This window comes from Schistocerca cancellata, chromosome 6 (assembly GCF_023864275.1).
Source record: "Schistocerca cancellata isolate TAMUIC-IGC-003103 chromosome 6, iqSchCanc2.1, whole genome shotgun sequence".
Taxonomy (NCBI): Eukaryota; Metazoa; Arthropoda; class Insecta; order Orthoptera; family Acrididae; genus Schistocerca; species Schistocerca cancellata.
In genome coordinates, this window is record NC_064631.1 from 301,925,900 (window position 1) to 302,173,721 (window position 247,822).

The 247,822-nt window shown below is 41.9% G+C and overlaps 1 protein-coding gene across 1 annotated transcript; it reads right to left on the reverse strand.

Moving 5' to 3' along the window:
* Nucleotides 1-111,151: 111,151 nt before the first annotated feature.
* Nucleotides 111,152-242,867, reverse strand: LOC126190862 (ataxin-10). The gene is made up of 8 exons (XM_049931457.1): nt 242,642-242,867; nt 195,936-196,274; nt 168,667-168,819; nt 156,196-156,554; nt 138,968-139,158; nt 137,405-137,468; nt 119,959-120,179; nt 111,152-111,527 (listed from the first exon to the last, which is right to left on the reverse strand). Exons 1-7 carry the CDS (start codon nt 242,773-242,775, stop codon nt 119,998-120,000), a joined length of 1,422 nt encoding a protein of 473 aa, XP_049787414.1. The 5' UTR covers nt 242,776-242,867; the 3' UTR covers nt 111,152-111,527; nt 119,959-119,997.
* Nucleotides 242,868-247,822: the final 4,955 nt, after the last annotated feature.

Here is a 247,822-nt window from a genome sequence, read left to right on the forward strand (position 1 = left end):
AAGCTTCAGCCACACATAAGAGAACGATGAAATTAGGATTATCACCCAGCACCAAGATGCGCTGACACTTCCATGCAAGAACTTCATAAATTGAAGGGCTCATTCAAGCAAACTGACGGCAGCACTACAGTGGGATCCAAGCTTACGCATAACGCTTTAGCATTCCTGTTTCACGGGATACGCTATGAACTCAATGGGTCTGAGATCGACCGTACATGCAATGTCAGCATAACATTAACCTCTGAAACATACATCTCTGCAGCACCCACGGGTTTCAATGGTTTAGAAAATGCGGGATTGTTCATAGGCGATCCAACGGATAGAACAGTTGCAGAGTACAAACGATTTACTGCATGTATACCTTGAAAAAAAGTGCTTATGGGCTACTTTGAGGACATAAGACAGATTATTATGAACTCATTCTGGTGCGGATAAATTCAAGCAACTCAAGAGGAGAATATGATTACAATCAGCAAGATAATATGGAAAAGTCTCGCATCAGTGTATCAGACGAGGAGCGTTTGAAGCTTTTAAACGTTCTGAATTCCGGTGTGAATGTACCACTAACATTTCGCTAGTGGGAGGTTTTCGAGTGCCACCGACTCCAAGCAGACAAACATGGGCTATTAAAACTTCTTCATATCTAGAGACACCTATGTTCATCATACTTGCGTTTCAGACTGCTAGAAGAAGGAATATAGCAAATGATTCCATTGTATTCCACAACTGCAAGTTAACTAATGCCAGGGTCTACCCGAATTCAAAGTTCTACCCATATGACAATTAACACCTACATATATTTACAGTCTAGCATATGACATGTATCCGAGGTTTCGTGCTTCTTACTATGAAAGTACTGAAGGAGGGGGAGGGTGTCTACTTAGTCCACGGAAATTCATGCAGCTATCACCGATCATCGTAATAGACTGCTCGAAACAGAATGAGATAATTGAGTCTGGACCTATAGATGTACGAATCTTCAGCAAATTTCTTGGAACACATTGCAGTGTGTCCTCCAGTTCTAAATGACTGTGTGATCAAATACTGCTCGCTCACCGATGTCATGTAACGAACTGTATAAATGAACTGGTGCTGCGCCAGACCTATAGCATTCCACAATGGCAGCTCAAGATGTGAACGTTATCGCAGACGCTCACGGTTTCAATGATGCTGGTCACAGACAGTTCATGTTTAAAGATGTTCCATCGTAGCGTACACAGAAGATGGCAGAATAAATAATAGAAACATTCTCAGCAAACATTGCATCACCGAGATCTTTCAAGGATGTGAAGTGCGCTAAAACACAAAAGAGTACAAAATGGTTAAAACATTTCTACAGTGGAATTCATTGGGATTATCCTGGCATACCCTACAAAGATACGGTGACGTCGTTTCGATTATTCGACCACACGGATCATCATATACGTAAAGGGGAAGGAGAAGATCTCATGAATGAGGTGAATCTTCAAGTTTACTGTTATTCAAGACCAGGAATTCTACGGGTGTCCTGCTCTCCATCGACTCAGGAAGATTAAGATGTGTGAAAACAGTGTTGCAGTGTATGCTTATGAAAATGTACAATAACTTTTTAAGTTGGTTGAGAAATAAACAAATTTTTACCTCACAAAACTCTGTGTCCTTTTTTCAACCCTGTTCCAGCTTTGATGGTGTACAGTTTTACCCAGACACTACGTCTGTGGCTTTCTTCAAGCACAAGAGATATAATTTTAGACATGTCTGCTATATGCCTTTGGAAGCGGACTCAGTCAATTACCTCCAGCTCCAATAACCCAATTCGTGCTGCACAATAGGCGTAATTCCATGCAAGCATTCTATATATATTTTGTTACCTTCTATCTTAAACTTCACCTCCTTAATAGCACTACTCTTCAGAAAAACTAAACTAATGTCATCTGTGATCTATACGGCCTTTGATACACAAGAAAGGAAGTATTCACAATATTAAAAACTACCGTCCTATCAGCTTGCTCTCAATTTTGTACAAAATTTTCACAAAGATCTTGTTAAACCGAATTAGTTCCACCCTAGACTCAGCCCAACCTATAGAACAAGCTGGATTCCGAAGCAATTTTAGCACTATTGACCACATTCTGACCGTTAGTGAAGTGATAAGCAGAGCGAATGAATACCAACTGCCTCTCTGCATTGCCTTTGTTGACTTTGAAAAGGCATTTGACTCCGTTAGCCATGTAGCTGTCCTCCAAGCTTTGAGTGAGCAAGGAGTGGGAGCAGCATACATTGAAGTGCTCAGGAAAATCTACGAGAATTCTTCAGCTTATGTTAACATTAGCGAATCAACTCAAGAATTCCGCATCATGAGGGGTGTCAAGCAAGGCGATACCATCTACCCAAAACTGTTCTCTGCTGTATTAGAAATGGCTATGTCAAAGCTGAGCTGGGAAGGTAAGGGAATTAGAATTAATTGAAGAAGGCTTACCAACTTGAGATTTGCTGATGATATTGCCTTACTGGCCAAAGACTTCGCAGAGCTCCAAAACTTAGTTACATATCTTGCATCGGAATGTCAGCTGGTTGGCTTGAACATGAACCTTTCCAAAACAAAAGTAATATCCAACAAATGGGTCCCAGCTGGAGATGTGAAAGTCAAGGACAGTCTACTAGAAGAGGTCAGTGAACATGTCTACCTTGGCCAGATTATAAATATGAAGGGAGACATAAGGCCAGAAATCTATCGACGCATCAAGCTTGGCTGGCAAGCATTTGGGAAGAATTCAGAAGTATTCAGAACAAAAATGCCAGTAAATCTGAAGAAAGCAGTATTTGATCAATGCATTCTTCCTGTGATGACGTATGGCTGCGAGACATGGACACTGAACTCTTTCACAAAAGGGAAACTTAGGACAGCACAGAGAGCCATGGAGAGATCAATGCTGGGCTATACAAGAAAGGACAGGAAAAGGGCAGATGACATCCGGTCTGTGACGAAGGTTAATGACATCTTAGAGAGAGTAGGTTCCTTGAAATGGCAGTGGGCTGGCCACGTTGCAAGAAGAAAAGACAACAGATGGACGAAGCTAGTACTGGAGTGGAGTCCGAGAGAGCACCGGAGGCCTAGAGGAAGACCACCAGACAGATGGGACAAAGACATCAAGAAGATCGCTGGCAACACCTGGCAGAGAACTGCCCAAGACCGTCCCACTTGGAGAAGACTTCTGAAAGCCTACCTGAATCCACGACTCGAAGAGGCCACATCATCTAATGATTGAATTGGCTGATGATGATGATGATGATTCAACCAAGCAATGGCGGGAACTAAAGGACATTGCTGAGATGTTTTATACTCGTAGTCTCTCTGGATTGACAATTGACTAACTGAAAGTGGCTCTATCTCGAGAGTTTAATTATGTATGAATGAAATTAATTTTCCAACCAATACAGCGAATATTCTAAGTTAATAAATTTATTTTTGTATACGTGATTTTCACCAATTAATGATTCACTCTACTTTTTTACGTCTTATACTACAGATGATGTAAGGAGAATAATTTTGGACGTCGCCAGGCAACATTCGTTCAACGACACTACGTAGCAATGGCGCACTGAGCCCACGTCATGCGACCATATGTCTGCTCTTTGAAAAACGAGGGAAATTCAAGGTAACATGAACGAACCATCTACCTCTACATCTGTTCTCTGTAAGCCACGTTACTGTGTGTGCGGAGGGTACTTGTGGTACATCTATCATTTCCATCTTTCCTTGTTCCATTCTCGAATAGTGCATGGAATGAACGCCTTTCGGAAAACCGGATTTCCCTAAACTTTTACTCCTTTCGTGAAGCTTCTACGTGAAAATATTATGATGCACGAGTAGTCTTCGAACGCACGCTCTCGAAATTTAAACAGTAAATCTCTCTGTGACACCCAACTATTCTCTTGCAGTGTCTGTCACTTGAGTTTTTTTAAGTATTTCCGTTAGAATCTCGCTCTTACCAACGATCCACGATAAAGCGCATGGCTCTTCATTACGTCTTCTTTCTCTTTGCTAGTAACTCTACCTAGTAATAGTCCAATACTGATGTGCAATACTCAGGAAATGATCAGAAGAACGTTTTGTAAGCAACTTCTTTCGTGGATGAGTTAAAATTCTCTTCAGGTTTGTTCAGTATAAATCTCACGCTGTCATCTGCTGGTTATTCTCAGGCAATTCCCTGTTCTCACTGTATCCAGTGATTTATCGCCAGTGGTTTAATAGAAAAGTAATGGATATCTGGGATTATGCGTTACATTTGTGCGAGATCAGAGTCAGTTACAGCAATCGTCAATCCTTTACAGGACTGCCTGAATTTCGATACAGTTTCCTGGTGTAGCAGCCTTTCCATAGACAACCAGCACCGTCTGCAGACAGCCTCGTACAACTTTCAACATTATCGACTATACCATTTATATACAAGGTGTGACGGATATAAGTGCAAATATGTTTTATGTAGTGCCTTAATATGTACACACATCAATGTGTCAGTTGTTTTTCCTCTGCATCACACAGTCTTAACGCAAACATGTAACAAATTTTACAACCTGATGGTTTCTGCTTGGTCATAGCTGCGCGACTAAATGCACTGCTATTGTTGTAGAGACGACCCATTTTGCGTCCATACATTCATATTCAACAGCCGACCTGCTGTCAAGAGGAAAAGAGCACTAATGGCTTGCTCTTACCACTTATATTTGGAAATACTAACCAGCCTAAAAGCTTATGACTTGTAATAGTAATCCAAACTTTTTTCTCGGCCAGTTACGGTTGAAAAATGCAGAATTTGTTGTGGAACTTTGTGGAAGGTTACCACTTCATCTCCTGTAGTTTCATGAAGTTCCTATAGGTAGCATAGCTATATGTAGCCTTCAGAGCAGTGGCTTTAACAGAGGAGAATTTCAAGAAGAGAACTGTCAGTGCGTTTCTTTTGGAGGAATATCAGAGCAGTGCAGATACTCATAGGCGTGTACAGAATGTCTATGGAGACCCGGCAGTGAACAAAAGCGTGGTGAGTCGTTGGACGAGACAGCTGTCATCATTGCAACAAGGGCGCACAAACCTGTTCAGTCTCCCAAGTGTCGGCCAGTTGCACACAGCTATGACTCTTGCAATGTTGGAACTAGCGGACACTATAATTCGAGGGGACTGATGTATCACTATCAAACACCTTACTAGACAACTGGACGTCTCTGTTGGTACTGCTGACACACTCGTCCACCAGTTGGGTCAGTGGCCACTGTGTTCCTTACAGCTTAACAGAAGACCATAAAGATCAACGAGCATTGTGAGACTAACCGTGTCAAGTTTTTGTCGAACATTGTCCCAGGTGAACCTGCTTCCATTTGAACCAGAAACAAAACCTCACTCTATGAAGTGGCGCCTCACCACTCTTCCTCCGAAGAAAAAGTGCAAAGCAACGCCCTCAACCCATAAAGTCATGGCGACTGTCTTCTGGGACTCTGAAGTGATTATTCTGTTTGAAGTCCTCCCTCATGATGCAACGATTAACTCTGAAGTGCACTGTGTTACCCCCAGAAAACCGAAGAAACAACTTCATTATGTTCATTGCCACAAGAATACAAACGAACTTCTCTATAACAACGCACCCAAGAGGAGTTCACAAAACTTCATTGGACTGTTGCTTGCCATCCACCCCACAGTCTGGATGTCGTTCCTCCCGACTTCCACGTGTTTGGCCCAACGAATGACGCACTGTGCATGAAGCACTACATCAGTGATGGGGGAGGGGGGGAGGGGGGTTCTTGAAGCAGCAAAATGTTGGCTGTGGCGTTGACCAGTAGATGGATACCATGCGGGCATGTAGGCCCTACCAGTGAGCTGGTCTAAGGCCACCACATTGAGCAGAAATCATATTCAAAAATATAACTTTGTATTCGAAAACATATAATAATATGGTTTATTGGAATCCAGAATAAACCAAACTGTTTTCAGAAAGGAAGTGTTGCATCACTTATTGAACGACCCTTCTATAGTGACTACATGATTCACACATGTTACTGGGGCGATCAAATCTTGTAATTTATAATGTTAGAAGCTAAGATCGCTTGATGTGAAACAGTTTATTTCATGACCAGTTTCGACCGTAACTAGCTCTCATCCTCAGACCTCTCAGAAATATAATTACACATCAGCGACGTCGACATACTGCAAACATGTTCCACATATAATAATACAGCTCTATGCTGGTTTGCTTTATATATATATATATATATATATATATATATATATATATATATATATATATATATCAACCCAATGAGGAGCTCTATAGTTATAATCGAGCATGTTCTCAGTATGTCGACGAGACTGATGTGTAATTATATTTCTGATGGATCTGAAAATCTCAGGATGACAGCAAGTTACTGTCGAAATTGGTCATGAAATCAACTAGTTGACATCAAGCAATCTTGGATTTTAATATTATAAACTGTAATGATTAGTCTGTAAATGACGTATATGAGGTGCTATCCAAAATTTTCAGAACTGGTGCTGCCATCTGTTGAAAACCTTGCCTTTGGACTAATGGTCACCATCGCCTTCGAAGTAGTTCCCATCCGCATGTACACATTGGTCCCAACGTTTCTGCCACTGGTCAAACGTTTTCTGGTTCTCCTGTTCTTTAAGGGTGTTTATCACCACCAGTGATGCTTCTTGAATCCTCTCTAGAGTGTCGAACCGACGGCCTTTCAACTTGAGTTTCAGTTTTGGGAATAGCGCGAAGTCACAACGTGCCAAATCTGGCGTGTACGGTGGGTGGGGTACAACCACCATGTTGTTTTTTGCCAAAAAGGTCCTGGTAAACAAATACATGTGACAGGGTGCATTGTCGTGATGCAGCAGCCAGTTCCCTTTACGCCAAAATTCGGGCCGTTGTCACAGCACGTTTTTATGGAGCTGTCGCAAAACGTCATAGTAGTACGCGGAATTCACTGTTTGGTTGGGTGGGACGAATTCTTTGTGCACAATTCCCTTGGTATCAAAGAAAACGATACTCATACTCTTCACTTTGGTCTTCACCTGTCTCTCTTTTTTGGGTCTTGGAGAGCCTGAGCTCTTCCACTGGGACGATTGTTGCTTTGTCTCTGGGTCATAACTGTAAATCTAGCTCTCGTCGCTGGTGATATCCCGTGACAAGAAGGTTGTATCATCAGATGCGGTTTGACGAAGGTCCGTGCACACTTCAACATGCTGTGCCTTCTGATCAGCAGTCAAGATCCTTGGTACAAATTTTGTGGTGACATAATGCATGCCGAATTCTTCAGTCAACATTCGTTGACAAGTCCCATAACCAATACCCACTGCATCCGCAAGGTCTTGAATGGTTCGACGTCGATGCGTAAGAAATAATTGTTGAAGTTTGGCAACAATGTCTGGCGTTGTGCGGCTAACGGGCCTTCCAGTGTGAGCATCATCTTCGACGTCTGTACAGCCGGCCCTGAACCGAGCATGCCACTCAAACACACATGTACGGCTCATGCTCCGTCCCCCAAACACTTGTTGAATCGTTGCAAGGGTCTCCATAACTCTTTTCCCGAGATTCGCGCAGAATTTGATACACACACGCTGCTCTGTCTGTTCGCGGATCCATTGTAAAATCGCCACACACCAAACACAGAGTATTACGGAAATCACGGTGGACACGCAACACGTCCTCCCAGCTGAATGCCACTCCGCACACTGACTCATCAGATATGCAGCTCTCGCCACCTAGCAGTGCAAAGATCGACTACTTCTACTTTCCAGATGGCAGCACCAGTCCCGAAAATTTTGGATTCCACCTCGTAAACTGATGTAATGCCGTTCAGCGCACCGACCTAAGTTACCAACAGAAACATCTCGACTTACTCCCATTACACCCTGTATATTACACTCCTGGAAATTGAAATAAGAACACCGTGAATTCATTGTCCCAGGAAGGGGAAACTTTATTGACACATTCCTGGGGTCAGATACATCACATGATCACACTGACAGAACCACAGGCACATAGACACAGGCAACAGAGCATGAACAATGTCGGCACTAGTACAGTGTATATCCACCTTTCGCAGCAATGCAGGCTGCTATTCTCCCATGGAGACGATCGTAGAGATGCTGGATGTAGTCCTGTGGAACGGCTTGCCATGCCATTTCCACCTGGCGCCTCAGTTGGACCAGCGTTCGTGCTGGACGTGCAGACCGCGTGAGACGACGCTTCATCCAGTCCCAAACATGCTCAATGGGGGACAGATCCGGAGATCTTGCTGGCCAGGGTAGTTGACTTACACCTTCTAGAGCACGTTGTGTGGCACGGGATACATGCGGACGTGCATTGTGCTGTTGGAACAGCAAGTTCCCTTGCCGGTCTAGGGATGGTAGAACGATGGGTTCGATGACGGTTTGGATGTACCGTGCACTATTCAGTGTCCCCTCGACGATCACCAATGGTGTACGGCCAGTGTAGGAGATCGCTCCCCAAACCATGATGCCGGGTGTTGGCCCTGTGTGCCTCGGTCGTATGCAGTCCTGATTGTGGCGCTCACCTGCACGGCGCCAAACACGCATGCGACCATCATTGGCACCAAGGCCGAAGCGACTCTCATCGCTGAAGACGAAACGTCTTCATTCGTCCCTCCATTCGCGCCTGTCGCGACACCACTGGAGGCGGGCTGCACGATGTTGGAGCGTGAGCGGAAGACGGCCTAACGGTGTGCGGGACCGTAGCCCAGCTCCATGGAGACGGTTGCGAATGGTCCTCGCCGATACCCCAGGAGCAACAGTGTCCCTAATTTGCTGGGAAGTGGCGGTGCGGTCCCCTACGGCACTGCGTAGGATCCTACGGTCTTGGCGTGCATCCGTGCGTCGCTGCGGTCCGGTCCCAGGTCGACGGGCACGTGCACCTTCCGCCGACCACTGGCGACAACATCGATGTACTGTGGAGACCTCACGCCCCACGTGTTGAGCAATTCGGCGGTACGTCCACCCGGCCTCCCGCATGCCCACTATACGCCCTCGCTCAAAGTCCGTCAACTGCACATACGGTTCACGTCCACGCTGTCGCGGCATGCTACCAGTGTTAAAGACTGCGATGGAGCTCCGTATGCCACGGCAAACTGGCTGACACTGACGGCGGCGGTGCACAAATGCTGCGCAGCTAGCGCCATTCGACGGCCAACACCGCGGTTCCTGGTGTGTCCGCTGTACCGTGCGTGTAATCATTGCTTGTACAGCCCTCTCGCAGTGTCCGGAGCAAGTATGTTGGGTCTGACACACCGGTGTCAATGTGTTCTTCTTTCCATTTCCAGGAGTGTATAAACAGTAACGGCTCTGTAGGGCTTCTTTGAACCTTAAGCTACACGTTTTGAGCTCTATCTGCTAGCATGTGCTGAAACCAGCCTTCTGGTCCGCTATTCGGCAAGCTCTATTTTCTTCACTAAACTACAGTGCTGGACTGCACCGAATACAAGGAACACGGCGTGAACCTGGACGCCGTGTTCTTAGGCGCGCTGGACCTCACGAACAAAAAAGCTGGTTGAATGTCGCAATATCTCTATTTGCGGAATCAATGTTTATTTCTATACGTGATCTCCAAGTGGGCCATAACGCGTGATCATAAAAAAAAATGGTTCAAATGGCTCTGAGCACTATGGGACTCAACTTCTGAGGTCTTCAGTCCCCTAGAACTTAGAACTACTTAAACCTCACTAACCTACGGACACACATTCATGCCCGAGGCAGGATTCGAACCTGCGACCGTAGCGGTCTCTCGGTTCCAGACTGTAGCGCCTACAACCGCTCGGCCACCCCGTCCAGCGCGTGATCATAAAACATGCCTTAAATTCTACAACGAAATAACGCCAGTGATTACGCCCTGCAGTTATGTGTGTTTCCTTGAAAACCAGATTGACCTGCCTATTTTCGGTCGAATAGTATCTTTCGTTGCTCCAGCGACGTGCAATAAGCTGATGATAGAAGAGGACCTATCGTCTATACTTTATTCGTCGACTGAAGAGTTCCCGTGTGCTATTTCTGTTCTAGAAGTGTTAGAAACATGTCATGCAGTAAAAATATCCATTGGTTCCTTCCTATATCTAAGTTGTCACGGCTCTGCAAGACTGTAAGAAATTGATCCAGTGGAGAAGCTTATGCTGAAACTGAGCGTTTATATAAGACTGTAAAAGTTGATTTGGGTTACTGTTTCTGGAATTCTTTACTTGTTAGTAAGTTGGTAATACAAGAAACGCTTGTAGAAACAGCATCATGCTGCACAAAGGCTACAACAATGCGGAGTTAAGCTTTGTACAGAGAATACAGAAACAAAATTATTCGTGTAGAGCCTTTCGGCAACATGTAGACCGAAGCGACAACTATGGGAATGGTAAAACTGCTCGGCCTGCCCTATGAATTTCGGCGGGACAAATCGTTCTCCTCAGACGCCTCCCGTATTCCTCACACAATCAAAAACATGGAGACATCTGTCTACGGAAGGCTGAAAGAGAAAAGTGCATGAAATGCAAACAATAGGGGTTGCTTCAGCAAACAACCTTCCATCGGCACACGGCAGTCGTCAAAGTCATTATGATAAGAGCTACAGCATTTTAGGTTTAGCTTGGCTAGCAAAAAGTAGTGGCGTGGAAAAGATACGATGCCGGCAATACCACAGCATAGTCATAGGTCCAGCTTGAGACTTCAATATCGCCTGCAAGGTTTTAGCTGTTAATGTAGTGGTGTGGCGGATGACATACGTGTGCGGAGCGATGATTTGTTTTGCTTAGGGACGCTACTAGCGTCAGCTTACACCATCCTTGTTGTTTGTATTGGGTCTATAGAGAGAATTGCAAATTCCGATGGTATGGGCACTTTACTGAATTCACAAGAGTAGTTAAAAGGAAATAACGAGCTTACGCTTGACTTTGCTTACACTCCTAGTAACCCAGCACACAGACGTTATCTTTGGTTGTCTTAGTAACGAGGGTAACCAGTGATTACAGCCTATGTGTACTTTGAATGACTTGTAAATGCATCTTCCTGTCGACTTTTGTTTGTCTCAATTTATTTAGTGAACATCTCACGGAAATAAGAAAAGGAGATTCTTCGACGATTATGTAATGTGTAAGTCTGCAAGAGTTTAATTCTAAATGGAAACTGACTATTATTACGTAAGTGTAAAAATATGATATTAATAATTGAAAGTGGTCTATATTGATGTAGCAGGCTTACCTGAGTTCAGGCGATAGCACGGTACAGAGCGATAGAATAAAGTAATTCACCATATCCAGGACCAGATGAGTCCATACCAGCTCCTTTCTAAGTGATTTTGCTATTTTAAGTTCTGCTGTATTAGTGAAGCCATGTTTTCGAGATTGCGTTTTGTCCTTTGCTTTGACAAGTGACTTCTTGTGTGACGTCTTGAGTTTACGATGTGAGGGATGTGAGCGGCCTGGCGTAGGTGACTGTGTAAACTAAGTATGCTATTTATACTAAAGATGTAGTCGTGGGTCAAAGTTGACTTGGTGGATCAGACCATGTGCAAATCCTCAAATATCTGGCTGTTTCTTTCTATATGTGGCACAGTTTCCAAGGGTTGGGTTAGGCAGAAATCCAAGAGCGCAGCTTAAATTGTGATTAAATTTGTGATAACACTTAAAATCTATCTTCTCACAAATATTTAGTTGTTTTACGAATGTGGCAGGTTTGTCGAGGGTGAGGTTAGGTACGAACCTAAGAGCACAGCTCAAATTGTTACTAGCGAAACGAGTAGTGACCATATTTATAATCTTGGTTCTTACAGATATTTCGCTGTTTCGTCTTGGAAACGTGTTGTATTCCAAATGGACTGTTTTCATAGAGGCACGTCGTTAACTGTGCCTGAGTCTTTGTGATGGGCTTTAAGTTTATGGTTTGGCTAACAGTAAAGGTGCAGTTGAATGAGATCGAATCTTTGGTAGTTATTGGTTATCTAACTGTTTTTGATTTTGAACTGTTGCTTTTTGTTTACAGTTTGGTGTTTTAGATTGAATGTTGTGTGTTTGTCATTTGTTTGTATGGAGTTTTGTCTTGGAGTGGGTTTGAATGTTTTGTTGTTCACAATTTGTATGAGTGCGTTTAGGTACTTGCTTTGATTAATTTGGAGTGGGTCGTGATTGGTAAGAACCTACTTATGACCGTTTTTAATCAGCGTGAAATTTTAGTTTATTTACGCAAGGGAAATTTCTTCGAAATGAAGTTCTCAGATTTGTGTTTGATGAGTTTTATTTGCGGGAGGGCGTTGTGGTATCGATGTCTTCGTTCGAGCTCTATAGATATAGTGAAATTCGCGATGCTTACTATTACAGTTTTGTGGGTGGGGTATTTGTCTTCATCGCTGTCTTCGTTTCAGCTATGTATGTCAGATGAAATTTCGAATACTGATCATTATAGCTTTTCTTCTTTTGGGAGTGGGTAGGGGTGGGGGGTCGTATCGCTGTCTTCGTTGAGCTATATAGGTCTAGCAAAATATTAGATTCCAGTTGGCCGCGCGGTGTGGCCGCGTGGTCTGAGGCGCCATGTCACGGATTGCGCGGCCCCGCCGGAGGTTCGAGTCCTGCCTCGGGCATGGGTGTGTGTGTTGTTCTTAGCATAAGTTAATTTAAGTAGAGTATCTTTGGTTGTCTTAGTAACTAGAGTAGTCAGTGATTACAGCCTATGTGTACTTCGAATTACTTGTAAATGCATCTTCCTGTAGACATTTGTTTTTCTCAAATTATTTAGTGAACATATCACGGAAATTCACACATATTTGAACATCTGATACCAGTTGTGTGTTTCTTATACTCCTGGTTGAGTTCAATCTAGAGAAATTCGTGTCAGTTATTTTTTGATTATGTGGATGTCTTGGAGTGATGTTAGTGTTATTGTAGTATTTTTAGTTTGTCCCCGCGCAAAACAGCTAATTCCCGTATTTGCCGCATTGGTTACATTTCATTAACTGACTGAAATATTTCGCGTGTTTTTTACGTTTGTTTGCGGCCGTAATGTTCTGTCTTGCGGTCGTCATCTTCAAGCATGCCAGCGGCCTATATTTAAATCTGTGGTTGACTTAGTAAATGGAGTAAAGTAAGCTTCATATTCCAAATGTGACGCAATAGGTCAAAGTAGACGTGTCGAATCCGACGTGCGCTAATCCCAAATGTTGTTCTTGTTACCGCGTTCCGTTAAATTGAAACGACTTTTGGCCTATATATTGGTATCGCTTTTTGGCTTTCTATATTGGTATCGCTTTCTGCTCTCTGTATTGGCGACTGGTTTTTCAGCTGAGTTATATACGTCGAGTGATGTTTTAGGAAAATTATAGAATAGGGCCAGTGGCGTTCCTAGGTGTTTCGTGCAGGAGTGTTGTCAGGACTTGCCCTGATGTGCGGTGGAGAAAAAGAAGCAGCTAGTGAGAAAGCAGCAGGCAGACGACGTGTTTCGAAGTAAAACATTGGGAAGAAAGGACGAAACACTGCCGTAAAAGGGGACTATGGGTTTATTTGCTCCTTGTTTGAGTCGTAGCTGTTTCAGTTGTGCTCATATCTGCAAGCCAAGCACTACGTCACAACACACGATGTACAAGAAAAAAGCAGTGAAATATTTCTCTGCTTCGTATTGCTACAGAATCGATCTGCGTGGGCACACTCAGTAGGTGGGTCAATGTATTTTATTTACGTCATGGGAGGCAGTAGGTGGATCAATGTTTTTTCCTTTTTATATTGAAACATGGATGTGATCGGAGGATCAATGTTTTTTAATTAAATAATGGGACGAGGTAGGCTGATCAACAATTTTTAATTAATTTATGGGAGAAGGTAGATGGATCAGTGCTAATACATCGAACATGTGACTCCATTGTGAATAAACATTGATCCACTTATTCATTGTGTTGTACAGATCGATTGCTCAGTCATTGCACCACCACATTTGATACCTTTCGTGTTTCTGCAAGTAATCCATGAGACGTCCACCAACGGACGACTTAAATTAGTTCACTTTATACCACTCGCTGAGATATCACACAATATTTCTCTCGAAACTCATGTAACACCGAAAAACAGTAAACGAGACATTGGTTTCCATTACATCGCTAGAAATACATTTCCTCTGTTATCGCCTCCCACTGGTTATGTCGAACAGTCATCCCACTGGCTACGCGAAACTGACGCGTTGCCAACCTATGAGCAGCAGATAAGCAGCGCCGTGACTGCCGCTGGCCCTGTCTGCCGATGTTTTTGATACCAGACGCATGGTGCTAATTTGATGCATTTCCATTTTACATCTTCGACGCCAGCCGTCACATCGCGTCCTTCTGATTGTATTGGTTTGTACGTTTACAGTGTTTGAGATTTTGTTGTTTCTATTTTATAATTTAATTTCTCTACGCCCTAGAACCCTAATTTGCCTCTTTTACCCCTTTTTGTATTATTATTCGAAATTCGTACGATTCATAATTGATTTTTATATTTTCGCGCATAGGAACGGGTATTTATGACGTCCTGATTAAGATTTTTGCTTTTTGGGGCTTTTGACGACGTCTTTAAGGGGCTCTCACAGCGATGTCAGTTTGCTCGAGGACTTTGTCCAGATTACGTTACGACCAGTAACAGTTGCAAATTAGCTTAGTAAAGATGTAATGCGTTATTATGTCGCATGTGACAAGTTATTTGACGAGTAAGGTGGTACCGTAATGACCAAGTAGCTCTAAGTTTTCCCCAGATTAAAGCCTCGCTGCCGGCCGGTGTGGCCGTGCGGTTCTAGGCGCTACAGTCTGGAGCCGAGCGACCGCTACGGTCGCAGGTTCGAATCCTCCCTCGGGCATGGATGTGTGTGAGGTCCTTAGGTTAGTTAGGGTTAATTAGTTCTAAGTTCTAGGCGACTGATGACCTCAGAAGTTAAGTCGCATAGTGCTCAGAGCCATTTTGAAAGCCTCGCTGTTAAATTGTGGAGGCAGTTCGCTACATCCGAAAGACTTTGACATTCAAAAGAAGACGTCTCAACAATGCATGTACCTACAAGGATAAGATAGTTAACAAATATATCGTAGCCCCCATAAACCTTCCAAATGCTCTTTCCGTTAGGGGAAAAAGGAAGAAAAATTAAAAATAAGTCTCCTGTAATGGAATTTACCTGCCTAACAAAGTGAAAGTATTAAAAATATTAAGGGAAAGGGTATGTCATAAAAAGCGACGTCCCCAAAGTAAGCAGTACTGGTCAAGTATGCTCAGTGAACTGTGCATAGGTTTTACAGCTGAGTATACGATCATAGGATCAGTTCCTTCGTTTACTTGTTTGGGGCTGCATCGACATGCTAATCAACTGTTATTCGCAGAAGGAGTACAATGAAATGGAGCATCTGTCTGATTATACAAAAAATGTATTCACTTATATTTCCTACTTGAAAAGAAACTCTTCATGCTTCTATTATGAGCACTTGCTAAGTGTGTTAACATGCCTTCTGTTTCGTACCCATATAGTTTTGTAGGTACTAGTAAAGGTTGTCATAATGAAAAAGAGCTAACGGTGTGCTTGTTAATACTGTATAGTGACGATGTCAAATATTGATTGCGGTTTAGTTTCTATATTGTTTAGGAGTATAGTACATGTGGCTCACTGACTTAAGGAGTAAGCATCGGGACTACAGGGACTAACTCATTATCCTTAGATGCGGAGACCATTTAGCCATACAAGTCTTGTAATTGGTACCATTAGTATCGATGATTTTGCAGTTAAACTCTCTTAGCAAATTTTGAAAGGTCTCTTCTTTGGGCTCTAAATGCCTGCATTCGTGTACCAATATCACAATAGTTTTTTTAAATATTGTTCACATGCATTTGTAACTCAAATAAAGAAAACAAGTAGGAATTATTCGGGCATAACGTCCACGGAAGAAGAGGTAATCACAGACGGAGCTCACATTCGGGAGAAAATCGACCGAGCCCTATTACGAAAGAAATATCCATGCTGTTGCCTTAATCTGCTTACAAGGGAACCTCCCCATCGCACCCCCCTCAGATTTAGTTATAAGTTGGCACAGTGAATAGGCCTAGAAAAACTGAACACAGATCAATCGAGATAACAGAAAGAAGTTGTGTGGAACTATGAAAAAAATAAGCAAAATATACAAACTGAGCAGTCCACGCGTAAGATAGGCATCATCAAGGATAGTACGAGCTGAGGGGCACCGTGGTCCCGTGGTTAGCGTGAGCAGAAGCGGAATGAGAGGTTTTCGGTTCAAGTATCCCCTCGAGTAAAAACTTTACTTTTTTATTCTCAGGCAATTATCAAAGTTCAAGCACTCACACATAATCAACTTCGCTCTCCAAAATTCCAGGACATGTTCAGATTTGCTTGGACATATGCAGGATTTGACCGTCTACACACGGAAAAATTTGAAAACGTTAAAAAACATGTTTTGACAGAGCACAGAGAAAACTGTGCGACTGTGAAACTGTTGCATTCATTTGTTGCACTTTATGAGACAATCTCTTATGTTTTCATCACTTTTTTGGGAGTGATGATCATATACACGAGAAAACCTAAATCGGGCAAGGTAGAAGAATCTTTTTACCCATTCGCCAAGTGTACAAGTTAGGTGGGTCGACAACATATTCCTGTCATGTGACGCATATGCCGTCACCAGTGTCGCATAGAATAAATCAGACGTCTTTTTCCTGTGGAGGAATCGATTGACCTATGACCTTGCGATCAAATGTTTTCGGTTCCCATTGGAGAGGCACGTCCTTTCGTCTACTAATCGCACGGTTTTGCGGTGCGGTCGCAAAACACAGACACTAAACTTATTAAAGTGAACAGAGACATCAATGAACGAACGACAGATCATAACTTTGCGAAAATAAACAAAGTAAACGTTTCACTCGAGGGAAGACTTGAACCAAGGACCTCTCGTTCCGCAGCTGCTCACGCTAACCACGGGACCACGGCGCTCCTCAGTTCATACTATCCTTGATGTTACCTACGTTGCACTACTCAGTTTGTATATTTTGCTTATTTTTTTCATAGTTCCACTCAACTTCTTCCTGTTTTCTCGATTGATGTGTGTTCAGTTTTTCAAGGCCTATCCACTGTGCCAACTTATAACTAAATCTGAGGAGGGTGCGATGGGGAGGTTCCCTTGTTAGAGAACCCCATCGAAACCTAAGGTGCTGATGGACGAATAGCGACCTGCACCACTGTCAATCCAAATGCGAGCCCCATGTGTTACCATAATACCACCTCATTAGAACTAAAATAAATAACTAGACCACGTTATCCCATTAAGCCGAAGTTTTATTGAATTGGCATCTTTGGTTTCAGGTGATACTGGCCACGGTATCGCGGTAGAACAGTTTAGCAGCCAGACGGTCTTCTCTACGCGCCGAGTTGACGAAGGCGCCCCCAGCAGGCAGCATAAGGTGTGGTGGCTATGAAGAGCTGCATGGTGTGGAGTATGGAGCCTCCGTAGTTGGCGGGGAGGCCACTGGAATGACTCTTCTCCAGGCGCCGAGTTGACGGCGGCGCCCCCAGCAGGCAGCATAAGGTATGGTGGCTATGAAGAGCTTCATGGTGTGGAGTATGGAGCCTCCGTGGTTGGCGGGGAGGCCACTGGAATGACTCTTCTCCAGGGGCCGAGTTGACGGCGGCGCCCCCAGCAAGCAGCATAAGGTGTGGTGGCTATGAAGAGCTGCATGGTTTGGAGTATGGAGCCTCCGTGGTTGGCGGGGAGGCCACTGGAATGACTCTTCTCCAGGGGCCGAGTTGACGGCGGCGCCCCCAGCAAGCAGCATAAGGTGTGGTGGCTATGAAGAGCTGCATGGTGTGGAGTATGGAGCCTCCGTGGTTGGCGGGGAGGCCACTGGAATGACTCTTCTCCAGGGGCCGAGTTGACGGCGGCGCCCCCAGCAAGCAGCATAAGGTGTGGTGGCTATGAAGAGCTGCATGGTTTGGAGTATGGAGCCTCCGTGGTTGGCGGGGAGGCCACTGGAATGACTCTTCTCCAGGCGCCGAGTTGACGGCGGCGCCCCCAGCAGGCAGCATAAGGTGTGGTGGCTATGAAGAGCTTCATGGTGTGGAGTATGGAGCCTCCGTGGTTGGCGGGGAGGCCACTGGAATGACCTGAGGACAAATTTAAATTTCAGAATTAAAAACGTGATCACATTATGGTGGGTTGGTATATGTAAAGAAAACTGCTAAAGTATCATAGGTCCCAAGGCTAATATAGGGTCGATTACTGTATCAATATTCTTGAGACTGCAATACAGACGCGAAACTCAGCTACCAGTTTACAGCCATTGCAACAAGTGTAGTAAAAGAGTGAAATGACAACATAATTCATAAACTGTTCTGCGCCCCAAATATGGGTTTAGCGAAGGTATGTTTCTGTCTCCTGTACTAATCAACCCAAGGATGCTGAGTATCATAAATAAGACTTTAAATATGCAAACTAACAGCAATGATTGTTTGCCTCTATCCTACACCCTGGGTACAGTTCATTCTGATGAAATGGACAGCAAAATCATTGTATCATGATGGCAAATAGCTGTATCAGAATATTTCTACCATTATTCTGACGCTGAAAGTTCTACGCATAAAGCAGCCGAGACAACTGAGGCTGTTGGTATATGCACTTATGCCAGAATTGAAGAGTTTCTTAAAACACGATCCCCAAATGTGGAACTGAAACTCGGAGGGCGTCATGGATATTTATATCAAAGAAAAACAAACGTTGATCCAGTATATAAGAACGGAAATAAAAGACAAAGTAAAAGCAGCGCGCTATGCTCAAGGTGAAACTATACTGAAAACGATAACTGTTTAATGGGTGGTACGAAATAGAGAAGAATGTTTTCTGAAACAGTCTCCATACTGTGAAAGGATAGGTAACTATATTGTACCGTTAATTCTTAAGCTTATGTCGAACCTAACAATACCAGGGCGAAAAAGACTACTTATCTGCTCACAATTCAAAACTGTTATAGAAGAACGGTATTGCAAGCATCGTGATAACCACCCTGAGTTCAGCATAACAAAATTTATGAGTCGGCCTTAGAATTTTGCATTTTGTGTGCTTGTAAACACACCTACGCTGACAGCAGTTCAGTGATATTCAACGTAAAATTCTAGATTCGGAAAAATTCGCATATTACCGTTCTGAAGGAAGATGTGACATGAAACGAGAAATACGCGTAGGAATTAAAATCTACTGTTGTCTTATAGAGATCTTATAGAGATCGAAGTTCCACTCACCGTAATAGTGTGGTTTTCTTCTTCTCACTGCAGACGCGTCTGCAGTAGCTCCTCAAAAAACGCGTCAAGCGTAAACTGACGCTCCTGTTGGAAAAGAACTTATTAGTTTTCTGATATCCAACATGTGGAGGAGTAATACAGAACATGTGCTAGTTTCTAACATGCCAGTATTGTACAATGTGTTACATTTATCACGAATTTTGCAAGCTACATTTATTGATATTATGTGTACAGAGATTGATTTTAATAATCAACTAACATCACTACTAAGTCCATATCTAAAGTTTTCAAGGCGTGATTGATTAGTGATATGCTTCCGGAAATTTTGCTCGTTTTTATCCATATTTTGTGCACAATATTTCAACGACTGGCCGATCCGTCTTCTTCATCCCATGTGACGTTTCCGGACTGGTCGGACTGCAGGCAGTGAGTGCACGTAACAGAAAAACTCTCTGCGCCCGAGGAAGACGGTTGAGACGATCATCGAAGTATTGTGCACATAATACGAAGAACAACTAGGTAAAATACCCGGAAGCAGAGCATTAACTTCTATGACGTTCGTGAGTGAGTGATCATGTGAATAGGAAACGAAAAATACACTTCGAAACTAAATGCTATCATTCCATATACAGATCTAATTTACACTCACCGGAGCAGCACGGATTTCTTCTTCTTCCTGCAGCCGTTTCTGCAGCAGCTCGACAAAGAACACGTCGAGTGTGAACTGACGCTCCTGTTGGAAAAGAACTTATTAGTTTTATCATCAAGACCACGTTTATAATACAGATATAGCGCTACTTCTTGACACCTACTGGTCTTACGAAGTGTTATATTTATTAAGAATTTATGGGCCTCTACATAGCGATAGCGAGTATACATTGGTTGCCTGTAATAGCCAAGTTACACATCTATTCTTCTTACTTTCCCTACCTTTATCCTACGAGCGAAATGTTAAGCTAGAGAGACAGGGGGCTACAGAGGAATTCCTCGAGGTACAGCGTCGCCATGATCTTTCAATCCTGTGTTCCGACGTATGTGGAAAGGAATGCAAGAAGGACTGTGACAATTTCTATTGACACTTACAGTTTCTCTATTCTCTGTCTCCTCCGAACACAACATTAGGCTTCGAAGGCTGAAATTCGGGAATACATTTCCTTTGGTCATCAGACATTAACCCCAGTTAGCAAGCAACTCGTAGAGCAGCCAGATGGTTTTCAATGTTCTCTTCAGATAGTCACTTCTTTTGGACGCATATTATGTGAAGCTCTGCTCTTACAAGACATTTCAGCATAATTCTAAACAACTTAATAGGGTCTTTTCCATTCTCAAGTTCCTCCGTATCAGCATCATTCTCCAGGCACTCTTGACTAATGCCGGACACAATTTCCCGGTTTGTTAATTATTTTGTTACTCTAGACTCCTTATGTATTAGGTCAGTGTTAATTTTAATGGCCGTCAGTAGAGTTGTTGCAACCATTTAATCGGCTTTCGGCTAGACTATCAACTTTCTTATCTAATGCCAGAAGTGATGACTTAATATGCTAGTAACATGGAGGAGAGAAGCAGGAGCCTGTGGGATGTGGGGAAAAGAGCAAGCATATCATGCAGCCATGGAGGTCTGTGGACAACTAACCCATCGAGACAACGTGCCATTTTATCCTGCAGGTGAGAAATACATACGACTGTTGGAAAAGGTGTGACTGGCCAATCATCAGTCCAAGTTCGACCTTATACGAGTATATGTCACTTTCACAAACTGAAGCTAACCTGACTCCTATCCGAATAGGATGCATTTCGAACTAAGGTCTTCATTGTCTGGTGAGAAGACAGTTAAATCTGTAAGGGCTGTGGCATAAATATTTTTATATGCCATATTTTCTTTGCACGTTATCTTTTGATCAGAAGGCAGACTTGAATTTAAGTGGAGACCAGCCATTTATTTTACTTGAAGTCGAGATATGATACATTCTAAAAATTTTATGTAGCGCTGGAGACGATTTTGAAGGCTTTAGTGTGTTGCTGAGTGACTAGAAAATTCCATTTCGCTCCAGTGGTGAACAAATCCATCTATTCGCAGTGACATTCATCTGTGGCTGTATTTTAGATCTTGTGACGAAAACTGACAACGATCCCTCCACATCTGCCGCCAGTGATGGCTATCTGTGAGTATGACGTGGCGGTCGGTCAGTACCGTTGGGAGTTAAGTAGCTTTTTCTGACGTAATAAGTTAGTTAGTTGGCATTTTAGATCATTCTATAGTGAAACGCAGTCACTTTTATCACCAGATATCGAAATGGTTTTAAAAATAATTATTGTAATTATGTATGTGTGTGTGTGTGTGTGTGTGTGTGTGTGTGTGGGCGCGTGTGAGTGCGTGTGAAAGTAAGGTTTTTAGAGATTTCTTATATTTTAATTTTTTGTTTAATTTTTACTGTTTTAGCACATTGAACCTCACTTTTCTCATAAACGTACTGCTTCCTTGCAGGGAAAGCAACACACAATCGTAATAGTCAATACTCTAGTAGAGGTTCCTTTCTTAGATGTATTGTTCATAATGACTTGTCACATAGGATGCTTATAGCGAACCACAGATTCTTTCATAGTAAATCGTGACAGTCTGTAATACCTGTTGACCAACCTATGTACAGCGAAGTAGCTCTAAAACTTTAGTGCTTAGCTTATTATGATATCAGTAATGCAACGTGACGTGGCTCACCTCATAGGTACGTCGAGCAGCGACCAAGGTCTCGTCCAGTCGCAGACCTTCGTCTTTCTCCCCTCCCACACACCGGGAGAAAAACGTCTTGATGCGTCGGAACATTGCTGCAACGGTAACGGGCAGCATGTTAGATACGACCAGACCGTTTCCACGGGGAAAATCTTATTGTGAAGTCTCACAAGTGTATCGCAAGGAAAATCTTGGGGAAGTGATGACATGTCTCTAAACTTAGCTTTTGTAATAATAAAAGCTTTCAGTGTTACATACGATGTATGATATTCAGACCGATTAAAATATCATTGATTTACTTGAAAAAGTTTATCCGTTTATGACTGGTCAGGAATTATCTTAGTTCCTTTTTACTAATTTCTAATAGATGAACTAAAATAACACTAGCTCTTTGATGTCAGCCAAAAGTGTGATCATTATGTGGTACATTTATTCTGCAGACAGTCAGCACTATTAGCAAGACAGTGTAACGCTACACTAGTTTCAGATATACACCAAGAATAGTTATTTAGCCTCGCGGGGTAGACGCGCGGTCTAGGTGCGTTGTCACGGTCCGTGCGGCTCCCCACATCGGAGGTTCGACCCCTCCCTCGGGCATGAGTGTACGTATTGTCCATAGCGTAAGTTAGTTTAAGTTAGATTAAGTAGTGTGTAGGCTTAAGGACCGATGACCTCAGCAGTTTGCTCCCATAGGACCTCACCAAAAATTTCCAAATTTTATAGTTATTTAAACTTCGCATTTGGCCAGACATTATGCCGTTATTTGGTTACTACCCTAAGTTCTTTTTATATGGCACCGTGAGGCAGGATCGGTAATTTAATTTGTGCTTACTTAAGGGAATGTCTTGTTAGTGATATGAAGTTACTGGTTAATAATCTACGCAACAGTGTCGTGGTTTAAATCCCAAATCTCTCAAAAGTGTCTGACGAGATTGCGATCTTTATGGCAGAGTCATACACTAAATCTAGAAGCACTCTTCAGCGTCATGTGAACTAAACAACAACACGTAAGACGTAACAACCATATTTGTGATTGAAAATTACCCAACGATATCTGAAAGAAGAAAACACGAGTACAGTTTGTAAATTCCCAACGGAATTAATATTTAACGATGCTCCCACGGTATTAATTTAATTTCCTTGGGTAACAGAAAGAGAAAATACTTTTGCTATGGTGCCATTTCAACTCATTATGACCCTACGCAGCCGGAACTTGTTTACGTCTTGTCTACTGCTTGACGATTGGATGCAACACATTTCGAGATAGAGATAGGCGACGCATTTCTCCTTTTGAAAATAAATGATAAATTACAAAACAGACGATTGCCAAAACGTCAGCAAAGAGATCTGTCCCTAAATGTCAAGCACTCTCTTAACCTTTGTAGCTGCGTGGCGTATTGAAACCATGTACTGGAATGTTAATGAAACTGAGTTTCTTTTTACTTTTCACATGTTACAAAATCGCATCACACTGCGTCGTAACGTTTCAGTTTTCCTGTACTTCTCCGCTATATACCCAGTCACTTAAAAGCTTATACGATATTAAAACTGCATCTGATTCTATACGATAAATAAACAGGAGACAGTTAAGTGAGTAGCTCATACCTCTCGCCCATACATTGCACCTCGCTTCTGAACCTGAGCGTTCCCTTCTTTCAAAGCTTCTGGGTCTAGTGAAGCAGGGGATACAACCCGTCGGCTTTGAACAATGACGTCGTCATTCCTTAGTCATAGATAGTAATGTCTTCACTTCGAGGCATAGATAATAAAGCAGTTCTGTGTTCTAATAAGCGCTATCATTAAAATAATTGAATGTGAATCTAACAGCGATCGCTTGATATTCGCTAAATCATTAAACGCGTTATTTAATTAAGTTAATTGTTTGTTTCTTATTCAGAGGTTGCAAATGTAACGTACGTGTATTTCCACCTATTCGTAAGTAGGATCAGTTTATTCTATCTTGTGAGATTTTTTTTAAAAAAGCCAAAAAACACTTATCAGCTACTGAAGCATCTGTATCTTAGGATCAGTTTATTCTATCTTGTGAGATTTTTTTTTAAAGCCAAAAAACACTTATCAGCTACTGAAGCATCTGTATCTTCTAATGGGTGTGGGAGTTCCGACTCACACCCACCCACCTCCCCAGGAGTCGGAACTCCCGCACCCGTTAGAAGATACAGATGCTTCAGTAGCTGATAAATGTTTTTTGGCTTTTTAAAAAAAAAATCTCACGAGATGGAATAAACTGATCCTAAGATACAGATGCTTCAGTAGCTGATAAATGTGTTTTGGCTTTTTAAAAAACAAAAATCTCACGAGATAGAATAAACTGATCCTACTTTATGTTAGTAATAGCGGAGACGAAATAAACAGCACATCTACAATTTATATCCCGTGTTCCACTTAGGGTTTACTGAAGCGGAGGATACATCGTTCAGGTGAAGAACAGGACAGTAATGCTAGTGAAAACGAAGAAATCGCCTTACGACAAACTCGTATTCCGGACTGTACTTAAGCAACACACTTCGAATGTGCTTTTAATTTGAATCGGGTTTCATTTGCGGTTTAGTGAAGCAGGGAATACATAGTTCAAGTGAACAATAGGACAGCAATGCTAGTTGAAACTAAGAAATCGACTACGCTGAACTTATATCCCGTACTGCACTTAAGCAATACAGTTCGAAAGACTTTCGAGATACAACTGACATACATGTAACGTGATGTATTCTTTGCTAGTAATTTCATTCATTTCTTTCCATTGTATTTTGCGGAGAAATACTAAGATACGAACACGCGATATCGTTAACGTGAAAATACTACTGGCCCTTACATATGTGAAATAAAGTTTATCTCTCTCGCATTCCTTTGTTTCTCAACATTCTCCTCAGCTCTTTCATCTTTGTAATACATGCTCTCTGGCGACTTGTGACGCCATTGTTCAAAGCCGACGGGTTGTATCCCCTGCTAAACTAGACCCTAGTCTTCAAGAACTTGAAAATGTTCGTTATTTGAACTCGTAGCACAAAATGTAGCAGTACAAAATATAAATCAAAACTGGAGCTTCTTTAACTGAATAAGTCACACAACGACTTCGTATCGTTGTTTCAAGTACTCGAGTAAATACGGAAGTAATTGCTAGACAACAGGCCTCGTTTCCATAGAAACAACAAAGCACATCATTGTATGGGAACGTCGAAATCAATTTGTAAACACGCACTGCAATAAAATTTTAAGTAATTTAAATCTATGTAAGACGAAATAAACACACCTTTCTATCGAAAGATATACAGCAGTGACTAAAAGATGAACACGCCCGAGTAGCTACTAAGCTCCCAATGAATTTACCAGTCAAAAGTATTCCAACCTCGTAATTCAATTTCCTTGAGCAATAACAGAGTGATACTCCTTTGTTACGGTGAAAGGTCAACTCAGTATGACACCACACAGTTGGCACCAATTTCCAAAACGTGTCCGTCTTCACAGACAAAAGAAAATTCCAGCAGCATGACCCTGTTACAATCATAAACCGTTTGTAAATGTCATCGAAAAGCGAGAAAAATCACTGAGACCGTTATCATTGTGGAACTAAGCAATTAAAGTGAATAGAGCACGCTCCAGTTCTACCCGTCTGCTTTGACTCAGGGCGTCATATTTAAAGTGTATAGTTTACACGAATTACTACGACAATCACAGACAACATTTAATAAGAGTCTGTTGACATTCTTGAAGACGACGACCGGAATATAGACCATTACGATCGAAAACAAACATAAAACGTTTTGTGAAGACGGTGGTGTACAGCTTAAATGAATGTTAAGAACTTCCAGCTGTAACGGCATATTTCATTAGAGACGATCGATTTCGGTCTAGAGCCAGGTGATCATCCGATCCGAAAACCGTTTGCGTAACTGGAATAGCAGTTAGGGAATGAACATTCCTCCATCATTGATATTATCTGTGTATATCTTGTATTAGGAAAAAAACGTCTACAACGTTAAATGTACTAATGTTACGTATGTACAGCTAATATCAACGATAGAACAATGTACACTCGATAACTGCGATTCCAATGGGTCGGACGGATTTTGGACCCGATGATTAAATGATCCTAGACCGAAATCGATTGTTTCTAATAACATATACCTTTACAGCTGTGTATTGCATAATGCAGTTCTTACCAAATATAAAAAGCATGCAAAGTATATGAATCAGCAAGTGAAATGAAAGTAACGGGACAATCGCGAGAATGGGAGAGTTTTGGCTGGGGCAAACTAAAAACCGTTAATAAATCTAATACCGTTCCAGAATTTCTCTAGAATAAACCGAACTAGAATATTCAGTAAACACAAAATCTGATTTGAATAATTCGCTTGACCTATACAGATGAGACGAAGACATGGGTACTATACGGTATGCAACTCCACAAAACAGTAACATAATCGGAAAATATCACACACACGCATTCTTCCGGAATTAAGCTAATGAAAATATTAAAAAAACCACACAAATGTAATCTCAGCTTGCGCTCTACCTATATAGCTATAACAAAGACAGCTTTACCAGACCCCCTAAAATGCCTCTAACATAAACAGAAAAAAATGCAATATGGCACAATTGGAATCGAATTCTTCGCTTGACCTATATACCTCGAAGGAAGGCAGAGATATCAGACACAGTCCCTGAAAACGACGTAACAGATAAATAACATACAGGAACTGTTCCGTAATAAACCTAAAAAGAACAAAAAATAACACAAAAGTGGTATTGCAGTGTACACTGGGCCTATACAGCTCAACCGAAAACAGTAATACCAAACTCATCCCACTCCACCCTGCCACCCAATCACACACACACACACACACACACACACACACACACACACACACAAATGATATAATGTAAAAATGACGCAAACGATTTTCTCCAGAATAAACCGAACAAAAGAAACAAAAACACACACCCACACACAACTGAAAACGTAAATTTCGAGTGAGCTCCATTGCTAAAACGAGGAAAGAGATAAAAGAAATACAAAACAAAACCCGACGTAACACCGACTTAATCGTAAAATAACACACCAAATTCCTTTAGAATAAACCGAAAGAAAATATACATTAAAAATTGGAATCACCCTACAGAAGAAAATGAACAGCTCATAAACTGGAAACAAAAAGTGATCATTAAATACCAAAAATTCTGTCCCATTCACCTAAACCAGTACTACGAACCATAGCACAAAAATAATTATGCCCCGCGCGAGTGAGCCACGGCGAAAACAAATTGAGCTTCTTAGAAACAACGGATTTCATATGCGCAGCGACTCCGAGAGACAATTCGAAAAACAGCCAAATATTTGTAAATTAAAAAATTATAAATAACATTACTACTCGTTTCCGTCACGACCATTTCAGCAATGCACTTTGGTTACTGGACAACCTCCCACTCGACAAACTTCCCACTATACAAAGACAGCTAAATAACTGTAAGAATCAACATAATAATCATAATCACAAAATGTTTCACTCATAAAAATTTAACTGAGTATAGAGGTCTGCCTACACAAGCATGCACACAACTTTTGAATTTCCGTGAAAAAGTAAAACAAAGTGCTGTTACACGATATATCCTGTTCGTAACTTCATGTTCTGTAATCACATCACATTCAACAACACGTTTCAATTTGCTAGTATTTCTCCACTAAATACGGAGACATTTAAAAGCTAGTACGTAGTTCTAACTACATATGATGCCATTAGATAAATAAATAGGTGACAGTTAAGTGAATGGCTCATACCTCTTGCGGGTACAATGCTCCTCACTTCTGAAGCTGGGCGTTCGCTTCGCTCAAAGCTTCTAAAGCTCCTCAAGAACTTTAAAATGTTTCGATAGTTATTCTCGAAACACAAAATTCAACGCTACAGCACTTTAATCAAAGCTGAAGCTTCTTTCACTCAATAACTCAAGCAACGAATTCGGATAGGCACTTCTAGTACTCGAGAGAATACGGAAGTAATTGCTAGGCAACGTCCTCGACGGTTTAGGTGACACAGCATTGTTGTTAGCATACCCTATGACCAATAGCAACCATAGAAACAACGGACCACATCATTGTATAGGAACGTCGATAGCAATGGTTAAACGACCAATGAAATAAAGTTTTAAATATGTTAACTATATGTAGCAGCTTTTCAGAGTATGGCATCGAATCGAAGCGACGTCGCACGCATTCACGTGACATGTTTTTACACACGCAAAAACGGAATCCCTCAGAGCAGCGAACTTTCACATTCGTTACATGTCCGTTTGTGTAATACGACTGACACATTTTCTGGTGTATTAATTTCCTATATCTATCGAAGAATCTATCAGGAAAATGGAAGACTTGTCAATGTGACGGATCACTTTCGCCATACGCACATCAATTGATGGAAAAAAACTGAAGCAACCGCAAAGAGAATGCAAATCAAATTTGCTTTAGATAAACACTGTAACTGTTGTGAGCGTTAGCTACCTTTGAGATTGGACGTGGCGAGTTGATTTGATTCAAGAGACATTATCAACTCCTCACTGAGTTTGAATGAGGTCGTTTAATGGGGGTACGAGAAGCTGTATGTTCCTTCTGCGATATTTCTGTCTGGGGTGCCATTTCGTATGACAGCACGAGCACTCGCGTGGTTATCCCGCAGACCTTGACTGCAAAACAGTACGTCAGTCTGGTGATTCGAACATTCCTGCTGCCAGTCATGAACAGCAATCCAGGTTGTTTCATCCAACAGGATAACACTCCACATACCGCTATTGTAACCCAAAATGCTCTAGAGAATGTCGACATGTTGCATTAATCTGCTCGATCATCAGATTCGTCTCCAGTCGAGCACGTATGGAACATCATTGGACGACAATTGCGGAGTCATTCCACAACCAGGATTAACCGTCCGCGTATTGGACGACCAATAGCAACAGGCGTGGAACTCCGTCCCACAAATTGACATCCGGCATCTGTATTACGCAATGCATGCACGTTTGCACGCTTGGATTCAACATTTTGGCGGTTACACCTTTCATTAATGTACCGGTATATTACATTTGCCATGGCTTAACAAGCGCTTCCATTAGCCTGCGCTCTTGCATTTGTTACTTTCTTAAATATATTACCAAGACAAATGTATTCCCGGAATTTCTTTAATCTGCACTAATTATTGTTTGGTGTTGAGATATTTTTTCTGGAAGTTTATTTAAATCTTTCTTATACATCTAACTTATAAAATGAAGGTATCAATCCTTTTATATATTTCAAATGGTATTATCCTGGAAAGAAACACTTTAGAGGACAAACTTTCTTTGGCTAACCAAGTAAGGCTGGCTTACAGAACAAAAGCCCAACATTTCGCTTTGAGAGCGAGTCTTGCATCCTGGAACTTTTTCTTGAGTTCCCATGCGGAGGAGTACTGTCAAAAAACAAAGATACTGCGTAGGTTCTTTGCCTGGTCATACTCTGCTTTGTCGAGGCTTCTCTGTGTCTCGATGTTTTTATTGTCACATGAGAGATCCTATGAAGATGATACTATCGGGAAATACGGTGTATAGAGAAATGTAAACTGCAAAGCACACACATCCATGCCCGAGACAGGATTCGAACCTGCGAACGTAGCGGTCGCGCGTTCTAGACTGAAGCGCCTAGAACTGCTCGGCCACACCGGCCGACTAAGTTGTCATACATGTTGTTCGGGATATTGTCTAATGTACCACCGAGTTATATTATTTTATCCGTATCTTCAGAAAAATGTGGATATTTATTTAGTGCAATTTTACTCCCTTGTCCTGAGGAGCAAAGGTTGGTTGGTGGGAGTATATATTTCTTTTATCACTCAAAGGTATTTTGTTACCCAAGGATACAAAGGAAATCTATGTCATGTATACATATAACGAGAAAGTTGTTATCAACCTGAAACATGGTTCAAACATCACAGTAATTTTCTAGCCATGGTCCCGTTGCTTTCTCCGACCTCTCAGCTCATTTAGCCAGTCTGTTGTAAGCGGCCCTGGAGTTCAAGATGGAAACGAGCCCTAGTTCGACGACTCATTACTCACATTAACAAATCATTGTCGAACGTGAAAGAAGCGTTACGTGTAAAAAAAAAAGTCTTTGGACCAATGTCTGTCGGATTAGGACTTGGACCGTCATAATTTGAAATCTGACGCTTACCCACTGTACCGCCAAGCAAACTGGAAATGATAACATTTACACTTTTATTAGTTGTTGAAACAGACCGTCGCACATTAATAAAGTTAAAAGCTCTTGTGAATTTTTCAAAATGAAATATTGAAGGTATTTTATGAAAGGACTGAAGCTCTTCTCTGCAGGCAATTGATAGCAGAAAGTCTGCTTTGAAAGGATAAGCTGAAGTTAGGGCGATAAGTGTAGGGTCGAAATGGTGAGGGAGCAGGAGAATCAGGGCTTGACAAACCGTAACATTTTGCTATATACCACTCTGGTTGACATGCAGGCCTTTTTATTCTTATGCAACTACAGTTACGATTTGCATCAGCTGTGTAGGCAACTACAGTTTTTAATAATTTCTTAGTCTGAAAGGTTCAAAATTCGTCGTTACATGATGAAGCAATAATTCTACTGAGGTTGGATGACTGCGACTAATAATCGGTTATCCACATTTTAGATGTTGTCTAGAAAGTGGCTTTTATTAAGTTATTTCCACCTTTCCTTAGTTAACTGTATTTGCTTTGGAGGTACTAATCTATGCACAGAGTGTTTCAGATGAAAACACATTCGCATTTTTTTAGCTCTTTCCATTTTTTTCGTTATATTTGGCAGGCGTCTCGTTGCAGTCGTCCACGTACATGCTGTCTACAATTAGCAGTTGCGTGGCATTTGCTGCAGCAGTCGATGTAGTTATTTGAGTGATGCCCTCACTAGTTCACATGTCCCTGTTAAGCGTTTTGGACTCTTTCGGCGTTGGTGCTGTGTTACATAAGCTGGAAGAGATGGCAACATTATCTTAACTGCGTGTCGACACCTCTCTCATCTTGTTCTTCTCCGCTTAACAGGCGCCGAGGGAAGATCGGATTGGCGGTTCGGTGTCCTTGTTCGTAGTTGTTAGCCAAATGATAAATTACAAAGAGCTGAAAACTGCAACAGACCGACCCACCATTTAAAGTGACTAATCTTTCCTAAAAGTATATTTGTTAGATCTTTCAGTTTCTGGCGGTTTAAGTGCACATTCAGTTCAAAACAGTCAGTGTCGACATTCAATTACAGGTACAAAGATTAGTGAAAAGGGTGTTCACGGCACCATGATTTTAGAGGTGACAAGTTTTCTCACTGTCATCATCGTATACTCTCACTTAATGGCTGCAACGTTGTTTGAGGTGAAAAGTTACCTCAAGAAAAATGTCCCAGATTCGGCCATAACGCAGCAACTTCAACGCGTTTTTGGGGACACTTGACCCTCGTCAGTCAGCTATCGAGCTACTATGAAAAATTATTATACGTGAGGAATACGAGCTCAAATAAGCAGTTTTCCCGTCTTTAGTATGATGTCAGCTGTTGTGATTGGCTCTAGTTGTGATCAGACCTCGCCTCGGCTGAAACTTGTGCCGTGGGACGGCGAGAGAAGAGGCAAGACACCATGACATCGGGACTTCATACCCCGACCGACTGCTTCGTTCTCTGCTTCTGGTGTGTGGATGGTAGCTCGTGTTCTGTCCTTAGGTTAGTTAGGTTTAAGTAATTCTAAGTTCTAGGGGACTGATGACCTCAAGATGTTATGTCCCATAGTGCTCAGAGCCATTTGAAGTTTGAAAATTTAACTGCGTGTCTTGAGCTTTATGCAACACTCACCCACTTTTACACTTGGTAACTTGTTAATAATATAACAGACAGATTAATACTAAGAAATAATAAAAATAAAGTCATTGCAGGTGCAAAATAGACAATTATTGGCACCAATACATTTACAATGACGCATACACCTTAACACACCAAGGCTTTAAGGAGGAATGCAACAGGGGATAAATTTTTATGTAAATAACAACAACAAAGACGTTGGTAACAACTTTTTTCGTTTATTCATTTCACATACATACAATTGATTTTTGAGGTGCAGTTCATTTCTTGAGGTACAGTTCAGTTCTTGAGATACAATTTGATTCTGATATTTCAATGCAGAGATACCTTTAACGTACATGCTACAACAGCAACACTGGTTGAGAACATTTTAAATAATTTTTCCAGTACCACTGGATGAGAATGTTTACAATTTTTTCAGATACACTGTGTGATCAAAAGCATCCTATCACCCCCAAAACATACGTTCTTCATATTAGGTGCATTGTGCTGGCGCCTACTGCCAGGTACTCCATATCAGCGACCTCAGTAGTCATTAGACATCGTGACAGAGCAGAATGGGGCGATCCGCGGTGATTGGGCGTTACTTGTGTCATACGTCTGTACGCGAGATTTCCACACTCCTAAACATCCCTAACTCCACTGTTTCCAATATGATAGTGAAGTGGAAACGTGAAGGGACACGTGCAGCACAAAAGCGTACAGGCCGACCTCGTCTCTTGACTGACAGAGACCGCCGACAGTTGAAGAGGGTCGTAATGAGTAATAGGCAGACATCTATCCAGACCATCACACAGGAATTCCAAACTACATCAGGATCCACTGCAAGTACTATGACAGGTAGGAAGTGAGAAAACTTGGATTTCATGGTGGAGCGGCTGCTCATTAAGCCACACGTCACGCCGCTAAATGCCAAACGACGCCTCGCTTGGTGTAAGGAGCATAAACATTGGTCGATTGAACAGTGGAAAAACGTTGTGTGGAGTGACGAACCACGGTGCACAAGTGGCGATCCGATGGCAGGATGTGGGTATGCCGAATGCCCGGTGAACGTCATCTGCCAGCGTGTGTATTGCCAATAGTAAAATTCAGAGCGGGTGGTGTTATGGTGTGGTCGTGTTTTTCATGCAGGGGGCTTGCATCCATTGTTGTTTTGCGTAGCTCTATCACAGCACAGACCTACATTGATGTTTTAAGCACGTTCTTGCTTCCCACTGTTGAAGAGCAATTCGGGGATGGCGATTGCATCTTTCAACATGATCGAGCACCTGTTCTTAGTGAAGTGGTTACACGACAATAACATCCCTGTAATGGGCTGGCCTGCAGAGTCCTGGCCTGAATCCTATAGAACACCTCTGGGATGTTTGGGAACGCCGACTTCGCGCCAGGCCTCACCGACCGACATCGATAACTCTCCTCAGTGCAGCACACCGTGAAGCATGGACTCCTACTTCCCAAAAAAACTTTCCAGCGCCTGATTGAACGTTTGTCTGCGACAGTGAAAGCTATCATCAAGGCTAAGGGAGGGCCTACACCAAACTTAATTCCAGCATTACCAATGGAGGGCGCCACGAACTTATAAGTCATTTTCAGCCAGGTGTCCGGATACTTTTGATCAAATAGTGTATATAAATCAACGCTAAAAACTAATGCTGAGATACTTTTTTTGTTACTACAACTAAATTCCACAGTTCCAGTAACATAGGTTGAACAATAATTCTGATAGACTGTGTACACTTAGAAACTAATCAGTGTTGGACAGCTAGCAGCAGGTGAAACATAAAAATTATTCTATTTACATAACCCCATATTTTACATTTTTATCACACGTGGTGTGCACACACACGTACACACACACTTACGCTTTTTTCCGCTCATGGTGTGTGTATATACAAAAAATGGTTCAAATGGCTCTGAGCACTATGGGACTCAACTGCTGTGGTCATAAGTCCCCTAGAACTTAGAACTACTTAAACCTAACTAACCTAAGGACAGCCACAACACCCAGCCATCACGAGGCAGAGAAAATCCCTGACCCCGCCGGGAATCGAACCCGGGAACCCGGGCGTGGGAAGCGAGAACGCTACCGCACGACCACGAGATGCGGGCTGTGTATATACACATGTACATAGTACAAATAAATAAATATTTACACCACACACACAAAATTACTTACAGTGCGGTAAAAGGACCATACTACTGCAGATACACACACACACACACACACACTCTCTCTCTCTCTCTCTCTCTCTCTCTCTCTCCACTGATTCTCGCCCTCTCACTCAGAGTTCCCCAGCCCTTCTGTCGCTACAAGCGAGTAATGTGAGTAGAGGAGGGGTTCAATCCCGTTATCACAAATGAACCTTTTATCGTAATGAGGAAACAGGTAGATTTTAGACCGCATCACAGTGTATACCTTGTGTCCTCTTTATCAAAAACTAGTCTGCCGTACCATATGTGGTGGCTGTGGTGCAGCACCGCGAACGTCGCTGTACAGGTGCCACAAATAGTCTTCAGTAGAGACGGTTCTAAGACACACACCCTTAGCCTGCCTCTGCGTGGAACCTTCCAATGTGCAGTACGGAATATTTTTTGATCACAGACCTACAAACTCCATACTCAGCAATCCATTTGCCTCATCTTTCATAACACAGGCAACCCTCTTCTTCTGTGGAACAATACCACAATGATTACTGGCCGGGTATAAGGACGTGTCGAATTCATTACCATGGTATCTTATTACTTCATATGGATTGCTGCTCTTCACCTAGTACATAAAGATATCTGTATCAATATTAAGTAATTTAGGACCCGAAAAATGAGCTTCAGTAAACTCATAATGAAACTGGTACATGTGGAGTTTGGATAGGTCTAGTATGCACATACCCATACAACTAGGTTTTGTAAACTCTACTGCAGTCTTCACCATTTCCACAGCAATGAAGTTCTTATTCAATATGGTGGCCCGCTTAAAATTTGATCTGGCAATGCATTGTCATACGCCATAATGCCCATCCAAGTCGGTTCTATTCAAAATTTCATGTCGTTCCCTCAAATTCTCCATTGTTTTGCCGAAAATTGAATTATTCATTAATTTATCAAAATCTTTCTCAAAGTCAGACACTGCAGAAGCTCTCTGTCTCATATTCATAGGCAACTGCTTGAAATAAATAGCCCAGGTGAGTCTAACCAGCTCCATTCCCAACTTGAGACACTGTTGGAGATTTCGATAATGAATAATGTATCTTCGCTTGTACCCCAGAATTGTCATCAGTTTTGGGGTGGCGCCTCCTTGCAGAACTAGTTGCACTGGACACAGTGGTAAACTGGCGTGTGCATCAAGAAAACTATTAGGGTATGTGAGTTCTGCTTCCACCACATACGCTACATCAGAATCGGCTGCCATACCCCCCCCCCTCCCCCCAACTGATATTTTCACGTCGGCCGCTGTGGCCGAGCGGTTCTAGGCGATTTAGTCCGGAACTGCGCTGCTGCTACAGTCGCAGGTTCGAGTCCTGCCTCGGGCATGGATGTGTGTGATGTCCTTAGGTTAGTTAGGTTTAAGTAGTTCTAAGTCTAGGGTACTGATGACCTCAGATGTTAAGTCCCATAGTGCTTAGAGCCATCTGAGCCATCTGATATTTCTACCCTATTCCTTGCATTCATCTTCAGGCACCCATCGAAACTCACCAAACGGCAGTAATTGTTGCATGGCGCGCCCATATAAATTATTTACATCCAAGTACATGATGTTACTCAAATCAAGGGATGCGCTGAACCATTCACCCATCTGCACCCATCTGTGGGTTATTTGCTTTTTCATGCCTATGGACACATTGGCGAAGTCCCCCATGCATCCTTCCCACAAAGAAAAGAAGCATGTCAGCATCTGTCAATAATTCGATACTTCACTTCATTTTCTTGAGCATTGCGCCCCAAGACCAACCCAGGGCCGTGTAATAAAAGGCAGTATCCAGAGAACATGTGGTCATGCGTAGACTATGGAATTTCTCGAAAACGCCCACAAGCAAGCACAAGTCTGTGTCCATGTACAACCATGCATATTCTCCTAAAGTTGAGATGCTGAATGCCCACCTGACATTCACAGCACGCTCATCCTCTGCTTCCTTTATGGTATCGCCTGTAAGGTTACTGAAGAATGCAGTTACGTCGGGTAATCTGGTTTCATTGAGTTTTTGCCATGCTATCCACATGCTTGTATGGGAAAGCCCCCTTCCCAGTCAGAAATTGAAACTTTTCCTCATCGGGATACGCATATCCTCTTGAGGTAGAGTTTCAACGAGTTTCTGGATTGGCGCCTGCACAAAATGTAGCGTTTCAAGGAAGCAGAGCGTAATTGTCAGCGTCATTCGTTTCGAGAATGAACTGTATTTCTCTACGCTCTCAGGTAGGACACTGACCTGATTTTACTCCCAGTCAAAATCAGCCAAGCGCTCAACAAGAAATTACGCGTCATACCCACTTAAATTATGGAAGAAAACGGGTATGTGCCTTGGTAGACGGTACTTCAAACTGCACGGCTTGTGACCTGCGCTACGGAACTTCCCCGTACAAATCTTCGCTCTCCTTCGACTTTGTCATGGGAACATTGTCGCTCTAAGGCTTATTAACCTCCCATGAAAGTTTCTCGAGCTCAGTGAGCAGCCAAAACGCAAGATTACTCCCGACATAAGATTTTTAGTGGTTAAGACTCGAATCATAGGACGATACAATTTGGTACTCTGTCGCATATGGTATGTGATTTTCTGTAAAGGTGGTATCTGAGGTCGTAGGGCCACCTTCACAATGGTTGACAGGAACAAGGAGGCCATTCAGAGTCACCAACCACTACAAATGGGCATTGCTCCTGATGGTGAGCATTTTTAAACTTTGCGAAATTGTTTTCCTCGGTAGGCATAGTAATACGAAGCGGGTGCTTTGAAACGCGGTCTACTACATGCTTTGCTAATAATTCTTCTGAGGAAAAGACATTCAGGTACCTTAAGCAATATGCTCTTTACCCTTATGTTCACTCATTGGGAGTCCACCCCTGGTAGCTGAATGGTCAGCGTGACCAATTGTCAATCCTCTGGGCCCGGGTTCGATTCCCGGCTGGGTCGGGGAATTTTCTCCGCCTAGGGACTGGGTGTTGTGCCGTCCTCATCATCATCCTATCATCGTCATCGACTACAGGTCGCCGAAGTAGCGTCAAATTGAAAGACCGGCACCCGGCGAACGGCCTGTCCGATGGGAGGCCCTAGCTATACGATTAAATAAATGGGAGGAGAGAAGCCGCGACATTTCTTTGATGCCTACCTAATGCTGGTTATCACCTCCAGAAAAGAACAACATGCATCTTACGCTCAAAGGCAAATTTTGAGTAATGGAGGGGGCCGACGACTGTATGTTTGTCCTGCTTATCCCACTTGCATTTCTCCAGGCCATAAACATGAACCGATATTCCGGTATTCTGTGTCTCAAATTTATGTTCTGGATCGTGACGGGGAATTTGATACCGTCAAAGTTATAACACCCACGAATATTATCACCAACAAGGTATGTACTAGGGCACTCAAGATGATCTCTGTAATTTTAATTTCTCTTGCAAGCCAAGATTAATATAACCTTAGGGAGCCTGATATAGCTGGACCGTCCATTTACCAGAACGTACAGATGTGTATCGATGTAGGTGGAGAGGGGAGGGGGGGGGGGGTGCGACAGCTCTATGCACAGCACCACACAGCATCTAATGGCGGGATACCGTGTATCATTGACAACTTTGAGGAGCTCTTTTTTCCATGACAGGAAGGCATGCCCTTAGAAACCCGACGGGATAGCTGTACCCTCCTGCCGGATTCTCGATCCTTCTGAACGAGATTCGCTCCTCGAAGGCATCCGCAATCACTGAGAATTCTAACTGTGATATGGTGTTACTGACCTGATGTCCTTCACTAACAGGACGGAAGATGGAACTGCCACTAGCCACAGGATCATCTCTATTACTCATAATTCTACTAGAGGGTGATGAGATCCATCCTGCTGATGATGGAGTCAGCGAGGTGCACAGGGGTTTGCGTCGAGGCACACATGCCTTTCGTTGCCAGCTATAATTCTGATGAGACTGAGGGGGAGGATGAGGTGGCGCTACCAAGTCAGTTCGGTGGGAACGGCCTGGCTGCGGCAATGGCTCCTGATGATGCTGCTGTTGCTGCAGGCATGACCCGCTAGCCCGAGGGGTGGCAGCTAGTTGTTCGATCCACTGATGCCAGAGCAGTGCTGGGGCGGCAAGGTGGGTGGCGACGGGTGCGGCAGCGGCGTTGGTGGCGGCAGCTTCCCGCGCGGCGAGTAGTGCTGCCCTTGCCAGTGAGGCTATCTCATTGGACCTCTCTTGGGCGAAGCAGGCTTCGCCGCACCCGGTACCTGAGACACAGCATGTTGCGTGAATTGTTCTCTTGGCGTACCCACTGTAGAAGAGAGAGAGAATAACGAATAAAAATTAAGTACTACATTCTAGACATTTCTTGCTGCTGCTGCAAGGAAAGAAAGCATACAGAGGATCGTAATGTTGTATAAAAAGAGTGAGCAATTGCCTAACACGCTCTGGGCTCACTGTGTGAGCATTTCATTAATATTGTCAAGTATCTCTACCACCCTTTCAAGAAAGTAATCCTCCTCTAAAAGCCACCGGTCACACTGCCTTTTCAGCTCTTCATCTGGAGCCGTTTCCCTGACCCATTCAGGTATCTCATCCTTGTCAGAATGCCTCCAATCCATATCACACACAGCAACAAAAAGATATATACACATCAAAAAAAGTTTTGCATCACTCCAGTTCCTAGAACTCCTGAAGTTAGACCTTGACTGCGCATATTGTCTCATAGACACAGTCCCCTTGACTGTTCAGGGATGTCACTAAACACGCCCAAAGATGTAAACAACCATGCATGAGCAGCGCCTATTAGACGAAGGGGCTTCGACAGCCGATCAGTTCTAGTCATTCCACCAGGAAGGAGGTACACGTCTCGTGTTGTCCGTAGTTCAACCATGCCTAGACGGTCAATACCGCGGTACGATCGCGTCCGCATTGTTACTTTGCGCCAGGAAGGGCTCTCAACAAGGGAAGTGTCCAGGCGTCTCGTAGTGAAGCAAAGCGATGTTGTTCGGACATGGAGGAGAAACAGAGATCCAGGAACTGTCGACGACATGCCTCGATCAGGCCGCCCAAGGGCTATTACGTCAGTGGATGACCGCTATCTACGGATTATGGCTCGGAGGAACCCTGACAGCAACGCCACCATGTCGAATAATGCTTTTCGTGCAGCCACAGGACGTCGTGTTACGACTCAAACTGTGCGCAATACGCTGCATCATGCCCAACTTCACTCCCGACGTCCATGGCGAGGTCCATCTTTGCAACCACGACATCATGCAGCGCGGTACAGATGAGCCCAACAACATGCCAAATGGACCGCTCATGATTGGCATATGCCTTCAACCAGACAATCGTCGGAGACGTGTTTGGAGGCAAGCAGATCATGCTGAAAGCCTTAGCCACACTGTCCAGCGAGTGCAGCAAGGTGGATGTTCCCTTATGTTTTGGGGTGGCATTATGTGGGGCCGATGTATGCCGCTGGTCATAAAAAGCGCCGTAACGGCTGTACGATACGTGAATGCCATCCTCCGACCAACAGTGCAACCATATCGGCAGCGTATTGACGAGACATTCGTCTTCATGGACGACAGTTTGCGCCCCCCATCGTGCACATCTTGTGAATGACTTCCTTCAAGATAACGACATTGCTCGACTAGAGTGGCCAGCATGTTCTCCAGACATGAACCCTTTCGAACATGCCTTTGATAGATTTTAAAGGGCTGTTTATGGACGACGTGACCCATCAACCACTCTGAGGGATCTACGCCGTTAAGGTGTGGGACAATCTGGACCGCCGGCCGCGGTGGCCGTGCGGTTCTGGCGCTGCAGTCCGGAACCGCGGGACTGCTACGGTCGCAGGTTCGAATCCTGCCTCGGGCATGGGTGTGTGTGATGTCCTTAGGTTAGTTAGGTTTAAGTAGTTCTAAGTTCTAGGGGACTGATGACCTAAGATGTTGAGTCCCATAGTACTCAGAGCCATTTGAACCATTAGACAATCTGGACCAACAGTGCCTCAATGAACTTGTGGATAGTATACCACGACGAATACAGGCATGCATCAATGCAAGAGGACGTACTACTAGGTATTATAGGTACCGGTGTGTACAGCAATCTGGACCACCACCTCTGAAGGTCTCGCTGTATGGTGGTACAACATGCCGTGTGTGGGTTTCATGAGCAATAAAAAGGGCGGAAATGATGTTTATGTTGATCTCTATCCTAATTTTCTGTATGGGTTCCGGAAATCTCGGAACCGGGGTGATGCAAAACTTTTTTTGATGAGTGTATACACAGATTTAGCAGAGAAGAAGAAAAACCTTCTATGTTCCAGACACAAACAAACAAACAAAAAACTAGAATTATTTTTTCCACTTACAAGGCTGCTCTGGTGTCTCACTGGGTGCTGGAGACTGCTGCAGTTGGTGAAAAGTCTCCAGCTGCCTGTCTACCAGGTCTAACCCCTCTAGAGTTGGTGTTGTAATAAGTCGAAACATAAATTTCTTAATTACGTAGCTACTGCTACATAGATATTTCTTTTTTTCTATACTTTCGCGACTATTGGCGCTATGTATTTGCTGCTGAAGGCGGTTCCACAGCGTGGGGCTGGTGTATTTTTTCAGCCTCCAGCATTGCCTCCATCTCGAGCTGCATTTTCACCATGTGAGTTATAACAAGCATGAAATAAGAAATAGACCAACGATACAAAACAAATTACACTACTACTACTACTACTACCGAGAATTTTATTAATACTCACTTGGCAGTTCTAGTTGTGGACTTTACACAGGGGACTGGACCGATACAGGAAGAGTTTGCTGTGGTCCAGCACCGCTTCTTCCTCCTCCTCCTGTCTGCTCCTGCCATCCAGGATAAAATCCTGAATTTGCTACGTGCAACAAGGAAAAGAAACAGAATTACCGACGAGAATTTTTTAGCAAACTGAATTTTTTTCCCGGTTTCTACGCCATAACCACATATTTACAAGAACAAATTATTTAGTTACGTGATAGTTCGCGTTCACCTTCTTCTATAATTCTACGCTGATGCTACTCGATGTCGCTGAACACATCATTTTAGACAAACAGACGAACACAATGAAGGAAATCGGCTCTGAGCACTATGGGACTTAACTTCTGAGGTCATCAGTCCCCTAGAACTTAGAACTACTTAAACCTAACTAACCTAAGGACATCACACACATCCATGCCCGAGGCAGGATTCAAACCTGCGACCGTAGCGGTCGCGCGGTTCCAGACTGAAGCGCCTAGAACCGCTCGGACATAGCGGCCGGCCACAATTAAGGAGCAACCACACTGGCGAACTGACGCTGGCAGAATGAGACCGGCAGTCGAGAAGTTAGGGTTAATATAGACACACTGATTTGGCGTCAACCAGTCCGGAAGGGCTGCTGATTGAAAGTCCTGAACCGTATTTTCAGGAGCCAATAGCAGTGCAGCATTCTACCGACCTACTGATGAATGCTGGTCTGAGCATGCAGGACAAGTTGGTGCTGGTCTGCTGGTTACGGATTTCGCGCGCTTTTGAATGTGGGTTGTGGCACACTCTGGAAATACGAACTTGTTCCACTAATCTCTTCTTTGCGCTGGACGCGCTCGTTGATCCGGCCAGAAAGCCTGCTTCCAGTCGCGGGTACACTCTGTGGCAAGCTGCGGCCACTGACGATTGCATCACTTTGCAGGCCCCGTGTTATGACTGTGCCTTTCGTAGCGAACTACTGTGATAGCGTATTTAACAAAAAAATTTACGTGATGTAGGATCGTCTTCGGAGATTCGACACAGTGTATTTGCGCTCATTTATTTTAGTTTCAATTTATAAACAATAATCCCATGCTATGTATTTTTGAGTGTATTTGCATTATTTATTTTTACGTGATGTATTTCTGTTCCACATGCACCTGGTAAGACAGTGCCGTATTTTGGTTCAAATGGCTTTTAGCACTCTGGGACTTAACATTTGAGGTCATCAGTCCCCACGAACTTAAACCTAACTAACCTAAGGACATCACACACATCCATGCCCGAGGCAGGATTCAAACCTGCGACCGTAGCGGTCGCGCGGTACCAGACTGAAGCGCCTAGAACCGCTCGGCCATACCGGCCGGCTGCAGTATTTTGTGTGTGAGTGTATTTGAAATAAATTGATTAAAGCAACGTTTGCAAATGTATTGAGGCATGACACATTTTACCTATTCTTTTTATATGCGCAAATATTTCAGAGCAGTGTTGATCTGTAAATGATTCAAATGGCTCTGAGCACTATGAGACTGAACATCTGAGGTCATCATCCCCTAGAACTTTGAACTACACTACTGGCCATTAAAATTGCTATACCACGAAGATGACGTGCTACAGACGCGAAATTTAACAGACAGGAAGAAGATGCTGTGATATGCAAATGATTAGTTTTTCAGAGCATTCACACAAGGTTGGCGCCGGTGGCGACACCTACAATGTGCTGACATGAGGAAAGTTTCCAACCGATTTCTCATACACAAACAGCAGATGACCGGCGTTGCCTGCTGAAACGTTGTTGCGATGCCTCGTGTAAGGAGGAGAAATCCGTACCATCACGCTTCCGTCTTCGATAAAGGTCGTATTGTAGCCTATCGCGATTGCGGTTTATCGTATCGCGACATTGCTGCTCGCGTTGGTCGAGATCCAATGACTGTTAGCAGAATATGGAATCGGTGGGTTCAGGAGGGTAATACGGAACGCCGTGCTGGATCCCAATGGCCTCGTATCACTAGCAGTCGAGATGACAGGCACCTTATCCGCATGGCTGTAAAGGATCGCGCAGCCACGTCTCGATCCCTAAGTCAACAGATGGGGACGTTTGCAAGACAACAACCACCTGCACGAACAGTTCGACAACGTTTGCAGCAGCATGGAATATCAGCTCGGAGACCATGGCTGCAGTTACACATGACGCTGCATCGATCCCTGCGAAATCCTACATTTCAGCGGGATAATGCACGACCGCATGTTGCAGGTGCTGTACGGGCCTTTCTGGATGCAGAAAATGTTCGATTGCTGCCCTGGCCAGCACATTCTCCAGATCTCTCACCAATTGGAAACGTCTGGTCAATGGTGGCCGAGCAACTGGCTCGTCACAATACGCCAGTCGCTACTCTTGATGAACTGTGGTATCGTGTTGATGGTGTATGGGCAGCTGTACCTGTACACCCCATCCACGCTCTGTTTGACTCAATGCCAAGGCGTATCAAGGCCGTTATTACGGCCAGAGGTGGTTGTTCTGGGTACTGATTTCTCAGGATCTCTCACCCAAATTGAGTGAAAATGTAATCACATGTCAGTTCTAGTATAATATATTTGTCCAATAAATACCCGTTTATCATCTACATTTATCCTTGGTGTAGCAATTTTAATGGCCAGTAGTGTACTTAAAACTAACTAACCTAAGGACATCACACACATCCATGCCCGAGGCAGGATTCGAACCTGTGACCGTAGCAGTCGCGCGGTTCCGGACTGAAACGTCTAGAACCGCTCGGCCACCCCGGCCGGCTGTGATCTGTAGTTTTAATTAATACTTCCTACTGTGCAAGTGTATATTCAACTTGTGAAATCCATCCCGCCAAATTGTTTACCGATTTATGCTCGAAGTCAAGGGAAAGCTGTGGTATTTCCCATAAAAGCGCATGAAGTGTCTCAGGGAGGAAGGGTGGATGAAGACAGAGGTTTCACAAGTGTGCCAGTACCCGCCGCGATCTTCTTGGAGTCTGTGTTCAAGTGTGGTGGTATTCCTTGGAATAAAAAGTATAGTTCTCTCTCTGTTTGTGCAGTGGTACATTTAGTTCCTGTGACATCTTCAAGATCTATGAATATGATGATCGTATCTGTTCTTTCAGACATGTCCGATATCATTGGTGATCTTGCAGCTCTCGAAGAATGAGATTACAATCAAATACAGACCATTAACTGCTTACAGGCGTTGATAAATATCAAGGGGGACAGTTGTAAATGTGTGCCGCGACCGGGACTCGAACACGGGAACTCCTGCTTACATGACAGACGTTCTATCCGACTGCGCCATCGAGGACACAGAGGATAGTGCGACTACGGGGACTTATTTCTGGCTCCCTCCCCGTGAGACCCACATTTCCAACTTACTGTCCACACACTACATTTGTAGTGTGTCTGCCCACTATACTCATTACTCGCGGCAGTCGATCTACCGATTCCCCGAAGAGTTTGAGCAATGTGTATGCATCCGCACTGCAGAAGATCATTGGCCGGTAAGCCTTATTTATATGAAGATGATCTTGCAGCTCTCGAAGAATTAAATTACAACAGTAATTGATAGTGGGCAGGGACACTGCAGATGTAGTGCGTGGACAGTAAGTTGGAAATGTGGGTCTCACGGTGAGCGTGCCAGAGATAAGTCCTCGATGGATCAGTCGGACAGAGCGTTTGCGAGGTAAGCAGGAGATCCTGTGTTCGAGTCCCGGGCGGGGCACGCGTTTTCGTCTGCCCCCGTTGATATTTATCAACGCCTGTAAGCAGCGAATGGTCTGAATTACATTGTAATTTCATTCTTGTGGATATGTACGTGACAATATTCCTCACACTGCTTAAGCACCAGTTTAATAATTCCTGAAGCAGTTCGTGTTCAACATCAAGGGGTATCAGTGTGCCATAAAGAAAGGAAGAAGGCTCAGTTATTTCCAACACGACAGGAAGTTCTTAGAGCAAACCTGAGTTGACCAGTGTGGAGCGGCCCAGCACATGGCTTCTCCCACCAGCCACGACTCTGGTGCACAGAGTGCACACAAGAAAGTTTTTCACATATGTTCAGCGCGATCTGTGACAATGTAATTGCATGGTTGCTTTCGCTACCAGAATAAACAAAAGTACCGCAATTGTGTAACATCGTCTAAACCGTTTCAACACCAGCGGCAATTTCGAAATGTATTGCGATTTCAGAAATAAACAAATGTTCTTAAACAAATTGTTTAAACAATGGCTTATGCCCATTATATTAGCCTACCGTCGTGAGCTCCTCCCATTTCAGCAACTCGACACAGTCTGAGAGAATTTCTGGTCAATTTCCTTATGGTGAGGATGTTGGGAGGGAAGAGGAGTTACGTTAGTGGAGGTAGCCCGGTTGACCTATTTTCCCGCCAAAATTTGAATTTCTCACCATGAAATTGCCACATCTATGGCCGCCATCTTGGATCTGCCACCTTGGACAAATCTGGCAACAATCCAGAGTGGGATGATGCCCACTTCGGACAGGGAGGAGGACTTTAGTGAGTCGTGATACCTCAATTAGCTTACGCAATAAAACGGGAATATTAGCCGAATAGCCACTTTTTTAAACACTAAGCCACAAAATAGTAGTCACCCACCACACTAGGTTGACAAGCAACAAACCAATGAAGGTGTGATGCAACAAACGACAGCTATACCCTAAGGAGGTGTGTCTTCCTCTCGTCCTTACCAAGCACACAGCAGACGCAAGACAATTTGATCTGTCGCTTCGCTTTGAGTAGTCAACAATTAACAGTGATAGTTTTGGGCATCGGGCGTCAAAGGTTCTTAAACTGTGCATGCTTGTGTGTAATTGTTACGTAATCGCATTAAAAATTTTTCGAAATGGATAAGTCAGAAACCTCACGAACCTGACAATGGCATGGCTCCGCGGAACGCAAAGTCCCACCATGAAGAAGTTGCGAGAGCGGGCCCACCAAAATCCCACCGTGAAGAACTTGCGGGAGCGGGCCCACCCAAGGAAACTGGGGATGAAACGAAGAAATATAAGTCTCTTATGTACCATTGCAAAATAGGTTTTGTCATTGTAATGACTTATTTTTGGAATATTGTGCAGAACCGTAATAGTTTCGATTCTTTGGTATTTGTACTTTGGCTGCAGAAAGAAGGCGATTTGCCGCCTACTGTCGAATCTTTGTGTTATAAGTACAGACACTCGAGTTTACGCTTTACACACAAGTGAGCAACGAACAAATTGGCCTACTGCAATATGTGTTACACCAACATTTTTCTTGTTTAATTTTGCATTAGGATGCATGAGACAATGAGGTTTAACATTCAATAATATAAGTTCCGATCAAGACTATGCAGCTCAGGCCTCAAGAAAAGTTGGACAGACTGTATGTCAGCCATATTGCTTGTAAATGACTCCATCGTGTTTAACACAGTTCAATCTTAAGCACCACAGAAATAAACCCTAAAGTTTTTCCGTCAGTTCTCCAATCGCATTCTCTGTACGATGCATGTCTTCAGCTATAGGGATTTACGGCTTTGGTAAGACAAAGTTCCAAAAATTAAAATATCTTTTATGTAAACACAACGAAAGTTTGATTTCGATTCAATACACTCTTCGTAAGGGTCACATACTAAAAAAATCTTACGACCAATGTTACCAAAATTTTAACCTTATTCTTCACAAAGTCTTGTAGAAATCCTTGTGTATAAGAAAGAAATCAGATTCTATATTTTGAGTAAGGAAGTACGAACAATTCGTAACACATATTTAACCAAGTTACTTAAATTCCTGTACAGAAGAGTGAATGCAAATGAAAGGAAAATGTCATACACTGATACGCCAAAACATTAGGACCACCGCCCACCGGGAAGTTGGATGCCACCTACTGGAGTTGCGGGTATGTGATGCGGTGGCAAAAGTATGTAAGCAGAGCGCACATGGACGGGGGATCACCCTAGTAAAGATACGGACTCCAAATAGGGAAATCCATTGAGATGAAATGAAATGATCGTATGGCATTATTGACCGGGATATCCCCTCGGGGTTCGGCGAGTTGCGTGTCAGTGATGAAAGACACACGACACCCAGTCCCCTGCCGGGAATCGAACCCGGGCCCCCTTGCGTGGTAGGCGGTAACGCTACCGCTGCACTACACAGGCGCACTCCATTGAGATAAGCGACTTCGACATAGGACAGGTTATTGTTACGCAGAGCCTGTAACGAGCACCATATCTTGAAAATGGTGAAGCTGGTCGAATGTTCATGGGCTACTGTCGTGAGCATCTACAGAACAAGGTAGGAGGACAGTGAAACTACCACTAGGTGCTATGTTTGAACGTCCAAGACTCTCCACGGAATGTGGGCTTCGGAGGCTTCTCTAATCTGTAAAAAGTAGGCTAGATGCTTATCTGTGGCATCTCTGATGAAAGAGCACAATGCTGGTGTACGCACAAGTGTTTCGGAGCACACTGTTCATCGTACATTGTTGACCATGGAGCTCTGCAGCGGACCACCCCTAGGTGTTCACATGTTGACCCAACAACACCGTCAGTTACAACTGCAGTGGTCACGGGACTATTGGGACTTGACCGTCGATCAATGGAAAAGTGTCAGCTTTTCAGGTAAATCACATTTTTGCTAACTAGTTCGATAGTCGTTTCCAAAAACGCCGTCATCGAGGAGAACGGTGGCTCGAAACATGCAGTGTGCCATGGACGCAGGCTGCTGGGAGCAGTGTCACGCTACGGGAGGCATTCTCCCGCGCTTACGTGAGACCTGTGGTAGTAATCGAAGACGCACTGACAGCTGCGAACCACGTGCATCCCTCCATGTTTGACGTCTTCCCTGATGGCGACGTCATCTTTAAGCAGTACTGCTGTCCGTGTCTCGGAGGCACAACCGTGATACAGTGGTTTGAGAAATATTAAAGTGAACTCTCATTGATGTCTTGGCAACCAAATTCACCTGACGTAAATCCTAAGGTTATCGGACACCATCACCGCGTACGCAAATCGGCGGCCTGTTGTTTACTCTAATTACATGACCAGTGCCACGTACCTCCAAAAACCTACCAACAAACTGTCGGATCCCTGACACGCATAATCAGTGATGTATTCCGTTCCAAAGACGGACAAACAGACTATTAAGCAGGTTGTCATGTTTTGGCTCGTCAGTGTATCAAACATTTATTGCAGTATTGCCTTCATTATTTCGTAGTAACAGCTATTTGTATTACACGTTTTGTGGAGATTATTTTGCGCGATCTTCTCAATAAAACAGGATGTTAATGGAGGACCTATATTACTGCCACATTTAGAATTGTCAGAGACATTATTTTTGACACAGACCACTCCATAACACGTATACACTGTCCAGTGAAAGAGTCACAGGTATTTCAGAAGCCGGCCGGGGTGGCCGAGCGGTTCTAGGCGCCACAGTCTGGAACCGCGCGACCGCTACTGTTGCAGGTTCGAATCCTGCCTCGGGCTTGGATGTGTGTGATGTCATTAGGTTAGTTAGGTTTAAGTAATTCTAAGTTCTAGGGGACTGATGACCTCAGAAGTTAAGTCCCATAGTGCTCAGAGCCATTTGAACCTTCTTTTTTTTCAGAAAGTACGTCACAGATATATCTGAGACAGATTAATATTTGTGATAAAGTAGCAGGCTGCGTTTTTTCACCATCCCTGAGCTAGCTTTACACCAGTGAAAATGCATGAGTGTTGTTTAGTGTTTAATTTCAAATCTTTTCTTTCTTTTACAGCTGGGTGGATTTGTCTCCCACTAAGTTCATGGATATTCAGAGATACGTCAATCATCATCCAACCAATGATGACGAAAATCTGAAAGCAGCTGTGGCCGAGCGGTTCTAGGCGCTTCAGTCCGGAACCACGCTGCTACTACGGTCGCAGGTTCGAATCCTGCCTCAGGCATGGGTGTGTGTGATGTCCTTAGGTTAGTTAGGTTTAAGTAGTTCTAAGTTCTAGGGAACTGGTTACCTCAGATGTCAAGTCCCATAGTGCTTAGAGCCACTTGAACCATTTGAGCCTTAACGTCAAATGGTTCAAATGGCTCTGAGCACTATGGGACTCAACATCTTAGGTCATAAGTCCACTAGAACTTAGAACTACTTAAACCTAACTAACCTAAGGACATCACACACACCCATGCCCGAGGCAGGATTCGAAACTGCGAGCGTAGCAGTCCCGCGGTTCCGGACTGCAGCGCCAGAACCGCTAGACCACCGCGGCCGGCAGCCTTAACGTCCTAGGTGTCGTCTCACAGACCGCTAGCGTTTATTGTTACTCTGTTGTTAATGTGTAATTGTGGGGTAGGAGATTACAGAGTTGTCTAGTAGTTGTTTCCCGAAGCTGCCATGGTTTCCTCTGTCAGTACCCACTTGAATGTGACGTGGACATGTACTACTACCACTTCTTTCGTGTTAGCGGTCTGTGACACTGCACCTAGATGTCTACTGTTCATGTTTAAGGGACCCTAACTATGAGGATACTGTTTTAAAATGGTGTGAGGACAGTTTAGGAAGTGATGTTGGATCAGACAGTGACGACGAAATTATAAGTGAACATTTTAATACAGCATAGGAACAGTGCGAAAGTGGAGACGAATTTATTTTACCGCATGTGAACTCTTTCAATGAAAGTGATGAAGACAGAAGTGTGGAGACAGAATCTTGAGGTAAATATTCTGCTAGAAATTCGTAAGGTCGAAACAAATAGCACTGCTGGGCGAAGCCTCTTCCAACAATGCCCAACAGCATTACTTTTCCACATGTTGGACATAAGTGGGTTGAATGCGTTTGTCCTTCACAGTTCCTACAAAGGCAATACTCGGGTGAACCACTTTAGTCTCTGAAGAAGCTTGTAAACTCGTTAGTGGCACCACAGATAAAAAACGAGACAACAAGTATCACATACCCACGAACTTGTGCATCCTTCTCCATGTTTTGGGTGTAGCAGAACCAAGAGTAGATGTCATTGTAGAACGATTGGAAAAACGCAAAACAAGCTTCACCTGTGTCCCAAAAAAGAAGAGAAACAAACCTTATATTTGCCACTGTTGCAAGACGCCAGTCTGACTTGAACTTTGCACAAAAATTTCCAGCGAGTGCAAAGAATACCTCTCAGAAGGAAACTAAAACCTTAAAAAGTAATAGCTTAATTTTCGTTTTTTAATGTTTTGTGGGAGCTTTTTATGTTCTTTTATTATTAAATGTGTAACAATTAATAGAAACATAGCAAAAAGTAAAATTTGGTTTGCGGGTTATTTGAGTAGTATTAACATTATCGTGTAATATGATGTCCATTTGGTGTAGTATTCTGTTTAAATGCGTTTCTCCATAAAAATAAACCTTCAAATTTATTTGAATATACATTTCTGTGTGGTATTAATGTAACCTTTTACATAAAATCTGGACTGTTCCATTGAAATTGCTGAATGCAATATTTATGGCTGTTTAAAAGCAGCGGTCACTCAGACTACACGTGGGACAATGTGTTACCAGAACATGATCTGGGAAGCTAAGAGTTACAAAAGCCTTGGGCCCCAATCAGATACTTTCAAGTCAGGTCACTGGCAAGAAGAAGCTTTCTTTTCAGTGTCACTGGACTACCAGAAACTCATGATCTGTTTATTGAAACATCATGCAGGGAGCATTTTGCACAGTACGTGTTTTACTTGGAAAAATACGAGGTGATGATGGTCAATAAGAGCTAGGAGCCTTTGTTTGTAAAGCATTTAGCAACAGGAAGAAAGCTTTAGAGAGCTTTGATCACCATGCAAAAATTAAATATCATAATTTCGCTGTCAAACAGGAAGCAAACATTGTAAAGCTCATGGAAGACAAAGCGCTTGATATTAAGGAGTCCATCAATGTGGACAGGAGTAAAATTGATGAAGAGAACGGAAAAAGATTGAAAGCTGAAATGGAAACAGTTCTTGTGCATGGAAGAGAAGAAAGTGCCCTTAGAAGGTGCCGTGATGCTGGAGAAGTTGGAATAAATAACCCCGCGCATAATGATGGTAATTTTAGAGCGCTACTTTGTTTTTGTGCTCTATGAAGCACTTAAAGTATTACTACATACTTACACAAACATCCACACTAGAGCCTCGCATGCCTCTTCACGAATTCAGAATTTAGTTACTGCACTATTGGTAATGCTATTCCAGCACAAGCATACGTACAAGTAGTGCAAAGACGCAGGTTTCTTTAATTTAGTGGCTGACCAAACAGAAAACATGTCACAGCAAGAACAACTAGCATTATACTTACGATACATAGACTGCTCATCTGGAGAATCGATTGTTACAGAGTATTTTCTTGAATTTATGTATGTAGAAGATGCTTCAGCTGAAGCATTGGCAACGATTATAATGCGTCTCTTATAAGTTGGATATGGCTAAACTGATTGGGCAAGGCTTGATGGTGCTGCCGTGATGAGCGACCGGTTACGAGGCGTTGGAAGAATAATTGCTGACCAACCGAGAGCGCAATTCTTACACAGTATGGTGCACATACAGGGTGAGAGTTACTGAACTACACGAAATAAAATCGTCATAACTTCTGAACGGTTTGCGTTAGGACATTCAAATTGCTCGGTTGGCTGTGGGGTATGATGGGAATTAGTATGTTACTATGGTCTGGTTTAGCGACAAAGTCCACTTTCATTTGGATGGGTCAGTCAATAAGCAAAACTGGCGGCATTTGGGGGACCGAGAATCCGCATTTCGCCATCGAGAAGTCTCTTCACCCCCAACGAGTGACTGTGGGGTGTGCAGTGTCCAGTCACAGAATAATAGGTGCGATATTCCTTGATGGCACGGTGACTACCGGACGGTACGTGAAGGTTTTGGAAGAATAATGTCACGTAGAAGAAGGTGTAATTAGATGAATGACGGACACTAACTTCACTTAACGAAGGTTTATTCAGCACTTGCATATACAAGAGCGCGGACCAAACTGCGTCCGGTCAGAACACATATGCTATATATACACTCCTGGAAATTGAAATAAGAACACCGTGAATTCATTGTCCCAGGAAGGGGAAACTTTATTGACACATTCCTGGGGTCAGATACATCACATGATCACACTGACAGAACCACAGGCACATAGACACAGGCAACAGAGCATGCACAATGTCGGCACTAGTACAGTGTATATCCACCTTTCGCAGCAATGCAGGCTGCTATTCTCCCTTGGAGACGATCGTAGAGATGCTGGATGTAGTCCTGTGGAACGGCTTGCCATGCCATTTCCACCTGGCGCCTCAGTTGGACCAGCGTTCGTGCTGGACGTGCAGACCGCGTGAGACGACGCTTCATCCAGTCTCAAACATACTCAATGGGGGACAGATCCGGAGATCTTGCTGGCCAGGGTAGTTGACTTACACCTTCTAGAGCACGTTGGGTGGCACGGGATACATGCGGACGTGCATTGTCCTGTTGGAACAGCAAGTTCCCTTGCCGGTCTAGGAATGGTAGAACGATGGGTTCGATGACGGTTTGGATGTACCGTGCACTATTCAGTGTCCCCTCGACGATCACCGGTGGTGTACGGCCAGTGTAGGAGATCGCTCCCCACACCATGATGCCGGGTGTTGGCCCTGTGTGCCTTGGTCGTATGCAGTCCTGATTGTGGCGCTCACCTGCACGGCGCCAAACACGCATACGACCATCATTGGCACCAAGGCAGAAGCGACTCTCATCGCTGAAGACGACACGTCTCCATTCGTCCCTCCATTCACGCCTGTCGCGACACCACTTGGAGGCGGGCTGCACGATGTTGGGGCGTGAGCGGAAGACGGCCTAACGGTGTGCGGGACCGTAGCCCAGCTTCATGGAGACGCTTGCGAATGGTCCTCGCCGATACCCCAGGAGCAACAGTGTCCCTAATTTGCTGGGAAGTGGCGGTGCGGTCGCCTACGGCACTGCGTAGGATCCTACGGTCTTGGCGTGCATCCGTGCGTCGCTGCGGTCCGGTCCCAGGTCGACGGGCACGTGCACCTTCCGCCGACCACTGGCGACAACATCGATGTACTGTGGAGACCTCACGCCCCACGTGTTGAGCAATTCGGCGGTACGTCCACTCGGCCTCCCGCATGCCCACTATACGCCCTCGCTCAAAGTCCGTCAACTGCACATACGGTTCACGTCCACGCTGTCGCGGCATGCTACCATTGTTAAAGACTGCGATGGAGCTCCGTATGCCACGTAAACTGGCTGACACTGACGGCGGCGGTGCACAAATGTTGCGCAGCTAGCGCCATTCGACGGCCAACACCGCGGTTCCTGGTGTGTCCGCTGTGCCGTGCGTGTGATCATTGCTTGTACAGCCCTCTCGCATTGTCCGGAGCAAGTATGGTGGGTCTGACACACCGGTGTCAATGTGTTCTTTTTTCCATTTCCAGGAGTGTATATAGTTAGTTAGAGAACATTCCAGTACAATGATTCTTGACATTTGTGGATACTTCTAGAATGTACTCGAACCGAATATAGAAATTAAGACTTTGGAGTTCTAAGTTTCGAACTCACGACACTCCATGCAACATCTAGGATCATAACCACTACACCACGGTGACTGTGGTACTCAGCTTCTTCTGGGACATTGCACCCTCCTTAAGAGAACAGCGTCTAGGTGTTGCGTCCTCCTAGTGCGGGAACGAGTCGTCGGTGCTGCATACTCCGACTCCTGATGACTGATGTTCGCCCTGGCGGTGATCCTCTTAGAACTTCCCTTTGCCGCTAAGCTCTTCGTCACCTTTCTGCTTGTTGCCTGTCGCTGGAGCTTCGAATTTGCTCTGGGTTGCAGGATCCTTACAGGGCTTCATTCTAAGGACGTGGACCGTATCTCTGATCTTTCGTCGTCTTATGTCGGGATTGAAAACTTCAACTTCATAAGTAACATCAGACAACTGTCTTACAACCTTATAAGTGTCTTACAACCTGATAAGTAACGCCTCAGGAGCTTCTCAGAGAGACCAACCTTCCGAACAGGAGTGAAGATCCAGACGAGGTCACCAGGCTGGTAGACAACAGGGCGGTGGCCTGCGTCATACCTTCGGCGATCGTTTTCTGGAGCCTGCAGCGTGCAGAGTCGAGCTAACTGCCGAGCTTCCTCAGCTCTAGTTAACACCTGGCCGATGTAGTTGTCGTGCACGTCATCAGGATGTAACGGAAACACAGTGTCCATCGTCGTAGTCGCCTCACGCCCATGCACCAGGAAAAATGGCGTAAATCATGTGGTGTCTTGTTTGGCGGTGTTGTAGGCAAACGTCACGGAAGGTAGAACCTCATCCCAGTTGCTCTGCTCAACATTGACGAACACTGATACCATGTCGGCCAAGGTCTTATTAAGGCATTCAGTAAGCCCGTTAGTTTGCGGATGGTAGGCAGTCGTCATGTGATGATTAATGTTGCACCGACGGTTTATCTCTGTCACAAGATTCGATTGAAAAACTTTCCATCAATCCGTAATTAACGACGTTGGGGCACCGTGTCTTAATACAATGCCTTCGACGATGAATTTGGCTACCTTGAATGCTTCGGCTGTTTTCACGGCTTTTGTAATGGCTTAGCGTGTCAGATAATCAGTGCAAACAGTAATCCATCTATTGCCACTAGCAGACGTTGGAAATCGTCCGAGGAGGTCAATCCCAACACGCTGGAAAGGCGTTTCGGCTGGTGGAATTGGTATGAGTCGGCCAGGTGGTTTCTGAGGAACTGCCTTTCTGCTCTGGCGCTCTCGACAGTGCGACACATAGTGACGGGCACTCCTAAATAAACCTCTCTCTTGCGGATCCTATCGTATGTCTTAATAAATCCTAAATGTCCGGCCTCAGGTGTGTCATGGAATTTCTGTAGATCATTTAAGCGCATGTGTTTAGGAATCACTGGTAGCCACCTCTTTCCAAACGGATCAAAGTTTTTCTTGCAATGTAATTCATCAACTACCTTAAATTGTTCTTTCACATCCTCTGGCCGATTTAAAACAAGCATAATTTTAGATATCCTTGAGTCCCTCTTCTCCTCAGCAGAGAGATGCTGGAGTGCAGCGAGACCGTCACTGTCTTCATCAAAGTCTTGATGGTCTTGCACAGGGTTTCTTGAGAGACAGTCGGCATCTTGGTGTTTTCTTCCATTTTTGTACACTATGGTAATGTCATACTCTTGAAGACGTAGTGCCCACCTGGCGAGTCGTCCTATTGGATCCTTAACACCTGTCAACGAAGAAAGTGAATGATGGTATGTAACAACTGTGAATGGCCTTCCATAGCGGTACCGTCGAAATTTGCACATGGCCCAGATCAAAATGGTTCAAATGGCTCTGAGCACTATGGGACTTAACTTCTGAGGTCATCAGTCGCCTAGAACTTAGAACTAATCAAACCTAACTAACCTAAGGACATCACACACATCCATGCCCGAGTCAGGATTCGAACCTGCGACCGTAGCGGTCACGCGATTCCAGACTGAAACGCCTAGAACCGCACGGCCACACCGGCCGGCCGGCCCAGATCACAGCAAGACATTCTCTTTCCGTAGTTGAGTAGTTTCTCTCGGCTTTTGTAAGTGTCCTAAAAGCTTAGGGTATAACCTTCTCTTTTCCATCTGAAATTTGCACCAGAACATCACCGATCCCATACCCACTGGCATCTGTGTGTAGTTTTGTAGCTGCTCTCTCATCATACAGACCAAGTACAGGGTCAGTCGTCAGAGATTTTCGCAGCACATCGAAAGAGTCTTGTTGAGCACCACCCCAGATAAATTTATCATCAGCGTTTAACAACTCTTGGAGTGGCCTGGCTTAGATAAAAAAGTCTGTGATAAAACGACAGTAATAAGAACATAATCTGAGAAAGCTTCTCACATCTCTAATACTTTTAGGAATAGGAAATTCCGTAATAGATCTCACCTTCTTTGGGTCTGGCCTCACACCTTCGTTTGACATGAGGTGTCCAAATATTTTGATATCTTTTGCTCCAAAGAGGTACTTTCTTGGTTTAAGTTTCAGTCTGTCTTGTTGGAGACACTTAAGAACGGCATTCAGTCTTTTTATGTGTTCATCAAAGGTCTCTGAGAACACTATAATGTCGTCTAAATAACAAAGACACATTGCCCACTTCAGGTGTCTCAGAAGATTATCCATTATCCATCATCCATTCAAAAGTTGCTGGTGCATTGCACAAACCAAACGGCATTACCTTAAACTCATACAGCCCTCAGGGGTGATGAATGCAGTTTTCTCACGATCAGCCTCATCTACTTCGATTTGCCAGTACCCCGAGTACATGTCTGTGGTTGAGAACAACTTAGCCCCCTTCAGACAATCTAGTGTATCGTCAATTCGTGGAAGAGGGTAAACGTCCATTTTAGTTATCTTATTAAGCTTCCTGTAATCGACAAAAAAGCGCTAACTGACATCCTTCTTCCTGACGAGAACCACTGGTGACGACCATGGGCTCTGCGAAGGCATAATGATGTCATTCTTCATCATTTTCTCTACCTCGCCGCGAATTATTCGACGTTCCGTTGTTGACACACGGTGTGCTCTCTGGCTTATTGGTTGATGATCTCCAGTGCTAATCCGATGCTTCACCGTCGATTTGTCTAATTTGTGCTTCACCTGTGGATTGAAGCATTCAGAGAACTCTTGAAGAATGGCAAGTAGCTTCTGCTGTTGTTCCTTAGTGAGAGCTGGTGATAGTCGAGCTCGAAGATCTTGTCTCGTAGTGGTAGCGCTAATTTCGCCCACAGACTCAGTATGGGATGTTTCTATGACACTCAGCTGTTCTGCAATTAACGGCTCAGCGTTTGCTACGCACATGCGTCTTGGAAGGATCTGCGGTTCTCCGTGACGGTTAAATATCCACAATTCATCGAATCCATTCTTAAACGAGACGACAGAGGCTGGGATGACCAAATTATTCTTCAGTGGTATGCTTCTCTCACATTCTACTACAAGATCCGTGGCTTGATGCATGGCATGACACATGACAGTTACCTTTCTAGCGCTGACTGCAGGAATGATCACTTCATCCAGCACACATAGTCTCCACACACTCGGATGCGCATCTTCCTGTCCACAGTATCTCATCTCGTCTGCCATCAACTTCGAGCGACCACACTCTGTAATTGCCTGAGAAACTTTCAAAAAGTCCCATCCGAGAATGACGTCATGACTACGCTCTTGTAACGCGGTGAATTCTAAGGGCTGTGTATGGCCACTTATACCCACACGAATGGTACATCTTCCTGTAGGTTTTACATATATCCCATTAGCCACCTTAAGCAGAGGGGTTTAGTTGTCAATGAATACAGTTTTTTGCAACTGATGACGGTACTTCTCCGAAATGACTGAATATGATGCTCCAGAGTCCACAAGAGCTTGGGCTGGTCGGCCATTCACGGGGATATCGACGTAGTTTCCTATCATTTTTGTAGTGATCGATGGCGGAGGATTTTTCTCTTCGGCAGAGCTTCGAAACGGCGATGGAGACCTTGATCGGCGTGTTGGGGAGCGTCCTCTCCAGAGGGTAGCTTGCGGAGATGGTGACCTACGTCGTCCTATACCTACATCTTCTTGTTCAACTTTGTCGTCCCGGAGTTGGCGTCGGGTAAGACCAGTCTGCTGTCTTCTGGCGTGGACGTCATCAAATATCCGCCGCCTTTCTCGACAATAGCGCACCATATGTCCTGGTCGTCCGCAGTGGAAACATACTGGTTGGTTATCCTGGGTCCTCCAGACGTCAGTCTTCCTTGGTGCCCAAACAGGTTCCTCATGCGGCATTGTAGGAACGTAACTTCGCCTGGGCCTCGACTTTTTCACCGTTTTAAAAGGAAATTAAGGACGATAGATTGGGTTCAATGTCTGGTCCACTTCCTCCCTTATGACCTCTTGAAGCATCTCAGTTTTTTGCTCGCCGTGCAATCCAAGTGCCTTCTGAACTTCCTCTCTCATTATCTGAAGAAGAACACTCGTGAAATCAGTTGCTTCCTCCATCACAGATATCGATACAACGTTGGAAAGCCGTTCAAACTTTTTACGTGTAATTCTTTTTTGATACATTGTCTCGATATACTGGCATCATTGTATGAAGTCGTCTGCCGTCGAAACCTCCTTCAGGAGTAGGGCTTGATACGTGTCCTCAGCAACACCCTTCATGAGATGTGCAACCTTATCTTCCTCCTTCATTCTAGGATCCACTATTTTGCACAGCTACAACACATAAAGGATGCTGTAGTTTTTCCAGGACGCTATGCCCTGCACTTTAATCTATCCACAGCCTCGCACTTCTGTCATTGTGCGTCGCCGAAATACTTGCGCATTTCCGCCTGGAATACTTCCCAGCTTGTGAACTTCTCCTCGTTGTTCTCATAACATTGCCTGGCAGTGTCCTCCAAGTAGAAAAATACGTTACCCAAACACACGATGCCTTCAGCCACTTGTCTGGATCTTGGCCATCGTCACCAGAGAACCCAGAAGGATATCTTACGTGGTGGCACACAGTTGCTGTCATCGTAACGTCCTCTTCTTCTTCTGTCTCCGATAGATTGCTATCTGTTGAATATGGCTCGAACTCGGATTTCTCGCCACGTAAACGGTGGCTCTGTCGTGGTTTGATGGGAGCCACTGTGTCGTCAATAATGTGCTCTATCACAAGTCCCAATACCCGGAGCCTCCAGCACAACAATGTCACTTAAAAGAAGGTGTAATTAGATGAATGACGAACACTAACATGTCTTAACGAAGATTTATTCAACACTTGTATATACAAGAGCGCAGAGCGAACTGCCTCCGGCCAGAACACATACGGTATATATACAGTTGCAGAACATTCCAGCACAATGATTCTTGATATTTGTGGATACTTCTAGAATGTAATCGAACCAAATACAGAGATTAAAATCTTATAGCTCAGGTGAGTTTTGAACTCACGACCCTCCATGCAACAGTCTAGCATCATAATCACTGCACCACGGTGAGTATGCGACTCAGTTTCTTCTGCGACAAGATGATTTCATCCCCATTATCCAAAATGACATAGATTCCGATAAGATGTGGTTCACGCAATACGGAGCTCGACCCCATCGAAGCAAGCGAGTGTCTGATGTGCTGGAGGAGCACTTTGGGGACCTCATTCTGGTTCTGGGGTACCCAGAGGCCACTGGCATGGGCCTCAATTGGCCACCATATTCTCCGGATCGGAACATATGCGACTCATTTTTGTGAGACTATATTAAAGATAAGGTGTACAGCAATAACACCAAACCATTGCTGAGCTGAAAACAGCCATTCAGGACGTCGTCGATAGCATAGATGTTCCGACACTTCAGAGGGTCATGCAGAATTTCGCTATTTGTTTGCACTACATCATCGCCAATGATGACAGCCATATTAAACATGCCATAACCAAAATCTGGATATCTGTAGTGACGTTTAAATGTTCAATAAAATGTGTGTGCGCCGTAGTTTGTAACTAATTCACGGTTTTTTTCATATAGTTCAATAATTGTCGCCCTGTACTTACTTTTCCGTGGCTCCAGCATCCGCATACATATCTGGTGAGTGCGCCACACCCACAAAATTTTTAGTTTGATGAAAAGAAAAGGAAAGAAATATTTCTCACTTGCCTCTATCAAAAGGTAATGTACTATTAAAACATTGAGATGGAAGTTAAAAATTTCTGACCTCTAAAACATATCGATTTGTTTCAGATGTCTTTGTGTAAAGGCAACCAAGCAACACCCGTTTCTAGCCTACCTCTGGCCAACTCAAAGACACTCTCCAGAATAACAGTCACTCTATACTGTGAATGGAATTCTGTCTTTACGGCTTTTTTATGTTTCGTTGAAAGTGACATGCTAGAATACGCCCACTCCATTCGCCAACAACTGTTTTAAGATATCTGCTTGCCAAATTGAGCAATAATAAAGAATAATCCGAGATACAAGGAAGCCGATTGTTACAGACTAAGTCATAATAGTTTGTTTTCTTTACCGTTGCAGTGGTGTGGTTTAATATTTCACTGAAATTGTTTTCACGTAATCTGGATTTTTATCGTTTTGTTTGTTGAGTCAAAGGCATTGAAGGACGCGGGAGCTTGTATTGTAGATTGAAGCGGTGTTGCCGCTTTAATAGCTAGTACAAAGAAGAGGGTCTACTGACGGGATGCATGGAGCAAAAGCTCTTCGCCGGCCAAAGTTTTCGCAGTTTTCAAACGTGTGCACGAGTACTGGACGCATGTGGAGAGCTGAAACACAATATTGAGTATTGTTTCTATTAGTACTCTTCGAATTTGAACAGTTTCCTAGTCGCTATGGATAAATTCATCTTACGTTTGTCGGCATCATCACAGGGGGATATTACTACCACCAACAATGTGAAAAGCATGTTCAGCCAAAAAAATTAGGAAACCGAGAATATGTCTCTTCTGGCCGTTCCTGTAGTACATCAGCAAGAACCGTCAAGAAACAGTCCGGCAGATTACACCATGAAAGATGGAAAAACACATTTCCTTGGATTTGTGTGTGTGTGTGTGTGTGTGTGTGTGTGTGTGTAAAAACGCTTTTGATTCCAGTATAGTGCTTCCGACAATTGCTACTTCTGTAGACAGGGATATGTGTAATGCATTTGTTCGACATGAATTTTCCCAGTGGCAGAAGGCAACTGAACGTTTCAGAGTTCATGAAAAATGTACACTTCACCGTTCGTCCGAGACTGCTACGAAAGAAGGTACCAATGTGTCATCACTTACCTCACCACATAAATTAGAAGAAATGAGGAATGCACGCAACGTGATTTTAAAGATAATAACGTCCCTCCGGTTTTTAAGTCATTACGGAATAGCAATTCGTGGTAACGCCGATGAAGCATCATATATTCATCAGTTGCTGCTTATAGCAGAAAATGCTCCTGGTTTGAAATCTTAGCTGCAGCGAACTTCATATAGGCTAAGTGGGTTTCCAACAACATATTGAATGAAATTGCCTCGTTAGATTAGTTTAATACTAGTTCCATGGATCATGAATACGATATTTCGTAATGATGTGGAACGAGTCAAATTTACCAATACATGACAAAATTAAGTTAATTTAACAATATAATTAAGTTAATATAACAACTTTTTTATTTTTTGTTTTTCTTTTAATTTTTTTATAATATTTTTGTTTCGTTATATTTCTTAATTTATATCTAAAAATTCCTCTATGGAGTAGAAGGAGTTGTCATTCAGAAATTCTTTTAATTTCTTCTTAAATACTTGTTGGTTATCTGTCAGACTTTTGATACTATTTGGTAAGTGACCAAAGACTTTAGTGGCAGTATAATTCACCCCTTTCTGTGCCAAAGTTAGATTTAATCTTGAATAGTGAAGATCATCCTTTCTCCTAGTATTGTAGTTATGCACACTCCTATTACTTTTGAATTGGGTTTGGTTGTTAATAACAAATTTCATAATAGAGTATATATACTGAGAAGCTACTGTGAATATCCCTAGATCCTTAAATAAATATCTGCAGGATGATCTTGGGTGGACTCCAGCTATTATTCTGATTACACGCTTTTGTGCAATAAATACATTATTCCTCAGTGATGAATTACCCAAAAATATGATGCCATATGCAAGCAATGAGTGAAAATAGGCGTAGTAAGCTAATTTACTAAGATGTTTATCACCAAAATTTGCAATGACCCTTATTGCATAAGTAGCTGAACTCAAACGTTTCAGCAGACCATCAATGTGTTTCTTCCAATTTAATCTCACATCAATGGACACACCTAAAATTTGGAATATTCTACCTTAGCTATATGCTTCTGATTAAGGTATATATTTTTTAATGGCGTCATACCATTTACTGTACGGAACTGTATGTACTGTGTCTTATCAAAATTCAGTGGGAGTCCATTTACAAGGAACCACTTAGTAATTTTCTGAAAGATATTATTGACAATTTCATCAGTTAATTCTTGTTTGTCGGGTGTGATTACTATACTTGTATCATCAGCAAAGAGAACTAACTTTGCCTCTCCATGAATATAGAATGGCAAGTCATTAATATATACACTCCTGGAAATGGAAAAAGGAACACATTGACACCGGTGTGTCAGACCCACCATACTTGCTCCGGACACTGCGAGAGGGCTGTACAAGCAATGATCACACGCACGGCACAGCGGACACACCAGGAACCGCGGTGTTGGCCGTCGAATGGCGCTAGCTGCGCAGCATTTGTGCACCGCCGCCGTCAGTGTCAGCCAGTTTGCCGTGGCATACGGAGCTCCATCGCAGTATTTAACACTGGTAGCATGCCGCGACAGCGTGGACGTGAACCGTATGTGCAGTTGACGGACTTTGAGCGAGGGCGTATAGTGGGCATGCGGGAGGCCGGGTGGACGTACCGCCGAATTGCTCAACACGTGGGGCGTGAGGTCTCCACAGTACATCGATGTTGTCGCCAGTGGTCGGCGGAAGGTGCACGTGCCCGTCGACCTGGGACCGGACCGCAGCGACGCACGGATGCACGCCAAGACCGTAGGATCCTACGCAGTGCCGTAGGCGACCGCACCGCCACTTCCCAGCAAATTAGGGACACTGTTGCTCCTGGGGTATCGGCGAGGACCATTCGCAACCGTCTCCATGAAGCTGGGCTACGGTCCCGCACACCGTTAGGCCGTCTTCCGCTCACGCCCCAACATCGTGCAGCCCGCCTCCAGTGGTGTCGCGACAAGCGTGAATGGAGGGACGAATGGAGACGTGTCGTCTTCAGCGATGAGAGTCGCTTCTGCCTTGGTGCCAATGATGGTCGTATGCGTGTTTGGCGCCGTGCAGGTGAGCGCCACAATCAGGACTGCATACGACCGAGGCACACAGGGCCAACACCCGGCATCATGGTGTGGGGAGCGATCTCCTACACTGGCCGTACACCACTGGTGATCGTCGAGGGGACACTGAATAGTGCACGGTACATCCAAACCGTCATCGAACCCATCATTCTACCATTCCTAGACCAGCAAGGGAACTTGCTGTTCCAACAGGACAATGCACGTCCGCATGTATCCCGTGCCACCCAACGTGCTCTAGAAGGTGTAAGTCAACTACCCTGGCCAGCAAGATCTCCGGATCTGTCCCCCATTGAGCATGTTTGGGACTGGATGAAGCGTCGTCTCACGCGGTCTGCACGTCCAGCATGAACGCTGGTCCAACTGAGGCGCCAGGTGGAAATGGCATGGCAAGCCGTTCCACAGGACTACATCCAGCATCTCTACGATCGTCTCCAGGGGAGAATAGCAGCCTGCAATTGCTGCGAAAGGTGGATATAGACTGTACTAGTGCCGACATTGTGCATGCTCTGTTGCCTGTCTCTATGTGCCTGTGGTTCTGTCAGTGTGATCATGTGATGTATCTGACCCCAGGAATGTGTCAATAAAGTTTCCCCTTCCTGGGACAATGAATTCACGGTGTTCTTATTTCCATTTCCAGGAGTGTATATTAAGAACAACGAAGGACCCAAGACCGATCCTTGTGGAACCCCATTCTTGATAGTTCCTCAGTTTGAGGAATGTGCTGATCTTTGCATATTATGAGAACTGCTTATTTCAACTTTCAGCACTCTTCCAGTTAGACACGAATTAAACCATTTGTGCACTGTCCCACTCATACCACAATACTTGAGCTTGTCTAGCAAAATTTCATGATTTACACAATCAAAAGCCTTTGATAGATCACAAAAAATCCCAATGAGTGGTGTTCGGTTATTCAGATCATTCAAAATTTGATTGGTGAAAGCATATATGGCATTTTCTGTTGAAAAACCTTTCTGGAAACCAAACTGACATTTTGTTAGGACTTCATTTTTACAGATATGTGAAGCTACTCTTGAATACATTACTTTCTCAAAAATTTTGGATAAAGCTGTTAGAAGGGAGATTGGACGGTAACTGTTGACATCAGATCCATCCCCCCTTTTTTATGCAAAGGTATAACAATAGCATATTTCAGTCTATCAGGGAAAATGCCCTGTTCCAGAGAGCTATTACACAGTTGGCTGAGATTCTTACTTATCTGTTGAGAACAAGCTTTTGGTATTTTGCTGGAAATGCCATCAATTCCATGTGAGTTTTTGCTTTTAAGCAAGTTTATTATTTTCCTAATTTCAGAGGGAGAAGTGGGTGAGATTTCAGTTGTATCAAATTGCATAGGTATGGCCTCTACCATTAACAGCCTAGCATCTTCTAATGAACACCTGGATCCTACTATATCCACAACATTTAGAAAATGATTATTAAAAATATTTTCAACTTCTGACTTTTTGTTCGTAAAGTTTTCATTCAATTTGATGGTAATACTGTCTTCCTGTGCTCTTGGTTGACCTGTTTCTCTTTTAATAATATTCCAAATTGTTTTAATTTTATTATCAGAGTTGCTGATTTCAGACATGATACACATACTTCTGGATTTTTTAATAACTTTTCGTGATATAGCACAGTAGTTTTTATAATTTTTGATAGTTTCTGGGTCACTACTCTTTCTTGCTGTCAGATACATTTCCCTTTTCCGGTTACAAGATATTTTTATACCCTTAGTAAGCCATGGTTTGTTACATGGTTTCTTACAAGTATAATTAACTATTTTCTTGGGGAAGCAATTTACATTTACAAAAGTGTCATGAAATAAATTATATTTTAAATTGGCATCAGGTTCATGGTACACCTCATCCCAATCTAACTGCTGTAGGATTTCTCTGAAATTTGCAATTGTTAAATCGTTGACTGAACGTACTACTTTGGAGGACTGTTTAGTACTGCTGAATGGAGCTATGTCATATATTGTAACTAGCTGTGCACCGTGATCAGAAAGACCATTCTCAACAGGCTGACCATTTATCTGGTTAAACTTATCTTGGTCTATAAAGAAGTTATCTATCAGTGAGCTGCTATTCTTTACCACAGGAGTAGGAAAATCAATAACGGGTGTCAAATTGAAAGAACTGAGTAATACTTGAAGTTCATTTTTCCTATTACCTTCTTTCAGAGAATCTACATTGAAGCCCCCACAAATAACAATTTGCTTCCCGCTGTCTGACAGATAGCGCAACAAGGAGTCCAAATTTTTCAGAAATAGATGAAAATTTCCCGATGGGACCTATATACAGTTACAATTTTAAATGTGCCTTTATTTAATTTAAGCTCACAGGCACATGCTTCTATATGTTTCTCTACACAAAACTTTTTTTTGTTTCTATACTTTTTTGCACAATGATAACTTTTGACACATATGGCAACTCCTCCTTTCTCCATATTTTCCCTAATTACATGTGCAGAGAGCTTATATCCACTTACATTTACCTTAACCATATCAGTAACAATGTGGTGCTCAGACAGGCATAGTATATTTCATCCTCAGCTTCTAAATCTTCTAAACAAACCAGAAGCTCACCTATTTTATTCTTTAAACTCCCAATATTTTGATGAAATATACTTACATTATTTTTAATTATACATTTATGAGAACCTTTCCTTATTCTAACATTTGCAGTACTCTCCTGTCTGAGTTGCTCATTGTGCTTAGGCCTAGTTCCTATACCAGTGGTCACATGGTGTTCAGAGAGGCAGATTATGTCAACTGGGTTGAGTGACTAATTCATCAATGCAATTACCTAGGACTGAGATACAACTTGGTGTAGATAAAATTTCTGGTGATTGGTGAAAATTCATAATTGACAGCTGTGATTGGTGATCCAATGTGCTAGAATTGTGCTGTTTAATTTCTTTCCTAAACTGAAGATTTGTTTCAATCCTGACCTATCGTAGAACTTGAAATCTTTCTGTCTTACCTATCCTAAAAAAGGTGCTGCTCCAACATCTGTAACTACTGGTATTTTACCATTCATGGCAGTGCCTCCCCCCCTTAAATTTCCTGCTATTACCCCAGCCAGTTTACCCTTCCCTTTCCTGTTGAGATGTAGTTTGTGCCTGGTATAGTCCCACCTACTGAGAGAATCATCAGGAACCACACTAATATGAGCCCCCGCACCCGACCCAAGCAGCCGTTCCAACTCCAAATTAACTCTCCCAACAGAAGAGTTCAAATGAGGCCGGTCATGGCGTCTTAGGACAGATACAAATTCAACACTGGTGTGTCTCGATGCTGACGCAATCTTTACCAGGTCACACTCTATACTGTACCCAGGATCACTGTCGATACTGTTCCCTGGCCCTCCCACAATAACCACGGTGTCTTCCCTGGTAAATCCTTTACAGAGTGAACCTAAATCCTCTGTCACCTGATCCAGACTAGCACTTGGTTTGAAAAAAATTGTGACCTGGTATTCTGGTCCTAATTCCTCCTGCAGAAGTTGGCCTACACCTCTGGCATGAGAACTGCCTAACAACAAAACTTTCTTCCTCTTCGATGACTTTCCTACATTCTTTTTCAATTTCCAGCGATGTACAGAAAACATTGTGAAATCTATTAAGGAGGCACTATATTATTCTCTTATTGTAGATGAGACTTCCGACATATCAGTGAAGGAACAACTATCCATATGTATCGGATATGTCGATAAAAATCTTCAAGTTGAAGAGGTTTTTATGGGCTTCTATAAAGTAGCATCAACAAGTCCTAGGAAGTCGTCGAGGATTTCATAATACTTTTATCCCTTGACTGTATATGCTCTGTGTTCAGCGCATAATTTTAATTTGGTAGTGTAAGATGCGAGACTTTCTGGTGATTCTTCGTGAATGATACCGTTTCTAAGACACTCGCCAAAGAGACTAGCGGTGTATCAATCACTCCAAGAAGACAATGTAGATGGTGTTGTAAAAAACGTTCAATGACTGACTTTGCGACCATTCTGCCATACAAGGTGGTGTCAGCGTACAATCACTAAAATCGTTTGAAAGTAATTGTGACATTCTCTTGAAATTATCAGATCTGTCAGAGGAAGAAGTGATGTCGGTTGGACGACTAGTGGATATTTATCGAACCTGTGTTAGTTCAGATATCGGTTTTTTCTGAAAATGTTCATTACAGTTTTCGGCAGGACTGGGCAAATTCATTCTTCCTTCCAGAAGAGATCATTTTCATACCGAGAAATCAAAACATTGGTGGAAACTTTACAAGTTTAGCTTCACAAAGGGATATACGCTGAAGAGCCAAAAAATAAAAACTGGCACACCTGCCTAATATCGTGAAGGGCCCCACGAGCACGCAGAAGTGCCGCAACACGACGTGCATGGACTCGACTAATACCTGAAGTAGTGCTGGAGGGAACTGACACCATGAATCCTGCACAGCTGTCCATAAATTTTTAAGAACACGAGGGGGTGGAGATCTCTTATGAACAGAGCCATGCAAAGCATTCCACATATGCTCAAAAATGTTCATATCTGAGGAGTTTGGTGGCCAGCGGAAGTGTTGAAACTTCGAAGAGTGTTCCAGGAACCAATCAATAGCAATTCTGGACGTGTGGGGTGTCGCATTGTTCTGCCAGAATTGCCCAAGTCCGTCGGAATGCACATTGGACTTGAATGAATGCAGGTGACTAGACAGGATGCTTACGTATGCAACACCTGCATGAGCCGTATCTAGACGTATCAGGGGTCCCATATCACACCAACTGCACACGCCCCACGCCATTACAGAGGGTCCATCAGCTTGAACAATCGTCTGCTGACGTGCAACGTCCATGGATTCATGAGGATGTCTCTATACCCGTTCATGTCCATCTGCTCAATACAATTTGAAACGAAACTCGTCCGACCAGGCAATATGTTTCCGGTCATCAACAATTCAATGTCAGTGTTGACGGGCCCAGGCGAGGCGTAAAGGTTTGTGTCGTGCAGTCATCAAAGGCTCACGAGTGCTGTGTCCCATCGCTCTTGCGACGACTATTACACCACGTTCAAATTCACTTAAATCTCGATAACCTGCCGTTGTGTAGTAGCATTAACCGATTTAACTACTTGTCTTACATAGACGTTGCCGACCGCAGCGCCGTTTTCTGCCTGTTTTCATATCTCTGTATTTGAATACGTATGCCTATAACAGTTTCTTTGGCGTTTCAGTGTAAGCGGAGAAACTTAACACTGATGAACCAGTTTGGCTAGAAGAAGGAAGATGTCAAAACTCTACGACGAGGGTTGTGATCCTCATACGTATCAAACGCCAGAGGAAATGTACAGACAAGTATTTTTTGAAATAATTATTGTGGCTGTGGATTCTCGAAATCAGAGTTGGCTCATATCAAAGGTTCTGGAATTTATTTCACAACTTGAAGCTTTTGCTATCAGTCAAATTGGTGCTGACCGAATCCTGCAGTTCTGTCGGGCAAACTTTTAGAAAGAAGCTAACATTGCATAGGGACTTGTTTCTAGATGTGAGCAGAACGAAAAAAGAGGAAATAGCCAACTTGTCAGACATTACAAATATTTTAAGTAAAAAAAAACAGTAGTTCCATGCGTGAAATAGCTACAGCATTTGTGAAGTTTGTTCGGATAATTTTAACTATACCTGTTACTTCTTGTACCTTTGAGCGATCGTTTTCAGCAGTTAGAGGATTGAAAACGCTTTTGCAGTCGGTAATGACACAAAAAGGATTGAATGCTTTGGCAATTTTTCTTGTTCACAAAGAAATTACTAAAAATATTGATATTACCCATTGCAAACAAATTCATATGTACAAATGACCTAAGACGGAAAGTGTTTTATACTATAAGTAACATGTCATGATCGCTACTTGGTACATGAAGTGAGTTATTTCAAAGTTATGTTCACAAATAAATCTGTGCACAGTTCTTTTTCCAATAAATTAAAACTATCTGATTCATGACGATTTTTTTCGTTTTGATTTCTGTGAATGCGTTATTTTCTTTTAGTGACGTGTTGATTGCATCGTTGTCTCTTGCAATCACTGTGCACGTGGATTTTTTAAAATGTACAATACCTGACACTGATCTAACTGTCATTCTGTTAGTGAATTAAAGGTTGAAAAAAGACAATTTAATACAGAAAGAATCGATTAATGTTACGATTACATATTTTGAGAATATTCATTACAGTAACTTGTAATCCAAACCCACTAGCGCGACAGCCTTAGCGGGTCAGGGCCTGTCACAGAGGTCTTTGTGTGGGCGAACACGTCAGTGCGTCGATTTGGTCCCACCGTTGCCCCCTGTCCTCATTTCAACCTGAATAGATCTCGGAAACGTATGGCCTTTGCAGGTGCGCAAGGTAGAAACGTTAGGGCTAGCACTGTGGGCCAGCTTGGTACTTCAGCGGCCCACAGAAAGTAAAAGATTATTGTTATTTTATTAAGAATGAAAATTAAAATTTATATAAATACAAACTCTCGTACCACTTTGAGTGCAGCATGTTCCTCGGACCTCACAGAAGTGCGGCGCAGATTACTTATTACAAAACAACAACAATGAAAATGTGTACCAAAATATCACAATCAGGTAGTAAATTATCCATTCTTGATGTTTGGTGTACCCAAGACTGTATAATGCACATTTTTCTGAACGTTTAACTTTTTCCATATCTTTATTCGGCAACACTGTCAATTATTCAGTGGGAAGTAATGGTGTAATAATGGACAGTCTATTCAGTTCAGCATAACGGTTGCAGAAGTTTGCAGTGTCACAAGTGAGTGCTATTCTGAAGTGAAAAGTTTTAACAGCAATTATCCAGGCGAAAAAAAAACGTGGTAGCATAATCGCCATAAATGTAATTAGGCCTGTTAATATAGCAGACTATGCAAATGATCGAGCAGATTATTACTAGATGTAAATGATGAAACTAAAAAGTTCTTTATTTGACAAAATCCTTCAGCTTGGAGGGAAGTGGTTCGAGATTGCAGATGGTTAACCAAAACTATAGAGCGACACAGATCAATGCGTAGTACTCAATTCGTAGTGTAAGAAAAACACAGTCGACGCCGGTATGTATTCATAGCCACGAAAAGGTGTTTCAGCTTTTTGTGAATATGACGATAACGCTGGAATCCAACAACATAGCTTTTCGGGAATATAGGGAGAAAATAGGAAAGTCAAACGGTGGAAACTTTTTAGCAACCATGAAACTTCTCGCAAAGTACAATCCGGTATTATGCGATCTAATAAATAAACCAAAATAGTCCTAAATGAAAAAATATCTTAGCCATCCAATTGAAAACATCCTATCCCGTTAAGTGGAAAAAAATTATTAATGACATTAACGCTGCCTCATTATTTTCTAGTATTACACGTGCAATATGAGACATTACAAAAAGAGATTAGGTAACTCAGATATTTAGATATGTTCATGAGGAAAGCTTTGTGACATGAAGATAAATGAAAACTTTGTTAAGGTTTCGTGAAATAAAAGATCAAAGTGAATTAGGAACAGAAAAGGAAATTCTATGTGCAATAGATGAAAAGGGACTTTTCAACTAAATGCTGTGGTGAAGAACGAGAATTCAACAAAGAGAAAAGGCTGCAAAATATGTGCCAGTGCGCAATGCACACTTTAAATCTAGCACTTAAAAAAATGATCCTACATGTGGAATTCAGGAAGTGAGGTCCTTTTATGACGTGGTAGAAACGCTGGGGATTTTCGTCAGTCATAGAATTAAAAGATTTCTTCTTGTCCTTAAAAAAGCTTGGCCCAACACGTTCGCTTCGAGATACCAATCTGTAAAAGCCCTTCATTACGCTCATGTCCATTAGGCTACTTACTATTAGGCTTTTTACTCCGTAAAACATAATACTGACCTTTATGTAAAGGGAAGAAAGAGAACAAGCTATTGTTTCGAAAAACCGTTTAGAGAAAAATGGTTCAAAATGGCTCTGAGCACTATGGGACTTAACTCCTAAGGTCATCAGTCCCCTAGAACTTAGAACTACTTAAACCTAACTAACCTAAGGACATCACACACATCCATGCCCGAGGCAGGATTCGAACCTGCGACCGTAGCGGCCGCGCGGTTCCAGACTGTAGCGCCTTTAACCGCTTGGCCACCCCGGTCGGCAAACCATTTAGAGAAATGTGAATTCATTTTTCAGATACGCGTTGCAATCAAAACTTTGCAATTTAGCAAATCAAATTATGCAGTCGGAAAAAGTACTCAAATTATGCATCCAATCGGAAAATGTAGTGCTTGATAAAGCGTGTTCTCTTTTTCAGATGCAGCTGATAATTTATCTTGCTATCGACACAATTTTTAAGAACCATTTTCATCGGCTACGTCTTTGGCAAAGAAACGAGATATTTTAATAGCTGTTCCGGACATGATTTTAGCCAAGTAAAACAGCAAATTTGGGGGTATGCCTAATGTTAATCATTTCTTCAAAATTACTTTCCCAAAATTTATAGATTCTGCTTCCTGCGAAGAGATTTACAAAGCAGTAGTAACTATTCAAAATTAATATGAGGAGGATTTACTCAGTAAATTCCTAGACCAAAACACCCCTGAAAAAAGAAATAGCCTCATTAACCTCGGTAGTTGTTTAACAAAACTATTAGTAACAGAGGTTTCAATCGTAGCTGTGGCGTCCCAGATTAATGCACAAAATTTTACCTTTTTTCAACTATTCCACTTGCTGTTTCGCGGCTGAACGCTTATTTTTGAAGCTCATACTTATAAAGAACAATCTGTGGTATTCTATGACACAATACAGCCTCCACAGTATCAAAAGTGATCTATTGATGCCAGTGATCAATACGTTCCATCACAGAAATTACTTCGCGTGGTCTGGTTTCACTCGAGGTTAAGGTGAGTACAGTGGGGCTTTATAAGTACAAATCAGTCAAACAACGGAGAGAACTATAGGCCTATGCGTATTGATACTGATTGTCAATCACTGTAATGTGTTTAATTTTTAATAACATTTATCGTATTAATATTTTTTGTTTGATTTGTTGAATATAGTATTATCTATTTGTTTATATTGCATGGGAGTTTACGACACACTCCGTTAAATTTCTGTTTCTACCCTGTCATAATAAAAGTTACGTTAGTCAATGATAGGTTATACATTTTATGTTAGGGGGTCAGGATTTTTATTTTTGCAGGTGTGCCCTTATTGCATACGTTACGCCTCTGGGTCTATGGGTTCGTCCAAGTACATTTGAACCACGTCCAAGTACATTTGAACCAGAGTCTGATCTCATTTCTGTTACTTTTAAGTCGGCTGTATTACCGACTGAGCTAGGGCAGTCTCTACGTATGCTTATAGTACCAGTATACTTTACTTTATCACAGCACAGATCGTTATGACACAGGCAGTGTTCATAAATGATTATCAGTGAACGTTAATCATTTAAAAAGATGTCGAGACTCCCCATAAAGCATTACCACATTCCAACATTGATATGCACCCACAGAAATTTTGGGAAGTCGGCGCCCACGGCTCTAGCGTCTTCATATGAAATATCTATGATACAGAATTGTATCGGAACCATAAAAAGTATAGTAAACTTTTCCGACAATCTCCACTTCTGGACTGCCTTTTGAAGAAAACTGTGGATCAAATTAATTTATCTCGTCCAACACTTCTCTCTTTGTGAGATGCGGTGAACTGGAAAGTGTGTGGCTGTCAAAAGATTTGCAGAAATGCTTGCTGCAGTACGCGCAACACTTGGGACACTTCATGACGATGCTAGCAGGAATGTCACCCTTCAAGCAAACCAGCTGCAGAGCATCATTGAAAGTAGCCAGTTTATTGTGTCGTTAGTTTAAGAAAAGTGTTTTTCATATACAGCGAACCTATACAAAACAATGCAGAAGGTCAGTGTGGCCATGATGAACACTTGCAGTCATACGAAAACATTAAAGACTACTTTACAAAATATTCGTAAAGCGAGTCATTTCTAAATTCTTTTTGAGCAGGCAAAGCAGATGAGTTTAAGCTACAGTTGTTCCAAGAATGACAGGAAGACGAACTCAGGGTAGCAGTGTACCAGAGAAACAGCTAAAATATATTACCATTTAAATGTATTTGACCCTTTTATTGAACACGTGGTTACAGAAGTCGATAGTCGTTTAAAATCAGACGGGATTCAGATGCTTCTGCCTGAGAAAACTAACCCAGGACAAAAGAAAGTCTTACAAAGCACAAATATTTTTCGGTGAAATTTAACCATAATATTTCCGAGTGAATATGAGATACGGCACGATCACTGGAAATCTGTAGAGAAAATTCCTGCCACGTAACAGATGCATTTGACCAGTCGATGAACAGTTATTCCCTTTGATAAAAATGCTTCTTATCATTTTATCCACACTCCCTGTCTCCACAGCGACCCCTGGAATCTGTTTCTTCCCTCTAAAGAGTTTAAAAACTTACGTTGCAAATAAAAAGAGAAATGAAAGACTTACTGGTCTTGCTCTATCGAGAGTTTATCATGGTCTGGTGGTGCAACCAGATTCTGAAGACTCAGTAAGTTAGCAATCAGACCAAAAGACAAAATATAGTACTTAAAATGAAAGTCATTATTGTTATTTATTAAATTACACTAAATTGTGACCTGAAGTTATACAGTACCTAAATGATAAAGAGTCACAAACTTAAATATAAAAATACCTACATTACATATGTTTAATTAGCGTTTACCTGCAGCTTTACTTGTGTGTGATATGGATTCTAGCATGTTTATGGAGTTTTTAATTTCCAATTGATTGACTTTATTGGGGTTAACAGCCATGTCTTTTTATGGCGTGAATGAAGTTACAGGCAAAATCTAGTTTAACTTTCTAAAGGATAGTACTGACCGCCGCCGCCGCCGCCCCCCCCCCCCCCCCCTGCAAAAGCTAGAGGTAAGTCTGCCAGCTGCCTGTAATTACTTCTCTTCCGCGAGAAGTTTCTTTATCGTCCCTACTCCATGTTTCATTTTTCTTCAAAGATTCTTTCCCTTGATTTACACTTTTATGGCAACTATCGATAGCGGAACAACTACCAAGAGTCTGCTTCAACTACTGCGGAGCTCTGTCTTTGACTCAGTCCGTTTCCTCTCGCCATTGTGAGAATTAATGAATTACGACTTTACACCAGTGTGTCGTAGTAAACACGCTTCGTTTCGTTTCATAAAGTGGTTACAAGTCATTACATTTACCAAGCATAGTGCCTCATTCCCACACTGGGGACCCCAGTTTGTTTCTTTCATCCATGAAATAAGCGTTGTTTGTTACTGGTTTCGCACTGAGACCTGTAAACAATGGATCACTTTCTGCATTGTGACTCAAACTCTATGTTCATGGCTCCTACGGTGAAATTTGGCTGTGAAGGGCAAACACTGACTGTCACACTTCCCAGGTTCGTGTGCACATGTACATTCACCATATACTTGTGCACCAGCACCTAACCTCACTTGACCAATGCCGCCAAGGCAGGAACCACATGTACTCACGCCACTGTGTTCCAAACAATACGTGTGTGTCCAGGCTCATTTGGCCTATCTGGACTGGACCACGTGACTTGAAGCACAGAGCCATGTCACTGTGTTGCACAGCCACCTTTTCTTCAGTGCCTCAGCAACCTGTGAATTTTGTTTATCTGCACACAGTGAAGTGTTCCACTTGTTTATTTGAACTGTTTCCTACAATATTTCCCAAATAGTTCTCCAGCAGCCATGGTCCCTCCACCCACACCGGTCAGCCATGAGTGATGTGCAGACAATGCCCAACTGCCCCCCCTCACCCCCCCTCCACATAGACCTCAGGCAACAAACCACATCCTCAGCCTACCTCATCTGCTGCTCTACATCACAATTCTGCTGCCAACAGTGTTCCTCCTTAACTACCTGTCTCTTCACCATCCACTCGTCAGCCCACACCCTACCCTGTTCCACTTCAGCACATTTCTGTGGGCACATACCCAAACTTCCCCAGACGCAGAAAGAAAACCCGAAAATATGGTTTGCTTGGTGGACAACATCTTGGGACATTCATGGAACAATTAACAACAATGCTCGTTTTATTTGTCTTATCAGCCATCTCCATGATCATACAGACCTTACCAGCAATTTGCTTCGCAACTCACCTACGCAATGTCAACATGTCACTCTAAAGTCTCTCATTGTTGAATGCCTGCCGCGCCCTCCATGAAAGGTGATAAATCACATTATCCAAGAGGCACAGCTTCAAGACAGAACACCTTCACAGCTGGGAAGGCACTTCAGAATGCAGGTTGACTTGGACGACATGCTTGATGTCACCTTGTGGATAAAGTGCCTCATCAAACTTCCTGCTGACTTGTAACTTCAATTACTTCCACACTCATCCAGCACATCGGAATCTAAACTTCGGTTGGTGGATCAAGCATATCCTGTCATCCACCACCGACAGCTCCTACCTATGGCTGGCTCTTTGGTGCCTGTCTCTAAGGTTGGTATTGATCTCACAGGAAACAGTGGGTGATGCACAGTGACCAGTTTTCGTCCAAAGCACTGGGTGATTTCATTTGTTTGTTTGTTCAGAAGAGGTGGCCAACAAGCATTTGCCACCTTACGGCCAGTCGGAGGTCATAGAATCGATGCATATGCCCTGCAATTTTTCTCAAACGATTTTACAATAACTATTTGGTAAAATAAATTCATTTTTGCTTTACTTGTAGCTTTGTATGTCAGGTTCATTATGATGTGCCCATCATTTTGTTAATGGTCATAGTTATTGTAATATTTATGTGGAAGTAAAGCACTTATGGAAATTCGAAAAAGTGTGCAGTGAAAAATAGGGGGCGCTATGATTTTATGTTTCATGCATATTACATAATATGTTGCTGCATATGAAATTTATGCTAACATATTGAATTTTTCTTAATACTTGGTTGGCTGAATCTATCTGTCACTAATCTCGAGAAAACTGATCTGATGTAGCACACATATTTGCGATCGCACTGTGCCAGTGATAAAGCCAGAGTGAAATATCCACAACAATCCTCATATTTCATAAACGGTTTGAGATATCGAAATGAGATTTTTGCAAATGATGGCACACAAAGAGGAGAGTACTTTGCCATAAGGTTATTATGGAAAACTTCATTATCTACCGTGTTATTTCACTAACTACATACTTTTCTGATGAATTAATGTAATTTTTTAGGGCCATCGATAGCTGGTGAAATGAGAAGTGCTATGGGTTTTGGAACAAAGTAAGTGAAGTCATCACATTTATTTTGTACCGAGGGTGTGCCTCTTCATAAGATGTCCACCTTACTTTTCCTCCGTTCCTCACTTAATAAAACTTTGTTTCAGAATTCTCTCACAGTTGCATCTGCAAAACATGTTAGTGAGGTGATACTGTGTAAACTTCGCAGAGTTTTGGCAAATGACGCGAATTTTGACATGGCAACAACAGAAATGTGTAGGTTTTACCCAGTATCCCCAATTGTGACTCTTCTCTGAAAGTTACAAAGCAGGTGAAAATAAATCACTGCATTTTCGGCAGAACTAAGTGTGGATGTGGAGGAGACCCACCTAGTGTTTACCAAAAATATGAGTGTAGGCTTCAGTTTAGAACAGCACTTCCCCTCCCACAGTTGCACCTATAGCGCTCTAAGCAACTTCCCACCACTGGTGCTCTCCCCACACTTCCCCAGCTAGCTGTGCATCTAGTTGCCACAGCATTTTGCATGTGCTATAAGTGGGCTCCTGCTTACTGCTCATCACCTCTGTGACCAGCTAGTAGAGTTCATGCACGAGCTGCTGCAGCTCAACAAGCTACCACCTGGTGGACCACCGCTGGCACTTCCTGCCCCATCCTCCACCACTCCCCACTCCAGCCTCGTGGCTGCCCTGAAAAACAGCTCAGATGGCTCAACTACATCACAACCCACTCCACATCATGCATACCCATTGTGCTGATACCAAGTGACCTTTGGCAATGCAGCAAGGACCTGTCTTCCCCCCTGCACATTCCCAAAATTGACACGTGGCTGTTTTAGGTGCCACTGCTTATGGCAATGGTACAGGGTGCTATTAGTCACATCAATTGTCCAATATGGTGGCTCCTCCCAGTGGTAGACTCTACATCTATGACTCCACCACCAACCTCACATTTCTGGTCAACACTGGCGCAGATGCCAGTATCATTCCTCCTCCTGCACTCCTTTGAGCCTTTTCCCCACATCACCAGTTCTTCACGCTGCCAACAACTCCAACATCATTGTCCATGACGCCACTGACCTCCAGCTCCAGCTTACAGCAGAGCTGTAATTCCCTTGGTCCTTCCATATTGCGAGTGTGGATGACCCAGTCCACGGGATTAATTTCTTAAGCATTTTGATCTCTCTCCTAACCTGCAATCACCCACCTTACACCATCACACAACTGGCACACAGATTCGGCAAACGACATCACCGTTTTGCAACCGCTTCACATAATGGATTCTGCATCTGCATCCACCGCTCCCTTGCCCCCCCAACCACACTTCATATGACTCAGGTCAGTAACATTTGAACTATCAATGTTTCATGTGATCAGGCACTTCCATCTCATGTTGATATGTCCCCCCCCCCCCCCCCCCACACACACACAAACTGCTGACCACAAACAGTGCAGGCCACATGTTATCCATTATAGAAGGCCCTTTAGCCCATCACAAGGCCCGATACCTAACCTCTAAGAATCTTTGTCATGCGAAAGCAGGCATTCACCAATTCTTAAATGTCAGAATTGTGCATCCATTGGATTGCAAATGGTCGTCACCCATTCACCTAGTCAGTAAGAAGTATAGGTCATTACAGGAGTGTGGGGACTGTCGCAACCTCAACAAATCGAAAGCTGCCATTTACTAACTCTTCAATGCAGGAACTGTGCATCCACCAGATAGCAACTGGTCATTGCCCAGTCATCTAGTCCTTAAGAAGTATGGTTCATTCTGGTTGTGTGGGGACTATTGCAAGTTCAACACCTGTACCATTATGACAATTACTTTGTTCCTCACACACTAGACTTACTAGACTTTGCACAACAACTCAGTACCACAGACTTTTTAGTGTGACTGACTGTCAATCGCCAAACATGGCATGGAAGTTAACAATGACAAATCACAACTGCACCACACTGGAGTCAGTTCCTCGGTCACACCATCACTGCTGAGGGAATCCATCTGACATTTGACCACATCACATTTATCAATAACCTGCCATTATCAGAGAGATACCATGATCTGTGAGTCCCCAGGATGATGAAATTTTTCTGGCGCCTTGTGCTGCTTCGTCCAGGCCCCATTGACAGATGCAAAAAGTGCAGTCATGTGACGGCATTTCCCATGCATTTTACACTCCCAACACTGCCCTCACAAATGCCATTACACTCTCACAGGCAATTACTCATGCTTGCATCTCTAAAATGGTCAACAAGAGAGAATCTTTGATTGGCTCTGTTCTGCAGCAACATGTCAGTGATATGACCCAGACTCTTCATTTTTTCTTGAAGAAACTCTCCCCTTTTTTACACAAGTGGGCAGTATTTGATCAGGAATGGTTTGTGATTTATGAGGCCAAGCAGTACTTCCAAGAGTACATTGAAGAATGTGAAATTGTGACCATCAATCATAAACCACTCATGGATGTGCTCTGCACCTGTGCCAACAATCTTCCCTCCATGATGTTTCTGTCTTATGGCCCTCATTAGTCAATACACCACAGACATTCGCTACATCATTGGGGCAGGTAACACTGTTGCCAATTACGTGACACATGTACACACTATTTCTTCTTCCTTGGACTTGGATTAGCTAGACTGCCTGCAGCAACATTCAAATCCCGCAACAGGACAATACCCCCGCACTGAAAGTGGAACACTGCTTTCTTCCCACCTCTTCACATCCAGTGCTCTGCGATACCTCCATCCCCTTCCCAACCTCCCTCCGATGTACGGTTTTTTTGGCCAATCCTGACCTCACACAAATGAGAATTAAGGCTACAATGTGCCTTGAGACAGAATGTTTCATCTGGCCTGGAGTAAAGAAATGACTGTTGCTCTTGGAGGCATCTGTGCTTACCTTGCCATCATGCGCAACTCCCTCTAGGACAATTTGATATACTGAAAAGATGCTTCCGTCACGTGCATCTCGACTTCATGGGTGCTCTTTCACCTTTTTAATGTTTTAGGCACATGCTATCAGCCATCAATCATGCCAGCAGATGTGTGGAGACTATTCCCCTCTCAGTCACATGAGCCTTTGATTGTCATACTTTTATCACCAAGGAAGACAATTCGAGTCACTCCTTTTGAAGAAAAGTGCCAACAAATTCCACACAACTGTGTACCACCCCCAGGGGGTTGGCATCACACATTTAAAGTGGCCTTCATGTGTCACTCAGGTTCTTGGTCAAAGGCCCTTCCATGGGTATTACTCAGCATCCACACAGCTTTTAAAAATGACCTAACCTCTTTCTTGGCCAAAATCTTATATGGCGAGCCTTTGATACTCCTTGCTGAGTTTGTCAAAGACTCCAAGCTTCCCTCCCTTGCTGAGCTCCCCGCGTTAGTTCAGTGTGTCCGATTGCACACTGTCAACATCCGCACTCCAACTCTGCACTGACATCCATACTGTGAGTCTTCATACACAAAGACCTAGAACACTGGGAGTTTGTTATGCTCTGAGATGACACAGTCTGAGCAGCATTACGGAATCTCTACTCTGGCCCAAAAAGGGTGCTTCAGTTTATGAATGAAATTCTGAACATTTGCCTCTATGGGATATATGAGTAACAGACGGTGTCACTTAACATAGTTAAACTTGCTTGGTCCCTTGATAAGTACCCTCCATCAATATCCGATTCTGAGATGTCATCCACAGGCATGCCTTTCTTCATCATGTTCACCAGCCTATTGTCTTCCAAGTTCACTTCTCCATGTGTATCCACCAATGGCAGTGCTCCTTGTGATGAATTCCTGCCAGACAACACACCTACTCCCTGTGTGACCTCTATATTGTTAACGCCTCACTATTCTCCTAGTGTTGCCATCTTCACAGTAGACATATCTGCACTTTGTATCAAGGATCTCTCTGTACAATTTCAAGATGGCATCCTCTTGATTGTCCACACTTACCCATATTTTCTCAGTGATTCAGCAACTGCTCACATCACTCTTCTCTATTTCTTCCAGCTTACACATGACGCCAACAATGACAACATCATGGATTTTGTCATCATGGCTTCTGTCATCATGGCTTCTGTCAACAACAATGGTCACATCTCTATCAATGTCCGGCTCATCGTGCTCCCTTCTTCTATGGCACAGGACCCAACAATCCCTCTCTCTGGAGTAGGCTAACCTCTGCATCCTCTTCACTGGCTACAGTACTATGTGGTCTCTCAGATTTGTGATACCACAGCACCTCCAGCCTCAAGAAATGGTCCGGTCATGTCTCCCTCATGGGCCTGCCATGATACAACTGGTTGTGCTCTCTTTTACACCTCTTTGCCCAATGACAACCAGCTGCCACTCCACCCTACCAACTGCAGCAAAAAATGGTTCAAATGGCTCTGAGCACTATGGGACTTAACTTCTGAGGTCATCAGTCCCCCTAGAACTTAGAACTACTTGAACCTAACTAACCTAAGGACATCACACACATCCATGCCCTAGGCAGGATTCGAACCTGCGACTGTAGCGGTCGCCCGGTTCCAGACTGTAGCGCCTAGAACCGCTCGGCCATTCCGGCCGGCCATCTGCAGCACCAGGCCCTTCATTTCCTTTCCCATGTGGAGTCCCCCATAATTTAAGAAAATTATTAGTTATATTATGCTTGGCAAAATCACAAAATTATTTTGGAATTTTTTATTTCCCTTGTTTGACGATAGTTACCTTTTAAAATACATTCAGTAATGAGTTAAAACAAATAATTATTACGATAATAAGCAGGTTAACTGAAAACAAGTGGTGTGAATCATGATAGTGGTACAGTGCTGCACACACACTTAGAATTTGTCCCAGTGCACGAACCTTCGGATAAAATCTGGCGCCAGCGAGCCAGCACTGCGGCTGCGGCGAAATCAAAAGGACTGGAGCAGAAGTGCCTGGAACCTGGAACCCTCCACCTCACATCGCCTTGATCCTTCCAGACATTACAATGTCACAGCTATATAAAGCCCACCCTGATGTCACATTCATTCAGTGTGGATGGTTTTGTTCAGTGCATGCTGCAGACATGTTTAGTATTCGGACTTTACTGTCTAGTGGACTATTTTATATGACTATATTTTATTTGTTTACTTTAGTCTCTTAGTGTATTGTGAATTAAGTTTGCAATGGATAAATTTGTTACCAAATAGGCCTGCTTGGAAGTTGATGATACTGCAAGTCAACCTCCAACAATTATTGTGTCATCAACTGCTTCGTCGTCTTCAGGCGAGAACCATTCACAGCTGAAACCTGAACACACAGCTGAAACCTGAACAATCTGGTAAGGGAAGACCATTTCATAAGTCTTGGTTGATCAAATATACATGGCTAGAATATGAAGCATCTGCCGGAAAAGCTTTTTGCAAAACCTGCAAAGAGGCGGATGTTAAAAACCTATTACAATTTTCTTCAAAAAAAGAAGATGCATTTACTTCTGTAGGGTTTTCTAACTGGAAAAAGGCTTTGGGAAAATTCCATCTTCATGTAAATATGTTCACGCATAAAGAAGGTGTTCTGAAACTAAATTTCATCACTAAACAAAGTGTGGCCTCCCAATTGAATGAACAGTTAGATAGTGATATGAGGAAAGGCTCTTTAGCTCTCGAGACAATTTTTACTACCGTGCAATTTCTATGCCAACAAGGACTAGCAATTAGAGGGCACTAAGATGATAACTTAAATTTTTTTCAACTGTTGGAACTCTGAAAAAAAGACATACCTGAGTTTAAAGATTGGTTAGGGAATTCGGGGTATAAGTGGACGTCCCGTGATATTCAAAACGAGATCATTGATCTACTAGGAAAGTCTATGTTGAGAAAGGTATTGGCTTCAATTAAGAAGAGTGAACGTTTTTCTATTATGGTTGACAACAACTGATTCTTCAATTCACGAACAAGTGTAATTTTGTATTCGTACTGTGAATGATTCCTTAATCATCAATGAAGACTTCATTGGCTTATATGAGACCCCCAACACTGAATCACAAACTCTGTTTAGTATTTTAAAAGACGTTTTTGCTCATCTTGATTTGTCAGTGGATAACTTAAGAGGGCAGTGCTATGATGGTGCCTTGAATATGAGAGGTAAGTTCAAAGAACTAAAAAAGTTAGTTTTGGATATACAACCAAAAACATGTTATGTGCACTGCACTGCTCACAGTTTAAACTTGGCAGTTGTAGACAGTCTCTGCCATCTTACGCCTATGAGGGATATTTTTGGCTTTAGCCAAGGACTTAATAAACACCATAAGAGAACCAACAAAAGGATGAGACTTTTCAGAAGCATACGCTGTGAGAGCGCCAACAACCAACCTGGTCTATGACACCTTTGACCAACTTGATGGACTATGCAAGATTTTAGTATCTTTAGAACATTGAAAAACTTTGAAGAACTTCTAGGGTTTTTTGAAACATCATCTGCAGAGGTCAAAACAGAGGCAGGTTACAAATGTGCAGGCTACCTTGAGTCAATGTTACAATTCAAGAATTAGTTCATTTTACATCTTTATTGCCAAGCAATGAACCCAGTAGAGGATGTCATAAATTCAGTGCCCTCATCTGAGTATTGCTGATCTGGAAAAAATATATGAGGGCTTGATTTGTATATTGAATGGAAGGCGTGATAGTTTTGAACACTTTTGGGAATTGCATTTAAAAGAAAAACCTTCGAAAGTTGATGATCCATCGCTTCCTCGGAATCAAAGTATACCATAGAAGTATGAAAACAATGAAGCCAGCTCACCGCACACTTTCAAAACCCCAAAGGAATACTACAAAGCTATTTACACTGAAGTTTGCGAAACAGTGCAATCTTGCATTACTGAGCGGTTTGTTTCAACTGGACTCACAGAGATCATTGCATTTCAACAAGAGAGCTTGCTTTTAGAAAACAGAGGTGAAACAAATTTGGAAAAATCAACTGATGTTTTAAAAAATGACCTAGACATGGAGAGACTGCACTTACACTTTAATATGTTAGCTGATATCACTAATAAAAAACAACTGGTCTTAAGAAACATGCGTGATGCAAGAAAGTACATTATACAAGAGCCTGCAGTTGGAGAAATGTCATGTGAGGTAGTGAAGTGCATTAAGCTTCTTCAAGTAGTTCCAATCACGACAGTAACAGCAGAAAAGTCATTTAGTGCCCTTAGATGTCTGAAGTCTCATCTCCGATCAACAATGGGACAGAAGTGATTGAAAAACTTGGCTGTTCTTCATGCCCATCGAGATGTTTTGGATAAATTGGATATCCGGCAAGTCATCAACTTCATATTCAGTAACAGTTTTGAAATATTAGTACTAGTTTAGTACTGTATTAGTTATTTTCAAATACTTAAATATTTTTAATTTATTTTAATTTTTGTTTTATTTTTATTTAATTTAAAATCTGATTTTTACATACTTTTTGACTGAAGGTATTAGGAATACTGTAATAACTTTATTACTGTATTAAAGCATTAACTTTGAGATATTGTTTTTATTTAATGAACCCTGAGCCTTATTCAAAGTAAGCTTAAATTTAACTATTTCACTAATTAATCAAAGTGCTATTACTGTGTGATAGCAATATTTTATGTTTTATTCTTTTAATGATAGTTTAGGATTTATTTAAATATAATTTCAGTTTTTTGAGAGCTATATATTCATTGCTCTTTAACAGTCTATACACATGATTATTATTGTAAATTAAATTAGCTTTTTATGAAAATACTGTGTGTGTTTGTTTTGTTTCTTATTTCAAAGCCAAGAAATGTGTCAGGCTTCTTGAGTTCCCGGACTGTCGGGTTTCCCAGACTGTCGAGTTATCAAGTGTCCAGTTTTTTGGGTTATAATGTTGATCTTATGACCCTGAAACGCTTAAAAAAACTTTAAAACCCACTATTTTCAATCTAAAAATTTAGAAAATTTCCCGCGGCAAGACCCCCAGTATAGAACCACCCCCCCCCCCCTCCTGGCCCCCAATATTTTTTATAAGTCAGCACCCCTGGCTTGGCATATCATAATAAATATGTTTCATTACATAAAATGGTCCAATGTCATTATGTTCACCACATATAGTGCCTCATTCCCACAACATTTGTCCAATTTTCCATGTCTTCATCTTCAATAAAGTCCTTGTATGCAAGCATGACAATCATCACATCCTTTTTGACAAATCTGTGTGTACATGTCAGCTTCTGTTAGGTTTTTTTATCTACTTTTGGTTCTTCTTTTCTTTCTTCTGTTTCAAAATCTGATCTTATTATTCTTTAAAGTTTTTTTCTTCTCTCTTCCTCAAAGTCTTCTCTCCCTTCCTCTTCAAAAATTTAGTTTTCTACAGTTAGATTTATTACTTTTTCTTCGGTTTCCTCTTTTCTGACTTCATATTGATGAGTAAACTCAACAGCTCTTGCTTCAGAAAACTTTGCAGTCTTAAAATTCCGTATGACTAGCCATTATCTATATATCCTACAAAAAAAATGCTTTTCACATGTTACACTCAGTTTTTCTGTTTAATACCTAAGTTGTTTTGTGAACACCACAGATCAGTAAAGACCCAATCTTGACAAATTTGGTCTTCTACAACATCACATCAACTGCTGTAGTACGGCTTCTGTTTATGAGACAGGCTGCAACCAGGACTGCCTAACCCCATATGTTTCCAACTTTTGAATCAAACAATGTGGCCCTTAATTTGTTCACGATAGTAAGATCTGTTCATTCTGCCCTGTCATTCAGTTGAGAAGATTCATTAATAGTGTAGTACATCATTATACCTTTCTTTTTACACCACTAGTTTAAGTCAGTACTTCTGTACTCTCCTCGTCTGTCAAGTCTTTATTTTTTTCTGTCTTCAGACTGAAGTGTGCTTCACTTTCACTTACACATTCCTTGGTATGTTCTTCTGTTTCACCTTTTGTGTGCAAAAGATACACTTTCAAGAAATGTGTATAATCATCGAGACACGTTAAAAAATATTCTTCATTGAGATAAGATGGTAGGCTACCTTACCACATGTATCAGTGTGAATAATCTCAACAGGTCTTGTTACTCCATGTTGTACAGTGTCGAATGGTTTTCTTACTTGTTTTGCACTGATACATTCTTCTCAGCAAGGTACCTCCTCTTCTGTCAATTTTGTCCACACTACCACACAGCTCTGGTACTTTCTTCAGGTAACTAAAATTCAGGTTTCCTAGTTTCTTGAGCCACTGAATGATTTTCTTCTTTTTTGTCATTAGTGCTTCCTTTTTACAGTCACTTTGGATTTCAGTGGTGTACAGCCAATTTTGTGATTTGTGGGCTTCCAAAATAATGCCTCTATCATTCATAGTCTTCACCTTTTTCTTGTAAAATATTGTCCTTGACAGTTCAGCCACATGTGACACATTTGTCAACATCTTTTGTGAGTCAACTTCACCAACAAGATTAGAACACATGAAATTTCCATTTGCTATCTTAATTTTTCTACCTTCACGTCTCTTCACATTTGACACAATTTCCCCTTCCACGATATACAACAAAATTGGTATCTACTTTACTAATTTATTTTCATGTTTTTTGTCAGAAGTACTTCAGAAAGAAAACTATCTTTATTGCTTTTTTCATATTCTTGTGTTGTTCTTTGTAGTGACATTTTTCAGCTGGATGATTTGCATTTTTGCAGTACCTACTTGGAGGCAGTTCCTTTATAGCCCAACACTGTCCTGGATGATACTTACCACTTGTAGAGCATTGTATTTTGTTCTTGTTATCATTACGTTTCTTTTTACATTCACTTATGTTGTGAACTGAACCTCAACAGCAAAATCACTTCACTGATTTTTTTTTTTTAATTCTGATCTTTCTTCTTATAGAATGCAACACATATTTCTTCTTTATTTTTCTTCATTTTATCTTCTTCAGACTATAATCTTGTGTTCAGGTTCTTAAAATTTTTCTTCTTCTTGTTATTAGTCCCCAACACTTACAAAATGTTTACATTTATTAGGCAACTTTGTTGTTATCCATAGTTCAATGCTGTTTTGTCAATATTCTACCACAGACAGTTTAGTCTGAATGCAAGGGCACTTTAGCAAAATTAGACATCATATCTAGATTTCTGTCATATTCAGAGTTGTATAACTCTCCAAGTAAATGTGTCTTCTGTTGGTCCATATTCTTGTGATTTATGTTTGTGAGTGTATCATACATTTCTTTAGGTGCTTCATTGTTGATACCTATGGTTCTCGAAATATACCTGTAGTAATTTTCGAGTCCATCTTTTTACTCTCACTATTGCCATTAATGTTTCCATTGAGGCACTTTTCCACAAAAATACATTTATTTCAAAGTCCCATAATGGAAAACTATGGAAACCTTGCAGCATCTTTCAGTTTCAGCACACTGTTTAAAGCTGCATCTTCTGTTGATGAGGGCATATTTCGGCATAAAATACACAAATCTTCTTACAGAAAAGTCACACTCTCTTTAAACTGAAATTTATTATTTTTTTTGCTTCCCTATCTTTCCAGCACTGCTGGGCATGGGACTTGTCACCTTAACCCACAAAATCTGAGAATAGTCTTATTTAAAGGAGTACATTAAAGCACTAGGCTACAAGGAGCAACTGACTTCATCTATTTTTAATACCAACCAACTAATATTTCGAACAATACATTAACAGGCACATATTGCTTCTGCTTACTATAAACTTTTTCTTTAAATTACAACATATGGGAATTCTGGATGGGAAGATGTTAGTTGGTATTTTCGGTGTTAAACGTGGTATGAAAATTGCAGATGTGTAATGGGAATTTGAGGGGTACGTAATAACTCTGATTTATGGAAGAAGAAAGAGAGGATTATATAGCAGGTACAAACAAAAGATTTCTGTTTTGAGTTATGAATCACAAGCATGAAATGATTAAAGGAATACTACTTTCAGATAGGATGTGGAGTATATGGAGGTTTGTAACTTATATGCAGTTGGAGATCCACACCATCTAAAAAAGCTGCTGACTGCACACGACCATTCATTTCAATCACACAGGTCCTCAGCAGGTATCACAAAATGACAAGCCAACTTAAAATTCCTGTTATTGCGTTCTACAGTCCAGGGACCTGTTTCATGCAATCTCCATGCTTATCTATCCTGTGCAAGTCTCTTTAACTCTGTGTAACTGCTGCAATCTATATCTCAACCCACTTCATCCCAATCTTGAAATGTTTTTAATGTAGCAGACATGATAAATTTCTGTGTTTGCAGCAGACAGCATTGTTGTTATGGTCTTCAGTCCTGAGACTGGTTTGATGCAGCTCTCCATGCTACTCTATCCTGAGCAAGCTTCTTAATCTCCCAGTACCTACTGCAGCCTACATCTTTCTGAATCTGCTTAGTGTATTCATCCCTTGGTCTCCCTCTATGATTTTTACCCTCTACTCTGCCCTCCAGTACTAAATTGGTAATCCCTTGATGCCTCAGAACATGTCCTACCAACTGATCCCTTCTTCTGGTCAAATTCCTCTTCTCCCCAATTCTATTCAATACCTCCTCATTAGTTATGTGATCTACCCATCTAATCTTCAGCATTCTTCTGTAGCACCACATTTCGAAAGCTTCTATTCTCTTCTTGTCTAAACTATTTGTCGTCCATGTTTCGCTTCCTGACACTTAAATCTATACTCAATGTTAACAAATTTCTCTTCTTCAGAAACGCTTTCCTTGCCATTGCCAGTCTACATTTTATATCCTTTCTACTTCAACCATCATCAGTTATTTTGCTCCCCAAATCGCAAAACTCCTTTACTACTTTAAGTGTCTCATCTCTTAATCTAATTCCCTCAGAATCACCCAGTTTAATTCGGCTACATTCCATTATCATTGTTTTGGTTTTGTTGATGTTCATCTTATACCCTCCTTTCAAGACACTGTTCATTCCATTCAACTGCTCTTCCAAGTCCTTTGCTGTCTCTGACAGAATTACAGTGTCACCGGCGAACCTCAGTTTTTATTTCTTCTCCATGGATTTTAATACCTACTCCTAACTTTTCTTTTGTTTCCTTTACTGCTTGCTCAATATGCAGATTGGATAGCATCGAGGATAGGCTACAACCCTGTCTCACTCCCTTCCCAACCACTGCTTCCCTTTCATGTCCCTCAACTCTTACAACTGCCATCTGCTTTCTGCACAAATTGTAAATAGCCTTTCGATCCCTGTATTTTACCCCTGCCACCTTCAGAATTTGAAAGAGAGGCTTCTACCAGTTTTTCCATTCGTCTGTAAAGAATTTATGTCAGTATTTTGCAGTCGTGGCTTATTAAACTGATAGTTCGGTAATTTTCACATCTGTCAACACCTGCTTTTTTGGGATTGGAATTATTATATTCTTCTTGAAGTCTGAGGGTATTTAGCATGTCTCATACAACTTGCTCACCAGATGGTAGAGTTTTGTTACGCCTGGCTCTCCCAAAGCTGTCAGTAGTTCTAATGGAATGTTGTCTACTCCCGGGGCCTTGTTTCGACTTAGGTCTTACAGTGCTCTGTCAAACTCTTCACGCAGTATCATATCTCCCCTTTCATTTCATCTGCACCCTCTTCCCTTTCCATAATATTGTCCTCAAGTACATCGTCCTTGTATAGGCCCTCTATATACTCCTTCCACCTTTCTGCTTTCCCTTCTTTGCTTAGAACTGGCTTTCCATCTGAGCTCTTGATATTCATGCAAGTGGTTCTCTTTTCTCCAAAAGTCTCTCTAATTTTCCTGTAGGCAGTATCTATCTTACACCTAGTGATATGCCCCTCTACATCCTTACATTTGTCCTCTAGCCATCCCTGCTTAGCCATTTTGCACTTCCTGTCGATCTCTTGTTTCAGACGTTTGTATTCCTTTTTGCCTGCTTCACTTACTGCATTTTTGTACTTTCTCCTTTCATCAATTAAATTCAGTATGTCTTCTGTTACCCAAGGATTTCTACTAGCCCTTGTCTTTTTACCTACTTGATCCTCTGCTGCCTTCATTACTACATCCCTCAGAGCTACCCATTGTTCTTCTACTGTATTTCTTTCCCCCATTCCTGTCAATTGTTCCCTTATGCTCTCCCTGAAACTCTGTACTACCTCTGGTTCTTTTAGTTTATCCAGGTCCCATCTCCTTAAATTCCCACCTTTTTGCAGTTTCTTCAGTTTTAATCTACAGTTCATAACCAATAGATTGTGGTCAAAGTCCACATCTGCCCCTGGAAATGTCTTACAATTTAAAACCTGGTTCCTAAATATCTGTCTTACCATTATATAATCTATCTGAAACCTGGTATCTCCAGAGTTCTTCTATGTATACAACCTTCTTTCATGATTCTTGAACCAAGTGTTAGCTATGATTAAGCTATGCTCTGTCCAAAATTCTACCAGGTGGCTTCCTCTTGCATTTCTTAGCCCCAATCCATATTCACCTACTATGTTTCCTTCTCTTCCTTTTCCTTCTGTCAAATTCCCATCACCCATGACTATTAAATTTTCGTCTCCCTTCACTACCTGAATAATTTCTTTTATCTCATCATACATTTCATCAATTTCTTCATCATCTGCAGCACTAGTTAGCATATAAACTTGTACTACTGTAGTAGGCGTGGGCTTAGTGTCTATCTTGGCCACAATAATGCGTTCACTATGCTGTTTGTAGTAGCTTACCTGCACTCCTATTTTTTTTTATTCATTATTAAACCGACTGCTGCATTACCCCTTTTTCATTTTGTATTTATAACCCTGTAATCGCCTGACCAAAAGTCTTGTTCCTCCTGCCAGCGAACTTCACTAATTCCTAGTATATCTAACTTTAACCTATCCATTACACTCGAATTCCAGTCACCCATGACTATTAAATTTTCGTCTCCCTTCACTATCTGAATAATTTCTTTTATTTCATCATACATTTCTTCAATTTCTTCGTCATCTGCAGAGCTAGTTGGCATATAAACTTTTACGACTGTAGTAGGTGTGAGCTTCTTATCTATCTTGGCCACAATAATGCGTTCACTATGCTGTTTGTAGTAGCTTACCCGCATTCCTATTTTCCTATTCATTATTAAACCTACTCCTGCATTACCCCTATCCATTTCCCTTTTTAAATTTTCTAACCTACCTGCCCGATTAAGGGATCGGACATTCCACGCTCCGATCTGTAGAATGCCAGTTTTCTTTCTCCTGATAACAACGTCCTCTTGAGTAGTCCCAGCCCGGAGATCGAATGGAGGACTATTGTATCTCTGGAATATTTTACCCAAGAGGACACCATCATCATTTAATCATACAGTAAAGCTGCATGCCCTCGGGTAAAGCAATACATATACTTCCTGCACGTATGATGTTTTGAGATTTTGTTTCCTTCATGTTTCTCTTCTGCCCCTCCTATAAACATCCACTCTTGGTCAGAGTACTGTACGTCCTACACATTAACATTGTATTCTCAAGTTTTCCCACATGTCTCAGTTCAGTAGGAAATTAAATCTTCACTAAGTTTAATATATCTGAAAAAGAGAGATAAATAGATGCATAGCTCACATTACAATTCGCTGGATACAAAGTACATAAAATTGATTACTTGAAGCAATAATGATCAAATTGTGACTGAAAATTTGTCTGCAATTACTTTTGGCAATTTTCTGTGCATTCCAACATAAAATCTTTTATTTGCATTAACATTAATGTTAAGTGTCATGATTTATTTTATCGCTCACCTGAACTCGCAAACTTGAAAGGTTTGCACCTTTTCCTAAAGTTGGTCTCTGACACTGGTTACGTACCATTCATTGATATCATCAGAAGGCAATAGACATATAGACGTGTGTTGTTCTTGTTAATATACACTCCAAGACAAAAAAAGGATACACCACAAAGGAATTATCCAAATGGGATGGAAAGCAGTAAAAGTGATACACATCTACATACAAACAAATTATTACAGTTTTAGAAAGAAAGGGATGATTTACTCAAGTGCTTCACAAATTGAGCAAGTCAATAATGCATTGGTCCACCTCAGCCCCTTAAGCAAGTAGTTATTCTGCTTGACATTGATTGACAGAGTTGTTGGACATCCTCCTAAGGGATATTGTGCCAAATTCTGTGCAAATGGCATATCAGATCATCAAAATCCCATATTGGTTGGATGTCCCTGCCCATAATGCTCTAAACAGCTCAATTGTGCGAGAGATCTGGCAGGGCGCAGGGGGCGAGGGCGCGGCGCGGGGGACGCGGGGAGGGGAGGGCGTGGGCGCCGGACGGAGAGAGGGCGCCGGGCGGAGAGAGGGCGCGTGGGGGGGTGCGGGGCGGAGAGAGGGTGCGGGGGGGGGGGGTTCGGGGCGGAGAGAGCGTGCGGGGGGGCCGGGTGTGGGGCGGAGAGAGGGGGGGGGTTGCGGGACGCAGAGAGGGCGCGGGGGGGGGGGGGGTGCGGGACGCAGAGAGGGCGCGGGAGGGGTGGGAGTGCGGGGCGCAGAGAGGGCGCGGGGGGGGGTGGGAGTGCGGGGCGCAGAGAGGGCGCGGGGTGGGGTGCGGGGCACAGAGAGGGCGCGGGGGTGGGGTGCGGGGCGCAGAGAGGGCGCGGGGGTGGGGTGCGGGGCGCAGAGAGGGCGCGGGGTGGGGTGCGGGGCGGAGAGAGGGCGCGGGGGGGGGGGGGTGCGGGGCGGAGAGAGGCCGCGGGGGGGGGGTGCGGGGCGGAGAGAGGCCGCGGGGGGGGGGGTGCGGGGTGGAGAGAGGGCGCGGGTGGGGGCGCGGGGGGCGGGGGGGGTGCGGGGCCGAGAGAGGGCGCGGGGGGGTGCGGGGCGGAGAGAGGGCGCGGGGGGGGGGTGCGGGGCGGAGAGAGGGCGCGGGGGGGGGGTGCGGGGTGGAGAGAGGGCGCGGGGGGGGGGAGAGGGTGCGGGGCGGAGAGAGGGCGCGGGGGGCGTGCGGGGGGGAGAGAGGGCGTGGGGGGGGTTGCGGGGCGGAGAGAGGGCGCGGGGGGGTGTGTGCGGGGCGGAGAGAGGGCGCGGGGGGGGGGCGGAGAGAGGGTGCGGGGCGGAGAGAGGGCGCGGGGGGGGAGGAGAGAGGGTGCGGGGCGGAGAGAGGGCGCGGGGGGGTGTGCGGGGCGGAGAGAGGGCGCGGGGGGGTGTGCGGGTCGGAGAGAGGGCGCGGGGGTGTGTGCGGGGCGGAGAGAGGGCGCGGGGGGGTGCGGGGCGGAGACAGAGCGCGGGGAGGTGCGGGGCGGAGAGAGGGTGCGGGGGGTGCGAGGCGGAGAGAGGGTGTGGGAGTGGGGAGAGGGTGTGGGAGTGGGGATACTTGGGGAGATGGAGAGTACGGTCTTGTTTGAAGCTTTCAAGTACAAAAAAAAAGCCTGTAAAATATCAATGATGTTTCAAAATAGTAACTAATTTAAATGGAGGAAAAATGAAGTAATAACACTGTCAAATATAAACGCAGCTCACATATTAGACCAAGTCCGTTCCAAGTGGCTGACTGATGCCTACAAGGCAGTACAAGCAGCAAACTGTAATTGTGGGACATGTGATCTGCATGTCACCAATCCCTCCACCTATTATCGCCAGCAGATGAATCCTGATGGTGCTGCTGCTTCTTTATTCAAGCAGCTCCTCATGTGACTGAGTGGATCCCTTTACAGTCCATTTCACCTCATAACAAATCTGACGAGGTGCCAGGAATTGAACCTCGGTCCTTCTACACTGAAGGCAGTAAAAATACCCATTCAATGATAGTGCTAGGCAAGAAACGTAAATAAATAAAAATGTCTAGACGATATCACAGTCTATGACAATGCATTCAGACTGCAGTCCATCCTGTGAATGTGGGGTTCACATCCCACTTCTGACAATATAAAAAAGTATTGGCAATTTTAAAATTTATAAAGGTAAAGATGAACACAGTTAATGTCAAAATGAGGCTAATCTTTTTTAGGCATTATGAAGATATATTACACCATTAAATACTCGACATTTTTTGAAGAGGAATCAACAGTAACATCAAATTAGATCCAGATAGAAACAATAAAAAAACAAAAATTCAAATAAAATACAAATTTAGGTACATATTTATTCATAAAAAATTACAAATCTGGTGTCACATGAACAAAATAAATAACAACAAACATAGGCAGAAAATGAAAGAACATTGGAAATGCAGGGCACAGAAAGCAAAGAAGAAGAATAGAATTTGGTACCTGATTCTCGTTAGTTAATATGGATTAAATTTAATAAATATAAATCTACATAAATTAAAATCAAATGCGTTTTTGCATCCCGCAACTACCCTCCCGACCTGGTACAGAAGCAAGTAACCAGAGCCACTTCCTCATCCCCTCAAACCCAGAACCTACCACAGAAGAACCCCAAAAGTGCCCCACTTGTGACAGGGTACTTTCCGGGACTGGATCAGACTCTGAATGTGGCTCCCCAGCAGGGATACGACTTCCTCAAATCCTGCCCTGAAATAAGATCCATCCTTCATGAAATCCTCCCAACTCCACCAAGAGTGTCTTTCCGCCATCCACCCAACCTTCGTAACCTCTTGGTTCATCCCTATGAAATCCTCAAACCACCTTCCCTACCATCTGGCTCCTACCCTTGTAACTGTCCCTGTCCCATGCACCCTCCCACCACCACCTACTCCAGTCCTGTAACCCGAAAGGTGTACAAGATCAAAGTCAGAGCCACGTGTGAAAGAACCCACGTGATTTACCAACTGACCTGCCTACACTGTGAAGCTTTCTATGTGGGAATGACCAGCAACAAACTGTCCATTCGCATGAATGGACACAGGAAGACAGAATTTGTTGGTAATGAGGATCACCCTGTGGCTAAACATGCCTTGGTGCACGGCCAGCACATCTTGGCACAGTGTTACACCGTCCGGGTTATCTGGATACTTCCCACTGACACCAACCTATCAGAACTCTGGAGATGGGAACTTGCCCTTCAATATATCCTCTCTTCCTGTTACCCACAAGGCCTCAACATCCGCTAATTTAAAGTTGCTGCCGTTCATACCTCACCTGTCATTCCACAACAACTTTGCCTCTGTACTTCCGCCTCGACTGACCTCTCTGCCGAAGTGAGTGTGTGTGTGTGTGTGTGTGTGTGTGTGTGTGTGTGTGTGTGTGTGTGTCTCTATATATATATATATATATATATATAAAAAGAAAGATGTGAGACTTACCAAACAAAAGCGCTGGCAGGTCGATAGACACACAAACAAACACAAACACACACACAAAATTCAAGCTTTCGCAACAAACTGTTGCCTCATCAGGAAAGAGGGAAGGAGAGGGAAAGACGAAAGGATGTGGGTTTTAAGGGAGAGGGTAAGGAGTCATTCCAGTCCCGGGAGCGGAAAGACTTACCTTAGGGGGAAAAAAGGACGGGTATACACTCGCACACACACACATATCCATCCACACATATACAGACACAAGCAGACATCTTTAAATATGTCTGACAAATCTTTGCCTTTACAAATGTCTGCTTGTGTCTGTGTATATGCGGATGGATATGTGTGTGTGTGCGCGAGTGTATACCTGTCCTTTTTTCCCCCTAAGGTAAGTCTTTCCGCTCCCGGGATTGGAATGACTCCTTACCCTCTCCCTTAAAACCCATATCCTTTTGTCTTTCCTTCTCCTTCTCTCTTTGCTGACGAGGCAACCGTTGGTTGCGAAAGCTAGATTTTTGTGTGTATGTTTGTGTTTGTTTGTGTGTCTATCGACCTGCCAGCGCTTTTGTTTGGTAAGTCTCATCATTATATATATATATATATATATATATATAGGAATGACTCCTTACCCTCTCCCTTAAAAACCAACATCCTTTCGTCTTTCCCTCTCCTTCCCTCTTTCCTGATGAAGCAATTGTGGGTGGCAAAAGCTTGAAATTTGTGTGCGTGTTTGTGTTTGTTATTTTGTCTATCAACATACTAACGCTTTCATTTGGTAAGTTACAGCATCTTTGTTTTTAGATATATTAAAATCAAATGCCATACATATGAAAGATCATAGCATGAGAACAGCTCTACCGATCTGTCTGATTCTTCCTCCCTCCCCGCCTCCTCCCGCCCGATAATTGTCAGGACAAGTTTTGTAAGAAAGAAGTGTTGCTGGCATATGGCCCCCTCTAAAAAAAATACATAAATAAATAAATTTCTGCATCAAATATTGATATTTTATTGTAAAGAATACAATTGAAAGTGATATTTCTGTATGTTATTGGTGTTGATCATATCTTTGGTGTGTTGCCAAGATTGAATAGATGTCAGTCTGTGCTAATTTGATGTGTTGTAAACATTCAATTGATTTCAGTTTATGGTTTATTTCTCAGGAAAAATACCACTAGTAAGGCATCAAAACACGGGCCAACTGCATGATCAGCGAGTGACAGCATTTGGAGGTAAATTGAAGGAGGATTTTTCAAGCACAATCCATGATGACTCCGAAACAATGAACTCCAATTTATCGCATTTCAACAAATTCTTGATCTTACTGAAATTGTTTTATTTCAATTCATGCAAATTCATGGAAAGATTAGGTTGAATCCCTTCTCAACCAACTGACTGACAGACTGACAGTCAATGCACAGCTTGAACAACTGGAGATATAGACATGTTAAACAAACACTTTCCATTAAACTGGCTGCCAGAAAGAACATGCTAAGCTGTGCTGTGAAAATGTGTGGTTTTGTTTTCCTTTCTACATTAATTTTTATCAGGACACAGGAAGTTGTGATTATGGCTAACTTTATAATCCTACCTGCTCCTATATTAAAACTATCCTCACAGATCCAGCAGCTGGAAAGCTCTCACTCATAACTGGCATACTAATGACTGACTAATTTCTATTCCCTGTCAAAGATATGTTTGCAGTACCAATAAATAAGGTGAGAGAGAAAGGGGGAAGGGGGACAGACAATGAGATAGACAAAGAAGGAGGCAAGGAGGAAATGGATATAAAAATGGGAGGAGGATATAGACAGAGAGATGGATGGAGAGAATGTGGATTAAGAGATGTACACAGAGCAGGGGGAAGGTGATGGACAGAGATAGGGGAAAGTAGGAGGAGATGGATGAACGGTGGGGGAACGAGGAGAGGGACAGAGAGAGGGGGGGAGAAGGAGATACGACATGTATCCAATTCCTGTGTGTATTTAACAGTTGTAAAGTGTTGTCGGGTTCACTAGTATCTAATAAATTATTAGAAACTGGTAAATTTTCTTCATCCAGCTTGTGTTGCACATGTCCCCTCCCCCTCCTGCCCTTCCATCAGCTTCCTCTGTTCACACTTCCCATTCAACAACCACTGTCCTTGAGGTTATTCTGGTATTTTCCTTTTAGTAATTTTATTTTGAATTTGACTGCTATAATAATGTTTTTGTTCCACTTTCTTTCCAGTAGCTACAACCTCTTCTGATCCAGGATGTAAAGACACTTAACATTAAGAACAATACTGTTATGAATATGGTGTTTGAGACTATTTTGTCTACATCTATGACTACTAGGATTTTTCATTAAGTCATTTTTTTACCTACTTTACCAAAAATTACACAATATAGTGCATTTCCCAACAAAAGTTCAACAGCATTGCAGTACAAAGGTTTAATGAAAGGCCAGTTTCCTGTCCCCCTCCCCCCTCCTGCAGAAAAAAGGAAAGGAACAAGGGGGAAAAAAACCAACTCACTACAGAGCATAAATCAACATTCTTACGTTGGATGTGTGTGTAACATTTGCAGTATATTATTTAATTGCTATATCTGCACACATATTAATGATTCTAAGAAATGCTTACTATTCACTGTATACATTATTAAGTGAAAGAATTTACTGGAATCTCAAAAGACTTGCACCAGGCAACCGGTCTACCTGACGGGCAGCCCTAGCCACACATTTCATTTCATTTCAGGATTGGTGGTTATGTGAATGTCAATGATTTATTAACACAAAAAATGCTAAGCTGCACCACATTTCAGAGTGCATGTTAAACTGTAGGACCCCTACATATTTAGCCAGATAAGGGAATTCAATGGTCTGGAGAAAGCAACGGCATTCCACCTCCAATAGGGCTGTGCCTAGTGAATCACTGCAGCATTCAAACAAACCTTGAGAACAAGAACAGCTTTGCTTTACTTTACTTTTAAGTACATTCATTCTTCTTTACAAGTTTCACAGATAGTTTGAAAGTTTTTTTTAATTGAAATTATGGTGATCGAGTCAGTATATGTGATTAGTTTCAGTGGATGGAGTGGTGTGACATGTTGTTCATTCAGAATAACATGTTACACTTCTTTCTCTGAAGGCAATAAAATACATTACATCAAGTAAAAATCTTGTTTATATAGCCTAGCAGAGAATTTCCTACTGTCCACACTTTGATTTGACATATGTTCAGGGATGATGGAAGAAGTGTGAGTACTGGACATCAGCAAAGCTTCAAAGCTTGACAGTGATTGAGGGTCCCCATGTTCTGTAGCAGTGTCACTTATATTTTGGAGCTGCAGCATGGCACTGTTTTGGAAGGCAGAGAACGAAAGAGGTGGCACACAATGACAATGCCTGGAAAGCAGTTGACACAGGCTTAAGAGAAATGTCATATTCTGTTCTGAGATTTTATTCTATTCTGTTCAAAGACACTCTTCGGAGATCTGTTCACTTACATTGTAATTGTTAGGTAAGAGCAATAAAATACAGAAACTTTATTTAAAATGAGGTTACGTCATTTCATAGCTTGAATACTGCAAACCTTGCTTCCAGCCCTCAACTCACAGAAGGTGACGAAGTCACACGGCAAAAATTAGTGGCACTGCATAGCAAGCCCACAGCATCAAGAAGCTTCAAGTAAGGTGAAAATAATTAAGGTACAAAGTATCGCAAAGAGGTATTCCATTTTGGCAAGCATCAGGATTCCATTTTGGCAAGCATGTCAGGATATGGATACGAGATGGGAAGAGAAGACAGTTTTATAGCAAAAAGTAATGGAAGAAAATGTTATGCTGCCCGGAGCAACCTAAGTAAAACAGTGAAGAAGATGTAAATGCAAGCACGTGTGTTAGTTTCACCCAGTGTAATTGAAATGTTTAAGAATAAGTAATTTTCGTTTAGTGAAAAACCTAAGACATTTGAATTGTTACAAGTAAATACATAAAAGGAAACAGTGAACACAGCAACATAATCAACAGCAAAATACATTCACATACCTGAGTAAAAACTTATGGAATGTGAGTCAAAAAGCACTGAGCTGATGCAATGAAAGAATTCAGGGTGCTTCTTTCTGAGATTAAGGGCTATGTTTGATACTAGTAGACTTCTCTTTGCCAGGAATGCCCTTTTTGCCAGTGGTAGTCTGCTTTTTATGCCCTCCTTGCATCAGTTCATCATGGTTTATTTAGCTGCCGAGGTAGCAGAATTCCTTACTTCATCTAGTTTTTGATCACCAATCCTGATGTTAAGTATCTTGCTGTTTTCATTGCTACTGCTTCTCATTACTTTTGTCTTTCTTTGATTTACTCTCACTCCATATTATGTACTCAGTAGACTGTTCTTGCTATTCAGCACATCCTGTAACTCCTCTGCATTTTTAATGAGGATAACAATGTCATCAGCGAATCTCATCATTGATATTCTTTCACCTAGAATTTTGACTCCACTGTTGAACCTTTTTTTTTTTTTTTTTTTTTGTTTCAGTGTACAGATTGTGCAGTAGGGGTGAAAGACTATATCCCCTGTCTGGCACTCTTTTTAATATGAGCACTTCATTCTTGGTTTACCACTCATTGTTTCCCCTTGGTTCTTGTACATATTGTGTGTTACCCATCTTTCCCTATATATAATCTGTTTTTATCAGAATTTTTAACATCTTACACCATTTGACATTGTCAAATGCTTTTTCCAGAGTGACATATCCTATGAACATGTCTTTATTTTTCTTTAGCCTTCCTTCCATTGTCAGCCATACTGTCGGAACTGCCTCTCTGGTACCTTTACCTTTCCTAAAGCTCAACTGATCATCATCCAACATATCCTCACTTTCTGTCCATTCTTCGGTACATGATTCTTGTCACCAACAGCACGAGCTGTTAAGCTGATAGTGTGATAATTCTCACACTTGTCATCGGCTCTTGTAACCTCTTGATGATGTTTTCCCGAAAGTCAGATGGTATATCACCAGACTCATACAGTCTACATACCAACATGAACAGCTGTTTTGTTGCCACTTCCACCAATGATTTTAGAAATTCTGATGGAATGTTACCTATCCCTTCTGCTTTATTCGATCTTAACTCTTTCAAAGCTCTTTCAAACAGAGACTGTAATACTGGATCCCCTACCTCTTCTCACCAACTCCTGTTTCTTCTTCTACCACATCTTCAGAGAAGTCTTCCCCTTCATAGATGTCTTCGTGTACTCTTTTCACTTATGTGCTCTCTCCTCTGAATTAGAAAGTGGAAATCCCATTGCACTCTTAACGTTATCATCTTAGCTTTTAATTTCACTGAAGAAGGTTTTGACATTTCTGTATGCTGAGACCATCCTTCCAACAATAATTTCTTTTTCGACTTCTTCACATTTTCCATGCACACATTTTGCTTTGCTTCCCTGCACTTCACTTCATACTTATTTCATTCCTAAGTGATGTGTATTTCTGTACCTCTGAATTACCGTAAGCATTTTTGTACTTCCTTCTTTCATCCATCAACTGAAGTATGTCTTTTGTTATCCATGGTTTCTTTGCAGTTACCTTATTTGCACCTATGGTTTTCTTTACAACTTCTGTGATTGGCCTTTATAGAGATGTCAATTCCAATTCAACTGAAATGCCTGTGAGCTAATCCTTATCACAGTATCTGTAGCCTCAGAGCACTTCAAGCATGTCTTTTCATTTCTTAGAACCTCTTTATCTCACTTCTTTGCACTTTTATTCTTTGACTAGGCTGTTGGCTGAAAGAGGGTGAGAATTCTTATGCCAAAAGTCTTTGGCTGCCATTGCAAATAATTTTTATTCAAAATTTAAGTAGTGGTGGGATTCGGTCTCAGGACTGAGGAAATTCTGATTAGTAATCTAATAAGACACTATCCCTAGACCACAGATACAAACAAGTAACACAGCTCAATGAAATTTGGACCCGACGTAGAAAGAACTGCAATGGTGCAGCACAGAAGGTAACAATGAAATATGCAGTGAGATAAACAGAAATGACTTTTATTCAGAGACGATAATTACACTTAAGTCACCACCGTTTACAATGGTTCCATCAACATTAAAAAAGGTTAAATATGGTTCTTTTAAGAGGATGTGTGAACGTCAATATAATGTATCACGTTTTAAGTTATAAAATTTTAGTTCAGCAGAGTTCCTACTGACTGCATCCTAGCGATTTTCTGTGCTCAATGCTTACTGCTCTCTCTGCTGTCAGTCTTTTGTTCATTCTCTATAATCCGATATTGGAAACTCGGAATTGGTTCATGGTAGAAGCTAGACACGTATGAGGACGGTTAAAAGAAAACCGGAACTTCGTCCACAACATTTTTCTACACTTGCCTTTTACTTATTGTGCATCATCTCCTTCAAAATACTCTTCTCCACATTTGAAACACCACTCCCAATGCCGTTTGCACTTCTGGAAGCAGAAGCAGTCTTGGTATGCCTCTCACTGGACCACGTGAAGTGCTGTCTGTGAATTTTCTCCTATCTTGCCTATCATTGTAAATCTTTGTCCTTTCAACAAGGTTTTCAACTTATGAAATTACAAAAAGTCTGCGGGGGCCAAGTCTGGAGAGTACGGAGATGCACCAACAGAGATGAATGTGCGGGTGCATTATTGTGAGGCAAGAACCATGAATTGTCTCATCACATTTGAAGCTGTTCCTTCTCACATTTTCTCGTAGGCATCACAACAAATGGCTCTGAGCACTATGGGACTTAACTTATGAGGTCATCAGTCCCCTAGAACTTAGAACTACTTAAACCTAACTAACCTAAGGACATCACACACATCCATGCTCGAGGCAGGATTCAAACCTGCGACCGTAGTGGTCGCACAGCTCCAGACTGTAGCACCTAGAACCGCTCGGCCACTCCAGCCGGCGCATCACAACATGTCCTTGTAGTATCATCGATTAACAGTTTGCCCCTGTGGCGCACAATCATGATGAACTAATTTCTCAAAGTCAAAGAAAACTATCAGCATGATCTGACCTGACCAGACAAGCTTTTTTTGTCTTTAAGAACCTTTCCCATTCCATTAAGATGACTGAACCTTGGTCTCAACATCTCACCAGTTACTCTTAAAGAAAATCTCATTCTCATTTGTGCGATACAAAACCCTTCACAGATTGCGAGACGAAGGTCTGTCTGGTCTTGACTCACGAGCCGTGGGATGCATTCCAAGACGCTACATCAGGATTTTATGGCATGGTCCAAGTGAAATGTTACATTCTTCTACAATCTCTCTGCCAGTCTATCTTTGATTGGCATGCACAATTTCATTGACATTCCTGAAATGAGCATCGTCGGTAGATGTCAAAGGGTATCCTGAATGAGGTTCATCTTTAACTTCATTTTTAAACAGTGTGAATCATTCATAACACTAAGTATGGCTTAAGCACTCATCACTGTAGGCTTCCTGCAGCATTTAGCATTTATCTGTAAAGGTTTTCTTGAGTTTCATCCAAAATTTAATGCAGACACATTGCTCCTCTAACTTAGTCAAAATATTGTTCAAGATTTGTTGAATACAGATAAAGATACCAATAAATGTCTACATCTGCTACTCATTAGACTTGAACCCATATTACAGTGTCCATGTATTTATTCTTAAATTGAATGATTATCTGTTCTTTCCTTTCAAAATTAAATTTTGTGGCATGGTTCATATTGGCACCCACAGTTAGGTGATGAGATAATTTTATTATTCCTACAAACTATTTTGAAATTTTTATCCGTGCCAACCATTAGCAGCACAATCAAGTGAGCTTTGCACCACACTCTGCTAGTGATAGTCACGATGTTACGAAGAATTCTGCTGCAACTGGTAAAATTCTTGTTTCATGGCCTAACAATGTTAAAGGTCATAGGTATACCCATCACTCCCAGTCAAGAAGTACGACGACAGGGAAAAAAATTGTAACACCAAGGAGGAGTCATGCAGCATAAACTAAATTTGGTAGACATGTTTCTACATCAGGAAGATGTTGTCCATTTATATTTCACACCAGTCACATGTAAGTGGCACAAGTAATCAGGGTGCAAATCAGGTTTGCTTTAAATACATTCTTTGACAATTATGAACATTAGTTACCTTCAAGATTGGAAACAGTGAGATGATGTTAGTCAAGAACACCTTTAACGCAACAAAGATGCCATTATTAACATCTCACCAAATTTGAACGAGGTCTTGTAATAGGGTTACGAGAAGCTGGATGTTCCTTCTGCGATATTGCAGAAAGACTTGGCATGAATGTAGCTACTGTACATGACTGCTGGCAGCAGTTGTCACGAGAACATATGGTCGCAAAAAGACCAGGTTCCAAATGGTCACACTGTACTGCATCTACAACAGCAATTTTAACAGGAGCTGGCACCACAGTGACACAGTGAACTGTTACTAATTAGGTACTTGAAGAACAGCTCTGAGCCAGATGTCCTGTAGCATGCTGACCCCAAACAACTGCCATTTGTGACTTCAGTAGTGGCAAATGAGAGCTCATTGGAGGGAGGGTGGAGGTCTGTTGTTTTTTCTGATTAAATCTGGCTCTGCCTCAGTGCCGGTGATGGCTGTATGTTTGTTAGGAGGAGACCAGTTAAGGGCCTGCAACCAACCTCGTGCTACACACATTGGACCTACACAGCAGCAGCAGTACTCTCATGGTTATCCCATGCACCCTGACTATAAATCTAGTGATTTGACCTGTTGTGCTGTCATTTTCCAACAGGATATCACTCGCCTACATACGCTGTTGTAACCCAATATGCTCTACAGTGTCAACATGTTTTGGCCTGCTCGATCACCAGGCCTGTATCCAATTGAGCACATACGGGACACCATTAGACGACAACTCCAGTATCATCCACACCCAGCATCAACTGTCCCTGTATTGACCAGCTAAGTGCAACAGGTTTGAAACTTCATCTCACAAAGTGATATCCAGCACTGTAAACACAATGCATGCATATTCACAAGTTTGCACTCAATATTCTGTTGGTTACACAGGCTATTAATGTACCACAATTTCACATTTGCATTTGCATTTGCTTATCTCAAGCTTACGCTAACCTGTGATCTTGCATCATTAATCACTTAAACACGTTACACAGACAAAGTTATTCTCAAAATTTCAGTACTCTACATGAATTGTTTTTGGTGTTGTGATTTTTTTTCTGTTGGTAGATAATTCAGTGAACTTTGTCTACTTTATAGCCGAGAACAAAAGGTGACGAAGATGTGACCCATTAATTTTGCCAAAATTGGTTGGTGGGTGAATCATTGTGTGGGCTGCTTGTATCGTTAGCAACACCAGGTAGCTCTGCTGCCACATTGATGCAGGCAAATTTTAAAATGTCAATCTATAGCTATATGATCCACCCACTATCAATTTTTATGAAATTAATGGACTTTGTCTTTGCCGCCCTTTGTTAGCCAATATAAAGTAGACAATTTTGACTGAGTGATACATCATGACTAGGAGCGATGGGTACACCTAGTACATTGTTGCTCCTGATGATGTGGCTTTAGGTTGCAAAAGTGGTTGTGTCTCAATAAAACATGAATTTTACCAGCTGTCAGCGGAATTCTTCTTAACATCTTGCCTTTCAACAGCTGCAGAAGCCCAAACTATAAAATACTTCATAACACTAGTCACTCAAAGGAGCTTTCATTTCACTTCAAGTGAACATATAATTCTTTACTGCTGACAAACTATTATTAATATTCTTTACAGGTGACTAAGTTCTAGGATAATTAGTAGGATAATTATTGGAAAAATATTTTTGTGTTCTTAAGTAAAATGTATTAAAAACTATTGTATGTTTTTATGTTTCATGGCCTGTGCACCAAGTGGAGGACCAGCAAAGTAGTAAGCCAGTGAACAAGGGGTACAATGCTGAATTATATGCAAGTAGTGTACATTTTTGCTTGTTCCCCTTTCCGATTTGCTTGTACCAAGGGCATTTAAGATGTTCATAATTCAGTGTAGAATTTACAGTTCCTTTCTTTAGTAGTTGAGAAGTATTTAGAATTTTTTCCAGCAAATAATTGTGCTCTGGAGGAGGTTTTCATTTTTTTCACAATGTTATAGGTTATGATCAAAATGCAGCACCATGTCAGAATGGAGAATGAAGACAAAAGTAACATTATGCAGATAATTGAAAATACTGATTGCCGATAGAGATACGTGAAAATTTGTTACATGTATCCAAATTGAATCTTGAAGAGTCTAAGTCAGTCCAGATTTAACTGACATAATACATGAAGATGGGAAAGCAATAGTTGTCACTGGCCACTAATGAGGCAGGTGTAAGGTGCACATCATAGCTGATGATTCAACGGAACCAGAGGTTATTGTGGAGTACGAAATAATGAGCTGCAAGATCTACTGAATACCATTATGAGTATAACTATGGAAATAAAAGCAACAACTGTAAAAGATACAAGAATGAGAGACAGGAGCAATGGTACAACCCAGGTTGTAATCTTTTGGATAGCAACAATCACTGGCAGAGTAGCCAATGACCACAACAAAACAAAACTAACTGGAAGAACCAACCTCCAGTAATCGCAGAAGTGGAAGACAACAGTAGTTGTGCTACACACCAAGATCCAGAAAACTGGAATGACCACATATTTCCCTGAAGTGTTGGTTGTCAATAGGTATAGGGCTGTGTCTATTTAATCAAGACGTGCAGTGTCTCACCAACACTCACTGTTGCATGCAACAGTAAATGGCATGCACTGACAAACAAATTCATACATATGTAATCTGAAAGGGTATGAGTTGTTTTGCAGAACTGATGCATCAGATGTTTCAAAAAGTGAACAGTGCAGCAAAATATGTGCAGTTCCTCAGCAACACTCACTGCCATGTGGAGCGCCAAACAGTGCACACTGGCAAATAAATACCATTTAATTTTTAAGCTACAAAGTACACACAATAAAAACATATGATCTAAAAGGGCATGAATTGTTCTACAGAAAAGAAATACCACATGTTGCAAAAGGAGGATACTGGTGCAGATATGTAAAGTTTCTCAGCAACTCTTGCTGTTTTGTGGAATGGAAGATAGTCTGAGTTTTAATCATCTTCACTAGAACTGTTCACTTTAAAACTGTATATCATGAAATGCATTTGCCAAGTGTTAGTGAAATTTTCATAGGTTATAAGTGTAAATTTCAAGTTACAGAATTTTCCAATCACAAACAAAAAAGTACTTATTTTTCTCAGCCCAGAATAAACTTTGTAATAGCTTGCTTGGATTAGTTTTGAAGCTCTCTTTCATGGTTGTAATAAACTGTAACATCTGTGACTGTAAAGTGTGATATTGATTTTAAAAAGAGTATTACTGAAGAGTAATTCTATGTGCTCTGGAATGTGTGATTATTCTACAGTATTCACAGCCTGCAACAGTAGTTGGACTTTGGCAGCCATCAGCCAGCCAAGCACACAGTACATCAGTCAACCAGGCAGACAGAACACTTGGTCCTAGCTGCAACAAAAGCTTGGTGCCATTTTGACTGCATTATTCTGATTAATTATCACAGAAAGTGAAAGTACCTACATTTCCTTTCATTAACTGCCAAATCACTGGAGAAGTTGGAAACAAATCAAGAAATGTGAGGCTGCAAACCAGACTTCATATAAACCTAGGAAACAATCATTACAAGCACCTTCATGGCCATGCAGAATCTTGACGTGGATTACATTTTAGGACTTTATCTACTAAAAGAAACGAAGGCAGTAGTAGACTTTTCCTCGGACAAGTACCATCTTACTAGTGAGTGTATCCAAGTTTTGATGAATTTGTTATGCAATCAGAGAATCTACAGCAAATACTGTTAAGGAATTACTATCAAGTGGATGAATAGTGATATCAATAGATTTAGAAGACAGCTGCGTGTAACAATGAGTGTTCCAACAATAGAGGAAAAAATTAAGTCTAAGATTTCTGACAAACTGACAGAGTCCCATTGGTTTGAATTGCTTAAATTTCTACAGCAGTATGCACAAGTTTTTGAAGAGAGATCTGGGATTGTAAGAGGTTCCTCATGCCATCTGAATGTTGTACCTCCACCAAACCTATTGTCACATTTCATACTTGATTCCATAGGCATGAATATCGGCTGCTGACCAGAAAATAGAAGAGAAGAAAAAAAAAATAACTTAACAGCAAAGGTGCATTAACTGAACAAGTACTATGACAGCAAGATTTAGAAATTTCAGATTGAAATAATGTTTTACTGAGGAACCATCTTTGATGTTTGCTGTTGAAGATGAGAACTACAAAGTAGCAACTACTGTATGTAAGATCATTTGAAGTAATAAGCATACCTCATCAAGGAGCTTATTTGTTAGCCTATCCTAGCAGCCACAGTATTAGAGGACTGCATCCACAGAAGGATTTATATCCTTAACGTATTTCTTTATAGAAATACTTTACATAACATGAAGGCTTACTCTACGTTACATGTGTGTAAAGAAGAAAATAATTTTGTAGCTGTAAGTAGTAGCTTACTATGGATGCGTGTAGCTATAATTTTCAATGCGTTTATTTGTGTGTCCAGTGAAGTTCTTTTCAGATGTATTTATCTTTGTGTGTATATTCAAAGGATTTAAAAATAGGTAGACATAATAGTGAAGTGACTTGAAGAAGTCATTAACGCAAGCAATAAAGAGGAAGAGTGCAAGTACCGAGTCCTGTGGGATTCGTCTATTTTCATGAGTTTTGTTCTCTACTTATTAACATATACTAACTGTGCCTATTATCTGTAAAGGATCTAATTAAATGTAGTAACTTACCTATAATACCATAATATATTATTATCTTCGTAAAAATATAGTGTGAAACAGAATCAGAAGCTTTAATTAAGTATATAAGAATATCCCTGGTGGTTAGCAAGCTTTCCAACTTATTTTAAGGTTGATAAGTTCGTTCTGAATACAAACTGGTTTTCCATATTTTGAAATCTTTGTAAGTATACTGTTCTCTATTATTTGTGGCATGAGTGTGACTACCAATATAGGCCCTTTTTATACACTTAAAGTATAACTGTAATTTTAAGGCACTCCAATAAAATGCCATCATCAAGAATTCTACTTGCAAGATAGAACAGGGGCATTCTGATTTTTGAAGGATTCTGTCAGGAAGAATGAACTGGTATCAAATTTAGCTGTTTCAATCTGATCTCAGTAGTGAATTTTCCAACTCATGTGTGGCAAGAGAGCAGCATCCCGATTGCTTACATTTCTATAGACAGTACACATGTTAAAACCTTTAATGTTTACCGAACTGTTAAGGGACTATCTGATCATGATGCACAATTAATAAAGGCATCTACATACAAAGAACTGAGGGTTATTAATGACACCATGATACAATGTTTTAAGAATAAGTTAAGAGAAGTGAGTGGGGGTGAATATGCAAAGAGAGGCAAATGTGAAATTCAGTATTTTTAAATAGTAAATGTGTGCCAATATTTGAAAGCAGCTTTCCTTACAAGTTGTCAAACAGAAGTGTAACCTGTGGATAACCAAAGGGATTAAAATATCACCTAAGAGTAAAATGGAAATTTATAGTCAAACCTTGATATAAAGAATTTCGTGGGACCATGAAAATTAAATTGTTGTACCAGGGTTATTGTTATAATGAGGTTTTGTCCTCGTGACTCAGAGCAAGGAGCCATGTTTTCGTGGCTGAGAAGTAGATTACTGTAGTACTTTTCTGATGAAAAATAACATTAAAAGACAAATAATGAAACACATTTTGTTCACTTTATTTATTAATACTGTATCTGTAGAATATCTTACTTTTGTATATGTTGTCTTATCTCCTCTAGCCTAATCAACTGCTGTGCTAAAACACTGAGACTTTAAGATGCTACTTGCTGAATGATTTCCAACTGACCTATTAACTCCACCAGAGGAAGTGGATTCGCACTTATCACATCACTGTCATCATCAGAACCTTCAACAGGCTAATTACCCCTTAACTCCTCAATGATAGATTTGTCAGTATATGCTTCAAACACCAACACCTCATCCACTGACAAATAATGAACTACTGAAGCATCCATGGTTTTTCCAGTAACTGCTGAATAAACCACCAGATCACTTTGAATGTCATCCTGCATTATTTCACCCACCACAACATTCTCACCAACATCTCCACTTTTGGAAACTCTTGCATTTTTCCAGCTGTTCACAATCACAGTCTGCTGTACACTGTTCCAGGAACTAGCAATCATGTCAGAAGCCTGCTTCACATTGAAACTGTAGGGATTGCTCACCTTTCTTTCAATGTCTGCAAACACATGTTTAACTAAATGTGAATGGTATTTTGCCTTCAAGTTATTAATTATCCCCATATTTAGTGACTGAAGAATCGAAGTACAGTTCAGGGGAAAGTAGCATAGTTCAATTTTCTTCAACGCTAGCATGTTATGCCCACTACAATTATCCACCAGCAATGCAATTTTCTTAGTCTTCATTGATATCTCTTTATCAAGCAAAATCAGCCACTCACTAAAAAGAGTAGACATCATCCATGCTTTTCAATTTGTCTTGTAATTGACTGCAATAAAAGAAATCACATTTACAATACAACTGTAGCAAAACATTACAGCTGAATCTATGCTGTACTGAATTAAGTTATAAATTAAAGGAAGGTAAAATAAAATATATGTACCCTCTTACCCAGTAAGATTTTTACATTTTTGAAGCACCATGGTCTTGCTGAACGTCTGATCACCAATTTGTGTGTCCCCGACACATTGCTACAAAGAAGAACAGTTAGGCGTATTGTAGACTGCTTCCTTCCTTTACACTTTCCTCCTCTAAAGGCCATCATCATCTCTGGCATCAGTTGATAAAACAATCCCGTCTCATCTGCGTTGTACAAGTTCTCAGGACTACATTTTTCTGATAATTTACACATGCTATTTTTCCTCCAAAATTCTGCATCACCTAAAGGTGCTGATTTTTCTTCTCCTGAAATCACTTTAAAAACGATCCCATGCCTGTCCTTAAATCTTTGCAACCACCCGTTACTTGCCTTAAAATAAGAATCGCCAAGCAACTTAGTGAAATCTAAGGCTTTTTGATGTATCAACTGACCATTAATTGGTACATTCTGTGCATGCATCTCATTAAACCACCGCAGAGTAGCACTGTCCACATCATCATCAGCAGCAGCTATCTTCATTCTTTTTCTCAAAGGGTTAAATTTGCCACCTAAAAAACTTTCTTCAATTTCTTTCAGTTTTCTTTAGGGAATGTGGCTAATGTTAATTGTGCACGTCCATACTTCCTCATCACGTCTATTTGTTTCATTCCATTATCAATGTCTTTGAAAACATCCATTTTTGTCTCCAACCTTATTTGTTTCTAAGTTCCAGCCATTATTCAAATCTTAGCAAAGTCTAAAGCAATTACATCAACTAAAAACATACACAGATTGCAAAAATCACAGAGAAAAGCTGTGCATCAGCCCAAAAAAACACTTCTGTCTGCTACTGAAGCTCAACAATGGACAAACTAAACATTCATTCAAACAAAGGAGCTCTTTGACATTTGCCGCTCAGCACAGCTCGCCCGCAGCTGTATGCTATTCTCTTTACTACTAGAATAAATACAGAACTGTAGTATGTAGCAAAGCTTCTGGAAATAAAGCGCCAAAAGTCTAGTATCTAAATAAACAGTACCTACTGCTATTGTGAGTGTCTTAGAAGTAGGAAATAGTAAATTCCTCAAAATTTTGTGTTCGTTATTACAGGGTGTAGCTAAATTTACTTCATCATTGTAATGAGGGGTAATTAACATAAAACAAACATATAGGAAATAAGCCGGGACCATATAAAATTATTGCTGTACCCAGGTTTATCACTGTATTGGTAATCGTTATATGGAGGTTTGACTGTATAAAGGCCACAATAAGTCAAGATCGACATTACTTGCTTTCTACAAAAAATACTGTAACATTTGAAGGAAAGTCCTTAAAAATCTGACCACCATCATAGAAATTAATGTTGTCAATAATAAGATTATGGATTTTAATCATCTTAAAGGTATCTCTTCAAAAAGATAGGCATTTAAATTGGACCTTCACAACATACACATTTGCTAATAAAATTTGTCAAACAATCCATAACAATTTCAGAAGACAAGCTACAACACTAGAAGAAAAAATGACTTATTGCTCATTGTGACCACCTTCGAAGCCAAATGGTTAGCACTGCTTATTTCAGCACAGAAAGGTTCCATTCCCAGTACCTCCTCAGATTTTTGTAGGTATGGATGATTGGAATCAGGTCCACTCATCATCCTGAGGCCAAATGAGGAGCTGCATGAATACAGAAGCATTGCCATCATCACGGTTCATCTACTGGAAATAATGGCTGGAGGATTTTGCAACACGATCACACATCCCACAATCATTGAGCGCTCTTTGTACTGCTTGTAGGCAGCAAACTGCCACTCAGAATAGGCCTCAGGCCTAATCCATGATTGGTGTTTATATTTATTACTCATTGTGATTGATGTGTAGCCAAAGGATATAAATAAGTCTATTTGCGAGCTTTGTATTCAGTGTTCATTATCACAATGCTGCAGTGTATTTTGTCCAGCCAGTATTGGAGTTCAATAAGTTTGCTCCTTAAAGGTTACACATTTATATGGAGAATAAGTAGCTCATTTTTACTACATAATGGAACAGTATTTACATTGTGTCTATTGCATTTACTTATTAATAATAAGTTTTTATTATGTTTTCTAATCCTCTTGGTCTTGAGCAATCCCAACATGTGTCTGACTTGGTCAGCATTCTATGCTTTAATCATCTGAGTCTACATATAGAGGCACATATTCTAGCTTGTCACTGCACATGGCTGTACCATTTACCACAACAAGTACTTTCTTGGTTACCAAAGTCTTCCCTCATCTACCTGCGTGCTGTCCATATCATTCTCAGTCATCTGGTGTTTACTAATAATGTACCAGTTTGTGTTAACATTGTCTACAGGGGATTTGATGGCATGAAAACAAATGAAACAATGACACTGAGAAACAGTCCAATTTATTGTAAGAAGCTACCACATAAATCAGAATGCTTGTTATTACATTTCATCCAGTGAAATAACATTACATCAGGCGCCCAGCTGATAGTGTGCACAGGAGTGAATATGAAAACTTGCACTGCAAGAAATAGTTTTATTTATGACACAGTCATAATATTAGATTCTTGGCCTAAATATGATCTCCAGTTCATATCAACCATTTGTTCAGCATTTAGCAAAGGAATTCCCAAAATATATTCTTCAGAGAATCAAATTTTGGCTCAAACATGATGAGATGTATGATGGGCATTATGATACAAGTCATTTACCTGACCATCTCCAGCTGCCATTTAAGGACACACTGTGGCCTGGCATCATCCTGTAAAGAAAACAAAGTAGGATATTTTCAAAATAAAAATCTTTGGACAGTATCTTCAGTTGTCTGGCATCTGATAATAAAGGTAAGAACATGTTATGGATACTGCAGTCATTATAAATGAGGCAATAGCTCAGCTGGAGAAGTATGAAGGGGGAAATTGGTCTCCACTTTGTAAAAGGAACTAGCCTGGCATGTAACCAGCTTGGTACAGGGAAATTAGGTGTATCTGGATGGTCATACTTGGATACTTGATCTTCATTTATAAAATCCAGTGACATAACTGCTACATCACTTATCCTTTTTAAAAAAAAATACAATAAAAAAAAATAAAAAAACATTACACATTTTAATAAATTGTGAGAGATGTCAAGAATGAAAAGTGAAGAACAGCCAATAAATACATACAAAAGTGCCACGCTAGCTGGGTCCTAGATCTACTAGTTCCCTCTTTTGGAAAGAGAAAGAGAGAGAGAGAGAGAGAGAGAGGGGGGGGGGGGGGATGGGAAAGGTCAGCAGATACAAAGTAAGCAGTGAGTTTCACATTCACATTACCAGGACAAATCACCACGAATGAATAGTGAAGCAAGGACCCTTCTCTCGTGCTACAAAGCATACTGGGTCTTCACAGCACACATTTTTTTGTGCCCACCAAATATTACTCGAAACCATATGATCGTTACATCATTACAAAGAAATAGTTGACACTGTAAGCCAGTGCTATAGGTATACATTCTCACAGGTGGCCTCTTGAAGGATTAAGTTTTGTTAATGATGTAAAAGAAGGAAGAAAGAAAAATTGGGAGTTAACATCACATCCTTGACAGAGAGAGATGGAGCAGAAGCTCAAATTTGATAAGTATGGGGAAGGGAAACAGCCATGTCCTTTTTCAAAGGATACATCCTGACATTCACCTTCAGGAATTTGATGAAATTATGGAAAGCCTACATTATAATCTTTCGAAAGACTAGTCTGATGCCATGGCCACTGTACTATTTTGCTCAGTTGCAGCTGAAATTTTGCCCTATAGTCACATAGTATTAGCTCAATACGAAGATTAGCTACAATATTATATTCTGGTAGCAATAGAGTTTAAGTGGCATTACATGCCAAATCTTATGTCATGCAACAGAATACAAAAGAATATTACATCACAGTTTAAAAAAAAAAATGTACATGGCATCTGGGTTTGAGATCTAAATAATAATGGCATGTCCCATGCACACACAATAGAATGCACATACCACCACCCTCTAAGGAACTATTCTGCAATCACTTGCTGATACAACAATAAGCACAGTATGTACCCTGTCCATCTCCCCTCCTGGCTGGACCATCTCTCTATACCATGAGTTCTACCTGCTACTTTCCCATGTGTTAAACATTTACCTTTATCCCTTTTTTCTAAAATACCTGAATTCTCAAAGTTTCCTACTCCTTTTTGTGTTTGTTTCATATATAATACTGGATTCTTTCCGCTAAGTATAGTTCCTATCTCTAAACACACTCATTAACATATTTTAAATTTAAAAAAAAAGGAACACCATTTACCCCTAAATAACATTATCCTTCACTTCTACATCAAAAATTTAAAATGTCTATATCAAATATTGCAACATAATAATGAATCAAAAGTTCTTTTTGGAAAACACCACAAAGCCAAAAAGTAACATTTGACTTCAGGCTGATTGAGGTGCACTGTGTTTTCATAATATTGAAAAGAAGAAACTATGTCATTACTGACATTTATGGCTTAAATTCAGCAGCATTAAAATGTGAATGAGTTTATTCAGCAGGACTGCTTGCATATATAGTGCATACATGTAACGGTCAGCTGCAAGTTCAGTTCTTAAGTGAACTGAAATATGTAAACATTATTCCAGACCATAAGGAAAGTAGCCTCTGACAACTATCAGCTGTGCCAATTACTCTTATGTTGGCAAAAATGATGGAAGCCCTGCTGAACAGGCAAACTTGTACAATACTTTCAAGAAAATAAAATCAACTGCAATGGCCAATTTGTTTTTAGATCAGGTTTTAACACAGTTAAGGGTGTCTGTCACTTCCAAACATAAGCAACTTGAAAACATATTAGTTATTAGTAGTACAAAACAGACTTTTTGACTTACCAAAAACTTTTGAAACTGTGTTCCATGAAACACTATTGAACAAGGTACATTTCTATAGAATTATAGAATATGCTATTAAAGTGATGAAATCTTAATAAAAATACAAATTGTTGAAATTAACAGCACAGAGTATGTCTGCCAGGGTAAATTGGTGTCCGTCAAGGTTCTATACTGGATTCAATAATATTTATGTTAATAACTTGTGAGTAGAAGGTGCCATTATATTACATAATCAGTAGTTGCAGATTATCTTGACACTTTATAACATCAGAAAAAATAGCAAAGTATCAATATGAAGTAGAGCAAACCACTGTTGCAGTTGAATTAACCAAGACGAAGTACGTAACCTATATATTTCATGGAAGCTTATGTTAACGGAACAAGATGTAACTGCTGTTAATTTCCTTGGGATGACAACCAATTCCAAATTGTTTTGAGATAATCATTTAGAGAGGGAGGTTAAGCAAAATTGGTAACAGCATATTTGTTCTCAGAGTTATTTATTATCCCTCAATATGTAATCACACAACGGAGGGTATTATTATGTGGGGTCACAAAATGAAGGGTGGTTGAAAAAGAGAATTGCTTTTGAAATGGTTGGCAAATTTTTGTTTGTCAGTTGGTGACATTGTTTTGATTCATTTCCATTTCCAGGAACATTCCGATTGCTGACTCAGTTGAATTTCTCGCATTCAGTGTCTAACCTGGAGCAGTTCACTTGTGCACAACACATGCTAATCATGAAAAGGTTTTATCAGAATGGCGAAAGTTATGCAGCAATGTCAGGTGACTGTGTGATCCTAAGGTGTAACAGGGTACTGAATGAATCAACAGTTCGCAGGCTTATGGATAGTTTTTTGCGACAGGTTCAACAGCAAATCTTTGAAGTTCTTGACCAATCATTGTGGTGGTTCATGACAGTGTGGCTGTTAGCCCAATGAAATCAATTTATCACCATTCCCAACAATTCGGCTTAAGCTTTTCTTCATACAGAGAATTCTCCGGTATGATCTCCATTACCACCCCTACAAAATTCAGCTGACACAACAGCTGAAACGGTTGGCTCACGAGAACAGACGACCATTTGTTGACTGGTTTCTGAGAGAACAAAAGCGTCACAAACAAAATCATCTTCATTGATGAATATGATGTAAATAAGCAGATCTGCCATGTGTGGGTCAGAAAATCCTTGCATAATCCAAGAAAGGGAAATGCAGTTTGGTGCGGCTTTTGGTTGGGCGGCATCATTGGCCCTTGTTTTCTGAAGATGATGTAGAACAGGCTGTGACAGTCAATGGAAACTGATACTGTACAATTATAAGGGAGTTTTCATGGCCTCATTTGGATGGAATGGGTATTTAAGAGTTGTGGTTTCAGTAGGATGGTGCCACTTGCCATACTTCCCACAAAAACAATTCAGTTGCTCTATGAGCAGTTCCCGGATCGCCTCATTTTGTGCAATGTTGATCATCAATGGCCACCAACATCATGTGACTTAACTCCTTGTAACTGTTTTCTTTGGAGTCATCTTAGGCCAGTGCTGTATATTAATAAACCCAGAAAACATCCACGACTTGAAGTCAGCCAAATGGATGTGGAAACTTTTAGTGCAGTCATATAAATTTCATGGACAGTGTTTTTGCATGCCAGCACAGTAGAGGTGATCGGAAGCATCTCATTTTTCATACATGAATATGTTTATGTATTTTGTGTACAAATAAACTTCTTACTTTGATATATCAAAACCTGTGCTCTCTTTGAAACACACACTCCTGGAAATTGAAATAAGAACACCGTGAATTCATTGTCCCAGGAAGGGTAAACTTTACTGACACATTCCTGGGATCAGATACATCACATGATCACACTGACAGAACCACAGGCACATAGACACAGGCAACAGAGCATGCACAATGTCGGCACTAGTACAGTGTATATCCACCTTTCGCAGCAATGCAGGCTGCTATTCTCCCATGGAGACGATCGTAGAGATGCTGGATGTAGTCCTGTGGAACGGCTTGCCATGCCATTTCCACCTGGCGCCTCAGTTGGACCAGCGTTCGTGCTGGGCGTGCAGACCGCGTGAGATGACGCTTCATCCAGTCCCAAACATGCTCAATGGGGGACAGATCCGGAGATCTTGCTGGCCAGGGTAGTTGACTTACACCTTCTAGAGCACGTTGGGTGGCACGGGATACATGCGGACGTGCATTGTCCTGTTGGAACAGCAAGTTCCCTTGCCGGTCTAGGAATGGTAGAACGATGGGTTCGATGACGGTTTGGATGTACCGTGCACTATTCAGTGTCCCCTCAACGATCACCAGTGGTGTACGGCCAGTGTAGGAGATCGCTCCCCACACCATGATGCCGGGTGTTGGCCCTGTGTGCCTCGGTCGTATGCAGTCCTGATTGTGGCGCTCACCTGCACGGCGCCAAACACGCATACGACCATCATTGGCACCAAGGCAGAAGCGACTCTCATCGCTGAAGACGACACGTCTCCATTCGTCCCTCCATTCACGCCTGTCGCGACACCACTGGAGGCGGGCTGCACGATGTTGGGGCGTGAGCGGAAGACGGCCTAACAGTGTGCGGGACCATAGCCTAGCTTCATGGAGACAGTTGCGAATGGTCCTCGCCGATACCCCAGGAGCAACAGTGTCCCTAATTTGCTGGGAAGTGGCGGTGCGGTCCCCTACGGCACTGCGTAGGATCCTACGGTCTTGGCGTGCATCCGTGCGACGCTGCGGTCCGGTCCCAGGTCGACGGGCACGTGCACCTTCCGCCGACCACTGGCGACAACATCGATGTACTGTGGAGACCTCACGCCCCACGTGTTGAGCAATTCGGCGGTACGTCCACCCGGCCTCCCGCATGCCCACTATACGCCCTCGCTCAAAGTCCGTCAACTGCACATACGGTTCACGTCCACGCTGTCGCGGCATGCTACCAGTGTTAAAGACTGCGATGGAGCTCCGTATGCCACGGCAAACTGGCTGACACTGACGGCGGCGGTGCACAAATGCTGCGCAGCTAGCGCCATTCGACGGCCAACACCGCGGTTCCTCGTGTGTCCGCTGTGCCGTGCGTGTGATCATTGCTTGTACAGCCCTCTCGCAGTGTCCGGAGCAAGTATGGTGGGTCTGACACACCGGTGTCAATGTGTTCTTTTTTCCATTTCCAGGAGTGTACATAGAAGTAATGTTTTTAAATTACAGAAAGTGGCACTTAGGATAGTACACAGATGGTACCCATAGCTCACAGCAGACTCAGTTTTGTAGAAAACTTGAAATCATCACTCTGCTACCACTTATTTTGCACTATGTATTGTATAAGGATAATTGTGAAACTACCTAGAGTGTGATGTGTGCCACGTGCACAATGCCAAGAACAAATATGGCTTGATGTCATTCCTTGGAAGCAAACAGCAGCACCAGTTGCACTTTTGTTTTTGATTATCAGAACTAGTTTTGACCACCAGAGCCGTTTGCCAGTGGTTATGAGTCGGTCATCATGGAGGTACATAAACAGTGTGTCTTTGTACTCCCACGAAGGTAGACTCATAACCACTGGAAAATGGCCTTGGTAGCCAAATGAGTCGTGGAGATCAAAAATTAAACCACGGCTGTTGTTTATTTCTTAAGTACCGTATTTACTCGAATCTAAGCCGCACTCGAATCTAAGCCGCACCAGAAAAATGAGACTCGAAATAAAGGAAAAAAAAAATTCCCGAATCTAAGCCGCAGCTGAAATTTGAGACTCGAAATTCAAGGGGAGAGAAAAGTTTTAGGCCGCACCTCCAAATCGAAACAAAGTTGGTCCATTGTAATATGCGACACAATTCAGGTAGAATGAATGACGATACAGCTACAGTAGTTTGGTTCGAGCCGTAAGCTTAGCAGTTAAGCTTTACCAGGTAGCCATTGCTATGCGTCAGGCGCTCTGTCCTTATTTATACGGGTACCCTTCGTTTTTCACGTGCTTCGTCTGGTTTGAATTGATTGCTTATTTTTCTTTGATCTGATAATTGCCGTTCTCTTTCTTATAGGTGTTTACGTCACTCTAAGCTGGAAATGCATTATTGTACTGTGTCATGCATTGTTTGTCGTATTCCGATAATGAATGTTCACGACCTGTCGCCGCTCGCGGCATGGTTTGCATTTGTGCGTCCTACCGCCGCTTACAATAAAAAAAAGAGAGTAATTGTCTCAGTAGCGTAACAATGGTAAGAGACTGCTATTTGTTGTTATTTACACTGCTGCTTTCTTTGATAATGATCAACAAGAACCAAATAATAAACTGCGTATGATAGAAGCTGTTCTGCACGAGAGTTTAGCGACAGTTTTTCTCCGTTTGAAAATCTTTGCAGACGCCTCTTTAGTACATTATTTTTTGCACAGAAATTAGTCACCTTAGATTTAAAAATCTAGTTAATTGCCGCGCGCGCTTCATTTCTGACTGTATCACTATTAGGCATAAGAATAATACGAATATGAACATGACATATGTGTATACTTCCGCGTTTGTGTTGTCTCACTCTAGTTTCGTAGTTTATTAGGCAGACAGGAGTTAAATGAGATAGCAGCAAACACGAAAGAATACATGGCAAAATGTTTACATTCGTATTATTCTTATGGTGAAGAGAATACTGCATGTGATTCAGAATTCACAAAAGTTCCCATTAGCAACCATCTCTTCTCACAGGTAGAAAAAAAAATCAGAACGTAGAATTGGCCATACTGACAAACATCGCAAACGGTCTTGCCAGTCGGATTTTCGTAGTGCATTGAAAAGCTGCTACATTCGAAGATGAACAATACGGAATTTGTATTTACTTCGTTGGATAATGTATGAAAATGCAGTGGTCGAAATTCGGGTCGGAAAAAAAAGCTCGTCTTCCATCTTTTTTTTAAATTTGTTTACTGACGCAGAGGTTTTGGCGCCAGTATTTATCTTTGTGCCTGTAAAACATGCCTGTGTAGCGCTACATATATTCGACGGCAGAAGTTAGTTGTGGCAGCACCTACCAACATATTTCAGAACTTCCGATTACTTTGCACTCGATTCTAAGCCGCAGGCGGTTTTTTGGATTACAAAAACCGGAAAAAAAGTGCGGCTTAGATTCGAGTAAATACGGTAACTACTTCAGTTACAGAACCTGAACTATCACATTCCACATGCTGGACAAGGAATGTTTATATTCCATTTTACCCGTAGAAATGTGTAGAAGTGTTCTAAGAATAAATCAATCAAGTGCTAACATCAGTACCTCAGTATATTAGGAACCCACCAATTCAGCAGTTTAAAGGGTATATAAATAAATTTATTTTAGAACTGAGAACTCATGAAGTTGATCCATTTCTAACATTTGCAAAGAAAATTGTTTGACTGAAAAGTGTGCATGCTAGTATTTTCAGAGTACTATGGACTAGTTATCATTAATGTAATGTACTCTTTATTTCAGAGATTATATGTATCTCTCATTTTCTTGACATTACTGTAACGCAAATGTACACAATTAATAGTGTGCTTCTGCACGTTCAACCAAGTTATTGTTTGCAAGAATAAAAATTAATTCTTTCATTCATTCATTCTTCATCTTTAACTGTACTTCACAAAACTGGAAGACAGTAAATTAACCCCCACAATACTGCAGAGGGAGGGGGGTTGCTTCATGTCCACCCTTCGAAAATATTGTAATCTAATCATATAATTTATGTTTTAAAATTTACAAAATATTTATTGTTTTCAATGATTTCTTATAGCACATTCCACAATTGTTTTGAATTTTTTTTTTTAATATATGACCCAAAATTTTAAGTCTTAGTAGCAAATGTGACTTTCCGCAACAAATGTCATATTCCTATTTTCAAGTTGTGGATGCTTCTTACATGTCTATACATCTTTAAATTGTATGCTGTGAAAATAACTCAACAAAAATTAATGAAATCTCTACTTTTTATAAATTTTTCTGCAGTGGTCATCAGGAACCCCTCCTGTCTGTATACACATTACAGAAAATATGTTAGAACTGCTAAGATAGCGTGGAAAGATATTTTCAAATGTTGATGATAAAAGTTAACATCAATTAACAAAATTTGTTTTTGCTTTAAATCTTTGGGTTTTTTAAAAAAAATTTTATGGGCATTAAGTACCCCACCCTCCCTTGGTAATACACGTTATGGAAAATGTGTTGGTATTGATGGGGTCGAACATGACATCCCGCTTCAGTTCATAGTTCTATTATAAGAATTCACACACAATTTTATGCTATTTAAATATACAGATTTTTTTTAAAACTTACCAAAACAATCAGCCACTTTCCAAGAAGTATGTTGTGAATTCAACGAGGCAGTGGTGCAATACCAACACCACCATCAGGTCCTGAATGGAGAGTGAGGCCAACCTGGTTCAGTGTTGTTGCATCAATTTCACCCTTCTTCGTCATTCCTGCAATGACTTCCTGGCATTCCTTATTATCTTCACACAAATTACGAAGTGCAAGGATAGCCCACTGCATCACGACTAATGAACATTAAGGATTTCAAATGTGTTTTTTTTCTAAGCACGAGTTTAACAACAGCACACACAGAGAATAGTCGTATATATCCTTTGTTCAACTTCTTCTCAATTGCGGTGAACATACTTAATAAACAGTAGTATCATTACAGCTGTGTGTATCTCATTAACGTATATGTTTACAGCAAAGCATCATTTCTGCCGCTGAGTGTTCTCAGAATGCCATTCCATGAAAGAAAATTGTTTAGTAGAAAAACAAGTTTATCCTTAAAGCTGTGAAACAAAATAGTGGTGATGTATAATTATTGTGTAACACAAAACTACCCTGTGCCCATGTAGGGTTGTTAGATATCCCATCAGGCGCCTCCAAAGGTGGCGGGAAGGAGAAAGCCTGACAGATATGGGTGGTCCTGGGGAAATTAAATAACCAAGGCAGACCAATTACTAAAACAGTCCTAAACCCAGTAGTGTGTATTATGGAATCCAGTGGCTAGTGGTCAGCTACTGTTCACCAAGTTGGTGCGGCTGCTACAAAATGTCTTGATCTCAAGAATCAATTCTTTTAACCATTGTGATCTCCAACTGGCATTGCCACAATTACCTTTAAGTTGAAAATACTGTGGTGGAACACCAGAAATGATATTCACTACATCAGGTCCCAGTAAATGTACTGGGCTTTTTCCTTGTTATCAGATCCTGGGAGGACCAGGAACATCACAAAAACAAGAAGAGTCAGTGCTTCTCAAAACCTCTTGACAAACACTATACTGGCACACTCAACTGGTCAAACTAGGCAAACTTATACAGTTTACTGATACACTAGAAAAATTTTACATCAACATCCTCTGAACCCAAGAGAGATGTTTCACAGATGACAACCACTTTAACATAGAAAACTACAGGGTATACAAAGGAAAACCTGCTGTCAGAAGGTGAAAAAAAATTAGTCACAGACAGCATCTCAGATTTCAATTGAATATCAGGAACGATATCCACAGTAACATTCAAATCACAAAACAAAAGATATACAATCATCAACACACATGCATTGACAAATGCCCACAATAGAAAGAAATTGCAAGAAGTCTAAGACTTTTGGGAAGACATGGAAGAAATAAACAAAATACTAGAAAGACATGATAAAATTGTAGTAGGAGACATCAATGCACAACTACGCAAAGAGAAAAAGTAGAAGCAAATTGCAGGACCACATACAGTGCACAAGTGCACGAACAAGGATGCAGAACATCTCAAATTATTGTCAACATTTTAATTTAAAATTCATGTCAATCCAATTTCAAAAGTCAATATAAAAACACTCACCATGGAGATGCCCACCCCCCCCCCCCCCCATTAAAAAGGGGGGAGAATTCCAACTAGAGCATCTAGCAAAAACAAACAAAAATACGATGAAAATAATGAACATGGGAACATGCAAAAGGTTCTTAGAGTCTCTGATTGTGGCCATCAATTGCTAAAAATAAAGATTAGGGCAATTCCAAAAATGGAAAGACAACACAGAACAAAATAAGACTGGACCATGAATACTTAAAAATAAACAAACAAAATTATTGATGAAGTTAATCAAAATACAACAGAAAATTGGACAGACCTTGCAGAAACAGCTCAGAAGGCAATGAACTGGGGTCAACCTCCAGGAAACGTAAACACAGATGGTGGAACAAACTTGTGAACAGGGTATTGAACGAAAAATCCACAACAACATTCTACATGGCAGGATTTCCACACAATTCTCAAACAATCCTCAGAAGATATTAGAGGAGTTAAAAGAGCATATAAATAAAGCAGACTAAACGAAATTGAGGAAGACTTCAAGAGGAATATTAAGAAATTCCTACAGAATATTCAGGGAAAATATAAAAGTTTATCAGCACCCAAATATCTGTTTTGAAGGAACTGACAGGTCTCTAGAAACAAATACTACTCTGAAAAATTCTGAGAATACACTTTGATAAACTCCTCAACCATAAGAATAAATTAAACTTCACAAAAATGATACCAAATGCAGATTCAAATCCACCCTCAATCACAGAGATAGATGAGGTTATAAAACAATTTAAAAACAACAGTCTCAGTAGGAGCTGACGTTAGTGCCATGATCTCGAAACTCAAAGACGAAAATATCACAAAGAAAATTCATAAAATTCTCACAGGAATGGTAATGGGTATTGATCCAGCCATTGCACAGAAAAGCCAACAATACACCCTGATAACTAGAGATTTTTTCATTATTACTGGTCACTTACAAAATTCCATCCAAAAGATTACTCAACTAGCAGCACAAGACAAAAAAGATAGGTCAATAACAAGCAGGCTTCAGAAAAGGAAAATCATGTACTGAACAGATTTTGAACCTCCAAACACTCCTGAAGGACAGACAAACTAACAACAATGTTGTCACATTTGCTAACATTAAGAAGGCCTACAATGCCATAGAAAGCCAGAAATTCTTTGACACACTAGAAGAATATGGAATATACAGAAAAACTAGGGCACTCATACAACTGACACCACATCCAAAATAAAATTTATGGGAGAACTCTCAACCACGTGAGATACATATGGGAGTCAGGCAAGGAAATGGGTTCTCAACACTTTTATTCAATGTGATCTTGGACAAAATTGTCAAACAATGAAAACAGAAAGTAGAAGGGATTCTGTTAGGAAAGGCATGTGTAAACAAAACAATCATAAAATGTCTGGCATTTGCAGATGACCCAGCGGTACTCAGCAACAATAGACAAGAAGCACTGAAATACTTACATGAACTCCCTGCCAAACCAAGTCCACAGATGTCATACAAGAAAATGCTATAAATAGAAAGTAAGGACAACACACAAACCATACACACAAAATACAGAAAGATTAAAAGAGTGGAAAAATCCAAGTATCTAGGGGAATATATGGGTGTTTGCTTTAACTTGGAAGAACTAAATATCATCATGCAAACAAATATCCAGTTTAAAAGTTATTATTTTCAAAGGGGCATCTGCCTGTGCTGAAACTGTCCTCCTCACCCCCCCCCCCCCCAAATAACCCCTGAACTTCCTTATGGGGGGCAATTCCTTTTTCCTTTTTTTCCAGAAGAGATCTCCTGCTCCTCCCTCTCATTATAATCAAAGATTCAGATTCTACACCAAAAAATAGGTTGGGTTTACCCAAAGAATTTCTTTCCATGTGTCTCAGAAAGCAATGTACCGTATTTACTCGAATCTAAGCCGCACTCGAATCTAAGCCGCACCTGAAAAATGTGACCCGAAATCAAGAAAAAAAATTTTCCCGAATCTAAACCGCACCTGAAATTTGAGACTCGAAATTCAAGGGGAGAGAAAAGTTTTAGGCCACACCTCCAAATCGAAACAAAGTTGGTCCATTGTAATATGAGAAACAATTTAGGTCGAATGAATGACGATACAGCTACAGTACGTTCGAGTCGTAAGCTTAGCAGTTAAGCTTTACTAGGTATCCATTGCTACGCGTCACACGCTCCGTCTGTATTTATACGGGTAAGTTTACTTTTTCACGTGCTTCGTCTGGTTTGAATTGATTGCTTATTTTGCTTTGATCTGGTAAGTGCCGTTCTCTTTGTTATAGGTGTTTACGTTACTCTAAGCTGAAAATGCATTATGTACTGTGTCATGAGTTGTTTGTCGCATTCTGATAGTGCGTGTTTACGGTCTGTCGCCGCTCGCGGCATGGCTTGCTTTTGTGTGCGCTAACACCGCTTACCATAAAAAAAAGAGAGGAATTGTCTCATTAACGAAACAATGGCAAGAGACTGCTATTTGTTGTTACTTACACTGCTGCTTTCTTTGATAATGATCAACAAGAACCAAATAATAGACTGCTTTTGATAGAAGGCGTTCTGAACGAGAGTTTAGCGAAAATTTTTCTCCGTTTGAAAATCTTTGCAGACGCCTCTTTAGTACATTACATTCTGCACAGAAATTAGTCATCTTAGATTTAAAAATCGAGTCAATTGCCATGCTTCATTTCTGACTGTATCACTATTAGGCATAAGAATAATACGAATATAAAAATGACATGATATGTATATTCTTCCGCGTTTGCTGTTGTCTCACCCTAGTTTCGTAGTTTATTAGGCAGACAGGATTTAAATGAGATAGCAGCGAACACGAAAGAATACACGGCAAAATATTTATATTCGTATTATTCTTATGGCGAAGAGAATACTGTATGTGATTCACAATTCATAAAAGTTCCTATTAGCAACCATCTCTTCTCACAGGTAGGAAAAAATTCAGAACGTAGGGTTGACCATATTGACAAATCATCACAGTCTTGCCAGTCGGATTTTCGTAGCACATTCAACATTGAAATGCTGCTACATTCGAAGATGAACAATACGGAATTTGTATTTACTTCGTGGATAATGTATAAAATGCAGTGATCGAAACTCGGGGCGGAGAAGAAGGCTAGTCTTCCACCCTTTTTTTTTTTTTTTTTTTTTTTTAATTTATTTACTGACGCGGAGGTTTTGGCGCTAGTATTTATCTTTGTCCCGGCAAAGCATGCCTATGCAGCGCTACATATATTCGACGACGGAAATCAGTTGTGGCGGCACCTACCAACATTTTTCAGAACTTCCGCTTACTTTGCACTCGATTCTAAGCCGCAGGCGGTTTTTTGGATTACAAAAACCGGAAAAAAAGTGAGGCTTGGATTCGAGTAAATACGGTAATCAACAAAAGTCAGTTTTGCCAGTTTTTGAAATTACACATCAAACTCATTTGATTCTGCATTACATTTCTGATAAAAATGTAGGCTTCTATTGTTCTGAATAGATGCTACTTTTGTTAAAAATTTAATTTAGTTTTGCAAATTTGATTATACAATAGAACTTTTATGTTTACACATTTAAAAGTCTTTCTCATAAGCTACTTTTAACATAATGAAGTTTTCTGCTCCCTTCATGGTTGAGTTTGGCAAATCCCCACACCATGAGGATGCCTGATTTCAGTGAGCCCCTCAGATCTCACTGTCAGAGTGACAGGTCTTGGCGTATTCTTTTCCATAACTCTTGCTACAGGGCTACTGGAGACTACAGTCTGCAACTATTGTAAAGAAAAATGTTCATAATTAGCGACAGGAGCACCAGCCATGGATACACACATACTGAGTGAACTCTCACATGGACAGCCCACCAATTAGCACCCCCACATGTGCTGCACCCTCGTGCCAGCCAGCCCCCCCCCCCTCCCCCCCCCCCCCCCCCAATTCCTGCACCTTCCACAAGCATGAACACCAAATGACTCGGCACCATTCCTCTCCATAAAGACTTTTCTGGCACATTTGAAATAATGGGCACTTTATCTGTAGAATAGAAAATTGAAATACTTTTAATTTATGGCAAAACTGCAAGAAATTTAGATGCTGCAGTTGCTCTTTATGCTTCAAGATTTGCTGATACACCACGGTCTCCTACGACTACTTATCCTGTTGTAAAACAATTTCCTACCAAAGGAAATACGGCATCCAAAAAGGGACTTTTAGAGCAATTCTTACAGGGAACAGTAGTAAACAAATTTCAGTACTAGCTGCAGTGGCTTGTAGTCCACATGTGAGTACCTGAGACTTATCAGTCAGGAATTGTTCATACAATTACTTGGGCGATCCTGAAACATCACAAATACTATCTCTGCCATGATGTAACACACATTGAGAACTTCTAGGGAATGATTTTTAGATTCAAACTGGGACACTCACACAATTACAAAGAGACCTACAGTTGATGGTGATAAATGTACTTTACAGAAATAAAAATTTGACCCACAGAAGATGACACACTGGTGTCAAAACATATCTGAGTAAATATAAAAATAAAATAATTGTGTTTGCTTCCAAAACAATCCGGTTTTAAATCACAAAGACAGAAGAACGAAAGAATAGCTTCAAACCCTAGTAAAATAAAGATTTCTGATGTACTAAGAAAAGGGGGGGGAGGTTCAAGGACACCTAAAACAAACACAAATTTATAGGGAAAATGCTTAACGAAAGAGAGAAACTCAGTAACAAAATTATGAACCAAAAAAAAATCTGAAGAAAAAGAAAGTAACAGAATAGGGAAAATAAAGACATAACAAAGGAAACAGGAAATCAGTCAGAGAATGAAGAGATTTTGGGAGGAGGACAAGAAGTTCAAACACTATCTTAAGGGTAGAAATGTGTTGTACTAGTTACACGCAGTTCTAGATGCGGGTAACAGTAATGTATTACCTTTAATGACATTCATAATTATTTATATCTAATCTACTGTAGTTCACTATTTGCATTCTGTTGCTTTCCAGGAGTGTTTCCATTTCCAGAATTGTGACATAAATGCATGTGTGTTCCATTTTGCCACCTATAATATTTCTGCAACCTCATTCTTTTTAGTTCCCTTCATCAAACCCTAAATAAAGAATCCCATAGCTGTAATCATCTATTAATTCCCTTCTTGTTAATATTAATAATTAATATTAACAGCAGATTGGTAAGTGGTACTTCAATAAACAGAAAAAAAATAGTGGCATTAGGGAACAGTGTGCAGGCTTTGATACAATATTCATTGACCCAAATAACTTTTTGTACAATAAATTTCTGGGAAAAGATGGCCTATAACTGAACAGGTTAAGCTCTATGACCTTAAGCAAAATGTTTACAGGTATACGTAAAATCCTAAAAGCAAGGGAAACAGAGACATTCAGATGGGGGTGACAAACCAAAAGCACAAACTGAAAATTAAAAGAATAAATATCAAAGGAAGGACTCATATCAAACAACACTCATCGACAAAAATACTCTACTGATGCACTGGAGTATCAATGGCTTAACAACAGAACACCAAACCTCAAATATTCTGAAAGTGATGAACTTAAAAATTCTACTTACAGAATGTGTACATGTCAAAATAATCTAGATAATTAACACTAGATAAAAGAAGACTGTATAAAAGTTATACATAGTACTAATAATTTTAAGGTAGCAGCATTCTGGAAATCAGACTTGAAAACGATATTATTCTTAGCCCTTTTCAGATAGCAAATTGTTTCAATGAATTTGTTTTATATGTAGCTACATCAAATGTAGATATGGAAGCTTATCAAGACCATGCAGACAAAGCAAACTCCATAAGCTTGGTAAGCAACAGGAACACACATTTTAAACAATTTGAAAAAGTCACCTAAAGAGATGTGAAAAATTAAATATTGTCTTTAAACAACAAATCTTCATCTGGGCAGGATGAAATACCTCCCATCTGTAATAAAGGGTGTGTATGATATCAGTTCACTGCCATTATTAATTATTATAAATCAATCTTTTGACCAGAGATGTTTCCCAAATAACCTGAAATATGCCAAGATAAAACCTGTACTCAAAAAGGATTACAGAAGACATGGAAAATTACCATCCTATCGTTCTTTTGCCCATATTCTCAAAAGTGTTGGGAATATTACAGCAAAATAAACTCAAAAATTTCTTACTATGAATGACGATTTTTAACCCTTTGTTGCCTGATGGTAAGTAAAAGCAGAATTAAGTTTTTAGCTGCACAAGTTTCTCAAAGTTTAGTTTTGTGTGCTGAGAGTCTGTTGCTACTTCCCTGGACCTCCACTCTCCTGTTTCAAAGATGTTACTTTACAACAGCTAGACCTCCCTGGAAGCCAGAGATTGAAACTCTTTGTGATGGACTGCTGTGAAACAGATGATTTCACATGTATGTTTCCATAGTGTTGTCTAGCTCTGTGGGTAACCTAATGAAACTTTTGTAAGATTTCTATTGTAAGTGCTTATTTTTCTTTTTTTATATATAAATATTACAGTAGTTTGGAGCATTATGCTATAAACTATGATATAAAACAGAAAAATATAAAGTGGACTTATAAGTACTACTAGGTTGTGCGAACACTTTACTGTAGCAGCATGATGTAACCTATCACATGACGTAACCTATCACATGTTGTTCTGTCTAACATTTTCTTGCACAGATGGATAAAAATTGTAATACAAGTGGTTGTTTTCAACCTTTGACTGATTCAGAAATTAAAAAGCTTTTGTATGAGAATATTTCCCACTGGTAATATTTAAGATGAAGATGACAAAAATGTTAACAATTTTGACAAAGCCTTTTTGTGCAATTTGCAATAGACAGGTAGTGAAAAACTCCAATGGTACAGATAATGATGTCTTGCAGAATATTCACTATCTACACCTACACCTCAACATGAGGATCAGCCAAACTTTGAAAGACAATGGAGAGAGAAATGCACTGAAACAAGGAACCGTGATTACACATACCGTGAAGGTACATTCTTTCACTTTCCTTCTCATAAATTTTTTTCAGCCTGCAACGACTTCTTCACTGCTACGTGGATTGGGCTAGAAGTCTGTTCTGTATATGACAACTCTCTAGTACTATACCAATTCATGTATTCTTATTGCAGGCCATGTAGAAGAATTATTTTGGGATTGCCTCTATTGATGTTTTTATTTTCGTTTTGAAGCCAATTTTAGAAGATGTAATTTCCCAAGAAATCTTTATGCAACTCAAGAGGGGAAAAAATTTTAAATCTGAAGAAACATGAATAGTTAGCTTTTTTGGGAACTGATTTATTTATGGGTTACCACAAGCTACCATCATGGAAGCATTATTGGTCCACGTGTGATGGATTACCTTGGTATTTGTATAGTAAGATAACATATGAGTAGGGACAGGTTTGATTTTATTTTGAGTAATTTACACATTAATGATAACAAAACAATTCCAGAAAATTGCACTGATAAGTTGTTCAAAATGTGCCCACTTCTAACTGCTTTGAACAAGCATTTTTTCCCATTTACAGGGGCACTAGGAAGCTCAGTATTGATTAATCAAGGAAAGAAGTAGCATAAAGCAATATAATCCATTAAAACCAACCAAAAGAGGCTATAAACTATGGAAAATTTGTTACTAAAAAGGGCACACTAAATTTTAATGTGTATGAAGGTAGAAATGAGACACTGGAGAAAGAATTTGAAAGTTATGGTTTAGGAGAGAGGGTTGTATTGAAATTGTCTAAACCATATTCGGATCAGTTCAGAAGACTGTCTCCAACAACTGTTTTTTTTTTTTTTTTTTTTTTTTTTTACACTATTCCACTTTTACAAAAGCTGAAATTGGAAAATACATTTACCTATAGAACAATTAGAACAAATAGGAAAGGTTTGCCATCAAGTTTCCCTAAAGAAAAATGTCTAAAGTGTGAAGACTCAAATCACAAGGATGTCATCATTAGAACTGACAGTACTTCAATGGCGAGACAATTAAGTAGTGTACTTGGCATCAAACTTCCATGGGAGTGAACAGAGTGTAGTGTCCAGACAGCAGAAAGATGGAACTAGTGTAACTATACCCAGAGCATCTTATGGTATGTGATTAAAACAAAAACATGGGTGGGTAGGATCATGCAGATAGATTAAATTCAACTTGCAGTCTTGGCAGATGATCACGGAAATGATGGTACCCTCTCTTCCACAGTGCAATAGAAATTGCTTTTGTCAATGCTTATATCATATTCAGTGATTTACATGGAGCACTGCCATTGCTGGGATTCAGGTGTGCTGTGACTAAGGGTGATGAATCTGCAACAAATATCAAATCTCAAGAAGAGAAACTCTTAAGAGAGATGAAATAACCCCTCCGAAGAGGAGAAAGGATAATTTTTCTGTTCCTAAAAATGTATGTCTTGGCAACCGAGGAAAGCACTTTGTAGTGTTTAGTTGTAAAAGGGAAGATGTGAATTGTGTGCAAAAAACCAAAATCCAACTGAGGCCACATTCCCTTGTACATTTGTGTTGCAATGACAAAAAGAACTGTTTCTTACAATATCATGAGGTACCGAGGTATGATTATATACATCATATGTACATAAAAATTCATACACTGTCATGGGTTTCTATACCTCAAATAGTTGCTATACCTTCAATAGTTACTCTACGATCAAAAGTTATGTGAAATTTTTGAAAAAACTCAGATATTATGTCTGTTATTAATTAAGCCACTAATGTTAAAATGTTCAGTAACAATGTGGAATAAAGTATAAGTTAAACAAATTGAAGCATTTTTCTCTTCACATTGTCCTTCTGTCTGTGGAGCATGACGGTACTTATGAGTACTGGCACTGGCAAATGATGAAAAAATTAAATACAATTTTACAAAAAATCATAGAGCTTTCGAGGCCACAATCGCAAATTCTACAAAGAAATTGAAGGAAGTAAATTTTTTTCTAATGTCAGGAAACAAAGGGTTAAAAGCCAGTTTGCACTCCAAGAAGGAAAAAGCACGGTAAATGCTATCAATGAGTTTACACTGAAGATATTTGCCTCATTGGGTAAGGATAGGAAGGTTGGAGGAATATTCTGACATGACAAAAGCATTTGATTCAGTGAATCACTCCTTACTTCTGCACAAATTACAGTTATTCGGAATCAGAGACACTACTTTACAATGATTCAACTCTTACTTAACAGGTAGGAATGTAACTTCACATTCAAGCAATTGCTCCTCAAATGAGTAAACTATTTCTCAACGAGTCCCACAAAGTTCAATGTTGGGTCCCTATCTGTCCCTTTTCTACATAAATGGCCAACTACTTGCTACTGTTGTTCATTTATGTTATATCCTGACAATACATCAGTTCTAATGGAAAATGGGGTGCCTGAAAGAATCCCACAAAATGTCAGAAATACTTTAGAACAATTTGAATCTTTGTTCCATAAAATGGACTGAAACTAAATGTAACTAAAACCAAAATGACACAATTTGAAACTAAAACATAAGGATGGAATAAAATAAAAATAACTCGCATGATCCTGATATCACAGAGTTAAACCATGTTTAGGTCTTATGCCAAAATCTTGATAAAAATTTAAATCGGAACATACCACTGCTGTTTTTAGTTGGTTATTTGTTATGGTATAATCTTCTGCAGAAATTCAGCAAAAGGCTCATGGCTTCTAGTATTACAAAAGAAAATAATTAGGAATAATGTGTTACCAAACAACAGGAATCCTGCTGGTCACTGTTGAAAAATTTAAAGCTACTATCCATTCCTTCCCTTTTTATACATTAGGTGCTATTTTCTTATACAAAAGCAAAATACATTTGATACTTTCCATATCCACCACAACTACAACACTTTCCATGGAAATAATTTTAAACTTGTAATACAATCTTCGAAAATATGCCCAAAACAATAGAGCATATGGGGCTAAAAACATATAATAAAATAAAAAGAAATAATATATTTAAGTGGCTCCATCAAGAATGTGCAAGTGAAAGCTTTTCTGGAACCGTTGCACTAAGGGGTGGACAGTGTACAGCATACAGAGATTCTGAAGGGCACTGACAGAATCTGAGCAGATAGCGGATGACGCAATCGAAAAGCCTGTGTTGTTGGATGTACTGTGTGGCCTGATACAGGGTGAAGAGCTCTGCTATAAATACTGAGCAGTGTTCCGGAAGCTAAAACCAAAAATCGTCAGAGCCAATGACAAAGGCACACCTGGCACTACAGTCAGTAAGAGAGCCATCAATGTATCCAAAGCTTGTATTGCAAAGTTCTGTGCCAAGGTTGAGAAACTTACACTAATACAGCACGTCTGGAGTAGAGTCCTTAGAAAGCAAATGAAGTCCTATGTGAACATGGGCCACCGCATGAAGCCAAGGTGGTGAAGGATTCACGCCCATTGTGAAAGTGGTAGGTAGCATGAAGTTAGGCTGCCGGAGCAATAGCTAAAAGCGAACTCCAGGAAGTAACAAAGAACAGGGACTCACCCCATACTGGTGATCAAAGGAGGTGACATGGGTGGCCAAGCATGGGAGACAAATGGAATGTGTATCTACTATAGAGAAAATCATGGTGGTATGACAGTGGTAGTTTAGCAGCTTCTACATACAGACACTCAACTGGGCTGGTTAAAAGTGCCAGCAGCCATACAGATGCAATGACGGTGGATTGTACTGACATTGCATAAGATGGACGAATGTGCAGATGCATAGATGAAACACCCATAGTCTAGCTTTCGAATGGGCAAGGGATCAGTACAAATTGAGGAGGATGGTCCTATCTCCTCCCCAGGAGGTACCACTGAGGACACACGGGACACTGAAGGATGGCATACAGCAGGTGGCCAGGTAAGACACATGGGGGGTACCAAGAAAGTTTCCTATCAAGCATGAGTCCCAAGACTTTTTTAGTTTCAACGAACAGAAAAGCAACAGGCTCAAGATGCGAAGACAGTGGAAGAAACCAACACCGCTGCCAGAAATTCATAAAAATGGTTTTGTCAGTGGAAAACCAAAAGCCATTGTCTATGCTCCATGAGTAAAGATAATTGAGACAACACTGACGGTGCAAGGCTATAATAGGGTTAATGGCAATAGCAAAGAGTACGACATTCACTATGGAACCCAGAAGCACACCTTTTTCCTGGATAAAAGTGTGACAAGGCAGAACCCAAATGTACCTTGAAAACTCAAGTCTTTTAAAGCCTCAGAAGCCCCATGTGTAGAGAGTACAGAAGATACCAGTCCTCCAGCAGGTGTTGTATGCTTTCTCCAAATAGAGAAGCAGCCACAGTCTCTTATTTCCACAGAAAACCATTCATGATGTGTTGACAAAACGACGAGATGGTCAACAGCAGAACAGTGCACTCGAAATCAACATAATGCAGTGGTTAGTAAATTGCGAGACTGAAGCCACCATACCAGCTGGGCATGAATTATACGTTCTATCACCTTACAAACATAGCTGGTGAGAGAAATGGAGCACTAGCTATAAGGAAAGTGTTTGTCCTTACCGGGCTTAGGTATGGGTACAACAGTGGCTTCAAGCCACCTCCTGGGAAACATGCCCTCTGCCCAGATGCAATTGTACATCTGAAGGATAAAGTGCTTGCTCGCATGAGAAAGGTTCTGCAACATCAGGATGTGAGCATCTCCAGTCCTGTGGCAGAGGTTTGGGAAGAATGGAGGAAGGCAGGGTGATAGTGGGTGGAGTTCGAAATTTCTGCAAAACAGCGGCCCAAGGTGTTGACAATAACAACAGCATCCACTATCACATAATCTGCTATGGTCAGGTGGAAACTGGAGAATGGACCTTGGTCCAATAGACCCATCAGAGGTTGACCCACACGACAGAAGGAGAGTGGAACTGTTAAAAGAACTAGTAAATCAAATCCAGCTAGTTTCCCTGCTATCCCAAAGAATTCGAAAACACTGTGCATGCAACTGTTTATAACGAATGCAGTTTGCCATCGAAGGATGACATTTAAAAACAGAAAGCACACATCAGCAGGTGAATTGCATTGTGGCATGCCTCAGTCCACCAAAGTACTGGGACACATCACAGTAAAGATGAAGTTTGAGGAATAGAATGTTCATAATGTATTCTACCTAGTTATCACAACTGGGGAAATGTTCACCAAAGGTCAGTTGGCCTTAGAAAGCTGCCATTTGGGTTTGCGTGTAGGCGAGATAAGAGTCAGCAAATGAATAGCACACAGGAAATATTTGCTCAAGTACATGTCAGAGAGAATGGACCACTCGAGACAACAGGCAAGCTGGGCAATGCAGAAGGAGAGTCTGAAAGGAATGTGGGTGCTCTTGTGTTAAGTCAAAGGAGGTTAAGTTGACTGAGAAAGGTCAGCCAAGAGGGTACCTTTCAGGCAGGTTCTGGGAGAATCCCAAAGGAGATGGTGCACATTAATGTCACTGAGCAACATAGAGGGGTGATGTAGCTACCCAATAAGCTGGAGGAAGTCTGCCCTGGTGACATCAAATGACAGAGGGATGTAAACGGTACAAAGGGAAAAGGTCAAGTGAGGAAGGAAAATGTGGACTGCAACAGCTTGAAACTGGGTAGTCGGGGAGATAGTTTGACTATGAACACCATCCCAGATGAGCAGCATAATTCCCCCATGAGATGGACTGGCATCTAGTGAGTGTGTGTGTGTGTGTGTGTGTGTGTGTGTGGGCGGAGGGGGGGTGGGGGGGGTGGGGGGGTCAAAGCGGACCATAAAGAAATGCGAGAGGTGAAAGCGGTTGTGCGGACATAATCTTGTTACTTGCAGGTAGAGAACTAGTGGACACTGCAATACTATGAGCAGCCTTGATCCCTCTTTGTTGGAGCTAAGGCCATGAACATTCCATTGGAAGAGAGTCATGACGTGGAATGGGGAGGAAGGGAAAAAGTGAAGGGGTGTCTTCTCGGCAACTGCCGAGGGCCAGCCTTCGAAGACACAGACGCTGGAGGATCCTGCTCCATGATGTCTCCAGAGGCATCAGCATTCTCCCTCTGTCAGTCTGTGGAGTCCACTCCAGTTAGTGGTGGGCACCAGCAACCGGAGGTCAGCCAGGTGAGGGTGTCATGTAGCAACACCAATGAAGATAATACCCAAGTCAGTGAAGGAGAAGACTGTTCACCTTTATTTGATTTCTTGGAGCCTTTATGGGTGGCAGATGGCAGTTCAGACATTTCTTGACTGGAGGGACATAAAAAGTCTTTGCAGGAGTATTCATTCTGTACTTTCCAGTATGCTGGTAGTGTAGCAGGTGACTTTGCCCCATAAGGTGAAAGTTTGGTGCCTTGTAGCACAGCTGGAGGTGAAGGCGATAGGAATGCTACTGCGAAACTGGGTGATTTTACAACCATGCTGTTGAATTTGAAGTCGCATGTCTGGGTTTCCATATCCTTCGTGGAGTGAGATGTAGCAAGAACAATACTGTAATTGCCAGATAATAAAACACAGGGTTTCCGACTGGCCAACAACTTGCGAGCGACAGGGTAAGGCACTTTTTCCTTCAGCCAGATCTCCAGGATGGCCTGCTCATCGAGATACATGCAACAATCTCAGGAGGACAATCGCCCTTGTGCGCATCCCTACCACAGGTTACACATTTGGCCAGGTGTCGACACGACATTCCATTGTGGCTGTAACAATGACACTAGTAGCAGTGCATCAGGTTGGACTGTGATAATTTCATAGCCTGCTTTGATGTTTGATGGAAGCACTAACCTGAAAATGTGAGAAAAAGAGTGCGTGTGGCCACTAAGGATGCTTCTACCTTCTTCATCACCTGATTGATTGCAATGACGCCCTGATCAGAGACGTATATTTGGATTTCTGCCTCGGCCAGACCATCGAACAGCCTAGTATAAATAACGCCACAAGAAGAATTCAGCATTCAATGGGTCTCAAAATGAACAGGATAGCTGTGGAGGAGCGCAGCTATAAGCAGTTGTTATGCTTGACAATCAGAAGTAGTCTCCAAATGCAAAGTGAAATTGTGTAAACAAGAGCACGATTTCCCAGGGTCAGTAATTGCATCAACACCTTTCTAAATAATGAACGGATTTACCATAGCAAAGGACTGACATCTTCAGTACATGAAACCACAAGGAACCATGGTGCAGCTGGGAGGGTCTCCGAATCATCAGCCTCATTCAATTTATGTTTAGTAGACATAGACTGTGAACCTACCTACCTACCTCCCCCCCCCCCCCCCCAGAAGGGGACGTACCCACATTAGTTGATTGTTTACATCTTACATCACACCTCCCGAACGCCTGACACAGGGACCAGTCTGAAATTTGGAAAGGCAACAATTCAGGCCATCACCCCTCCCCGGGCCTAACCTGTATCAAGGGTACGTGCAAACCCTATCTGTCAATCTGGGGCTGGGAATTATAAGTAACCCAGTCACCTGTTACATGTCAGACACCTGGGCCGGCCTTCAGGAGTGCATAGGGAAAAAGAAGAAAAAGAGGAACCTCAAGCGCCGAAGCACAGGAAGGGTAGGAGAAAGTGGACAGAGAAAGGAAAAAGAAACGAAAAACAGTGGAGAGACTGTTCTGATGTCAGGCTACTGAAAATGCAGAACACTTTCTCAAAAATGTCCCACACATGTACCCCAACAGAGAGAAAAAAGAATAGCAAGAGGACAGATATGCAGCACAGAAGCAAAAAGATGCTGCAAAGGCTGAAGCCCAGTGGAGCCAAGCACAAACCCACCAAAGAGTGGCAAACCCCCCGGGGGGAGAATTATGTATAGAAAATCATTTTCAACATATATATATATATATATATATATATATATATATATATATATATATATATATATATATATATATATATATATATATATATATATATATAATAGAGGGAAACGTTCCACGTGGGAAAAATATCTTTCTTTTTAAATATATATATATATATATATATATATAAAAAGACAATTTCATGTTACTATCTCACAGATTAAAACTCTACTTCCAGACTCCTCAAGTACTTGGCTATCAAAATTTATAATAAATTAAAACTGTAAAACTTTCACACTACAGAACTATGATGATGTTTGGTTCGTGGGGCACTCAAATGCATAGTCATCAGCGCCCATATAAAGTCCCATTTTTTACACAGTCCAATTTTTGTACACAATCCAATCTAGCCAATGTCATGGATGATGATATGATGAGGACAACACAAACACCCAGTCCCCGGGGCCCCATGATCCAGAAGTAGCAACGCTAGCCACTAGACCACGAGCTGTGGACCACATTACAGAATTATGTTTACTGAAAAAATTACTTGCCATCCTTGTACAAAAATGTTATTACTCAGTTATGGAATTTTTAAATGAGACAGATTTCTTCATACAGTGCTGTAATAAATTTGTACTGATGTTTGTAAATTAAGATTACTTTAAGGATTTTTTGATACAGTGTGTATGGTATCTCAGTTCCACTTTTTATACTAATGAATCTCTTAAACATTAAATCAATGATTTATGTATGTATGTATGTAACAAGATAATATAATTCTGATACTGAAATACTTTTGAAAACATGGTGTTTTTAAATCTTCTCAGTGATTCGTCAGGTTTGTGATACAGCACTATTGGATAATGCAACCATTTGCTCTATAGAGCTAGCCACACTCAATCAAGTCTTTTTTCCCAATTATGTATCTATTAAACAATTTTATGTCAACTTTTATTATTCTCTGATCAACATTGACTCTCAACATGTACTTTGAACTGCTGTAATTGAAGAATATATGGAATACTACTGACAAATAAATAACACTAACTGTTTTTGAGTACCATTTTAAGGAAATCTGTGTATTTGTACGACAACTGAAATACGTTTATTCCTTAACGTAAAGGATACATGGATTTCTTGCATCAATTTTACAGCAATCGAGGAGGAGCTGCACACCTTCAAGCTCAACAACCTGGAACAGATGATTTTTTCAAATACACAAACAGAATAATAATATGTGATGGGCTCCTGAAATTAAGACATTGAACTTTTATCCTCTCCCCAGAATCCATTTTATTTCTCAACAGTCTCCTCTTACCTCAATAAAATTAACATCTAACTCAAGCCCTCTAAAAAAGCATAATTTTTAGGTGGTTTCAACAACCAAAGCCTATTCCCCCTCCACTGAAACATGCACTTCCTGCAATTCTCTTCAGTCATCACATTAAAGGACAAGGTAAGCATTGAGACTGGCTGATATAATTATCAGTATGTCTTCATAACTGATATGAAAATGGGTCTGACAATTGCATATTTTTTGTAAAAATACCCTGTGACGATGTATTGCGTATGTGACTGAATACATTGCAGATATCTGAAGAACAGGTTTTTAATAATTTCCTTAAAATATCAACTGAGAAATTTTTGCTTTCCATAGAATTAATTACACTCTTCATTTCCTTGAAGAGCATGGAGTAATTGTTATTTGTCTGTATATGTGTGGCTTTGCTTCTTGTATGCATTCTAATATTCTATTCTTTGAACTGTCCATCCCAAACTTTTAAGTTACTTCCAGCCTTATGAAGTGCATGTGAAAAGCCAGAATATTTAGTATCAGTAACATTGCACATAACTGTATGTAAGTTTTCCTTGTACTAATTACTCTTTCAATTGTAATAAGAACTGGTATCAATCAATTGATGTCACACCTAAAACAACAATTTGGTCTCCCAACTTCTGTACACTTGCTCATTTTCAATAATGGCATTAATGAGACATTCCTAGGAGACCTGCCACTGACTGTTTCCTTCAAAATTGTTCTATGGCTCTATATTCTCCTGAAACGTCTAAAAACTTACCTAGATGTTGTAAATGATTGACTTAAGCAGTTAGCCCAGCAAACAATTTCTGTACAGTATGGAAAAAATGTGCAGATGGTCAGACCAAGACTTTTAATGTGAGTACATAGTAAATAACGTTCATTAGATTGCAGTGTCACATTTTGGGAGTGTGTGTGATTAATGATTTCACAAGACTGCTGAGTTTATCAAGGAGATCATCATCTCATTTTCTTCCTGCAGGCCTCACCTGGTAATTAAGTTGTTAAATGCCAGCTTCATAATAACTTCAATCATTAGACAATTTCTCGGATATATAGAAACTAAGCCACTGCATAATACATATAAGTCTCCAAAAATTGTCAGGTGAGAGGATTTTAAGTTCAGAAAAAGAAAGACATATGATGACTGACTGGCAAAATAGTAAATAAAGTACAGCATGTTCACATGAATCCTGTAGCTGACACTACAAAATTTATTATTAAGTACAGATATCTTGAAAATCAACTTAATTGAGTTAAAGAAGTGAATGACCTTTAGAGTCTAATTAATTTGAGTTTCTGCTCAATAAATTAACCAAGTTATTCTACACATTATCCATGGAATACCATATGTAAACAATAACGAAACTTACCTGGTGTTGATTTTCTTTGTGTTTCCAACAAAGATTACCCATTAGCCGTACCAGGTCTACTTTAAAGCCAAAGGCTGGATGCTGCTGCAGAGCAGTGTCTTTTCCTTTCAAATTTAACTGAGATAGACTCTGTATTACTGAGAAATTATTATCACCATCCTGTCCCAGACTGTGCATGCTTTTCAGTAAAACTGTACAAAAACAATTTTATTATTAAAAATTAAGTAATGCTATATAATGTGCATATCATGTAAAGCATTTCAAGGAGCTGTCAAACTGTATTCACATAAGATTATTGTCTGTTTGTTACTTAAGGAGTAGTATCAGTGAAGTATTTGCATCACATAACCCACAGTCACTTATACGAGTCCTCTTGTCCTATACTAACATGCAAGCAGAATCTGAGTTTCTGTAATGACAATGTGACAAAGAATGAATGGGCACTGTTTATGCTGAAAATTTGCAGCCCCTTACAATTTCTCCAAAAGTGATGTCATTACACTTGGAGCAGTAGTTCACTAAGAGAAGAGGGAGGAAGTGAAATAGTTGTGGCATTGTTGAGGGACAAATCCTGGCATTCATCTGAAATGGTTCAGAAAAATAAATGATGATGAAGGTGAGGCGTATGACAGCAAAGTCTTTAGTGCCTGTACTAAAATGTTATGAGACAAGAGAGAGAGAGAGAGAGAGAGAGAGAGAGAGAGAGAGAGAGAGAGAGAGAGAGAGAGAGAGAGAGGAGACCATGTGTTCGGGGACAATGACCAGATTGGACGCAGGTTTGGATCACTTTATCTCGCCTGAGTGACTGGCATCAGGTACATCACAACTGGATAGCTGACTTCAACAACTCCAGCTTATTGTCCCTTGCTGCCAGCCATTTCTCCTCCCACAATTTCATGGATCTCAGACACAACTACGAAATTACAGCCAGCAATGGAATGGCACATTTTGTCACATCATGTCTTTGCAGGCCTCCTTAGTGCTCAGTCTGCTCATTCATTTCCCCAAATTCCCACATGCCCTGGTACTCAGCAGAATAATACTTGCTGTTTGTCATGCATTAGTACGACCAGCTTCTCTGCTGGGTGCACATGCTGCAATGATTGAAGGGCACTTAGGTAATTGGAGAAGAAGATGCCTCATCTGCTCCAGTGCCTTCAGGATTGCACGGAATTCTGTGGAAAATACAGATGAATCCTGAAGACATGGTTGGGGAACCATACTGAACAGCCAAAGGAATACTCTTGTTTGGAGCCACCAGTGTACACAACTTTAAAACTGTGATACTCCTATCTAAAGTTTTAAAAAACAACACAGATTGATACATAAAACTTTGAGTTCAATCTTTCTTATAATGTGTCAAGTCTAAAATAATTCCGGGCCTCTCTAAGAGCCAACATGAAGATCTGCTCCAACCTTCATATAAAACTCCACACCCATCTAAAAGGCAATCCTTCACATGAATCCCACAGGACCCAGTTGCTTGTTGTCAATGAAGAAAAATATTTTTCATTGGTGGATAAGCAACATTTTGATATGCAGGTGTGTGTGGAGTGGACAGTGTTTTACAGGTCTGTCTCACCATGAAGTGTCATTGTCTGATGTAAAGTGGTGGCTCACTAGACTCAGCCCAATGTCATGGTATAGGGCTGGTTCTAAAGCCCCCAGTGGCCAGCCGAATTCCTTCATGGTGCATCATGTCAAACATTTTTAAATAAGAGCGTCTTGCAGACCCATACAATGTGCTCCCATAATCAAGCCAAGAATGCATGAAGGCCCAGTAAAACTTGAACAGGGAAGTTCAGTCTGCACCCATGAATTGTGGCTAAGATATTTTAAAATACTGAATGCTCTTAGTGACCATCTTTCAGAGCCCTAATGTGTGGCCACCATGTAAGTTTAGAGTCCCACATAACACAGTGTGTCTTTAAAATTAAGAACAGTGTTCCCTCCTGCAAATAACAACAGTTTGAAACAGAACATGAACAGTTTAAAAGAACACAGACAGACATCTCGATAGAGAGATTAAAATTCCTTTTCGCCACCCTTTCGTCCACCAACAAATAGTCAGTTGCAACATGAGTTATTGTTGCAGGGCTTGAGGAGGAACCAAAGACACAGATGTTGTCAACGAACAAAGAACACTGGACAGGATGTTTAACAGCCAATGTGATATTATTACTACCTAGATGAACAAAGTCACACTTAAAACAGAACCTTGAAGGACACACTTCTCTTGCTCAAAGCAAACAGAAAGGATGTCACCAACTTGATACCTAAAATCCCGAGATGAGAGGAAGAACTGTATAAATACAGGAAAACATCCTCGTAAAACCCATCCCTGGAGTTACCTGTGGATAATAAGCCCCCAGGTAGTATCGTAGGCCTTTCTGAAATAAAAAATATATACCCATAAGGCGATGCCAGTGCAGGAAAGCCTGTTATATAGCCACTTCTAGCCAGACTCCTAAGATTCAGATAAGGCTGTTGACCATCAACTCCAAGATTTTTACCATGCACCACTACAATAATTACTCGGGTATCTGTGTTTCTTTCCAGGTTTTAAAAGCGGAATTAAAATAACCTCTTGCCCTGAGTCAGGAGTGTGTTCCAATGCCCAAATGAGGATAAAAAGGGCAAAGAGGATTTCTATGCTCCACCCAGCAAAGTGCCATAATAAACTATAAAGGAACCCTATCGTGATCAAGTGATGGTTCACAAGCTGCAGATAATGCAAAACCCACGTCCCACATGGAGAAGGGGACAGCTGTATTCTTCATCAGTGGTGGAGCTGAAGTCTCAACCTTCCATCTCAGCAGTCACCCTATAGTGCTGGAAACCTAAACCCTGACTGGCAGTGGTGGTAACTGTGGCAAAAATAGGCCACCATTGTCTGTCCAGTGTCTCACAGGTTGGTTTGGAGACTCATTTACCATTACAGCAGCCATTGGGCACCTCCACCTTGTCCTAGAAGTCCTCCTGATGGTCTCCCATATGACTGTGCTTTTAGTGGGGGCAGTTTATGGTGGTCAGGAACAGATACCACACTCTTTTTGCTGTTTTTAAAAATTTTGTGGTCTTTCACTCTCACTACGCAAAAGGCTGCGAAGTTCTCTCTGATTTGCTTGCATTTGAACCTACACAGAGCCACCCACTTCGTCCAGATTGCAGAGCGGCATTCCTCACTCCATCAAGGGACTAGCTGTCTTTTCAGACAGTATGAATACTGAAGAGAAAAGCAGTGTGGTGGATCATTTGGTAATATGACAGACTCATTCCTGGACACTGTCATGGCATTCAAACACAGCAAGCTAGCTGTAAAGTGTTCAGTCACCCCTACCGATCAACCACTGTGGCACCTTTCTTTCAGTTACCACTCAGTCTGGCAGATGAATCTAGATTAGGCAGGTAATTGCAGAGCATCAAAGCACATTGTGTGCATTAAAATCCCCAAAGAGGAGGAAGGGTTGGGTGACCTGAGTAAGGAGTTCACTGAGCGTATCTTCCTTTAGCACTTCATGTGGGTGCATGTAGAGAGAACATACTGTCAACTTATGATGCAAATGCACTGATACAGCAACTGCTTGCAGGCTGGTTGTAAAGGAAAGAAGTGAGGAGTGGCATTTTTGAAAATAGCCACTCCTCCTCTAGCTCTCCACTAAGATTGTCCTTTTTGTAGAGAATTTACCTATGTAGCTCAGGGGCACCAGTAAAATGTGTCTCTTGAAGACAGACAGACACACACACACACACACACACACACACACACACACACACACTGGTCTTCCTTGAGTTAATAGACATAGTTCGTCCTCTTGTGTTCTGAACCCATTCAAGTTACACGTAAGTATGGAAGCCATCTTAACTGTGAGGTTCTCCTCTGTCTTCCTCCCCCCCCCCCCCCCAGATTCATTCCTCCATGGTGATGAGATTGTAGAGGAGCAGGATGGGGAGGGGGATGGGGGGCAGTTACTTGACGCACTGGTTCCCTCAGGCAGATGTCGACACCCCTAAAATTGATAATATAGTCATTATTGTCTGATCCATCAGGCAGAACCAAGGTCACAGGGCCTGATGCCTTTGGACCTGATTGTTTTGGCCTGTTGGTTTTCATGACCAGCTTGGATTTTGGGAATATTGGTAAGGCCATTTTAACCGAAATGCGTTTTTGGTTCTCTTCTTCAGTCTCTTATGAGTGTCTACTATTCTTTCCAGCATGAGGTTCTGCTGCCACCATTATTTCAGATGTAGTAACACTGTGTTGTTCAACTTGCAGTGCATGTTTGCAGCTACACTGACAGCTGTAAGTAGATGTGCTCTGTCCACTTGTCAACATCCAAGTGCCAATGCCAGTTTTCTATACAGCTTGTTTCAACATTGAGGCAAACAACTGCACAAAAGCATTATCGACAGTGTCTTCTCCGACCAGTGTCACGTGCCGCTCTATCTCCGCAGAAGAAACACACAAATTGACCACTGCAAGCTGCTGCTAGAGAGGGCCACCCCAGATTACCTTCAGATTATTTTCACATTAATCTTTTCATCACACCGAGCATATGAATGACAGTAAAGAGTGATTTTGCAAATGTAGCATAACACCTGTGAGGCTTTACAAACCTAGATTGACACCATTGCTGCTCTGGCTGCTAGTGACTATTCTAAACCGGTCGTAGTGGAACAGGGAAAGAGAGACCATAGGATACAAAGTTGTGTGCGCCTTACAGCAAATACATTGTAAATAAATACATTTATGTTTTAATCCTTCTATAGTGCTTGATACGTTCTAGACTGTTCAACTGCCCCATTACACTGATGGACACAACAGCTACAAGGCTTTAAATGTCTTCTTCTAGTCAGAGTTATGACATGTGTTATGTCACATCAATATACTGCATTTTATTCTCTTCTGCAAAGACAGGACATTCACTGCTTCCAAATGGATGGACTTAGGAGCAATTGATAGACATAGCTGGGGGGGGGGGGGGGCAGTACATCAAGTATCAGGTTTGTGGGCAGTGGACTCTGCATCTTCCAAGAAGCCTGACTGTTGTAACAGGTGATGGTAGGACCACAGCACTGACAGTTAAAGCAGCACATTGGTTTGGATACATGGTCCTAACTTTAAGGTGGAGAAAGCCTCTCACAATACATTCAGGAAGCTTTGGTAAATTGAATGTAAGGATAAAAGACGCTTACCTTCTGAAGCTCACCATTAAGGGGCTCCGGAAAGGCTCAAAATCATGAAAAGTTCAATTTTTACTTTTTTGCGTTTTCTGAATCTGCAGACTATTACCTTTTAATAGATATATAATTTATTCAATTCTGAAGACTACAACTATTTTTAAATTTTTTTTTAAATGTGTTCTACATGGGCGTGACCCACTGTGGCGCTGTGCGATATGTTAATTACCTTGGTGACGGTGATTCTAAAAGTTTCAAACATGTTCAAGGACTGAAGCCCTATGGTGATGATGTTGTAGTGCAGAAATTTGAGTGTATTGGACACGTACAGAAGCGAATCGGAACAAGACTTCGGCGACTGAAAGCTTCGTACAAAAAACAAAAACTCAGTGATGGTAAAGGGTTGGATGGGAAGGGAAGGTTAACTGACAGTGTAATTGACAAAATACAGAACTACTATGGAATGGCTATTAGGCAAAATACACAAAGTGTCAACGAAATGAAGAAGGTTGTTTGGGCTCTTTTTTTTTCATACTTCTTCAAGCGATGAAAATCCCCAACATAGCTTGTGTCCCAAAGAAGAAGACAGTTGGTGTAAATATAACAAAGGATTGCTAACTGGTGAAGTGTACACTCATAAGCACAGTCTGCCTCATGCAATAATGGAGGTGATAAAACCTATTTTCAGAGACTTAGCAGCACCTGAACTGTTGAAAAAGTGTATTCACAGAAAAACTCAAAACCCCAATGAAAGTGTAAATAGTGTTATATGGTCGAGAATCCCCAAGACTGTATTTGTTGGAATAGAAACACTTCACTTTGGTGAGTATGATGCTGTTGCGACTTTCAATGATGGCAACATTGTAAGGTGCAAGGTATTTAGAAATATGGGAATGAAGATAGGTTCTAACATGGTACGAGCGATGCTTGCTTTAGACAAGGAACGCCTTCGGGTTGCAGACAGGGCTGTAAAGAATCTAGAAATACAAGCAAGAGTAAACAGGAGAAGGAACAAGAGGAAGCTGGAGGAGGAGTTTGCAGAGGATGAAGATAATCCATCCTATGGACCTGGAATGCACTAAAAAGTTAATCCAATCTTTGTCGCTCGATTCCCAAAACTTTTATTTTCTCATACTAATTACATGTTTTCTAAGGATCTTCCAAATATATTTGTTTCAAACTTTCAGTAAATGTTACAAAGTACCTTCCGCATAATTTAACACAGCCTTTTTCCAAAAAACTGTATATTTTTGAATATATAAATAAAAAATTGCAAAAAAATGTTGTGAATTTTCATTACAATTGAAAAAAATCATCTTTAATAACTGAACTAAAATTTTGTAAAATCCCTGTGTTAAGTTGTAGCCCATATTCCAATAAATAATCTGTAAAAAGTTCAACTTCCTACCTCAAATACTTTGTGAGGAAAGATGTAATTTATAAGCGTTATTTTAACATTGCAAGTATAAGGTGTTCCGGAGCCCCATAATCTCTTTCATGAGACCCTGAACTTTAGTAGCTATTTCACTTTCCTATTCCTCTTGTAGTTTACATGTGACTTTATCAAAAATATCACAAACACAGTGAGTGTTAGTCCCCTCAGAAAAATCAATATGTTGAAGGGGACATCACATTTCATCTTCAATAACTGCCTAATAATTTCTCAGAATTATGAGCTACTTGACCCTTCATTTATGACGTCACTAATTTAACTGAATTTTCCATTGGACTTCCTAGAAACCAAAACTTATTCCACAGGCATAAATACTGTGTAATGCTAAATAACCACGGTACAATAATAATGTTGTCGTCATTACTAAACCTTCACTATAGTGGTGCTGATATTTTAACATCACAGTCTCTCATGAGCATAAACAAATGAGAAACTAGCCTGCTGGAGAGATGAGAATGGTCTACAGGCACAGCCCCTGCAACCATCTCACACAGCTGGCATCTACATCCTTCATTTGTGCTTCTGTAAGGCTCAACTGATAAGTAGTGATTGTGATTGCCAATCTTTTTTACGATCATGGAAGTTGTACTCAAATCATGTGATAAACCAGGATTAATCTTTTCAGTCATTTCAAGATAAGAAAAGGAAAATGAGCAGTGCATAACATGGAGCACAGCATAGTACACAAAGTACTTGGTATTGACTGTCACACAATTGCTTCTTGTTGTTAACAGTGTTGTAAAAGAGGTAGCACAGGTCCATCCTCTATCACAACCTTATGCAACCATAGCTCAAAACACCACCACCACCACCACCACCACCACCACCACCACCACCACCACCACAAAATCTTGTTCTCAAAAAATGTGTGAGACTGGAATTTTACAGCACTTTTTCATTGTTGTGCCAGTGAAAAACAATCATACAGCATTGCTGGCATAAAAACCCATCTGGGATTGTTTGGGTGTTTGGTGCAAGTAAAATGTAACAATTATCATAGTTTGTTGGCGATATATGTATCATTCTTTGTGTTTCTTAAAGTGTTATAGTGTAGTGGTTAATGCACAATGAGTTATTAATGGTTCAGATGAATAGTTTATGTACGTAGAAAATTAAATAAAATATCAAAAACAGTAAATAATGAAGCACACTATTTTCAGTATGGCCTATTATAAAACAAACTTCAACAACAACAATAAAGTTAGCTTTCACTGGAGCTGTGTGAATATTTCTCTACTTTATTTTATGTTCCTGTAGCAGAGCTTAACTTTCATTTTGTAGATACTTCTCTCAGTGTGAAGGCAGTAATATCGAGCTACAAGAATAATGAAACAGAGTGGCCTTGGAGTATGTAGTATATAAATTTTACAGCCAATAAGCTAATTTTCTGGGGGTTTCCTCTTGATATTCAGGAAATTCAAATGTAAGTAAATAATAATGAATTGGGGGAAGTAGAATACTGATGATGGCCCTACAATCATCTGACATTTCTATTCAGACATTCCAAGTGATCCAACACTCAACAACCGAGCTAGGTTAATAATTGGCTCCTTTTACCGACCCCCCGACTCAGCAGCATTAGTGGCAGAACAACAGAGAAAATTGGGAATACATTTCACATAAATTTTCTCAGCACGTTATGGTCTTAGGTGGAGATTTCAATTTACCAGATATAGACTGGGACACTCAGATGTTTAGGATGGGTGGTTGGGACAGAGCATCGAGTGACATTATACTGAGTGCACTATCCGAAAATTACCTCGAGCAATTAAACAGAGAACCGACTCGTGGAGATAACATCTTGGACCTACTGATAACAAACAGACCCGAACTTTTCGACTCTGTAAGTGCAGAACAGGGAATCAGTGATCATAAGGCCATTGCAGCATCCCTGAATATGGAAGTTAATAGGAATATAAAAAAAGGGAGGAAGGTTTATCTGTTTAGCAAGAGTAATAGAAGGCAGATTTCAGACTACCTAACAGATCAAAACGAAAATTTCTGTTCCGACACTGACAATGTTGAGTGTTTATGGAAAAAGTTCAAGGCAATCGTAAAATGCGTTTTAGACAGGTACGTGCCGAGTAAAACTGTGAGGGACGGGAAAAACCCACCGTGGTACAACAACAAAGTTAGGAAACTACTGCGAAAGCAAAGAGCTTCACTCCAAGTTCAAACGCAGCCAAAACCTCTCAGACAAACAGAAGCTAAACGATGTCAAAGTTAGCGTAAGGAGGGCTATGCGTGAAGCGTTCAGTGAATTCGAAAGTAAAATACTAGGTACCGACTTGACAGAAAATCCTAGGAAGTTCTGGTCTTACGTTAAATCAGTAAGTGGCTCGAAACATCATGTCCAGACACTCCGGGATGATGATGGCATTGAAACAGAGGATGACAAGCGTAAAGCTGAAATACTAAACACCTTTTTCCAAAGCTGTTTCACAGAGGAAGACCGCACTGCAGTTCCTTCTCTAAATCCTCGCACCAACAAAAAAATGGCTGACATTGAAATAAGTGTCCAAGGAATAGAAAAGCAACTGGAATCACTCAACAGAGGAAAGTCCACTGGACCTGATGGGATACCAATTCTATTCTACACAGAGTACGCGAAAGAACTTGCCCCCCTTCTAACAGCCGTGTACCGCAAGTCTCTAGAGGAACAGAAGGTTCCAAATGATTGGAAAAGAGCATAGGTAGTCCCAGTCTTCAAGAAGGGTCGTCGAGCAGATGCGCGAAACTATAGACCTATATCTCTGACGTCGATCTGTTGTAGAATTTTAGAACATGTCTTTTGCTCGAGTATCATGTCGTTTTTGGAAACCCAGAATCTACTATGTAGGAATCAACATGGATTCCGGAAACAGCGATCGTGTGAAACCCAACTCGCTTTATTTGTTCATGAGACCCAGAAAATATTAGATACAGGCTCCCAGGTAGATGCTATTTTTCTTGACTTCCGGAAGGCGTTCGATACAGTTCCGCACTGTCGCCTGATAAACAAAGTAAGAGCCTACGGAATATCAGACCAGCTGTGTGGCTGGATTGAAGAGTTTTTAGCAAACAGAACACAGCATGTTGTTATCAACGGAGAGACGTCTACAGACATTAAAGTAACCTCTGGCGTGCCACAGGGGAGTGTTATGGGACCATTGCTTTTCACAATATATATAAATGACCTAGTAGATAGTGTCGGAAGTTCCATGCGGCTTTTCGCGGATGATGCTGTAGTATATAGAGAAGTTGCAGCATTAGAAAATTGTAGCGAAATGCAGGAAGATCTGCAGCGGATAGGCACTTGGTGCAGGGAGTGGCAACTGACCCTTAATATAGACAAATGTAATGTATTGCGAATACATAGAAAGAAGGATCCTTTATTGTATGATTATATGATAGCGGAACAAACACTGGTAGCAGTTACTTCTGTAAAATATCTGGGAGTATGCGTGCGGAACGATTTGAAGTGGAATGATCATATAAAATTAATTGTTGGTAAGGCGGGTACCAGGTTGAGATTCATTGGGAGAGTCCTTAGAAAATGTAGTCCATCAACAAAGGAAGTGGCTTACAAAACACTCGTTCGACCTATACTTGAGTATTGCTCGTCAGTGTGGGATCCGTACCAGATCGGGTTGACGGAGGAGATAGAGAAGATCCAAAGAAGAGCGGCGCGTTTCGTCACAGGGTTATTTGGTAACCGTGATAGCGTTACGGAGATGTTTAACAAACTCAAGTGGCAGACTCTGCAAGAGAGGCGCTCTGCATCGCGGTGTAGCTTGCTCGCCAGGTTTCGAGAGGGTGCGTTTCTGGATGAGGTATCGAATATATTGCTTCCCCCTACTTATACCTCCCGAGGAGATCACGAATGTAAAATTAGAGAGATTAGAGCGCGCACAGAGGCTTTCAGACAGTCGTTCTTCCCGCGAACCATACGCGACTGGAACAGGAAAGAGAGATAATGACTGGCACGTAAAGTGCCCTCCGCCACACACCGTTGGGTGGCTTGCGGAGTATAAATGTAGATGTAGATGTAGATGATTCTCATGAGCAAATGAACATACCACATTTACAAACTCCAGTTTAAGGAAGACAGAATGTAGCAATTTCATACCTAACATTCTTTTCTCTTACAGGTTTCAAGCATTCTACCAGCATCATTGTCACCAGCAAATGAGCCTTCATTATTCACTATCTTAGATACAGTAATTCAGAAGGCAGTGGTTGTATAGTTTCAAGTGCAAGTAATAGGCCTCCTTCAGCAGAGAAATATAAATGCTCAGAAGCAGATATTCTCAACCCAACAAGAACACCAAGGAAGAAAGCTGGTCCCAAACTGTCCCAAAAAAGAATAAAATGTGTTGTTGTTGTTGTTGTTGTTGTTGTTGTTGTCTTCAGCCCTGAGACTGGTTTGATGCAGCTCTCCATGCTACTCTATCCTGTGCAAGCTGCTTCATCTCCCAGTACCTACTGCAACCTACATCCTTCTGAATCTGCTTAGTGTATTCACCTCTTGGTCTCCCTCTACAATTTTTACCCTCCACACTGCCCTCCAATACTAAATTGGTGATCCCTTGATGCCTCAGAACATGTCCCACTAATCGATCCCTTCTTCTAGTCAAGCTGTGCCACAAACTCCTCTTCTCCCCAATTCTATTCAATACCTCCTCATTAGTTATGTGATCTACCCATCTAATCTTCAGCATTCTTCTGTAGCACCACATTTCGAAAGCTTATTTTCTCTTCTTATCCAAACTATTTATCGTCCATGTTTCACTTCCATACATGGCTACACTACACACAAATACTTTCAGAATCGACTTCCTGACACTTAAATCTATACTCCATGTTAACAAATTTCTTTTCTTCAGAAATGTTTTCCTTGCCATTGCCAATCTGCATTTTATATCCTCTCTACTTTGAGCATCATAAATTATTTTACTCCCCAAATAGCAGAACTCATTTACTACTTTAAGTGTCTCATTTCCTAATCTAATTCCTTCAGCATCACCCGACTTAGTTCAAGTACATTCCATTATCCTCATTTTGCTTTTGTTGATGTTCATCTTATATCCTCCTTTCAAGACATTGTTCATTCCGTTCAACTGCTCTTCCAGGTCCTTTGCTGTCTCCGACAGAATTACGATGTCATCGGTGAACCTTAAAATTTTTATTTCTTCTCCATGGATTTTAATACCTACTCCGAACTTTTCTTTTGTTTCCTTTATTGCTTGCTCAATATACAGATTGAATAACATCGGGGATAGGCTACAGTCCTGTCTCACTCCCTTGCCAACCACTGCTTCCCTTTCATACACCTCGACTCTTATAACTGCCATCTGGTTTCTGTACAAATTGTAAATAGCCTTTCACTTCCTGTATTTTACCACTGCCACCTTCATAATTTGAAAGAGAGTATTCCAGTCAACATTGTCAAAAGCTTTCTCTAAGTCTACAAATGCTAGAAACGTAGGTTTGCCTTTTCTTAATCTAGCTTCTAAGATAAGTCGTAGGGTCAGTATTGCCTCACGTGTTCCAGTATTTCTATGGAATCCAAACTGATCTTCCCCGAGGTCAACTTCTATCAGTTTTTCCATTAGTCTGTAAAGAATTGGCATTAGTATTTTACAGCCGTGACTTATTAAACTGATAGTTCGGTAATTTTCACATCTGTCAACACCTGCTTTCTTTGGGATTGGAATTATTATACTCTTCTTGAAGTCTGAGGGTATTTCGTCTGTCTCATACATTTTGCTCACCAGATGGTAGAGTTTTGTCAGGATTGACTCTCCAAGGCTGTCAGTCGTTCTAATGGAATGTTGTCTACTCCTGGGGCCTTGTTTCGACTTAGGTCTTTCAGTGCTCTGCCGAACTCTTCACGCAGTATCCCAACTCCCATTTCATCTTCATCTACATCTTCTTCCATTTCCATAATATTGCCCTCAAGTACATCGGCATTGTATAGACCCTCTATATACTCCTTCCACCTTTCTGCTTTCCCTTCTTTGCTTAGAACTGGGTTTCAACCTGAGCTCTTGATAATCATACAAGTGGTTCTTTTTTCTCCAAAGATCTCTTTAATTTCCTGTAGGCAGTATCTATCTTACCCCTAGTGAGATACGTCTCTACATCCTTACATTTGTCCTCTAGCCATGTCTGCTTAGCCATTTTGCAGTTCCTGTCGATCTCATTTCTGAGACGTTTGTATTCCTTTTTGCCTGCTTCATTTACTGCATTTTTATATTTTATCATTCCATCAATTAAATTCACTATTTCTTCTGTCACCCAAGGATTTCTACTAGCTCTCGTCTTTTTACCTACTTGATCCTCTGCTGCCTTCACTAATTCATCCCTCAAAGCTACCCATTCTTCTTTTACTGTATTTCTTTCCCCCATTCTTGTCAATTTTTCCCTTATGCTCTCCCTGAAACTGTACAACCTCTGGTTTAGTCAGTTTATCCAGGTCCCAGTTCCTTAAATTCCCACCTTTTTGCAGTTTCTTCAGTTTTAATCAATAGTTCGTATCCAATAGATTGTGGTCACAGTCCACATCTGCCCCTGGAAATGTCTTACAATTTAAAACCTGGTTCCTAAATCTCTGTCTTACCATTATATAATCTATCCGAAACCTTTCAGAAACGAAGAAGTAGAAAATATGACAATTTATGATCAGTTGCAGCTGTTTAAAATGCGGTGGTGTCAGATGTTCGAACTCCTAGGGAAAGTCAAAATGTGCAAGTAAACACCCTGAATAATGTTGTGAAGGTAGATTCTATGAGCACAGGTTATGAAATAATAACACAGCATGCTAAAAAAGGTAAAGCAGATCCTTCTTTGTAGTAACAAAATGAAGCTAAAATTTCTAGAATGAAAAGCAACGAATATGTAAGTACTGTTGGTAAGAAAAGATGACAACAAGTTAAGTAACAACATAACCGAGGAAAATGGATCCAAGCTGATCATTGAAATTCTGTTGCAAATCAAAGAACAAGAGAATGTGTTCTTCAATATCTGAGGAGAACTGTAATGAAATATTCGACATACATTCTGGTCCAATTTGAACTGGGAACAACAGAAAGTGTGTTGCTACCCTACTTCACAGGAACGAAGTTAAGCGAAAGACCAAAGTCAGAGAATCCAGAAGAAAATTTAGACTTTACTATGACTGAAAAGTGCAGGATGCTGTGTTACCAGCGTGTAAAGAAATGTTCCTTTCAACTTATGGAATTGGTGAATGGTCAGTCAGCAGTTGGGTAAAACAGGGTAAACAGGGTAATTGTTTCAAAACAGGAAAAACAGAAAGAAGAAAGTTATGCACTGAAAGAAAATATTCATACATTTAGGTAAAATTCCCAAGTTGCCATCCTGTTATTGCTAAGCATCTACTTCCAAGCTTTATTTGCAGCCACATTTTTCATCATTTATTGAACTGATAAGAGCATTCAAAGGTGATTGCATTAGCCATAGTACTGAACCAAAGCTGTATGAAATTCATTTGTATAAGAAATAAAAGAACCAAACATTACTTTATTCTGTCCAAAAAAAGATAAAATTGACATCAGTTTTTCTTATAAGTTACATAAGATTTTGGAGAATCAGTACAATGATCACCAGGTGAAGAAAGTGAGTGCAAGACAGGAGTAGTCAACTGATAAAAAGGCATCTTAAGCTGCAAAGTTATGTATTTATCATGGCTGTACGAGCAGTGCAGCTGGTGCCCGCAACCCAGGCCAGTTGTGTCTATTTTCAACAAAAGTTGCCACATCAGTATTTCACAGTTTATAATTTAGCAGATAGCTCAGAGGTATGTTGTGTTTGATATGAGGGAGGAGGACAGTTAGATGCTAATATGTTTGCAACCTTCATTACAGAGTTTTAGATACAGAAATAAAAGAATGGACATTAGGAAAAATAAAATAATTTATAGTCATGGATGTTGTTCTCAGAACAATATGTACTTCTGTCACATGTGTTAGAACATTACAGCATAGCAACTGGTACAACCATCATTCAGAAATACATACTTATTGGGCACACCCAAATGGAACAGTGTGCATTCACAACCACATACAGAAACAGAGTGCTCTATTCCTTGGCTAATTATGTTGATGTGAAAAGGAAGCAAGATGTGGGAAAGAGGGCCAGTATATAGCCAAGTACACATCTCATGACTTTTTTAAAGACTTCTCTGAAGTTCTGTACCATACATCATTTCACTCAGAGAATAAACCAGGAGAATCATGTGTTTCGACATATCAGCTATGTAATAAAATTCACAGGTGGGTACTGAATGTAAACTGATTTTTGAAGAGGACTAAAAATTAGTTCCAAGATACCCTTATACAGTTATTAGGAATATAAAAAACCTGTACACTGGATCAGTTGCAATTTCTGCACCAAAGTATCACGAGTTAATGTGTCTAAAATCAGTTATTCCAAGAGATTATCATCCTTACTATGAAGGCCTTCTTTACTAATAATGCCAAGCAAATTGTGAAAAAAACACGAAGAACTTTTCCATAGTTTTCATTTTTGTGTGAAAAGGCTTTAAACTGAAATTAAATTTGTTTTGTGTGTTTGTATGCTCATTTCTGTAACATTAAAAGCTATCTGAATGCGAAACACTAACTTCTTGTGTGTTAACAATGTTTTGTTGTAAAACCTTGTATTTTGTTAAATAAGGTCATACACATCATAAAATTGCCAAATAATATTTGCAACAGATACTGTTACTTAAGTTTATTACACAACATTTCTTTACATTAGCACGAGTTGCATCGACTAAGAACTGTACATATCAAAGTTTTTTTTTAGTTTCCGGTAATATGTGTATTTTTGAGATACATGGTTTTGATATCTTAACATAGATTTCCCTATGTTCTTCTCCAATATTACTTGTGTTTTAGTTACCAGTTTTAGCACACTTCTCCAATATTACATTAACTTAAGGAATATATGGTAATGTGACTGTGCGGGTGACAGAGAGGTTGGGAGTGAGTGAGTAATTCTGTATGACTTACTCCTCCCTGTTTAATGACCTTTTTAGTCATTGTGATGACATTAGTTCTTACTGATTTTTGTTTAGGTGCTATAACAATGCCACTGAATGCCTACAAACACACACACACACACACACACACACACACACACACACACACACACACAGAGAGAGAGAGAGAGAGAGAGAGAGAGAGAGAGAGAGAGAGAGAGAGAGAGAGAGAGAGAGACTTCTCACCCCTGTGTTTCTGGGAATGCCTGCAGGTAGAGTGCAAATTATTTTCTATACCACACATCAATGGCACATCAGTGACGCCTTTCTCATTTGACCTCACAGCACAGATGCATTGGATTCTGTTACATGAATGGCACACACATCCTCATTTAATACATAATGGAAATGCAGAAGAGTGGAAATGTGCGTTCTTAGAAAAGTTAATGGTCAATAATTGGATAGCTACTTTAGATGCTCCATCAATCAAAACATAATACAAGCAGATCTGTGTGCTCATTTTCAATCACCCCATTTCAGTAAGTCTCTTTCAGCTGATGACAAAGATTTGAAATCTGAAATGAAACATCTTAACACTGTTTGGAAATGAGCTACTCAAAACAGAAAATAAAAACTGCATTTGTCAGCACACAATAGACGTGAAATCCTGGCACTGTGAAAGACAGCAGCCAATAGAGCAGCCATACCTTTCATTAGACACTGAAAAAGGCCTTGTTTCTATCACTCGACAAAATTAAGGACAATCTCACAATCCTGGAAATAATAGTCTGCTGTATGCTATGAATGTGCTATGTAGGACAGAAGACAGACAATATGCACCTTCAATAAGTGTGACATGACAAAGCACTCGTAAATACAATATGATGTGTCAGACCACAGCTTCATGAAATGGCACAGGGCTCAGTTCAAAGAGACTAAAATCCATGCCTTAGTGACTGAAGCAAAAGCATAGAAGCATATGGTATGACTTTTTTTTATTACTGTTCTAAAGGAGCAAGATGCACTTATAGTTGTCAATAAGAACTGTTTATTTTGAGCCCAGTTTCTTACTATTATAATCTAGTTTAGTGAATTGCTGTGTCATTTCATGTTTCAGAGAGAAGCAGCTGTAGTTATCTGCACACTCACTTGAAACATAATTGGAAAGCTAAATAAACTAGTAATCTTCTGTTCACAGAACAAATACAAAAAATTGAGAAAAAGAATGTCTGACCACAATGGAACATAATAAGCTCCTAAAGGCACCACTGTGTTTCCCCCCCCCCTCACCCCCCCCCCCCCCCCCCCCACCACCCAAAACTCAAACTTCAGTTAGATTCATTATAACAACATAGAGCTGCCAAAACATGTGGAGTTGCAAAAACCTTGTAATTAAAACTGAAAATTCTCTTCAGAATGTAGACTCCAATCCTGGGGAAAAAAAAAAAAGAGAGAGAGAGAGAGAGAGAGAGAGAGAGAGAGAGAGAGAAAATATCTCTCTTTCCACATATTAGCTTATCGGCAAGCAATTTTTTCACTCTAAAATGAGTAACATCGCATAAACTGTAGTTAACGAGATTCTTAACACATTTAGTGAAAGGCAATACATACATGTGCAATCAATAAGGAGTGATTTATCTTTCTGCAGTTCCTCCAAGTATGGACTTTTACCAGATGCTGATGCAATGACTTCAAGTAGTTTAGCTACTTCCAATGGTTCAATTTCATCAACATATTTATCAACAGTTTTAAGGATGAAAAATGAACGTCTTTTAAATTCTTCAGCAAGGAACAAAATAGTATCCGGTTGTATAGTTGGCAACTTTACAGGTTCATCAATTTCTCCAGGTTTACATCCAACAGCTTCAAAAACTGCATCAAGAACAAATAGTCTTGGCTTATACTGAAGTTCCTTGTACACCGACTGCAAATAGCCTTCTGTTCGGACTAGCATATCGGCAATGAATGACCTGCAAAAGAGAAACTTCAGCTGAGCTCAATACCTGGTAGCACTGATTTGTGCTCTCATTTCCACATCCCCAAATTCATTTATTTGGTCCACATATTATACAGCATGCTATGATGTCAGCAAAAATATGTTAATACTTACGTTGGGTAAATTATGGTTACAATACATACAACATGTTTATAAGTTTTGCTTCATTGAATTGCTCTTATGTTGCACTTAACTCACAATCAGGGCATTTACAGTTTGGGCTTTCTGTTACAGAGTAAAAAAAGTGATACAGTAAACACGACTTCACAGATTAACGAATTTATGTGCCAAATTGTCTTCAATAGACTTTATACTTGGGAGGAACTTACTGAACAGCTGAAGACCCGTGGACAATACTAGTCTGCATTTGGTTCGCAATGTGTGGTTTTTCAAGAATTTTACTGTCTCAAGAATACATAAGCAAGGTAGTGTGAGGATCTGCCATTTTCTGAAATTAGGTTTGCAAGAGTATCTAGTTTTGCTTCCATTAGCAATCCTCATAGCTCTCTTCCTGATTTTGGAAACGCCAAGGCCAACTTAAGAATTATCCAAGAATATCCCACCATGTCACAGATAAGCATGTATGTATGCATAGCATGCACTTTTGACTATTTTCAGACCAATACATGCCTGCAGCACACTCAAGACGTAACAGCTACTACCACTTTTTTAGTGTTTACCTGATCAATAGGTTTATTCCATTTTGTATCATGTTGTAACTACAGACCAAGAATTTGGTTTTAGTGTCAGATTTTATTAGTTGCTTATTAACTGTTACAAACAGTCGAGGCTTTTTTTGTTTTAGGGCACAAAAACAACTAGTATCATACAAGCCCATGTCAAAAGCAAAAAAAACAAAGACAATGAGAGGAGTTAAAAATGACTACACATCAATCAAAACTGACAGAAGGGAAGATAGCTAAAAAAACAGGGACATGGAGAAAAGTCTATAAAATATGCCATAGAGAAACTAAGGTCCATAACAAAAAATTAAAAGGCCTTCGCCATATAGCTATGACGGATAAAAAGTAAAGCTTGGTCGACAGCCCAAGCGTCATTCACTAAAACGGACGATAACTCAGATGGTTAACACAAACAGGAATGTAAGCAGTTAAAAAAAACGGCATTCTTTCAGGAAATGGCCGACAGTTAAAAGTTGGGCACAATGTGCACAAAGTGGAAGTCATCCAAGCTGCTGGGAAAGGCTAATGACCTGGAGCTTGTTCCCATGAAGGGTGGGCCAGTGCATGATGCGGAAGTGACATCACCTGCAAACATACGGCAACACAAGAGGTCATGGGAGGGAGTGTAAGAACTAGTGGGCTGAGGTACAAGGACTGCAGCCTTGTTAGTAGTGTCAGCAGCCTCGTTTCCTGTCAGACCGAACTGAACAGGAACCCATATAAACATCACAATGACTCCATTAAGAGTGAGCAAGTGACAGCTTTCCTGGACCCACTGCGCTAAGGGATGGACAGAGTGCAGCACACACAGGCTTTGAAGGGTGCTGAGAGGGTCTGAGCAGATGACACAACTGAAAAGCCCATGTCACCGGATGTACTGCATGGCCTGATACAAAGCAGAGAGCTCTACTGTAAATACTGTGCAGTGTTTCGGGAGCAGACACCAAAAAATGTCAGCGCCAATGACACAGGCACACCCGACACCAGAGTCAGGAAAAGTGTCATCAGTGTACACAAAGGTGCTATCGCGAATTCCATGTGAAGGTCATGAAATGAGGCGGTAGAGAGAGACTGGAGTAGTGTCCTTAGGAAGCAAATGAAGTCCAAGATGAACAAGGGCCGCTGCATGAAGCCAAGGTGGGGAAGGGTTCACATCCACCAGGGAAGTTGCAGGGAGTATGAAGTTCAGCTAGCGGAGCAAGAGCCAAAAGTGAACTCCAGGAGGTAATAGTGATCAAAGGAGTCATCGAAGAAGGAAGCATAGGATGGGTGTCCATGCATGGCAGACCAACGGTCTGGATATCTGCTGAGGAGAAAGTCACAGTGGTAAGACAGCAGTAGTTCGGCAGCTTCTGCATACAGACACTCAACCAGGCGAGTGTAAAAGGTGCCAGTGGCTAAGTGGATGCCACGATAGTGGATAGTATTGAGACGGCATAAGAGGGTCAGATGTGCAGATGCATAAACGAAATACCCCTACGGTAGTCTAGTTTCGAACAGACAAGGGACCGGTACAAATGGATCAGGATGGTTCGATCTACACCCCAAGAAGTACCACTGAGCACACACAGGACACTGAGGGACCCATGCAGTGGGCTGCTACATAAGACGTGTGGGTGGACCAAGAAAGTTTCCTATCAAGCACGAGCTCCAGGAATTTGGTAGTTTCAATGAATGGAAGAGCAACAGGCCCAAGATGTAAAGACAGTGGAAGAAACCAATTGCACCACCAGAAATTCATACAAACGGTTTTGTCAGTTGAAAAACGAAAGCTATTGTCGATGCTCCTTGAGCAAAGATGATCAAGACACTGCTGAAAATGCCGCTCAATGAGACAAGTCCAAGGAAAACTGCAATAGATGGCAAAATTGTCAACGAAAAGGGAGCTGGAGATGCCCAGTGGGAGACAGGTCATTGTAGGGTTAATGGTGATAGCAAAGAGGATGCTGCTCAGGACAGAACTCTGAGGCACAATGTTTTCCTGGATAAATGTGTCCAACAAGGCACGACCCACACCTATCTTGAAACCTTGTTCTTTTAAAAAGTCCTGAAGGGGAACGGGGCAGGCAGCCATGGAAGCCCTATGTGTAGTGAGTAAGGATGATACCAGTCCACCAGGAGGTGTCTTCGAGTTTCTCCAACCGAAAAACAAGGTCGCAGTCAGGTATTTCCACAGAAAACCATTCATGACATGAGTGAACAAAGTAATGTGATGGTTAACTGCAAAACAGTATGCTCGAAATACACACTGTGCAGTGGTTACTAAGTGCGAGACTCGAAACATGCCCTTGGCTCAGTTGCAGTTGTACGTATTAAGCAGAAAGTGCTTGCCCACAAGAGAAAGGTGCTGCAACATCTGAATGTGAGCAGCATCTGGCCCTGGGGCAGAGGACTGGGATGAAGAGAGAGCATGATCTAGCTCCCTCATAGTAAAGACGGCATTGTAGCACTCACGGTTCTGAGAAGAGAAGAGTATCACCTGAGCCTCCTCCACTTGTTTCCAATGGAGGAAGGCAGGGTGATAGCGAGAGGAGCTCGAAATCTCCACAAAATGGTGGCCCAAGTTGTTGGAGGTAGTAATAGGGTCCATGATGACATCATCTGCTACTGTCAGGCCAGAAATTGCGGAATGGATCTTGGTCCCAGAGAGCCATCGGAGGTTGGCCCACATGAAGGAAGATAGATTGGAACTGTTAAAAGAACTAGGGACTAAAATCCAGCTAGGTTTTTTGCTATCCCAAAGAACGCAACGACACTGTGCCCACAACTGTTTATAATGAATGCAGTTTTCCATTGTAGGGCAATGGTTAAAAACACAGAGAGCACATCTCCGCATGCGAGGGCATCACAGCACATTTCAGTTCACCACGGGACCAGGACACAGCGTGATAAGAGGAAGTGCGAGGAATGGAACATTCTGCGGCAGTAAGGACAATGTTTGTAAGATATTCCACCTGGTCATCAGAACTGGGAAAATCTTGTTGTCAAAGGTCACCAGGGAGGTCAAAGGTCAGCCTTAGTAAGCTGCCATTTGCGTGTGCATGGAGGTGGGGTAGGAGTCAGCTAACGGATAGCACATGGGAATTGTTGCTAGAGTTTTTGTCAGACAGAATGGACCACTGAAGACAATGGGCAAGCTGGGCAGTGCAGAAAGATAGGTCCAAATAGGAATACGTGTGTGTGTGGAGTCTGAAAGGAACACGAGTGCTCCTGTATTAAGGCAAGAGAGGTTACGTAGCTTCAGGTCAGCCAAGAGGGCACCTCTCAGGCAGGATCTGGGAGAACCCCAAAGGGGATGGTGCACTAGTCAGGGAGATGGGTCAACTATCAACGTCATCCCGGTCATCTCATATGAGAAGCATCACTCCCCTATAGACTGAATGCTGACCTCTAGGGAACGGGGGGAAGGGAGGGGGGATGAGGACACAATTTTGTTTCCTGAAGGCAGAGAAAAGCAGATGCTGTGGTTCTACGAGCAGCTGTAAATCATCTTTGTTTGATCAAAGGCTGCAAATGTTCCATTGGAGGAGAGTCATGACAAGGAAAAACTGAAGGGGTGTGACCTTGTTGGCTGCCGAGTGCCAGCCTGCGAAGACTTGCTGCTACATGACGCAGAGGCGAGAGGATCCTGCTCCATGATGTCCACAGAAGCATCAGCTTTCTTCTGCTGTTGGTCTGCGAAGTTCAGCACACACCAGCGACACATAGGCCAGATGGGCGAGGGTATCACATGGTGACACCATCAAAGTGGATCTTCGAGTTGGTGAAGGAGAAGACTGTTTGCCTTTGTTTGACTTCTTCGAGCCTTTCCAGTTAGCAGAGGAAGACTCGGATGTTGGTTGGCTGGAGAGATGCAGGAAGTCTTCATGGGAGTATCCCTTCTGTCCTTCCGTGCCTGCCAGTCGTGTAACTGGTGACTTCGCCCTGTTGGCAGCGAGTTTGATGACTTTCTGCACAACTGGACGAGGAGACAGCAATGTTACCATGACAATGGGAGATTGCACAACCTCGGAACTAAATTTGAGGTTGAATGTCCACATGGCTGTATCCTTCATGGAGCAAGATGTAGCAAGAACAGTACTGTATGTGCCATATGATAGAACATACGGTTTTCAACTAGCCAATAACTTGCAAGCAACCAGGTATGGTACTTTTTCCTTTACCCAGATCTCCTGGACAGCCCACTCATCAAGATACATGCAACAATCTCGAGAGGAGGCAGGGTGGTCACCATTGTCGTTGATACAGCAAGGAGAAGGAGGTGGACAATCATCTTCCTGCACATCCCTGCCGCAGGCTACACATTTGGCTGGATGTCAACAAGACATTCGATTGTGGTTGAAATGATGACACTGGTAGCAGCACATTGGGTTTGGAATGTACGGGTCAGACTGTGATAACTTCACAGCCTGCTCTGATCTTGGATGCAAGCACCACTCTATCAAAGGTGAGAAAAAGAGTACATGTGGGCACTAAGGAGGCACCTACCTTTTTCATCACCGGATGGACGGCAATGGCACCATGATCAGAGAGATACGTTTGGATTTCGGCCCCAGTCAGACCTTCAAGCAGCCTATTGTAAATAACACCATGGGAAGAATTCAGAGTCAGGTTACCTTCCATTCAGAAAGCTGTTGCACTCAGCGACTGTTATATTGACTTGTAAATTATAGATTGCAACAATAAGTCGCCCTCGTTAAATTTTATTGTGCAGATCTAGATTTTGGCTAGAAGCTAGCCATTCTCAATGCTAAGAATACAAGAAGTACATAGTTAGATGATGTCATAAAAAGTTACAAGTAATGGCTCAACTCATATGGTTTGTATATTACATACAACTATTATTTTTGCTCAACGCATGTAATTCCCTGTTGGTCGGGCTTCATCCATAGTTCACTGAATACTACTGTTTGTGTATGGAGAACACATCGGCTGGTTACATGACGCTGCATAAAGCCTGCCTTCCACAAACCATAATATGAGTTAAGCCATTACTTGTAACTTTTTATGACATCATCTAACTATGTACTTCTTGTATTCTTAGCATTGAAAATGGCTAGCTTCTAGCCGAAATCTAGATCTGCACAACAAAATTTAAAAAGGACGACTGATCACTGCAATCTATAATTTACAAGAATTCAGAATTCCATAGCCCTTGATACAAGCAGGATAACCCTGGAGAAGTGAAGTGGCAAGCAGTAGTTGTGTTTGAGAATCAGAAATAGTCTCCAAAAGCAAAGTGCCATTACATAAACGAGAGCAGGATTCCACAGGGCCAGCAATTGCATCAAGTCCATTCTGAATTAGAAATGAATTTACCATTGCAAAGGACTGAACATCTTCAGTACGTGAAACCACAAGTAATGGTGGTGCAGCTGTGAGGGTCTTTGAATTGAGAGCTTCATTCCCTTTACGTCTGGTAGACATGGACTGCAAAGATGATGATTGATTCATTGTGAGAAAATCCCCCATGTTTGCCAGCATCTCCGATGGTTCGCTCCTTCCAACTGGACGCCCCCTCCACAAGGGGTGTACCCGCCTTAGGTGATTGTTCACACCTTCGGTCATACCTCCCGAACACCTGATAGTGGGACCAATCGACAATTTGGGGAGGTAGCAGCTAGGCAATCACATCTCCCTGGGCCTGGCTTGTACCAGGAGGTGCTTGCGAACCCTACATGTCGACTCGAGGCTGGGAATTACGCGTTACCCAGTCACCTGTTACGAGTTGGATGGGTGGGGGCCGGCCTTCTGGAGCACACAGGGAGGAAGAAGAAAATGAGGAGCAAATATAATGGTTCTCTGAGCATCTACATTCAGGCTGAAGTCATCTCTATACATAAAAGGCAATGTCCTGACTGACTGACTCTTCATCACCCAGCCCAAATCACTTAGGATAGAAACTTGAGGTTTGGAGAGGGTGTGGATCTTATACTGTAGGCAACATTTAAGAACGAATTGTCCAAAATTCCACTCCTAAGGTGATAAAGGCTTTTTGAAACTATGTTGCTATTAACAGAATTTTGAATCTAGAAATGTGGAAAGAGGTATTTGGTTTCTCAGTCAGAAAATAAAAAATATCTGTTTCAGTATTTTTGGAAATTCGACCACTAAGGGAGGTAAAAATAAGGGGTTAGAGTTTTTTAAATAAATAATTACTAACAAACTACTAAAGGTTTTTAGACTACATCTAAGACAATTGGTATTTGACGTCTCACTTAAAAATTAAAAAATGTGTGTCTCAGTGTTTCTGGAATTCAATCTCTTAAGGTAGTGCAATAGGGATGAAATGTTTTTAAGAAATATTTCATTACATTAAAAAAATTTTAAAGCTTTATTTATGAAAATTGGTATTTAACTTCTCGGTTAGATATAAAGAAATATTTGTCACGGTATGAAAGTTGCTATGGAAGTATCTCCGCAAGAACGCAAAAGGCATGATTAACAAAAACTTTGGACTCCAGCCACAAGATTTGCTTTCTGGTCAGAAGTACATTCAGAAAAGAGCATGCTTGTATGGCCTTGATTAGTGTGGAAAGCTTAGAGGGTGTTGCAATTTGTGAACAATATAAAAATTCAATTAAATAAAAACAAAACACAAAAATCTCTGCAGGCCATGCAGTGTGTGAAGCAGCAGACGCTAAGCTAGTTGATGTATATAGGAGGAATAGCTGTGCTCCCAGCACCAAGAGCTTAGACACACCTTGCTTGCTATTCTACTTCCATATGGAACTTCAGTTACTGAATGAGTTGCTTGTCTGTGTACATCATCAGAGTATCTTTCTGTGAGCAATAGATGCGGGACTATACGATCAATTTGTTTGCCAGTCCTCCGATACCATACTGATCAAAAGCATTTGATATATCTATAAATGCCAGCCGGAGTGGCCGAGCGGTTCTAGGCGCTACAGTCTGGAACCGCACGACCGCTACGGTCGCGGGTTCGAATCCTGCCTCGGGCATGGATGTATGTGATGTCCTTAGGTTAGTTAGGTTTAAGTAGTTGTAAGTTCTAGGGGACTGATGACCACAGCAGTTAAGTCCCATAGTGCTCAGAGCCATTTGAACCATTTTGAACCATATCTATAAATATGCCTGTAGTGGGTTGTCTTGGCCAAAAGATCTTGTATTGTATTAATGCAGTTATATACAGCCTTAGTGCAGATCTTTTGTGCCTAAACTCATACTAAGATATACTGATATTATACTCAGTATACTTTTTTATTAGTGAAGCTCACCAGTTTTTTGTGCACAATTTTTTTTCAAATAATTTAAAGAAGCAGGGTGAAATTGTGATGGGCTGAGAACTGCTCATGTTCCTTTCTTTAGCCATTTGAAAATGGAAATTATTTTAAATACTTTCAATGATCTGGGAAATAAACTGTCTGGAAGGAGCAGTCACAGAGGTTGGGTTTGTGGTTCTGCTATAGTATGCACACATTTCTTCAAGATGGTTGCTGGAATACCATCATTCAGTCACTCACATGTTCATGACATTTTTGCACAATCACATTTATGTTTCTACATAACTAATTTTGGCTATCTCAAATGGCCAACCGCAGACCAATTTACTTACAGAAACATGTCATCACAATATACATAACAGATGGAAGAAAAGGACAAACAATTATTGGTCTATCACAATTTCACCCTGCCCCTCTTAAGTATTTGAAAAAATTACGTACAAAAAACTGATGGGCATCATTTACAAAAAGGAATGTACTGAGTACGTAATGGAAATAATGTATTTTATGTGTTTAGAGCCATCAGATCTATACAAACGAATGCATATGATTGCATTAATAAAATACTGTAAGATACTACATACTACGGAAAATATTCCACCATCACAGGCTGTGACATGGTAGTGAACTGAACAGAGACCTGAAAACAGAATAAATTTCCTTACTTCACATCTATGGTCAAAAATTTTTTTGTCATCAGACTACTAGTTTCAATGTATAATGACCATCTTCAGATCTGCTTTATAACAACATGTCTAGTATATTGGAGCCATAGTGGCATCGTCAAGTGTAAAACAGATGTTGTATTTGAAGTATGAGAAGAAGAAATAATTTTGTCCCACATGCATGCCCAAAAAGGAAGTACTATTATAAGCCAGTCACCACCACCACCACCACCACCACCACCACCACCACCACCACGTAGTTGCCCCTACCAGCAGGGTTTGCTTAGGACACAATCAGCTCTATCTTCTCCAGTATTCCCACAACCATCACTATTCTGGCCCAGTCTTCTGCTATCTTTTGGATGCTTTCTTTCACTCGTTATGGTCACTTTGCTCTGAGACTGCCCCATGAGCTCCTGCCCTCCACCTCCATCTCAACCATCTTCCGAGGAATCTTCATCTCCTCCATTCTCTTCAAATGCCCATACTACTTTAATCTTCCTTCCTCAGTCACATATTATCTACTTAATCCCTTCATTTCTCATCTTTTTCCATTTTTGTTATAACTACCTAACTTCTCAAAAACTTCATCTCACTTATTCGCATCGTACCTGTTTCCCTTTCCTTAATGACCCTGTTCTCTGCAACACACTACAGAAGTGTCATATAATATGTTTGGTACACCACATTCTTAGTTTTCAGGAGAGGGGAGCTTGGCTTTGTTGTTCCACTCTATTCCTCTCATACTTCTAATAAATCTATAAATTTGCCTAAGTTGTTCAGTTATTTCTTAGTCATTGCTTCCATTTTCTTGCATTATACTCCTTGAAACTTGCCACTGTTTTTAATTGCTATAGTTTTACTATAGACCTATCCTTTCTTTCTTGTTGTGTCCACCTGCTCACATTTCTATGCATTGAATTTTACACCATACTCTCGCAAAACTTCTTCCCAAACATCAACTTGCCTCTGTCTGCCGCCTCACTGTTCCCCGTATTATCAAATCATCAGCAAACAACATTACTATCATCTTGTCTCCAATCTCTTGCAATTTGTGTCATTATCCATCACCAATAGCAAAAGTAATGGAACTAGTGCACTTACTTTTTTCAGTCTGTTTCTCTGTGGCAGCCATCCTGTTTCACTTCCAATTCTCGGACAACTTACACTTCCATGGTACAATTATTGTACCTCAATGCTATTTGCTTACCTATCCCTCTCCTTACTGACTCCCAAACTTTACTTCTCAATAGAGCAACATATACTTTCTCTAAATTCAGGAAACCTCTCCCATACTCAAAGTGATGTTCCTGCAGCTGGCTCACTGCAAATATTCTGGAGTTCTCATTGAATTCCACACAGCACTCATAACTCTATACAGCCACAGCATCCTCACCTCTTCTGCACCTCTGATCAGTCCACCCTTTATTCATCTATACCGGATTCTTTTCGGCCTTTCATGTTCATAAATACTTCCTGCACTTCTATTCACAATAGATCTTTTTTCCATTTCCAGCCCCATCCTCCATCTGTCCTATATCTCTATTCAGCTCCACTGTTCTGTTTGGATGCGGAAAATCATCAAAATTTGCCCTGCTCAGCTCTTTCAGGTCCATCACCTTCTCTACCTCATTCCCATATTTCTCAAGCATTTTTACATTCTCTGACAATCTCTTCCTCCTCAATCTACGTGCTTATCTTTCTTCTAATGTACTTTGTTGAAACAATACCCCAAAACTTAAAAACTTTAAAACTGCTTCTTTAAGTCCAGAATCTCCATTATTTCTCTGATGTTCATTAAGAAAGCCAATGGTCATCATCTAAGGCATCTGAGGCATCTCGTGGTATTACATAGATGTCTGCTTTGTTTCTTGTCACTTCATCTGCTGCTAAATTATATTCAAGCACTGATTTATTTTTGGATCAATCGGTACTGTACCATGTTACACACACACACACACACACACACACACACACACCATACCCTGAATTTCCAATTGTCAATCAATGTAAATTAAAATTTTTCATTATAATTGTGCTGTTCCCTGTCATCTCCTTCTATAATCTTCTTTAATCTCTTCTGTTTCCTCACATATGCACCTCACCTAAGTGGCATAAACTTTTAACATCACTGTTTTCCCTTCAACAATATTCTGGTCTTTATCATTCTCTCATTTATTCCAAATACTTCCTCTTTCAGTTCAACTCTCACTACTTCCCAACTCCATTTTTGGTGTCCTCCTCACCATCTACCTAGTATAGTCTAAATCCATTCCTCAATTCACACTTTCCTCCATATCTCCATTCTGTTTGTGCGACCCTGTAACACATTCAGTTTTTATTTTTCCATTGTGCCAACACGATTTTCCAATTTCCCTTCCACAGTTGGACTTTTTGATGTTCCAAATTATAGTCCATGCCCATTTCTCTGTCGTCTGCCTTTAAATCCAATTTTTGTAATGAAACTTGTTCCATTTTGGAGAGCTCCTATTTATCCACTGTTGGTTTGTGGTAATCACAGCTTCACCAGAGTGTCACTTTGACAGCAGTTCTGAGTGCTTCTGTATGGCCTCCACAGCTATTGTACCAGTCATGGAGTACATGGCCCCCATTGTACTTCACTCTGCTGGCAGTCCCCTGCTTCATGCTGTTGCCTATGATCCAAGACTTGGGTATGGGTTTGGACTTTGAGAAGGTTATGGAGTATAAAACAAAAATTTCAAGTACGATACAAGAAAACTTTCACAATAGGAGTAGCAGAAATAAGTGACATGAACGTCAAACACAGTGTGTCTCAGTTAAGTAGTCACTGCTTGTATGAAATTCCAAACTGCAATGCTGTCTCGTGGTGAGTTAAGGTGTTGCGATCCTTGAAATTTCAAAAACAGTTGTGTACAAAATCAAAGTGCTAGCATCACTGCAGCATGAATTCTGAACATGAACTTTACGGTACATTTCTGCACACTCATCAAAACATGGCACTGGAGTAGTGAGGCAAGAAAGTTTTTTTGAGTCCTCCAGCATTTGTAGGTGAGAATTCATCAAATTCAAATGAATACCGAGAGGTTGGTTCCTGGTTGTTCCTCCATGACGACACCCCAGCCCACAAACTGCAGATTGTGCACAAATGTTTGACCATAAAATGGATCAGTGTCCTGGGCCACCACTGTATTCACCACATTTGGCCCCCAGCCAACTTCTGGTTGTCCCCCAAATTGAAGTTGGCAATGAAAGGACACTATTATGTACAAGAAAACTGTACTGTAGTACTGAATGCAACTCCAAAAAAGGTTTACAATGACTGTTTCAAAAGACTTTTAAGGTGATTTCTGCTGTGTTTTGATTCAGGGGAAAGACTGTTTTGAATAAATAAAGTGATCCTGTGAATATAATCTATAACTGATTTTCCTAACAGAACTGGGACAACTGTGTACATCTGTTGACTGACAGCAAGGGGGAGAAAAGGAGGAATAAATAGGTTTTTTCAAACTTACGCAAATTCACAGTCATTAATGGCACGGTCAATTATAATTTCCAGGCCAGCTGCATCAATATCTTCCGAAATCTGGTTATGGCCCAAAAGTACATTATAAATTACCATTGAAGAATAGCTGGCAACTTTCTGATTTTCATGCTGCAAGAATTTCCTGTAATGAAGATTACTGAGGTCAGGTAAAGAATTAAATAAGAAAAAACACATTCTAACTTACCTAAAACCAACACAGCAGAACATCAAAAAACATACCAGGCACAGATTTCAAAGATGAAATAATTGCAAATTATACACATCAAAATTTTATCAGTTTTATCTTACTGTAACTGAAGAAATGTCAGTAGTTCATATATAGTTGCAATGATTTCTTTTATCTTCATCTGCAAAGATCAGACACAAATCTATCACCTAGTACACACACAAATGAAAATAAGCAGTATTTCTAATCATAATCTGCAAATCATGTTCTTAAATAAATGTGTCCAAAATGCCTACAAATGAAATAGCTACTGTCAACTCCTAAAAAAATATTATTTTTAGTACCAGGGTGCTCCACAACAACATTGTCATGGCCATAACTAGCAAGATATGTAGTTCAACATTCTCAAATCAATACACTAACAATATAAAAACCAACTTACAATCTTGCTTAGTCTCTCTCTCTCTCTCTCTCTCTCTCTCTCTCTCTCTCTCTCTCTCTCTCTCTCTCTCTCTCACTTAGCACTCAGAAAATATATTGAGATATTAAAATTTGCATGCCTTCTATATCAGGTGCAGTAAATGTACTCCGCGTAATCTTAAAAACATGAATCCTGTTCATCTGATTGTCAGATCCAGATTAGACAGTAAACAGATTTCTACTTTCATCAAATGTAAAACATATGTATTTTAAAAGTAATTTGCATAAATCCATGTGTCCAGAAATCTGACAGAATCATGTCTCCCTCCCCTGCCATTTTCAATGGAGAACAGAGTTCTGTATCATTGGCACTTGTTTCTCAAATGGGTATTATCACTGTGCAGACAGAAGATCTTAAGGGAAGTGGAGTAGATGAAGACTTTCAAGATACTACTACAAATCATTTGCTTCCAAGGTCTTGTGATCAAAAGAGATCTGTACTATAAACTGAATATGCATCTGGCATGTGAATTTCAAGGACATACCCAAAAGTTCAACAAAGCAGCCTGTAATAAGCTATTTCACACAGCAAAAGAGGAAAACTTTCAACAAACCTACAGAACACCCACATGACTGGGTACAATTGGTTATTCAAACTGGGAAGAAATGCGTTTAACTGGCACTGAAATACAGAGAAACAATTTTCTTGATTAAATGGCCCTCTTGAAAACCCAATTACAAAACTGCACCAAAGACAATGGTGGTAATCCATTCCAAAGGGGTCAGGTCAGGTGGCTTAAATTCAAAAAATACCAGCCAGGGATTATTCTTTACAAAATATCACTGGAAAAAGCTGAACCATTTCATACTGTGAGCTCCAGGAGGTGGGGAAAACAGCAAACATTGAAACCTCTTCTGAAGTATTCCGAACCATGCAACATTTCACCTGAGAAAAAGAAAGACTTGAGGGAGCTATTACCTTTCATTTCTCCAGCATTTCATTATTTTTACCAAAATTTACCAACATCAAGCAGTGTTGGGAATATTTACCCTGGTACAGATAACAAAGATGAAGGGCCATGAATTTTTTGTAAATTATTGTTGTTCACTGTGTTTTCCCAGTATTTGTATAGAATAAATAATTATATTCTTGAATACCTCTGCTTTATCAATTTATTAATAATTCATAAGAGCCTGCAGGACCATATTTTACAAAGTTAACATCGGAGCTCAAACACAGAACGAAGAATTTCACAAGTGTACAATGGGTGAAGTCCACAATTTTTAATGCACACTAATTTTGATGTTGAACATCATTGACTAAACTTTATTTTAAATAGAAATCCAATTTTATAAATAGTTTGTGAATAAAATAAGCACCGAAACAATTTTTTGCTACCAATACAGGATTTTGCATAAGTTGTCAAACTTTGAACTGAGATTTGCTGAAATTGTATCCACTATTCACTACAAGCACGGATCTACTTAAAAATGCAGATAAAAATTCATATGATGTCTTCCGAAGAGAGAGTCTCCATACCTTCCAAACTAATAATGTCAGCACAGACCAGATTTGGCATAAATTCAAAGAAACAGCAACTGAGACATTTGTACCAAATAAGTTAATAAGAGATGGAGCTGATGCTCAATGGTACACAAAGCAGGTCAGAACACTATTGCAGAAGCAACAAAAAAAGCATGCCCAATTTAACAGAATGCAAAGCCTCTAAGACTGGCGATGTTTTACAGGAAGCTTGAAATTTAGTGCAGACTTCAATGCAAGATGCTTTTATTAGCTTCCACAATGAAACTCTGCCTTGCAAAGTGGCAAAAGATCCAAACATATTCTGGTGTTATGTAATGCATGCCAAAGACAGGACCCAATTTCCACCTTCACTGCATGATAGCAATTGTAATGTTATCAATCACAGTGCCATTAGAGTGGAGTTACTAAACATGGCTCTCTAAAATTCCTTCACCAAAGAAGGTGAAGTAAATCTTCCAGAACTCGAATCAAATACGACAACAAATATGAGAAACTTGATCGATATTCTCAGTGCAGCGCAGTACCTTAACACTAGGAGCACCACGTGGGTCACTTTTGACCCAAAAGGGTCTGTCAATGGCCCTATCCCCTTCCATAGTTATCACAGAGACAAACACTGCTGCGACTTTAATCGTGTATGGGATTGTACAACTCATCAAGATTTTCATCATCCATGACAGTGACTAGATTGCATCGAGTTAAAAATTGGACTGTATGAAAATTGAGAATTTGTACGGGTGCTGATGACCACGCAGTTGAGTGCCCCACAAAACCAAGCATCATCATCATCATCATCATCATCATCATCATCATCATCATCAAGATTTCATCCCCCTAGCCCACCTAGACGTATGAAAAATTTACCTGTTACACTTGGACTACCAAGTGGGCCACTTTTGACCCATATGCATTTTAATGCAGCCTGATGTCAATAATACAGGTTTTCAGACTCTAAACCGTTCTGAGCACGCTTGACATTATTGAAGAGATGTTTGAGTATAGAGGTCAGACTATGCTTTATATCAGCACTGCTTTCAGTACATGCAGCACCCAGAATATATTGTGGGAGAGACAAAGGCCAATGGGACATGCCAGATGACACGCTGTAGGTGACTCTCCACTCTGTGTTGCTGCTATTTGTCAATGACCCGATCCTGAAACTAATAAAAAAGTACACTGAAGAAAACGCGCAGAGCACACTTGGTAATAATGAATGGTTCCTAGGCTTGAAGGAATTAGATGCTTTCACTGGATCACTCTACACTTGTCGAGCACATGGTGCTCAGGACACTTCATACGAAGACTTACAAAGCAATACATAGGACCATCCTTCTTTCAAAGCACCATGTCAAGGAATGGATTTGCAGAAATATGCAGTCACTTTAGGTTTGATTCTATGTCATCAATGAGACAACACAAGTCAACTGATAAATTTTGCCTTGCTTCAGAAATATGGAATCTACTAATACTGACAATTGCACTGCCTGCTACAAACCAGCCATTCGTATAGTACATGCCGAGTAAACCTGATAGTATGGGATAAAATACTGGCTTCTGTGTGATGCTGATAAGCACTGCTTCCTGAAGGATTCCCTTCCTGTGGAAAACACGAAACTCGTGATCCAAGCATTATCTTGGTCACTGTGTCGTTATGAAGTAACACAGCCATTCCCCAAATGTGGTTGTAACATCATAATTGACAACTTCTTCACCTCCATGAAACTGGCAGATGAGCTGAAGCAGAAAGGAACAAGTTTAGTTGACACTCTCCGGAGATCACTCAAAGAGGTCCCTTCTACAGCGCAAAGTAAGACGGCACGTTGTATGCAACACACTTGTACAAGTTGGGTGACAATCTTCTCATAGTGTACCAAGGGAAAAAGAAAAAAAGGGCCCTCACTCTGAGTAACATGCATCCTGGAAGCCAGGTCTACGAGATTACTGAAGAAAAACTTTTAGAACTGTGAAGTTTTATAATGAAATTAAGGGAGTCAAGATAGTTTACCAAATGACTAAGACTGTACAGTATTCAAGCGCTGGCACACCCTGATGGCCTGTGCATGTCTTTTACAATATTCTTTACCTTGCCATAATCGATGCTCACACAGTTTTTAAGTTATTTGCCTCCAAGAAGATTTCAAGATGAGACTTTATCCTCAGAGTAGCAAATGAGCTTGCACTCCCCTACAAACTGCAGAAGGGAGCCTGTCTGCCCTTGTAGGCAGTCGGTACTGGCACTGCCCATCAAGAACTAGAAAGCAATGTCAAATCAATGAGCCCTGTGAAGAACAAATGGAGAACAAAACATCACAAGTATATGTGGAAAAGCTGTCCAGCCAAAACTCTTATAGAGTGCCTGAATGGTGAGCCCATCCCAGCTCAGACTATTCTGTCCACTACTATGTTCCTAAATATTTCAAAATATTTATAATTCTAGAGTGAAATTGTTTGTTCTTATGTTTTGATCCTTGACTGCAGTAAGCATGAAAACATGCACAGCATTTTAATCACATGCTGCACTTCAGAATCTTTTACAAAAACTCTGTACTTATCTTATTGGTCTGTAAAAGTAAAAATACTATTAGTGGTCATAAAAACAGTGTGTTTTTGAATCTGTTTCAATCATTTTATAAAGGAAAACCATGTATCATTCTTTTAATTATTTATTTTAATGATGTTTGATGAAAGAGCGAGGAATTTCTTCTGTAAAAAAAACGAATTTTTATTTCAGAAAATTTATTTTTTGACTGTGTGCTGTTCATTTTAGAGATCAAATTATCCTTTGGTTACACTTTAGAGTCTTCCTGCATGTATTATTAGCATGGTGACACCCAGAACATCACTCAAATACTAGTAAAACAGAGGGTTCTTGCTGTAAATAAAAAATATCCCATGTGGTACTTCTAGGGTTACGGAAACATCCAGTACTTCTAGTGTTAAATCACTTAATGAAGGCAAGTCTATGGTCCAGATTGTACACTGATTAAGTTCCTTTTAGAGTATGCTGATATAATAGCCCCATACTTGGCAATCTTTTACAACAGCTCGCTTGATGAAAAAGACATAGCTAAAGACTGGAATGTGGCACTGGTCACATCAATACTCCAGAAAGGAAATAGGAGTAATCCACTGAATTACAGACCTATATCACTGATATTGATTTCCAGTAGGATTTTACAAACATGTACTTTTCACAATGAATTTTCACTCTGCAGCAGTGTGTGCACTGTTAAGATACTGGCAGAAGCTAAACTGTGAGGATGGATCTTAAGTTGTGCTTGGGTAGCTCAGTCTGTAGAGAACTTTACCGCAAAAAGCAAAGGCCCAGGTTCAAGTCCTCATGCTGCACATTGTTTGAATCTGTCAAGAAGTTACATATATTATTTTTGAAAATTATGAATTAAATCAAAGAAAACAATCTACTGACACATCGCACAGTTTCAGAAAATAACATTCTTGTTAAACACAACTAGCTCTTTATTCATATTAAGTAATGAATGCTATTAACAGATCTCTAACTGATTCCACATTTCTACATTTCCAGAAGGCTTTCCACAGAATTCCACACAAGCAGCTTCTAATAAAAATGTGTACCAATGAAATTTTGTCTCAGTCATGCAACTGGATTCATAATCTGTCATAGTACACAGATTGTAGTAATTGACAGAAAGTCATGAAGTAAAACAGAAGTGGTACCTAGCATTAATCAAGAAAGTGTTACAGGCCCTCTGCTGTTCTTTAATCTGTATACAATCTAGGATACAATATGAGCAGCTCTCTTTAATCGTTTGCAGAAGATGCTACCATTTACTGTCTAGTAAAATCATTTGAAGATCAAAATTAACAGCAAAATGACTTAGGCAAAGTAACTATATGGTACAAAAGATAGCAATTGACTAAGTAATAAGAAGTGTAAGGTGATCCACAAGAGTACTAAGAGGAATCCTTAAATTTCATTTACACCATAAATCACACAAATCTAAAGGCAGTCAATTCAACTAAATGCCTAGGGATTACAATTACAAACAACTTAAACTGGAACAATTACATAGAAAATGTTATGGGGGAACACAGACCAAAGACTGTGTTTTCTTGGCAGAACACTTGAAAGATGCAACAAATCTACAAAAGAGACTGCCTACACTAAGCTTCTCCATCCTCTTCTGTAGTATTGCTGCATGGCGTGGAATCCTGACCAGACAGGATTGACAAACAGGGGAATTAGTGTCATGAATACAATATCGAAGTTGGGGTGTCAGTAATATAAAGGTTTAATAACAACATATAAAGGTTTTTTGCTGCGGAGAGATCTTTTCACTAAATTACCATCACCAACTTTCTCCTCTTATTGTGAAACTATTTTGTTGTTATACACCTAGAAAGGGAGAAATGATCAGTGTAATAAACTAACAAATCAAGAGTTCACATGGAAAGATTTAAGGGTTCTTCTTTCCAGCGTGCTGTTCAGGAGTGGATCAATTTGTACTCATGCATGGCTGTGTGAGTAGCCGCCATGTTGTTGCGCAAGGCGGGTGACCTTGAACGGGACTTAGTCGCTGACGAGGCTGCCACGCAGGATCGCGCTCTAGTTTTAACTAAGCGCGATCCGCTGAGAAAGGGTCTGACTTCCGGTCATGCCCATCCGGTCTCTGCACGCGCGTATGCGCGCGCAGTCAGCAGGGCTTTATCAGCCACTACATCCACTGGGGGCCCACTCTCGCTCGTGAGATCTCCGTTTGCTCATTCGATTCGAGGCAGCCGCACAGTACACATATTTATGAGTACAAATTGTTACCAGATATAGACTGGGACACTCAGATGTTTAGGATGGGTGGTAGGGACAGAGCATCGAGTGACATTATACTGAGTGCACTATCCGAAAATTACCTCGAGCAATTAAACAGAGAACCGACTCGTGGAGATAACATCTTGGACCTACTGATAACAAACAGACCCGAACTTTTCGACTCTGTAAGTGCAGAACAGGGAATCAGTGATCATAAGGCCGTTGCAGCATCCCTGAATATGGAAGTTAATAGGAATATAAAAAAAGGGAGGAAGGTTTATCTGTTTAGCAAGAGTAATAGAAGGCAGATTTCAGACTACCTAACAGATCAAAACGAAAATTTCTGTTCCGACACTGACAACGTTGAGTGTTTATGGAAAAAGTTCAAGGCAATCGTAAAATGCTTTTTAGACAGGTACGTGCCGAGTAAAACTGTGAGGGACGGGAAAAACCCACCGTGGTACAACAACAAAGTTAGGAAACTACTGCGAAAGCAAAGAGAGCTTCACTCCAAGCTTAAATGCAGCCAAAACCTCTCAGACAAACAGAAGCTAAATGATTTCAAAGTTAGCATAAGGAGGGCTATGCGTGAAGCGTTCAGTGAATTCGAAAGTAAAATTCTATGTACCGACTTGACAGAAAATCCTAGGAAGTTCTGGCCTTACGTTAAATCAGTAAGTGGCTCGAAACAGCATATCCAGACACTCCGGGATGATGATGGCATTGAAACAGAGGATGACACGCGTAAAGCTGAAATACTAAACACCTTTTTCCAAAGCTGTTTCACAGAGGAAGACCGCACTGCAGTTCCTTCTCTAAATCCTCGCACAAACGAAAAAATGGGTGACACCGAAATAAGTGTCCAAGGAATAGAAAAGCAACTGGAATCACTCAACAGAGGAAAGTCCACTGGACCTGACGGGATACCAATTCGATTCTACACAGAGTACGCGAAAGAACTTGCCCCCCTTCTAACAGCCGTGTACCGCAAGTCTCTAGAGGAACGGAAGGTTCCAAATGATTGGAAAAGAGCACAGGTAGTCCCCGTCTTCAAGAAGGGTTGTCGAGCAGATGCGCAAAACTACAGACCTATATCTCTGACGTCGATCTGTTGTAGAATTTTAGAACATTTTTTTTGCTCGAGTATCATGTTGTTTTGGGAAACCCAAAATCTACTATGTAGGAATCAACATGGATTCCGGAAACAGCGATCGTGTGAAACCCAACTCTCTTTATTTGTTCATGAGACCCAGAAAATATTAGATACAGGCTCCCAGGTAGATGCTATTTTTCTTGACTTCCGGAAGGCGTTCGATACAGTTCCGCACTGTCACCTGATAAAGTAAAAGCCTACGGAATATCAGACCAGCTGTGTGGCTGGATTGAAGAGTTTTTAGCAAACAGAACACAGCATGTTGTTATCAATGGAGAGACGGCTACAGACGTTAAAGTAACCTCTGGCGTGCCACAGGGGAGTGTTATGGGACCATTGCTTTTCACAATATATATAAATGACCTAGTAGATAGTGTCGGAAGTTCCATGCGGCTTTTCGCGGATGATGCTGTAGTATACAGGAGAAGTTGCAGCATTAGAAAATTGTAGCGAAATGCAGGAAGATCTGCAGCGGATAGGCACTTGGTGCAGGGAGTGGCAACTGACCCTTAACATAGACAAATGTAATGTATTGCGAATACATAGAAAGAAGGATCCTTTATTGTATGATTATATGACAGCAGAACAAACACTGGTAGCAGTTACTTCTGTAAAATATCTGGGAGTATGAGTGCGGAACGATTTGAAGTGGAATGATCATATAAAATTAATTGTTGGTAAGGCGGGTACCAGGTTGAGATTCATTGGGAGAGTCCTTAGAAAATGTAGTCCATCAACAAAGGAGGTGGCTTACAAAACACTCGTTCAACCTATACTTGAGTATTGCTCGTCAGTGTGGGATCCGTACCAGATCGGGTTGACGGAGGAGATAGAGAAGATCCAAAGAAGAGCGGCGCGTTTCGTCACAGGGTTATTTGGTAACCGTGATAGCGTTACGGAGATGTTTAACAAACTCAAGTGGCAGACTCTGCAAGAGAGGCGCTCTGCATCGCGGTGTAGCTTGCTCGCCAGGTTTCGAGAGGGTGCGTTTCTGGATGAGGTATCGAATATATTGCTTCCCCCTACTTATACCTCCCGTGGAGATCACGAATATAAAATTAGAGAGATTAGAGCGTGCATGGAGGCTTTCAGACAGTCGTTCTTCCCGTGAACCATACGCGACTGGAACAGGAAAGGGAGGTAATGACAGTGGCACGTAAAGTGCCCTCCGCCACACACCGTTGGGTGGCTTGCGGAGTATAAATGTAGATGTAGAATACAGAAACAGTCTGAAGGTAGTTTGATAACCCCTCTGCCAGCCACTTCAGTGTGAACTGAAGAGTAGCTAGGAAGGTGAAGATGAAGATGAAGAAAGACATTTACAATAATTTGAAATGTGGCTTTGGAGAAGAATACTTGAGGAGAAGTGGACTGATTGATTTAAGAACGAAATAGTAATGAAGAAAATAGAGGGAGTGAGAAGATTAGTGGAAGTGATCAGAAAGAGGAAAAAGTCCCGACTGGAATTGTCCACCACAAAGAATAATAGAGGGAAATATAGATGGACTGAGAGGAAGAGAATGGGAATAATTGATGACATTAATAAAGGACAAAGAAACAGACAGATGAAGGAAGATGCTCGGAACAGGACACAATGGAGGGCCTCCAGTTGTACCCTATCATAAGACAGACACACTAAAGAAGAATTCTTGTTGCCATAACATGCTGTGCTGGAATCAGTCATTCCCTGGGACAATCACTCAAGTCTCAGACAATGACATATTCAACACTCTCATGGATAAAGGGTAATCACATATTCCATTATACTGAACAGAGGAACCAATTACCCCTCTCTATAAGCAGTTTATGGTAGTAGAAATTTAGTTATTAGTTTGGCAGGGAAGGAAAAGGAAGGAAAAGGAAGGAAATGTGCCCTATTTGGAATGTTCTCTTCACAGAGATGATTACATCAGCCCAACCCCATTAAAGCCATTACTTTATTGGGGGCTACAGTCCCTTGGTACAGCACCAACATTTTTAAATTTGTCTCCTCGAGACAAAATCACATGTGTGTTCGCAGTGCTGAAACTTTCAGTTTCTCTCAATCGGGCTATTCCCCAATATAGTTTGCCATCAATGAAGTAGTAGCTTGTTGCAAAGTCACTGCCTCAACCATCAGTGCTCTGTTATGCACACTTCAGCAACTGTAAATGTATTTCTCTCTTCAATGACAAATGCATTTTAGCAAGATGAACATTCCCTGTTACAATATGTGGCTTTTGCTTTGGGTGAGCTGTGATCAGGAGGCCTAGCCTTATGAACTCTCGTTTTTGGTAATTTTCAACATAATACCTGAACTGTTGAGAGTAAATTTCTGGAAGATTTCTGAACCACATCTGTTGCAAGATAGCTACAGCTAGTCCACCCAAGCAAGCCCTTCATACCACGACAGGCCTATACAATTTACACTCGTGACCCAAAATATGAGGGTATCTTGAAAAGTAATGCCTCCGAATTTTTTATGTGAAAACTCTTACATCTTTATTCTTCATTCCTGTATATTCTTATCTCAACATGCTCACCCTGGCGAAAAACAGCTTGTTCATACCATTGCTGTAGAATGTTTGACTTTTTTTGCAAGAGCCATATCCCCGACTCTCCTTGCACAGCATCACTATCAAAGTGAAGACCTTAAATGTGTACTTTAAGGTTTGGAAACACATGAAAAGCGGATGGAATCAAGTCAAAATTGTATGGGGAATGATTGATGACAGTGAACACAAGGCATCAGATTATTGTTTATCTCGCAGCACTTGAGTGTGATCCAACATTGTCATGCTGAAGGAGAGGGTGCTCTATATGTGGATAAACTCTTCGAATTCCAAACTCAATTACAGCATGGTATTTCTCATGCACCGACAGTTACATTACACACCACTATGTTACACGCTACAATTCGGTGCCCTCTAGCGGCAGACAGTTGCAAATACGTAGACACGAAGAATAAGGATGTGGAATGGTAATACCATTTGTTTATTTTTTAAGAGACTTCACATAAAAAAATTAGGAGATGCCCTCGTATCATGACTATCTGCTTAATCGTGGTGTTGGTCTACACAATACAATAGCCATTCTGTATGCTGTGGATTTGATACGTCTTTGATTGGTTTCCACAGGTATGTGGCATCAGACATCTACACACAGGTTACACAATTCCCACAAATTACAAACTGGTGGTTTGCAAGAGTGGAGCTGGTGCCTGATGGCATTCAAAATGTATTACATTGTGAGAGTACAGAAATTTTGAAGTTTTAGTCTGGGAAGATTCCCATGAATATATTCTGTGGTATAGAATTTCTGTAATCTCAGCATTGAAAATCAATGTGCAAATGTTCAATATTGAAACTCTGAAGTAATATTAATTGCCATTAATAGAGTTATGATTTTGTTAATTGGTGATTCATTTTTGTAAAAGCAAACAATGGAAACTCCAGGATGGAGTAACGACAATATTACGGAAAGGAGAGACTGCTACTCATCATACAGCAGAGGCATTGAATCGCAGATAGACACAACAAAAAGACTGTCAAACAAGTAAGCTTTTGGCCAAAAAGGCCTTCTTTTGAATTAGATCAAACACACACACACACACACACACACACACACACACACACACACACACACACACAGATGAGCACTGTGTCTGGCTGCCAGCCAGACTCCAAGCAGTTGCCCATGATGGGAGAAGCCATCTGGATGGCAAGGGTAAGGAGGAGGTTGGGGCAGGGAGGGGGAGGATAGTAGGGTAAGGGTGGGGGACAGTAAAGTGCTACTTGTGGGGGTGAACAGGGACAAAGTGGACAGAGGGTAGAGCAGCTAGGTGCAATTGTGAAGTTAGACAGAGGGCACCTACCCCTTCCCTGTTCCCACTCCAGCACTCAGCCCTCTACTCCACCAACACACCCACAACCTTTACTTCTCTCCTTTTCTGCTCCCCCCCCCCCTTCCCCCATGCTAGCCCTCCATCTAAGCTCCAGACTGCACCTAGCTGTCCCATCCTCTCTCCGCCTTGTCCCTGTATGCTCCCACAAGTAGCACTTTACGGTCCCCCACCTCTACCCTGCTATCCTTCCTCTCCCCACCATCCCCACCACAACCTTCTCCTTACCCCCACCACCCAGATTGCTTCTCCTAACACGTGCAGCTGCTCGCAGTCTGTCAGCTTTCCGAACCAAGGTTTTGTGTGTGTGTGTGTGTGTGTGTGTGTGTGTGTGTGTGTGTGTGTTCAAAAGCTTACTTGGTAGTCTTTACGTTGCCCCTATCTGTGACTCAACACCTCTGCTACTGGTGAATAGCAATCTATCCTTTCCATAATATTGTCATTTATTTCTGTAATATGTACTAGATTAAGCTCTTGCTTGCATTTTATAATTTCTGTTTGATGTATTCATTGGGCTTTTTGCAGTGTTGTGAAGACAGCACCAGATGCTCTGACGTTAGCACAGGTGTAGCACAGAGACTATCGCCATACATCACATCATAGTTTACTTCAAACAGAGGCCATCCTTGGAAAAATGTTAACAAAATCATAAAAGGGCATGTTAATTGGATAGGAGAGAAAGTCAGTTGTTTGAGATACTTGAAGTTGAAAAGGTCTGCTTACTTAAAACACTGCAATAAATCTGTTTGCTATACCCAAGTCCTTGGCTACTCATTGAAATAGGCTTCAATAACATACGTACATCCACATTTTGAAAAATAAAGTGTTCTGCAGGACCACAATACATAATTTTATCCTGCTGAATCCTCACACCATCAAGTTTACATCAGGCAAATTTGGTGGCCAAGACATCAATGTGAGTTCACTGCCCATCGTCATCAGTAAGGACATAAAGCATGAAGGGATACAGATGATCTGCAGTAAGCACGTAGTCCACAGTTGTCATGATGCCTTCGACTGCTACCACATGACTCATGGAAGTTCAGGTGAATGTCATCCATAACACAACATTGCGTCAATTGGCCTGCATTTCTTGCACAGTGAACACTTTGAACAGCCATTCATCTGAAAATTACAGATCCAGACTAGATCACTAACCTGGTGTAATAAGAAGCTTGATAGTACGACAGGGAACACATTTCTATTGAACCACTGTCCAATTTTGATGACTGAATGCCCTCTGCAATCACAGTTGATGATGTTGCAAATTTTCTGCTACAAAATACTTTTGCCTACCCTCAGTCTGTACTCTTCATCAGATCTGCAACAGATCGCTGCCCATCCTGCTTTATAGAGCGAGTAAGCCTTCAGTCTCCACATTCTGTGACTAGATGTGAACATCCTGCAGCTTGATGCCTCCTGTGGCATCACCATACTTCATCCATTTTGCATACATGCTAACAACAGTAGCATACAAGCAACCAACCACATTTGTCGGTTCAGAGATGTTCACTCCCCCGTGCTGTGGCATATCAGTCTGCCCTTTATCAAACAATGGAAAATCCAGGATGGAATGTAACAATATTATGAGAAGTGTTATAATGTCAAGTTGAACACATATTACAAAATGACACAACACATGTAAGTCACTGAGCAATTGGACAAGGCAAGACATGTGAACACTGTAACATTCGAATGAGCACTGAGTCCAAGTCTAGGGGTCGCTGGCTGGCTGGCCGCTCAGGTGGCGCAGCTGCTGCATGGCCGGCAGACAGCGCCGCATGTAAAGGACGCGCGTAATTGCATGGCAGCACTTTGAATGATCGGCGAGTCACAACACTTTTCCCCCCTTTGAAATTTTTTCACTGGTCTTGATGGAGGTGGCCTGTAGAGTGCTAACGTCCATAGGAGCTGTGTGACTGGCCGTAAAGTCTCGAGGAGGAGGCTTCCCGTACGGACAGAAGTGTTCCTGATCATAACGGGTCGAGATGACAGGAGACGTAGGGGTCGAATCTGCTAGGGCCCCGTGTGCCAATCTGCCCATTGCGTCAAGTCCAGTTGATATAATATGAGATGTGGGCGATGTGTCGGCGTCCGTAGGAGGAGGTAAGTAGATTGGCTCTGACAGATGATGGTCATCTGGTTCCTACATGGACACGTCTCCTGGTGGTGTCCGTTCTTGTACTGGCACCGAGATGACGGGGAGAGGGCTGCGTTGTGAGTAATGAGAGACGCCAAGATCCCGAGCGTCCGGTAGAGCTGAAGGTGGTGTAGCGGCATTCAGAACAGGCGTTGCCGGCACACAAGGCCAAAGCTGGTCCGAATGACGCACTGCAACACCCATGTCCGTCTGGATTTCATACAGGTGTCGGCCACGGTGTCGTAAGATGCGGCCCGGACTCCATTTTGGCCGCCTGCCATATCCCCGTACCCAGACGAGGTCGTCGGTGGTGAACCGGCCAAGTGAAGGCACCTGCGGCCGTGAGGTGGAAGGCCGCAGAAGATGAAGTAGTGTGCGGGGCAGTCGGCCATGTAAGAGCTCAGACGGGCTGTGGTCGCCCATGGGGGTGAAACGGTAAGACACCAGAAACTGGAGAAGCGCATCATCAGCAGCAGAAGAAGTCAGAAGTTTCTGCATTTGAGCCCTAAATGTGCGACCAGTCATTCAGCCTCACCGTTTGATTGTGGATGGAACGGCGGGGCCATGACATGCGTAACGCTGTGATGAGCACAAATATCCGCAAATTCGGAAGAGGCAAAAATTGCGGCCCATTATCAGTAACAAGAGTAGAGGGGAAGCCTTCCAAAGAAAAAACGTGGGGGAGAGCACTTGTGGTTGCCGCGGTGGTAGGCGATGTGCAACGGACAATGAAAGGAAAGTTAGAGTAGGCGTCAAGTACGAGGGGCCAATAAGTACCTAAAAGGGTCCCACGAAGTCAGCATGAATGCACTCCCAGGGCTTCTCAGGCGAAGGCCACGGTGACAAAGATGACTTCAGGGCGGCGGCCTGTGATGCACAAGGGCCGCAGGCAGCAACCATGTGTGCTATTTCAGAGTCGATGCCAATCCAGTACACATGACGGCGCGCAAGAGATTTTGTGTGAGACACACCCCAATGCCCTTGGTGAAGGAGGCGCAAGACCGAAGCACGCGAAGACGCAGGTACCACAACACGCGGCGAAGCATTGTCAGTGGAAAGGAGGATAACACCATCCCTAGCCGTGAGGCGGTAGCGCAAAGCGTAGTAGTTCCGCAATGGATCAGAAGTCTTAGCGGACGGGCAATCTGGCCAACCCTTCTGAATACAGTGTAAAACCCAGGAGAGGGTAGGGTCAGAACCCATAGCAGCCGCCAGCCGGTCCCCAGTGATGAGGAACCCGTCCACAACCCGCTGCTCAGCAACATCCAGGTGGAAACACAAAAGTTCGTCCCTATCAAATGCCAGATCAGGACCCATGGGAAGGCGAGACAGAGCATCAGCATTTGCATGTTGAGCCGTTGGCCGGAAATGAATCTCATAATTGAAACGAGACAAGTAAAGAGCCCAACGCTGGAGGCGGTGTGCAGCCTTGTCGGGAAGTGACGTTGATGGATGAAACAAGGAAACAAGTCGTTTGTGATAAGTAACAAGATGAAATTTTGAGCCATAGAGAAAAACACCAAACTTATGAAGAGCATAAATAATGGCCAAAGCTTCTTTTTCAATTTGATAATATGCATGCAGCTTTACCTCTTGGGTAAAATATTCCGAGGTAAAATAGTCCCCCATTCGGATCTCCGGGCGGGGACTACTCAAGTGGACGTCGTTATCAGGAGAAAGAAAACTGGCGTTCTACGGATCAGAGCGTAGAATGTCAGATCACTTAATCGGTCAGGTAGGTTAGAAAATTTAAAAAGGGAAATGGATAGGTTAAAGTTAGATATAGTGGGAATTAGTGAAGTTCGGTGGCAGGAGGAACAAGACTTTTGGTCAGCTGATTACAGGGTTATAAATACAAAATCAAATAGGGGTAATGCAGGAGTAGGTTTAATAATGAATAACAAAATAGGAGTGCGGGTTAGCTACTACAAACAGCATAGTGAACGCATTATTGTGGCCAAGATAGACACAAAGCCCATGCCTACTACAGTAGTACAAGTTTATATGCCAACTACCTCTGCAGATGATGAAGAAATAGATGAAATGTATGACGAGATAAAAGAAATTATTCAGGTAGTGAAGGGAGACGAAAATTTAATAGTCATGGGTGACTGGAACTTGTCAGTAGGAAAAGGGAGAGAAGGAAACATAGTAGGTGAATATGGATTGGGGCTAAGAAATGAAAGAGGAAGCCGTCTGGTAGAATTTTGCACAGAGCATAACTTAATCATAGCTAACACTTGGTTTAAGAATCATGAAAGAAGGTTGTATACATGGAAGAACCCTGGAGATACTAAAAGGTATCAGATAGATTATATAGTGGTAAGACAGAGATTTAGGAACCAGGTTTTAAATTGTAAGACATTTCCAGGGGCAGATGTGGACTCTGACCACAATCTATTGGTTATGACCTGTAGATTAAAACTGAAGAAACTGCAAAAAGGTGGGAATTTAAGGAGATGGGATCTGGATAAACTAAAAGAACCAGAGGTAGTACAGAGTTTCAGGGAGAGCATAAGGGAACAATTGACAGGAATGGGGGAAAGAAATACAGTAGAAGAAGAATGGGTAGCTTTGAGGGATGAAGTAGTGAAGGCAGCTGAGAATCAAGTAGGTAAAAAGACGAGGGCTAGTAGAAATCCTTGGGTAACAGAAGAAATATTGAATTTAATTGATGAAAGGAGAAAATATAAAAATGCAGTAAATGAAGCAGGCAAAAAGGAATACAAACGTCTCAAAAATGAGATCGACAGGAAGTGCAAAATGGCTAAGCAGAGATGGCTAGAGGACAAATGTAAGGATGTAGAGGCTTATCTCACTAGGGGTAAGATAGATACTGCCTACAGGAAAATTAAAGAGACCTTTGGAGATAAGAGAACCACTCGTATGAACATAAAGAGCTCAGATGGAAACCCAGTTCTAAACAAAGAAGGGAGAAGGGAAAGCAGAAAGGTGGAAGGAGTATATAGAGGGTCTATACAAGGGCGATGCACTTGAGGACAATATTATGGAAATGGAAGAGGGTGTAGATGAAGATCAAATGGGAGATACGATACTGCGTGAAGAGTTTGACAGAGCACTGAAAGACCTGAGTCGAAACAAGGCCCCCGGAGTAGACAACATTCCATTGGAACTACTGAGGGCCGTGGGAGAGCCAGTCCTGACAAAACTCTACCATCTGGTGAGCAAGATGTATGAAACAGGCGAAATACCCTCAGACTTCAAGAAGAATATAATAATTCCAATCCCAAAGAAAGCAGGTGTCGACAGATGTGAAAATTACTGAACTATCAGTTTAATAAGTCACAGCTGCATAATACGAACACGAATTCTTTACAGACGAAGGGAAAAGCTAGTAGAAGCTGACCTCGGTGAAGATCAGTTTGGATTCCCTAGAAATACTGGAACACGTGAGGCAATACTGATCTTACAACTTATCTTAGAAGAAAGATTAAGGAAAGGCAAACCTATGTTTCTAGCATTTGTAGACTTAGAGAAAGCTTTTGACAATGTTGACTGGAATACTCTCTTTCAAATTCTGAAGGTGGCAGGTGTAAAATACAGGGAGCGAAAGGCTATTTACAATTTGAACAGAAACCAGATGGCAGTTATAATAGTCGAGGGGCATGAAAGGGAAGCAGCGTTTGGGAAGGGAGTGAGACAGGGTTGTAGCCTCTCCCCGATGTTATTCAATCTGTATATTGAGCAAGCAGTAAAGGAAACAAAAGAAAAATTCTGAGTAGGTATTAAAATCCATGGTGAAGAAATAAAAACTTTTATGTTCGCCGATGACATTGTAATTCTGTCAGAGACAGCAAAGGACTTGGAAGAGCAGTTGAACGGAATGGATGGTGTCTTGAAAGGAGGATATAAGATGAACATCAACAAAAGCAAAACGAGGATTATGGAATGTAGTCAAATTAAGTCGGGTGATGCTGAGGGAATTAGATTAGGAAATGAGACACTTAAAGTAGTAAAGGAGTTTTGCTATTTGGGGAGCAAAATAACTGATGATGGTCGAAGTACAGAGGATATAAAATGTAGACTGGCAATGGCGAGGAAAGCATTTCTGAAAATGAGAAATTTGTTAACATCGAGTATAGATTTAAGTGTCAAGAAGTCATTTCTGAAAGTATTTGTATGGAGTGTAGCCATGTATGGAAGTGAAACATGGACAATAAATAGTTTGGACAAGAAGAGAATAGAAGCTTTCGAAATGTGGTGCTACAGAAGAATGCTGAAGAATAGATGGGTAGATCACATAACTAATGAGGAAGTATTGAATAGGATTGGGGAGAAGAGAAGTTTGTGGCACAACTTGACCAGAAGCAGGGATCGGTTGGTAGGACATGTTCTGAGGCATCAAGGGATCACCAATTTAGTATTGGAGGGCAGCGTGGAGGGTAAAAATCGTAGAGGGAGACCAAGGGATGAATACACTAAGCAGATTCAGAAGGATGCAGGTTCCAGTAGGTACTGGGAGATGAAGAAGCTTGCACAGGATAGAGTAGTATGGAGAGCTGCATCAAACCAGTCTCAGGACTGAATACCACAACAACAACAATATTTTTGTTGGGCATCCGTGAGGCATAAACAATGGGTTGTTCCGAACCGTCAGAAAAACGGTGCACAAGCACTGCACCAACCCCATATTGAGAGGCATCCGTGGCAAGAATAAGATGTTGGCCAGGTCGATAAGTAGCCAGGCACGGGGCCTGTTTCAGCATAGTCTTCAATTTCTGGAAAGCAGCATCGCATGACGCAGACCAGTGAAAAGGCATGTTTTTATGCAACAGGCGATGCAACGGCTGAGCCACCGAAGCCGCAGACGGTAAAAACTTGATGGTATGCTATTTTCCCCAAGGAGGCCTGCAGTTCCTCATCAGATGTAGGGCGAGGAAGGGCATCGATCACAGCGAGTTTGCTGAAGTGGACGAATACCATCCAGAGAGAATTGAAACCCCAAGTACGTGATAGATGACTGAAAAAAATTGTGATTTCTGAAGATTACACTTAAGACCGGCAGTCTGTAACATGAAAAAGTGTGTGGAGATTTTGAAGATGTTCTTCAGTGGTGAAGCCAGTGACAACAAAGTCATCCATGTAATTGATACACCCAGGGACAGGGAGCAATAATTGCTCCAAGAATCGCTGAAAGAGAGCAGGGGCGCAAGCAACCCCGAATGGCAAGCGTTGGTATTGATAGAGGCCGAAAGGCGTGTTAACGACCAGAAACTGCCGGGAAGCAGTGTCGAGAGGAAGTTGATGATAAGCTTCTGACAGGTCAAATTTAGAAAAATACTGGCCTCCAGCAAGTTTAGTGAACAGTTCTTCAGATCGGGGCATAGTGTAAGTGTCAACGAGGCATTGAGCATTTACAGTGGCTTTGAAATCGCCACAGAGACAAATATCACCATTTGGCTTAGCAACGACAATGACAGGAGAGGACCACTCACTGGAAGTGACAGGAAGCAAGACCCCTTAAGTAGTGAGACGATCCAGCTCCTGTTTTACCCGATCACGAAGGGCCACAGGAATGGGCAGAGCCCGTAAAAACTTAGGCCCAGCAGTGAGTTTGAGCGCGATATGAGCTTCAAAGTCGTTTGCACGGCCTAACCCAGGAGAAAAAAGGGACGAAAATGTCATTGACAAGGAATCCAATTGAGCATAAGGAATAGCATCAGAGACGATATTGACAGAGTCATCTATGTAGAACCCAAAAACGCGAAAGGCATCAAAACCAAAAAGATTCTCTGCGTTACTCTGGTCGACCACAAAAAGTGCAAACGACAGATTTGTAAGATATATCAGCATTAAATTGTCACAAGAGAGAAATCTTCTGTTTATTGTATGTCCGTAATTGCCGAGTGACAGGTGACAGGAGTGGAGAACTCAACTGAAGATGTTGTTGTTGTTGTTGTTGTTGTCTTCAGTCCTGAGACTGGTTTGATGCAGCTCTCCATGCTACTCTATCCTGTGCAAGCTTCTTCATCTCCCAGTACCTACTGCAACCTACATCCTTCTGAATCTGCTTAGTGTATTCATCTCTTGGTCTCCCTCTACGATTTTTACCCTCCACGCTGCCCTCCAATACTAAATTGGTGATCCCTTGATGCCTCAGAACATGTCCTACCAACCGATCCCTTCTTCTGGTCAAGTTGTGCCACAAACTTCTCTTCTCCCCAATCCTATTCAATAATTCCTCATTAGTTTTGTGATCTACCCATCTAATCTTCAGCATTCTTCTGTAGCACCACATTTCGAAAGCTTCTATTCTCTTCTTGTCCAAACTATTTATCGTCCATGTTTCACTTCCATACATGGCTACACTCCATACAAATACTTTCAGAAACGACTTCCTGACACTTAAATCTATACTCGATGTTAACAAATTTCTCATTTTCAGAAACGCTTTACTTGCCATTGCCAGTCTACATTTTATATCCTCTGTACTTCGACCATCATCAGTTATTTTGCTCCCCAAATAGCAAAACTCCTTTACTACTTTAAGTGTCTCATTTCCTAATCTAATTCCCTCAGCATCACCCGACTTAATTCGACTACATTCCATTATCCTCGTTTTGCTTTTGTTGATGTTCAGCTTATATCCTCCTTTCAAGACACCATCCATTCCGTTCAACTGCTCTTCCATGTCCTTTGCTGTCTCTGACAGAATTACAATGTCATCAGCGAACCTCAAAGTTTTTATTTCTTCTCCATGGATTTTAATACTTACTCCGAATTTTTCTTTTGTTTCCTTTACTGCTTGCTCAATATACAGATTGAATAACATCGGGGAGAGGCTACAACCCTATCTCACTCCCTTCCCAACCACTGCTTCCTTTTCATGCCCCTTGACTCTTATAACTGCCATCTGGTTTCTGTACAAATTGTAAATAGCCTTTCGATCCCTGTATTTTACCCCTGCCACCTTCAGAATTTGAAAGAGAGTATTCCAGTCAACATTGTCAAAAGCTTTCTCTAAGTCTACAAATGCTAGAAACATAGGTTTGCCTTTCCTTAATCTTTCTTCTAAGATAAGTCGTATGGTCAGTATTGCCTCACGTGTTCCAGTACTTCTACGGAATCCAAACTGATCTTCCCCGAGGTCAGCTTCTACTAGTTTTTCCATTCGTCTGTAAAGAATTCGTGTTAGTATTTTGCAGCTGTGGCTTATTAAACTGATAGTTCAGTAATTTTCACATCTGTCGACACCTGCTTTCTTTGGGATTGGAATTATTATATTCTTCTTGAAGTCTGAGGGTATTTCGCCTGTTTCATACATCTTGCTCACCAGATGGTAGAGTTTTATCAGGACTGGCTCTCCCACGGCCCTCAGTAGTTCCAATGGAATGTTGTCTACTCCGGGGGCCTTGTTTCGACTCAGGTCTTTCAGTGCTCTGTCAAACTCTTCACGCAGTATCGTATCTCCCATTTGATCTTCATCTACACCCTCTTCCATTTCCATAATATTGTCCTCAAGTGCATCGCCCTTGTATAGACCCTCTATATACTCCTTCCACCTTTCTGCTTTCCCTTCTCCCTTCTTTGTTTAGAACTGGGTTTCCATCTGAGCTCTTTATGTTCATACGAGTGGTTCTCTTATCTCCAAAGGTCTCTTTAATTTTCCTGTAGGCAGTATCTATCTTACCCCTAGTGAGATAAGCCTCTACATCCTTACATTTGTCCTCTAGCCATCTCTGCTTAGCCATTTTGCACTTCCTGTCGATCTCATTTTTGAGACGTTTGTATTCCTTTTTGCCTGCTTCATTTACTGCATTTTTATATTTTCTCCTTTCATCAATTAAATTCAATATTTCTTCTGTTACCCAAGGATTTCTACTAGCCCTCGTCTTTTTACCTACTTGATCCTCTGCTGCCTTCACTACTTCATCCCTCAAAGCTACCCATTCTTCTTCTACTGTATTTCTTTCCCCCACTCCTGTCAATTGTTCCCTTATGCTCTCCCTGAAACTCTGTACTACCTCTGGTTCTTTTAGTTTATCCAGGTCCCATCTCCTTAAATTCCCACCTTTTTGCAGTTTCTTCAGTTTTAATCTACAGGTCATAACCAATAGATTGTGGTCAGAGTCCACATCTGCCCCTGGAAATGTCTTACAATTTAAAACCTGGTTCCTAACTCTCTGTCTTACCACTATATAATCTATCTGATACCTTTTAGTATCTCCAGGGTTCTTCCATGTATACAACCTTCTATCGTGATTCTTAAACCAAGTGCTAGCTATCATTAAGTTGTGCTCTGTGCAAAATTCTACCAGGCGGCTTCCTCTTTCATTTCTTAGCCCCAATCCATATTCACCTACTACGTTTCCTTTTCTCCCTTTTCCTACACTCGAATTCCAGTCACCCATGACTATTAAATTTTCATCTCCCTTCACTATCTGAATAATTTCTTTTATTTCATCATACATTTCTTCAATTTCTTCGTCATCTGCAGAGCTAGTTGGCATATAAACTTGTACGACTGTAGTAGGTGTGAGCTTCTTATCTATCTTGGACACAATAATGCGTTCACTATGCTGTTTGTAGTAGCTTACCCGCATTCCTATTTTCCTATTCATTATTAAACCTACTCCTGCATTACCCCTATCCATTTCCCTTTTTAAATTTTCTAACCTACCTGCCCGATTAAGGGATCTGACATTCCACGCTCCGATCCGTAGAACGCCAGTTTTCTTTCTCCTGATAACGACATCCTCTTGAGTAGTTCCCGCCCGGAGATCCGAATGGGGGACTATTTTAACTCTGGAATATTTTACCCAAGAGGACGCCATTATCATTTAATCATACAGTAAAGCTGCATGCCCTCGGGGAAAATTACGGCCGTAGTTTCCCCTTGCTTTCAGCCATTCGCAGTACCAGCACAGCAAGGCCGTTTTGGTTATAGTTACAACGCCAGATCAGTCAGTCATCCAGACTGTTGCCCTTGCAACTACTGAAATGGCTGTTGCCCCTCTTCAGGAACCACACATTTGTCTGGCCTCTCAACAGATACCCCTCCGTTGTGGTTGTACCTACGGTACGGCTATCTGTATCGCTGAGGCACGCAAGCCTCCCCACCAACGACAAGGTCCATGGTTCATGGGGGGGCAACTGAAGATAAGTCTGAGAATTAATTATAGTGGCAGCAGAACCGGTATCAACTTGCATGCAAACATCTCGACCAAGGATTTCGACAGTGAGGAATAACTTCTCTGAAAGGGAAGAAGTGCAATTGACAGACAACACAGAATCAGAATCAACGTCATGTTCATGAACATCATGTATGTGGTCTGATTTGCAAACGGAAGACACATGACCTTTCTTTTTGCAATTGTGACACACAGCCCAACGTTGGGGACAATCCTCCCGTGAATGTTTCGTAAAACACTGCGGACATGAAGGAAGTTGCCGGGGGTTTTGCTGCAGTTTCTTAGCGGGTTGTTTACGGTTAGGCCGAGGCCGCGTGTGGGAGCGCACTGAGGCCACGTCGGCCGGCGGGGACGCGCCGAATGCATCGTCAACAGCGCACAGAGGTTGTATTTCCCTGACATCACCCCACGCCTCTATTTGCGCCCCAGCGGTGCGAGAAATTTCAAAAGACTGCACGATGGAGAGGACCTCGTCTAGAGTCAGATTTGCCAACTGAAGCACACGTTGCTGAACTTCTTTGTCGGGCGCCGACCGGGTAATAGCATCCCGTACCATGGAATCGGCATAGGATTCTTTGTGAACGTCAGTAACAAATTGACACTTTCGCCTGAGGCCGTGAAGTTCAGCAGCCCAAGCGCGATAGGGTTGATGCGGCTGTTTTTGACAACGATAAAAGGCAACACGAGAGGCTACCACATGCATTTGCTTTTGAAAATAGACAGAAGTGAGCACATTTCAGCGAAGGACAAAGACGCAGGATCTTTAAAATGAGCCAATTGCGACAACAACCGATTCATTTGAGGTGAAATCCAGAAAGGGAACAGAGACTTACATGGTTGTTCGTCCGTGACATGAAATGCCAAGAAGTGCTGTCGAAGACATTTTTCATTATCAGACCAGTCTTCCACCATCTCATCGTAAGGAGGAAAAGGAGGTATAGCCAACGACGAGAAACACCCCGCATTTGACACAACAACGAAATCGCTAATCGCCGATGTTAGAAGCATTTGCTGTTCAATGAGACCTTGCAATAGTTGCTCAACAGTAGCCATGGAAACCTGTGGGTCAACGGTGAAAAGGAAAAATCCCATCCTCATCGCCAATTGTTATAACATCAAGTTGAACATATATATTTCAAAACGACACAACACATGTAAGTCACTGGGGGCTGGCTGGCTGGCTGGCTGGCTGCTTAGGTGGCGCAGCTGCTGCATGGCTGGCAGACAGCGCCGCATGTAGAGGACACGCGTAATTGCATGGCGGCACTTTGAATGATTGGCGAGTCACAACAAGAAGGAAACTTGCTACTCACCATATAGTGGAGATGCTGAGTCACAGTTATGCACAACAAAAAGACTAACAATTTTAGCTTTTGGCCATTAAGGCCTTCATCAACAATAGACAGCCACACATGCACACACAAACGTAACTCACACACACGACTGCAGTCTCAGGTCAGTCATGTGTGTGAGTTGCATTTGTGCGCGCATTTGTGTGTGTGTGTGTGTGTGTGTGTGTGTGTGTGTGTGTGTGTGTGAAGAAGGCCTTAACATCCAAAAGCTATATTTGTGAGCGTCTTTTTGCTGTACCTATCTGTGAATCAGCAACTCCGCTATGTGGTGAGTAGCAACTTTCCTACTCATAATATTGTTGCCCTTTATCAAAGTTGCATATGCCAGTGGATTTCCTCGTTTGTCCTGTATCACCACCAGAGTGATTCCCCAGTCATCTTTCCTCTGCTTTAAAACTTTCCTTACCACCCCACCCCAATATCACTAGGCAGCATTCTTCACTCTTGTGGTGTGGAGTGCTTATAATGTTTAGGCTCATCAGTGTGGATGTCTTATGTGTCCCAGAGGGTAATTGTTATATTGTTATGACTTGCATCAACAGCAAGCCATTCCACTGGCAAGAAGCACATCTTGAGATTGCAATTTCAGCCATCCTCACACACCTGGTGGTTAAGCCACATTTTCTCTCTGGATTATGCATTGCTTCACCACAGTGCCAAACAGTGGTCACTGAAGCATTTTACAGAACTTAGAGAGAGAGAGAGAGAGAGAGAGAGAGAGAGAGAGAGAGAACTGGTGATGCCAACCAGACACCAACTTGGGCATCATATTTGCCATAATGGAGCCAACAAACATGGGGCGAACTCAGTGAGGTGCACACTATTTATTGTCTCCCAGGGAAATCATCTACCAGTTCCACTCATTCACAAAACTGTTACTCAAGGGGGATTATTAAATCGTCTATTTATACTGTCGGTATTGTTACTCCTCAATTGTAAATCCATCACAATGGGTGTGTTTTTGCTGAGGAACTACTTATTCCAGACTGTCCTGAAACACAAAATATTCTATCTGTATAGCTAACACAGGTTCAGGACTAGAAGTATTTATCAGAACATATTCAGAATCTTAGGTTTTGCCAAAGCTGTTTGTGCTTTCTGCAATACAAACAATTTTTAACTGCTCAGAGGACTAACATGGGATATGAAATGCTGTGGATGCATTAACCCCAATAACACCAACCATTCTGTTCCTAATCAGGATTTTTTTCAACAGCATTATAGGCACACCCTCATTAAAATATGAACTTGTACACATTGATGGGACATCATGGTAATAAAGTCTAGTCATAGAGTCTTCAACAATTTCCTTTACATGAAGGTGTTTATAACGGGAAAAAAAACATAACAACAACAACAACAACATTATACATGATATGCTATCTGCTCCAGTGTTAGATGGTATGGACCCAAATAAAACAAATTTCTCATGTTCATGTTATCTTACAATATGGTGTAATCTGCTAGTCTCATATAGCATGCACCAGCAGTCCTCCATGCTTCAGTACTGCATCGACATTCTCTTTAGTAATCAAGAAAGATCCAGCTGGAAGTTTTCTAAAGCTTACATCAGCCTCAAACTCTGAGAAACATCACAATTTGCACATGCTATGACAGACTTAACAGGAGGCACTTGATGTTTTCAATGAAGTGCATAGGCAGAGTTAAACAAGGATGGGAGCATGTTGCAACTTGTCCGTCTCAATTGTTAAGGACATAATTATACGAGCACAATTATATCACAGCGTGTGATTTTTCTCTGTTGAAAGGGTCGAATCCAATATGCCAGACACTTATGATCCAGTATTCTTTATCAGACCCTGCTGGAGGGATTACCTAACTGCAATGCATTCCTTCACTAAAAATTAAAGAATTCATTTGTCATAAAAAGTGACATTAAGATATGAATGAGTGCAGTCATAATGGTGAAAACTAAGAGAAAATGCAGCACAAAAGCTTGTCGACATGTGGTATTTCTGCGGGTCTTAGATGGAATGGAAAGATCGACACTTCCAAGAGTTTCATTCTGCAATCATCATAATTTTATTTTAGTCTGCTAAAGTCTTGTACTGGGAAGATTTCTTCTGTTGTTGCTCAGAAAGATAGTTGCAGGCTTTTGTATTTTGTTACATGAAATATGTCTCCCTTGCAACTGTGTGGATATGCCTGTTCCCTAAGATGAAGGCAGGCTAATACATACCACCTCCAACAGATCCATTGATGCCTGCATCACTTTTATTATCCATTTTGAAGTACCTACAATAAAAACTGAAAACAAGAGATGGAGTATATATTTCAAAACAAAATCTCCATGTCTTTCACAAAATACCTGAAAATTTACAACTACCTGAAATCTAAATAAAGTGTGAATGTAAGCTCTCCCAGTGTATACTGTTGGTGAAAGCTCTCTGGTTTCCAGCCAGGTGGCAGCGTTAAAAATACACAATGTTTCAAAGAGTGTCATACTCATCATCTTTGCCAGAAGATGACCAACACTGACACCCAGCTGGAAACCTGACAACTTCCCACCAATCTAAATGAAAGTTCAATGTGATTTTCCAAGTTTGTACATAACAAGATTATTATTACAATTAATGATTCCTTACTGTGAAAATGTAATCAGTACTAATGCTTGTACTTACAGTAGAAGCACCGAGAATTTCTTCCAAATACGCAATTGGTTTTCTTCATTTTTCACAATCAGATTCCCCAAAAACTGAATTCCAATCTGCAAACATGGAATCCACTGTTCATCTGCTGATGCATATGCAAATTCCAGAATTTTCACTGTATCTTCAAGCAGTGTTTTATTGCTGCCAAGCTTATTCTGAGTATTAACCTGACCTGCACATGCATTTCTCAATGTCCTAAAGCTTTCTGTCAAAACTTTAGCTGTACCATCTTTTTCAGATTTTATTAAATCCACACCAATGTGAACAACATCCATAAGCGCATCTAATATGAGTGGTGGAACATTACTCCTGAAAAGAAAGATGATACAAAAATATAATAGGTATTCTGTAAACAATTAGTAAATGTTAATTTCAATATGCATGTGCTCATAACACAATTAAGAACCAGTGTCTCCCCCTGGCCCCCTCCACACACACACACACACACACACACACACACACACACACACACACACACACACACACAATTTTTTGATCCACACACACACACACACACACACACACAATTTTTTGATCCACACACACACACACACACACACACACACACACACACGCGCGCGCGATTTTTTTGGCACCACCCCTTGTGTGGTGGTAGAGTTTCTGGCAAACCAGCGTTGAAACTGAGAAGTTGAATCAAGTATTTTAGTTAAGACACGAGATGAAAATTTGAATAATGTGCTAAGGTGGGATTGGAATACATTAGAAGGCAGTAGCAATCACTTTTATGAATGTTGTAGCACACAGGTGGGCAACTGGCGGCACGCAGGCTCAATCTGGGCCGCCATTGGTTTCAATCTGGCCTTTGGAGGAAATTCATGGAAGATACAATGAGGCACTCACACTATACTCCTTCTAGGATGTATTTTTGGGTATTTACATGATCAGTCACCAAAAGTGTTTTTCATCCAATATTTAAAAAAATAGTGTCTGTGGATATTAACACACCAAATTTTAAACACTTGAACAAACTGCCTGTAGCCAAAAATCACAAAGTTACTCCTAATAGCTTGTTGACCAGAGCTTCCTGTCTCATAGCCATATTTTGTTTTTCTATTCTTTATTGTATTAAGATTAGTACATATTTCTTATCTGTAGCAGACGTATTAGAACACTGCAACTACTGAAACTGAAGGTAATTTATAATAATTAATTGCAACCGGTTGCTTTTACAGGTATTTATTTTTTACAATGACATTTTAAGACGTTTGGCGTCTAATCTTAAGATTGTTACATTTGTCATGAATACTGTTTCTTTATTAACAGCACTGTACAATTTTGCAATAAATGTTTATAAGACAGTTATTGTAAAACATCGTAAGTAAAGAAACAATGTTCACGATGCGCTAACAAATATGAACATCTAAAGGTGTGGTGAAAGTTAAATGAACATACTCTCAAAAATGCATGTACTGAGATACATTTTGTTTGTGTGGTGTGTTGGGAAAAGGTGCTATTCATATTTTTGCGTTACCCTATAAAGATTAACAACATGGGCACTATAGTTTTGACTTCATGTGCTAGGAGTCCCGATGTCGCGGCACATGTTGAGGTAGACCGTCAGCTTACATAGGTATGTGAATTAAGCCTGCAGGTCACAGAGGTTGCCCACACCTATTGTAGCGGAAGACAGAGCAAGTTGATGACAAGAGTTTACAGTTTATAACAGGCAAAAAACTGATATGAGATATGCGACGGAAAGAACAAAGCTTAGGGTTTTGATTCCCATACAGGATACAGTCATGAGAGATGCAGCATGTGCTCGAATTATAAAAGGATGGGATACAAAGGAACCTTGACTTTTTCAAAGGAACAATTCTGGCAGCAATCTTGAGTAATTTGAGGAAACAGGAAAAGCTGAATCGAGATGATTGAATAGGGTTTTGAACCCAGCTCCTCCAAAACATGAGTAGTGCCTCTGACTACTGTACCACATTCCTCAGTGCGTCATCTGAATAACATCTCTGGAAGCAGCAGAGTAAATACTTATAAGAAAGGAAATTCTGAAACACGATGAAAACAGTAGAAAACACATATGGGTGAGTTGAAGTGAGTTTGCACGCATTTTGAACTGCAATATCAGCTCAGAAAATAGTTAAGTTCAAAATGTTCAAATGTGTGTGAAGTCTTATGGGACTTAACTGCTAAGGTCATCAGTCCCTAAGTTTACACACTACTTAACCTAAATTATCCTAAGGACACACACACACACACACACACACACACACACACACACACACACACACACACACACACACACGCGCGCCCGAGGGAGGATTCAAACCTCTGCCGGGACCAGCCACACAGTCCATGACTGCAGTGCCTTAGACCGCTTGGCTAATCCCGCACGGTAATAGTTAAGTGATCAAATAACTTGTAAATATTAATATTGAGCTATTTATATAAACTAAATGGCCAAAAACTATACACAATGATGTTTACAATGAATGAAAAATAAATCTTTGATTTTCTAAACAAACTCTCCTCAGATGACTAGTCAACAAAACATGCCAATATCTGAAGTCAGCTTTGACTTATGAAATACAGTGTAAATGTGTGAATGTTACTGTGACAGACTGATCTGGGGCATAGCTCAAAGTCTAACTTATTGAAAGCTGACAGTTTGGTTGTGAGTTTGTGAAGTCAAGGAATGTGATGTCTTAAAAAGAACTACAATTCTTGTTAGGGTACAGATTTTACTTTTACTGAATTAGGAGCAATTTAAGTTTCCCATTTTGATGACATCACGGGTCAAAACAGAAAGTGGTACTGGTGAATGTTTTGATTAAATGAAAAAAAACCACAATGTACACTCTACAAACTGAAATCCAATTTGTCATTGAGTAATTCTGTATAAACATATGAAAAGAATGCTAGGTTTCCAATTAACTTGTTGGCTCAACAATATTATGAGAAGGATAGACTGCTACTCACTGCAAAGATGCCAGGTAGAGTTGCAGACAAGCACAATGAAAAAGACTGTTATACGTTTAGTTTTTGGCCAAAACCTTCTCCAGAAGAGAAAAAAAAAAAAAACCACACACACACACACACACACACACACACACACACACACGCGCGCGCGCGCGCACGCACGCAGCAATCTGGAGGAGGCAGGGAAGGGGAAAGGATAGCAGGATATGTGTGTATGTGTGGAGAAAGAGGGATCAGCACTGCAGGAAGAGCATGCAGCAACTAGTGGTGGCAGGACAAGACTGCTGAGTGCAGTTCCAGGAGGTTATGGGGGAGGGAACGGGGTGGGGAGGAGAAAGAGTAGCAGGGAGTGGGTGCACCAGCAGAAAGCAGTGCACAATGAGGGTGGGTGAAGGGGCCAAAACTGAGAGGAGATGACAGGAAAGAAGGGGGCAGAAACAGTTGGATGGACAATGTCCAAACAGTAGGTTCACGCTGGGATACTTTAAGGAGCAGAGAATGTATTGCAAGGGTAACTCCCATCTCTGCAGGTCAGAAAAAATGTTGGTGGTGGAGGGCCCACATTCCAAAGCAGCCACTGAAATCAAGCACATTACATTCAGTTGCAGGTTGTGCCATAGGGTGGTCCACTTCCTCCTTGCTACAGTTTAGCAATGGCTATATATCCTGGAAGACAGCTAGTTGGTAGTCATACCAATATAAAATGATTGCAGTAGAGCTGATATATGACATGGCTGCTTTCACAGGAGGCCAGGGCTCTAATGGGATAGGATTAGGTTGTGAAGGACTGGAATAGGAAGTGTGAGTGGGTAGACTTGACAGGTCTTGCACTCTGGTCTTTCACGGAGATATGATCACTGTGGCAAGGGGTTGGCATTGGGAGCAGCATACAAATGGACTGGAGTGTTGTGGACATTGGGTGGGCAACAGATCACCATTTTAGGAGGTGGTAAGGATCTTTAGTAGGATGTCCTCATTTCAGAGCATTATGATAGATATTCAAAGCCCTGATGAAGGATGTGGTTCAATTGTCCCAGTACAGGGTGGTAAGGGGTGATAAAGAACCTTTGTAGCATGTTCCTGGGGATGGTGGGAGGATTGGGGGTGTTTGGGGATATGATACAGAAAATCTGTTTCCTAACTAAGTATGGGGGATGTGCCTGCCAGTGAAGCCCTTTGTGAGATCTTCAGCATATTGTGCGAGGGAGTTCCTGTGCTGCAGATATGCCATATGGCTGTATGGGAGGGATATTTTGGTGTAGAAGGGATGGCACTGTCAAAACGCAGGTGTGGTTGGTGGGTCTAATGTAGATAGAGATGTGGATGGAGCCATCAGAGGAGGAGGAGGAGGAGGAGATCAGTGTCCAGAAGATGGCACACTGGGTTGAGGAAAGCCAGCTGAAGTGGATGGGAGAAAAGGTGTTGAGGTTGTGAAGGAATGAGAATAACTCATCCTGGCCCTAAGTGCAAATCATGAAGATGATATCATGAACCTGAATCAGACCAGGGGTTTGGGGTTCTGGGAGGAAAGTTTGCTCTAAATGGCCCACAAACAGTTGGCATAGGAAGGTACCATTTGGGAGCCCATGGTTGTGCCACAGATTTGTTTGTATACCTCGCCTTCAACGTGGGTCAGGATACAGTTGCATTCTGTCCAGAATGGCTGGAGATAGCAGTCGTGTGTGTGAGGCATGCTTGCTTGTGTGACCGTGTGTGAATTTTTGTTTTCTCAAGAAGGCTTTGGCAAAAAGCTTTTATGTAACTCATTTTTTCACGCCTGTCTGCGACTCAATGTGTCTCTTTATGGTGAGTAGCAATCAAATATTTTCATAATACTGTTGATGTTCCAACCTGTACTTCTCATGGTTTAATTTGTTGGCTCAATGTGCATGAAGTTTGATGGTTGCAACATATGAACTAGTCTTCGTGACAAGTACTTCTTTATCATGATATGACTTATGTGCATACACGCAGACACGAGCAACTTTAATAGAACTGACAGTCAAATCACACCAACAAAAATATTACCTTGCAGATCTGTTGAAAACACGGGATGTTACACGACACGCCAACAGTCAGTTCCATTCTAAAGAGTCACACCTAACTAAAAGAAATTCATAATGCCACTAAATGCTTCTGTACTTCAATGATAGATAGTCAGTTATTTTCACTGCCATACTTTCCTAGAAGAATCAATCAATACATTGCTTCCTTCTGTGTACTTCTCTTGAAAAGAAATTGTTAGCTGCAACACACGGAAGACACGCTTTGTTGGTGCTGCACATTTTAGCATCTTTGACAAATTTTTCACTGACTGTATCAATATCTGTTTGTATTGTGAAAATTTGGACATTCATGAGTGCCACAATAAACTCTTATGGTTATTGTCAATTATACGCTTAAACTTGATTGTGCTCTTAAAATTTTTGGTGACGGTAGGCCTAACCTTTTCAAAAACAACTATTCTGTAATTTCAATGTACAATTATATGAGAGACTGGACATTATTATTATTATCTTCTTTCCTTTCTCAGACCTTAGGTCTGGTTAAAAATGGAAAGTGACGCGGACCTTGATCAAGCGTGACTTCCTTTTAACTGTACAGTATATGTTATATTGCATTTAGGAACTTTCGGGTGATTGAACATGTATCAATAATTATGGATTTCTGTAGTTGTATATATAAGTTTGGATGTATATAATAGAGGGAAACGAATATAATAGAGGATGTAGCTGTATTGCATTGATGTACTGGTGGATATTGTGTGGTATGACTCCTGTTGTTGATAGTATAATTGGTATAATGTCAACTTTATCCTGATGCCACATGTCCTTGACTTCCTCAGCCAGTTGGATGTATTTTTCAATTTTTTCTCCTGTTTTCTTTTGTATATTTGTTGTATTGGGTATGGATATTTTGATTAGTTGTGTTAATTTCTTCTTTTTATTGGTGAGTATGATGTCAGGTTTGTTATGTGGTGTTGTTTTATCTGTTATAATGGTTCTGTTCCAGTATAATTTGTATTCATCATTCTCCAGTACATTTTGTGGTGCATACTTGTATGTGGGAACGTGTTGTTTTATAAGTTTATGTTGTAAGGCAAGCTGTTGGTGTATTATTTTTGCTACATTGTCATGTCTTCTGGGGTATTCTGTATTTGCTAGTATTGTACATCCGCTTGTGATGTGATCTACTGTTTCTATTTGTTGTTTGCAAAGTCTGCATTTATCTGTTGTGGTATTGGGATCTTTAATAATATGCTTACTGTAATATCTGGTGTTTATTGTTTGATCCTGTATTGCAATCATGATTCCTTTCGTCTCACTGTATATATTGCCTTTTCTTAGCCATGTGTTGGATGCGTCTTGATCGATGTGTGGCTGTATTAGACGATACGGGTGCTTGCCATGTAGTGTTTTCTTTTTCCAATTTACTTCCTTCGTATCTGTTGATGTTATGTGATCTAGAGGGTTGTAGAAGTGGTTATGAAATTGCAGTGGTGTAGCCGATGTATTTATATGCGTGATTGCTTTGTATATTTTGCTAGTTTCTGCTTGTTCTAGAAAGAATTTTCTTAAATTGTCTACCTGTCCATAATGTAGGTTTTTTATGTTGATAAATCCCCTTCCCCCTTCCTTTCTGCTTAAAGTGAATCTTTTTGTTGCTGAATGTATGTGATGTATTCTATATTTGTGGCATTGTGATCGTGTAAGTGTATTGAGTGCTTCTAGGTCTGTATTACTCCATTTCACTACTCCAAATGAGTAGGTCAATATTGGTATAGCAGATGTATTTATAGCTTTTGTCTTGTTTCTTGTTGTCAATTCTGTTTTCAGTATTTTTGTTAGTCTTTGTCTATATTTTTCTTTTAGTTCTTCTTTAATATTTGTATTATCTATTCCTATTTTTTGTCTGTATCCTAGATATTTATAGGCATCTGTTTTTTCCATCGCTTCTATGCAGTCACCGTGGTTATCCAATATGTAATCTTCTTGTTTAGCGTGTTTTCCCTTGACTATGCTATTTTTCTTACATTTGTCTGTTCCAAAAGCCATATTTATATCATTGCTGAATACTTCTATTATCTTTAGTAATTGGTTGAGTTGTTGATTTGTTGCTGCCAGTAGTTTTAGATCATCCATGTATAGCAAATGTGTGATTTTATGTGGGTATGTTCCAGTAATATTGTATCCATAATTTGTATTATTTAGCATGTTGGATAGTGGGTTCAGAGCAAGGCAGAACCAGAAAGGACTTAATGAGTCTCCTTGGTATATTCCACGCTTAATCTGTATTGGCTGTGATGTGATATTATTAGAATTTGTTTGGATATTAAGTGTGGTTTTCCAGTTTTTCATTACTATGTTTAGGAACTGTATCAATTTAGGATCTACGTTGTATATTTCCAATATTTGTAGTAACCATGAGTGGGGTACACTATCAAAAGCTTTTTGGTAATCAATGTATGCATAGTGTAGCAACCTTTGTTTAGTTTTAGCTTGATATGCCACCTCTGCATCTATTATCAGTTGCTCTTTACTTCCTCGTGCTCCTTTGCAACAGCCTTTTTGTTCTTCATTTATAATTTTGTTCTGTGTTGTATGTGTCATTAATTTCTGTGTTATTATTATTATTATTATTATTATTATTATTACAGAATTTTCAGATGCTTACAAAACTAAATTTTCGTAAGTTACCAGTACTAGTGTTTTGAATACGTGACTTATTTCGTAGCAAATCAGCATTTTTTGGTTCACATTTCTGACAAAGAATACATCACCTTCGAATTTCATCGCATATCAATGCAAATAAACATGAGTCTTTGAGAATTTTCAGAAGCTACCATTGTCCTTTGCATAATCTACAAGCAATTTGCAGCAAACTGGCATTTGTGATTTTGTTACTGTGGCAGATTAATCTAACATACTGTGTTACACTTATAGCAGACCTATATATACACCTGCCTTTATCATACATTAACTCTGTTTTTGAGTTTGCTAACAATTGTAATTAACTTCAAAATGTTTTAGGAAAAGTAATTTTAACACAGGTTGCCTTAATAGAAATCTCGTTCTGCATATTTGCTTCAATTCTTGTGCTAGCAACTTTTTAGCTCAACAGATTAAAAGATAATCAGCAGGCTAAATTTTAAAGTTATCTGTTCACTGCCTTGTAATACATTGCACCAACCAAAATGCAACTCCACTGTGAATGCTGTTCTCTAACATGGGATGAGTTGGCTGATATTTGTAAGCAGCTGGAAAGCACCCTGACTATTGTCCAACAATTGGCAGCTGCTGTGAATCCGTGTGTCTGTAGAGGTCTTGAGCCGTGTACCTGTAATACCAGTACCACAAGAACCTCAAGAACTATTCTCTCCTGTGGATCCTATCTCCTCTGTAGAAAGTACAGGATCTGTACCTATCTGTCCACTTGACTGTAAATGGCGTGTCAATGGTACATCTAGACATCCAGTGCAGGGTGGGCGGGGACCAGGGAGGCCTCCGAGTGTTTTAAACATCCCCTAACCAACAAGTTTGCAGTGCTGTCTTTCGCTGAAACTGAGCCGCTGGGACTGACTTCACCTCCTTTTGGGAAACTGTCTTGTCCTGTGTCAAGAGGAGGCAGACATGAAAAGGTAGGCTCTATTAATCATCAGCAGTTCAAATGTAGAGTGAATGATGACAACCTTTAGGGAAATGGCAGCAAGAGACAGGAAAGGAAACCAGGTGCACCATGTGTATGCCTGGCAGTCTCAGCCAACGTGTTGAAGACTCTATTCTGGCAGCCACTGAGGGAACAGGGTGCAACCAACTGCCAGTTGTGGTGTACGGTGGCACAAATGATATCTGTCGTATGGGCTCCGAGATCACACTTGGGTCATTCAAGCGACTAGCAGAGAACGTTGAGAAGACCAGTCTTGCACACAGTTTCCACAGAGCTCACAATTTGCAGCATTGTCCCCAGAACTGATTGTAGCACTTTGGTTCTGAGTTTAGCGAAAAGACTCAACCAGTAGCTTCGAAGGTTCTGTGACAAGCTAGGCTGCAACTTCATGGACTTGCACCAGATGTCTGAGAACTTTAGCATCCACTTAAATGGGTAATGTGCACAGTACACATCAGGGGCTTTTACTCAGATAGCTCACTGTGTGTGAGATGCACACAAGGTTTTTTTAGATTAGGCAACCCACCATCCAATCCAGATAAAAATAGCTGTAGGAAATCCAAAAGTATCAGTGTAAGATTGAAAGAAACGCCTCCCACAAATGAGTGTATTAAAATCCTAATGGTAAATTGCGAAAACATTTGCAAGAAAGTACCAGAGCTTGAAGTATTCATGAAAAGCAGTGAAGCTCAGATAATACTGGGTACAGAAAGCTGGTTGAAACCTAAAATTGATAGCAGTGAGATTTTTGGAGAAAATTTAAGTGTATATAAAAGGATCAGCAAATAGGGAATGAAAGCAACATATTTGTCACAGTAGACAAGAAACTCAAAACCATCAACATACAAACACACTGCATGTGAGACTGTTTGGGCAAGGCTCAGCATCAGGGTTGGACATAAAATGACAATGGGAGCCATCAATCACCCACCAGACGTATCTTCTGATGTAATGGAAAACTACAGAGAAAACCTCTATTCACCCATCTGCAAGTTCCTCAATCATACTGTAACCATTGGTGGAGACTTCACTCAACCAAAAATCAATTTGGAAAATTACAGTTTTGTTAGTGGCAGGCATGATAAGACATCCTGTGAAACATTACTAAATGCCTTCACTGAGAACTACCTAGAACAGATAACTCAGAACCCCACTCATGATGGAAATACATTGGATCAAATGGCAACAAACTGACCTGACCTCTTTGAGTATGTCCACATCAAAACTGGTATCAGTCACGCAACTATGGTGACAATGTTTAATGAAGTACAAAGGGCAACTAAGACAAGCAGAAAGATGTATACATCCAGTAAACTACATAAAATCAGTAGTGTCATATCTCAGTGAGGAATTTTTAAACTTGCAGCACATGGCAAAGCAAGTAGAGGAACTAGGGGTCAAGTTTAAAAAAAAAATTGACTATGCACTGGAAAGACATGTACCCAATAGAACAGTTCATAATGGGAAGGAACCTCCATGGTATACAGCCACTGTAAAAAAACTTCTAAAGAAACAGAGACTAGAGAATCTGGTGTCTCCAGTATCACTCAAGTAGTCTTCTCCCAATATTTAATCTTCTTCTCTTTCACAACTTTTGGCAATCAAGATTCTTGTGAAGGCTTACCTGCTGTGGTGGTAGGAATGGAAGGAGGACGGGTAGCCCCTGGACCCATGGTCCATAGCTCCTTCAGTCACTAGCTTGTGTCAGGTCTCCGATATGTGACTTTCTGGTGAGAAGGTTCCAAGAAGGAAACCAGTAGATTCCTGGACAAGGATGTTGGTTGTTCTGCGAATAGTGGCTCCTAAAGATGGTGCCACAGAAGCCAAGAGTGAGGATGACCTACTGCCCTCATGATCAAATTTATTTGTACTGTCATCGGATGCAGACATCGAGGGAGTAAATACACCAGGTACTGCTTGTTACTTAGCCTCAGGTCAATACCACAGAGCCTGGATATAAACAATCACGCTTTAAAATATAAGCCTTAAAATATAGCCTTTAGTACCTGGATTTTTCATTCCTGAATTAAGTTAGCTGCCCCCTCCCCCCCCCCCCCCTCCTTACCCTAAACCCCCCTCCTGATCCTACATGAACCATGGACCTAGCCATTAACAGGGAGGCTTGCGTGCCTCAGTGATACAGATAGCCATACCATAGGTGCAACCACAATGGAGGGTTATCTGTTGAGACACCACACAAACATGATTCCTGAAGAGGGGTAGCAGCCTTTTCAGTAGCTGAAGGGGCAACGGTCCAGATGGCTGACTAATCTGGCTTCATAACATCAAACAAAATGGCCTTGCAGTGCTGGTACTGCAAATGGCTGCAAGCAAGGGGAAACTACAGCCGCAATTTTTCCCCGAGGGCATGCAGCTCTACTGTACGGTTAAATGATGATGGCATCCTCTTAGGTAAAACATTCCGGAGGTAAAATAGCCCCCCATTCAGATCTCCGCGCGGGGATTACTCAGGAGGACATCATTATCATCATAAACAAAACTGGTATTCTATGGATCAGAGTGCGGAATGATAGATCCCGTAATCAGGCAGGAAACTGCAAAAAGGCAGAAATTTAAGGAGTTGGGACCTGGATAAACTGAAAGAACCAGAAGTTTCTTGCGAAGAAACACCTCAAGACCACAACTGACACTGGTGTATGCCATGACACTAATGTAGTTACAGGAACAGTTTCCTCTTAATGACACCGCATGGGTCAGTCATACTATGACGACCCTAAGCTAAATCGGTTGTAACTGCTGTTTGCAGCACGTATAACATGTAAACAACTGGAAATTCATTGGGTGCTGAAAAATCTTTATTTGTATGCCAAACCATTCTGCCTACAGTGTTCTTCATACCTCTTAACAGGAGCATAAGAAAGGATTTGTACAGCTATTACAATGAATAGTACAGTGTACATAAGAGGAATCTGATGGGCACAGAAATATTTTGGCTATTTGTCTGCATTCCATAAATTGGAAAACAAAACTTATTTGAGCAGGCTGGCTGTGATCAACCAGGAGAGAAAGCAGGCAGAGAGTGGTGAGGGAGGGTTGGGGAAAGGTGGCCAAGAACTAGGAGTGAGGAACTGCATGCACACTGGATAGGAATGTAGCACCAGTGAGCTTGTGTTGGCCAGCAACAAGGGTAGCTGTCCAAAGCATATAATGAGTGGAGGAATGGTGGGTGAAGAAATGGAACACAGGAAGAGAGAGACTGCAGGATGAGTGAAGTTAGGGTTATGAGGCAGAAGTGGCAGTGTGTGTGGGACAGAAGCTGGCAAAGGCTGAGAACAAGGTGATTATAGTATCATTAAAAAAATGTGCGTTTTGTCATCACATCCACATTTCTTCTCATCAAATTGTGGTTATTCAAGTAACGAACATGGTGAGCACTTTCACCAATGTGATTCACTGGTGAAGCAACAGTACAAAGGGAAATAAATTGTACCACACTAGTTGATTATTGCTGTACTGTGAAAAATGCTCCTGCAACATAATACCAGACAGAGGCCAAAAAAGTATATTCTTCAGGTTTTTTCCTCTCTTTTTTTTCTTTTAAGGTACACACAATAACTATCGTAACCTCAAAGAGCTAATCAATAAATTTAATTGTTTTAGGGTTCTATACTAAACTAAACTCCAGCCAAACAGACCTAGAAGGCCCAACGGTACCAACCGGCCGCCGTGTCATCCTCAGCCCACAGATGTCACTGGATGCGGATATGGAGGGATATGTGGTCAGCACACAGCTCTCCCTGCCGTATGTCAGTTTACGAGACCATAGCCACTACCTCTCAATCAAGTAGCTCCTCAGTTTTCCTCAAGGGCTGAGTGCACCACGCATGCCAACAGCACTCGGCAGACCGGATGGTCACTGATCCAAGTGCTAGCCCAGCCCGACAGTGCTTAACTTCGGTGATCTGATGGGAACCTGTGTTACCACTGCAGCAAGGCCGTTGGCTTTAGGGTTCAATAATCAACAAAAGTTCAAGAAATCATACTCAACTTTTGAAAATTTGAGGTTTAATCAAATAAGGAATGGCCTTACCACCTCTCTACAACCAATACATTATAAATGTTTATTGAAGGTCAGCTGTCAGTACCTGCACCACATCTCAGTCCTTTGTAGGTTTTCCTGCATGTTTTTACAACTGTTGTAGCTTCTGTGTTTACAACAGCATTGTCTGTGAACAGCTCCACAGAGCTTCCAGTTTCTTTTACCAGGCTATTCATATATTACAGATTCTGTTAAGCTATGAGATCAATCATAATTAAAATATTTTAAACACATTCCTTTAAATCTTTTTGAAGAACTCTCTTTTTCACCCTCTTATAAATTCAAACCACTTGGTGAACGCTCCAGGGTGGCCTATTTTTCTTTTAGGCCAGTTTGGTAGGACTTTTACGTACAGATCATATACAGAGATGCTGCTTCTGAAGAGACATATTTGTGGCGATTTCTTTTGTTTTGAGAAAGAGCAATCACAGGGACTAAAACACGCTTGTCGGGTAGATGAGAAAATGCCACAAACTGAGACTCCTCAATAAGAGACTTTATTTTCAATACGTGGTTAGCTTGCATAGTAGGCTCTGCACTCCTAATTCTGAGCATTTCTACTTGATGGGTCTTATGTTGTCCAGAAGACTTTAGAATACCAACCTGAAATTACTATCCCATCTACAATCACCACACAGGTTGTGTGGAGACCACTTCCCTCAAAGAATGTGTACACCATTTGTTTCCTCGCACTTCATGGTCTTGATATTTTCTGGCAAGACCCAAGTATACAAATGCACTTTATTTCAGGGCCATATATGTACAACTGCATTTTATCTCTAGTTACAAAATTATAAATATTATTTTTGAGTGAGCAGAATCAAATTTTTGAGGCACACGCTGGCAGAATCTGTGTGTAGCTTGAGATTAGAAGGTGAAGTATCCATTGACTACTTTTATTTCTATACACCTTAAAGATTTGTATGTAGGATCTGCTAAGTTTGTACTGAGCTGATACCAAGAATGTAGTGAATTTGTTTGAAGGTGCAGTGAGGATCCTCTTCACTTGTAGAATGGAAATGGGAAATGTTCTAAATGCTATTTTTTCACAAAACACATTTTCAGTGTTACTGTGTTCTTGGTACTCTGCTGCATGTTTCTATACTTGTTCATGGTGTCTAATCATGGAAGAATGTTTACTACATTCATTACTAAATGTAATATGGTCTTTGTGCCATGCAGTACTATGCAATGGTGTTCTAAGTGTGTGGATCAAGGTCTCCACCATTTAGCCCAGGATGGCTTGAGGAGGCAACACGCAAGAGTGGGCACAGCTCTTCGAGCTGCGACAGAGGTAAGTAAGGCCTCTATTCCACTGCGAAACAGAAAGACCCAACAATGATGTTACCATGCACAGGGAGATTTTACAGCAAACTTGGCAACACAACACCTGATCTCAAGAAAGAGCTGTGTTAGAAATAGAAATCAATACCTAAAGGTTTTTTGTTTAATTTAATTTTGTTATTGTCTTGTAAATGATTTTTGTTGAGAACAGTTCTACTAGTTAAAATATTAATGCTGTATTTCTGTACCAGTACTATCACAAATAAAATATAGTGCCCCTGCATCAACAACACTTTAAACAAAAACGTTTGTATTGGTGATTAGGCCCAGTCAGTTTCCTGGTATGGCACATAGAATGTACTTGATAAATTACTTATTTTCTAGTATGTGTCACCATTTTTAGCGGTAATGTGGCTGTGGTATCAGAATGCCTTCTTGATTTTTTGTATACCAATACATACAAAACGAGAAACTGTTCTTTGACTTTCTTGACAAATGTAGGATTTGGCACTTAAGAACCTCTTCCATTTCCACTTTTCCATTATTTTCCAGGCTCTACACTCATTTTCTCCCACAGTTTAAACAAACTTTTGTCTTCAACAAAGTTTCTCTTGTGTCCAAAGTCTATACAAACTTGCTTTGGAAGGTACATGGTCATCAAAAGCATGCTGAAAACACACCTTGTGGTACAGCTGAAGTTACACTCCCAACCCACAATTTCACGAAGCTTAAATATGGTTGGTTGGTTGGTTTTGGGGTTTGATGGGGGCTAAACATCGAGGTCATCAGTCCCCAGTTCCAAACAGACATACTTGTAAAAGGCCTACACAGTAAAAGCGTAACCTCTGCACCCAGAGGGAGGGATCACCAAGGGATACAGAGTTAAAATGAACACCACAGTAACACAAAATAGAGGACACTTAAAAGGAGCAGGGCAAATAGTTGACTAGAGTAAAACAGACTACAGTGGTTGATGGATCAGGTAAAAGGTCAACCACAAACAAAGAACCTCCAGCTGGAAAGCGTTGATAGAGGTACCAACACAACTCGTTACCATAAAAGACACTATTTTGGTATCCACGTCACAATTAAGTCACTGGAGTGGGTGTAGCCTGAGAAACCATGCGAGAGCGCCCACACTAGAGCGAGTGATAAAACCCAGCTGCATAGATCAAACGTAAAACTGAGTCAGCTATAGAGGCATCATCACCGAGAATTAAAGGAAGTGCAGCTGGTAAATTAAAGGACTGCCACAAGGGGGCTAAAAGGGGGCAGTCCATCAGAAGATGGACCACTGTCAGCCTGCATCACAGCGACACTTGGGCGGGTTCTCATGGTGAAGGAGATAGCTGTGAGTCAACCTCGTATGTCCAATTTGGAGACAGCAGAGAACAACTGAGTCCTTATGCGTGCCCCTCAAGGATGAGTTCCATACAGCCGTGGACTACTTGACCATGTGTAGCTTATTTGGCGTGTTCAAGACAGACCATTCTGAGCTCCAGACATCGCAGACCTTGCGATGTAGGTCTGACCGGAGGTCTCTTCCCACGAGACCAAGCTCCAGGGGTGGCAAAGTGGTCGCCTGCTTGGCCAACTGATCGACATGCTCATTTCCGGGAATGCCGATGTGGTCCAGGGTCCACACAAACATCGCTGAACGACCACACTCGGTGAGAGCAAAAACAGCATCTTGAATACCGCGCACCAAAGGGCCCCGAGAAAAACACTGGTCGAGTGCTTGCAGTCCACTCAGGGAGTCACTGCATATGACAAACGACTCCCCAGGGCAGGAGGAAAAGTGAGCGTGTGCACGATAAAGAGCAACCAGCTCCGCAATGAAAACACTGCTCCCACAAGGCAGGGAATGCTGCTCAACATAGTCGCCTTGGGTGAAAGCAAACCCAGTGCGTCCATCGACCACAGAACCGTCAGTGTAGAGTGCATCTGCATTGCGAAACGAGGCAAGAAGAGCCAGGATTTTTTTTTTTTTTTTTTTTTTTTTGTGGTTTTAGGGCGCACAACTTCAATGGTCATTAGCGCCCTGACTACTCTAAAGATGCACCGCGAGGCACAAGTGGACAACAACTACTAAAAGGGAAAACACGATAAAAGACAGACTGACAGGCATAGGATTAAAAACCAGCATCATCAAATGTCCTGAGAGAGGTTTGTCAAATTGATAAAATGAAGAACACGAGCAACTGCTCGTGGGTCATCCGCTAAAACGGCATTGAAAGTACTTGGCAGGTTAAGATCTAGACGCAGTGTGTTAAAATATGGACAGGACATTAAAATGAGTCGAACCGTCAGCAAGTGCCCACATGGGCAGAACGGCGCTGGCGCAGCCGTCAGCAGATGGCGATGGCTGAACCGGCAGTGTCCAATTCTTAACCGGGCCAAAACTACCTCCTCCCGCCGAGAAGGGCGTGAGGAGGACGTCCAAGCCACGGGAAGAGGTTTTAAGGCCCGAAGCTTGTTGTCTGTAAGTGCAGCCCAATCGGCATGCCACAGCGACACAATGCGCCGACAAATGACCCTGCTAAAATCGGACGAAGGGACACAACAAGAAGCTGTCCGAGGCTGGAGGACCGCAGCCTTGGCCGCGGCATCTGCAGCTTCGTTCCCAGGGATACCGACATGGCCAGGAACCCACATAAAGCTAACCGGAGAACCGACGTCCACCAGCTGCTGAAGAGAGCGTTGGATTCGGTGTACGAAAGGGTGAACCGGGTACGGATCACTGAGGCTCTGGATGGCGCTCAGGGAGTCGGAGCAGATGACATAAGCAGAATGTCGGTGGCGGCAGATGTAAAGAACAGCCTGGTAGAGGGCAAAGAGCTCAGCTGTGAAGATCGAACAATGGCCATGGAGCCGGTATTTGAAACTTTGTGCCCCGACAATAAAGGAACACCCGACCCCGTCATTGGTCTTAGAGCCATCTGTATAAATGAAAGTCACGTTGATGAACTTCGAACGAAGTTCCAAAAAACGGGAGTGGTAGACCGAACCGGGGGTAACCTCTTTTGGGAGCGAGCTGAGGTCAAGGTGAACGCGGACCTGAGCCTGGAGCCAAGGTGGCGTGTGGCTCTCGCCCACTCGAAAGGTTGCAGGGAGTGAAAAATTAAGGTGTTGAAGGAGGCGACGAAAGCGAACTCCAGGGGGTAGCAGGGCAGAGACATACAACCCGTATTGACGGTCGAGAGGGTCGTCAAAAAAGGAACGATAAGACGGATGGTCGGGCATTGACAGTAGCCGACAGGCATACCGACAAAGCAGTATATCGCGCCGGTAGGTGAGTGGCAATTCGCCAGCGTCAGCATGAAGACTCTCTACGGGACTTGAATAAAATGCTCCGATCGCAAGTCGTAAACCCCGATGTTGTATGGAGTTGAGGCGGCGTAAGATGGATGGCCGTGCAGAGGAGTATACGAAGCTCCCATAATCCAGCTTGCAGCGGACGATCGACCGATATAGACGAAGTAGGACAGTTCGATCCGCTCCCCACGACATACCACTGAGAACACGGAGGACATTTAAAGAACGGGTACAACGGGCGGCCAAATATGACACATGTGGAGACCAGCTAAGTTTCCTGTCAAATGTAAGGCCTAAAAATTTGGTTGTCTCCACGATTGGGAGAGCAACGGGACCGAGTCATAAGGACGGTGGGAGAAACTCTTTGTAGTGCCAGAAGTTAATACAGACCGTCTTCTCGGCAGAAAAACGGAAGCCATTGGCGACACTCCAGGAGTAAAGACGGTCAAGAGAACGCTGAAGACAGCGCTCCAGGAAACACGTACGCTGCGCGCTGCAATAAATGGTAAAATCGTCCACGAAAAGGGAGCCTGATACATCAGCTGGGAGGCAATCAATTATTGGATTGATCGCTATGGCGAAGAGAGCGACGCTCAAAACTGAGCCCTGTGGCACCCCATTCTCCTGGCGAAAGGTGTCTGACAGGTCAGAACCCACACGTACCCTGAACTGTCGATCCATTAAAAAGGAACGAATAAAAAGAGGGAGGCGACCGCGAAGGCCCCATGTATGCGTGGTGCAGAGAATGCCCGCCCTCCAACAGGTGTCGTAAGCCTTCTCCAAATCAAAGAACACAGCCGCGGTCGGGCGCTTCCGCAAGAAGTTATTCATAATGAAGGTCGACAAGGTAACCAGATGATCAACAGCAGAGCGGCGCCTACGAAATCCACATTGTACATTGGTAAGTAGGCGTCGAGACTCGAGCAGCCAAACCAATCGAGAGTTAACCATTCGCTCCATCACTTTACAGACACAGCTGGTAAGCGAGATAGGTCGATAACTGGAAGGCAAGTGCTTGTCCTTCCCCGGCTTAGGAATCGGGACAACAATAGATTCGCGCCAGCATGCGGGAACATGTCCCTCAATCCAGATGCGATTGTATGTAAGAAGAAGAAAACCTTTACCCGCAGGAGAAAGGTTCTTCAGCATCTGAATATGAATAGAATCAGGCCCTGGAGCGGAGGACCGTGATCGGCCAAGTGCGTTTTCGAGTTCCCGCATGGTGAATGGGGCATTATAACTTTCACAATTCGAGGAGCGGAAGTCAGGTGGCCTAGCCTCCTCTGACTGTTTGCGGGGGAGGAAGGCAGGGTGGTAATGAGCGGAGCTCGAAACCTCTGCGAAAAAGCGGCCGAAGGCATTGGAGACAGCCTCAGGGGCCACAAGGACGTCATTCGCGACCTTCAAGCCAGAAACTGGGGAGTGGACCTTAGTGCCAGATAGCCGGCGCAGGCTACCCCAGACAACAGAAGAAGGAGTAAAACTGTTGAAGGTGCTTGTGAAAGCAGCCCAGCTGGCTTTCTTGCTTTCTTTAATAATACGACGACACTGAGCACGTATTCGTTTATAATTAAGACAATTCGCCACTGTAGGGTGGCGTTTAAAGGTGCGTAAAGCACGTCGACGAGCACGTAAAGCGTCTCTACATGCTGCGGTCCACCAGGGGACCAGTACGCGACGTGGAGAAGAAGTAGGGTGAGGGATGGAATATTCAGCAGCAGCGAGAATGACTTCCGTGAGGTGTGCGACCTGACGATCGCAGCTTGTGAAGGTTTGATCCTGAAAGGTCGCCCTGGAAGAGAAGAGCCCCCAGTCTGCCTTGGAGATGGTCCAACTAGAGGAGCACGGAGAGGGAGTATGCTGCAGGAGATGGATAACACACGGGAAGTGGTCGCTCGAATATGTATCAGCAAGTGCATACCACTCAAACCGGCATGCAAGTTGGGGAGTACATATAGAGAGGTCTAAATGGGAATAGGTGTGAGATGTGTCCGAAAGAAAAGTAGGGGCGCCAGTATTGAGGCAGACAAGATTGAGCTGGTTGAAAAGGTCTGCTAACAAGGAGCCCCTTGGGCAGGATGCTGGAGAACCCCAAAGGGGATGGTGGGCATTGTAGTCTCCAGTTAACAAAAATGGTGCAGGTAGCTAAGCAATAAGTTGCATCATGTCTGCCCTGGTAACGGCAGATGACGATGGAGTGTAAACGGTACAAAAGGAAAACGTAAAAGTGGGGAGAGTAATGCGGATGGCAGCTGCCTGCAGGCCGGTGTGCAACGTGATGGGATCGTAGTAAACATCATCCCGGACCAGCAACATAACCCCTCCATGAGCTGGGACACCTACCACAGGGGGTAGGTCAAAACGCACAGAGGTGTAGTGTGCCAAGGCAATTTGATCGCATGGGCATAGCTTCGTTTCCTGGAGGGCTACGATGAGCGGACGGTGCAAGCGGAGCAGCAACTTCAAGTCCTCTTGGTTGGAGCGAATGCTGCGAATATTCCAGTGAATAAGTGCCATCGTAAGAAAAGGAAGATGAAAAAAGGGGTCACCTCGAAGGCCGCTGAGGGCATGGCTTCGAGCGAGCACCGCCGCCGCTATCAGTAGGCGGACAGTCATCGTCCATTGGGTCCATAGGTTCATCGGCCATCTCGGGAGGATGGCTGGGAGGGGGAGCTTCCTCCGCCGGTGAACGGCCAGATGTACAGCTACCAGCGGTGCGGCCAGGCGAAACGGATGACGGCCTGGGGCGGCAACCGCTGAGTGGCGCAGGAGAAGAAATGCGCCGTGGTGGAGAAGGAGAACTGTGCTTCCTATGAGCCTTTTTGGAAGGACGTTTGGTGGAAGTACCAGTCGAAGGCTGGGAGGTCGAGGAACGTAGGAAGTCTGCACGGGATGGTTCTTTCTTGAAGGCCCGTGCATCTGACTTCGGGGTCTTCGTCTTAGCAGAAGCTGATGAAGGGGCTGGTGTCTGTGGGGTGATGGGAGGAAGAGGAGACGTCGACCGCGCGATCTTAGCACTGGCCGAACGGACGACCGTGGTGCTGAAGGTCAGATCGCATGTCTGGGTTGCTACCTCCCTGGTAGTCCGAGGAGAGGCGAGGACAGTACTGTATTTCCCCGCTGGGAGCAGCGCGGGCTTCCTACTAGCCAATAGCTTGCGAGCAGCCGAGGTGGACACTTTCTCTTTGACCCGAATTTCTTGGATACAGCGTTCTTCCTTATAGACAGGACAGTCGCGGGAGGATGCGGCATGGTCACCCTGACAGTTCACACAACGAGGAGACGGAGGTGGACAGTCACCCTCATGGGCATCCCTGCCACAAGTGACACATTTAGCCGCATTGGAACAGGACTGTCGAGTGTGATTGAAACGCTGACACTGGTAGCAGCGCGTAGGTGTCGGGACATAGGGGCGAACAGAAATAACCTCGTAGCCCGCCTTGATGCGCGATGGCAGCTTAACACTATTGAAGGTCAAGAAAAGTGACCGGGTCGGTACAAGGTCATTGTTGACCTTTTTCATGACCCTATGGACAGCCATCACGCCCTGCTCAGCGAGGAAAGATTGAATCTCCTCGTCAGTCAATCCGTCGAGGGAGCTAGTATAGACTACACCACGAGACGAATTCAAAGTTCGGTGGGCCTCCACCCGGACAGGGAACGTGTACAGGAGTGTGGCCCGAAGCAGTTTTTGTGCCTGAAAGGCACTCTCAGTTTCTAGTAATAAGGTACCGTTACGCAACCTGGTACAAGATTTGACAGATCCGGCTATGGCATCTACGCCCTTCTGGATAACGAAAGGGTTGACAGAGGAAAAATCCTTTCCGTCCTCAGATCGAGAAACGACGAGGAACTGTGGGGCAGGCGGTAGTACTTTTGTCACTGTTGGCTGGTCACGTTTCCGTTGTTGGGCAGAAGTCGAAAGCGATGGAGTAGAATCGATTGCGGAGGAATCCCCCATGATTGCCAGCGTCTCCGATGGCGCGCTCCTTCCTTGTGGGGACCCTCTCAGAGGGCACTCCCGCCTTAGGTGAATGTTTACACCTCAGGTCACACCTCCCGAGAAACAGACGGAGGGACCAATCGGCATGGTCAGAAGGTATCAGCTCAGGCAATCACCCCTCCCCGGGCCTGGCCTTTACCAGGGGGTACGCGCGTGCCTTACATGTCTACCCAGGGCGGGGACTTACGCGTTACCCCGTCACCGGCTACGCGTGCGAACGCGTGGGTCGGCCTTCAGGCACGCACAGGGAGGAAGGAAGAAGAGGAAAAAGAAGAGAGAGAGAGGGATAAAGAGGACAGACTGTCTCAAACGCCGAGGCGGAGACCAGAGAAGGCAAGGAGAAGAAGGCAATGAGAAAGCAAGGAGAAGAAGGCAATGAGAAGGCAAGGAGAAGAAGGCAATGAGAAGGCAAGGAGAAGAAGGCAATGAGAAGGCAAGGAGAAGAAGGCAATGAGAAGGCAAGGAGAAGAAGGCAATGAGAAGGCAAGGAGAAATCAAGGGAAAGAGTAAGGAAGACAGTGAGGTGGAGAAGAGCAAAGAAAGGAACCAACAAAAGGAAGGAAGAAACGAGAAGTGAAAAACCAGAAAGACCACAATTATAGGTCGTGGAACCGTCCGTCTCCGGTCGCAGGCGCTAACTACCCCCGTGAGGGGGATGGACTCCTTTTAGTTGCCTCTTACGACAGGCAGGAATACCTCGGGCCTATTCTAATCCCCGGACCTGCAGGGGGGGAAGAGCCAGGAATTGTTGAAGACTGGCAGGTGGAAGGGAGGACTTTGAGTCGCAGGACAAATCCAGGCAAAGCCGCAAGTGAGGGAGGGACCAAGGAGGGATAGAAGAAGAGGGCAGGAAGGATGGAGGAAGCGGAAAGGACTCAAGTGACGAAAGAAGGGAACGAACGCGGACCGCGATCGGGAGACCCGACCTAGGTCACCGTCGTAAGGAGGGAATGCAGAAGATGGGAAAAGAAGTCAGCGGTTTGGGTGGTCGGGCGAGGCATGGACGCAGGCAATGTATGACGCAAGCAACTGTTGTTGGCGGAAACGTAAGGGAGGGATTCCAGATTCTACAAGAAGGCTAGTCACCGGACTAGTGCAGAAGGCACCTGTCGCCAGTCTGACGCCACAATGGAGAATCGGTTCGAGGATCTGCAACGTTGAAGGTGCTGCTGAGTCGTACACCATGCACCCGTAGTCGAGACGGGACTGGACTAAGGCCTTATAGAGTTGTTGTAGGGTTGTTCGTGCAGCCCCCCCAAACGGTGTGCCTAAGGCAGCGAAGGATGTTGAGATGCCGCCAGCACCATTGTTTAAGCTTGCGAAGATGAGGATTCCAAGTGAGCTGAGCATCGAACAGCATGCCAAGGAAGCAAAGCGTCTCTCCTCAATATGAAGGAGTTCATTGGCGAGGTAGAGCTCTGGATGGAGGTGGACCATTCGATGACGACAGAAATGCATCACTCGGGTCTTAGAGGCTGAGAACTGAAAACCATGGTTGGATGCCCAAAAATGTGCCTTACGGACAGCTTCCTGCAGCCACCATTCAGCGACACTGATGTTTGGGGAACTGTAATAAAGACAAAAGTCATTGGAATACAGAGAGAAACAGATCAATGAGCCCACCGCAGCCGCAAGACCATTAATCGCCACCAAAAAGAGGGGAACACTGAGAACTGAGCCCTGCGGGACACCGTTCTCCTGAATATGAGCAGACCTAAAATGCGTGCCAACTCTAACCCGAAAGGAGCGATTGGAGAGAAAATTCCGTAGAAAAATCGGAAGTGGACCCCGCAAGCCCCATTCGTGCAGCATAGCAAGATATGATGGCGCCAGGTGGTATTGTACACCTTCTGAAGATCAAAGAAAACAGCAACTAGATGTTCTCATCGAGTAAAAGCTGTACAAATAGCAGACTCTAGCGAGACTAAATTGTCGATCGCTGAGCAGCCCTGATGGAAGCCCCCCTGTTGCTGGGCTAGGAGGCCCCGAGCTTCGAGGATCCACATGAGCCGCCGACTCACCATCCGTTCCAGGAGTTTGCACATAATGTTGGTAAGGCTGATAGGGCGATAGCTATCAACCACCAGCGGATCTTTACTAGGTTCCAGCATCGGGATGGTAACGCTATCCTGCCAACGAATTGGGAAAACGCCCTCCGTCCAGATGCAGTTAAACAGGGCGAGTAATTCACCCTGACAGTGCGCCAAGAGATGGCGAAGAAACTGGTTGTGAATGCGGTCTGGACCTGGAGAGGTATCGGGGCAAGCTGTAAGGGCACTTTGGAACTCCCATTCACTAAACGGGGCGTTGTATTGTTCCCAATGGTGCATGCAAAACGATAACTGCATACGCTCAGCCTGCTGTTTAATGGTGCAGAATTCTGCGCTGTAGCCCGCTGTCGCAGAAATACGAGCGAAGTGCTCTGCCAGATGTTCGGCGATGGAGATTGGGTCAGTACAAAGTGCACCCTGAAGAGAAGGGCAAGGGAAGACGCATGAGGGCGAAAGCCAAAAATGCGCCAAACCCGCGACCACACCTGAGATGGGGAGGTGCGAGAACCTATGGTGGCAACATATCGGTCCCAGCAGTCCTGTTTGCTCCGCCGGATTAACCGCCGAGCCTGGGCCCGCACCCGTTTAAAGGCAACCAGATTCTCTAGGGAAGGATGACACCGGTGTCGTTGCAGGGCTCACCGGAGGTCCCGGATAGCTTCTGCAATCTCTGGTGTCCACCAAGAGATTGACTTACGCCTTAGGGTACTTGAAGAGCAGGGGACAGTTGCCTCGGCAGCAGAAACAATGGCCATAGTGACCTCGTCCGCTGCCAAATCAGTATCACCCGGAAGCAGAGCAATGGCCATAGTAGCTGAGGTGTAGGCTTCCCGATCAGCTCCATGAAGAGACCATCGTGGCAGCTGGTCAGGAGGTTGGGATAGAAGAAGAGAAACCAGGATAGGACAGTGGTCGCTACCACAGAGGTCGTCGTGGACCCTTTAACTGAGGTATGGAAGAAGACCTGGGCTACTAAGGGAGAGGTCAAAGGCCAAGTATGTGCAATGAGTCAAGCTAAAATATGTGGGAGCACCAGTGTTAAGGAGGCAAATGTCCTGCTGTGCCAAGGGAGCCTCAACGTTCCTACCCCGGCCCAAGATCAGGGCCCCACTCCATAAAGGGTGGTGGGCATTAAAGTCCCCCAAAAGGAGGAATGGCGGGGGGAGCTGGGCGAAAAAGGCAGCTAGGTCGGCAAGAGGTACAACCTCATCCGGGGGAAGGTAGAGGGAACAGATGGCACGCTCCATTCCTGCCCGGATTCTAACAGCCACAGCCTCGAGAGCCGTGTGAAGTGGCACTGGGGCACTAGGAACAGTGGCAAGAACATGAACACAGACACTGCCAGACACCCTCTCATATTCTACGTGGTTCTTATAGTAACCCCGGTAGCCACAGAGGGAGGGGGTCCGCCGAACAGGAAACCAGGTTTCCCGTAGGGCCAGACAAGTGGCAGGGAAACGGCACAAAAGCTGTTTCAATTCAGCAAGGTGGTGGAAAAAACCACGGCAATTCTATTGAAGGATAATGGTATCCGAATGTGAAGACATGAAAGAACCTGGGGGCGGGGGGAGGGGGGGGTGGGGGTGGGGGGGGGGGGGTAGCTATGCCTTAGAAGCGCTTGCCGCCACCGATTGCAAAGTAGATTGATCAACTTCCATAGGAGCTGCGGGTCGAGCAACATCTAGCTCCTGAGGGGACGCTAGATGCTCCACATCATTTTCAGGTGCAGTGGTGAACTCCTTTTCTGTCTCTATGTCCTTCTCCTTTTGCTTTTTCTTCTTTTTGGTAGGGTCCCGTTTGTCCTTCGGTTTATCAGGCTGGGTGGGCTTTTCCGACCCAGTCTCATGGACCAAGATAGAGCTGGAAGCCCTACAGCCCTCAGGTGGTGGCTTTTTCAGCCACTGGCTGACATCTGGAGAGGCAGTAACCGTGGAAGCGATCCCTTCCGCGCGAGGGGAGCCGGAGGAGGCAGGCACTTCTCCGGCTCAGAGGTGGGGACTGAAGTCCCCCAAAGAAGAAGCAGTTGTTACTCCCGATGATAACAGGGGAGCTCCCCCAACTACCTGGGGGGAGCAAACATCGGTGAAATGCGCACAGGGTGAAGTCGGTCATACTTGCGTTTCGCCTCTGTGTAAGTGAGTCTGTCAAAGGTCTTATACTCCATAATCTTCCATTCTTTTTGATAAATCACGCTGTCTGACAAGCAAGGTGAATGTTTCTGTCCACAGTTGATACAAACAGGGGGCGGCGAACACGGGGCGTTGGGGTGGGAGGCACGTCCACAATCCTGACAGGTAGGGTTAGCATCACATCTCTATGACATATGCCCAAACCTCCAGCACTTGTCCCCTGAAGACACGCCATACAAAGTGGACATCACGGCGTTCCAGATTTGCACGGAGCTCGTCGTCAGACTGCAACAACAGGTCACAATGAAAAATAAGTCCCTGAACCATATTGAGGCTCTTATGAGGCATAATGGAGACTGCAACATCACCGAGCTTGTCACAAGCAAGCAATGCCCGTGACTGTGCTGGGGATGTTGCCTGTATGAGGACTGCTCCAGACCTCATTTTAGACATGCCCTCAACTTCTCAAAACTTGTCCTCTAAATTTCCCACAAAAAACTTGAGGCTTTATGGTCAGAAATTAGTCCCTATCTGTTCAGCTGCAAACCAGAAATCGAGGAGAATACGTCGCACCAGGTAATTTAGACTGCCGTTCCTCCCCTGGTGTGGACAGGGAAGGGAACGATTGGGGGTCATACTATAAAGCATTGAACTTTCCTTTCTTAGAGACTAGTGCTTGCACACTATTCGTATTTCGTTTCATGGTGGTCCCACGAGCAGCTAGGGGAAGGAATGTCCACCCAGACAGAGCCCCGCTTGCCTATGTAAGCCTAATACAACAGGGGGGCAGCAGGTTCCCCAGAGGTCGTCCAGTAACAACTGTTCTACCTTAACAGCCATGCATATCCTCGGTGCACAGCACACCTTGAGATTGAGGTTTTTTTTTTATAGAGGTTTATACCCTTGGTCTAGGGGTAGTGTCTTTGATTCATAATCAAAACGTCTTTGGTCCCGGGTTCGATCCCCGCCACTGCCTAAATTTTGATAAATAATCAGCATTGGCGGCCGAAGACTTCCGGCATAAGAAGTCAGCCTCATTCTGCCAACGGCCTAGTCAAAGAGGGCGGAGGAGTGGATAGAGGTTCAGGGCACTCTCTTGTCCTAGGGGTGGGAAATTGCCCCTGAAGGCGGAAGAATCAGCAATGATCAACGACATGAGGATGCAGAAGGCAATGGAAACCACTGCATTAAAGACACGTAACGTGTATCCACAGGACATGTGGCCTGTATTTGAAGAAGTGTCATGATGATCTCTCCATTGGCAAAAGATTCCGGAATAGTCCCCCATTCGGATCTCCGGGAGGGGACTGCCAAGGGGGAGGTTACCATGAGAAAAAGATTCAATAATCAATGAAAGGATAACGTTCTACAAGTCAGGGCATGGAAGGTCAGAAGCTTGAACGTGGTAGGGAAACTAGAAAATCTGAAAAGGGAAATGAAAAGGCTCAATCTAGATATAGTAGGGGTCAGTGAAGTGAAGTGGAAGGAACACAAGGATTAATGGTCAGATGAGTATCGAGTAATATCAACAGCAGCAGAAAATGGTATAACAGGTGTAGGATTCGTTATGAATAGGAAGGTAGGGCAGAGGGTGTGTTACTGTGAACGGTTCAGTGACCGGGTTGTTCTAATCAGAATCGACAGCAGACCAACACCGACAACGATAGTTCAGGTATACATGCAGACGTCGCAAGCTGAAGATGAACAGATAGAGAAAGTGTATGAAGATATTGAAAGGGTAATGCAATATGTAAAGGGGGACGAAAATCTAACAGCCATGGGCAACTGGAATGCAGTTGTAGGGGAAGGAGTAGAAGAAAAGGTTACAGGAGAATATGGGCTTATGGGCTTGGGACAAGGAATGAAAGAGGAGAAAGACTGAGTTCTGTAACAAGTTTCAGCTAGTAATAGCGAATACCCTGTTCAAGAATCACAAGAGGAGGAGGTATACTTGGAAAAGGCCAGGAGATACGGGAAGATTTCAATTAGATTACATCATGGTCAGACAGAGATTCTGAAATCAGATACTGGATTGTAAGGCGTACCCAGAAGCAGATATACACTCAGATCACAAGATAGTAGTGATGAAGAGTAGGCTGAAGTTCAAGACATTAGTCAGGAAGAATCAATACGCAAAGAAGTGGGATACGGAAGTACTAAGGAATGACGAGATACGTTTGAAGTTCTCTAACGCTATAGATACAGCAATAAGGAATAGCGCAGTAGGCAGTACAGTTGAAGAGAAATGGACATCTCTAAAAAGGGCCATCACAGAAGTTGGGAAGGAAAACATAGGTACAAAGAAGGTAGCTGCGAAGAAACCATGGGTAACAGAAGAAATACTTCAGTTGATTGATGAAAGGAGGAAGTACAAACATGTTCCGGGAAAATCAGGAATACAGAAATACAAGTCGCTGAGGAATGAAATAAATAGGAAGTGCAGGGAAGCTAAGACGAAATGGCTGCAGGAAAAATGTGAAGACATCGAAAAAGATATGATTGTCGGAAGGACAGACTCAGCATACAGGAAAGTCAAAACAACCTTTGGTGACATTAAAAGCAACGGTGGTAACATTAAGAGTGCAACGGGAATTCCACTGTTAAATGCAGAGGAGAGAGCAGATAGGTGGAAAGAATACATTGAAAGCCTCTATGAGGGTGAAGATTTGTCTGATGTGATAGAAGAAGAAACAGGAGTCGATTTAGAAGAGATAGGGGATCCAGTATTAGAATTGGAATTTAAAAGAGCTTTGGAGGACTTACGGTCAAATAAGGCAGAAGGGATAGATAACATTCCATCAGAATTTCTAAAATCATAGGGGGAAGTGGCAACAATACGACTATTCACGTTGGTGTGTAGAATATATGAGTCTGGCGATATACCATCTGACTTTCGGAAAAGCATCATCCACACAGTTCCAAAGACGGCAAGAGCTGACAAGTGCGAGAATTATCGCACAATCAGCTTAACAGCTCATGCATCGAAGCTGCTTACAAGAATAATATACAGAAGAATGGAAAAGAAAATTGAGAATGCGCTAGGTGACGATCAGTTCAGCTTTAGGAAAAGTAAAGGGACAAGAGAGGCAATTCTGACGTTACGGCTAATAATGGAAGCAAGGCTAAAGAAAAATCAAGACACTTTCATAAGATTTGTCAACCTGGAAAAAGCGTTCGACAATATAAAATGGTGCAAGCGGTTCGAGATTCTGAAAAAAGTAGGGGTAAGCTATAGGGAGAGATGGGTCATATACAATATGTACAACAACCAAGAGGGAATAATAAGAGTGGACGATCAAGAACGAAGTGCTCGTATTAAGAAGGGTGTAAGACAAGGCTGTAGCCTTTCGCCCCTACTCTTCAATCTGTACATCGAGGAAGGAATGATGGAAATAAAAGAAAAATTCAGGAGTGGAATTAAAATACAAGGCGAAAGGATATCAATGATACGATTCGCTGATGACATTGCTATCCTGAGTGAAAGTGAAGAAGAATTAAATGATCTGCTGAACGGAATGAACAGTCTAATGAGTACACAGTATGGTTTGAGAGTAAATTGGAGAAAGACGAAGGTAATGAGAAGTAGTAGAAATGAGAACAGCGAGAAACTTAACATGAGGATTGATGGTCACGAAGTCAATGAAGTTAAGGAATTCTGCTACCTAGGCAGTAAAATAACCAATGATGGTCGGAGCAAGGAGGACATCAAAAGTAGACTCACTATGGCAAAAAGGCATTTCTGGCCAAGAGAAGTCTACTAATAACAAATACTGGCCTTAATTTGGGGAAGAAATTTCTGAGGATGTACGTCTGGAGTACAGCATTGTATGGTAGTGAAACATGGACTGTGGGAAAACCGGAACAGAAGAGAATCGAAGCATTTGAGATGTGGTGCTATAGACGAATGTTGAAAATTAGGTGGACTGATAGGGTAAGGAATGGGGAGGTTCTACGCAGAATCGGAGAGGAAAGGAATATGTGGAAAACACTGATAAGGAGAAGGGACAGGATGATAGGACATCTGCTAAGACATGAGGGAATGACTTCCATGGTACTAGAGGGAGCTGTAGAGGGCAAAAACTGTAGAGGAAGACAGAGATTGGAATACGTCAAGCAAATAATTGAGGACGTAGGTTGCAAGTGCTACTCTGAGATGAAGAGGTTAGCACAGGAAAGGAATTCGTGGCGGGCCACATCAAACCAGTCAGTAGACTGATGACAAAAAAAAAAAAAAAAAAAAATCTTCAGGACCCAGGCAGTTAAGCCAAGATCCCTGGGCTCTGTACCGTACAATGTTCCACCGTCACGGCCTACGGTGGTCGTTGAAGCACGCTCAGAGCTTATGGTATTGAGGACTGGTGGCGCTTCCCAGTCCCCAGCTCAGGGACCCCAGAGTTGCCAAGCCCGTACCCAGCAACTAAATGCTGAGCCCCCTGAGGGGTTTAAATATGAGATTACACAGTGTACACACTGCATCAGACTGATAGCCACTTTCGCACACACAGTTGAAAGTATACCATGGTTTTCTTGGTTGACTGATTGTCTGATAAATTTCTAACAAGTGCTTAGCATAACTCATTAATGGCGTACTTCCAAGTGTACATCATCAATAGAAACAACTCAGCTGTACATCCAGAAGCACATCATTAGTGAAATGTTTTAAAAAAAAGAAAATCATGCAAACATCTTATGTGGTAGATGCTCTGCAGAACTGGGAAATAAATGGTGAAGCCTATGATAAGTTGAAGCTTGGATTCAATTCACTAGGTGACTGTATGGAACTGAATCAAATGTCTTCTGAAAGTCAAAGAATACGGTGGCTTGCAGAGTATTTCTGTAGATGTAGATGCACGCTGAGGTGACAAAAGTCACGTGATACCCCCGAATACCGTGTCGGACTTCCTTTTGCCCTGCATAGTGCAGCAACTCAATGTGGCATGGACTCAACAAGTCACTGGAAGTCCCTGCAGAAATATCCAGTCATGTTGCCTCTATAGCTGACTATAATTGTGAAAGCGTTGCCAGTGCAGGATTTTGTGCACAAACTGACCTCTCAAGTACGTCCCATAAATGTTTGATGGGATTCATGTTGGGCAATCTGGGCGGCCAAATCATTCACTCAAATTATCCAGAATGTTCTTCAAACCAATCACAAACAGTTGTGACCCGGTGATATAATGCATTATCATCTATAAAAAGTCCACCATTGTTTAGGAACACAAACTCCATGAATGGCTGCAAATGGTCTCCAAGTATCGAAAATAACCATTTCCAGTCAATGACTGGTTCGGTTGGACCGGAGGATCCAGTCCATTCCACATAAACACAGCCCACACCATTATGGAGCCACCACTAGCTTCCTTAGTGCCTTGTTGACAACTACGGTCCATAGCTTCGTGTGGTCTGCGCCACACTCAAACCCTACCAACAGCACTTACCAACTGAAACTAGAACTCATCTGCCCAGGCCATGGTTTTCCAATTGATATGGTCATGAGCACAGGAGAGGTGCTGCAGGCAACAATGTGCTATTAGCAAAGGCACTCACATCGGTTGTCTGCTGCCATAGCCCATTAATGCCAAGTTTCACCGCACTATCCTAACAGACACAGTCATCGTAGTGTTGTTTCTCTGTTAGCACTGACAACTCTACATAAACGTCGTAGCTTTTGGTTGTTAAGTGAAGGCCGTCAGCTGCTGTATTTTCCATGGTGCAAGGTAATGCCCGAAATTTGGTATTCTCAGTACACTGTGGATCTTCGACACTGTGGATCTTCGAATACTCAATTCCCTAATGACTTTCAAAATGGAATGTCCCATGTGTCTAGCTCCATCTACCATTCCACATTCAAAGTCCATTAATTCCCATTCTGCAGCAATAATAATGTTAGATACCTATTCACATGAAGCATCTGAGTACAAATGACAGCTCTGCCAATGCACTGCACTTTTATACCTTGTGTACACAATACTACTGCCATCTGTTTACATGAATACCATTATCCCATGACCTTTGTTACCTCAGGTAGACCAAGGAATCACTCATCACTGGTACCTACTGTCTTCTTGATCACATGGACAGAGAGAGTACAATGAATTTCATGAGTTCTCTGCACACTGTCTACAAGTGTGTGCGACAGATACTTTGGCTACTAATCACACCAAGGGTGATGTGAGTGAGCTACTTAAAAAAATTTTAATACCTAACACGGTAAGAATCTGTAATTTTTTTTTGTCTTGGTTACTGTGACAATATTTTGACATCTGAACATACAACCGTAAAAGGCCTTCTTGGGAGGGGGGGGGGAGGGGGGGGATTAAGGGACCAAACTACGGGGTCATCAGCCCCTTTTTCCTGACGCAAGCAAGGCTCAAGGTACAAAAACACCAAACACCACACCTAAAAAGAAAACAAATGGAACAAACAAAAAACAGGGAAAACCTACACCACAAGGAAAATTAGGAGAAGGTATTAAAACCATAGAGCAGATGGTCTGGGCAGGCTGATCACAATAATAAAAGAGGATGAGCCAGCCACTCTGCAACACATTAAAATGTGCACCCCAAAAAGACAAGGCAAGATGAACACATGTAGGGAAAAGATGACGACCAAGACAAACAAATGCAAAGAATGTGCAGGGAGGGTGGCGACGTCAGAGAGAGGGCTAAATGTCCACCCTTATATGATACGATAAAAACCCCTCCTCACGAATAAAACGTAAAACTACATCTGCTGTTGAGGCATTGTTGCCCTACACCAAAGTCAGGATGTTGGGAATGTTGAAAGTCTGCCGCAGAGCAGCTAAAAGTGAGCAGTCCAGAAAGATGTGGATGAAAGTCATTTGTGAGCCACAGTGACACCGAGGTGGGTTCTCACGATGGATGAGGTAGCCATGGGTTAGCCACGTATGGCCAATGCGAAGCTGGCAGAGAACCACAGAGTCCCTGTGAGAAGCCCACATGGAGGTCTTCCGCACATTCATAATCTCAGTAAGGGCACACAGTTTGTTGGGCATACTGAGCTTATGCCATTCCGTCTCCCAAATCTGAAAAACCTTGTGGCGTAATAATGATCGCAGGTCAGTTACAGGGATACCGATGTCCAGAAGCGGTTTCCGTGTAGCCTGTTTGGCCAGCCTGTCGGCAAGTTCATTTCCTCAGATTCTGATGTGGCCTGGGGTCCACACAAACACCACAGACTGACTGGACCGTTCCAGGGCATAGATGAACTCCTGGTTGGTCGCTACCAAAGGATGGCAGGGGTAGCACTGGTTGATAGATTGTAGGCTGCTCAAGGAGTCAGTACAGAGAAGAAACGACTCACCAGGGCATGAGCAGATGTGCTCAAGAGCACGAGACATGGCCGCCAGCTCTGCAGTGAAAACGCTGCAGCCATCTGGCAAAGAGTGCTGTTCAATATGTCCTCGATGAACATACGCGAAGCCAACATGACCATCAGCCAATGAGCCATCAGTGTAAACCACTTTAAAGTCCTGGTACACGTCAAGAATCTAAAGTAAGTTACAGCAGAGAGCTGCGGTGTTAACTTAGTCCTTAGAACCATGTGAAAGGTCCAGGTAAAGCATCGGCCTAAGTGTACACCATAGAGGTGCATGTGAATGGACCTCGAATATAGGTGGTAAAGGCAAGGACACCACTTCAGACAGAAGAGATCGGACGAGAACTGCAATCATAAGCTCTGACCTGGGCCGCTGATGCGAGAGATGAACCGCTGTGGCTGGGAAAAGGAGACAATAATTTGGATGCTCAGGAGAACTGCGAATGTGTGCAACGTAACTGGCGAGCAATTGTGCATGCCCAGCCTTCAATGGACCAGGACGCTGGTCACCAGACTCGTCCTAAAAGCTCCTGTTGTCAGTCAAACGCCACATTGGTGCACTGGGTCAAGAAAACTAAATGTTGGGGGCACCACTGACTCAAACCAGACTCCCATAGCCAAGGTGGGATTAAGCAAGGACTCCGCAGAGCTGCAGCACTGTAGAGTGATCTGCACCCCAGTTGGTGTTGTTCAGGCAGCAGAGGGCACTACCGCTTCAGCTGACAAAGATGAGAAAGCCAAGCCAATCGTGCTTCGAAAACCAGCCCTAAGAATCGATATGTCTCCACTACAGTGAGTGGATTGTCATTAAGGTAAAGTTCTGGTTCCGGATGAACGGTACAACACCGACAAAAGTGCATGACACATGGCTTCATGGTCAAAAACTGGAAGCCTTGGGCTAGAGCCCTTCACTGCGCCTTGTGAATGGCTCCCTGAAGGTGCCACTCAGCAACACCAGTACTGAAGGAGCAGTATGAAATGCAGAAGTCATCTGCATACAGAGAAGGTGAGACCGACGGCCTGACAGCTGCTGCTAGACCGTTAATGGCCACTAAAAATAGAGATACACTCAATACAGAGCCCTGCGGGACCCCATTCTCCTGGATATGAGGGGAACTGTGGGAGGCACCAACTTGGATACGGGAAGTACAGAGTGATATGAAATTTTGGATGAAAATCGGGAGCGGGTGCCGGAGACCCCACTCATATAATGTGACAGGGATATGATGTGGTCACGTCATGTTATAAGCTTTTCAAAAATCATAAAAGACAGCAACAAGGTGTTGGCATCTGGGAAAGGCTGTTCGGATGGCAGACTCGAGGGAAACTAGATTATCAATGGTAGAGTGACCCTGGTGGAAACAACCCTGGCATGGAGCCAGTAGGCCACGTGACTCCAGGATCCAACACAATTGCCCATATGTTCTAATAGCTTACAAAGAATGTTGGTGAGGCTGATGGGCCAATGGCTATCCACATCAAGCAGGTTTTTGCAGGTTTGAGCACTGGAATGATTGTGCTCTCCCATCACTGAGATGGAAAGATGCCATCACACCAGATCCAGCTGAATATGAGGAGGACATGTCACTTGTAGTGGGATGAGAGTGTTTGATCATTTGACTGTGGATCCGATCTGGCCCAGGAGCTGTGTCGGGGCAATGTGCAGGGATGCTGAGGAACTTCCACTCTGTAAAATGGAGTATTATAGGGCTCACTATGACGTTCAGTGAATGAGAGGGCTTTCCTTTCCATCTATTCTTTGAGGGTGCAAAATGCTGGGGGATAATTATCTGACACAGAGGCTCGAGCACAGTGCTCAGCAAAGTGGCAATTATGTTTGCGTCGGTAGATGAAACACCACTGATGTTAATTCCAGTAACATCTCTCAGGGACTGGTACCCACAAACACATCTGATCTTCATCCAGACTTGGGAAGGTGAGTTACGGCACCCAATGGTCGAGACATACCTCTCTCAACACTCCTGTTTCTGTCTTTTATAAGCTGGCAAACACAGGCACGGAATCGTTTAAAAGCTATTAGGTGCTCTAGGGAAGGGTGCCACTTCTGTCACTAGAGAGCTCACCGACGCTCTTTAATGGTCTCAGCGAGTTTCGGCAACCACTAAGGTACTGACTTTCGCTGAGGGCACCCTAAGGAACAAGGGATTGTGTTTTCCACTGCAGAAACAATCGTTCTAGTGATCTGCTCAACTATCCCATCAATGGTACCATGTGGGGGAGATTCAATAGTGACAGCAGATGTGAAAGCTTCCCAGTCTGCCTTGTTTAAAGCCCATCTTGGTAGATGTCCAGGGAAATGGCACTGGGGGAGTGACAGGAAGATGGGACAGTGTGGCAGTGAGGAAAAGTCATTGTGGGCTCTCCAGTTGACAGATGGGAAAAGTCCAGGGCTGCAGAGGGATAAATCAATGGCCGAGTAACTACCATGAGCCACACTGAAACGTGGTGATCCCAGTATTTAAGAGGCAGAGGTTAAGTTGAGACTCTGAAGTTTCAACATCTCTACCTCCGCCAGTAAGCATAGTGCCACCACACAAGAGATAATGGGCATTAAAAACTCCCAAAAGTGGAAAGGTTTAGGGAGTTGATCAATCAGTGCAGCCACTGTGTTCAGGGGTACTGCACCATCTGGAGGAAGATATGCATTGCAGACAGTTATTCCCTGTGTTGCCCTTATCCTGACAGCCACAGCTTCAAGACGGGTTTGAAGGGGCACAGGTTCATTGCATACTATGTTCAGGACATAGACACAAACTCTGCCTGACACTATTATAGTCGCTACAGCTTTTCTAATATCCCCTATAGCCGCGAAGGACAGGGGTCTGAATTGCCGTGAAGCAGGTTTCCTAGAGGGCAATGTAGAAAGCCGGTGTAAAGCTCAATAGTTGACGTAGCTCAGCCAGGTGGTGGAAAAAACCGCAGCAATTCCACTGGAGGATGACATTATCGTGAGGCTGGAAACACATGAAGCATACAAGGAGACAGGCTACGCCTCGGTCACTTGCTGCCACCGATTGAGTATTTGTATCCATTCATATTGTGGACGAGGCATCAGTGAGATCCAAGTCCTCAGGGGACTCTGATCTCTCCACCTCATCTGCAGGTGCACAATTTGTAGGGAGTGGTGGTGGTGGTGGTGGTGGTGGTGGTGGTAGTGGGTCCACCGGAGGGGTCCTTTTTCTTAGCAGACTTCTTTGTTTGCTTGCCCTCTCGCTTTTCTTTAGGGGCTTGCAGGGAGGACTTCTCCAAAGTAGCTTCAGGCATGGAGGAAGATTGAAGCTCTTCATCTAGCAGCTTTTGGCTCCTTTAGCCACTGGCGAGTGTCTGCTGTGGCATTAGTGGCGACCTTGGCAGATAGGGTCCCAAGGAACCCCTTCCACACAAGATGAGCAGGAGGAAGCTGTAGCTTCTCCAGCTTGGGGGAGGGGGGAGGGGGGCAATGTCCCCTGAATATGGGGTGGCCTTGCTCCCAAAGTAGGTACTTTGGGAACAATGGAAGGAGATTTTCCCCCTACCACCAAGGGGGTGGACGTATTCTGGAGGCCTGAAGAGCCCACTGTTTGTAGCACAGAGTGTGGTATGACTGGTACTTGTGATGGCGACGGTAATGTAGCTGCTGCGTATGTGGACATCAAAAAAACAGGGTGTAATCGCTCAAATTTACGTTTAACCTCTTGGTAAGCCAACCGGTCCAGGGTATTGTACTCCATGATTTTCCGCTCCTTTTGGAGTTCTGTGCAGTCTGGCAAGCAGGGGGAGTGCTGCTCTCCACAGTTGACACGTGTGGGAGGAGGCACACAGAGAGTATGTTTTGCAACCCTGTTGTCTTTTGAGTCCCCTGTAAACGTGACAAATGAAATGAACACCCCGCCATTCTAGACTGGCGTGGAGCTTGTCATCAGACTGCAAGAGGAGGTCGGGTTGGAAAATAATCCCCTGGACAATGTTGAGGCTTTTATGCGAAGTGACCTAGCCAGTCACAAATAAGTAACGCCTGGTATTGGGCTGGGGATACTGTCTGAATCGAGACTGCACTGCTTCTCATCTTGGACAGTGTGGTCACTTCCCCAAACTTATCCTCAAGATGTTCAACAAAAAATTGAAGCTTCGTACGTAAAAACCAGTCCCTATCCATTCTGCTACAGACTAAATAATGAGGCGAATATGGCTCTTCTTTCTGTAGCCTAACTTTCCTCCCACAGTGTAGCAAGGGAGGGAAACGATTTAGGGTCATATCTGTCAGCATTGTACTCGATCTTGCCCTTCTTAGAGACTGCTGGTGCCGTACGGCCACCAGCAAAAGATGACTTCATCCACTTCATTGCAGGTCATCCGCCCTGATGCCACTGACTCCAATCAGAGATTCTCCCCACGAGCACCACCCAGCCACAGCAAAGGCCACCTGGCATGATGGCCATTGCCGGGAGTCCTGATGCCACAGCAAGACAGGCATATACGCCTTGGCATACGTGGAAGTTTATAGCTCAGGCATCAGCAATGCAATCCTGGAGTTGTCAGGGAGCTACCACCAAATGGGTACATGACAGCCCCATCCCAACAGACTGGCTACTGTGCTGGATATTGGGCGCAGAGAATTCCAATACTGTCATGGGGGCAAAAGTGGACAGGAGACGACGGAAGAAGATGACATATCCCGCAAAGTGTCCTCGCCCAAATAGTTGAATTGCAGGTGGAGATGCAAATCCATGACAAGAGGTTCAGGAGATCGAATCTAAGGGCACTGTGGATAACTCGTGCACCACTTAAGGGATCCTTCCCCATATGGTCCACACTTCTGCAGAATTTGGAAAGTGGCAGGTCAAGCCATAAAATGGGACCTGAACTTATAGGGCCAAAAAGTGAAAGACTCCTTTCAGTCACCTCTTACGACAGGCAGGGATACTTTGGGCCTATTCTAGCCCCCGGACCCGCAAGGGGATATTTTTAAATTTATTTTTTTGCAAGGCAGGGGGGGGGGGGGGAAGGGGGGGCAGTGTTAAAAGAAACATGTGAGCAATGGCAAACATGTGGACTGGAAAGATACAAAATCACCCACCTGATTTAGACTTCAAAATGCTCAAGGAGTTTCCCATCTAGCAACTGAATATTTCCTTTACAGCCACTTGGGAGGAGCATTATGTACATAAAGAAATCAAATTTGTGACTAACAATTACAAATATGGTCAGAATTGAGAGTTTTATACCAAGTAAATTAATAAGAGACAGATGAGGGCCCCACTGTACAGGAAACAAATTACAACACTGTTGTTCAACCAACAAAAGAAGGGTGCCAGACGTGACAGAACATAAACTCTCCCAAACTGGCAACAATTCATAGATGCTCAAAATTTAATGTGGACTTTAATGGGAGATACTTTTAATAGTTTCCACAATGAATCTCTGTCCCAACATCTGGCAGAATATCCAAAGGGATTCTGGTTGTATGTCGAGTATATCAGTGGCAAGATACAATGAATACTTCCACTGTGTGATAGCAATGCTAATATCATCAACAACAGTGCCAATAACCTGTTATATTACAGACTCATATCACTGACAATTTGAAACACAGCTGTGGAACCTATACTGTGTTCCATCATTATGAAATACTTTGAAGAAAATCATCTACTGACAAACAGCACAGAAGCAGGAAATAACATTTCTGTGAAATTCATCTTGTCTTTATTAATGTGTGCTACCAAAGGGGATCTCAGGTAGATCCCATATTTCAAGATGGCCAGCAGGATTTTAACGCAATTCTTCACAAGCAACTTCTAATAACAGTGGGGGCCTTTGAGTTTATGTCTCAGCTGTGTGACTTCATTTGTGATTTACTAGTCACAGTTCATAGTAATTGAAATAAAGTCATCTAGTGAAACCACAGTGATATCTGGGAACCCCCAATGAAGTGTTAAAGGGCCTCTGCACTTCTCAATCTATATAAACACAGATGATGCAATCAGATACCATCTAGTAAAGTCAGCAGATCAAAATGAATTGCAAAGTGATTCAGAACAGATACCTGTAGGGTGCTAAATGCGGAACTGATCCTAAACAACAGAGACTGTAAAGTTCTTCAGTTGAGCACTAAAACAATTCCACTAAATTTTGGTTACATGATAAATCAAACTGATTTAGAGGTTATCAATTCAATTAAAAATGTAGGCACTACAGTTCCAAAAAGCTTAAATTGGAAAAAAACACACAGAAACTGTGTTGGAGAAAGTGAACCAAAGTTTGCAATTTATTGGTAGAATACTTAGATGTATCAGATCTGCTAAAGAGATTGTCTGCACCACACTTTCTTCCATCCCCTTCTGAAGTACTGTTTAAGGGTATGCGATCCCTATGAGACAGGATTGATGGAGGACACCACAGTAGTTAAAAGGTGGAAGCCCTTCTTTTATCATGGGAAAACAGGGGAGAGGGTACCTCTGATATGACACGACAGTGGGGAAGGCAATCATTAAAACGAAGGCATTATTTGTTGTGGCAAGGCCTGTTTGTCAAATTTCAATCACCTACTTCTTTCTCCAAACACCAAAATATTTCACTGACTCAACTTCCATAGGGATAAATGACCATTGTAATCAAGTAAGAGAGATCAGTGCTTGCACAGAAAGAGTTTGGTGTCAATTTTTCCCCCATGTGCTCCTCGCAATTGAAAATTGGGTAATGCCGATTGCACTGATCTTAAGAAAGCCTGACACATGATACTAAGAACTGAGGTCTTGTGAAACAGATACTCAAAGAAAATCGTTAGAAGTAGGTCAATCATGGTATATTATTAAGAATGATAGTGTTTTTTTTTTAACTACTACAATACTTATTTACAATGAACACATTTCTGCACTGAAATGGTGCAAAGTCAGATTGTACTTTACTCACACACACACACACACACACACACACACACACTATGTTGGTTCTACTGAGAAACTCATCACTGGAGTAGGAGTAGTCAGCTGGCCACCAATGAATCCTCTCTTAAATTCAATTTCATTGGTTGTAAAGTCTTTTATGGCTGCTTGCAAGTTATTGTAAATGTGTGTTCCTGAATAATGCGCACCTTTTTGTACAGCAGTAAGTGACTTTAAATCCTTGTGATGATTATTAAATCATTAAATCGGGTGATGCTGAAGGAATTAGATTAGAAAATGAGACACTTAAAGTAGTAAAGGAGTTTTGCTATTTGGGGAGCAAAATAACTGATGATGGTCGAAGTAGAGAGGATATTAAATGTAGACTGGCAATGGCAAGAAAAGCGTTTCTGAAGAAGAGAAATTTGTTAAGATCGAGTATAGATTTAAGTGTCAGAAAGTTGTTTCTGGAAGTATTTGTGTGGAGTGTAGCCATGTATGGAAGTGAAACATGTACAATAAATAGTTTGGACAAGAAGAGAATAGAAACTTTCGAAATGTGGTGCTCCAGAAGAATGCTGAAGATTAGATGGGTAGATCATATAACTAATGAGGAGGTATTAAATAGAATTGGGGAGGAGTTTGTGGCACAACTTGACTAGAAGAAGGGATCGGTTGGTAGGACATGTTCTCAGGTATCAAAGGATCACCAATTTAGTACTGGAGGGCAGCGTGGAGGGTAAAAATCGTAGAGGGAGACCAAGAGATGACTACACTAAGGAGATTTAGAAGGGTGTAGGCTGCAGTACGTACTGGGAGATGACGCAGCTTGCACAGGATAGAGTAGCATGGAGAGCTGGATCAAACCAGTCTCAGGACTGAAGACCACAACAACGATGATTATCCTTAGTTCTAGCATTCATTCCAAGAACTGAGCTATGGTTTGAAAAAGTGATATATTTTTAATGACAAATTTCATTATGGAATAAATGTATTGGGAAGCAGTAGTTAGTATCCCTAGTTCCCTAAACAGGCCTCTGCAGGATGTTCTTGAGTTCACACCACATAACTCTTATTGCACGTTTTTGTGCCCGGAAAACTTTAGCTTGGCTTGATGAATTACCCCAAAAAATAATTCCATATGACATTATGGAGTGAAAGTAAGCATACTATGCCAGATTTTTCTGTCAACATATTAGAAAGACACAAATGCCTTTTAGCATTCACTGAAGACTGCAAATGACTATGGATAAAAAGGAAAATGAAGGTGGATAATAACACAACACTAAAATTTGGTCTAATTCTTTGCTTTTTCTTGCATTATTTACAACTAATTGGACAATCTATACTTTAACAAGTTTACCATGTGTCAGTTGAACAATCATACCATGTAGTTCAGTTTTTCGGTACTTGAGAAACCAGGATTGTTTCAGGTCCATATTTACATGATGTGCTTACTACTCTGTTCAAATTTTATTTTCAAAGACTTTATATTCAATTTAATTCCTTGGTACAATATTCTTGAACTTCAACTGTGTTTTAATTCATCCATGAACACTTTTTTATATAATGATACTGGGGTTTTACAACTGACCCAATCTTAACTTCCTCAGAATTTACATGTTTCAGTTTTGAATTACTATCACAGAAGCCACTCTGACTAACATATACAGATACATATACATTACTGACAACAATTTTACATTGTAAATATATGTCAAGCAAACTCATTAAGTCCAATAATTTAAATGAATATCACATGAAAACTGTTCCTCCCTCATCTAGTGACTGATCTTAGGAAATCTCCTTCAGACTATGAAATAGAATTATACAGAAATTGGTGAGCACAAGCCCAGTACATTGGTTGAGCCTCTCATCTGCAGGGTGTAGTCAGCCATCACAGGGCAATACTTTCTTTTCAAATTTCTTCCTCAGTCAGTGACAGGGATGGATATTTCCACTACCTTGTAAGAAGGTTTGATAAGCATCAAACTGATATCTATAGCCTCCAGCCACTTATGTTATCACATGACACTCCTTACTAACAGGAAAGGAATAACATGTAGATTGAAAAGAAGGCTATTCAAAAATTTATTCTGAGTTACTACGTTCCACCAAGTTAAAAATAAACTTGAGTATAAGAAAGAGCAGTGTGAAGACTTGTTGCAAATATGGCTACTGCATTGGCGAGTCTAACTGCCCTGTGGTGTAGTATTTAGAGATAAAAGGATTTCTCATTCATTCATATGACTTCATCTCTTCAACTGACACAGTCCACACCAGGTTTCTGTTTCTCCTAAGTAACTTTCATAATCCAACTGGAACCAAACAGCAGCTTTATAATAATTTTTGCTGAAGCTTTTTAAATGATTCTGAGTCTCAAGACCTCTCATTTTCAACTCCACAATTATCACAACATGTTACTTTTCCACCAAACATGAGGCTTTGAGCCTCGCTATTACATTACAGTTGATAAAAAGAGCCTCTCAGAGTTAAAGCTAAATAATTATGATGGGCGAGGTTGCAATCGGCACAAGTTCAGAAATCGTCTAAAAGCAGAAAATTTAGTCCTCTCCTCCAGCATCCTATAAATCAGTTGCAACTGATAAATTTTTGTTCGCAGCCAGAAGATTACAACAATAGTGAAATCACCCATCAACATACAACATAAACAGTATTTTCCACTGTGAATTACTATTAATTGAAATGGAAAATAAATAATGGTGACAGTCCTTTCAGGACACGATGCATTCATTCACAAAATACTAAACCCTCAAGTCAGTATCAAGAAATAGTTGTTCACTAAGGACAGACTGTACAAAGGTTAAAGGAAGACTCATGGTCTTGAATGAAATCCTGTTCACAGAACTGCCTCGAAGTATGCCTTCAGAATTCAACATAACCTGCTGCAGATACACGTCTACAAACAGCAATGTAATCATAATCCCGGGTAGCCAGTTTTTGCAAAAGTCTGCTCCTAGACAGTTCACCTTAAACCAACTGAGGATTCTTCCAGTTTTACTTTTCTACAAGACCCACGCCCAAAGCAATGCAGAACTGGTAGGCTTACAACTTCTTTAATAATATTTTCCACCAAAATTGTAAAATACTTTATTGACCAAAGTCTTGCACAACAGAAGTCGCTACACGCTCTCACGGTTTTGGAGTGTTAGCCCCATCATTAGGTGTGTCTGAAATCTAGTAGTAGGAGGACGGCATGTCCATACCCTAACAACTAATGCGCAAACATCTACAGTAGGTGGACCATCAAATAACACCCCAAATTGTTGCTGTGAAGAACTCCAACTGTCAACTGTGGATTGGAAAAATTCCTCATGTCCCAAAATTGCCATTGGGAATGCACACAGTCAAACGCTGATACGGTGCACCTATGTGACCTGGACAACTATGGCAAGCGGACTGACATGAGGCTAAAACCCTGAAACCATAGTAGTGTATAACAACTTCTGTTGTGCATGACTCTGGCCAATAAAGTATTTTAGAATTGTGGCATATTTGTTTACCACAAACATGTTGCACAACAGTTGTGGACGTCCTACAAATAAAAATTTATGGTCTTTAGTAATAGATGGAAGTCATTCAAATTGCACAGTTAGAGTGACCCTTTTTTTTTTTTTTTTTTCAATTTCCAGGTATATAATAAATTTCAAGCAGGAGCAACATACTATCACCAAGGTTTTTTTTTTTTTTATGAAAAAGGGGGTCAAACCCTGTCTGACGTCCACATCAGTCTACATGACATGCACGACGACGGCACCAGTGCCAAGATAATGAGTGAAGTACGACGATGTCGACACAAAGTTAAGCCAGCAATAAAGACTAAGAATGCAGTGGGAGATAATCAGTTGTAACCACAGTCATGAATTGTCAGCAAATGGATGTGTTAATTTTGGTTCAAATGCAGGAGTGAAAGGCTATTTATGAATTGTCCAGAAACCAGATTGCACTTATAAAAGTTAAGGGGCATGAAAGGGAAGCAGTGGTTAAGAAGTGAGTGAGCCAGGGCTGTAGCCTATCCCCAATGTTATTCAATCTGTATATTGAGCAAGCAGTAAAGGAAACAAAAGAAAAATTCAGAGTAGGAATTATAATCCATGGAGAAGAAATAAAAACTTTGAGGTTTGCCGACGGCATTGTAATTCTGTCAGACAGAGCAAAGGACCTGGAAGAGCAGTTGAACGGAATGGACAGTGTCTTGAAAGGAAGATATAAGATGAACATCAACAAAAGCATGAGGAGGATAATGGAATGTATTCGAATTAAATCAAACAGATGATGGTCAAAGTAGAGACAACATAAAATGTACAATGGGAATGGCAAGGAAAGCATATCTGAAGAAGAGTAACCTGTTAACATCGAGTATAGATATAAGCATCAGGAAGTCTTTTCTGAAAGTATTTGTATGAAGTGTAGCCATATATGGAAGTGAAACATGGACTATAAATAGTTTGGACAAGAAGAGAATAGAAGCTTTCGAAATTTGGTGCTACAAAAGAATGCTGGAGATTAGATGGGTAGATCAAGTAACTAATGAGGAAGCAATGAATAGAATTGAGGAGAAGAGGAATTAGTGGCACAACTTGACTAGAAGAAGATACCATTTGGTAGGACATGCTCTGAGGCATCAAGGGATCACCAATTTAGTATTGGTGGGCAGCGTGGAGGGTAAAGATCATAGAGGGAGACCAAGAGATGAATACACTAAGCAGATTCAGGAGAATGTAGGTTGCAGTAGGTACTCTGAGTTGAAGAAGCTTGCACATGATAGAGCAGCACAGAGAGCTGCATCAAACCAGTCTCTGAACTGCATACAACAACAACAATCTGTATAAACACTCTTATCACGGTTATAGAACTTGCTATACAATTCAAATTAATTCATTATGATGTACAGAAGATGGAGGGATATCGAAAAGTATATGGTACGAATCACAGCAGTTGACATCTGATTAGAGGAATGGAAGTTTGATCTGACATGTTTTAATGTTTGAAGCCAATAAAAACACTTCTTTTCAATATGGCAATGGGAAGTAACATGTGAGCACATACATCTTTGGATCTTTGGCAACATGTACGGTGATCAGCAAATCCTACATCTACATACATACATACTCTGCAATCAACGGTGAATTACATGACAGATAAGTGTACGTACACACACACACACACACACACACACACACAGCGCCAGCCACAAACATAACACTTAACCCATTCAGCATAACACCAAGCATCTGCAGGAAGTGTATGACAGATGTCATATCACCCATCTCATAATGTAATGATACGCATGTGAACTTCACTGTCATACACATACCGAAAGAAAAAGCAATTAAAAAAATAAAAATAATAAAAATGAAATAACAGGATTTGTTTCCACACAACGCCAAACTAATCAGGCATAACAAAAATACCAAACACATGAACAAAAAAGAACCATAATCACTGAAAGCACTTCCACAATCCATGTTACCCACCAACTACCTCAACTCAAAACCATGGTACGATAACAACCAAAACTCAAACGAATCCAACCCCAGAAGTTGTCCACATCCACCATCAGAACAATACATCTACAAACACAACGAACTCAAAAATTCTGCACCATAATGTCACACACCGTACCATTACGTCGGGGTCAAAGCAGACAGGCGGAATCCGATGCTTCCATTGACCTGAACTGCTGCCCTACACCAGTCAGAAGGAAGTCCGACACAATGTTAGGGGGTAACTCATGACCTTTCACCTCACTGTAATACAAGTTTATTGCAAAACACAAACAAATGAGTAGACAGACTAACGAAGAAACTTTGCAGACCTTCTTGCCATATAATTAACTTCTGAATAGAATGGTGCACTATTACATCTTCTACGTATGTCAAACATTTACATAGCAGACATAACCATTTGGTATGCTAATAGCAATTAGAAGACAAGCAAGCTTTCACATTTCTCATGAACCACCACTAAAGACTACACAAGATTCCTGTCACAAGTTGATCATTACACATGCCATGCAATGTGAAGTGTCGAAGTTGCCACTTGCTATTCAAACAGTAACTTACGAAAAAGTTGTCTGTCACACTCCATCAAAAAATGGTTCAAATGGCTCTGAGCACTATGGGACTTAACATCTATGGTCATCAGTCCCCTAGAACTTAGAACTACTTAAACCTAACTAACCTAAGGACAGCACACAACACCCAACCATCACGAGGCAGAGAAAATCCCTGACCCCGCCGGGAATCGAACCCGGGAACCCGGGCGTGGGAAGCCACACTCCATCCCAAACAGCACAGGACACAATGCTAAATACTCTTCGTAGAGACAACACTAGACCCCTCATCATGAAAGAAACAAACGTCAATTCTTGAGAACTGTTGCAGTGTCTTGGGGTCCTTATTGCTGAGAAGAAGGAAGTGACAACATGCACTAAACAAGTTCCGAGGCACACTCCTAGTATTGTAATGAATTGGTACAGCACATATAAAAGTGTAACAGAAACGAAATGGGAATTTCACTGGGTACCTTTGAATGAAAGATGACCTAATTCTTGCAAAATCTAGAAAACCTGTATTCAAATGAGACAGAGAGACAATAATGCTGCCACTAATGTTCATCTCTTGAAGTGATCATGAAAACAACAAGAGAGAGATTAGAGTGCACACAAATGCATTGTTAAATGTTTCTTAGTTTCACACCCTGCCAATTTTAATGCCTACAGAGACCAAGGAATATCTCACATTTTCCGACAGACCAAATGTTTTCACATAATTTAAGGTATAAAATAGTATTGTATCATGTATCGCCCTTCAGAAAATTTACTTCTTGGTACACTACATCGAACTGATTGTATGCTTCCTGTTATAACACAACTCATGGCCCCTACAGAAGGCACCAACAAGTCATTGGAATTCTATGAATTATAACAACATTCTCTCTTTTTTAAATAAATCTTCAATATATTGCCATTACCTAGTGTGCTCACTTGCAAAGGCTCGAGCAGTTGAATCTAGTTTAGCATATACACTATCCAGACACTGATTGTCTAAATCAGTTTTCAACCCCTCCACATCGAGCAATCCCTCTTTCCGCTCGTCCTCTGACATACTGTTATAACAAACTACTCAAACGCTTCGGCGACTTCTGCTGTTAATCAAAATACTGTTCAAATCCGGCGTATCTATAACCCAGTCCAGAGATATGGTTGAAGTTAGCAGAAGGAGTTGACACTTGCGCCTAGGGATAGCAAATCTTCGTGGCGATCGGGTGCTCTCGGCTGGCCTTGGTTCTGCAGCTCGTAGTGCTTTCTGATGATAGCGAAAGCTTACACCCTTACAGTATTCTTCTGTGTACCATTCGCGTGTTTATGTTACAGTGCGTTTGTTTACGTTAATACAGCTCTCAATTGAAAAATGTAAAAATATAGTTGCAGTTTGTGCTCCGCAGCAAGTGGCAGTAATAAAAGCTTACGTCACCAAATTGTCTAGTATACAGACATGATAATCAAAATTTCCGTAAAAATTAACCTTCCTAGAGTCCCCGCGGTTACGTGGGCGATGCGCAATGACCAGTTTTCCTCCAAAGCGCTGGACGAGTTCATTCAATTGTTCAGAAAGCGAGGCCGATAGAGCTTGCCACTTCTCGGCCGGCCGGCGATGACAATAACGTGGCGCACGCCCTGCAAGCTTTCTCAAACTATTTTACGGAAATTATTAGGTTAAAAAATCATTTTTACGTTGCATATAGCTTTAAATGTCAGTACATGATGCTGTGGCCATCATTTCGTTAATGACAGTAGTTATTGTGATATTGATGTGGAAGGAAGACACTGTGAAAAAGTGAGCTTCAATTTAGAACGGCACTTTCGTTAATGATAGTAGTTATTGTGATATTGATGCGGAAGGAAGACACTGTGAAAAAGTGAGCTTCAGTTTAGAATGGCACTTCCACTAATTTTTCGGAAATTATTCAGTAAAAAAAATTCATTTTTGCGTTGCTTATAGCTCTAAATGTCAGTACATGATGTTGTGACCAACATTTAGTTAATGGTAATAGTTTTTGTGACATTGATGTGAAGGAAGACACTGTGAAAATGTGAGCTTCAGTCTAGAACGGCACTTGCCTCCAGTGCTCGGCACTTCCCCTACGACGACGCCCATAACCCACACCACTACTGCTCTCGCCAATCGTGTCCTGCCGACTACTCATCTACTGATCATGGTATTATGTGTGGACTATGCCACAATGCGTTCAGAAAGCATCTGACACGTCTTTTTTGTATTCGTTTCCAGATGAAGCAGCACTAATGTGTGTTATATGCCAGATGTGAAACAAATGAACTTGATTTATAAGGAGAAAACCAGTTTTTTAGCTAAGTGTTGTATGATATGCGGCATTGTGACACGTGTCCTGCTATTCCACCTTTGGCAGGAAAGTTAACGATACTTACAAAAGGCCATTATTTTTTTCTTATTGGAGTGAAAATCAGTTGAGGAGATAAGGAATACAGCTTGCTATTTAACCTGCAGATCCTTGACACCAACTGCATTTCAACATCATCCTCTGTAATTTTTAATCTCAAACTCCTCAGATCTTGCTATCCCAGAAAATTATGGAAAGAACGATGTTGCCACAACATTCTTCTACCACAGTCTAACACAACAGTCGCGATTTTGTTAACTTCTGCGCCAGCAGCGCGCCAAGCGGCCAGTAAGTTAAACTGTTGAGTCTGGCCCGATCGTGAAAGCGAAAGCGAATAGTAGTTATTTATTTTGGTTTGTACTGTGCTTTCTGCAAATAGGGACGTAGCGCAGCGCAATAAATTGCAGCAACAACAAGAAGAAAATACCACATATCTCTTTTTTTAGGCTTCCTAAGGACCCCGAAAGGGATATAACATCATGTTACTAAACTGTATCGTCAGGATTCGCTTGCAAACTACGAGTATATTGATGATTAATGTTTCGTTCTAGGAGAAGAAAGTGGATAGTGAATAGCAGACGAGAACATCTTATGAAAAAAGACCCTGTTTACCTCTATAATATTGTTAAGTTTTGTCCACTACACATCTAACATAACCAGTTCATTAATGCAGACAATAATAAACTCGTGTGGAATGCAGTTAACCACATTGTTTGACATTCCAGAGAAGCCACCTCAACTGACGCTGAAGGGCAAAATGCCACAAAGGTTCGACAATCCATCTAAAGCTGTGAAAACTCATGCGGCACTGAAGCAGCCAGTTCAGCTCTCCATATATCAGGGCCAGATTCATTTGAATCGTCAACACAGACCTGCTTCGACAATGGAGTAGAAAAATTACGTGCAATTATTCATGTCTAGAAAAAGTATGTGGAATGTCAGAATGTGCAGAATGCTAGACTTCGTACAAAACTGCTACGGGACAAGGAAAGTGCCTTTCATTTTAACTACAGACAGCAAAGGAAACGGTATCAGAAGGCTCAAGTGAAGAAGGATAAACAAAATTTGAAAACTATAGGATCCCGATATTTAAAAAAAGATGCCATTGACTTGTTGTTAAGCCAGATTAGCATGCCATCTGTAAGATGGGAAGACAAAACTAAGCTGTTTGCTCTAAATTTATTATATTACAGCACTCAGGTATAGAGGTTTTGACAAAATGTTTTATGTTTCCATCAGTGCATACATTACAGAGGTATGTGAAAGGCATACAGATTACAGTCTCTAATGGCAAATTTAAGCATTTGACAGCACTTCTGACAGTGTTATTGGTTTGAGGACTTGGGATTCACCAATGACCTCAGCAGTTTGGTCCCATAAGAACTTACCACTTACCACTTGGGATTTACACTCACAGTATGTTTCTCCCACTGTTTGACAGTTGCTTGTCCCACTTAGAGTAGTATAAAGATGAAGGTCGTACTTGTGGCAACAGGTGACATGACTAAACACAGTAGCCCTATGGAACGACAAATGCGACGTCGATACCTTTTGAATGTAGAGGTACAAGTCTGTTCTTATGTGTGAATCTGTGTGTTTATATTCCGTCGATATCACCTTGCTAAGCTGAAGTTCTATCCAACGTCACAAGTATTTTTTCACGAATGTTTTGTAACTTGCCACTGGTTTCATGATTTTTATCCCTACTTGCGCTTATTTTGGATTAATTTTTAGAAACACATATGTCTTCTGATATCACAAAAAGTCTTGGAGGCAAGAAAATAATACAAATATTTTGTAAACCACTTACAGAAGCGATGGAAAACAAACGTTATGCTTACGATGCATCTAGAGTTCTGCTTTCTTGCCGCTTGGAGTGCTAGTGTCGCTCCAGCTGTCAAACAGTAACAACTTTTACAGCAGTGAGTGTCGCGACTGTTATGTTAGACTGCTTCTACTCTCATACCAAATATTAGGCTTATCATATGTGGAATTTTTACCAAATTTCGTCAAAATCGAAACTAATGAAATAATAAATTTATTTATGTTGTAAATTATAAAGTCCAAACAACACAGTTCTACTTATAAATAGTATATTTTCTTGATATACAGCTTTACCTCATAACTTAAATGAACTTCAAAGAGATTATATACATATAAGAATATTAAAAGAAATACCATGGACTAACACTAACAGTGAACACTAAAACATTTTTCCTTTTATCACAACACTTCATTCAAAAGGAAAATATCAAAAATTAGTCAAACAATAATAACGAGTTACTGCTTGACTTCCTGCGGTCCGATCTCTGCATGCAGCAAATTAAAGCAAACTCGCCCAATTGGATTTGTCAGAAGATCAACCAACTGATTCTTTCCATCTATATGTCCTGACATAATTTCACCATTCAGAAATCTTTCCTAAATATAAAAGTGCTAGATGTCTATATGTTTTGATTGATGATTATATTCAGGATTTTTTGCCAATTTTAATGAAGTGGCGTTGTCAATAATGTCCGTCGCTGACATAGAAGACCACAAACCTTCTTTCCTTCCCGTCTGGGCAAGCTGTGCAGTGATTAGAGTTCATGTAAATCTTACTGGGACAGGGTAAACGCTAGCTTCAATGAAGTCGATAATTCGTTTGTAATACTGGCATTTAATTTGATTTACCCCACAACTGACAAAATTTACAAAAAAATGTGAATTTCTTTGTCCACCCACACACTCCTGAGAACAGCACATTAACAATTTGTAATTACGCGCCCCTATTACTGGCAGCTACATTGATAAATACTCAGCACCTCGCAAGGACAACCACCAGATCAAGAATATTAGGTAAGTTGTTCAAAGTGGTTAAGCGTTGGTGGAAATTTCGCTTCTGAGCACACAAAGAACTCTAACCGTAGAACTCTGCATGCAACACGCGTTGGTGCAGTGTTGCGATCCAGACCGTATATCTCCCTTCGAAGACGATGGCCAAGACGCCGTCTCCAAGTCCGTACCGCTCGATGGGTGAAGGCAAAGTCCTCTCTCTCCACAATTCTCCCGTCTCCCATGTGTAGGAAAACGTGGCGGAAGAATACTCAGTTTTGGCCAGTGTCGAACGCTCTATCATCGCCGAAATCCCTCCAACAGCATTTCTGAGATCTACCCAATGATCGAGTAGGTCATAATATCGCCCCTAGGCAAACGACATTCCCGTCTCCGCCACGTGTTGCCCAACACAGGTGGCTCCAGATGCCGGGCTATCCCCAAAAGCGCCGTATTATCCCGTGTTTCCAGTGGCCGCTACCTGCCGCCCATGACGGCCAAGCGAGCTAAGCCAGCTGCAGACTTTATATTCAACAATTCTCAACTTCTGACACTTTTCACCAATGCTTTAAGTTAGTGGCGTAATCATGCAGACATGCAGGGAATACTGCTCGAGAGTGTGTCATGTTTATCACAATTCAATAAAGTCATGATCTGATGCCCTTGCCAGTCCCTTTATTATTAATATTAATGTTGGTAAGCTAACGTGTAAGTGCCCATGTCCTGGCACCTTATACAACCCCTACCTTCGTAATAAAAGTTTTGTTAGTATCGGTAAAACAAGTGGTTATGGTGATCGAATGGAAAAATTTTTTTCATGTGACTCAAGACTAGATATTACCCATGTGCCATCTTCCTTATTCACACACTCATACAATCTTTGTGAGACTTGAATTAATTGGAAATCTCTGAAAAGTG

Excerpts from the sequence above, each read along its gene's own strand:
- LOC126190862 (XM_049931457.1), bottom strand. The coding sequence starts at position 242,775 with ATGTCAGAGGACGAGCGGAAAGAGGGATTGCTCGATGTGGAGGGGTTG. Across the intron at positions 156,555-168,666 it reads ATTAATGACTGTGAATTTGC|GTCATTCATTGCCGATATGC; the intron begins GTAAGTTTGAAA and ends TCTCTTTTGCAG. Across the intron at positions 139,159-156,195 it reads ACTCCTTATTGATTGCACAT|TTTTACTGAAAAGCATGCAC; the intron begins GTATGTATTGCC and ends GTTTTTGTACAG.